The sequence below is a fragment of the Artemia sp. Qi Xiang Cuo genome, chromosome 20 (assembly GCF_049724085.1).
Source record: "Artemia sp. Qi Xiang Cuo chromosome 20, ASM4972408v1, whole genome shotgun sequence".
Lineage (NCBI taxonomy): Eukaryota > Metazoa > Arthropoda > Branchiopoda > Anostraca > Artemiidae > Artemia > Artemia sp. Qi Xiang Cuo.
Genome location: NC_142813.1, coordinates 44,108,517 through 44,396,874, shown reverse-complemented (window position 1 = coordinate 44,396,874; position 288,358 = coordinate 44,108,517). Strand labels below are relative to the sequence as shown.

Here is a 288,358-nt window from a genome sequence, read left to right as displayed (position 1 = left end):
TCTTATTATTCACCGCTTGGGAGCCGCAATGAGCTTTATACTTTGAACGGCTACTTTATGGAAGAAGCGATAAAGTTTGCCGAACCTATGACACCCTTTGACCCAATTAGCGCTATATTTGTGGATTTATATACGTTTCACTACACACGCACATCTAGTTACCAAAAAGCTATGGACTGCTAGTGATATACAACACAATTTTTTTTTAGAAAAGACAATAGGCATGTTCTTTTTATTACACTGTGGTATTTTAATACACTTAGGTGCTTATCATTGGTTCCAACCACGGCCGTGTCCAGGGATTTGACCCCCCCCCCCCGAAATGTTTGTCTGACTCGTTAAAAAACAACAAAATGTATATAAACGAATTTTAAATGTGTTTTTCAAATTATTTTGGCGTTATCCCCTCCTCCTTGAAAATAATACCTACCCCCGAAAAAAATCCTGGATATGGCCCTGATGCAAACCTTAGGTTAATTTTTCATTGTATGAGACTTTACAACGCATTAGACTAGGTTAAAATGATCATTTCTTTATCTTCCACTAATATTTTGCTACAGAATATAAGCAAGAGAAAAACTTCTCTATCTAGAATAGGTTCAGTAAGTGAAGTTCCGGTAAAATTCTAGATTAGGTGCTTTTATTGATCTTGGAAAGTAGTTGATTTAGGTGAATGAAACTCTTTACTGAAAGAGTTAGACAACATGTAGACAACATGTAGACAACTAAAGCTAGCTAAAAACTAGCTTTTTTAGAAACGTTATGAATGTCTGCTTTTTAATAGGGGACTAACTACCTCTCTAGTCGTAACATTAAAGGTGCTAGTTAAGAAACGTTGTACATTTAATAATTTAACTCAGTTAATCACTACAGATAAAGTCTTAACAGTACGCGATCTTGTTAGGAGACGTTGTACAGGGATGCTTTTCAATAAGTTACTCCCTCCCTCTCTACTCTTAACAGTCAAGTAGCTTTTAGAAATCATATTAAAATTTAATCACTTACGTTAGGATGACACAATCTGGAGCACGAGTGGCCACATTAAAGCCGAAAATCGTAAGGAATAATATAATATCCATTTGGGCATCTTGAACAGGGTACTTCACCCGTATGCCCGCATGCCGGTATAATTTTTTCTGCTTTCTTCATTGAAATAAAATCGGCAGGATTCTTGTGCCAGAGCATGAGAGCCGTGTGACCACACTGCAAAGTCTTTTCTGCTTCAACCATACAGTTTCCACATCGTTCATAACATCTTTTATTACATTTATGATTGAGGCTACAGAGATACTTTTCGCAAGCCGTTGAACATTTCGTTTCATTATGTTGTCGGTCTGTAAGATGACAAATGCTTGGACATATATGACCACAAGGCAGAGATGTATTGCAAGGAAGTGAACAACCACCTTCAGTAACCTTTCTGAAATCCTCAGCTCTTGAAACTGTAGTCACGATACCGTGGACCTATAACAAAAATCCATGAGTGATCTGAATTATTTTTCAAGGCACTGCTCAGTAAGGGGAAGGATCCTGGGTATTTATTTTGAAAGAAGGTGGATTGCCAGCCTTCCCTGGGCATGTCCTAGGGACTGCTCACCCAGATTAAACCTTATTAGTAGAGGGAAACAATACAAGGAGAGGAAAGAGCATACTTCCATATTGATACCAGAAATAACATATATCTAGATTTACATTACGAAAGAAAATGGCGTGTTACAACAACCTTGGGTCAGTTTCGCCAACACAGGTGTTACGGGAGCTAAATTTGGTTCTTTTTCTTTTTTTTCGATTAAATGATTAATTATAAGCCTTAGGAACAGTAGCTCTAAAGAATACTTTCTTCAAAAAAAAAAAAAAAAAAAAAGTAAGAAGTTCATTAAAGACGGTCTGATATACACTTTGTTCTTACAATAAATCTAGGTTCTATATTTGCTGACAACCAATCAATGTTATCAAAAACAACTTATATAACCAATGGTTTGTTAATTTGCAGCAAATCAATTTTTAACCCGATTTAACCAAAAATTTGAACTCAAAATTTAACCAGATGCATCCAATGGTCATAATTTGATCGTACATCTACCACTGAGCCAATATTGCATAAATACTTCACCAACATTGTTTTTTATGGAATAAAAATTTGTTTACAAGATACACCGCTTGAAAATTTTAAGGGTTCGGAACTTCTTTATTGTGGTACAGACCGAAAAAAAAACTGTATAAAGACTCTGTTCGAAAAAAGTCCCTTTCGAAAAAAGACTCTGTTCGAAAAAAGTCTAATGTCCCTTCTTCTGCACCTCATTGCTAACGTCCCAACTAAAAAGATGGTCATACTGGATCTTCTTTGACCGCAAATGATGCAGGGAATTTCAGTTAGTATTGTTAGGAAGCACGAAGTAGTTCCATAACACCTCTATCATCCCCATACCCCAGTCGTCTCACAACCAAGTTTATGGCTGACAGGCAGGCATGCCGTAGCTTGTTGGAAGTGGAATGACGCAGGGATTTCAGCTAGTATTGCTGGAAGCACGAAGCGGGTCCATAACACCTCTAATGCTCCCTCTCCCTTGTCGTCTCACAACCATTTTTTGGCTGAAAGGCAAACATGTCTCTGCTTGTGTGAAGTGCAATCATGCCATGGATCTTCAATCCGAAAGTATTATAGGTATAAAGTGGCCTTAACGTGTCCAGGAGGCCCTCTAATACCATCTCAACCTCCAATCACCACCTCCAAGCTGAAAGATAGATATTGAAGGTAGATATTGCAAATAGTTTGAACCAGAATTGTGCAAGGATTTTTGAACTACCTTATTGGAGGACCAAAGAGGAACCCTACCTCTCTCACAACGCTCCCTACACCCCTCCAACAGCTCTGTGGTAAACAAGTAGGAATATAACACCATGTTTGAACCAGAATTACATTTTATATTAGCATGATTGGAGGCAAAATATGACTATGGGCGCTTCAAGATTCCCTCTCCTTCGCCCTGTTAATTTTCATTTTCAGAGATTTAGTTTTTTTTTATATTCAGAATTTTTTTTCTTAATTTCAGTTGCCCTTTGCTTTAAGCGGAGTAAAAAAAAAAATTTTTTTTATAAGAGTTTAGGATTAAAATGGGTTTGAGGCCCCTCCAATACCCCCCCCCCCCCCGAACAAACACACTTCACTTTCACCACTGAAATTTTGGGGACTTCCCCAAAAATCTCTTAAAAACAGAGCGGCAAATACGCTTGGGCCTAGCAGCGTTAAAGCCGGCCCTGGTGTTAATGTTCTGAATTTTCTGATGCCAATCAGAAGATTCTATGAAAAATTCTGATTGGCTCAAATTAGCGCTAGCTAAATCTTGGTATTAGTAAATCTCGTTGCAAATGGACCTTAGAGAAAACATTCAGATCATCTGCTCGGCTACCAAGGCAATGGTGGCAGCCCTGCCTCTTTGTCCATTAGTTTATTGGAGACTTTCCCATTATATTGACCTTTATAAGGAAACCAGTCACGAAAAGCCCGTTTTTGACGGGTTAATTCAAGAGAGCGCTACAGAGTAATGCTATGCGTAGCGTGGTTTTCACTGCGTATACGATATTTAAACTGTAGTTTTTGGCGTTTAGGGGGGAGGTACCTAGGATCGGTTACGTATTTCATATATGCTATGCTTTCCCCGCCACCCCCCCCCCTAATGTCCAAATATATAGCCCAAATTTGTTTATAAACTATTATATATTCATCCTATTTCATTTGTTTAGCATTAACCAAACTTGACTTTTAGAAAGGCCCATATAATGGGAAAGTACCGTTTATTTATTTACATCAAGGAATGACATAAGTAAGTATTTTATAATGTTTAAAGTAATTTCAAGAATTTTATTGTTTCCTCATGGAGAGTGGAAGTACTAAAATCATATCCAAATTTTTTGTCTTCCTAACAACCTTGTCGTAAAAATTCAAAGTTGAAACCGCAATGAATTCCTTAAAAGATTTTGTTAAAATCTTAGGCGTTTGAAGTAATCATAATGTAGCATTCAACAATCTTTTTCATGTTGTTGTTGTTTTGACTATATGGACACCAGCTGACTTTTGGGGGATAAATTAGTCATTCGTCAGCGAATCAGCGAAATATGAAACAAAATTTATAATAAGTTAAGATAGTCGACATTGGGAAATTGAAGACCGAAGGACGAATTTGATCTACAGATAGGGTAAGAATCTCAGTTGACCTATAGTAAGGCTAGTATATTAATTTGACAGGGCCTGGTTATAGGATACTTCCATGGACATTTAGTCAATTTACATTGAAAGATAAGCTTTGATTCTCTGTTGTCTTCGAATATAGTAACCATCGCTTTGACAATTGTGTCTCATCCTCTTTTCTCCTAATTGGGCTGGATAATAACCCTAGGCTATGTGCAAATATTTTCGGATTTTTTTGGTGTTTATGGTAAAATTCTATATTAAGGGCTTTTTGCTATTTTGGAAAGCAGTTGAGTTAGGTGAAAATGAAGTAAGAATTGTTTTTTAACATGTTTCCTTCTCAATAGCCCCAATGCTAGGCTTATACCTTGTCTAACAAAGGAGACATGACACATCACGAGGTGATAAACAACGAAGAGATATATTATTTAGGACTGTATCTGGGGCCATCAGGGGGTGGGGAGTACATTGTGAGAAAAGAAACTATGATAGTTTGAAAGAGCATAAAATAAGGAATATATCAACACTATTTTTATTTGCTTAGCATGTTGCCTTCAAAAATGGGCAACCCCTAGCCTATATAGGTCTTTTGGTACTTCTCTAGAATCCAGTATTCACGCCAAGAACCGCATCTACAATCAAATGAAAAACAGGTTTCCGCTGCATGGTGAGGTATTTACTGCATAGTGAGATATTGCTCACTCCATGAAATATCTTTAAACTTTAGTTTTTTGGGGTTGAAGGGGCCAAAAAAGGTACCTAGGTTAGGTTAGTACACGTATATCATTTCTGGTATGTTTTACCCCCCCCCCCTCATATGCAAATAGATAGCCCAAATTTGGTCATAAACTTATATTTTTCATCCTATTTCGTTTTATTTCACTATCAATAACGACACTTCACATATCGCGTCACGACTGGATTCTTGACAAGTACCTGTCTTTTTACCAAAGTAAGACTTTAATTGTTTGGTGCCCATGTACTAATCGGACTCGTTTATATACTGCTATTTTGGTTAATGGTAATGAAATAAAATAAAATAGGATTAAAATATAATATTTTATAAACAAATTTGGGCCATAGATTCGCACATTAGGGGGGGGGGTGGAGGGCAAAGCATACCATATATAAAATAATAAAACTAAAGTAACATAGGTACCTGTCCCCCCTCTAACCCCCAAAAAACAACAGTTTAAATATATTTCCTGGAGTGAGAAATCCTTTGTTTGTACCCCACAAGGCAGCGTAAACCTGTTTTTCATCACGCGTCTCGGTCTGTTTAATAGAAAGGAGAAAGGACTTGTACAAGAATTATCTGAGTGATAGATCATATGAAAACAAAAAGAATATAAAGAAAGTAGAGAAAGTATCGAAATATGTACTAAGGAGGTCTGAATTGGAGGCCATGGATAAAATTGCCGGGGATCTGGAAGATGCAGCTAGACAGCATCATATTAAACTACTGCACTGGCATGTTAACAAACTTAGAGGGAGTTGTCAATGCAGACTTGTCTCAGTTAGATAGGAATGGGGTCGCAATTAGCGATAAGGAAAAAACTAAAGAGAGATGGGCCGAACATTTTGAGAACTTGCTTAACCGAGATAGAGTTGCAGGAAAAAATATAAAGGAAAATGAAAAAGTTTGTGATACCTTGGATGTGAAGGAAGATTTGTTTTGTGAGGAGGAATGAGGAAGAGTACTAAAAGGATTAAAGAATAATAAGTCTCCAGGTACTGATAGAGTGGTAAATGAGTTTCTTAAATATGGTGGCTCTGAGGTTAGAAATAAGTTATTGAAGATTATGAATATGATTTTTGAAAAAGGGGAAGTACCTAACGATTTTTGGAAAACCTTAATTAAGCCACTTTATAGGAAAGGTGATAAAAGCGAGTGTGGTAATTATCGAGGCATTAGTCTGGTCTCTGTAGGTAGCATATTACTTAGTGATATGATACGATTTAGACTGAGAGATGCCGTAGACAAAGTTTTAATAGAAGAGCAGTGCGGTTTTAGAAAAGGTAGAGGATGTGTCGACCAAATTTTCACTCTTAGGCTAATAATTGAGAAGTGCCTGAGTTTTCAAACACCTTTGGTCGTCAGTTTTATAGATTATGAGTAAACGTTCGATTCTGTTGATAGAAGAGCGTTGACGTTGGGTAACGAAATGATTGATCAGGTGGGCAGCTTCACTTATCTTGGTTGTATTATTGGTAAAGATGGTGGTAAAAGCAAAGACTTTTAAAATAGAATATCCAAAGCTCAGGGTGTTTTGTCGCAATTAAAAAAAGCGTGAAAGGATAGAAAGATAAGTCTTCAATTCCAGATTAGAATATTGTAAGATACAGTAATGACAGTGGTCAAATACGGCTCTGAAGCATGGACGCTCCGAAAAGCGGATAAAGATTTGCTAGATTTTTTCCAAAGAAATTGCTTAAGGATTGTTCTGGGTACCCGGCTGACTGACCGTATTTGAAACAATAGGCTATACGAAAAATGTGGTTCAATACCGCTCTCTCGGGCTATAATGAAAGAAAGGTTGAGGTGGTTAGGGCACGTTGTGCGGATGAAGGATGACAGATTGCCGAAGATCGTTCTTTTCGGGCAACCATCTAGGGCTAAACGGAAACCAGGTCGTCCCCGTCAGAAGTGGGAGGACGTCATAAAGAAAGATTTAAAGGAAATGGGAACTTCGGGGGCTGTGTAAAAAGGGAGGCTTTGAATAGATTGGGGTGGAGAAAGAGCGTGCTTAGCTGTGTTGGCCTCAGGGGGCCTGGTGCTGCGGTGAGTTGTTAGTAGTAGTAGTAGTAGTAGTAGTAGTAGTAGTAGTTTAGTACAGGACTATCAATTGTTTTAGTGTTTTTCTTTTATTTTTTAGAGAGATACAGGGTTTATTAAAACAAAATCTTTACGCTTACGCGTGCTTAGAGTAACCCCCTTAAACACACAAAATAAAAGATTTCCTTTTATAATTTTTATTTGTTTTTTTTTCCAGGTCCATATCTGGGACCATCAAGGGGGAGGGGGTGCACTGTCAAAAACGCAACTGTGATATTTGAAGAGCGTAAAATAAGGAATTACATGGTACAATTTTAGGCTATTTTATTAAGATAGATAAGATTTATTTTTAAATCACACAATGAATACATTCTTCTAATCCCCCAAATGCTCATAGGCCTGTAAAAGATGTGTAATACACAAATTTCAAGTAAGCAATAAATCAATAGAGTAAAAATGTTAAACTCATCAAATGTAATTTAATAAATTAAACAGACTCCAATCAATTCTACACGAAAAGGAGAAAAAAAAACAAAAAAAAACTAACGGCATAAAAGCTGTAATGGCAGATATCCCTTTAATAAAATTTAATATATATATTTTACGGGAATAATAATTCAAAAACAAACAAAAAAAAATAAAAAAAACGATTTCAAGAGACCCCCCCCCCAAAAAAAAAAAGATGTAGGACAATTCAATAAAATAAACCAAAATTCCAAAATATATATTTGAAACCCAGCCACAAAAAAAAAAATTTAACGCACACAGTACCCCTCACAACAAACGTTTCTAAACCAGGCTAGGGTCAACCCCCCCCCTTAATAATAATAATAGATTAAAAAATAAAATAATTAAACATGAAAAATCAAGACATTAAAACATTTCTTAAAATTCTTTTGAAACTACCAAACGAGTGACATTCTTGGGCTGACTCAGGTAGGCTATTCCAAACGATATGACAAGCAGTTAATGGATTAAAGTTAAACTTCACCGATGGAGTAAATAAAATATTAATATTCCTTGAATTACAGAGACCTATCTGTGACGAAAGAAGGAGTAGTTTGAAGGGCTGTGGGAACTTCACCATGAATTTGATGAAAAGTGAAAGACGCGCCGGAAAGAATGTAGAGAGACTGCAAATCAAGTAATGGGCTAGTTGGCTTAAATAAAATAAAATTCGTTTGCTTAAATAAAAAAAAAAAAAAGAAAAAAAGAAAAAAAAAAAACAGGAGCCCTGATCCATACTGAAATACGCCTTTGAATTTCATTTGAATTTCCTTTGAATTTAATGAAATGAATTTCATTTCATTTAAAAAAGTTCATTTTGAATTTCTTTTATTGAAATGCAAGAGTTGGAATATTTCAGTAGTGTTTTGTCATGGTTTACCATGTCACAGTTACATTCTCTTGATTTTTCAAAGTTCATTTTGAATTTCTTTCTTTGAAATGCAAGAGTTGGAATATTTCAGTAGTGTTTTGTTGTGGTTTACCTTGTCACAGTTAAATTTTCTTGATTTTTCAAATTTCATTCTTGATCTCTTTTATTGAAATGCCAGAGTTGGAATATTGCTTTAGTGTTTTATCATGGTTTACCTTATCAGAGTTTCGTTCTCTTGATTTTTAAAAGTCCATTTTTAATTTATTTCTTTGCAATTAAATAGTTTGGATATTTCAGTATTGTTTTGTAGTGGTTTAAATTGTCACAGTTACATTATATTGGTATTTAAAAGTTTATTTTGGATTTCTTTCGTTGAAATGCAAGAGCTGGAATATTTCAATAGTGTTTTGATGTGGTTTACCTTGTCACAGTTACATTCTCTTGATTTTTCAAAGTTCATTTTGGTTTAATTTCGGTGAAATGCAAGAGTTGGAATATTTCAGTAGTGTTTTGTTGTGGTTTACCATGTCACAATTACATTCTCTTAATTTTTCAAAGTTCATTTTGGATTTATTTTAATGAAATGCAAGAGTTGGAATATTTCAATAGTGTTTTATCGTGATTTACCTAGTCACAGTTACATTTTCTTAATTTTTCAAAGTTCATTGTCGACTTCTTTCGTTTAAATGCAAGCGTTGGAATATTTTAGTTGTGTTTTGTTGTAGTTCACCTTATCACTGTTACTGTTTGTTGATTTTTCAAAGTTCATCTTGAATTTCCTTCGTTGAAATGCATGAGTTTGAATATTTCAGTTTTGTTTTGTCTTGGTTTACCTTTTAACATTTATATTATCTTGATTTTTCAAAGTGCAGTTTGGATTTTTTTCATTGAAATGCAAAAGTTATAATATTTTAGCAGTGTTTTGTCGTGCTTTACCTAGTCACAGTTACATTCTCTTAATTTTTCAAAGTTCATTTTGGATTTCTTTCATTGAAATGCAAGAGTTGAAATATTTCAGTAGTGTTTTGTCATGGTTTACCTTGTCACAGATACATTCTCTTGATTTTCCAAAGTTCATTTTGAATTTCATTCGTTGAAATGCAAGAGTTTGAATATGTTTTGTTGTGCTCACAAATGTACACAGTTACATTTTCTTGATTTTTGTTAGGTTAGGTTAGGTTAGGCTAGATCAAGTTAGGTTAGGTTAGGTTAAGTTAGGTTAGGTTAGCCTACGTACGTGCGCGTACGTAGGCTAACTTAACCTAACCTAACTGAAAAATTAAGAGAATGTAACTGTGACAAGGTAAACCATGACAAAACACTACTGAAATATTCCAACTCTTGCATTTCAATGAAAGAAATTCAAAATGAACTTTGAAAAATCCAAAGAATGTAACTGTGACAAGGTAAGCCATGTTAAAACACTACTGAAATATTACAACTCTTGCATTTCAATGAAAGAAATCCAAAATTTACTTTGAAAAATTAAGAGAATGTAACTGTGACAAGGTAAACCACAAAAAACACTACTGAAATATTCCAACTCTTGCATTTCAATGAAAGAAATTCAAAATGAACTTTGAAAAATCCAAAGAATGTAACTGTGACAAGGTAAGCCATGACAAAACACTACTGAAATATTCCAACTCTTGCATTTCAACGAAAGAAATTCAAAATGAACTTTGAAAAATCAAGAAAATGTAACTGTGATAAGGTGAACCACAACAGAACACTACTGAAATATTCCAACTCTTGCATTTCAACAAAAGAAATCCAAAATGAACTTTGAAAAATTAAGAGAATGTAACTGTGACTAGGTAAACCACGACAAAACACTATTGAAATATTCTAACTCCTGCATTTTATCGAAAGAAATACAAAATTAACTTTTAAAAATTAAGAGAAATTAAGTATGACATGGTAAACCACAACAAAACACTACTGAAATATTCCAACTCTTGCATTTCAACGAAAAGAAATTCAAAATGAACTTTGAAAAATTAAGAGAATATAACTGTGACAAGGTAAACCATGACGAAACACTACTTAAATATTTAAAATCTTGCATTTCACCGAAAGAAATTCAAAATGAACTTTGAAAAATTAAGAGAATGTAACTGTGACAAGGTAAACCACGACAAAACACTACTGAAATATTCCAACTCTTGCATTTCAATGATAGAAATTCAAAACGAACTTTAAAAAATTAAGAGAACGTAACTGTGACAATGTAAATCGCAACAAAACACTACTGAAATATTCCAACTCTTGCATTTCAACGAAAGAAATTCAAAATGAACTTTGAAAAATCAAGAGAATGTAACTGTGACATGGTAAACCATGACAAAACACTAGTGAAATATTCCAACTCTTGCATTTCAATAAAAGAAATTCAAAATGAACTTTGAAAAATCAAGAGAATGTAACTGTGACAAGGTAAACCATATCAAAACACTACTGAAATAATCCAATTCTTGCATTTCACCGAAAGAAATTCAAAATGAACTTTGAAAAATCAAGAAAATGTAACTGTTACAAGGTAAACCACATCAAAACACTACTGAAATATTCCAACTCTTGCATTTCAACGATAGAAATTCAAAATGAACTTTGAAAAATCAAGAGAATATAACTGTGACATGGTAAACCACGACAATACGGTACTGAAATAATCCAAATATTGCATTACAATGAAATAAATTTAAATGAAGAAAATTTAACTGTGAAAAGTTAAACCACGACAAATGACTACTTAATTATTTCACCTCATGTATTACAACTAAAGAAATCCAAAATGAACTTTGAAAATAAAGAGAATGTATCTGTGACAAGTAAAACCTCGATAAAACACTACTGATATAATCAAAATCTTGCATTTCAAGGAAATAAATTAAATATTAACTTTGAAAAATCAAGAAAATGTAACTGCGACACGATAAACCACAACAAAACACTACTGCAATATTCCAACTCTTGCATTTCAATGAAAAAAAAATTCAAAATGAACTTTGAAAAATCAAGAAAATGTAACTGTGACAAGGTAAACCATAACAAAACACTACTGAAATAATCCATCTCTTGCTTTTCAATGAAAGAAATTCAAATGAGCTTTGAAAAATCAAGAGAATGTAACTGTGACAGGGTAAACCACGACAAAAACACTATTGAATTATTCCAACTCTTGCATTTCAACGAAAAAAATCCAAACTGAACTTTGAAAAATCAAGAGAATGTAGCTGTGACGGGTAAACCACGATAAAACACTAATTAAATAATCCAACTCTTGCATTTCAATGAAAAAAAATCAAAATGAACTTTGAAAAATCAAGAGAATGTAACTGTGACACGATAAACCACTACAAAACACTACTGAAATATTCCAACTCTTGCATTTCAACGAAAGAAATTCAAAATGAACTTTGAGAGATCACGAGAATGTAACTGTGACATGGTAAACCACGACAAAACACTACAGAAATGTTCCAATTCTTGCATTTCCACGAAAGAAATCCAAAATGAACTTTGAAAAGTCAAGAGATTGTAGCTGTGAGAAGGTAAACCAAAAAACACTACTGAAATAATCCAACTCTTGCATTTCAAAGAAAAAAATCAAAATAAACTTTGAAAAATCAAGAGAATGTAACCGTTACACGATAAACCACAACAAAACACTACTGAAATATTCCAACTCATGCATTTCAATGAAAGAAATTCAAAATGAACTTTGAAAAATCAAGAGAATATAACTGTGACAAGGTAAACTACAACAAAACACTACTGAAATATTCCAACTCTTGCTTTTCAATGAAAGAAATTTAAAATGAACTTTGAAAAATCAAGAAAATATAACTGTGACAAGGTAAACTACAACAAAACACTACAGAAATATTCCAACTCTTGCATTTCAATGAAAGAAATCCGCAATGAACGTTGAAAATTAAGAGAATGTAACTGCGACAAGGTAAACCATGACAAAACACTAATGAAATAATCCAACTCTTGCATGTCAATGAAAGAAATCCACAATGAACTTTGAAAATGAAGAGAATGTAACTTTGACAAGGTAAACCATGACAAAACGCTACTGAAATAATCCAACTCTTGCATTTCAACGAAAGAAATCCAAAATGAACTTTGAAAAATCAAGAGAATGTAACTGTTATATGATAAACCATGCCAAAACACTATTGTTTTGTGGGGGAGTCAAAAGTGGAGTGGGTGGGGCCTTTTGTGTCCCAAAATGCCCAAATTAAAAAATATTAAACAATGGGGGCTCAGAGATCTTTGGGGACCGGGGGCTTCCTTCGGGGTTGGGGTAGGGGGATCGGAGCCCTTTGGGGTTGGGGTAGGGGACCTCAAGACACTGTTCAAATGGAACTTGTGTATTATAATGACCACAGAGTTTCACCCTCAAATCCTCTTCTAAAACATCTTCTAAAATCATCTTTTAAAATGCCTCTAACTGTTTCGCCGAAATAATTCCCTAAAATGTCTGAAATGGTTTCACCCAAATAACCCCTAAACGTAATTTCTGCGTGTTCCTTTTGTTTTTGGAATCCCTGCGCTGTCACATTTTGAAATTACTAAGAAACCCTTTCCCGCGTTAATCTCTTCATCTCTAAGATCAAAATATCTCTTCCGCACCGTTAATGCGCATCTGCAAACTTCAACCGGAAACAATTCTCCTTGGATATACATCAAAGACATTATTAAACTTCGCCTGGAGACAATTCTCCTTGGAAATACATCAAAGACATTAATAAACTTTGCCCAGAAACCATTCTCAGAAATCCATTTCCCCTAGGGAGACTATGCCAATATATGGTGTCATGTCACGAGCTCATGGGGTTAGGCTAGGTTACGCAATCAATTTCTCTGAAACGTGTTCTCCCTGGGGATTCCATGCCCATATATGGTGCCCCATCATGACTGACAGCACAGGTGTTCTCCCTAGGGACTTTATGCCCATATATGGTGTCATGTCACGAGTCGGACCCCCCCTTTCTACTCACACAATGGTGTAAGAGGACAGGCTCATGCTTGGTTTGATTCCTATTTGTCACGTAGAACTATCTCCGTAGATTTCCTTTCCCGCTTTTCGTCTGAAGTTGAGTTTGTTGTTCCTCAAGGCTCTGTTCTTGGACCGTTTCTGTTTTTGATTTATGTTAATGACCTTTGCTGTCGCCTATGTCACCCTGAATCTTTCAATGTTAAAAAAAAATCCATCGTTTTCGCAGGATGTAGACACTCTCGTTACTTTCGCTGATGACAGTACCATTGGTACTGTAGTAGGAACTGAGTCTGAGATGCTTCCCAAATTAGTTGATCTTTTTAGAGAGTCGTGGTTTGGTTTTTTTAAAATTTTCTTTCCCGAAAAGTTTCTAATTAGTTTTTTTAATTTTTACCCTATTTATATTGCGTGCCCGACGTACATAATTAATATACAGCTTTCAAGGGGCTTTCTGAGTAGACCTAAGAAATGATATGTCAGATTTATCAGTATTATTCTCGATGAAAACCTTTCATTCAAGCATCATATTGGACTAATTAATATGAAGATCTCAAGGAGCCTTGGAATTTTGAGGAAGCTAAAACATATTTCTCCTAGATCAGTTTTAAAAATTCTGTTTCATTGCTTAGTTCAATTCTATGTCTCTTATTGCCCTACGCTATGGATGTCAACTTTCTCTTACTTTTTGAAACCACTTTCTAAGTTATATGATAAGGCAAGAAGGCTTATACAGGAAATAAATTGTTCTACAACTAACCCAACTAGCCCATTACTTGATTTGCAGTCTCTCTACATTCTTTCGTGCACGTCATTCACTTTTCATCAAATTCATGGTGATGTTCCCACAGTCCTTCAAACTACTCCTTCTTTCGTCACTGAAGGTCTTCGTAATTCAAGGAATATTAACATTTTATTTAATCCATCGGTGAAGTTTGACTTTAATCCATTAACTGCTTGTCATATCGTTTGGAATAGCCTACCTGAGTCAGCCCAAGAATGTCACTCGTTTGGTAGTTTCAAAAGAATTTTAAGAAATGTTTTAATGTCTTGATTTTTCATGTTTAATTATTTTATTTTTTAATCTATTATTATTATTAAGGAGGGGGGGTTGACCCTAGCCTGGTTTAGAAACATTTGTTGTGAGGGGTACTGAGTGCGTTTAATTTTTTTTTTTGTGGCTGGGTTTCAAATATATATTTTGGAATTTTGGTTTATTTTATTGAATTGTCCTACATCTTTTTTTTTTTGGGGGGGGTCTCTTAAAATCGCTTTTTTTCTTTTTTTTTGTTTTTTTTTCAATTATTATTCCCCTAAAATATATAAATTAAATTTTATTAAAGGAATATCTGCCATTACAGCTTTTATGCCGTTAGTTTTTTTTGTTTTTTTTTTTATACTTTTCGTGTAGCATTGATTGGAGTCTGTTTAATTTATTAAATTATATTTGATGAGTTTAACATTTTTCCTCTATTGATTTAGTGCTTACTTGAAATGTGTGTATTCCACCTCTTTTACAGGCCTATGAGCCTTTGGGGGATTAGAAGAATGTATTCATTGTGTGATTTACAAATAAATCTTATCTTATCTATCTTAATAAGATAGCCTAAAATAGTACCATGTAATTCCTTATTTTACGCTCTTCAAATATCAAAGTTGCGTTTTTGACAGTGCACCCCCTCCCCCTTGATGGTCCCAGATATGTACCTGAAAAAAAAAACAAATAAAAATTCTAAAAGAAAATCTTTTATTTTGTGTGTTTAAGGGGGTTACTCTAAGCACGCGTAAGCGTAAAGATTTTGTTTTAATAAACCCTGTATCTCTCTAAAAAATAAAAGAAAAACACTAAAACAATTGGTAGTCCTGTACTAAACTACTACTACTACTACTACTACTACTACTAACAACTCACCGCAGCAGGGATAGCTATTATTACAGGGATAGCTCACATTCCAGCTTTTCTGCCGTTAGTTTTTTTTTTTTTTTGTCTCCTTTTCGTGTAGCATTGATTGGAGTCTGTTTAATTTATTCAATTACATTTGATGAGTTTAACATTTTTCTTCTATTGATTTAGTGCTTACTTGAAATGTGTGTATTCCCCCTCTTTTACAGGCCTATAAGCCTTTGGGGGATTAGAAGAATGTATTCATTGTGTGATTTAAAAATAAATCTTATCTATCTTAATAAAATAGCCTAAAATTGTACCATGTAATTCCTTATTTTACGCTCTTCAAATATCACAGTTGCGTTTTTGACAGTACACCCCCGCCTCCTTGATGGCCCCAGATATAGACCTGAAAAAAAAAAACAAATAAAAATTATAAAAGGAAATATTTTATTTTTTATGTTTAAGGGGGTTACTCTAAGCACGCGTAAGCGTAAAGATTTTGTTTTAATAAACCCTGTATCTCTCTAAAAAATAAAAGAAAACACTAAAACAATTGATGGTCATGTACTAAACTACTACTACTACTACTACTACTACTAACAACTCACCGCAGCACCAGGCCGCCTGAGGCCAACACAGCTAAGCACGCTCTTCCTCCACCCCAATCTATTCAAAGCCTCCCTTTTTACACCCACCCACGAAGTTCCCATTTCCTTTAAATCTTTCTTTATGACGTCCTCCCACTTCTGACGGGGACGACCTGCTTTCCGTTTAGCCCTAGATGGTTGGCCGAAAAGAACGATCTTCGGCAATCTGTCATCCTTCATCCGTACAACGTGCCCTAACCACCTCAACCCTTCTTTCATTATAGCCCTAGAGAGCGGTATTGAACCACATTTTTCGTATAGCCTATTGTTTGAAATACGGTCAGTCAGCCGGGTACCCAGAACAATCCTTAAGCAATTTCTTTGGAAAAAATCTAGCAAATCTTTATCCGCTTTTCGGAGCGTTTCAGAGCCATATTTGACCACTGTCATCACTGTGGCTTCTAATATTCTAATCTTGTTTGCAGACTTTCTTCCTATTCTTCCAAACTTTTTTTTAACTGTGAAAAAACACCCTGAGCCTTGGCTATTCTATTTTTAACATCTTCACTGGTCCCACAATCTTTACTAATAATACTACCAAGGTAAGTGAAGCTGTCCACCTGTTCAATCTTTTCATTACCCAACGTCACCTTTTCATCTTCACTTATTCTTAGCCTTAGTGACTTAGTATTTTTAACATTGATTTTCAAACCCATTTTAGCACCCTGAACTCGCAAAACCTCTTAAAGTTCATTCATTTTGATCACACTTTCATCTAGAATACTTAGATCATCAACATAATCCAAGTCCAGGAGACTTTTTCCTCCCCATTTGATTCCGTGGTCTCCCATTGCCTTTCCTGTGCTCCTTAAAACAAAGTCCATCAAAATAATACATATAAACGGGGATAGAACACAACCCTGCTTAACTCCTGATTTAATACAAAACCAGCTGCTAGCCTCATTTCCTACATTAACCGCAGCAGTGTTATTCTCGTACAGAGCACAAATCACTTTAATTTATTTGTCCGGTATACCATACAAGGATAAAACATTTACTAAAGCTCTTCTATCAACAGAATCAAACGCTTGCTCGTAATCTATAAAACTGAGGACCAAAGGTGTTTGACAACTCAGGCACTTATCAATTATTAGCCTAAGAGTGAAAATTTGGTCGACACATCCTCTACCTTTTCTAAAACCGCACTGCTCTTCTATTAAAACTTTGTCTACGGCATCTCTCAGTCTAAAAAGTATCATATCACTAAGTAATATGCCACCTACAGAGACCAGACTAATGCCTCGATAATTACCACACTCGCTTTTATCACCTTTCCTATAAAGTGGCTTAATTAAGGTTTTCCAAAAATCGTTAGGTACTTCCCCTTTTTCAAAAATCATATTCATAATCTTCAATAACTTATTTATAACCTCAGAGCCACCATATTTAAGAAACTCATTTACCACTCTATCAGTACCTGGAGCCTTATTATTCTTTAATCCTTTTAGTACTCTTCCTAATTCCTCCTCACAAAACAAATCTTCCTTCACATCCAAGGTATCACAAACTTTTTCATTTTCCTTTATATTTTTTCCTGCAACTCTATCTCGGTTAAGCAAGTTCTCAAAATGTTCGGCCCATCTCTCTTTAGTTTTTTCCTTATCGCTAATTGCGACCCCATTCCTATCTTTAACAGGGACAAGTCTGGATTGACTACTCCCAATTTGTTAACGTGCCAGTACAATATTTTACTATTATGCCGTCTAGCTGCATCTTCCAGATCCTCGGCAATTTTATCCATAGCCTCCACTTCACACCTCCTTAGTTCATATTTTAATGCTTTCTTCACTTTCTTTACATTTCTTTTGTTTTCATACGATCTATCACTCAGATAATTCTTGTACAAGTCCTTTCTCCTTTCTATTAAACAGACCGAGACGCGTGATGAAAAACAGGTTTACGCTGCCTTGTGGGGTACAAACAAAGGATTTCTCACTCCAGGAACTATATTTAAACTGTTGTTTTTTGGGGGTTCGAGGGGGGAAAGGTACCTATGTTACTTTGGGTTAAGTATTTAATATATGGTATGCTTTGCCCTCCACCCCCCCCCTAATGTGCAAATCTATAGCCCAAATTTGTTTCTAAACTATTATATTTTCATCCTATTTTATTTTATTTCATTAGCATTAACCAAACTAGCAGTATATAAAAGAGTCCGTTTAGTACATGAGTACCAAACAATTAAATTCTTACTTTGGTAAAAAGACCGTTACTTGTCAAGAATCCAGTAGTGACGCGATAATTTAATTTTCGTTAATGCTAGTTAAATAAAACTAAATAGGATTAAAAATATAAGTTTATGAAAAATTTTGGGATATATATTTGAATATTAGGGGGGGGGGTAAAGCAGACCAAATATTATATACGTTTCCTAACCTAACCTTGGTACCTTTTTTGGCCCCTTAAACCCCAAAAAACTAAAGTTTAAAGATATTTCATGGAGTGAGCAATATCTCACTATGCAGTAAAGACCTCACCGTGCAGCGGAAACCTGTTTTTCATTTGATTGTAGATGCGGTTCTTCGCGTGAATACTGGATTCTAGAGAAGTACCAAAAGACCTATATAGGCTAGTGGTTGCCCATTTTTGAAGGCAACATGCTAAGCAAATAAAAATAGTGTTGATATATTCCTTATTTTATGCTCTTTCAAACTATCATAGTTTCTTTTCTCACAATGTACTCCCCACCCCCTGATGGCCCCAGATACAGTCCTAAATAATATATCTCTTCGTTGTTTATCACCTCGTGATGTGTCATGTCTCCTTTGTTAGACAAGGTATAAGCCTAGCATTGGGGCTATTGAGAAGGAAACATGTTAAAAAACAATTCTTACTTCATTTCACCTAACTCAACTGCTTTCCAAAATAGCAAAAAGCCCTTAATATAGAATTTTACCATAAACACCAAAAAAATCCGAAAATATTTGCACATAGCCTAGGGTTATTATCCAGCCCAATTAGGAGAAAAGAGGATGAGACACAATTGTCAAAGCGATGGTTACTATATTCGAAGACAACAGAGAATCAAAGCTTATCTTTCAATGTAAATTGACTAAATGTCCATGGAAGTATCCTATAACCAGGCCCTGTCAAATTAATATACTAGCCTTACTATAGGTCAACTGAGATTCTTACCCTATCTGTAGATCAAATTCGTCCTTCGGTCTTCAATTTCCCAATGTCGACTATCTTAACTTATTATATATTTTGTTTCATATTTCGCTGATTCGCTGACGAATGACTAATTTATCCCCCAAACGGCAGCTGGTGTCCATATAGTCAAAACAACAACAACATGAAAAAGATTGTTGAATGCTACATTATGATTACTTCAAACGCCAAGATTTTAACAAAATCCTTTAAGGAATTTTTTGCTGTTTCAACTTTGAATTTTTACGACAAGGTTGTTAGGAAGACAAAGAATTTGGATATGATTTTAGTACTTCCACTCTCCATGAGGAAACAATAAAATTCTTGAAATTACTTTAAACATTATAAAATACTTACTTATGTCATTCCTTGATGTAAATAAATAAACGGTACTTTCCCATTATATGGGCCTTTCTAAAAGTCAAGTTTGGTTAATGCTAAAGAAATGAAATAGGATGAATATATAATAGTTTATAAACAAATTTGGGATATATTTTTGCACATTTGGGGTGGGGGTGCCGGGGAAAGCATAGCATATATGAAAGACGTAACCGATCCTAGGTACCTCCCCCCTAAACCCCAAAAACTCCAGTTTAAATATCGTATACGCAGTGAAAACCACGCTATGCATAGCATTACTATATAGCGCTCTCTTGAATTAACCCGTCAAAAACGGGCTTTTCGCGACTGGTTTCCTTATAAAGGCCCATATAATGGGAAAGTCTCCAATAAACTTTATCCCCCCTCCCTAATGGACAAAGAGGCAGGGCTGCCACCATTGCCTTGGTAGCCAAGCAGATGATCTGAATGTTTTCTCTAAGGTCCATTTGCAATGAGATTTACTAATACCAAGATTTAGCTAGCGCTAATTTGAGCCAATCAGAATTTTTCGTAGAATCTTCTGATTGGCATCAGAAAATTCAGAACATTAACACCAGGGCCGGCTTTAACGCTGCTAGGCCCAAGCGTATTTGCCGCTCTGTTTTTAAGAGATTTTTGGGGAAGTCCCCAAAATTTCAGTGGTGGAAGTGAAGTGTGTGAGTGTTCGGGGGGGGGGGGGTATTGGAGTGGCCTCAAACCCATTTTAAACCTAAAAACTTATACACAAAATTTTTTGTTTGACTCCGCTTCAAGCAAAGGGCAACTGAAATTAAGAAAAAAAATTCTGAAGATAAAAAAAAACTAAATCTCTGAAAATGAAAATTAACAGGGCGAAGGAGAGGGAATCTTGAAGCGCCCATAGTCATATTTTGCCTCCAATCATGCTAATATAAAATGTAATTCTGGTTCAAACATGGTGTTATATTCCTACTTGTTTACCACAGAGCTGTTGGAGGGGTGTAGGGAGCGTTGTGAGAGAGGTAGGGTTCCTCTTTGGTCCTCCAATAAGGTAGTTCAAAAATCCTTGCACAATTCTGGTTCAAACTATTTGCAATATCTACCTTCAATATCTATCTTTCAGCTTGGAGGTGGTGATTGGAGGTTGAGATGGTATTAGAGGGCCTCCTGGACACGTTAAGGCCACTTTATACCTATAATACTTTCGGATTGAAAATCCATGGCATGATTGCACTTCACACAAGCAGAGACATGTTTGCCTTTCAGCCAAAAAATGGTTGTGAGACGACAAGGGAGAGGGAGCATTAGAGGTGTTATGGACCCACTTCGTGCTTCCAACAATACTAACTGAAATCCCTGCGTCATTCCACTTCCAACAAGCTACGGCATGCCTGCCTGTCAGCCATAAACTTGGTTGTGAGACGACTGGGGTAAGGGGATGATAGAGGTGTTATGGAACTACTTCGTGCTTCCTAACAATACTAACTGAAATTCCCTGCATCATTTGCGGTCAAAGAAGATCCAGTATGACCATCTTTTTAGTTGGGACGTCAGCAATGAGGTGCAGAAGAAGGGACATTAGAGAGGAAACGGGCACTTTTTGGTCCTTCAGTATCCTTGCGACATACCGCTTCAAGCATGGTACAATGTACCTAACTTTTTTCGAGGATATTAACAATAAGAGGGCTAAAGGGGTATGATGGAGTACCCTATTGGGGCTTATGGAGGGGCCGCTTAATTTATCGTTTTAATGGAAAATTTTTCTGTTATTCTGGTTCAAATAGATAATTCTAGTTCAACAAAGGGAAACATGCTTACCTTACAGCAAAAACTGGGCTGGGAGGGGTGGTGTTAGGAGGAGTAGCAATGGAGGAGGTTATGTGAGGAGGATTAGCAGTGGAGGAGGTGGTATGAGGAGGAGGAAAGTAGGCCTGTGTGTCAAAGACCTACTTTTTGTCACCTGCCCATTTTAGAGCGAATCTGGACTTATCTTTTTTCGAACAGAGTCTTTATACAGTTTTTTTTTCGGTCTGTACCACAATAAAGAAGTTCCGAACCCTTAAAATTTTCAAGCGGTGTATCTTGTAAACAAATTTTTATTCCATAAAAAACAATGTTGGTGAAGTATTTATGCAATATTGGCTCAGTGGTAGATGTACGATCAAATTATGACCATTGGATGCATCTGGTTAAATTTTGAGTTCAAATTTTTGGTTAAATCGGGTTAAAAATTGATTTGCTGCAAATTAACAAACCATTGGTTATATACGTTGTTTTTGATAACATTGATTGGTTGTCAGCAAATATAGAACCAAGATTTATTGTAAGAACACAGTGTATATCAGACCGTCTTTAAGGAACTTCTTACTTTTTTTTTTTTTTTTTTTTTTTGAAGAAAGTCTTATTTATAGCTAAGGTTAATAATGTTTATAATTAAGAATTTAAAAGAAAAAAAAGAAAAATAACCTAAATTCGCTCCCGTAACACCTGTGTTGGCGAAACTGACCCAAGGTTGTTGTAACACGCCATGTTCTTTCGTAATGTAAATCTAGATATATGTTATTTCTGGTATCAATATGGAAGTATGCTCTTTCCTCTCCTTGTATTGTTTCCCTCTACTAATAAGGTTTAATCTGGGTGAGCAGTCCCTAGGACATGCCCAGGGAAGGCTGGCAATCCACCTTCTTTCAAAATAAATACCCAGGATCCTTCCCCTTACAGAGCAGTGCCTTGAAAAATAATTCAGATCACTCATGAATTTTTGTTATAGGTCCACGGTATCGTGACTACAGTTTCAAGAGCTGAGGATTTCAGAAAGGTTACTGAAGGTGGTTGTTCACTTCCTTGCAATACATCTCTGCCTTGTGGTCATATATTTCCAAGCATTTGTCATCTTACAGACCGACAACATAATGAAACGAAATGTACAAAGGCTTGCGAAAAGTATCTCTGTAGCCTCAATCATAAATGTAATAAAAGATGTTATGAACGATGTGGAAACTGTATGGTTGAAGTAGAAAAGACTTTGCAGTGTGGTCACACGGCTCTCATGCTCTGCCACAAGAATCCTGCCGATTTTATTTCAATGAAGAAAGCAGAAAAAATTATACCGGCATGCGGGCATACGGGTGAAGTACCCTGTTCAAGATGCCCAAATGGATATTGTATTATTCCTTGTAATTTTCGGCTTTAATGTGGCCACTCGTGCTCCAGATTGTGTCATCCTAACGTAAGTGATTAAATTTTAATATGATTTCTAAAAGCTAGTTGACTGTTAAGAGTGGAGATGGATGGAGTAATTTATTGAAAAGCAGCCATTTACACCGTTTTCAAAAAAGCTACCTTACTGTTAAGAGTGGAGATGGGGTGAGTAATTTATTGAAAAGCAGCAATGTACAACGTCTCTAAAAAAGCTACTTTACTGTTAAGACTAGAGATGGAGGGAGTAACTTATTGAAAAGCAGCCATGTACACCGTCTTTTAAAAAGCTAGGGTACTGTTAAGACTGGAGATGGAGGGAGTAATTTATTGAAAAGCAGCCATTTACACCGTTTCTAAAAAAGCTAGTTTACTGTTAAGAGTGGAGATGGAGGGAGTAACTTATTGAAAAGCAGCCATGTACACCGTTTTTTAAAAAGCTAGTTTACTGTTAAGACTGGAGATGGAGTGAGTAATTTATTGAAAAGCAGCCATTTACACCGTTTCTAAAAAAGCTAGTTTACTGTTAAGAGTGGAGATGGAGGGAGTAATTTATTAAAAATCAGCCATGTACACCGTTTTTAAAAAAGCTCCAATACTGTTAAGACTTGAGATGGAGTGATTAATCTATTGAAAAGCTGCCATGTATAACGTCTATTAAATAGCTCCCTTACTGTTACGACTTGAGAGGGTGGGAGAAAATTCTTTAAAATCAGACATGTAAAACGTTTCTAAAAAACTAGTTTACTGTTAAGAGTGGAGATGGAGGGAGTAACGTATTGAAAAGCAGCCATTTATACCGTTTCTAAAAAAAAAACTTATTTCAAACAGCATATGGGCTAGGCGGTGTGGACCAGCAATTTATTTTTTTTTCACTCAGCTTTCAACTTTTGGGCCTTGCTTTAGACTGATATCACAAAGAAGTGAAATTAAAAATTTTGAAATAACTCTGAAAAAGTAAGGTCTGCTTATCCTGCCATAGAGACAAGCTATTCTGGCCCTACCTTAACTAAGCTAGTAAGTTTTATTTTTTAGGCTAGTCTTGGCCTAGTCATATTATCGGTACTTTTTTTTTGTTATAGCGCCCCAACAAATAACTCGACCCCACTAAATATAGCGACCCCACTAAAATAAGATGAAAATATAAAACTTTAGAGACGAATTTGGGCTATATATTTGCAATATTAGGGGGGTGGGGTTAAAGTATAGCGGGTGTGCATGCAAAATGTGTCAGCTAAAATTATTCTGCATATTATGAAGTAAGAATTGTTTTCTAACTACATGCTGTCTAAATACTTAACCCCCCCCTAATGTGCAAACATATAGCCTAAATTATAAAAGTCTACTGTATTCTGTCTCACCCACCACTTGCTTTCACTGAGCCTAAGCTAATTGTCTCTTAATACAGAAAGATGAAAAACCAGTTCTTGGTTTGTTCTCGAGTTTTATCCAGCGTAATTCTTGAGTGGGGTCGGTATAACAGAAAAAGACCATTAGAGACGAAATGTTAAGGGTTTTACACACTAACAAAAAAACAATTGCCGATGGGTCCCAAAGTAACGTGGCAAAATCGAACTTCTAACTTTGACTCAAATTTATTACATTGGCCGGACCGCCCTCGATGAACTACTTAACAGGCACAAAGTAGACCTGTGACTCTTTGGCACCCTCTGCTTTCATAGCAAACTTTTTAGTAGAAAGGTAGACATGTCGTGCCTAATTTGAAGCGATATTACGCAAGGATTTTCGATTTTTCTAACTAGTGAAGGAACTTAGGCATTTGGTCATTCCCCCTACCCTCCAATCACCAACTTTACAGCCTAAATATAGGAGTGTTATTGACTTAAGCAGAATCTTTCAGAATCCGCTTATCACCGGGGCCTTATCCAGCATTTTTTTTTCAGGGGGGCAGGGTTATAAAAGGTTTTTTTTCGGAGGGTGGGAATTTTACGAAAAAAATAAAATAAAAACGCATAAAAAATTGTTTATATTCAATTTTATCACGTTTTTACGAGTCAGACAAACATTTTTTTTTGTGTGGGGGGCTTAACCCCTCCCCCCCCCTGGGAATAGCCTTTCTTATCGTATTGTATGATTGAAAGCATAATTACGGGAATAAGTCAATAAACAATTTCTTGTTATTTTAGGGGTAGAGACATGGAACCTTCCCACATCCCAAGCAGCTTTAAATCGTGTTCTAAGGTAGTGTAGTAAGGTAGTAATCGTGTTGTAGTGACCTTTTAGTCACTTAAAGATCGTACCTTCCTACATAATTCCTTGAATGGGTTTTTAATTTGAAATAAGAAAGAGGGGATTGAAAACAAGAGCAACACTTAAAAGTATTACTCTTGCGCCATATTTGAGCTTGTTTTAAGCTTAAAGTCTGCTTAAATATTATTTTCTAGAGCATCGGAAAAAAATTAAGTGCTTTCTCGGGATCTTTAAGAGATTTAAGACAATATAGATGAAAAGATTAAAATGCGAATTTTTGTTTTAAAGGACTAGAGCTAGTTACTTCATTCTAGACAGATTTTCTTTGATAAAGAAGGTTGGCTTGCAAGCTTTTTGAAATGAAATGGAATAAACCAATTAAATGAATTTCTGTTTTTCTTTTGTATTATGCTATTGACTGTTTCGTGTCAGGATAATGTTTCATCTCAGGCTAACTGGTCATGCAACTGGTAATTATTCTTATTTTTCTTATTTTTATTATAATTTGTTTATTATAATTATTTTATTAATTATATTAATATTATACTAATTACTTTATTGCACTTATTGCATTATATTAAATTAATTTTTTATTACATATTAATTTGTATATCTACTAACTCATCGCAGCACCAAGCTGCCTGAGGCCAACACAGCTACGCACGCTCCTCCTCCACCCCAATCTATTCAAAGCCTCCCTTTTTACACCCGCCCACGAAAATTAATTATATTAATATTATATAAATAGTTATAAAAATTCCATCGAATCATAATTATTCTGGCGATTATTAATTATGATTGATGAATAATATAGCCTCCGGAAGTAGCATTGTTTGCACATTTCAATAGGAAAAACTCACGCTGTGAGTCGAACGCGGATGATATCCACCCATATCATAAGTGATCGACCTCTCGGCCGTTTCCAGGCGCTTGCTGTTGGATCGTAGTCGAATATAAGTCGGGCAGGTGTTTCAGTGGGTAGGCGAAGTAAATGACCGTACCAAAGCAGCGAGTGGGACTCAAGCTGTTCGGACGGGGGTGGTAATTTAAAGGATTGAAGGATATCCATGTCCCGTACCCTGTCAAGCCACCTAACGTGTTCAATTTTGCGGAGGTGTTTTGTCTGGACAGCATCTACCTTCATCATCTGCAACTGAGTCAAAGACCAAGTCTCTGACGAGTACAACACAACGCTTGCTACCGAGGCCGAGTTGATACAAGCTTTCGTGAGACGGCTGATCTGGGTTTGTGGAATATTCTTCTCAGAAGACGGCCAAAACAGGCGTTCGCCTTTGCCACCCTTGCTGATATCTCTGCATCCATATTTCCTTTTGAGCAGACAATTGAATCAAGGTAGGTGAACTGCTTGACTATCTCAACATCTTGGCCACATACTTCTATAGTTTTGAGGGGGCTGCATGGTGTGTTGTCCACAGGCAATATTTTGGTCTTGATCCAGCTTACATATAAACCAAGATTTCTGCAGTAGATGCTAGCGTTTCCAGGGCAGTTTTGATGTCAGCGAGATTTTTGCATACCAATACAACATCGTCAGCGACGTCAACATCTGACAGAACTCTTCTTGCAAAATCGATGCCAAACGGATGCGCCAGCAGTGTTCTGTTGAGAACATGGTCCATGACACAATTGAAGAGTTCGGGAGCAGCAGCGCAGCCTTGCCGAACACCGTTTCCAATTTTAAAATGTGATGAGAGATGGCCATTTACAATGACAACGCTTTCGGCTTTATTGTATAGTTCTTTAAACAGATTGAAAATTTTCTTAGGTACACCAGCAGATTGAAGGATCAGCATCAGTGACTATCTTTCGACAGTATCGAAAGCGGATCGAAAATCAACAAAGGCAATGTATGCCTTCCTTTTTCATTCTAGTGTTCTCTATCTGCTGTCTGATTGTATGGATTTGCTCAATAGAGGACCTACCCAGCATGAACCCAACTTGCTGGGGCAATGAAGGGGATGGAGATACTTTGTTGTCCGCTTGAGGAGCAGTGTGGCAAAGAACCTACTGGGTAACGAGAGCAAAGTTATGCCACGATAGTTATTACTTTCTGCTTTACTTCCTTTCCTCTTGTAGACTTGCACAAGTAAGCCTGCCTTCCAATCTGACGGGATCATTTCAGAGGGCCACACAGTATTAAACAACACTTGTTTATTAGTAGTCTCGTAGAGTTTATCTTATTTCTTCTTTTCCTTCGTTTTTGTGTCTCCTGTTTTTCTACTTCTGTTGATCTGAGTAGTAATTTTGTTGGAAGACTGAGTGATTTAGAACATAACGCGCTTAATTTTGATGATAAGTTGTTGACGGACATTGGAAATGATGGGTTGCAAATTAGTTTTTAGTCATTTTTTGTTAGCAAATACCGCCAGTTATCAACTTTGAAAGATTTAGGCCGGTCTATATTTCAAGCATGTACATGGAATTGTCATGGATGGTCAGAGGGTTATGGATGGATCGCCATTTTTAAAGAGTTCAATTGAGATGGGATAATCATAACTCAGCTACATTTTTATTTATTTATTATAACTGATTAAAAAAATTAGTTTTTTCAGAAAAGAGGTGTTTCAGGGAAAACTAAATACCCTTAGTAAAATCTAAAACTAGGGGAAATAGTCATATTAATTCAAACATAAAACGGACATAAGTTACTATGAATTAATAAATAAAACCAACAACAGACAGAAATTTAAATGAATAAACAGATCAAACATAAAGATAATGCACATGTTTATAGGTAAATCCTATAACAAACAGAAATTAAAATGAATAATTAGATCAAACCTAAAACAAACAAAAATTATAGACAACAAAGACCGGGCTACCACCCCTTTCAACCTTCTAAAGACTAGAGCCACATTTGCGTTTTGCTGAAAACAAAACATATTTCAAACAGTTTCTTTTTTTTAATTTATCATTGAAAAATAAAAAAATCTTGAGGCTTTGAGGAACAAAAAAGTTTATATTTTAAACAACCAATCTGCTTTCATTAGGTCTCTCCTGTAAGATTATTACCGTGATTTCCTTTTTTGTTTTGTTTTACATGCCTTGACAGATAAAACCACAGTGTTCAAAATACTTCCCTTTTTCACTAAACCTAAATTCCATTCAAACCTTTAAAACCCTTGTGAAGGGGGGGGGGGGTGTTACCCCCACGCTGTTCTGAGATAAGTTTTTATTTTGGGCAATGTGCTTTACATTGATTATAACATGAAAAAAAAATAGCACAAGGCTATTCAAATTTTAAAAATAAGAAGTACGGTAAATAATAGTGCCCCCCCCAAATCTTCTAAAAAGCAAATTGTTATCGACATTTTTTGTCTTCATTGAGGCTCTCTTGTCCTGTCCACAACCCCTGTGCGTTAAAGCCAATTGGAGAAAAAGGTTTTGCGAAGTATCGGTTGTCACGCTTTCATTTTTGGCGTCATAAGTCAAAAAAGTCAAAATTAGTCTCAAATTTTCGTCTTTATCAATTCCTTTTGCTATCTTTCTGTCTTGGGTATGTACTGTGTCTTTTTTTTTTTTTTGGAGGGGGGTTAAGACTTAAGACTGAGAGTCAAGAATAGAATGTTTTTTTTTCATCGTTATTAATTTCAAATTTTCGTAGCGTGAACTTGTGCTATTTTTGCAGCGATTTAGAATTTATAGCCCCATTTCGGGTAGACCCCTCCCCCTAAATATCTTATTTTATTTTAGGTTATTATGGATCTGGGGATCTGCGGCTTCAAAAAGTGACCTGGGACAACAAGGTTTTGGCACACTTCAGGGCCCAAGGGCTGGATCTAGAGCAAATTTTTTTGGGAGGGGTGAGGAAATGTGACAAGGACGCCAATAAGAAAAATCTTGAGGGGGGCTAAATGTGGCAAAGGTTCCAATAATTGACCAAATTGACACATTTATTCTAAAAAAAGAGTGAAAAAATAGGGAAAGAGGGCGCCAGAAAAATCTTGGGGAGGGGAGGTAGGGTTTCGGCCCCCCTGGATATGTCAGTGCAGGGGTCTCACTTGCCCAAACAAAATTGTGTGTCTCCCTTAGCTGAAGCAATGATATTTGAAAGTTTCAAGCACATGAAAAAAAAAATTGTCTTTTGGATGCAATTTTGCGGAGGCATTCTATGTTGTATTATCGAAATAGATTTCCTTTGTTTTTAAAAATTAAATTTTTCAGCAATTAAGAAATTTACTCATAATGGCACATAAGAACGATGTTGGCACAATGTATTATTTATTATTTTTTTTCCTTTACACGAGGGCACTTCGTATCAAAGAACTTATCATAAAAATTTCAAAAAGGGCTCATTCAGTCGGAAACCGGGGTAGCTTGTGCCCTTTTTAATAGTCGAAATTGATTGGAAGGCGACTAACACCCCTTCCTAGCCCAACATTTCCCGAAATACATCCAAACAAAATTTTGAGATAGCCATTTTGTTCAGCGTAGTTGATTTTAGATGGAAATAATGTTTTTGAGGAGGACAGTCCCCTACAGCCCTCAGGGCAAGGGTTGTAAGTTATGCCCTGGGGGCATATAAGGTTTTATAGAAAAAGTTGTCGTAGAAACTTCAAAAAAGGCTCATTCGATTAGAATTTCAAAGGGCTAGTGCCCTTTTAAATAGTCGAAAGTGATTGGATACGGTCAGTCAGCCGGGTACCCAGAACAACTCTTAAGAAATTTCTCTCAAAAACATCTAGAAAAACATCCCCCGAATCTTTTTCTTAGTAAAACCCTTCCAAAAAAAAAATCCTGGGTTCGGCCTTGAGGGTGCCCATAAGCTTTTGTTATCAAGATATGCATAAGGAAAAGCCAATAAAAATGCTGGAGCTTAGCCTCTGTCATTACTTTCAGACGAAAAAACTCGTTTTTTTTTTTAATTTCTGATCGTTTTGCAAATAATGCCGGTAAATATGTCTCCCCCTCCATGGAAAATTCCCTCCCCTTACGGAAAAATCGTCCCTAGAAATTTCTTTCCACGTAAAATACTCCCTCCGGACAATTTCATCCTCGCTGAAAATTCCCCCCGAAAAATTTCTTGCGGATTATTCCACCTGAAATTTTTTTTTAACATACTTTCTTTTGAAAAAGAGTTTAATTTCTAATCATTTTTCAAATCATACAGGAAATGCCCCCTTCTATGGAAAATTTTCCCGGAAATCCCCTCTTCTGTGAAAAATTTTCAGGAAATTCCCCCCAGTGGTACCCTTGCGGAAAATTATCTCATGGAGAATTTATTCCGCGAATGACCCTTCCCCCTTCAGTAAAATCCTCCTGACAATTCTAAGTCCGTTGAAAATCCCCCCCCTCCAAATAATTCCCCTGGAACATCTCCGAATGTAAAATTGAGTCGGCAGAGAGAAAGTAAGAAAAATAAAATAATTTTGTATAAAAATTCAGTCAAATTCCCCAGCGTAAAGTTTCCGCTGGAAAGTTCATCCCCGAAAACTTCCCTTCCCATGAAAAATTATCTAAATAGAAACCCACCCTCCGCATAATTCCCCCCCCCCTGATAAATGTCTGTATACTTCCCAATTTCAAACAATAAACATTAACAATGGGCAAATTTCAGAACTTGCAGCCCTTTCTCAGAGACTTGGAGGGAGGGGGTATTTCACCCCCGAAGGCATATTTATTGGAACTTTCAACCAAGCTAAACGAAATGGTTATCTCAAATTTTTATCGGGTAACTTTAGGAGAAAAGGAGCATGCGGGAGAGGGGGTTAGTCCCCCTGGAATTATTTTTGTCACTTAAAAAGAACACTAGAACTTTCGAATTTCGCTCAAATATACTCTCCCGATCTTCTAGGAACATTGGGTCAATACGACCACCCCTGGGTAAAACAAACAAAAAAACAAATAAACACGCATCCGGGATCTTTCTTTTGGCAAAAAATAAACAATTCCACCTTTTTGCTGATGGGAGCTTGAAACCTCTACAATAGGGCTCCTTGATACGCTGAATTTGACGGTCAAATTTTCATTATGATTCTTGGACTTTTGGAGGGTGTTTCTCCATTTTTCAAAAATCAGACAATTTTCTCAAGCTCGTAGGTTTTGATTGGCAACACTAAAGTTAATGAATCCTATATCTTTGGAATCAGTATAAGAAGCCAATTCTTTTGATGAGCCTATTGATATGAAATACCTGTTTTTAGATCTTCGGTTACTGTTTAGCCATGTCAACGAAAAAGAACATACCTATTGTCTTTTCTAAAAAAAATTGTGTTGTATAGCACTAGCAGTCCGTAGCTTTTTGGTAACTAAATGCGCGTGTGTAGTGAAATGTATATAAATCCACAAATATAGCACTAATTGGGTCAAAGTAGGTCATAGGCTCGGCAAAATTTATCGCTTCTTCCATAAAGTAGCCGTTCAAAGTATAAAGCTCATTGCGGCTCCCAAGCGGTGAATAATAAGATATTGAAGAACAAATTAACCGGTTTTCAAATGGCTAAATTGAGTTTAAGGACTGACAATTTAGGGAAAGAAGTGAAAAAGATTCAACAATACCCATCTTCGGATAGTTGGTGGAGACGTAACATAAAGCCTTGCTTAGAAACTTGTTTAAATTGTTCTTTATTTGCCAGCTTCCAGGAGTTGGTTTTTGCATTTGCCTATTATTTGCCAACATGCTAAATAAATATGTCCGGTATTATCAAGCTGAGATCTATCTCACTGCGCCACTACGGGACGAACCTGTTTTAAGTTACACAAACTCAAGTTCTCCTAATCTGTGATTAACATTGTTAGATGGCGATAAGGTATATCTACATGTAATATTTTGTTAAAAAAATATCGACACATTAAATTTTCTTTCCAATATTATCTTTGCGTTCGACCTATGTTTGACTTATTTAGACTTATCGAAGTTTTGCTCTCGTTTAACATCAGAGCAAGCTTTTTAAAATCCATTATTTTTTATACGCATCATTATTTAAGACTGATTGAAAATTAAATTCAGTGAAATATAATAAAATGCTATGTTATAAACTTAACAAGCAATAAACCCAAGACCTTCTAATTTATTACAAACAGGTAGATGGGGAAAAAGTATGATTTGAGCTAAAGGGTGTTTCCAAAGCGCCCAAATTTGAATCTACTATAGATCAAATTTACCACGTACTTAGCAATTTAGACCACATAGATTAACCTGGAAACAAAAGCACAGTGTCGAATTTTGCAACCACAACAAATAGTATATAGGTGCATGATTTGCTTAATCTAGGTGAAAGTGTAAACATAATCTAGAGCAAATGGTGGCACATAGGGTGTCAAGTCAATACTTCAGTTGCTGGGTTCCTTTTTTTTGTAGAAACTGACAGCAAGTCTGTCGCCCAGCCTTGCGGCAGCTGGTATGAACCCCTTCCCCCCTATTGCTGAGCAGAGCATCAGTCCGTTGTGTTACTACAGAGTTCATCTAGAATATGTAAAAAAAAAATTAGAAAAAATTTTGTTAGTTTATTTATTACCACAGTGTTTATTACAAAATTACCGAAATGTACTGTTTATCTGAGTATGACGAAAACCTTTGTTTTTTTATCAGGCTGATCTTTTATCAAGTGCTTCCCGGTTGTTCAATATTATTGCAGCTGCTGTTTTTATTACTCACCCAATCAAAATGTCAACGAAAAACATACTCTTCCAGCAGTTGCAGTTAAGCGCTGATTTACGTTTTTCTAAATATCTCAATGCTGTTTGGTGACACCAATGACCGTAAGAAGGATTCTATATGCTCTTTTCTTAATGTTAGGCAAATAATTAAAATACATAGTACTAGAGGAGGAATCCCCTGGATGTGTTTCTTACGTATATGAACAGCTTTTATAACCCTCCCCTCAATCTAGCCCCCTTTGAGTCGGATTTATGTTCTTTCCCGCCTGTTATTTCCCTTCTTTTCAATAGCCTATATCTCTTACCACCCACTTGGCAATTCTGGCTTTCTTACTTTTGTAAACTGAGAAGAACAAGTGTCTGCCCTTTGTATATCCCATTTCCATTTATTAGTGCTTTCATTGACTTCATTTTAAAGCCCTTGTCTGTTCTATGAAATGAGATTACTGAGTCTGTCTCAATTCAATTCATCAAATATGGAAACTTGGTTTCATAACCCACTTAAAAAAGAAAAATGATATTCATCTAATATGGAAACTTGGTTTCATAACCCCCTTAAAAAAGAAAAATAGAAAGCCTTGATTTGAAGGGGTTTGTCTTAACTCCCTCATTGCCATTTTCTCCAAATTATATGAAGGATTTGTTGCTAGTTGGCTGAAGGAAAAAACTCTTCCTCGTACAAACCTGAAGCAATTCGGGGAAATGTATCCACTTCTATCTCCCATTACCTTGTTTATCTAACCGACTTCATTGGAATAATCCTTGAAAAGCCTAATACCTGGCTTAATTTAGTTTCCATTGATCTCCAAAAAGATCGTGACCATGTTAATCACGATGTTGTTTAGAAAAAGTCTTGCGACAGGAATTTCCCGACAGGTAGGAATACGTTGATAAACTTACGGTTGTTGAAAGCTATGAAAATTTAAATGTTTATATCCTAATTGCACGTAGTGTCTTAGAATTTGACATCAGAGTAAACCCATCTAAATCCATATTAATACCAATTTGTCACCTTAAATCTTCACCCCCTTTTTAAATTCTCTTTTTCATAACCTGAGGCCAACACCGCTACGCAAACTCCTCCTCCATCCCTATCTATTCAAAGCCTCCCTCCCTCTCAGGAAGCTCCCATTTGCCTTAAAAGTTTACTTACAATATCCTCCCACCATAACAGAGGACGACCGTCTTTTTGTTTAGCCCTAGACGGTTGGCAAAAAAGAACAATATTTGACAATCTGTAATTTTTCATTTGTAGAACTAACCGTAGCCATCTCAACTTGACCTGATTTTTGGAGGTGAGCGGGCAGAATATTACTTTGGTGAAACAATTCTCGCTATTTCTGCGTTCAATTTTCAAAGTTTCTGCCTGGTGAGTGTAGTGTATAGTATTTCCAATTAGTTGGTCGACATCTATCAGGTTTCTGCATATTCAAATGATTTTGATGCTTTTGTTTCATTTAAATGAATTTTCTAGACTAACAAATAAAATGAAAAATAGTGTTGAATGACATCATCAAAAGCGAGTATTTTCTAACTAAATAACACACGTCATAAATGACGTCACCCCTGCTTTATAAACAGCTTTTTCCAAGTTTTCTCTTATTAGTTAATCAATATCGAGTTACTGAAGAGCAAACAATCTATCATGTCAAATGCAGTTCTTAACAAAGGCTCTAGAAGGCGTATATATTTCAGGTTTAGTATTCTTAATGCTGATCAGAAGTATGCGTTCAAAAATATAGATAAGGAAATTGTCTTTATAGCAAAAATGTTATCCATGTTTTATAGATCCCCAGAGCTGAAGGAAAAATTTAGACTACGGAAGGAAATAATGGATTCGATGCGACAAACGAACTCACTTGCGGAAAAACTCAAAAGATACCAAAGCCAGGTTAATCCAAGACTAGGAAGACGAGATTTAAATGGCATCTTATCCTGCTTTTATTTTCAAATAGCCAAATTGATTTCAACGATTGAGATCTTGGAAAAAGAAGTGAAAAAGATGCAACAATACCTATCTTCAGATGGTTGGTGGAGGCTTCACACAAACCCTTGCTTAGAAACTTGTTTAAATTGGAAAGTTTTTGGCTTTTGTCCTGGTGACAATAGTTGTCCTTTTGCCAAAAGCGCTTTTCTATACAGAAGCGATTCAAGAGCTTTTTGAACTGCTTTCTACGTATAAGGGCCTACTCTCCACCCGGTAGAAGTCAGACGCAAATGATCAGCAATAAAACCATTGGTTACTCAAAGAGTAGGTTACTCCAAGAGTAGGAAAACGAGATTTAAATGGCATCTTATCCTGCTTTTATTTTCAAATAGCCAAATCGAGTTCAACGATTGACAACTTGGGAAAAGAAGCGAAAAAGATGCAACAATACACATCTTCAGATAGTTGGTGGAGGCGTAACATAAAGCCTTGCTTAGAAACTTGTTTAAATTGTTCTTTATTTGCCAGCTTCCAGGAGTTAGTTTTTGGATTTGCGTATTGTTTGTCAACAGGGTATCCATGTTTAATGAATTCTGAGAATTGATGGGAAAATTTGGACTAGAGAAGAAAGTAATAAATGTTATACAACAGACGAATTCGCTTTCGGAAAAGTTGAAAAGACACCACAGCCACACAAGAAAAGGTGATTTAGATGGAATCTTATACAGCTTTTAATTTCAAATTGCCAAATTGAGTTCAAAGACTGACAATTTAGGATAAGAAGTGAAAAAGATGCAACAATACACATCTTCACATAGTTGGTCGAGGCGTGATATAAAGTCTTGCTTAAAAATTTGTTTAAATTGTTCTTTGTTTGCCAGCATCCAGGAGTTGGTTTTTGGATTTACGTATTGTTTGTCAACAGGGTATCCATGTTTAATGAATTCTGAGAATTGATGGGAAAATTTGGACTAGGGAAGAAAGTAATAAATGTTATACAACAGACGAATTCGCTTTCGGAAAAGTTGAAAAGACACCACAGCCACACAAGAAAAGGTGATTTAGATGGAATCTTATACAGCTTTTAACTTCAAATGGCCAAATTGAGTTCAAAGACTGACAATTTAGGATAAGAAGTGAAAAAGATGCAACAATACCATCTTCAGATAGTTGGTCGAGGCGTGATATAAAGCCTTGCTTAGAAACTTGTTTAAATTGTTCTTTATTTGCCAGCATCTAGGAGTTGGTTTTTGGATTTGCGTATTATTTGCCAACGTGCTATCCATGTTTAAAAATGTGTCCGGTATTATCAAGATGAGATCTAACTCACTGCGCCACTACAGGACGAACATTACTTTAGTTACACAAACTCAAGTTCTCCTAATCTGTGATTAAGATTGTAAGATGGCGGTAAGGTATATCGACCTGTAATATTTTGTTAAAAAAATATCGACACATTAACTTGTGTTTCCAATGTTATCTTTGCGCTCGACTTATGTTTGACTTTTTTACGCTTATCAACGTTTTGTTCTCGTTTAACATCAGAGCAAACTTTTCAAAATGTTCCGTTATTTTTTATACGCATCATTATTTAAGACTGATTTAAAATTAAGTTTAGTGAAATATAATAAAAAGCTATGTTACAAACGTAACAAGCGACATAAACCCAAGACCTTTCAATCTCTTACAAACAGGTAGATGTGGAAAGAGTATGATTTGAGCTGAAGGGCGTCTCCAAAGCGTCCAAATTTGAATCTACTATAGATCAAATTTACCTTTTTATTTACCAATTTAGACATCATAGATTAACCTGGAAATAAAAGCACAGTGTCAAAAGATCAAAACATGCAAAGCAATGTTGCCAATAAATAAAAATAAATATAACTGGCTTTTCAAATCTAGTGTTCTTTTTAAAAGGCCCTTTAGTATCTACGTGCATGATTTGTTTAATCTAGGTGAAAGTGTAAACATAATCTAGAGCCAATGGTGGCACATAGGGTGTCAAGCCAATACTTCAGTTGCTGGGTTCTTTTTTTTGTAGAAACTGACAGCAAGTCTGTCGCCCAGCCTTGCGGCAGCTGGGATGAACTCCTTCCCCCCTATTGCCAAGTAAAGCTTCAGTCCGTTGTGCTACTACATAGTTCATCTAGAATATGTTAAAAAAATCAGAAAATATTTCGTTAGTTTATTTATTACCACAATGTTATCATACTTAAAGTAACCTTTGTCTCAGAATTACCGAAATGCACTGTTTATCTGAGTATGACAAAATCATTTGGTTTTATATCAGGCCGCAAGTGCTCCCCGGTTGTTCAATGTTATTGCAGCTGCCGTTTTTGATTACTAACCCAATCAGAATGTCAACGAAAAAAAAAACCATCCAGCAGTTGCAGTCGAGCGCTGATTTAAGTTTTTATAAATATTTAAATTTATTTTATGACACCAATGACCCTAAGAAGGATTCTATTTGCTCTTTTATTAATGTTAGGTAAATATTTAAAATACCTATTACTAGGGGAGGCACTCCCCCTGGATGTGATTCTTAATAAATGCTGAAAAATGCTTTTGGAGACTCAAAACTTTGTAAAAGCTGCAATAAGGGCAAAACTAAAGCTAGTGGGATAATTAGACACGTCATTGCCCTTGTAGAAAGAGATATGCTTTCTTGTGAACTGAAGAAAGTTCATATCTCTTCAATAATTGACGAATCTACCAATAAATCTTGGCAGAAGGTCTTGGTCCTTACAGCAAAGTACAAGGACTCCAAAGATAAAGTGCGAGAAGATTTTCTGGGGCTTTTGCAAGTAAGCAAGGCCAGTTCTGAAGGGCAAAAACGTCTAATAGTTGGACATTTGGAAAGCCTAGGAATTCCTTTGCAAAATTTGATGGCGATTGCCATTTACAATGCAAGGGTTAAAACTGGACATCAAAAAGATCTTGGTGTACTGTTAAAAGAATATGCGCCAGATTTGCTTGTGATAGGCTGCACTAGCCATTTCCTTGCTCTTTCCTCTAGATATGCAGCTAAGAAGCTGCAAGATGGAATTGACATTTTTATTTGTGACTTAGTTGCATATGTGGCGAATAGCCTAACAAGACAGGATGGACTAAAAATCTACCAAAATTTCTGTCATGTGAAAAACCATAAGCTTTTGAAGACTTCAAGCGCGCCATGGCTCACCCTTGAAGCTTCCGTCGAACGGATCTTTGTGCAGTGGAACCTGCTCCTTTTATTCTTTGCCATCCATGGAGAAGGTGACTCCACTGGAGATAGAGGAGCGAAAGGAAAGGCTAATAAAATTCTTTCTTTTATCCGTGATTCATCTGTGAAAGTTATTTTGTATTTTCTTTCATTTTTCTTACAAAGATAAATATACTAAACAAAGAGTTTCAAGCTGAGGGAGCACGGATTCAAAGGCTTTTGGAAACATCGTGACAGACGTATCTGTTGCTCCTCAAGTGCTATGTAAAAAAGAAAGATATACGGCGGGTACAAGATCCATTTAAAGTTTGGTTGAGCCCAGTTCATTTTCTTACACTTGATTCTATAAAGTTGGGACCAAATACGTTTTTCTAGATATTTCAATTTTTTTTCTGACACCAATGACCCTAAGAAGGATTCTATTTGCTCTTTTATTAATGTTAGGTAAATATTTAAAATACCTATTACTAGGGGAGGCACTCCCCCTGGATGTGATTCTTAATAAATGCTGAAAAATACTTTTGGAAACTCAGAACTTTGTAAAAGCTGCAATAAGGGCAAAACTAAAACTAGTGGGATAATTAGACACGTTATTGCCCTTGTAGAAAGTGATGTGCTTTCTTGTGAACTGAAGAAAGCTCATATCTCTTCAATAGTTGACGAATCTACCGATAAATCTTGGCAGAAGGTCTTGGTCCTTACAGCAAAGTACAAGGTTTCCAAAGATACAGTGCGAGAAGACTTTCTGGGGCTTTTGCAAGTAAGCAAGGCCAGTTCAGAAGGGCAAAAACGTCTAATAGCTGGACATTTGGAAAGCCTAGGAATTCCTTTGCAAAATTTGATGGCGATTGCCATTGACAATGCAAGTGTTAAAACTGGACATCAAAAAGATCTTGGTGTACTGTTAAAAGAATATGCGCCAGATTTGCTTGTGATAGTCTCTGCTCTGCATATGCAGCTAAGAAGCTGCAAGATGGAATTGACATTTTTATTTGTGACTTAGTTGCATATGTGGCGAATAGCCTAACAAGACAGGATGGACTAAAAATCTACCAAAATTTCTGTCATGTGAAAAACCATAAGCTTTTGTAGACGTCAAGTACACCATGGCTCACGCTTGAAGCTTGCGTCGGATGGATCTTTGTGTAGTGGAACCCACTCCTTTTAGTCTTTGCCAACCATGGAGAAGGTGACTCCGCTGGAGATAGAGGAGCGAAAGAAAAGGCTAATATAATTCTTTCTTTTATCTGTGATACATCTGTGAAAGTTATTTTGTATTTTCTTTCATTTTTCTTACAAAGATAAATATACTAAACAAAGAGTTTCAAGCTGAGGGAGCACGGATTCATTGGCTTTTGGAAACATCTTGACAGACGTATCTGTTGCTCCTCAAGTGCTATGTAAAAAAGAAAGAAGTAGGGCGGGTACAAGATCCATTTAAAGTTCGGTTGAGCCCAGTTCATTTTCTTACACTTGATTGTATAAAGTTGGGACCAAATACACTGCATCCAGATGAGCTGTCAGAATTTTTTTTAAGTTGTGCTCACAAATGAGCAAACTGATTGACTACAATGACCTAGCGTTGAAAAATCTCAAATGCTTAAGTCGAAATATAGCCTTATCTGGAGATGTGGTCACTCTTGTGCCTCTTCTTCAAAGGTTTCCGACCTTGCTGGGTGACTCTGAGGCACAACGTGGAACGGAGCTTGGATAAAATAGCGACAAAACTTTGACTAAACATTGGATGCAGTCAACTATAGTTCAGTCAAAGATCTAAGCAATCAAAATAAACATCTGCAAATTTCAAGCAGAACATTGCCTTTTAAGCTAAAAAAGAATGATACTCATTATCTAACTTATTATTTAGAGGCTGATTTCCTAACTTTATTTTAAATACAATTGAAAAATTTAAAGATAATATGTTTATCCATCGAAGAAATAGTGGTATATGTGATGGAAACTTTATCCTACTGATGATGTATTAATAGAAGTTATTAACTTTTATTTAGTCCAATCTTGACAGAATGGATGTGACTTGCTTGTTCCTTGGACTTCTACGTTAACAGTGAGACTATATACAAGTTTTAACGTTACAATGACTTCTACGCACTTCAACGTTAACCTTAATATTAAAACAATAAGATTAACATGACATTACAAATAATAATTTCACTCAAATATTGAAATAGGTCCATTTAACCTAAACAATAAAAATATCTTCCAAAATATTTCCGACTAGCAAATAAAAACATTTCTTGAGACAGATCAGCTGCAGCGCTTCAAAAGGTTTTATGGGGCATTTTGTATAAAAGATGGTAAAACACCATCCGCTTGAGTTACATGTAAAATTAATCCTGGCACGGGGCTACAACTTCAAATAAACCAAGAGTATCAAGATTTTGAGGTGTTTACGGACCCATATATCCTGCACCTACCCGTCCAGAGGGTCCCACCCAATTTTTTAGCAACAGTAAAAATTCCTTTTATAATCATCATATGACGACAAGTTTGTCGTCCTGCCTTCTCTTAACAGAATTTTCCGACTTAAAATCCCCCGAACTCCCCGGGGGGAGGGCTGAAAGTTATGAACTTTACCCAATGTTAACATATAGTATTGGTTATTGGGAAGTATACAGACGTTTTCAGGGGGATTTTGTCTAGTAAGTGGGTGGGGGTCGGGGCTATATGGGAGGATCTTTTCATAAAGGAAGTTTTCATGGGGGAAGGGACATTGCTACTAAGGGGGCGCCGGATTTCCCAGCATTATTAAAGAAAAAGATCAGAAATTAGATTTTTTTAAAACAAGTTTTTCAACTGAAAGTAAGGAGCAACATCAAAACTTAAAACGAACAGAAAATATTAAGTATATAATTGGGTTCATCCCCTAGTCAATACCTCGCTCTTTAAGCCAAATTTTTTTAATACTTTCATTAGAGCTATTTATTCTAATTAACGGCCTTTTTGATTAAGGGTCATTTTTAAGCAATTGGAACAAAATCCGAACATTACCTTAAAGAGCAAGGTATTGAATAGGGGGCGAACCCCCTAATGTATGTATTAAAGTCTATGAATAAGTTCGTTACGTAAGTTATTTCGTAAGTTACGTATATTCATTACTAATAAAAATGTTCGTAAATAAAATTAAACAAGTTTCAAGAAAGCTATTTAACCAAATAAAAGTAAAATTAATATGCAAATTTTGTTTTAATTATTCATGTACGGTGAGCCAAAATCAAAACCTGCATTAATTCAAAAACGTTGGTGTTAAAACTTAAAACGAACAAAAATTATTCCGTATATGAAAGGGGCTGTCCCCTCGTCGAAGCTTCGCTCTTTACGCTAAAGCAAAATCTATCATAAGGTAAGATAGTCGACATTGGGAAATTGAAGACCGAAGGACGAATTTGATCTACAGATAGGGTAAGAATCTCAGTTGACCTATAGTAAGGCTAGTATATTAATTTGACAGGGCCTGGTTATAGGATACTTCCATGGACATTTAGTCAATTTACATTGAAAGATAAGCTTTGATTCTCTGTTGTCTTCGAATATAGTAACCATCGCTTTGACAATTGTGTCTCATCCTCTTTTCTCCTAATTGGGCTGGATAATAACCCTAGGCTATGTGCAAATATTTTCGGATTTTTTTGGTGTTTATGGTAAAATTCTATATTAAGGGCTTTTTGCTATTTTGGAAAGCAGTTGAGTTAGGTGAAATGAAGTAAGAATTGTTTTTTAACATGTTTCCTTCTCAATAGCCCCAATGCTAGGCTTATACCTTGTTTAACAAAGGAGACATGACACATCACGAGGTGATAAACAACGAAGAGATATATTATTTAGGACTGTATCTGGGGCCATCAGGGGGTGGGGAGTAAATGTGAGAAAAGAAACTATGATAGTTTGAAAGAGCATAAAATAAGGAATATATCAACACTATTTTTATTTGCTTAGCATGTTGCCTTCAAAAATGGGCAACCACTAGCCTATATAGGTCTTTTGGTACTTCTCTAGAATCCAGTATTCACGCGAAGAACCGCATCTACAATCAACTGAAAAACAGGTTTCCGCTGCACGGTAAGGTATTTACTGCATAGTGAGATATTGCTCACTCCATGAAATATCTTTAAACTTTAGTTTTTTGGGGTTGAAGGGGCCAAAAAAGGTACCTAGGTTAGGTTAGGAAACGTATTTAATATATGGTATGCTTTACCCCCCCCTAATATGCAAATAGATAGCCCAACTTTGTTCATAAACTTATATTTTTCATCCTATTTTGTTTTATTTCATTAGCATTAACGAAACTTAAATTATCGCGTAACTACTGGATTCTTCACAAGTAACGGTCTTTTTACCAAAGTAAGAATTTAATTGTTTGGTACCCATGTACTAAACGGACTCTTTTATATACTGCTAGTTTGGTTAATGCTAATTAAATAAAATAGGATTAAAATATAATATTTTAGAAACAAATTTGGGCTATAAATTTGCACTTTAGGGGGGGGGTGGAGGGCAAAGCAGACATATATTAAAAACTTAACCTAAAGTAACATAGGTACCTGTCCCCCCTCTAACCCCCAAAAAACAACAGTTTAAATATATTTCCTGGAGTGAGAAATCCTTTGTTTGTACCCCACAAGGCAGCGTAAACCTGTTTTTCGTCACGCGTCTCGGTCTGTTTAATAGAAAGGAGAAAAAACTTGTACAAAAATTATCTGAGTGATAGATCATATAAAAACAAAAGAAATATAAAGAAAGTAGAGAAAGCATTAAAATATGAACAAAGGAGGTATGAAGTCGAGGTTATGGATAAAATTACTGAAGATCTCAAAGATGCAGCTAGACGAGATAATAGTAAAATTTTGTACTGGCACTTTAACAAATTGAGAGGGAGCAGTCAATCCGGACTTGTCCCAGTTAAAGATAGGAATGGGGTTGCAATTAGCGACAAGGAAAAAACTAAAGAGAAATGGGCCTAACATTTTGAGAACTTTCTTAACCGAGATAGAGTTGCAGGAAAAAATATAAAGGAATATGAAAAAGTTTGTGATACCTTGGATGTGAAGGAAGATTTGTTTTGTGAGGAGGAATTAGGAAGAGTACTAAAAGGATTAAAAAATAATAAGGCTCCAGGTACTGATAGTGTGGTAAATGAGTTTCTTAAATATGGTGGCTCTGAGGTTAGATATAAGTTACTGAAGATTGTGAATATGATTTTTGAAAAAGGGGAAGTATCTAACGATTTTTGGAAAACCTTAATTAAGCCACTTTATAGGAAAGGTGATAAAAGCGAGTGTGGTAATTATCGAGGCATTAGTCTGGTCTCTGTAGGTAGCATATTACTTAGTGATATGATACTTTTTAGACTGAGAGATGCCGTAGACAAAGTTTTAAGAGAAAAACAGTGCAGTTTTAGAAAAGGTAGAGGATGTGTCGACCAAAATTTCACTCTTAGGCTAATAATTGCGAAATGCCTGAGTTTTCAAGCAACTTTCGTTGTCAGTTTTAAATATTATGAAGGAAGCGTTTGATTCTGTTGATAGAAGAGTTTTAGTAAAGGTTTTATCCTTGTATGGTGTACCAGGCAAAAACATCAAAGTGATTAGTGCTGTTTACGAGAATAACACTGCTGCGGTTAAGGCAGGAAAAGAGGCTAGCAGCTGGTTTTGTATTAAATCAGGAGTTAAGCAGGGTTGTGTTCTATCCCCGTTTATATGTATTATTTTGATGGACTTTGTTTTAAGGAGCACAGGAAAGGCAATGGGAGACCACGGAATCAAATGGGGAGGAAAAACTCTCCTGGACTTAGATTATGCTGATGATTTAAGCATCCTAGATGAAAGTGTGAGCAAAATGAATGAAGTTTTAGAGGTTTTGCGAGTTCAGGGTGCTGGAATTGGTTTGAAAATTAATGTTAAGAATACTAAGTCACTAAGGCTAGGAATAAGTGAAAATGAAAAGGTGATGTTGGGGAGTAAAAAGATTGAACCGGTGAGCAGCTTCACTTACTTTGGTAGTATCATTAGTAAAGACTGTGGGTCCAGTGAAGATATTAAAAGTAGAATATCCAAGGCTTATGGTGTTTTTTTTCACAGTTAAAAAAAGTTTGGAAGGACAGGAAGATAAGTCTGCAAACCAAGATTAGAATATTAGAAGCTACAGTGATGACAGTGGTCAAATACGGCTCTGAAACGCTCCGAAAAGCGGATAAAGATTTGCTAGATTTTTTCCAAAGAAATTGCTTAAGGATTGTTCTGGGTACCCGGCTGACTGACCGTATTTGAAACAATAGGCTATAAGAAAAATGTGGTTCAATACCGCTCTCTAGGGCTATAATGAAAGAAAGGTTGAGGTGGTTAGGGCACGTTGTGCGGATGAAGAATGACAGATTGCCGAAGATCGTTCTTTTCGGCCAACCATCTAGGGCTAAACGGAAAGCAGGTCGTCCCCGTCAGAAGTGGGAGGACGTCATAAAGAAAGATTTAAAGGAAATGGGAACTTCGTGGGTGGGTGTAAAAAGGGAGGCTTTAAATGGATTGGGGTGGAGGAAGAGCGTGCTTAGCTGTGTTGGCCTCAGGGGGCCTGGTGCTGCGATGAGTTGTTAGTAGTAGTAGTAGTAGTAGTAGTAGTAGTAGTAGTTTAGTACAGGACTATCAATTGTTTTAGTGTTTTTCTTTTATTTTTTAGAGAGATACAGGGTTTATTAAAACAAAATCTTTACGCTTACGCGTGCTTAGAGTAACCCCCTTATACACACAAAATAAAAGATTTCCTTTTATAATTTTTATTTGTTTTTTTTCCAGGTCTATATCTGGGGCCATCAAGGAGGAGGGGGTGTACTGTCAAAAACGCAACTGTGATATTTGAAGAGCGTAAAATAAGGAATTACATGGTACTATTTTAGGCTATCTTATTAAGATAGATAAGATTTATTTGTAAATCACACAATGAATACATTCTTCAAATCCCCCAAAGGCTCCTAGGCCTGTAAAAGAGGTGGAATACACACATTTCAAGTAAGCACTAAATCAATAGAAGAAAAATTTTAAACTCATCAAATGTAATTTAATAAATTAAACAGACTCCAATCAATGCTACACGAAAAGGAGACAAAAAAAAACAAAAACTAACGGCAGAAAAGCTGTAATGGCAGATATCCCTTTAATAACATTTACTATATATAATTTAGGGGCATCATAATTGCAAAACAAACCAAAGAAAATAAAAAAAGCGATTTTAAGAGACCCCCCCCCCAAAAAAAAAAAGATGTAGGACAATTCAATAAAATAAACCAAAATTCCAAAATATATATTTGAAACCCAGCCACAAAAAAAAAAATTAAACGCACTCAGTACCCCTCACAACAAATGTTTCTAAACCAGGCTAGGGTCAACCCCCCCTCCTTAATAATAATAACAGATTAAAAAATAAAATAATTAAACATGAAAAATCAAGACATTAAAACATTTCTTAAAATTCTTTTGAAACTACCAAACGAGTGACATTCTTGGGCTGACTCAGGTAGGAGTAGAAGGCTATCTTATAGTCGTGACATGACCACGTGGTTTATGGTTTTCTCAGTGAGAATGAAAAAAACAGGAATTTTTCTCACTTGAAAAACCAGGAATTTTGTCACATTGATGGATGTTTTCTTGGATGGTTATGTGTGTTGGTCAATTTATTTGATGTTTTTCATGATTGTCAACAGCAATTCATGTCTGTTTTTATGGTTTTTGTCAGTGAGAATTTGAATAACAGGAACTTTCTCACATTTATGTCTGTTTTTATGGTTTTTGTCAGTGAGAATGAAAAAACAGGAATTTTGTCACATTTATGGATGTCAACAGCAATTTATGTCTGTTTTATGATTCACTGTCAGTGAGAATGTACATGCTCGACGCGAATGTTATGAGATTGTTTGGCTAACCTAACATGTGAACTTTATTTACATAATCGGCGGGGAAATTATTGATTCCCGATGGGTGAATTAATATACATTATTGTTTATTTTATCTTGAGGATAACCTGACCTGATAACTTTATTAACATACGGGTAGTTGACTTTATTGAGTCAAGTAGGTTAACTTAAGGAACATTAAGGATTCTTTAATCTCATTTCTTTGGTATCAACTTTATTTATGTCAGAGAGAAAAATTAATATTCTATTTTTAAATATGGCTTCATTGATCTTTAGTGTCAGGAATTATAAATGACATCACTTGTTATCTTGGACTTATTCGGGAGTCTAAAGAGATAGAAATTCTATTTTGAAATACGGCTTCAATGAGCTTTAAGTCGGAGAGATAAATTGATATTCTAACAAAACCTTAATAGTTTAGCTAGGAAAATTTATGAGATGAAGAGATTAACGTAGGAAAGGGTTTCCTAGAAATTTGAAATGTGAAAGTACAGAGATGCCAAAAAACAAAAGGAACACACAGAAATTACTTTTAGGAGATTATTTGGGCGAAACGGTTTTAGACAGCTTATGGAATTATTTCGGCGAAACAGTTAGAGACATTTTAAAAGGTGATTTAAAGGATGATTTTAGAAGAGAATTTGAGGGTAAAACTCTGTGGTCGTTATAATACACAAGTTCCATTTGAACAGTGTTGTGAGGTCCTCTACCACGACCCAAAGGGTTCCTATCCCCCTACCCCGATCCAAAAGGTTCCAATCCCTCTACCCCAACCCCAAAGGAAGCCACGGTCCCCAAAGGTCCCCCAAGCTCCCAAAGGGTCCCGATCCCCCTACCCCAACCCCAAAGGGTTCTAATCCCCCCACCACAACCCCGAAGGAAGCCACCGGTCCTCAAAGGTCCACTGGGCTCCCAAAGGGCCACCCGGCCCTCAAGGGTCCCCCAGACCCACCGGGCCCCAAAGAGCCCCTCCACCCCCACCCCCCTTTGGTCCCCAAAGGGCCCCCCTCCCTCTCCCTTCATCTCCCTCCCCCTCCTTCACATCCCCTCCCCATCCCCCTCCCCCTCCTACTCATCCACTCCCCCTCCTCCCCCTCCCCTCCTCCCCTCCCCTTCCCCATTTTTTAGTATTTGTTTGTGCATTGAGACACAGAACGACCCTTCTCCCCGGCCCCTCCCCCCCAAAAAAGGCCCCCCGACACTCCAAAGGCCTGATTTTTCAAATTTCATTTTGAATTTCTTTCATTGAAATGCACGAGTTGTAATATTTCAGTAGTGTTTGGTTATGGTTTACCTTGTCACAGTTGCATTCTATTGAATTTTCAAAATTAATTCTGAATTTCTTTCGTTGAAATGTAAGAGTTGAAATATTTCAGTAGTGTTTGGTTATGGACTACCGTGTCACTGTTACATTCTATTAATTTTTCAAAGTTCATTTGAATTTCTTTCGTTGAAATGCAAGAGTTGGACTATTTCCCTAGTGTTAGGTTGTGGTTTTCATTGTCAAAGTTACATTTTATTGATTTTCAAAGCTCATTTTGAATTTCTTTCATTGAAATGCAAGAGTTGGAATATTTCAGTAGTGTTTGCTTATGGTTTACCTTGTCACAGTTACATTTTCTTGATTTTACTAAGTTGAATTTGAATTTCTTTCGTTGAAATGCAAGAGTTGGAATATTTCAGTAGTGTTTGTTTGTGGTTTACCTTGACACAGTGACATTTTAATGATTTTTCAAATTTCACTTTTAATTTCTTTCGTTGTAATGCAAGAGTTGGAATATTTCAGTAGCGTTTTGATGTTGTTTAAAATGTCAAAGTTACATTTTCTTTATTTTTCAAAGTTTATTCTGAATTTATTTCGTTGAAATGGAAGAGTTGGAATATTTCAGTAGTGTTTGGTTATGGTTTACCATTTCACAGTTACATTTTCTAGATTTTTAAACTTCATTTTTAAATTCTATATTTTATAATAAACATATTTAAAATTTAATTAGAGTTTTTTTTTCTTTTAAAAAGTAAAAGTTAAATTTTATTGATTTTTCAAACTTCATTTTGAATTTCTTTCGTTGAAATGCAAGAGTTGGAATATTTCAGTAGTGTTTGGTTGTGGTTTACCTTGTCACAGTTACATTTTCATGATTTTTCAAAGTTCATTTTGAATTTTTTTCGTTGAAATGCAAGAGTTGGAATATTTCAGTAGTGTTTGGTTGTGGTTTACCTTGTCACAGTTACATTTTCTTGATTTTTCAAAATTCATTTTGAATTTCTATCGTTGAGATGCAAGAGTTGGAATATTTCAGTAGTGTTTGGTTGTGGTTTACCATGTCACAGTTACATATTCTTGATTTTTCAAAGTTTATATTGAATTTCTTTCGTTGAAATGCAAGAGTTGGAATATTTCAGTAGTGTTTGGTTGTGGTTTACCTTGTCACAGTTACATTTTCATGATTTTTCAAAGTTTATTTTGAATTTCTTTCTCTGAAATGCAAGAGTTGGAATATTTTAGTAGTGTTTGGTTGTGGTTTAACTTGTCACAGTTACATTTTCTTGATTTTTCAAAGTTCATTTTGGATTTCTTTCATTGAAATGCAAGAGTTGGTATATTTCAGTAGTCTATGTTTGTGGTTTACCTTGTCACAGTTACATTTTCTTGATTTTTCAAAGTTCATTATGAATTTCTTTCGTTGAAATGCAAGAGTTGGAATATTTCAGTAGTGTATGGTTATGGTATACATTGTCAAAGTTACATTTTCTTAATTTTTCAATGTTCATTTTGAATTTGTTTCATTGAAATGCAAGAGTTGGAAGATTTCAGTAGCGGTTGGGTGTGGTTTACCTTGTCACAGTTACATTTTCATGATTTTTCAAAGTTCATTTTGAATTTCTTTCGTTGAAATGCAAGAGTTGGAATATTTCAGTAGTGTTTGGTTGTGGTTTACCTTGTCACAGTTACATTTTCTTAAACCATGTCACAGTTACATTTTCTTGATTTTTCAAAGTTCATTTTGAATTTATTTCTTTGAAATTCAAGAGTTGGAATATTTAAGTAGTGTTTGGTTGTGGTTTACCTTGTCACAGTTACTTTTTCTTAAACCTTGTCACAGTTACATTTTCTTGATTTTTCAAAGTTCATTTTGAATTTCTTTCGTTGAAATGCAAGAGTTGGAATATTACAGTAGTGTTTGGTTGTTGTTTACCTTGTCACAGTTACACTTTCCTAATTTTTCAAAGTTTATTTTGAATTTCTTTCATTGAAATGCAAGAGTTGGAATATTTCAGTAGTGTTTGGTTGTGGTTTACCTTGTCACAGATAAATTTTCTCGATTTTTCTAAGTTCATTTTGAATTTCTTTCATTGAAATGCAAGAGTTTGAATATTTCAGTAGTTTTTTGTTGTTGTTTTACTTGTGAAAGTTTCATTTTCATGTTTTTTCAAATTTCATTTGAATTTCTTTCGTGAGATGCAAGATTCGGAATATTTCAGTAGTGTTTGGTTATGGTATACCTTGTCAAAGTTACATTTTCTTGATTTTTCAATGTTCATTTTGAATTTCTTACTTTAAAATGGAAGAGTTGGAATATTTCAGTATTGTTTGGGTGTTGTTTTACCTTATCAGATTTAAATTCTGTTGATTTTTAAAAGTACATTTTTAATTTCTTTCGTTGAGATGCAAGAGATGGAATATTTCAGTAGTGTTTGGTTGTGGTTTACCTTGTCAGAGTTACATTTTATAGATTTTTCAAATTTCAGTTTGAATTTCATTCGTTGAAATGCAAGAGTTGGAATATTTAAGTAGTGTTTGGTTGTGGTATGCCTTGCCACAGTTACATTTTCAAGATTTTTCAAAGTTCAGATTGAATTTCTTTCGTTGAAATGCAATAGTTGGAATATTTCAAAAGTGTTTGGTTGTGTTTTACATTGTCACAGTTACATAGTATTAATTTTTAAAAGTTAATTTATAATTTATATCCTTGAAATGCAAGAGTAGGAATATTTCAGTAGTGTTTGGTTTTGGTTTACCTTGTCACAGATACATTTTCGTGATTTTTCAAAGTTCATTTTTAATTTATTTCATTGAAATTCAAGAGTTGGAATATTTCAGTAGTGTTTGTTTATTGTTTTCATGTTCTCTTTTTCAAGTAAAGTATATTTACTATGTCAATTCTTTTTTCTATCTTCTATATTCAATTGTTTTTTTTTTAATTTATTTTCTTGTAGTTTTTTAAAATTTCACATTTAAATTTTCAATATTTTTAAAATTTCATTTTGAATTTCTTTCATTGAAATGCAAGAGTTGGAATATTTCACTAGTGTTTGGTTGTGGTTTACCTTGTCACAGTTACATTTTCTTGTTTTTTCATAGTTAATTATGATTTGTAGTCGTTGAATTTTATGTATTGGACTATGTAAGTAGTTTTTGCTCATGTTTTAGCTTGTCACAGTTACATTTTCTTGAATTTTCAATGGTCATTTGAATTTCTTTTATTGAAATTTAATAGTTGGTATATTTCAGCAGCGTCTGGTTGTGGTTTACCTTCTCACAGTTACATTTTCTAGATTTTTCAAAGTTTATTTTTTATTTATTTCTTTGAAATTAAAGAGTTGGATTATTTCAGAAGTGTTTTGTTGTTGTTTACCTTTTAACACTTAAATATTATTGTTTATTATAAGTTAATTTTGTATTTCTTTCTTTGAAATGCAAGAGTTGGAATATTTCAGTAGTGTTTGGTCGTGGTTTACCTTGTCACAGTTACATTTTCGTGATTTTTCAAAGTTTATTTTGAATTTTTTTCTTTGAAAAGCAAGAGTTGTAATATTTCAGTAGTGTTTGGTTTTGGTTTACAGTGTAAAATTAAATTTTACATTAATTTTAAAAGTACATTTGGATTTATTTCTTTGAAATGCAGGAGTTGGAATATTTCAGCAGTGTTTTGTCGTGATTTACATTTTCACAGGTAAATTTTCTTGATTGTTCAATGTGCTTTTGATTTCATTCGTTGAAATGCAAGAGTTGGTCTTTTTCAGTAGTGTTTGGTTGTGGTTGACCTTGTCATAGTTACATTTTCTTGATTTTTCAAAGTTCATTCTGAATTTCTTTCATTGAAAAGCAAGAGTTGGAATATTTCAGTAGTGTTTGGTTGTGGTTTACCTTGTCGCAATTACATTTTCTTGATTTTTAAAAGTTCATTTTGAATTTCTTTCGTTGAAATGCAAGAGTTGGAATATTTCAATAGTGTATGGTTATGATATACCTTGTCACAGTTACATTTTCATGATTTTTCAATGTTCATTTTGAATTTCTTTCGTTGAAATGCAAGAGTTGGAATATTTCAGTAGTGTTTGGTTGTGGTTTACATTGTCACAGTTAAATTTTCTTGATTTTTCAAAGCTCATTTTGAATTTCTTTCGTTGAAATGCAAGAGTTGGAATATTTCAGTAGTGTTTGGTTGTGGTTTACCTTGTCACAGTTACATTCTCTAGATTTTTCAAAGTTCATATTGAATTTCTTTCATTGAAATGTAAGAGTTGGAATATTACAGTAGTGTTTGGTTGTGGTTTACCTTGTCAAAGTTACATTTTCTTGATTTTTCAAAGTTCATTTTGAATTTCTTTCTTTGAAATGCAAGATTTGGAATATTTAAGTTGTGTTTGGTTGTGGTTTACCTTGTCACTGTTACATTTTCATGATTTTTCAAAGTTTATTTTGAATTTCTATCGTTGAAATTCAAGAGTTGGAATATTTCAGTAGTGTTTGGTCGTGGTTTACCTTGTCACAGTTACATTTTCATGATTTTTCAAAGTTCATTTTGAATTTATTTTGTTGTAATGCAAGAGTTGGAATATTTCAGTAGAGTTCGGTTGTGATTTAACTTGTCACAGTTACATTTTCTTTATTTTTCAAAGTTCATTTTGAATTTCTATTGTTGAAATGCAAGAGTTGGAATATTTCAGTAGTGTTTGGTTGTGGTTTACCTTGTCCAAGTTACATTTTCTTGATTTTTCAAAGTTCTTATTTAATTTATTATTTGAAATGAAAGAGTTGGAATATTTAAGAAGTGTTTTCGTGTGGTTTACCGTGTCACATTTACATTTTCTTGATTTTTCAAAATTCATTTTGAATTTCTATCGTTGAAATGCAAGACTTGGAAGATTTCAGTAGTGTTTGGTTGTGGTTTACCATGTCACAGTTACATTTTTTTGATTTTTCAACGTTCATTTTGAATTTCTTTCGTTGAAATGCAAGAGTTGGAATATTACAGTAGTGTTTGGTTGTGGTTTACATTGTCACAGTTACATTTTCCTGATTTTTCAAAGTTCTTTTTGAATTTCTTTCACTGAAATGCAAGAGTTTGAATATTTCAGTAGCGTTTGGTTATGTTTTCACTTGTCACAGTTACTTTTTCTTGATTTTTCAAAGTTCATTTTGAATTTCTTTCATTGAAATGCAAGAGTTGGAATATTTCAGTAATGCTTGGGTGTTGTTTAACTTGTCAAAGTTACATTTTCTTGATTTTTCAAAGTTCATTATGAATTTCTTTCGTTGAAATTCAAGAGTTGGAATATTTCAGTAGTGTATGGTTATGGTATACATTGTCACTGTTACATTTTCTTAATTTTTCAATGTTCATTTTGAATTTGTTTCATTGAAATGCAAGAGTTGGAATATTTCAGTAGTGTTTGGGTGTGGTTTACCTTGTCACAGTTACATTTTCTTGATGTGTCAATTTTCATTTTGAATGTCAGTCGTTGAAATTCATGAGTTTTAGTATTTCAGTAGTGTTTTGTTGTGGTTTACCTTGTTACAGATACATTCTATTGTCACAATTAAATTCTCTTGATTTTTCAAATTTATTTTTGAATTTATTGATTTGTAATGAACGAGTTTGTATATTTCAGTAGTGTTTGGTTGTGGTTTAACTTGTCACACTTACATTTTATTAAAACATGTCACAGTTACATTTTCTTGATTTTTCAAAGTTCATTTTGAATTTCTTTAGTTGAAATGCAAGAGATGGAATATTTCAGTAGTGTTTGGTTGTGCTTTACCTTGTCACAGTCACATTTTCCTGATTTTTCAAAGTTTATTTTGAATTTCTTTCATTGAAATGCAAGAGTTGGAATATTTCAGTAGTGTTTGGCTGTGGTTTACCTTGTCACAGTTACATTTTCTTGATTTTTCAAAGTTCATTTTGAATTTCTTTCATTGAAATGCAAGAGTTGGAATATTTCACTAGTGTTTGGTTGTGGTTTACCTTGTCACAGTTACATTTTCTTGATTTTTCAAAGTTCATTTTGAATTTCTTTCATGAAATTCAATGATGCGAAAACGACAATAGTATGCCAAAACTGAAAATGAAGAGCAATGACAAATGTGGTTACACCTCATGGCAAGGGTCGTAATTTATGCCCTGGAAGCATAAAGGTTTTTATAGAAAGCATTATCGTAGAAACTTCAAAAGGAGCTCATTCGATTTAAAATTGGGAGGACTAGTGCCCTTTTTAATAGTCGAAAGTGATTGGAGGGTAACTAAAACCCCTCCCACGCCCATCATTTCCCTAAAGACATTAATCATAATTTTGATACAGCCATTTTGTTCAACGTAATTTAAAGGCCCGAAAACTATGTCTTTGAGGATGACAACCCCCCTCACCCATAGCCCTCAGGGAAAGGGTTGTAAGTTATGCCCTGGGGGCACATATAGTTTTTATAAAGTATTGTCGTAGAAACTTCAAAAAGGGCTCATTCCATTGGAAATTGAGAGGGCTAGTGTCCTTATTAATAGTCGAAGGTAATCAAAGGGTGATTGCCCCCCCTCCCCTCCCAAGTCCTTTATTACTCCGAACAATTCCGATCAAAATTAAATTTTAACGAAAATTGGAGACTTTTTTTTAAGTGGGCTCAGTATTTTTTGTTATATTTATGCAGGGCTACCAAGGGATTGTCGGCATGACAAGGTGTTACTAATACCACTAGATGTTATGAGAAATCTTTCATCTGTACAATATTATCTTAGAAATAAAAAAAAGTCTAAACCTTTTTTCATAAGGGTGTTTCAACCAAATTATGGGGTTTACAAGCTTTTTGGTAATTCTTTGAAAATCACACACTATTTTGTTTAATTTTTCACGGTTAAAATTTTGTAATCTGGAATTAGGAATAAATTTTAATGGAATAAAATTCCAATAGAAAGGAAGCCTAAACCAATTTTGTTAATGTTTGGGAGCAAAGGATGAGCTGAAAAGGAATATCTAACATTTTATTTTCCACCTTGGGTGGAAGATATCCACTTAGTCGAATCGTGCGCTTCTTTGCATATTTTTATCAGCCTGACAATAGGGCCGTTCTTTTGCACTAAGATCTTACAACTAAGATCTCACATCTTTCTGCAAAGATGGCCTACTTTCTTTGATAGTTTCTGTTTGATAGAAATCTGTTTACTTTCTTTGATAGCTTGTATACACTTACGCTATTTTTATTTGGTTAAATTTTAAGAGCAGAAATAGCCCCGAAAGCTTGAACATGATACCCTCAGTCGTTCTTAAGATACTATTGAGATGCCTTATTGGGAATTAGCATTATCAGAGTGCATTTTGATTTAATCTTAAGGCAACATTTAGTTTTTAAACATATAAAAATGGATTTGAGGAATACTAAAATCTATTCTATAAATCATATACAACAACTTTCTATATAAACCTTTTATGCTCCAAGTGCATAACTTACACCCTTGCACTGGGGGCTCTGAGGGGGTTATCATAGGCGGCGCGCTTGCGCTGCCTAAGTAAAGAACGATGTGGGCTGTTTGTGTGGATGTGTTGTTTTTTGGTTCTTTATATCCGGGCACTTCGTATCGAAGGAGTTGTCGTAGAAACTTCAAAAAGGGCTCATTCGATTGGAAATTGGAGTGGCTAGTGCCCTTTTTAATAGTCGAAAGTGATTGGAGGGCAACTAGCCCCCCCCCTGCTATGCCCATCATTCCCCCACACATCTAATAAAAATTTTGAGAAAGCCAGTTTGTTCAGCGTAATTGATTTCCAGATAGAAAATATGTTTTTGAGGAGGAAACTCCGCCACAACCCTCAGGGCAAGGGTTTGAAGTTATGCACTGGGGGCATATAAGGTTTTTATAGAACGCGTTGTCGTAGAAACTTCAAAACAGGCTCATTCGATTGGAAATGCAAAGCGCTAGTACCCTTTTTAATAGTCGAAATCGATTGTAGGGCAACTAGCCCCCCCCCCACGCCCATCATTCCCACAAACACATCCAATCAAAATTTTTAGATAGCCATTTTGTTCAGCGTAGTTGATTTCCAGGTACAAAATATTTTTTTGAGGAGGACACTCCCCTACAACCCTCAGGCCAAGGGTTTTAAGTTATGCCCTGGGTGCATATAAGGTTTCTATAGAAGGCATTGTCGTAGAAACTTCAAAAAATAGGCTCATTCGATTGGAAATTCTAAGGGCTAGTGCCCTTTTTAATAGTCGAAAGTGATTGGAGGGCAACTAGCCCCCTCCCCACGCCCCTGGGGGCATATAAAGTTTTTATTGAACGCGTTGTCGTAGAAAATTCGAAAAGGGCTCACTTGATTATAAATTGAAATGGCTTGTTCCCTTTTTAATACCCGAAAGTAATTAGAAGGCAGCTAACACCCCTTCCACGCCAGCGATTTCCCCGAACACTTCCAATCAAAATTTTGAGATAACTATTTTGTTCCACACAGTTAAAGTTCAGGAAATTATACCTTTGAGCAGGATACTCCCACCACAGTCTTCAGAGCAAGGGTTATAAGTTATGCCCTGGGGGCATGTAAGTTTTTATTGAAATATTTGTCGTAGAAACTTGAAAAAGAGCTCATTCAAAAAAAAATAAAATAAATTTGATTGGAAATTCAAAGGTCTAGTGCCCTTTTCGAAAGTCGAAAGTGATTTGAGGTCAACTAGCCCCCCTCTCTCGCCAACCTTTCCCCCAAACACATCCAACCAAAATTTTTAGATAGCCATTTTATTCAGTGTTTTGGATTTCCAGATAGAAATTATGTTTTTGAGGAGGACACTTCCCCCCCAGCCCTCAGGGCAAGGGTTGTAAGTTATGCCGTGGGGGCATATCAGGCTTTTACTCTACTCGTCATCGTAGAAACTTCAAAAATGACTCATTCGATTGGAAATTGAAATGGCTAGTGCCCTTTTTAATAGTCGAAAGTGATTGGAAGGCAACAAACATCCCTTCCACGCCCACCATTTCCCCCAACATATCCGATCAAGATTTTTTGATAGCTATTTTGTTCCACGAAGTTTAAAGTTCAGGAAATTATACCTTTGAGCAGGACACTCTCCCCATAGTCTTCAAGGCAAGGGTTATAAGTTATGCCCTGGGGGCATATAAGGTTTTTATTGAAATGGGTAATTAGCCCCCCCTCTCAAGCCCACCATTTCCCCAAAAACATCCAATCAAAATTTTGAGATATGTATTTTGTTAAACTTAGTAGAAAGTTCTGGAAATTAGGTCTTTTAAAATAAAAACCCCATCAGCGCTTTCAGTGCAAGGGTTGTAAGTTGGTCCATGGGGCAAATAAGTCTTGTATAGAAAGTTGATATAGAAATTTCAAAAAGGGGCTCATCTGATTGGAAATTGAAATCAACCGTCTTAATAGTCGAAATTGATTTGAGGGTTATTAACCCCCCTCTCACCCCCACTATCTCCCCAAACAAATTCAATCAAAGCTTAGAGATAGCCATTTTGTTGAACATAGTTGAAAGTTCTGGAAATTATGTATTTAAGGATGACAAACCCCCGAGAGTCCCCAGAGCAAAGATTGTAAATTATGCCCAGGGGGCATATAAGGTTTATAATGATAGAGTGGTCATAAAAACTTCAAAAGGGGCTCATTCAATGGGAAATTGAGAGAGATAGTGCCCTTTTTAATAGTTGAAAGTGATTGGACGGTAACTAACCAATCTCTCACGCCCACCATTCCCCCAAACACATCCAATCAAAATTTTCAGATAGCCATTTTTTTCAACGTAGTAGAAAGTTCTAAAAATTAGGTATGTGAGGATGACAACCCCCCCCCCCAACCAGCCCTCAGGGCGAGGGTGGTAAGTTATACCCTGGGGGCATATAAGACTATTATTGAAAGCGTAGTCGTAGAAACTTCAAAAGGGTTCATTTGATTGGAAATTGAAAGGGCTAGAAGCCTTTTTTAATAGTTGAAAGTTATTGCAGAAAGACTAACGCCCCTCTCATGCCCACCATTTTCCCAGACACATCCAATCAAAATTTTGAGATAGCCATTTTGTGTAACGTAGTTAAAAGTTCTTGAAATTAGTCTTAGAGGATGACAACCACCCTCACAGCCCTTAGGGTAAGAGTTGGAATTTATGCCCTGGGTCCATATAAGATGTTTATAGGAAGTGTTGTCATAGAAACTCGAAAAAGACTCATTCGATTGGAATTTGAAAGGCCTAGTGCCCTTTTTAATAGTCGAAAGTAATTGGAAGGCTTGACATTTTTATAGTAAAGATCGATGTGGATATATAGGCCAGTAAAAGTAGCCTACGGTTTGACCGGGACAAAATTGCAACAAAAGGTTTTTTTGCACCAAAATGTTAAAAAAAAATCGCTAAACAACATATCCAAAATCCGCTAAAATTTCTCTGCGGGACAACCTTCTGGGGCTGCTTAAAGAGGGTATAAGGGGGCGAAAAATTAGGTATTTACATTTTCGACATTTAGGAAGCTTTTTTTAAACTAAAATGTTCAGAAAAATTTGCTGAACAACGTATCCTAATTCCGCTAAAATCACCCGCCGGGAACACTCTCTAGGGCTGCTTAAAGGGGGTGGATGGGGGCGAAAAAAAGGTTTATTAATTTTTGACATTTGGGAAGCTTTGTTTACACTAAAATGTTCAAAAAAAATTGCAGAACAACATATCCAAAATCTGCTAAAATTGCCTGCCGGGCAAACCTTCTGGAGCTGCTTAAAGGGGGTGAAAGGGGTGAAAAATCCTTTTTTCGTTTTTGTTATTTCGGAGACTCGATTCTGGTATGAATCAACTCGCTGAAACCGATCAGCTCTTTTAATGCCTCTTTGATCACCCCCTTTACTGGAAGGCAATGACAATTGCGGACTCTGAGCCGACTGGAAGCTCTTTGAAAGACCAAACTATCTTACTTGGAGGATATCACGCTCGAATGAGCTTTTTGGGTTCAATCGGACACACTATGGAAGACACTCGATTAGAAGAACTGCTTGAGCGAATTTACGCCAAGAATACAGTAAAGCATATCATGATCGATAAACCACTATCTCGAGCAGTTCGCGCGCTTAATATCATTGATAGAGCTCTTGCCATTTTGATACTTGACGACAAGTACGACTCGACGGAACACAATGATGATAGGGAATTTGAGACCCACGAGAATATAGATGAAGCCCTTGTGATCTTCGAAGGTCTTAATGCTGGCGAGATCTCTATAGAAGCTGTTAACTCGTGCGCAGTCGTAACTAGTGCTGCTAACAAACTAAGAAGGAAGAAGGAGGAGCTAAGGGACAATCGAACAGCATGCTCGTGGTTTCAGTACATGGACATGGTGAAAGTATTGCGCAATTTTACTAGAGCAGAGAGGTGCGGGAACTGGGATCTGTATTTGGATAGCCTTAAACAGATGCTTCTCTACTATGTGGCAGCAGGGCACAACCTGTACGCAAAGTCTACTGGTCTTCATCTCCAGACTATGGTTGACCTGAAAGAAAAAAATACAGAGCTCTACTCAAGTTTCAAAATCGGTCAGTTTGTTATCAGAAGAAGCAATCGGTACTGGGCTGGATTGTCACCGAATCTAGTCATTGACCAAGCTCTAATGTGCAGTTTGAAGACAACAGGTGGACTAGCTTATGGAGGGGGGATAACACAAACACAGAGTCTCATATGGACTTTTTCGATGCCAATCTTTGCTGAATTAAATGCATCAATGCAATGTCTGACTAGCTTGAGTTACTCAACAAGCGATTAACACTTGGAAACGCTCCAGTGGCAGATGAAGAGTGATACTGATAACACGGTGGCGGTCTTAGACTTTTTATAAACCTAGACTCCGTTCAGAGAACACGGAGGGCTCCTCAACATCGTTACCGGTGTAACTGAATCCGCTAATGTAGATGCGGACACGGCGAAAGAAGTTGGAGTCCGAATTCGAGACGAAATAACTGGGAAGGCAGTTGATTCATTTTCGTTCCGGAAGAAAGACAAGGCTGTTACAATGGCATCCAAATCAGCTGTTAACATCAATGATGAACCGGTTCATGTAGATCAAGGGCTTCTGTTCCAGTGCCTAGCTACGGTGGCGAACCGGGAAGAATTTGATCTTCGAGACCGAATGTCACCAGATCTAGTCATTGAGCAAGCTCTATTGCGCAGTTTGAAGACAACAGGTGGACTAACTCGTGGACGGGGGATCAAACAAACTCAGCGTCTAACATGGGCTTTTTTTAAGCCAATCTCTGCTGAAGTAAATGCCTCAATGCAAGGTCTGACTAGCCTGAGTTACTCAACAAGTGATCGACACGTCGAAACGCTCCAGTGGCGGATGAAGAGTGATACTGATGACACGGAGGCGGTCCTAGACTTTTTGTGAACCCTGATTCCATTCAGAGAACACGAAGTGTTCCTCCAAATCGTTACCAGTGTAACTGAATCAGCTAATGTAGATGCGGACACCGCGAAAGAAATTGGAGCCCGAATTCTAGACGAAATGACTGGGAAGGCAGCTGATTCATTTTCGTTCCGGAAGAAAGACAAGGCTGTTACAATGGCATCCAAATCAGCTGTTAACATCGATGGTGAACCGGTTCTTGTAGATTAAGGGCTTCTGTTCCAGTTCTTAGCTACGGTGGCGAACCGGGAAGAATTCGATCTTGAAGACATTTTTTCGTATGAGCTCTATACGTATTCTCTATCCCATTTTGGATACTATGAAATTCTGCGTCCAGCTGACAAACCATCTCTGTCAAACGCAATTCGAAAGGCGTCAGGGGACCATTCGGATGAGTGCTTAGACTCGTGCCACTTTGTCGTTGACGGAGGCTGGCTGCTCCAGAAATTGACTTGGCAGCCCAACTCTACATTTGACTTCATTTGCGAAAGTTATGTCAAGTAAGTCACCACTAGATTTGGGAAAGCTTCGGTAGTTTTTGATGGATATGACAATGGTCCTTCGACGAAAGGTATGGCTTTACTTCAAACTTTCCAGGTGTAAACAGTGCCCAGTGGTAGAATTCACTGGTAAAAAAAAGTTAACAAGAAAGAATGAAGAGTTCTTGCAAAACTGCACAAACAAGCAGCGGATAATTCTAGCGATAGGAGAAAAATTGTCCTCAGCAGGTTGTTCGGTACAACATGCCTCTGCTGACGTGGATGTCCTGATTGCATCCACAGCCACTCATAATGCAAGAACTCAGTTGACGTGTCTCATCGGCAATGACACTGACCTCCTTATCCTTCTCCTCTATCATGTCACTGCCACCCATAAAGGCCTGTGTTTCAGATCCGAGGCGAAAGCTTCAAACGAACATAAGCTATGGAATTTTGCTCCATCAAAGAAAAACTAAGGGACATGTGCGGTGAAATTCTATTTCTGCACGCGTTCCTAGGCTGCGACACCACTTCGAGATTACAAGGAATTGGTAAATCTGTCGGACTGTCATTGTACTGGTACGATCGGACTTTCCGTGAGGCCGCTAACATCTTTATGGACTCGAAGGCTACGAAAGATGAGCTCATTGTAGCTGGTGAACAAGCTCTTTTGAGAATTTATAAAGGAAAGCCTGGAGAAACTCTCGTGTCCTTGAGACATCGTCTGTTCTTGGCCATGCTCGCTTCCTCTTCCGCATTTGTCTACCTTGATCGGATGCCTCCCACACCCTCAGCTGCGAAGTTCCATTCTTTTCGCGTATATTTGCAGGTAATGGAATGGATAAGCGAGGCAGCTGCGATGAAACCGGAAAGCCGGGGATGGCGACTCTCTGCTGATAATTACATCCCAGTAATGACGGAGAAGAAACCAGCTCCCCAAAGTCTTCTTCAAATTATCCACTGCAAATGCAAATCAGGTTGCGATACGACCAGAAGCACTTGCCGTAAGAATGGCATGCCCTGCACACTTGCTTGCGGAGAGTGCATGGGAACAAGCTTTAATAACTCTGAATCAATATCTCTAGAAGAAGAAGAATTTTATTTTTTTGCAATAACGGTGGCTGTGCTCTTTTGTAGTGCTCATTATTGAAATGATGATTCTCAATATTTCGTGATCTAAAAATAATGATTATCAAAACTGTCATTTATATATGGACGTGTTAATGTTTTTGTTTTCCAACTGTGAAAGAAGCCGATAATAAGAATGATTTTTCAAGTTTATATGCGTCTATGCCCATAGTTTCCCTTTTTCTGCAGTCTGGTCTTCACACGGTTGATTCTCATCGGATAACCAGGTTTCCAACGATTCGCGAAGCAACAAAGAGTGGGGTACTTCTCTGCTACTTTAAATTGCCGTTCGATATTTTCCTGTGTTGCTGGGTTTGAAGTATTTCAAGCTTCCATTGATCTGATCTTTCTAACACTTCGGAAGAAAAGCTATTTCCTTTATTTTTGCGATGGAGTTATTAAAATCTTATTTATAGTTTAATATAAGTTACAGACGCGTCACAATAAAAGCAACATCATTTTCGGTTTCAGCGAGTTGATTTATACCAGAATCGAGTCTCTGAACGTACCGAAATAACAAAAATCGAAAAAAGATTTTTCACCCCTTTCATCCCCTTTAAGCAGCTCCAAAAGGTTTTTCCGGTGTGCAGTTTTAGCGGATTTTGGATAATTTGTTCTGCGATTTTTTCTGAACATTTTAGTATATACAAAGCTTCCCAAATGTCAAAAATTAAAAAACCTATTTTTTCACCCCCTTCCACCCTGGTTGGCGATTCCAGAACAACATATCCAAAATCCGCTAAAATTTCCCACCGGGAAAACCTTCTGGAGCTGCTTAAAGGGGGTGAAAGGGCTGAAAAATCCTTTCTTCGATTTATATACAAATAAATCTGCATTGTCAGTTTAATATACATTTACTGATATTTAGTAATCAAATTCTTAATATTATTTGATTTATTAAAGTTATAAAAGTAAAAACATTTATATTTTTTCAGTAAAGTGCAAATCATGTACTGGCCTTGGGAAGGCATAGGGGCTTTAAGCCCAAATTCTGTTAAGCTCTACTCTTTTTTTGTTTCACTCGGTTATTTATTGTAATTTCTGCTCGTTTTGGGTTTCATTTATTTATTGATGCTGATTTGTGGTAGTTTCACGCTTGGTAGATTATTTTATTTTAGTTTTTGCCCATTTTTTTTTTAATGAAGTTCTTTACTTTTCTTTGAAAAACTTATTTTGTTGAAAAAGTTTTTTTAATTAATCATCCTGAAATACCTAATTTCCAGAGCTTTCAACTACGCTGAACAAAATGGATATCTCAAAATTTTGATTGGATGTGTTTGGGAAAATGGTGGGCGTGAGAGGGGCGTGAGTCGCTATCCAATCACTTTCAACTATAAAAAAGGCACTAGCCCTTTCAATTTCCAATTGAATGAGCCCTTTTGAAGTTTCTACGACAACGCTTTCAAAAAAATTTATATGCCCCCAGGGCATAACTTACAACCCTTGCACTGAGGGCTCTGAGAGGGTTATCATCCTAAAAGACAAAATTTCCAGAACTTTCAACTACGTTGAACAAAATGGATATGTCAAAATTTATTTCGATGTGTTTGGGAAAATGGTGGTTGTGAGAGAGGCGTTAGTCGCTATCCAATCACTTTATACTATTAAAAGGCACTAGCCCTTTCAATTTCCAGTTGAATCAGTCCTTTTGGATTTTCTACGACAACGCTTTCAATAAAAACTTTATATGCCCTCAGGGCATAACTTACAACCCTTGCCCTGAGGGCTGTGGGGGAGGGGTTGTCATCCTTACAGACCTAATTTCAAAAACTTTCCAATACGTTGAATAAAGTGGCTATCTAAAAATTTTGATTTGATGTGTTTGGGGGAAAGGTGGGCGTCAGAGGGGGGTTAGTTGCCCTCAAATCACTTTCGAATATTAAAAAGGGTACTAATCTTTAGAATTTGAAATCGAATGAGCCCTTTTTCAAGTTTCTACGACAAAGATTTCAATAGAAACTTTATATGGCCCCAGGGCATCACTTATAATCCTAGCCCTGAGGCTTGTGGGGGAGTGTCCTCCTTAAAAACATGTTTTCTATCTGGAAATCAACTACCCTGAACAAAATGAGGAAGGATTCATGAGGAAGGATTTGCAGAAAATTGCAGTTGATTGGGGTTGTCAATGACTACTTGTAGCTGTGTTTGTTTTAAGCAAATTAATACTGCTGAGGCTGCTAAACTTATTAGTAGTAGTTTAAAATAAATCCTGAGAAACTCCTGAATAAAATTTCATTGGCTGATTATTTTGCGTGAAATAAATTTATAAGGCCACGCATTCATCATGGCTTTTTGGGGCACGTTGGCCAAGGTAAAACCTCTTCTTATTCGCCGGATCTGACCTTTTCTAGAAAAGAGCCTCTTCAAATGTATTTGACTAGTTCTAATAGCCTTTAAAAGTACCTATAGAAAATTGAAAATTTGGTGCTCTGTAAAGCTATTTATTTATTTTCGATTAGGTGGAGTTGGCCAAGAGAAAACCGTTTTGATTCGTTGGTTTTGAACTTTGCTGGAAAATAAGCCTCCTCAAATTTATTGGATTGGTCTTTTGAGCTTTAAAGAGAACCCAGTAGAAATTTGACCTGTCAGGAATATTGAAGCAGAAAGAGTAAATTTTTTTAAATGTTTAAAAAAAAAAAACACGACCTAATTTGACTCATTGGCTTATTCAGTGTTTTTTCCGTGAAATGCCGAATGAGGAAGATGTATCGATGTATAAACTGGGTTGCCAACTTTTTAGTCAATGAATATGTCCCTTGAGCATCCAAAAATATGTCCTTTTTATCCAAATTGTGTCCATATTTTATCTACAATATGTCCATAATATGTCCATGTTGAAATCTCAGAAACTAGTTTTTGTACGACTTGTAAACCTCTTTTAAAATGGTAAAAAACTAATTGTCGGAGCTTAAGGCTTATCTTCCCACGACAGTTCCGCTTAACAGGTATGGTCGGCATAAGGCATTTTCACTTCTTTTAGCAGATTTTTGCCAATCAGAGTATTTCTAGCGCATGTCATTTGGTACAATTCAGGAGTCAAGTGACGTTGCAGAGCGCTAGGTAAGATGGGTTGCCTTTCAATCAGGGTGGTAACATCCCAAAATGCAGAATTACTGGACCTTTGAACAATGCTGAACAAAATAGATGTCTACAAAGTCTGATTGGATGCTGTTTTTCGGAACTGATAGGCGCGGGGGGGGGGGAGATGCCCTAAAATCACTTTTGACTCTTAAAAAGGGCACTAAACTTCAATCAAATGAGCCCCATCGGAAGTTTATACGACTACCCATTCCATAAAACCTTATATGCCCCTGGGGCATAACTTTCAACCTTTGTCCATGGGATCTTATGGGGTGTGTAAACGTTGAGGGCAGGGTTATATGTTTTTTGAACCATTTTTATCAAAATTTCTGTTGGATGCATCTACGGAAAAGAATGCGTCTGTGGAGGGGGTTGGCTAAAATATGTCCCTTTTTTGCACCATTATGTCATATGGCAAAACAGTGGCGGTCTTCACACTTTTTGCTAACATCAGTGAGCTGTAAGATCTTAGAACAAAGATGAGTTAAAAAACGATAATCGTTGCAGAAAGATGTAAGATCTTAGTGCCAAAAAACGGCCCTATAGATGGCATTCAATCATTTTGAATTAAAATATTACTCAGCAGCAACTGTTGAAATTCCTCTAGATAATGCTGCAAAAGACAGGTAAATTTAGTAAAAAAGGAATGCCAGGCAAGCTTAACTCTTTTGATTTTGCTTTGAAAAGTACTCTGAGAGGAACAGTTCATTCTTTGATACGCATTCTTAATTTTAGTTGCCTGTTGGTTGCATAGGCCTAGCCTATGACCTAAACAAAACAGTAGAGTAGTAATATGTTCCAAATAATTGATGGATTCATTGATACTTGCTGTAGTATTTGCCTTGAAAACTAGCTGGAGAGAAGGGAAACGGTTAGTAAAAAATTACCTTAAATTATAGCTAGGAGCAATCTAAGGATTTCTCCTTGTAGAGCCCTGAAATTATGACTAGTTTGATGCAGGTTCACTGGTGACCAGGTGCTGTTGCATCCTCAGTAGCATCCCCATTGAGTTTACACTCTCTGGAGGACCACTCAGCATCTACCCTTTATTTAAAAACTTCAACAGTTACAGCAATAGGCCTAGGGGTGTTTTTTCACTCATCAATGTGCTAAGATCTTACATCTTTTGTCAGAAAACAGTATTTATTTAGCCTTGGCCCCCTCATCAGGAGACATGTTAAGAAAACAATTCTTACTTTAAAATATGTATAATGATCCTAGTTCTTATATTATCCAAGGGGAGAACCTTTATCATCAAGTCTTTCCTCTAAAAATCTTTAAAAGAGAAAAAGTTTCCAAATATCACCACGTTTTCAATTCAATGCTTAAGTCTTTTTAAATTGCCGCTTTAAATTGCTGCCTAATAAGTTCTTTTATAGATAGCATTCATGCTGGTCTTTTTATTTTATTTTTTTTTTAAATAGAAGTGGCGAAGGGCAAATAGCAGTGGTGAAGGGCAAATAGCAGTGGCGTAAATACAAAATATTAATAGCAGTGGCGAAAGGCAAATAGCAGTGGCAAAGGGCAAATAGCAGTGGCGTAAATACAAAATATTAATAGCAGTGGTTAGGTTAGGTTAGGTTGATTTATAAATAATTGCTGTACAGCACCTTCACCTTGATAGTTTAGTCTAAAAGACATAATTTTATTGTCACATAAAACACTTAAATTTTAAGTTAATGGCCTGATTTATAGCAGAATTCACAATTTCTATAATATCAATATAACATTACTTTTCATTTAAACACGTTTTTTGACACATTAGTTAAACATGTGCTAAATTCTGTATATAAAACAGCTTATTTGGCAGCAATTTAAAGCGGCAATTTAAAAAGACTTAAGCATTGAATTAGAAATGTGGTGATATTTGGAAACTTTCACTTTTGAGGATTTTTAGAGGAAAGACTTGATGATAAAGGTTCTCCCCTTGGATAATATAAGAACTAGGATCATTATACATATGATAAAGTAAGAATTGTTTTCTTAACATGTCTCCTTATGAGGGGGCCAAGGCTAAATAAATACCAATTATCAAAGTTCTCTCATCATTCTTCTGTATTGCAGAACAGTGGTGGTCTTCACACTTTTTGCTAACATCAGTGAGCTGTAAGATCTTAGAACAAAGATGAGTTAAAAAACAATAATCTTTGCAGAAAGATGCAAGATCTTAGTGCTAAAAAACAGGCCTAATAACTTTCCAAGATAGCCAAAAATAGCTATAAATAATATTTTACCATTTTTTTTGCTCTTTGAGTAAGAAAGAGGATTTGGTTTTCAAAACATAACGTCTGAATTGTTTGTTGTATGATAATGAGTGTGTTTTTGTCAGAAGCTGTGTTCTTTTGGCTCTAGAACACTGTCATCTGATTGATTTATGTTGCCATCTAGTGATATAAAATTGATGAAAAGTTTTCTGCTTGGGTAATCTGGGACTTGTGTTCCTGGGACACTTTATCCATTGTTGCCCAGGGTACCCTCATATCTACATTAGGCAACTTCAGCCAAAGGTCAAGCTGTGAGATAGAATTAGGGGATATACATAAGAATATAATTCAATCAGTATATGTAGTTGCCCTGCTTCTTTCATTTCCCTAACATTCTCAATTTTGTCAGAATGCGCTCTCTTTACCTAGGATGAAGAAAACATGAAGGCTGTTGTAATTGCCCCACTTGAAAGATGATATGCCACTCAGACCTGTAGCTACACTGTATAATGTTAAAAAGTCAACATTTTTTTGGTGCTGTAAGCTATTTGCTGTATCATTAGAGAAAGAAAAAATGGCATTTTGCTTCTCACCTGGCTGTGATACAATACAGTATTCACTTCTAAAAGGGAACATTCCTTCAAGTCTTCTGCTATCATTGCAAATAAACTATAGACTTATAAAAAAAAAACAGAAAAAGAAATTGGCCAAGGCAAACCAAGTGAAATCCCCCAAATCATGGGGTCATGATGAAGCAGCAGGAGAAGACATGTATACAGGTTCATGAAGAGACACTCTAGAATTTCCCTGCACAGACCAGAAAGCAGTAGCCTTCATTGTAATCTTGGTTTTAGCTGTGATGCAGTTGCCACATTCTATGAACAGCTGGACAAGCTATACTCAGAGTATTATTTCCCAGCTGACCACATTTACAAAATGGATGAAACAGGCTTATTGAATGTTCAACAGAAATGCCTGAAGGTTCTGAGCCCTAATGGGACCAAGCAGCTTGGAGCTACAATATTGAAGGAACAAGGGACCCAATAGTCAGAACTCTCAATGTGATGTGGAGCTTTATTCCCCTGCACCTTATCTTTGGAAGGACTTGCTTAGTGGAAAGCTCCACCAGGAACAAAGGCTGTTACTAGTGAAATGCATGGATGATGACAGAACTATTTCTTGGCTACTTTAGCTCCTTCAAAAGGTATGTACCATGCTCCCCTGAGCAACCAGCTCTTCTGCTCATGGATAACAATGATAGTCACATGAGCTATGACTTATTTTCAGCTGCAAAGGAGATGGGCTTGCAAATTCTTACAGTCCCTCCACTCACATCAAATAAGCTACAGCCCCATGATGTAAACATCTATTCACCATTAACAAGTTACTTTTACCAAGCTATTGAAAACTTGCTTAGAAATCATCCTGGGAGACCATTCATGGAATACAAGATCTCTAAACTTCTTGGGGCTGCTTTCCCAAAAGCTTTCATGCCATTGAACATTATGAGTGACTTTTTTAAACTGGGAATTTATCCCTTCAATCCAGATGTCTGGCAAGAATTTTATACTGATTCTGTTAATCTCTGTGCTGACATTGATGATTCATTACACTTGAGTGAGCTTGAGTAGGCCTACCAAGGAGATAAAGCATGGTGATCTTGTAAAAGTTACAAGTATTATGCCAGTATGGTCTGGAGGATCAAATGGAAGGATATAATGTGAACTTCTGGGAACAAAAGCTCTCTACTTGGAAGTTCATATTTAAAGAGAGAAAGGATAAGACTTTCATGATGACAAACAAAATTGCTTGATGCCTGCCAGAACCTAATCTGAGTCATGACACAGAACTTGCAGCAAAAGCATTGACCTTTGATGTCAACCTTTTGCACTAAGCTTTTGAGTGAATAATGTTACAAGCTTCTGTTTAATATGTTTATTGCAATTGGAGTAGATTGTAGGTTTTTAATAAATGATATTTGGTAAAAAGAGTTCTGTGTTTTGAGTACCCAGGGGCCTGGGTAATCTGGGACAAAAGAAGTGGGTTAGGAAAATTGTTGATATCAAAAACGTTTATTACCTTAAAATTACCTTAAATCGCACTTGCTAGCGATATGGACGAGTCCAGTGTACGCCAGTTAGTGATGATAGGGCTGCGGGACATCAGCTTCATCCCATTGCATGAGCCATAGTTTGGTTTCCCATTCCTTGTCGAGATTGGCTTTGAAACTGTCAACAGATGGTGAACTCACTGTCGTTTTGCTCAGATTGTTCCAGAGGCTGATGATGCGGTTGGAGAAGAAATGGTTCCTCTTCCTTGTATTAGCACGCTTCCGAAAAAGCTTTGCTGAATGACCCCTGGTTCTTGACAACTGGGCAGGCTGAAAGAGGTCCTTGTTGTCAGACTTGAGCAGTTTGTAGGTCATTATCATATCACCTCTTTGCCGACGGTATGTCAGAGTTGGTAGCTTGAGGCTCTGCAGTCGGCATTCATACTCTTTGTCTCTGAGCCCCTTTACGCATTTTGACGCCCGTCTTTGGACAGACTCGAGAGCCATCTGGTCTGTTTTATTAATTGGCATGGCGACACACATTCTAAATTCTAATCTTGGTCTCACCAGGCTCTTGTAAAGTTTTGTGATTATTGCAGGGGATCTACTTGTCATTGTACGTTTGATGAGACTAAGAGTTTGGTTTGCCTTTGCTACTGCAGCTTGGGTGTGGCAGTTGAAATTAAGGTCTTTGTCTACAACAACCCCTAGATCTCTTTCAGAGGGACTCTCAGAGAGTGGCTGTCTCACACCGGCATTTGCTGACATCAAGTATTGCCATTGTGGGTTATTTCTTCCAAAATGGAGAACCTTGCACTTTTTGACATTAAACTTGAGCCTCCATATCTTGGCCCATTCGCCATGAACAGCTGGACAAGCTATACTCAGAGTATTATTTCCCAGCTGACCACATTTACAAAATGGATGAAACAGGCTTATTGAATGTTCAACAGAAATGCCTGAAGGTTCTGAGCCCTAATGGGACCAAGCAGCTTGGAGCTACAATATTGAAGGAACAAGGGACCCAATAGTCAGAACTCTCAATGTGATGTGGAGCTTTATTCCCCTGCACCTTATCTTTGGAAGGACTTGTGATGGTGCTCCCCTGCACCTATTCCCCTGCACCTTATCTTAGTGGAAAGCTCCACCAGGAACAAAGGCTGTTACTAGTGAAATGCATGGATGATGACAGAACTATTTCTTGGCTACTTTAGCTCCTTCAAAAGGTATGTACCATGCTCCCCTGAGCAACCAGCTCTTCTGCTCATGGATAAAAATGATAGTCACATGAGCTATGACTTATTTTCAGCTGCAAAGGAGATGGGCTTGCAAATTCTTACATTCCCTCCACTCACATCAAATAAGCTACAGCCCCATGATGTAAACATCTATTCACCATTAACAAGTTACTTTTACCAAGCTATTGAAAACTTGCTTAGAAATCATCCTGGGAGACCATTCATGGAATACAAGATCTCTAAACTTCTTGGGGCTGCTTTCCCAAAAGCTTTCATGCCATTGAACATTATGAGTGACTTTTTTAAACTGGGAATTCAATCCAGATGTCTGGCAAGAATTTTATACTGATTCTGTTAATCTCTGTGCTGACACTGATGATTCATTACACTTGAGTGAGCTGGAATAGGCCTACCAAGAAGATAAAGCATGGTGATCTTGTAAAAGTTACAAGTATTATGCCAGTATGGTCTGGAGGATCAAATGGAAGGATATAATGTGAACTTCTGGGAACAAAAGCTCTCTACTTGGAAGTTCATATTTAAAGAGAGAAAGGATAAGACTTTCATGATGACAAACAAAATTGCTTGATGCCTGCCAGAACCTAATCTGAGTCATGACACAGAACTTGCAGCAAAAGCATTGACCTTTGATGTCAACCTTTTGCACTAAGCTTTTGAGTGAATAATGTTACAAGCTTCTGTTTAATATGTTTATTGCAATTGGAGTAGATTGTAGGTTTTTAATAAATGATATTTGGTAAAAAGAGTTCTGTGTTTTGAGTACCCAGGGGCCTGGGTAATCTGGGACAAAAGAAGTGGGTTAGGAAAATTGTTGATATCAAAAAAGTTTATTACATTAAATTACCTTAAATCGCACTTGCTAGCGATATTGACGAGTCCAGTGTACGCCAGTTAGTGATGATAGGGCTGCAGAACATCAGCTTCATCACATTGCATGAGCCATAGTTTGGTCTCCCATTCCTTATCGAGATTGGCTTTGAAACTGTCAACGGATGGTGAACTCACTGTTGTTTTGCTCAGATCTTTCCAGAGGCTTATGATGCGGTTGGAGAAGAAATGGTTCCTCTTCCTTGTATTAGCATGCTTCCGAAAAAGCTTCGCTGAATGACCCCTGGTTCTTGACAACTGGGCAGGCTGAAAGAGGTCCTTGTTGTCAGACTTGAGCAGTTTGTAGGTCATTATCATATCACCTCTTTGCCGACGGTATGTCAGAGTTGGTAGCTTGAGGCACTGCAGTCGGCATTCATACTCTTTGTCTCTGAGCCCCTTTACACATTTTGACGCCCGTCTTTGGACAGACTCGAGAGCCATCTGGTCTGTTTTATTAATTGGCGTGGTGACACACATTCCAAATTCTAATCTTGGTCTCACCAGGCTCTTGTAAAGTTTTGTGATTATTGCAGGGGATCTACTTGTCATTGTACGTTTGATGAGACCGAGAGTTTGGTTCGCCTTTGCTACTGCAGCTCGGGTGTGGCAGTTGAAATTAAGGTCTTCGTCTACAACGACCCCCAGATCTCTTTCAGAGGGACTCTCAGAGAGTGGCTGTCTCACACCGGCATTTGCTGACATCAAGTATTGCCATTGTGGGTTATTTCTTCCAAAATGGAGAACCTTGCACTTTTTGACATTAAACTTGAGCCTCCATGTCTTGGCCCATTCGCCAAAGCTGTCAAGATCTGACTGTATTGAGGTCACACCTTGCTGAGTTCCGACAGGACCAATGAGCTTTGAGTTGTCGGCGTACAGGCTAAGCTTGCTTGTAACAGTTCTTGGAGCGTCATTAATATATACATTGAAGAGTGTAGGTCCCAAAACTGTTCCTTGAGGAACCCCGCTTAAGACCTCAGCTATTTTGGAGTAGTAAGCTCTGCCACCTTCACCAAAAACTCTGACCTGCTGCTTTCTTCCCTTTAGGAAAGACGTGATCCAGTCCACCACTCCCTCTTGAATTCCAATTGCCTTCAGTTTCAAATGAAGCCTTTGATGGCAGACTTTATCAAAGGCTTTAGCAAAGTCTAGCAAGATCATATCCACTGGGAGACCTTGGTCGAGGAGCTCAGTTATGAAATTATACGAGTCAATCAGATTGGTTTCGACTGATCTGCCTGGTCAGAAACCATGTTGTTGTTTCGATAGAAGGTTATTTGTGATCAAATGTCTAAGAACGGCAGTGTTGACAATACCTTCTAGGATTTTCCCAACAGCAGACGTAATACTGATTGGCCGATAACTGCAAGCTTTGCTCTTGTCTCCTCCTTTATGTATTGGCAAGATATGGGCTACTTTCCAGTCCATTGGTATGACTTTAGTGTCAATAGATTTCTGGAAGAGTCTTGAGAGGGGCATTGCTAGTTGGGAATGAGCTTCCTTTAAGAGTTGTGGATGTATGCCATCAGGCCCAACAGACTTATTTGGATTAAGCTTTTTAAGCCAAGATTTGAGCTCAGCCTGATCTACTCTTATTGGTGACATTTGAGTGGTGATTTTGTAGCATGGTGGGGTTGGCAGGGGGGCTTTGTCTGCGGGTGTGAAAACTGATGTAAATTGGAGGTTCAAGGCATCAGCAATTTCTTGGTGGTTGTTTGACTGTGCTCCATTACAAACCAGCTCCAAAACCGTGTGTCTACCAGGCTTATGTGCTGAGGCATATTTCCAGAACTTCTTGGGATTGGTTTTTGAGGTTGCTGTGATGGCCTCCTTGTATTTATCTATCAGTTCTCTGGACAGGGCTTGAACTTTATTCCTTGCAGCTTTGAACTTTACCAGGTAATCCATTCTGTGGGGGTCCTGATTTATGAGCTTGGACAGTTTCTTCTTCTTGTTCCTTGCAGTTTTCATTTCTCTGGTCATAAAGGGAAGAGTTTTTGGTTTTTGCCTCCATGTGGTAGTTGTATTTCTACTGACAGTGTCTAACAACATATTTTTCATTTTCTCCCACGTGTCCTCTACCTCCATTGTTTGACAAATGACCAATTGCACTGACAGAGTTCACGCCTGATTTGATTGTAGTTTGTATACACATGTCTGGTTAGATTTGATGTCTGTGGGTACAATCGAAATTGGCATTTTATAGCTATGTGATCACTATTTCCAAATGGGGGTTGCAATTCTATATCAATGAGTGACTCAGGATCATTTACCAAAACGAGATCAAGGAGTGAAGGATTCTGTCCCTCTCAATATCTGGTCAGGAATGTCACTGCCTGGAACAGCAAGTGTGCTTCTAAGCAGTCAAGAAAAGACTGCGTAACCACGTTACTCGTGTGGCCGTACCCCTCAGTCCACTCAATCATAGGTAAGTTAAAGTTGCCAATTATGACTAGATTCTTACACTTTTGAGAAGCACCATCAATAGACCAGTATATAGCTAAGAGTGAGTCCTCCAGACTCTTCAAGGTGGGACTTCTGTAAAAACAACCTAGTATAATGGGACCCCCAGGTAGGTTAATAGATATAAAAATTTGTTTTACACATGGCTCATATTCTGACTTAATATCAATAGTGCCTACCTGAATCGTTTCTTGTACATAAATGGCTATTCCTCTGCCACCATCCGTCAATAAGTTTGTCATCAGTCTGTATCTGGGATTCTATCAGGGGTAGGGAGGTTCGCTTTGGTTTAATCTCACAGAACGCATAAATATCAGCCTCATTTGCGGAGAGGACACATCTGACCTCCTGAAATTTCGAGGCTAGGCAATCAACATAGCTAAACACCACACTAAGTCCAGTAATTTTCTTGCAATAACTGTTGCTTGCATCTGTACTAAGTCCATAAGAAGACATAGAAGTCTCTGGGTTTGCATCACTATTATTATCACTTGTATAAACTGTACTTCAAAAATCACTACCACCTATCTGACTATTTACAGAAGTTACTTCACTTGGTATATCTTTTAGGGTTCCATTGCAGCCGGCAGGACTGCATGAGTCGGCACGTTTTTTGGAACTATAGTGTTGCCTCAGATAACCAAATTGGTTTCGCCTTGTGCTCGTCTAGCCCGCAACTCCTTGTATAACTTTGCTCTTTTCTCGCAGTCAGTCTTCAAGACATCATTACGGAACTGGATCGTATCTGACCCTTTTCTTTCATAAGACTTTTGAAGGATTTGTTTCTTAGTCTTAAAATCAGGGACCGAGAACATTATAGGAACAGGCTTGTTTCCGGTGCTGGTGGTTGCAGCTTGTCCTTGGGTTTGCAGATTACTCAGACGATGGACATTTGAGATGCTCACATTTGGCAGCCCATAATCACTTGCAAGGTATCTCTTGATGTACAGTTCATCACTTGTCTGAGGGGGGACACCAAAGACGACAATATCAAGGGAATAATCTGCAAAAAAATCTGGGACAAAGACCATTCAGTTCCATTTAAGCTAGCAAAATCAAGTAATTTGACCAAAGCATTTTCCAGATTTCTGCTGTAAACTTGAACATGTCCCAGGGTACTCACATCTCCCTTATTCTGTATATCATGAAGTAAGACATGTATCCTTCTCTCCAGTTAGTTCTCTTGGCAAAATCCTTGCTGCATATTATTAACTTTTTGAAAATGCAAAAAGACTGAAAAGACTTCTTTTTTTTTAAATGCAATTCCTTTTTTTTTTTTTTTTAATTTCAAGCCATATAAAGCATTTCCTCCAATTTTAAGAAATAGATTTACAGATCTTTTAAGCCTGTAAATTAGGATAAGCAAAGATATAGGGCTCAAAACACTTTTCTTGTGCATTATTTGGGCAAAAGATCTATTTTGTAAGGTTTCACTTCCATAATCCAGATTGTTAAAGGTCATCAAAGGTCAGTGTCTGCTGGAGAAAAAAGGAGTAGAGAGAGATGCTTCAAAATATCTCCCAGGACATCTTTGAAGCTCTACATATATTCTTTAGTTTCATTTATGTAACAACTACTTTCCCACTTTGGAAAAAAACCCCTAAACTAGAATTTCTCCAAATCTATTGTTTTTAGTAACATCCTAGAGATATGGCTCTTGTGAAGGAATAAATAAAAAACTGTCAGACTAAAAATAAGGATCAACATTTAAACTGAAAATGAACAAATGGATTCTGTTTTTTACATGGGGGGAGGCTGCCCCCTCTGCAATTGCTTGCTCTTTACACTAAAGTCTTGAAGGTCTTTTTAAAAACTTCTTATACAATTTCAATGGCCCTTGTGTTTGAGCAGTGTTTCTTAAAGAATCATGACAAAAAGTCAAACTTCAGCATAAAGAGCAGTGGGCTGAGGAGCCCCCCCTCATATGCAGTTTTGAATCATTTCTGATTGTTTATAGTTATGTTTCCCTTTAGTTTCAGTTAAAAAAAACTTGTTTTTTCATTTTTTGCCCTTGCTAATCTAATTTTGAATGCTAATTCTTTAAGAGGTGATAAACTGGTAATCACTGGAGGTTTTATTATGCCTGAAGTTAATTGGGTTGAGGTTATTGGATGTTCCACATTTAGCTCCCCATTTTTGTCATCCCTGATTGATAATTTCCATTTATGGTCTGTTAACTAGGACCTGACCAATATATTGGTCAACTGATATTATTGGGCCAGTATGGGGGTCATTATCAGATATCATAAAAAATATATTGGATATTAGGTGAGCTAGATACAAGGAAACTCAAACAGAGGAGGATTTTACCAAGTATAAATAGCTAGAAATTGGGTGACAACTTTTGTCAGATCTACACTGAGTATGGAAAGAAACTAGCAAATCATAGCAAAGACAATCTAAAAGTCTTTTGGGGAAATGCATTCTCCAAAAAACTAGCAAGACTCTTCATATCAGAGATTACCTTATTAAGTGCTGAGAATATAAGGCTCCCAACTGAAGTAGCAAATGAACTTAACAAATTCTTTTCAACAAATGTTTGTGAGGAAGACCTCCTATGGGCAACTTCCAGACTTACCCCCAAGGATGTCACTATTCCCATGCCCAAGGTGACAATCACTGCTGAAGAGGCTCATCAACAGTTATCTAAGATTAATATAACTAAAGCAAGAGGTCCTGGTGGAATCCATCCAAGGCTCCTGAAAGAAATGACAAATCAGATAGCCAACATCTTTAAATAACAGTAATGTCCCCAATGCCAAAACCTACAAACCTATCTATTTGACCTCTATCCCCTCTAAAATTATGGGAGGCATACATTACACACTGGATAGCCCTGGTCTTGGCAGATTCCCCATCCTAACACCAGCAGGTGAAGAGCATGATCTTGGTGTTTTAGTCAAATCCCAGCTGAAGATACATCAGCATACCCTCTTAGCTGCTGCAAATGCAGGGAGACATCTTAGCATTATCAATAGAACGTTTGTCAGCTGCAACCAACATGTTATCAAAAAGCTGTACTGCTCTATAGTACAACCAGCACTGGAGACAAACAGCTCCTAAAAAGTGTCCAGTGGCTTGTGACCAAAATGCCATACAACTCGAGAAGCCTCCCTTACCACTATTGGCTTGCAGCAGCTGAATTTTTTAGACTGCCAATCATCACCTTAATAGTTAAACCACTGTAAAAACTTTATTATGCAATCTAGAAATTGGATTATTTCACCTTTAGATTTGCCTAAATTTTCTTAATAAGTATGCCATTAGTTTGAAAAGGCTATTTTAGTTGTAGTCCTATATGATGCTAATTTTTTTAAATGAACTTATAGTCAACAATGGAGCCTATTCATGGACACATACTCTATTCTTAAGCCTAAACTTAGAAAATACTAACTAAAGTGTGGATATGGGATCTTAAAAATAAAACAAAGCATATTCACAAACAGGCTTATTTAAAGACAAATTTAATCCCCAAAAAGTGTTATGAAACAAAATGATTTCATGGTAAAATTCTAGATAAGGGGTTTGTTTTTGACCCTTGATTGATTCCTGGAAGTTTCACTCACTACTTTCCAAGGTAGCAAGAAGCCTCTCAACTATAATTTCACCATTTGTATCTGAATAGAATCAGCTATAAGGATAACCTTTATTTAAGCTTAAATATAGAAAAAAGTTTTTCAAAGATTATAGTCAGCCAATTTCAACTAGCCTAGTCCTTTCTAAAATTATCTGCATAATGTCCAAGATTAGTTTCCCAAATAGCCCATGTTCTGGAAATATATCCCAATTGCAAAAATTAAAATCAAATAACCTTTTGTGCTGATGACTCTAAGCTTGCAGGAGTAGCTGATACTGCTGGAGCGTGAACCTTCCTCTAGGAAGACCTGGGTAGCATGGCCATAATAATACTGGTTGGCCCCACCTGGGGCCAACCAACTAAGCAGCATTAGCCTACTCATGGCTTAAACCAGACCCAGCAACTGCTCCAGACTGACACCAACAGAAGAGGAGCATAACCTTGTAATCAAGGTTGACTCCCAGCTAAAGTTCCATCATCATACCCTCTTAGCTGTTGTAGATGCAATCTTACCATATCAAACCAGTTCCGGTTCCAAAATCTTATATGCAGGGTATATGAACTGTCACTTTTAGTCCTTTCACCCCTTTGACTCTCCAAAAAGTATCTACAGATATTCAGAAATCCATCATCCTCATCTGTAACCAAGTCAGAGGTTTTTTTCCCAGAGGCACTTCATATGGAAGGGGTCGTCATATAAACTTCAAAGGGGGCTCAATCGATTGGAAATAGAGAGTTCTAGTGGCCTTTTTAAGGGTAAAAAGTGATCAGAAGGTAACTAACACCCTTTCTACGCCCACCATTTCCCCAAACACATCCTCATCACTCCACCCATCAAAATTTTGAGATAGCTATTTTGTTCTACAAAGTTGATTTCCAGAGAGAAATTATGTTTTTCAGGAGGACACTCCCCCCACAGCCCTCAGGGCAAGGGTTGTAAGTTATGCCCTTGGTGCGTATAAGCTTTTTATAGAAAGCTCTGTTGTAGAAACTTCAAAAAGGGCTCATTTGATTGGAAATTCAAAGGGTTAGTGCCCCTTTTAAATAATCAAAAGTGATTTAATGGGAACTAACCCCCCTCTCACGGCCACCTTTTCCCCAAACACATTCAATCAAAATTTTGAGATAGCCATTTTGTTCAACATAGCCTAGTTGAAAATTCTGGAAATTAGGCCTTTGAGCATGACAACCCCCCCCCCCCCTCCCCACAGTACTCAGGGCAAGGGTTGTAAGTTATGTCCTGGGGGTATATAAGATTTTTATAGAAAGTGTTGTTGTAAAACACTTCAAAAAGGGCTCATTTGAATGGAAATTTAAATGCCTAGTGTTCTTTTTAATAGTAAAAAGTGATTGGAAGGCAACTAACACCCCTTCCATGCCCACCATTTCCCCAAACACATCCAATCAAAATTTAGAGATAGCCATTTAAATATCTTCATTGTGCATTAATAATCACTAATAATTTGACTCAAACAAAACTAGTACTATAATAATTTTTGCTGTATAGATGTCAATTCAATAAAAAGTTAATTTAAAATGTAACCTACCTCTTAACATAGTCCAATTTTTTTATTTCAGCCAAAAGGAATGAACCTAGCAACACACAAACCAGTTTCTCACAAATTATCCTTTTTAAGTTTACTTAATAACCTATGATATATTCTTAATTATGGGCTGTGAGCAACTGTCCCCCCTCAAATGACATCTATGTGCTGGGTTTCTAAATTTTGTTGTTCAACAGTCCAGTATTTATTAAACTGGTTTTACAAACGTCTTTGTTACCTTAATTAACTTAATTTGCACTTCAGAGCATATTGAGATCCTTCTTGATCTTTGAATTGCTCCATACTTAATGATATGAATGATTAAACATCAAACGCATCCCACTGGTACTTCCAGGGAACGTAATTCCATTTGACATCTAATAACTTCTTGAAAGCTTCATCATTGGGTGCTGAGACTGTTGTATTTGAGAGACTAAGTGGTTTATTACATGGCTGGAGAAAAAACTGTCGAGTTTAGACAGGTGGCTTGAACAGCTTCTTAGAATGGCCCCTTCTGTCTGTGCCAACATTTTGAGAAGTTGACAAATTGGGGGGGGGGGTCTTGTATATCATAAGGAGATTAGCTCTTTGTTGTCATCAAACCAGTGCAGATAATTTCAGTTCTTTCAAGTGTTCATCATAAGGCTTGTCTCTCATCTTTGTAGCTCTCCTTTGCATCCCTTCCAGAAGCAGCATGGCACCCGTGTATCCTAGTGATGCTTTGCACATTCCAAAATCAAGCACTGCACTGACAAGGGCCTTGTACAACCTCACAAAAACATGTATTTGAAAACTATTCCAGTGGTTTACTACATGGCAGGAGAAAAATTGTTGTCAGTGTTGAGTTTTGACAGATGGCTTGAACAGCTTCTTTGAATGTCTCCTCCTGTCAGTGTATTTTGGAAAATTGAAAAATGAATTAGGTGTGTTTCTTATGAAGTAAGTTTATATGTCATAAGCTTAATCAACTCTTTGTCATCAATAAATCAGTGTAGGTAATTTCAGCTCCTTCAAGCATTCATCATATTGCTTGTCTCTCATCCTTGTTACTGCCTTTATGGCTCTCCTTTGCACCCCCTCCAGAAGCTCTACTTACCTCTGATAATTCTCAATGTTGTTTCAAGAATCTAGTTTATCAGTGGAATCACCTTGGAATTGTTTGCTTGGTACCAGTTCCAATTAAATTATTGTTTCACCAATACTTTGAAAGTATTTTGCCATTCAGGAAAGTGGGGTAATTTATGGGTATAGTTTTGGTGAGGTAATTTAAGTACAGGGTATTTTTGATCCTAAATTAATAAAATAGTTGTTTGTTAAGTAGGCTAATCATAGGCAGTTTTTCTTCAGTCAGTAAAAGTTGAAATGTTAGTCTAGGGATTGTGTTCTGTTGAAATTGCTAAAATATTCTTTATTCTGAAAATATTCGTTTTGTGTTTATTTTATAATATATTTTTATATATTGTATGATTTTGGATATAAAGTGAGTTACTTGAAATCAGTTACTCAGTGATGTGTGGGTCATAGGTTGCCAACCCCTGTTCTGAGGAATTCCAGTTTTCATAAGTTAGGTTGAGTAAAACAAAGAAGGCTGTAAATTGTTTGTCAAGTATTGTTTATTAGTTTGACATTAATTGAACAATTTGCTAGATATTGCTCTTTTAAGTAGGCCAAGGATATTATTTGCCTGTGAGACAAACTTCTTGTAGTTGAAATGACACTTATAGCAGTCATTTACAATTAATAATGTCAATGTCTTTTTTTGTTCATACTTTGATTTGTTTGAATTGTTTCTGCAAGTAAAAGACTGCTATTTGTGATCTAGTTGTGCTATTTGATTAAAATTTCTCAGAAATTATCAAAAAAATAATAAGGTAGTTTCAAATGACTTATTCTCATAGAAAGTTATTTCCATCTTATTTCATTTATTTTTTTATTTCAATTTATTATTTTATTTTTTTATTTATTTAATCGTATTTTCATTAAATTTACTTCCATCTTAATGTGTAACATTTATAACATAAGTATGAAGTTAAGTTGTACAAATAGTAATAATTTGTCATAGAAATGAAGCTATATTCAATATTTTTTGAACACCCTTTAGTAGCAGTAATTTGGGCGTAAGCAAGGTTAATAGTACATTCATATGAAAAAAAAAACTAACGTCTGGCCAAATTCCCTAAATGTGGGGATAATGTATTTTGGACAATATGTCTTGACCCAATCAATTTTCCAGAAAAGTCAAAAGGTAATATTCAAATAGAAATATTCTGGTGGGTTCCAATGCCAACAGAATGAAAAGAAAATTTTTTTTTTAATGTGAACTCAAAAAAAGATGTGAGCATCAGAACATACAGAAGCACTGTATTATGCTCAAATTAACTTGTGTATGTTATACCTAATTCAAACTGTAATGAAGGTAAGTAATCTTTTGTGGTTTTGGGCTACTGCGCTAAAATTAAAATTAGAGTAATCTATTCCTCTTGTACCCATTTTGGTTTTGTAAACAGTCTCACATTTACGTATTTTCACTGAAAACAATTGATATATTTAAATGTAAACATAAACAGGTATTTTCCAAAATTTAAAGTGTCAGGATCCATTTGATTGTATTCAATGAAAATGCAAGAAAAAGGCATTTTCAAAATCTGGGGGGGGGGATTAATTAATGAAACTATCAGTTATTGATTTAATAAGATATTGATATCTTGTATTTCTTCTGGAAATATTTAGTCTCAGCTTGATATAAGCTCTAATTTAAAGCACAAATTATAGGACTTAGTATAATTTTTGTGTACTCAGTATTTATATAGTTAATATAACAAAATTACTTAATTTTCAAAATTATGTAGTAAACAAGTCTACTTCAAGTAATTTTATAGGACTGACTGGTAATTTAATTGTGTATATACCAAAGGTAAATTTTTCTGCTTTGTATGTGTCTTAAGACAAATTATTAGAATATGAAATTGCTATGGGATGCTGTGTTCCCAATTTTGAAGTTTTATTCTGTAGATGTAAAGTTCTGCATTATCAATGAATTTGTTTTTACAAATTAGACCTACAATGTCTGTGGATATCTTTACAGTTGTTTTAGTAGGTAAAGTGGGAGAATTCAGACCCACCCCCTAATTCCAGGCTTATTTGAGTAAATGCTCTCAATGCCAGTAATATGCTATTTATTATATATTCTTTTTTTTTTTAAACTTGTTTTTGTTTCCAGCATGTATATAGTATTTTTTTTCAGATACTGATATGGAAGAGAATTCAGTTCCAAAGTTTTCCTTGTCTGTTGTTCATGACACACCAAATGGATGGGGGCCAAATACCATACCAGAACAGTATAGAGATATGCCATATCAACCATTTTCAAAAGGTGATAGATTAGGAAAGGTAAGTTTTTTCTTATATCTTAATTATGTATTTTGTGGACTTTTTCAGAGTTGGAATAATTTATTGTCTGTTTTGAGCAATTATATTTTGAGAACCAACGCCTGTCTAACTTGCATAGCAAGCAAGCCCATAAATATATATTTATATGGGTTGGGGAAAAATTCGACAAAAGGAAAAGAAACCAATTTTATGTGAACAAAATAGGGAATTGTAAGAAAAATGTAAAGATCATGATATTTTGGAGAGGGGAAGCAGGTTACCCCCTCAATATTTGTCTCCTAGAAATGTATAATGCTACCCATCGTCCTTTCTTAGTTTGGTCAGTCCATTCTAATCATATTGTCTTGGCAGAGTGCAGTTTTGCAACTGCAGTGAACAAAGTTGGTGCTTCAAACTTTGTACACTAGTGCAGGTTTGGGCTGTTTGACGAGGGAAAATGCATGATTAAACTTAGTTAAAAAAAAACTAACATGCTTTTGTACTGCTGTTTTGGCCTCAACTTGGCTTTGTCCAGCTATTCCCACTTGAGGAGTGGCGCCCCTCGAGGAAATTATAGCCTAGTAAACGACACAGCATTCGCACGGGATCTGACTAATGGACAATTCTTCTGGGATTGGTATGTTTTGATGGGCGTCTTTGGGCTGAAAAACCTCTTCCTAGCTAATTTATCTATTACGGGTTGCCTCCCCGTAGTAGCATAATATTTGTAGGCATGAATATATAATGAGTCGGAGGTAATAGACTTGAGATTGTCTGTGCAGGATTTCGACTCTTGTTGATAGAAGAACATCGCCAAGCGCTGAAAACCATGTTGTGACCAAGATGAGCCCAGGAGTGCACAAAGCCTCCATTCTTGGAGGTCCCAGGGACTTCTTGCTGTTCTGCTCTAAGCCGACTTAAGCACATCGGTGTAGACTTGAGACGATATGTGATCACCGTCCAGCACTTGTCTCCGGGATTCTTGCTTTTCCTGAGGCGAAAAAAATTTCAATGATTTAAAGAACATGAAAATTGGAACTTGGAATGTTACAACGTTAAAAAATGACTATCGTATCGATATTTTGACTGATGAATCCAAACGATTTGAACTGGATTTATTAGGAGTTTCTGAAACTCATATCCCAGGGGTAGGAATCATGAAATTAGGTGATATAGAATTTGTTTACTCAGGGAGGAAGGACGGGTTACATAGACAGGGAGTAGGGCTCATGATGAATAAGGAAGCTGCTAAGTCTTGTTTAGGCTGGGAAGATATTACTAATAGAATACTAATTGCTCATTTTATGACTAGAAATTTCAAGGTATCAGTTAGAGTGGTATACTCCCTCACATAGCCGACTAATAGAGATACTAGTGACTCATATGAATTTTATTAACCTTTACAGGAGCAAATAATCAAGGTCCCTCGTAGAAATATTAGGTTATTGCTGTGAGATTTCAACGCCCTGGCTGGTAGAAATAAGGATTGACGGTATCTCAGCGTAGGTAAATTTGGTGTAGGAAAAGAAAACAGTAATGGATACAGACTTTTGCAATTTTGTAGGTATAACAATCTAGTTATAACCAATACGGTGTTTGGTCATAAAATGGCTCATAAGCTAACATGGTATTCACGTGATGGTAAGACAGCAAACCTTATTGATTATGCTATAGTAAACCGAAGACTGGCAGGATCAATACAAGATACTAGGGTATATAGGAGTGCTGTTATTGATGTTAAAAGTAAAGATCACCATCTAGTAGTGTCAAGGGTAAATTTAAATCTGAAATATCGGAAGGGTAATTACCTCCCGGGAAGTTATGATGTTAGTAGACTCCAGGATGAGAATTTGAGAGAAACTTTCCAGGAACAGTTGAATACTAAACTTGAGAGTTTAACATTTGATAATGTGGAAGATGGTTGGAATAATTTTAGAAAAATAATTTGTAAAGTTGCTGAAGGTGTATTAGGGAAGAAAGCTAGAACTGCAGCTAAGAATATTAGTGAAAAAGCTTTAAGTTTAATAGAAAGGAGAAAGGACTTGTACAAGAATTATCTGAGTGATAGATCACATGAAAACAAAAGAAATGTAAAGAAAGTGGAGAAAGCATTGAAATATGAACTAAGGAGGTGTGAAGTGCAGGCCATGGATAAAATTGCCGAGGATTTAGAAGATGCAGCTAGACGGCATAATAGTAAAATATTGTACTGGCACGTTAACAAATTGAGAGGTAGTAGTCAATCCGGACTTGTCCCAGTTAAAGATAGGAATGGGGTGGCAATTAGCGATAAGGAAAAAGCTAAAGCGAGATGGGCCGAACATTTTGAGAATTTGAAAAAGTTTGTGATACCTTGGATGTGAAGGAAGATTTGTTTTGTGAGGAGGAATTAGAAACAGTACTAAAAGGATTAAAGAATAATAAGGCTCCAGGTGCTGATAGGGTAGTAAATGAGTTTCTTAAATATGGTGGCTCTGAGGTTAGAAATAAGTTATTGAAGATTATGAATATGATTTTTGAAAAAGTGGAAGTACCTAACGATTTTAGGAAAACCTTAATTAAGCCACTTTATAAGAAAGGTGATAAAAGAGAGTGTGGTAATTATCGAGGCATTAGTCTGGTCTCTGTAGGTAGCAAATTGCTTAGTAATATGATACTTTTTAGACTGAGAGATGCCGTAGACAAAGTTTTAAGAGAAGAGCAGTGCGGTTTTAGAAAAGGTAGAGGATGTGTTGACCAAAGTTTCACTCTTAGGTTAATAATTGAGAAGTGCCTGAGTTTTCAAACACCTTTGGTCCTCAGTTTTATAGATTATGAGCAAGCGTTCGATTCTGTTGATAGAGGAGCTTTAGTAAAGGTTTTATCCTTGTATGGTATACCAGACAAATATATTAGAATGATTAGTGCTAAGAACAAGAATAACACTGCTGCGGTTCAAGTAGGAAATGAAGTTAGCAGCTGATTTTCTATTAAATCAGGAGTTAAGCAGGGTTGTGTTCTATCCCCCTTTATATGGATCATTTGATGGACTTTGTCTTAAGGAGCACAGGAAAGGCAATGGGAGACCACGGAATCAAATGGGAAGGAAAAAGTCTCTTGGACTTGGATTATGCTGATGATTTAAGCATCCTGGATGATAGTGTGAGCAAAATGAATGAAGTTTTAGAGGTTTTGCGAGTTCAGGGTGCTAGTATTGGTTTGAAAATTAATGTTAGGAAGACTAAGTCACTAAGGCTAGGAATAAGTGACGATGAAAAGGTGATGCTGGGTAATGAAAACATTGATCAGGTGGGCAGTTTCACTTATCTTGGTAGTATTATTAGTAAAGATGGTGGGAGCAGTGAAGATGTTAAAAATAGAATAGCCAAGGCTCATGGTGTTTTTTCACAGTTAAAAAAAGTCTGGAAGAATAGGAAGATAAGTCTGCAAACCAAGATTAGAATCTTAGAAGCTACAGTGATGACAGTGGTCAAATATGGCTCTGAAGCATGGACGCTCCGAAAAGCGGATGAAGATTTGCTAGACGTTTTCCAGAGAAATTGCTTAAGGATTGTTCTGGGTACCCGGCTGAATGACCGTATTTCAAACAATAGGCTATACGAAAAATGTGGTTCAATACCGCTTTCTAAGTCTATAATGAAAGAAAGGTTGAGGTGGTTGGGGCATGTTGTGCAGATGAAGGGTGACAGATTGCCGAAGATTGTTCTTTTCGACCAACCATATAGGGCTAAACGGAAAGCAGGTCGTCCCCGTCTGGGTTGGGAGGACGTCATAAAGAAAGATTTAAAGGAAATGGGAACTTCGTGGGCGGGTGTAAAAAGGGAGGCTTTGAATAGATTGGGGTGGAGGAGGAGCGTGCGTAGCTGTGTTGGCCTCAGGCGGCTTGGTGCTGCGATGAGTTGTTAGTTAGTTTAGTTAGTTTTCTCCATATGATTACGGGTCCTGCAGATGCCTGAAGGGGATCCATTTATCTCTTCATTTGCCATTAAGAACTTGCAGGCCTACTTGTTATTGGGTCTCCCTAACTATATTCCAAAGATGTCTGCAGGCTGATAAAAATAAATATGATGACAGTAATAATGGTCTCTTTAGCATCTTTACCATCAAGCTAAAAATGGTGGCTTCGAAATTTTGCAAAAAGGAGTAACTAATAAAAGCAATAAGTGATATAGGAATCTTCAATTGATGGTAGTAATGTCTCGGCCTATAATGCTGGTTCCTGTGCCTAAACCTAAAGGGCATATTTCAAATTTTCAGAATTTTAAAGAAGATCAAGAATAAAAGTCTTAAAGTACCAAAGGACACAAAAATAAAATATTTTACCCCCCAGGATCTGTCTTAGGTCTAATCAAACATGAACAGGTATGCAAAAAGTGCCATAGCAAAGTAACATGCTACTTGGCAGTTTTCAGCTTTGTTGGCAGATTCTGTCTGAAAATACCATTTTTACATATAAAAATACTTTTTTCTCAAATAAAAGCTGTCAAAACACAAGTTGTGCTGCTAAAGAGTCAGCAGTTTTTAGAAGTTTGTTCAAGTTCTGCTATTGGCAGGTTTGGAACATTTTGCATGCTTGAACATGAAAACCGTGACTTTCTAAGATTTTTCTGTTGGTTGTTTCAATATTGTGATGTTTTCAGTTTATTTTCTCATTTTTGAAAGATTCGCCATATTAAACCACGAAAGTTAAATAAGCATAAAATTTTCGAAAAAAAAATCGAAAATTTTAATAACACCTTGTTGTGCATAAACTCTAATATTATGAGCTTTTTAGGAAAGTACTATATTTCCATCAGTTCTGCAAAAGGTGAACCATGACAGAAAATAAGTAAAACTAATTGGTTAAATTTGACAAAACTGTTTGTCTGCAAGAACTCAAACATTAACAATCAATAGATAGCTATGCATTGACTCTCAAAGACGACTATCCCCTAAAAGAAAAGCTACACTTTCTTAAGCTGGTAATGGAATATGTTCTTATCATGGCTGATTTTTTACCCATGTTTCTTTTTTAAATCTGGTACCTGCTAATACTGCATAACTGCAGTCGAAGGTCTTTTTTCATCAAAAATTGAATTATATAACACTATATAAAATTGAATATATATAAGCCCTATGGTTGTGTAACTTTCCAATTAAACTATTTCAAACAATTTTGTTTTATTTTCACCGTCCTTGGTACTTAAAAGTTTTTATGGTAAAACAGCTTTTATTCATGTATTTTTATACGTGTGAAAATTTGTGTTTGAAATATAGGTTCTGGGTATAGGTTCTAGGACGCCATCCAGGGCCCTCAAAATTTAGACTATGTTTGGCATGTTTTATTTATATGAACAAGGTATAGCCTTCCACTTAATGTATCCATGAAGATACATTATCAGGGCTGTGTGAGCCAAAAAAAGGTGTAAAAACATTGGAAAATTTTAAAAATTGTAGTTTGCTGGTCACTAATATTGCTTCTATTGAGTGTTTAGTCTAGTGTTTGGAATCAAAATTGGTTATCTTTGAGCTACAATAGCCAAAATATTTCTTGGTACAAATCTTGGTGGTCTCTCCCACCCAACACGGCTGGTTACCCCAAAATGCTTTTGCCCCTCCTCCTAGATATTTAAAAAAATTTTATATTCTCTTAAAAACGTTTTTTTGGTACTTTTATTTGAAAAAATCCAAAAAATAAGAAAACGCCCCTTCCGCTCTCTAGCTTTAGAAGAATTCATTTCTCTCACCTGTTATGAAGTGAAGTAGCGGCAATGCCTATCAGAAGACAGGCATGAAAAAAGGCACATATTTAAATATGAAAAATCATTTAATACTCCTTGAATTTTTTTTTTTTTTTTTTTGCAAACAGGATCCTAACTTTCCCTCAAAGTTTCAACTTAATATCACAAAGAGATAGACAACCTAACAAAGGTGTCTATAAAGTCAAAAGTTGTCTATAAAATCCGTCATAATTTTAATGGATACTACTGTATGAGACAAGCAGAAAATTGCTCGGCAGAGAATATCTTCTACTCATTACCTTGTGTTTTGATTATTTTTTTGTGGCCAGTTTTTTTTTTATATTCTGGTGAGCAGTGTTGCCAACGCAGCACAATTGTACTATTTTTTTGTACCGCTCAGAGGTTTTGGTACAATTCAGTACGCTTGGATATTTTAAGGTACAGTCCGAAAGTTCTGGTATATTTCAACACAGCTTGGTTGTATTTGCCAATTCAAGTTTTGCTTTTTCGAAATTTTCGTAACTCCTCCAGTTATCTTTTTGGGGTGTAAGTAAAAGAAAAAGTTTTTCTGGGGGAGAGGGGATTTAGAAAGTTTTTGCGGGAAGAAACTAGTATTTTGTCTGTGAAATTGAAACTGACGTCGAATGTTATAATTATGCTACAAAGAATCTTTTGTGGGACAAGAATTTGTTCGAAAAACTGATGTATTTTGTCTTGAACTGTCGGCAACGTTGTTGTTTCGTCAGTTCCTCACTCGGTTTTTCGTCTGCATCTTCCTAACTATATAGCAGAAAAAAATTTTAAATAGTGTGTATTATTAAAGTAAAACAGAAACATTCCTGATTTAATCTTGTTTTAACTAAAACAAATCTTCGATACTGCTAAAATTTTCTTCATAGTTTTAATGGAACTTGCTGTATAATGAGACAAAAAAAGAATTGTTTGGTAAAGAATCGCTTGTGGTCTCCAGCATATGATTGTACATGATTTAAATGCTGAAGTTAACATACATAGCGAATTATTATGTAGGATATCCTCACTGGAAATCTTGAATTTACTTTTCAATGATTTAGTGTGTTCTTACATTGGTTTGGCAGTAATTAGTAAGTTTGAGCATCTATTATAGAAGTTTTATTCCAGAAGTCTGTTGTTTCAGAAATTGATTTATGATCAAAAGAAGTTCTTGTCATTTCCAACATTTCAACTTCAGCCTTCCTCATTAATTGCCATGGCTTTCTTGATAGAACAAAGACAAAAAAAGCCTTTGTTCTATGTAAGGCAGAGTATATGCAGAACTTGGCCCTTTCCTAAGTCTTGACGTGGGACCAGTGGGGTGAAATGAACTGGAAGAATTTTTTGTGCACTCTAACCAATTTCTAGAAAAGAAGTGTGAAATACTACCTTTACTTTGCTTTTGACCTAACAATTTAACAAACTAAGGTTAATTTTTTTTTTCTCATGAATCGAAATAATGGTTGTCTTGCAACTGCAATTCAAAAAGAGCCTCAATTTTTGTATCCACTCAGAGCATGGGTTTAGGCCATCAAAAAGTTATAAAAATAATTGAGAAGAAGAAGCAGTTCCGGTTTTTATATACTAGAGAATTTCCTCAAGTATATGTTTTCTTCTTTAAGTAATATTATGACTTTGCAGAACGTTCTCAAGTTCATTTTACTATTTATATCGTTCCAAATGCCTTAAAAGATTATTTATTGTATATCATCCAATTTTTTTCAATTATTTTAAATATTAATCCTTATTTACCGACATTTTGCTTATGAACCTTTGAAGTTAAGAATCCAAAAAGCAGTGAACGTATAAGGACTTGGCTTATTTGGAATCTGAGAGCAAAATAAGAAAATCCCAGCTGAATGTATTGTATTGGAGTTGGGGGGAGGTTGGTTTTTTCCTATTGAAGCCGATGTGCAAATATGATTCTGTGAGGAAAATGCCTAAAATACAAAAAAAGTTTCAGTTCACCCACGTAGGTGATTTAAGATTCTTTGATTTCATTTGCGTTTTGTTATTTTTTACCTCTGTCTATTGTCATGACTGAATATAATGCAGACAATCTGTTTTCTTTCTTTTGTATTTTTTATTTTATTTATGTAATACACACCAAATATGCATATTTTGTATCGCGAAATTTACGAATTTCTCTTTTCAGGTTGCAGATTGGACAGGTGTATCATATCAAGATAGAAGAAATCAGAGTAAGTATTGTCCAAATTTGATTCTATTTCCTTTTTGTTTTTGAAATAATATTTTATTCAAAAAAGTAGATCTTCCGAAATTGATTCGTTTATTGCCATAAATTGGTTCTGTGACTAAACAAACAAGATTTTATGTCTAAGAGAATGTAATATATTTTTTTGTAGTTATTTGAGTTATTTGCTCATAATTAATTTGAAAGTTACACTTAATCTATTTAATTATTTCAACAGCGATAATTTAAACTTGCCTGTTTAGGCCAAGGTTTCAATTGACAGTCTAATCTTGTAACTAATACACAGTTACAGCAGCTAATATGACAATTGGTTCTGTTGAAGGAGATGAGGCTGTGGTCTTGTGATCTACTTACTTGTACTTGCTGCGGAACCAGATGCCTCCCTCGGCGTCTAGAAGAATCCGTAAGGTTGGCTTTGTCGTGATCTTGTGCCTGCTCTTCAACAAACTGTAGCCAGCAGCTGTCCAACTTTTTGCCAAACGTTCGAAATCCACCGATTTTGTCGAGTTCGTTTTGGCAGTTGCCCACCAATTCTTCATTTGACCCTCTGGACGTTTGCGCCAATCTGACTGAGGAGCAGCTAGAAGTACTTGCTTGATGATGCGGTTAATGGGTTTTCTCAGGACAAGGCCAAACCAACGCAGTCTTCTCTATTTGACAATCGTGGCAGTGGGCTCTATGTTACAGCACTGGTGGCGTACATCAGCATTTGAGATTCCGCAGGAGTATCAAAACCTCAGGATTTTTCGTAAACAGCGGTGATCAAAGACTTTCATGTCATGGAGATGAAGCGCGTTCAGTGGCCAAGCCTCAACTGCATAGAAGAGAACAGATCCTACAGCTATTATCAGAAGATGCTATTTCATTTAGCATTACTTGGGCAGTTGCTGGATCAGCAGCAAGAGCATCGGTGTCATCTGCGAAGTCTAGATCAGACGCGTTAATGACTATTTCTTAACGACACCATCAAAATTCGAGAGTGTTCTATCTAGAAGTTTTGTGATCTACAAGTGTTACTAATAATAAAACGTTTAAGCTATGACAATGCGGGTGTTTCAGTGTTCATCAAAGTGGCCTCATCTTTTTATAGTAGTTGATTACTTAAAAAAAATTACTTTTTCGGAAAAATTAAAAAATTTCTACTTGTTTCAGCTTAAGTGTACAAACGCAATTAATTGTATAATCAATGCATTTAATGGTATTATATGTTGAGTGTTTGTAAATATGAAGGGCCAAAATTGGTTACAAGATTTGTCAAACACTAAACAATAGAATAAAAATTATAAAAAAACTTTAAAAACGCTTTTACTTCAAAATGCACAAAACGAAAACTAATGTATTTTTTCCTGTTACCTGTTACTGTCAAGAATTGAGTGTAGAATCTTCATAACGTAATTATTTTGTCTTTCAATAGTTGTATAATATGGCCTGACTAAGGGGTGTCTTTTTACGTGTGTAACATTTTAGAGGGAGAGGAGTGATGCTGTCTTGGCCTCAGAAGTGTTCTTTTTTCCTTTTCCTTCTTGTTTTTCCCTTTTTTAAAGCCTGGCAACATTTTCTATGTATGTCTTTCCTCCCAGGGAAGGGGAAAGTTGTTTCCTCTGAGTTTCCTTTCTCTCTTTTCCTTCTTTCCCCCCCCTTTTTTCAAGCTTGGCAACTTGGGTTAGCAAATCTGATTTTATTTGTTCCTGTTCAAAATCGAAGAGTATATAAAACCAAGAAATGAATCTGAAAATGACAAACGGGTCTACGGCCAGTATAAGGAAACGAAGAGAACAAAAATGAAACGAATATTTCGCCAGTATATGGTAAGGCGTATTCACCGCAGAAAAACAAAACTAGAATTTAAAACTAAAACAATATCATTAAAAATATATATAAAACTAAAACGGACTAACCAATATATATATCACAATTTGTCACCGGTTCAAGTCAATATCTGGGGTTAACTGGTTCAGTAAGACTAAATTTTATTTAGCTTGACCTTTTAAGGTAAACATGCTTCACAACTTGGCGCCAGATTCAAGCCAATATCTGGGTTCAACCAGTTCAATAAAACTGAATTTTATAAGTAAATATGCTTCACAATTTGCACCGGTTAAAGTCAATATCTGGTTTCAACGGTTCAATGGGCGGGTGTAAAAAGGGAGGTTTTGAATAGATTGGGGTGGAGGAGGAGCGTGCGTAGCTGTGTTGGCCTCAGGCGGCTTGGTGCTGCGGTGAGTTGTTAGTAGTAGTAGTAGTAGTTTATGTAGCTTATCTTTTTAAGCTAAACATGCTTCACAACTTGGCACTAATTCAAGCCAATATTTGGTTTGAACCAGTTCAATAAAGCTAAATTTTATGTAGCTTATCTTTTTAAGGTAAATATGCTTCACAATTTGGCACCGGTGCAAGTCAATATGCCTATTACCATGAAGATGATGAGAGCCAGTTTCAGTTGGTGGATAGTACACGTATTCAGAAACCTATTTATGCACGAGGCCGTTATATGCGCAACCAGAGAGGTTTTATGAGAGGCATGCGAGGTCAGCAGCGAAACGCCTTTCAGGCGCAGCCCACGATGAAAGGGAACAAGTAATTTTATTTTGACTATTTTGAATCATTTAGAGTAATACAGAGACACAGGCAAAAAACAAACCAATAGTTGTGTGTTCTAAATCTGTTCTGTAAATTTTTTTGGTAGTTGAAGAAATTGGTTGGGATCTTTGAAACACCTCCCTCATATATGGGTGTCAATTTGGGAGGGGGGGAGTATTTCAAGGAAAAATATTTTTTGACATTTTCATTGAAAAAATACAAATTGTAACCTACGAAAATTTAGCCTAAGCTATTCTTTCTCTAAAATTACCTATATTAAAATTTACCTATATTGCCAATTCCTAGATGTATTTAAGCTTTTCGTTACTTTACTGAATGAAATTATAAAGCAGTTAATTTACAATCTGATTATATTCAGAATTTAATTATAATTTGAATACATTATATGTATTTTACTGAGTTAATTGATATAGGGATTTGTTATAAACTAATATTCATGGGCAGAAAGTATCCACTTCTGTTTGTCAAAGGTGATATAGTTTGCACTCCTCCCCCTCTCCTCTTTATTTCTCCTAAAAAAAATCTATAAAGCTTGATGACACAATAGTGTTTCTCAGTCTAAGTAACTGAACAATCTTTTCCGGACGACAAAATCCTTGTCCTAAAAAAATTTTTTTTCTTAGTTTTGGGAGTTCATTTTGCAAATGAAGGCCATAACACTGTCATTATGAAGGCTATTACTTCGCGATCGCAGATTTCATTTGCGAAATAGGCCATTATATATATATATATATGCATATATTTATAGTAGTAGTAGTAGTAGGAACAGTATTAATACCAGTATTAGTATTTGCTTATTTTCTTTTTTTGAGTTTAACATCCCTCTCATGATGCCCTGAAAGTTTTACCTTGATACGGTAAGTCATTCCGAAGATATTATCGATACGCCCTTTTGTATGTATATACGCTATCGATACGCTTAGATGGTATGTTTTGTTTTAGTCCAACTTTCCCCTCAATGTGCCGTCAAATTTTCACTTCAATATCTTCAGCCTATATGCGATATTGTATAACACAGGCTTTAATGCATAAACGTTTTTCGCGACACCAGATTATGCCTAAAGTTAAGGTAAGCACTCATATCTTGGTCGCGACCCCGTTCCGGAACAGGGACGTAATTTTTTATATGCCAGGGGGGAAACTGCCCCTTCCAGACCTTGGTTTGCCCCTCCCCTCCCCAACTGGCTGAAATTTAGTTTCTTCAATAAGATAAGCCTGTATAATTCAAGCATCCACAGAAACGGGTCAGTTTTCTTTATTATATCTTTACCTTTATGGTACTATATGGCTTATTTTTCAGTTTTCACTCTCTTTAGGGAAATTGGCTCCAACTTTGCCCTTCCCCCAGGATTCTTACGAAATTACGCCACTGTTCCGGGCACAAGCACAATCACTTCAGTATGAGGTTACATTTGGTCTTATGGCGTTATTGGTAAGAAAAAAAGATGCAACCAATTTTGGATTTTTTAAAGTCTACAGTAGTGGTTCCCAACTGATTTTGGGTAATCCCCACCTAGGCAATTCCAAAATCCTGACAACCCCTCGTGATATTTAAATTTTGTTATTTAAAATTTGATGTGTATTCAGCTGAAGAAAGCTTACGTGGCCGTTAACTTGGTTTCTTATTTTCGGGTTGTATAGTTTTTTTCTTTCTTTTTTATGGTTCTTTTTTTTCGGGTTTTTTTCGGGTTGGTAGCATATTTTATATAATGAAAAATACTTTCTAAATGCAACACCTTTTAAACAATGTATGGCATCATTGCAATACTATCATGTATCTTTTTTGCTCTTCAAATGTATATGAATGTGATGTTATTCACATGATAAATGTTTTTTCCCCATTAAATCTCCAAAGTATAGTTAGCCAAATGGTCCACGTCCTGCACATGACCCACCAAAATATTGCCATGCCCCACCATACCATGCCCCACCATGCCCCACCACCGTTGCCATGACCCACCAAAATATAGCCATGCCCCACCATGACCCACCAAAATATTGCCAAGCCCCACTGGCATGGCAAAGTATTGCCATGCTCCATGTTGGGAATCACAGGTCTACTGTAATTTAAGACCGGGTGGGGACTAAATTATTTGTCAGGTATTGCTAAATTAAACAGCAGTGTTGTGTATTGGGATTGAAAACTGTCTTATTTGTGGGCTGTGTGAATCTATTCCCGGTTCCTTTTCTTTGTCTTGCTTTATGAGTTCGGTTAAATATTAAAGAAGGCAATATTTTTGGGAAGTGGAGTTTTAGAAGTATTTACCTGTGTATTTATAGCATAGCTGAGGCTTCAGAAGCTGTCTGAAAGGTGCCATCTTACGATGCGTTTTTGGGGGAAATGCCAAAACTCTGATGCCCATCGCAAAACCTTGTCGAATTTTTTAAATTGCAGTCCAGTGGACCGAAATCACGTAGTGGAGTCCTCATTCCGTCATGCCAATTCCTTGGTCCTCCATCACAAAAGGCATCAGTACGGTATCTATCGTCCTTTGTGAAGCACTACAAAGATAAACTTCTTGAAAATGCTGTGTAAAGAATTGATAATTCATTTTTCTATTTATTTCATTTTTATTATGTGTTTTATTGAGCATTCATTTATTTTTTGTAGGAAGCAAAGTAGGAGTACACAACCAAAATGGCAAAGAACCTCGCAACAATCGGGCAGGAGATTTGATAATCGTGCGCAGTCAACTAAGAATAGAGAGTCGTCCGTCACAGTTCAGCCCTCTTGGACAGTCATCGAGGAGATAGATTTCCCACGACTAGGAAAATTGAGTTTACCTAACATCAAAGAATCAGGAATCCTTTATAAATGTGGAGAATTGGAGTTATATGATAAGTCTTATGACAGGGTTAATGTGAAGTCTGAAAAGAAGTTGAAAAGGATTGATCGAATGATATATAGAGTGACAACATCAGATGATCCTATTATCAGAAAGGTGGGTGCAGTTTTGCTCTCTTTTGTCCGGTTCTAAGCCGGCTTAAGCCCTTCGGTGTAGACTTGAGAAGATATGTGATCCCCGTCCTGCACTGGTATCCGGAATCATTACTTTTCCTGAGGCAAACATAATTTCAATAATTTAAAGAATATGAAAATTGGAACTTGGAATGTTACGACGTTAAAAAATAACTATCGTTTCGATATTTTGACTGACGAATTCAGACGATTCGAACTGGATGTATTAGGAGTTTCAGAAACTCGTATCCCAGGGGTAGGAAGCATGAAATTAGGTGATATAGAATTTGTTTACTCAGGCAGGAAGGGTGGGGTACATATATAGGGAGTAGGGCTCATGATGAATAAGGAAGCTGCTAAGTCTTGTTTAGGCTGGGAAGGTGTTAATTATAGAATACCAATTGCTCATTTTATGACTAAAAAGTTCAGGGTATCAGTTATAGTAGTATATGCCCCTCTAGAACCGACTGACGGAGATACTAGTGACTCAGATGAATTTTACATACAGTTACAGGAGCAAATAGACAGGGTCCCAGGTAGAAATATGATGTTATTACTGGGAGATTTTAACCCTCAGGTCGGTAGAAATAGGGATAGATGATATCCTAGCCTAGGTAAATTTGGTGTAGGAAAAGAAAATAGTAATGGATACAGACTTTTGCAGTTTTGTAGGTATAACAGTCTAATTATAACAAATACGGTGTTTGGTCATAAAATGGCTCATAAGTTAACATGGTATTCACGTGATGGTAAGACTGCAAACCTTATTGATTATGTTATAGTAAACCGAAGACTGGCACGATCAATACAAGATACTAGGGTATGTAGGGGTCTTGTTATTGATGTTAAAAGTAAAGATCACCATGTGGTAGTGTCAAGGGTTAATTTAAAGCCGAAATATCGGAAGGGTAACTACCTCCCGGGAAGTTGTGATGTTGGTAGACTCCAGGATGAGAATTAAAGAAAAACTTTCCAGGAACAGTTGAATACTAAACTTGAGAGTTTAAAATTTGACAATGTGGAAGATGGTTGGAATAATTTTAGAAAAATAATTTGTGAAGTTGCTGACGGTGTCTTAGGGAAGAAAGCTAGAACTGTAGCTAAGCATATTTGTGAAAAAGCTTTATGTTTGATAGATAGGAGAAATGGCTTGTACAAGAATTGTCTGAGAGATAGATCATATGAAAACAAAAGGAATGTAAAGAAAGTCAAGAAATCGCTAAAATATGAACTAAGGAGGTGTGAAGTGGAGGCCATGGATAAAATTACCGAGGATCTGGAAGATACAACTCGGAAGTATAATAGTAAAATATTGTACCTGCATATTAACAAATTGAGAGGAAGTTGTCAATTTGAAATTGGAATAGTTAGATAGGAATCGGACCGCAATTAGCAACTAGGAAGGAATCAAAGAGAGATGGGTAAAACATTTTGAGAATTTGATCAAGCAATATACACTTGGAGGAAAAGATATATAGGAAAACAAAAAAGTTTTCTGATACCGTGGATATGATTGATGGTTTGTTTTGTGAGGAGGAATTAGCGACAGTACTAAAAGGGTTAAAAAATAATAAGGCTCCAGGGGCTGATAGGGTGGTAAATGAGTTTCTTAAAAATGGTGGCTTGGAGGTTAGAAATAAGTTCCTGAAGATTATGAATATGATTTTTGAGAAAGGGGAAGTACCTAATGATTTTAGGAAAACCTTCATTAAGCCACTTTATAAGAAAGGTGATAAGAATGAGTGTGGTTATTATTGAGGCATTGGTCTAGTCTCTCTAGGCAGGAAATTACTTAGTAATATTATACTTTTTAGACTGAGATGTCGTTGACAAAGTTTTAAGAGAAGAACAGTGCGGTTTTAGAAAAGGTAGAGGATGTGTTGACCAAATTTTCACTCTTAGGCCAATAATTGAGAAGTGCCTAAGTTTTCAAACACCTTTGGTCCTCAGTTTTATAGATTATGAGCAAGCGTTCGATTCTGTTGATAGAAGAGCCTTAGTAAAGGTTTTATCATTGTATGGTATACCAGACAAATACATTAAAGTGATTAATCCTATGTACGAGAATAACACTGCTGCGGTTAAGGTAGGAAATGAGGTTAGCAGCTGGTTTTGTATTAAATCAGGAGTTAAACAGGGTTGTGTTCTATCCCCCTTTATATGGATTATTCTGATAGACGTTGTCTTAAGGAGCACAGGAAAGGCAATGGGAGACCACGGAATCAAATGGGGAGGAAAAAGTCTCCTGGACTTGGATTATGCTGATGATTTAAGCGTGCTAGATGAAAGTGTGAGCATAAAGAATGAAGTTTTAGAGGTTTTGCGAGAACAGGGTGCTAGAATAGGTTTGAAAATTAATGTTAAGAAGACTAAGTCACTGAGGCTAGGAATAAGAGAAGGTGAAAAGGTGACGTTGGGTTATGAAAAGATTGATCAGGTGGGCAGCTTCACTTACCTTGGTAGTATTATTAGTAATATTTGTGGGAGCAGTGAAGATGTTAAAAGTAGAATAGCCAAGGCTCAGGGTGTTTTTTTACAGTTAAAAAAAGTATGGAAGAATAGGAAGATCAAGTCTGCAAACCAAGATTAGAATATTAGAAGCTACAGTGATGACAGTGGTCAAATATGGCTCTGAAGCATGGACGCTCCGAAAAGCGGATGAAGATTTGCTAGATGTTTTCCAGATAAATTGCTTAAGGATTGTTCTGGGTACCCGGCTGACTGACCGTATGTCAAACAATAGGCTATACGAAAAATGTGGTTCAATACCACTCTCTAGGACTTTAATGAAAGAAAGTTTGAGGTGGCTAGGGCACGTTGTGCGGATGAAGGAAGACAGATTGCTGAAAATAGTTTTTTTTTCAGCCAACCGTCTAGGGCTAAAAGGAGAGCAGGTCGCCCTCGTCTCGGGTGGGAGGACGTAATAAAGAAAGATTTAAAGGACATGGGAACTTCGTGGGTGGGTGTAAAAAGGGAGGCTTTGAATAGATTGGGTGGAGGAGAAGCGTGCGTAGCTGTGTTGGCCTCAGGCGACTTGCTGCTGCGGTGGATTGTTAGTAGTAGTAGTAGTAGTATCCGACTGTAGTGTAGTAATTGCATAAAGGATAGAAGGGTAGATTTGGTGAAAATCTGAAAAGAAGTCGCATAGCATTGGTTGAATAAAGCGGAGTGGAGGAGGGGTTTGCGCGGCACAGCTTTGTTGGCATCAGACAGTTTGGTTTTGCATTGAGATGTTAGTAGTAGTAATAGTTGGTTGACTAATATATAGTGACATTCTGATAACCCTATTATTAGAATGATGGGTTATTTTTGACTCCCTTTTCTTGTATCTGGCTCTAATATGGTATTTGGATAAAGGATAGAAGGGTAGATTTGGTGAAGGTTTGAAAGAAGTCACGAAGGATTGACTGATTGAAACAGGGTAGAGGAGGAGTGTATACAGTGCAGCATTGTTGGTATCAGGTGGTTTGGTGCTGCATTGAGATGTTAGTAGTAGTAATAGTTGGTTGACTAATATATAGTGACATTCTGATAACCCTATTATCAGAATGATGGGTTGCTTTCGAATCCCCTTTTTTGTATCCAGTCTTAATACGATAATTGGATATAGGAAAGAAGGGAAGATTTGATGATTGTCTGAAAAAAAAGTCGCAAGAGATTGAAGTTGGGTAGAGGAGTAGTGTGCACAGCTGTGTGAAGTTGGGAAGATTGCACGTTGGTAGAGGAATAGCATGTGCAGCTGTGTGGATATCAGACAGCTTGGTACTGAAGTAGTTGTTTCCAGTAGTGCTAGTTGTAGATTAATATGTAGTGTCATCAGATAACCCTATTATCTGAAAGGTGGGCTGGGTTTTTGCTCTTTTCTTGTATCTAGCTCTAGTGCTTTAATTGGATAAAGGATAGACGGGTAGATTAACTTCCTTAAAAAAAAACAGGCGGAAATATTGGATTTTATAAGAGGATTCTACTGCCCAGGTTGGTAGAAATAGTGATAGAGGGTATCATAGTCTAGGTAAATTTGGTGCATGAAAGGAAAATTTATTTATTTCCCTCAAAACCGAGGAGTAGATAAAATTCATAAATGAAATTGCAAAAGAAAGACTAAATAATTCAATAAACAAAACAAGCATTGATTTAAAATAGGCTTAATAACCTAAATGAATAAAATACTTAAGAAAAAAACAACAACAAAATATCAAACATTATTTAAATTCTGAAAAAGAGGAAAAGATTGTACATAGAGAGAAAATTTTCACACTTATGATAAAAATTACCCCCCTTAATCCTAGCTAATTCCAGCAGCTCTTTAATTTTAAATCTCAAAACTAATTCAGCTTTACTAAAACAAATTGGAAAGCCAATTAAAAATTGTACTTGGTTTTAGTTTACTTGGTTTGCAGACAGCTATAATTTTTTTTGGGAATAACAATCTGGTCATAACCCATGCAGTATCTGGTCATAAAACGGCCCATAAGTTAACATGATACTCACATGGGGGTAATCCTTATCATTTATGTTATTGTAACCCTCAGACTGCCAGGATCGATACAAGAGGGTAGATTATTTTGAAGGGTTGTTATTTATGTTAAAAATAAGGTTTGACATCTAGTAGCATCTATAATTAAAGGAACGGAAATGAGAAATGGTTAGATATACAGAATATAATATATTAATTAAAAAAATAAGTTATATATTGCAATTGGTCGTTTAAGTCTATCCAATATAAACGAAATTTCGCTATTTAATATCAGTCTTTTTCGATAAATTCTGCTATCCAGTATTGAACTAAATGTACGATAATTTATTTCAGTATATAGATTACATTTCTAACCTAAACCTAGCTTGTATTGGGTAAACAAATTTCGTCTTATAGATAGCATAGATAGGCTCTGCTGTGCACAGTAGGTAAGTATAGTAAGTAAAAAATGAACAGAAATATTCTATTTGATACATGTAAAATATTTGCTCTTTTTTGCTAATCTAAAGATATCAAACTGGTACCTTTTTAAAAGAAGAAACTAAGGAAAAAGAATAAAATGATGCTCTTCATCTAAGCTGATGTTTGTCTGTTAGATTTTTCTGTGGGTCAGGTTCGTCATAACCCACGAGTATACAGACAAGCCGTTAAAATTAACCAGTCAAGTCAAGACAAGCCGTTAAAAGAAGTCAGACAAGCCGTTAAAATTAACCAGTCAAGACTTTAGACTCAGTGGTAGATGATCAGACTCAAAGGGTGAAGATTTTAAGGAAAGCAAGAAGTTATTGAGGAATTTTTGAGTCTTGAATAAAATAAAACTAGTGATTATATTTCGGCTGTATAATTAATAGAAATTTCTAATTGAATGAGTCCTTTGTGAAGTTTCTACGACTATTCCTTCTATACGAAGTGCCCTCGTCTAAAAAAAAATAATAATACATTGTGCTATCCAGTATTAGACTAAATGTGCGATAATTTATTTCATCATGTAAATTATATTTCTAACCTTAACCTAGCTTATATTGAATAGGAAAAAAATTCGTCTGATAGATAGCTTAGGTTAGGTTCTGCTAAATATAGTAGGTAAGTATAGTATGTCAAAAATGAACAGTTCTATAGAATACATGTAACATTTTTATTCTTTTTTTTATCTATAACACATTTAAAAAAAGAGGTTTTTTCTATACTAAAGAATTCACACTGGTACCTTTTCAAAAGAACAAACTGATAGTTTTATCTAAGATGATGTTTGTCACGTGTTTTTCTGAACCGTCGGGGTCGTCATAACGCACGGGTATGCAGACCAGGCGTTAAAATTAAGCATTCAAGATATTAGATTCAATGGTAGACTCAAAGGGTGAAGATTTTAAGGAAAATAAACAGTTATTGAGGAATTTTTTGAGTCTTGAATCAAAATGAAACTAGTGATTATATCTGCTGTATAATTAATAGAAACAAATGACAATTTTAGCTCACTCAGAAACTTTTAATTTGAATAATTTGATTTGATTTTGTAGCTATTAGTCTTGTTTTTTTAGCAAACCAATCTGCAGATTTTAAAGAAAACGATTTTAATGAAAACCTGAGGATTCTGATCCTCAGGGCTAAAAGAGGGCTAATTATTAGCCCTTTTTGTTACAAACATTTTTGTTCATTCAGCTCTGATCAGCTGTCTAAGGACTTTAATGAGATTGTCATCAAAGTTCTCTCTTTAATGTTCTATTAAGTAGGAATGCTGGATTTTTGGCTAAGATCAGTGAGCTGTGAAATCTTAGTATTTTTATGAAACAAAAAAAAAGGTAAATCCGAGGAGAAAGAAGTCTCGCTCAAATTTTGGAAAATACTTTCGATTCATTTTTGATTTTTGACTAAAAAATGTTGATATACCTGGGGATATATCTTATTTTGAAAACGGAAATTATGGTTAAAAATAGGGCTTTTGTTCCACTTGTACTGCTTGTACAAAGCACCCTATAAATCAAAATTCTGAAATAACTTACCAGGGATTCCAATCCCCGAAAATTTAGTGGAGGGAAGGGGGATCTTTTCAAGTATTTTTAAATGAAGATGCAAAAAAATGTGTATCGAAATCTAGGGGGGGGGGCTGTTCTTTTTCGACTTCTATTTCGGAAAAAATACCAAATATCCATAACTTTTTGTCGATGTAGAGATTTAATCTTTAAGGTTGATTTTCTCCTTATGTGTAGTTTTTATTCTGTTGCTATCACTGACAAGCATAAGCCTACTAATCTCGTATTTAACAAGTAGATAATGCATTATTTACGAATATGTTTGTGTCTTCTTTTATAGTTGTTGAAAAAAAAAAAAGGGTTGTTAAAAAACTGTCTTAATTTTGCACCTCTGATGTAATGCACAAGGATATTTGTCGTTTTTTTTGTGTTTAATGACTTTCTTCTAGCCAACCAATTATGTAGCTTGAATTTTTAACTCATTCGTTTTTATCATCCTGTAATCGCTTACCCCTTTCTGATTTCATGAATAGACAATGCATTATGTATTAATGTGTTTATGTATTCTTTTTTAGTTGCTGAAAGAAACCGACGGCAATGTATTTGGCACTGACTTGATTTTGTCAGCTCTTATGTGCTGCACAAGGAGTAACTATAGTTGGGACATTGTTGTCAACAAAATTCAGGGAAGATTATTTTTCGACAAAAGAGATGCCTCTGATCTAGGTTTGTTCATTGATTTTTATAAAGCTTTTATTTATTACAATTACTTTTTTGTAAGATAAGTTCTGATAGATTATATTAAAATTACGACAATCGCTTGATATTGCTCAGCTAATTTTGAATGATTTTTTTTTCAGCATTGATTTTGCTCGGGCTTGATCAGCTTTAGTTTCCTTTTAATGAAACTATTAATTATAAAACCACTGCTATATAAACAGTTTGTACACTAGTTTTTACAGAACAAAACTAATTCTTGTTGTTTTCCTAGTGTATGTGTTACCGTGAATGTCCGCAAATTGGTGAATTTTGATATTCACCGGTGAATGTCCAAAATACCTTTTTTCTCCTTGGATTTAGTCAGCATTGCCAGTCAACTTTTTCAATTTAGTGCAAGGTTTGGTGATGACAGGTTAACTTAGAACAGATTAGATTGTGCTAGGCAAGGTTAGGTTGGGTTAGCTTAGGTTTTTAACCCATTTTGATATTTAGAGCCCAATGTGACCTAACCTAAACTTACATAATTTAACCTAACTTTAACTTTTACCATCATAACTTGCATAAGACTGAAAAAGCTGACTCGCAAAGCTAATTGAATCCAACCAGAGAAAAAGAAATTTCGAACATTCACTGGTGAATGTCGACTTTAATCAGATTATTTGAAAAAAACTACGTTTTCTAAAGAGTTAAAGAGGCTGATTTACAAGGTCGAACCTTAAAACGTACAGGGATTAGGAGGCACAGTTGGGGGGCTGCCCCCCCAAATCCCCGCTGTCGCAGCCTTTAAATAAAAAAAAGTTTTTTAAACTGACAGTAAGGAGCGACATTAAATCTTAAAACGAACAGAAATTATTCCGTATATGAAAGGGACTGTGCCCTCCTCAACGCCTCGCTCTTTACGCTAAAGTTTGACTTTCTCACAACTCTTTTTTTAAACAATAAAAACTTTAGCGTAAAGAGCGAGGCGTTGAGGAGGGCACATCCTCTTTCATATACAGAATAATTTCTGTTCGTTTTAAGATTTAATGTCGCTCCTTACTTTCAGTTTAAAAAACTTTTTTTTTATTTAAAGGCTGCGAAAGCGGGGGGTTGGGAGGGGCGGCAGCCCCCCAACTGTGCCTCCTAATCCCTGTACGTTTTAAGGTTCGACCTTGTAACTCAGCCTCTTTAACTCTTTAGAAAACTTAGTTTTTTTCAAATAATTTCTGCACGTTTTTGTACAGTTTATTACTTATTATTGCTTGACTAACTGTTTGCTGATCATGTCAGGAGTTATTTAAAAAAGAAACTGAGTTTCTTTTTTAAACTGTAAATTCAGTATATAAAAAATTTTCTCTGACTGTGAAACGAACCCAGGTTGCGCGCCTGAGAGTCACGATTCTTGACCGTTGGACTAAAAAGGCGCACTTATAATTGTTTTTTAGTAAAGGTAATTTATTTTTTAAAGCAAGCAAATCCCCGTAAAACTTGATATTTGGTTCATGGAAAACAGGGAAGGAGTAATCAAATTGAGCTGAAATTTCGAGGATAGGCTTCCAGGCCTTAGAAAAAGTTATCTTCTAAATTTCATCCCGATCAGACAACGTTAAAGGGGGTTGTGGTGGGAAAAATTAACATGGGCTATTATAGGAAAACGAGTTTTTTCGTAAATGTAAATTCGGGGGATGATTTTTTCGGTCTGAAAATATCAAAAAGCCCTAACAGCTCGAATTCTGCTTCGAATGAGTCCTCATTCACCCGGATCAGTTGCCAACTGTGGCCTTTAGGCGTGTATAACAAAAAAAAAAGAGAAATGAATTTTAAGTGGCTATATTTGGTTTTTTTAAAACAGGGAAGGAGTGATCAGATTGAGCTGAAATTTCGAGGATAAGCTCCCGGGCCCTAGGAAAGCTTAACCTTTAAATTTCAGCCCAATCGGACAACGTCAAAGGGGGGACTGCGGTGGGAGGGTCGAAACTTCCGGCCCAGTTTACCCCATGAATACAAAGTTGGAGGAGGATGAAATTTTGCAGGTTTCTTAGTTTGAGCTTTGGCTACAAAATGCGATCACCGCCGTCTCTCTGCGGCCTCTAGGACCTGAAATCGCTTAACATTGTGGTGGGTCGCCTCTTTATAGAGGCACAAGTGTGCCTCCTTGATAAAGTCTGAGGGGAGTGAAATTTTGCACGTTTCTTAGTTTGAGCTTGGGCTACAAAATGCGAGTGCCACTGTCTCTCTGTGACTACTTGGACCGGAAATTGCTTGCGGATTTTTATAGGAAAGCGAATCTACATTTTCCCAGGCTAGCCTGCTTATCGCGGGTTTTTATAGGACAGCGAATTTTCTCGAAAATGTAAATTGGGAGGATAATTTTTTTGGTCTCAAAATATCAAAAGACCCTAACAGGTCAAATTCTGCTTCGAATGATTCCTCATTCACCTAGATCAGTTTCCAACTGTGGCCTATAGGCGTGGATAAGAAAAAAAAAGAAATGATGATAGATGAATTTTAAGTGGCTATATTTGGTTTTTTTAAAACAGGAAAGGAGTGATCTGATTCAGCGGAAATTTTGAGTATGAGCTCCTGGGCCCGAGTCAAGCTTAACCTCTAAATTTGAGCCCAATCGGACAACGTTAAAGGGGGGCTGTGGTGGGAGGGTCGAAATTTCCGGCCCAGTTTACCCCATGAAGAGAAAGTCGGAGGAGGATGAAATTTTGCAAGTTTCTTAGATTGAGCTTGGGCTACAAAATGCGATTGCCGCCGTCTCTGCGACCTCTAGGACCAGAAATCGCTTAACATTGTGGTGGGTCGCCTCTTTATAGAGGCACAAGTGTGCCTCCTTGATTTCAGACAATCGCGGTAACATATACACATATAACAAATGAAAATGACATAACCAACGAAAACGAAGTGACTGAAACTTTCTGTCTGCCGTTTTTTGTTTGCCCTGTAAAATTGTGTTTTGTAGTTGAACACCAAGCGATATTTCTCAGAGAATTGTGGTCGATATTTTTTTTTACTTAAATGATGCTTTAGTATTGATTTTCACGGGCTTGATCTGCTTTAGTTTCCTTTAATGAAACTATTAGTTATAAAACCGTTGCTATATAAACAGTTTGTTTACTAGTTCTTACAGAATAAAAATATTTTTGTTGTGTTTTCCTAGTGTATACTCATAACCAATGAAAATGACAAAACCAACGAAAACGAAGTGACTGAAACTTTCACACTGCCATTTTCAAAAAAATTTTACAAAAAAGGCACATATTTAAATCTGAAAAATCATTTATTACTCCTTGAAAGTTTTTTTTTTTTTGCCCTGTAAAAATTATGTTTTATAGTTAAACATCAAGCGATATTGCTTAGAGAATTTTGGTCAATGTTTTTTTAATTAAATTATGCTTTAGCATTGATTTTGCACGTACGATCAGCCTTAGTTTCCTTTTATTGAAACTATTGGCTATGAAATCGTTGCTACATTAACAATTCGTACGCTAGTTTATCAATAACAACACTAATTCTTGTTGTGTTTTCTTAGTGTACACACATAACAAAAGGAAATGATATACCCAGTGAAATCAAATTGCCTGTAACTTCAACTCTGTCTTTTTTAGTTTTCTTTTTTTATAATTCGGGTAATAATACATAACCAACGTAAAATCACAGGACCGACAAAATCTGAAACTCACTCGGCCAAGTTTAAGTTTTTTTTTTCTCTAAAAATTGTGTTTTAAAGTTAAACATCAAGCGCTATTGCTTAGAGAATTTTGATCAATAGTTTTTTGCTTAAATTATGCTTTAGCTTTGATTTTGCACGTACGATCAGCTTTATTTTTTTTTTTCGGAACTATTGGTTGGCTATGAAAGCGCTGCTATATTAACAGAATATATGCTAGTTCTTCCACAAACAGACTTATTCTTGTTGTGTTTTCCTAGCATACATACATAATCTGTAAATAAGGAACTGTAAAAGACTGTAGATAAGGAACGATGCGGCTCAATAGTAACCGAAACTCTAAGAAGAAGAGTTTTGATAACAATAGATACATACAAAAAAAAATGAGTTTTGATGCTTATTCAAAATATGTAAAATTCATTAAATTTAATGGTATCCGTCAAAAGTTACGAGCCTGAGAAAATTTGCCCATTTTTGAAAAAGGGAGAAACATCCCCAAAACATCAAGTGATCTTAATAAAAATCACACAATCAGATTCAGCATACCAGAGAACTCTATTGAAGAGGTTCCAAACTCTTATTTGCAAATAAGTGGAATTTTGCTTCTTTTTTTTGCCAGAAGAAAGATCACGGATGCGTGTTTATTTGTTTTGTGTTGTCTTTTTTTTCCAGGGGTGATCATATCAAGCCAGTGTTCGTAGACGTTCGGGAGAAAGCTCTTTTGATCAGAAATCAAAAGTTTCAGTTCCCTTTTTAAGGGAACAAAAATATTGGAGGACAGCTAGCCCCCCTCCCATGCTCTTTTTTTCTTCAAAGTCATCTGATCAAAACTTTGAGACAGTCATTTTGTTCAGCATAGTCGAAATATTTAATAACTATGTCTTTGAGGATGACTTGACCCCTCACAGTCCCCGGGGGAAGGGCTGTAAGCTAAGAACTTTGCCCATTGTTTGCATATAGGGTTATAGATGTTGATTGGGAACATATAGACGTTTTCAAGGGGTATTTTTCTGCGGGTGGGGGGGGGGGTAAGTTACGTTGTAGGATTTTTCCATGGAGGAATTTTACAGAAGTTTTTTTAACTGAAAATCAATACCTAGCTCTTTCCGCTGAAGTTTTTTTTAATATTTCTAAAAGAGCTATTTATTCTAATTAAACGGCCTTTGTGATTAAGGAGTCATTCTTAAAGAATTGGGATAAAGGGGGCGACCCCGCTCATATACATAATAATTTCTGTTCGTTTTAAGTTTTTAATGTTGCTCCATACTTTCAGTTAAAAAATAACTTGTTATTTTATATAATGACCAACAAATACGAACTGACTTAAACTTTCGCCGAAACTGAAACTTTTTTTTTGTAAAAATTTTGTTTTGTAGTTGAACACCAAGCGATCTTGCTCATAAAATTTTTTTCGATAATTTTTTACTTAAATTATGCTTTAGCATTGATTTTGCATGTACAATAAGCTTTAGTTTCCTTTTATTGAAACTATTAGCTATGAAAACATTGCTATATAAAAATTTTGTACGCTAGTTCTTCCGTAACAGAATTTGTTTTTCTTGTGTTTTTCTGCTGTACACACATAACCAACTAAACTGACATGACCAACGATCTCGCACTGACTGAAACTTCCATTCAGCAATTTTTATTTTTTTTTCTGCTCTTTAGAAAAATATATAATTTGACTCAAAGCAATATTGCTGAGCGAATTTGTGTGGATATGTTTTTGTTTAATTTTTTGTGATCATTGATTTTGTACGTACGATCAGCCTTAGTTTCCTTTTATTGAAACTATTGGCTATGAAAGTGTTGCTACATATACAATTCGTACGCTAGTTTTCCAATAACAACACTAATTCTTGTTGTGTTGTGTTTTCAATCTGTTTTTTTTTTCTTTTTTTTTCTTGCGTGTAAAAATTATGTGTTGAAGTTGGACATCAAGCGATATTGCTTTTACAAATTAATGTAAGGCAGAAAACCCGTATTTAGAATTATCCTTGCGTCTCCTTTTGTCTGGCAATATTCTGTTATTGAGTAGTTCAGTGAGGGCACAATTCCTAACAGGGTATAGTTACTTTATTGTTCTCGTCCGTATGACGGGCATCATTCTTCTGTTTTTTTTTTTTTTTTTTTTTTTTTTTTTTTTTTTTTTCTTCTTCTTCTTCTTCTTCTTCTTCTTGAAGAAAATGTTTGTAATCTTTATTTGCAGATTTATTGACGGTGAGTGAGACCTCCAACGACCCCCCAATGGAAGAAGGTCAGCACATCAACTCCCCACATAGTTTGTCTTTGGAAGCTACTTTTATTAATCATAACTTCTCTCAACAAGTTCTAAGACAAGTAATTTTTTTATTTTCTACTGCTTTTTAGTTCTAGTTTATATTTTAAGTCTAGTCTATTATTCCATTTTATTATCAGTTTTCGTCTCTCTTTCCCTTTCTTTCACTCTCTTTCTCTCCCCCCCCCCCTCTCTCTCCTTCTCTCTCTCTCCTACTCTCTCTCTCCCTTGCTCTCTCTCTCCCTTGCTCTCTCTCTCCCTTGCTCTCTCTCTCCCTTGCTCTCTCTCTCTCTCTCTCTCTCTCTCTCTCTCTCTCTCTCTCTCTCTCTCTCTCTCTCTCTCTCTCTCTCTCTCCTTCTCTCCCTCGTTACTGTTTGTTTTAGAGCGTTTGTTTCTGTCTTTATGTGAACACTTTCTATTCGGTTTCCTAAAACTCCAAAGAAAAAAAAATAGAACCAAGATGTTCAGTACAACTTTCGTGTTTTTTTTCTCTTTTTTTTTACGACAAATCTGAGCCTTATCGGTGGACAGCGAAAGGTTTGTTTTTGGGTTTTTTTTTTTTTTTTTTTTTTTTTTTTTTTTTTTTTTAATCTCTACCGTGTTTCTGTATGGCCGTGTAGGACGTACCTTTTTTTTACTTAGCATTTGAGTACACCTAAACTTAATGTCCAGTTTTTGGAGCTGGCAACTGGCAACAGTGATATTGATCAGAATCTTGGTTCTATTTTTTTTTCTTTGGAGTTTTAGGAAATCGAATAGAAAGTGTTCACATAAAAAATGCAACAGTGATATTGATCAGAATTTTGGCAAAAAAAAAATCCAAATAAGAATTTTAGGCCGTGCAATGGTGGTTTGTGCTTTCTGTGAGAAATAAAACAAAAATCTTAAGAATAATTCTTTCCGAGCAGGATTTTTATCGGTAAAGTTAATTGCTCTGTTAGACGTTTTGTCCAAAACCAGATTTGTCTCTTATCGCATAAAATAATGTAACAAGCTGTTTTTTTCTCTGTATACTTAGCATAGTTTAGCATAGCTTAGCGCTGAACTTAACATGTTCAGCGAGATAGGTGGCTTCGGATCCAGAAATCCCCCCTCATAATCTAAAAACTATCACAATTTGTGTCTAATTTATTACTTTTTTAAATAATATGGTTTTTGTGCGTTTTCGAATTTTGTAAGAATGGGTATAACTGTCAGGGAGCCGAATTTGTTTTGTTTATATTTTTTAGTATTGTAAAACTAGCTTTTTTCTTCCTTTTCTTCCTTAACGTTTTATCTTCCTTTTTTCTGCATTCAGACCATGGAATAACGTTGTACTTTATGCACATTTGCAAATCTCTACTTTGCAAATTTTGATTTGCAAAGAAAAAAGCAAAACGTAGGGAAAATAATTAAGAAGCAAAAACTTAAAATGTGTGATTTTCAGTCAGTGAATAAAACCAAAAGATAAAGCAGACGTTTTTGTAAAGACCTTCACCAAGCCGTCCTCAGTTTTTTTTTTTTTTTTTTTTTTTTTTTTTTTTTTTTTTTTGGCAAAGATGGATGTCTGCCGAAATATGTGCTTTACCTTTTTGTTTCATTCACTGGCTGAAAATTCCCCTTGTTTCGCTTTGTCTTTAATCCTGATAATTTTTCTTTGTTCTTTATTTATTTTGTCGTATGTTATGTATAGTCAGTGTTGTCTAAAAACGTAATTAAATTTCGCATTTAAGGACGCTGAGAAGGTGAAATTCGAAAATCCTAATCCATTTATAGCTGAAGAAGAAGATAAAGACTCCGTTGGATCCATTGCTTACAAGTATAAAAAATGGGAATTAGGAAAAGGAGTCAATTTGATTGCCAGAACGGAACATGATGCTTATATGACTAGCCCTACTGGAGAAATGCAGTTCATTAATATCAAGGCTTTGAATGAGTGGGATTCTAGGGTAAGTTGACTCCCCTGTATCTTTAATCATAGGTGAGCAATCCTTTTCCAAAGTCATAGAACTATCTTTTGGGTTCACTAGACGGTGGCCCCTTTCTGTCTCCAGTGGTACATAGGACAATCTCCAGTCTACCATTGGAATGTCATGCTAATTACAATGGTGCCACTCCTCATTTCTATCTGACGCCATTTTTGAGCCATTTCGATCTGACGCAATCATAGGTGAGCAATCCTTTTTCCAAAGTCATAGAACTATCTTTCTTTTGGGTTTACTAGATGTTGAACCCTCCTCTGTCTCCAGAGGCACGTAGGACAATCTGAAGTCTACCATTGAAATGCCATGGTAATTACAATTGTGTCACTCCTCATTTCGGTTGGACGCCAATTTTTAGCCATTTTGATCTGACGCAATCATAGGTGAGCAATCCCTTTTCTAAAGTCATAGAACTATCTTTCTTTTGGTTTTACTAGATGTTGTACCCTCTTCTGTCTCCAGAGGCACGTAGGACAATCTCCCGTCTACCATTGGAATACCATGGTTATTCCAGTGGTGCCACTTTTCATTTCGATCTAACGCCATTTTTTAGTAGTTTCAAGTTCTTTCTTAAAATTCTCTAGAATGGGTTTTTGCCACAAGCTTTTACTATTAAGATAAGATACGAATGTAATAGCTACCGTTCCTGAATGATTTTTAACCCATTCCTGATTCATTTTCATATTATATATATATATAGTTATGAAACCTAGTAGGTCAGCTTTTTCTTTTTAGTTTTGTTTTTGTTTTTTCCGAAAAAGAAAGTTAGTTTTATCACAAATTTTTTACATTCAGGCCGCTATCAATTTTTTGCACCCATCACGTCTGAATCCCAGCTCTTGTAAGAAGTTGTGGGTAATCGTGTTGCGCAGCAACACCACTGCTTTCGCAGGGTCACTTTTTCTCTTGATCAGCGGTCTCTAGCTCGAAGCAAAATTGTAATTTTTTCTGTGTATGGGAATCATAAAACGGGATAGAAAATTTTGTAAAATTTTCTGTAATTTTCCAGAAAAAATAAAAACTTTTTTTTTCATATTGCACATGGCGTCAAAATAAAACTAACCTAGCGAAACTAGCAAAATTTTCAAAACTTTATTGTGTCATAATCCTTCAGAACATTAAATTATCTCTCTGAGAACTGGAGAACATAATTCCGTATTTCTTCTAGGTTTCTTAGAAATACTTCTAGAAAAGTCAAGGACCATCTTGATTTTTTGGTGGTTTTCTAAAATTTTTGATTTGATGCCTTTTGTATGTTAACCAACTTATACTTTGAAAAGGACGCAAAATGACATTAACTTTTTGTATACGAAATTGCCTCGTTCGGTTAGAAGTAATTTCCAAAGTTCTCATGACATCAATTTTTTTTGGGAAGGAACAGTTGAATACTAAACTGGAGAGTTAAAAATTTGACTATATAGAAGATGAATGGAAGAATTTTAGGAAAATAATTTGTGAAGTTGTTTATTCTGTCTTAAGGAAGAAATTTAGGAACGCAGCTAGGAATATTAGTGAAAAGGCTTTATGTTTAATAGGGAGAAGGGGCTTGTACAAGAATTATTTGAGTGATAGATCATATGAAAACAAGAGGAATGTAAAGAAAGTGGAGAAAGCATTAAAATATGAATTAAGGAGGTGTGAAGTGCGGACCATGGATAAAACTGCCGATGACCGGGAAGATGCAGCTAGACAGCATAATAGTGAAATATTGTACTGGCATGTTAACAAATTGAGAGGGAGTAGTCAATCCGGACCTGCCCCAGTTAAAGATAAAAACAGGGCTACAATTAATGATAAGGAAAGACTTAAAGAGAGATGGGCCGAACATTTTGAAAGTGTGCTAAACCGAGATAGAGTTGCAGGAAAAGATATAGAGGAATATAAAAAAGTGTGTGATACCTTGGATGTGAAGGAAGACTTGTTTTGTGAGGAAGAATTAGCGACAATACTAAAAGGATTTAAAAAAGAAAAAAATAAGGCTTCGGGTGCTGATAGCGTAGTAAATGAGTTTCTTAAATATGGTGTCTGAGGTTAGAAGTAAGTTAATTGAGATTACGAATACGTTAGTCTGGTCTCTGTAGGTAGCAAATTACTTAGTAATATGATACTTTTTAGACAGAGACATGCTGTAGACAAAGTTATAAGAGGAGAACAGTGCGGTTTTAGAAAAGGTAGAGAATGTGTTGACCAAATTTTTCACTCCTAGGTTCAAATTGAGAAGTGACTGAGTCTTCAAACCCCTTTAGTCCTTAGTTTTGTAGATTATGAGCAAGAGTTTGTTTCTGTTGATAGAAGAGCATTATCGAAGGTCTTATCTTTGTATTTTATACGAGACAAATACGTTAAAGTGATTAGTGTTACGTAAGAGAATAACACTGCTGCGGTTAAGGTAGGAAATGAGGTTAGCAGCTGGTTTCGTATTAAATCAGAAGTTGAGCAGGGTTGTGTTCTATCCCCCTTTATATGGATTATTTTGATGGACTTTGTTTTAAGGAGCACAGGAAAGGCAATGGGAAAACAGAATCAAATCGGGAGGAAAAACTTTCCTGGACTTAGATTATGCTGATTAAGCATCCTAGATGAAAGTGTGAGCAAAATGAATGAACTCTTATAGGTTTTGCGAGTTCAGGGTGCTAGAATAGGTTGGGAAATTAATTAATAAGAAGACTGAGTCGCTAAGGCTACGAAAAGTGAAGATGAAATGGTGACGTTGGGTAACGAAAAGATTGATCAGGTGGACAGCTTCACTTACCTTGGTAGTTTTATTAGTAAAGATGTTGGGAGCAGTGAAGATGTTAAAAGTAGAATAGACAAGGCTGAAGGTGTTTTTTCACAGTTGAAAAAAGTTTGAAAGAATAGGAATATAAGTCTGCAAACTGAGATTGACTATTAGAAGCTACAGTGATGACAGTGGTCAAATATGATTCTGAAGCATGGGCAGTCCGAAAAACGGATGAAGGTTTGCTAGATGTTTTCCAGAGAAATTGCCTACTGATTGTTCTGGATACCTGGCTGACTGACCATATTTCAAACAGTAGGCTGTCCGAAAAGTGTGGTTCAGTCCCGTTTTCTAGAGCTATAATGAGGGAAAGGTTGAGATGGCTAGGGCATGTTCTGCGGATGAATGATGACAGATTGCCGAAGATTGTCTTTTTCGGCCAACCGTCTGCGGCTAAACGGAAAGCAGGTCGTCTGCGGTTGGGGTGAGAGGATGTCATAAAGAAAGATTTAAGGGAAATGGAAAGTTCGTTTGAGGGTGTAAGGAGGAATGCTTTCAATAGACTGGAATGGAGGAGGAGCGTACTTAGCTGTGTTGGCCTCAGGCGGCTTGGTTTTGCGGTGAGTTGTTAGTAGTATTTATTTTAGAAAAGGTAGAATTTTTTTCTGGCGTGGATAGACAAATCTTGGTCTTCTAAGAATTGGAACCTATATTGGTTTTTCCAAAGGAAAGTTCCTTCTGTGACTTTTTCTATTATGAAGTTTTGATTTTTCGAATTCGCTATATTTGGTAAAATGCCCTAGCTTTAAAATTTAACTTTTTAGAAATTAAATAAATTTGAATACTGATCTTATTTTGTATTATCTCTTCGAAGAGATAAGCTTAGTTTCCGTATCTCTCTCAAATATTTGAGAAACAGTACCGGAAATCCTTATTTCAAAACCAAAGCTCCGATTGGTTTGATTTTTTTTTTTTTAAATATTTCGATTTTGGCGTCTAACATACTTTAAACGTTTAATGCCATGCAAAGTAAATAAGAAGACCTGCACTCATCTACATCAAAAAATGAACTGTACACTAAGAAATAAAATTTTTTACCTTCTCACGGTTTTTCATTTACCACATTAAATAATACAGTCTTAATACATATAATAGCAGAAACAGTGTGGATACATTGTTTGATGATTACTTTGTGCACATAGAGCTTATTTAAGAAGTTCTCTAATTACGCGTTAACCAAGTGATTTTAGTATAGTGTCAAACGCCTTACACGGTTATGCCGATCAGTGGTAGTTCTTGTCATAATAAAAGATAAGACAGTAAACATATAAAAATCACAGCCATAGCCATCGTCATGCAAATTTATATGTTGACTTAAAATATCACAAGCAGTTTCAAACTAAAACCTAAGACACTGAAATTAGCCTGGCAAATAATTAGTCAGAATAATCGTAACACACTGCAAACTTGATAAGGGATTTCCGTCCCTTAGAAATTAATTTTCTGTCAAATATGATTGCATGTGTTGCTCCGCAGTGGGGTCACAGTTGCTGCAACAATCCGCGGGACTTGGTACCAGAAGTCGATCTTCTTTTCTAGGGCTTTCATTTAATTTTGCTTTGTCAAGACGGTTGCGACAAAAAGGCAGTGTATGACATTGTTTCCCCTTTCGCCTGGCATCCTGTCTTGTTTTATATCATCTCATTTGGTTTGGAGATTTTCTGAAATTCATAATACCTCCTTTGCTTACTTTCTTTCTACTTTTATAAAATACCTCGAAGTTTTAGTTTTTGAAGGTCTAAACCACATTTTGGATTATTATGAAGACGTTTCCTCATAATCTCATCGTACACCAGGCTCTCTATTACCAAGCAGAGGTCAATCCCACTACGGCACCACAAAACATACCAGTCCTTCGCTGTCCAAAGAACTGCTAATTATGAAGCAACAAAAGAAATTAAAATTTTCAGCTTGTCGCTTAAAGATAAGAAGAAAAATCATTTAATGTGGAAATCATATTAGTTTGTGTTTATATGTTGTTTTGCGTGTTATAAAATTAGGCTATATAATTTAAGACTTTTTCAGACACAGCATTCAAGAGGTTTTTTTAGCCATGTTTGTTTCTTCTTTTTTTAATTGAGAAAAGGCTTTCGATTCTGATTTACACTGGTCAGCGTTTTCTTTTTACACTTTTTCTTTTTGCGTTTTCTTTTTTCATCATTGATTTTCGCCGGATGTGACGCAACTAAAACTTTAAAGCACAAAGGACACTAAAATGAAGTCTGATTCTTCAAATTAGTAAGTGGAAACTAACTGAGCCGTATACGTCTTAAAAAAAAACAACAGGAAAACCAGGTAACTCAATTTTCATGAAAAAAAACCTTCATGTGCAGTTAGTTAGTTTTTCGCTTAGTGGGCTCAATGTTTGAAAATGAGGAACGTGTGTGAAAAATTAGTAGAAGATGATGGAAAAACAAAATATTTATCCCCGTGGAGCTCAAAGGAGTTTAACTTTCTTGACTGCTGTAGCAAAAGACAACACTGTGATATGTCTAAGCTAAGCATTACCATGGATAGTATTAACATTAACCCAGAATAAAAACTTCAAATTATTAGCTAATTGACTTACCTACAAAAACTTATTTTTGGAAAGACCATTTAGGGCTATCCAACCTTGTTGTAGTTTAGTGGATTAATACTCTTTTTTTCTCTGGCTTTTCTCTTTCTATCTACAATTAGTCATGTATTGATGTAACCTAGTGCAAAATAATTGATAATTTCAATTCATGCTTGGCAATACGTAGCCCTGGGTTCGATCCCAGCCGCAGAAAAGGTTGGGCGACAAGCTTGCAACTTGTTCCTGTAAAAAAAAAGACCCAGCAGCTGAAACGTCAATTCGATGCCCCATGCGCCAGCAATGACACAAGAGAATCCTTATCCTTTTTTATTGAGGCTATCCTATTCTGTTATATTTGTTTCTTTAGTATTTGACATGTCAATAGAATCCTTATTTTCTTCTGATTTAAAAATATTACATATACTCCTTATTTTCAGCATATTCCCACTAACCTATATTGTTTCAATAGTCCAACTGAATATGATGATTTATCACCGATTGACTGTTGCATTGGTCAACGATTAGCTGCAGATAAATTGGGTGTTAAAAACGTTTGGTTGGACTCGTTTGTAAACAAGAAAAGTTTTCGCTTGCCTCTTTTCACGATTCAATTGTGGCAACAACGGAGAGAATTTACCCAACGAAAAAATCTTAATAGTTGTATAACAACCAAAATAAATTTTTAGAGAAACTAAGGTTTTTGGGTACGAATAGATCAAAGATGGAGCCAGGGGGGTGAGAATGTTTCGATTCTAATGTCCTTGGCACTTATAATTTTAAACTTAAAAAAAGGTAAACCTCAGAGAAATATTATATTATTTTTGTTCTTTTTACTTATTGAAAACTCGCAGTATTCGGGAGGTATGTTGCCATGTTTGGTTATTCTTTATTCTTTCAATGAGAAAAGGGCTTAAATGTAACCAACGGATTTTACCTTATACTAGTCACCATTTTCTCTTGGTGCTTCTTCTTTTTTTTTTTTTTTTTTTTTTTGATTCATCGTTGATTTTACAGAATGTAACACATCCAAACAAACTAAAATTTTAAGTTTGAAATTAAAAAAAAAAATTATCTTTGATTTGAAAGTCGTTTTAGGGCGTTTTTTATGTTTTTTATTTATTTATTTATTTTTAATTCTGTAAAAGTTATGTTTTATATCTTCAAATATTTTCAGTTTTGGCTTTTAATCATGTTTGCTTGTTTTTTTAAAGTATACTTTTTGTTTTATTTTTTTATTCTTTTTATTTTATATAATTTAGTTTACTTTTATGCTTTTTTAATTCATACTTTTTATATTATTTCATCCCTTTTATAGTTAGTCTTTTTTCAGCTTTGTTTTGCACGGACTTGATCAGCTTTAGTTTCCTTTCATTGAAACTATTGGCTATAAAACCGTTGCTATATAAACAGTTTGTACACTAGTTTTTTCATAACACAACTTGTTCTTGTTATGTTTTACTAGTGTACACACATAGCCAACAAAAAAGCCAGAACGAATTACTAACATAAAGAACTAAGTCAAGCTTGCAATTGATTTTACTATAAATCCACGTGTTTTTGTCCGAAAAAAAAAAAAAAAAAAAAAAAAAAAAAAAAAAATTGTTCCTTTTCAAAGAATGAATCGGTATTTTAACCCTAAGATGAACATATTTTAATGTGTGGATAACAGTTTGGTAGATAGGTAATTTGGGTAGATGGGTATGATGGTAGTTTGGTAGATGGGTAATTTTGACTGGTGACAGAAGTTTGATCTTCAACTTGGTTGAGTTTATGGTCTCAAAAAACAGGTGTAACCAGCGATGATGTGAAGGAAATCAGGGAGCAACATTAATGTGTCGGACAGTACTGAACTCAATTATATTGACAATAAAATTTAATTTGTAAAAAAAAGAATATGTATAAACTTAAATGCAAAAGTTATAAAAATATTTGGAGCGGGTTGGCAACACACTCTTAAGTATTTAAAAAAAGAACAACCGTTCAAAAAATTGAAAAAACAACAAATCTCCCATCAGCATATTCTGTAGGAGTAATAAGAAAAATGAACTAGGCACCCTTACGGTACAAAAGCCTTTTTAATTTTCTCCGGAATAGAACACAAAAAACTGTTAAAAACCAAATCCTAGAACCCCAAAAAAAAACGAAAAACACACAGGCCCATTCACTCAGCAGCCTCCAAAAAGCCAAGTTGTGAGGGTTTGCAACTAACCGAGGACAACGAGAAAATAGAACACCAGTATAAATAAAATGCTAATTAAATAATAATTTAATTCTAATTTGCTTATAGTTTGGTGGTGGTGTTGACTGGCGACAGAAGCTTGATTCTCAGCGGGGGGCTGTCTTGGCCCAAGAATTAAAAAATAATGCAAACAAATTAGCTAAATGGACAGTTCAGTCCCTACTGGCCGGCTCTGACCAAATGAAATTCGGGTAAGGTTTTGTTATCCTATTATTTATGTCTTTGTAGGGGTTTTCTGTGTTTTATCTTTATTTGAAGCTTATTTCATTTGTGTGTATGTGTGTTTTTTTTTTTTTTTTTTTTTTTTTTTTTTTTTTTTTTTTTTAAATACCAATCACGCAGAAGCCAACTATTGAATATTAAAGCAAGTTAAAATAAAGAAAAAAAAAGAAAAAGAGGTTACTCTTTAAAAAAAAACAACAAAGCATTGCGAAATAGAATAAACGTGACACAGAACTGCTCTGATCATTTTTTTTTTTTTTTTTTTTTTTTAATTTGTATATAGCTTTTTAATGACTTGTTCTGAAATCCTCATGTGACGGATAAGTTTGTTTACTATTTAAAATTTGTTTTTGTATTTTCGTTTTTGTATTCTTTTAAATGCCAATAACAAAAAAAAACAAGTGAGGAATGTTAAAAGAAATCAAAGTGAAGAAAATGGGATGGAAGAGATGTTCCATTATAGCAAAAGAGGAAGCATTACAAAATAAAACCTACGAGACGCAGAAGTTATAGTCAAGCCTACTTGACCTGGGTCTGACCACATGAAATATGAGTACGTTTTTTATTTTTATTTATTTACATCTGCATATGCATATATGTTTTAATGTTTTCCTCTTCAAGTCCCGAAGCTGATTTTTTAGAAAAAAAAACTGGAAGGGGGTGATGTATTTCACACAATACAGGGAGCTGTATTTAAGTTTAAAATGACAGAAAAAGAAAAATCTTAACCCTCACTCTAGCCAGCGACAATTGGCACTTGTATTGGTGAAAAAAAACTATGGAAGGGAGAGGGTTGATATTATTTAAAGAATTTGAAAAATTATTGGTTTTTACAATAAGTGTGTTCTAGCCACAAATTTTCTGCAGAAAATGTAAGAATGTGGGAAAATCTTGATTTAGAAAGTATAGGTCTTAGTTCCTATAATGCCATTTCTCTCTCCGGAGCCTCTAGTTGCTCCTCAACTGAGTATATGGGGAAGATATTAGCGAAAAGTGTTATTCTTGTCTTTGTCAAAAAGGTGCGAAACCCTGAAGCTGAAATCCAGAGCAATTCAACTACGGCTGGCAGCATTCAATATAAAGGCATCCTTTAATGAGCAGAATTCCGAGTCAATTCTGTCCTACCCCTTCCTCCTAATAATACTGATGATTATGATAAGAAGAACCAATAAAAACTTTTAATCAATATATACCTCACCACCAGCAGAGCTAGCAGCATAAGGTTCAAGACGGATACCTATCAAAAGACATTGCTGGAGATCAGGTGGCTCTGTCAGCTCAAGAGACAAGAATAGCACATAGACAAGTCATAACTCCAACAAAATTTGACGTTAGCCTCATACATGAAACGGAAAAACAACGTCTTTTATGTAACTTGTACTGTTGATACAAACTGTGTGGGAACACATGAAATTAGTCGTAGTTATATAACTTGCATTGTATATGAAAGAATTAGATATGAGAATTAAATTATATGTATGAATTATGAATTTATATTAATTATATTATATAGAGATAAGAATTATATATGAAAAGAATGTATGAGTTAGGGAAAACAATCTGAAGCCAATATAACTTTTTGATGTGTTTGTTATAGACCTTGAATAACATCAATTATTTAGCTATCTTTGTAGCACTTTTTAATTGTTTTCTTATGAGCCTTATTCATTCATTTTTCAATATCTGTGATCACAATTACGCTATTCTTTGACAACAACTTTTCTTTTGACAATCAATGGCCGCAAACTTTACTTCTACAAATCAGCTGAGATCAGAAGGATATTACTTAAAGACTAAAAAAAAGTATGCCCACAAGCTAACAACACTAAGAATGTTCCACCTCTAACTTATTCTTCCTCAAAATTCAGAAATTTTCTAAAAGTTTACTTTCTTAAGTATGCTTAAAAACTATACTCAACTATCTATAGGAAACTCTTTAACCTTTCAAAACCCAAGATCAAATATATGCCGCTTAAGCCCACAGAGGGTACAACTGTACCCCATTTGTTTTTCACAGTTCTTAGGGTAAATACCACGTTTGAAAGCTAAATTTTGTTAATATGTCTACTATCTAAATGCTGATACATTTTTTACAGTTTTGTCTCTATATCTGTGTTCTGCCAAATTTAACATTTGCAGTGCTTCCGCTGTACTATATGTACGATTTTTATTGATTGCACGATTTTAAATCCTCATTGATTGATTGATATAGTGTAAATAGCTAAATACACCTAAATAGAGCCTACATGTAAATGACTAGGTTAGTACTGTCGATATAATTATCTTCCACTGGTTACTGCTAGAAATCAAGTGACATGCCAGCGAGAGCACGAGGGCCTACAGTTGTAGGCCTCTAGGCTAGCGGCCTGACTATAGCTACAACCTTCTAAGTCTGCAACCTGAATAGAGTGATAACACATGAGGACAATGATGTACGTTTGGACGCTCCTAACCGATAGCGTCTAATAGAGTCAAAATATTATATCCGCTCTCGCCAGCCTATAAGGACTGGAACCCGTATCTTCCTATGTCCGCTGGGAGCGGCCTAAAGACCGGTAGGTTATAGCTATATGTATCCTGTGGGCAATTATAAATAAATAAAAGTCCTAAAAGGAATTGTGCTTATATCCAAAAAAAAGTACAAAAAATAAAAAAAATTACACCCTGGGGTACAGTTGTACTCCCCCTTGGGCCATGAAGGATTAAGAGAGGGATTTTTGCGCTTAAAGGATAACCCTGTTTTGTTCATTGTATCTTCAGTTTGCGTGGCCAAGCTATTTAGGATTGGTAAATATTCACAAATGTAGCTTAAAAATACTCTTTCATTAACTGATTTTGAGTTTCAGACTCATTTTGATAGGCTTTTCGATTGTACACTGCTCTATGCCCGTACATAGCCGTGTACCCAAATTCTAATGTAAAGATCAACCCACAGAAAAATTCTGCGATTGAAATGCCAAAATCCGAGTAATTCACCCTAAAATTACTTTTTCAGCTACTGATTTCGAGTTGCAGACTGATTTTGATAGGCTTTCCGATTGTACTCTGTTCTCTACCCGTGCAGTCTTATACCCAAACGTTAATATAAAGATCAACCTATAGGAATGTTTTGTGACTGATATATTCTGGCGCATGACCATACATCCAAAATTTTATATAAGGACCAATCCATGGGGAAATTTGTGAAATTAATGCTAAAAAGCATATACTTAAACCTAAGAATGCTTTTTTGGGAACTGTTTTGAGCTGATTTTGTTTGTCTTTCGGATCGTGTATGCCATCGTATATATCAGCACATACCCCAATATCCAAAATTCTATTTAAAGACCAACCCATAAAAAGGTTTTGGGAAAAAAATAACCAAAACACAGATAAGTCAGCCTAAAAATACTTTTTCAATAGCTGATTTTGAGTTTAGGATTGATTTTTCAGGCTTCTAAATTCTGTACTACAATATACCAGTAGATAGCCTTAAATCCAAAAGCTGATTTGAGGACCAATCTATAAGAAAGTTTCGAGAAACAAGTGCCAAAATCTAAGTAATTCTATCTAGAAGTACTTTGCTATGAACTTGTTCCGAGAGGCCTCTCGTTTAATAGATTTTGGCTAGAAGATTTTCTGGTGGGAGTTTTCGAGTCGATTCTGATATACACTCATGTCGAAAATAATAGGATACGAAAATCCTACTATGCTAGTATTCATGCTTAAGATTTCTTATTATTCCATGTTGAACAAATGGAAACCAATCTTTCAGAATTTCATCATTTATTGGCTGTTTAAATGCTCTCATTTAAGATTGAGATGTTGATGTCCTCGTGTGATTACACTGACTCTCCCGATCCCAAAAAAGGGTAGAAGTCTATCAGGTCTTTTCGAGGTTTAATGTTTGGATGGATTTTGTGACTGTATAGAATTTTGACTTAGCTAATATGTATACTTAAATAATATTTCGTCGTACACCTGCGCAAGTGCTGGTGGTTGGGGCAGATTGGTTTGAAGGATTCCCCCTCCCCTCCAAAAAAATCCATAGAAAAACATATCCAAAACTTAGGATGTATGCTACGAGCTCCTGCGGGGTATTCTCCTGAAGAAGGGGGGAGGGGTGGCAAAACCGTGTCCAGGGGGGAGGGATATGTGATTGAACCACCTGAAATGTTTGTCCGGCTCGTAAAAACGTAAGGAAAATATATAACCAAGCTTTTGATGCGTTTTTAAAGTGTTTTTTTTTTCGTAATTCCCCTCCCCCAAAAAATCCCTTCTGTAACATCCCCCCACGCGAAAAAAAAATCCTGAAAACGACAGGAGCACATTTCCAGGAGTAGCTAAATTTGGAAAAGCTTAATTTTTTGGTGTGTTACGAAATTGTGAGCAGTTTTCATATTTGTTTTTCCATGGCATTGTTCCTTCTTCTTGTTAGTGTTTTGAGACCCCCTCCAAAAAGGAGCAAAAATATAAAATTTGTAGTTTCCCCACGACAATGTTATGTCGCAGCATAAATATCTTCTTTGTTACTACTTGCAAATGCTAAATTCTGTTCTTAAGATTCTGTTTTATATTTTATGTATAATTGATGAAATATGTTGCATATGAGTTTTATTTTGACTGCAAGTCACTGTCTATTGAATCACGACTCACATGTCAGTGTCCCTCCGCGGGTGCTCTCTCCGTCTCCATCCCCGTCAACTAAAAGAAACGTTCGATTATGTTTCAACAACCTATATTTGATCTTCTCTTCTGTCCTAGGTATGAATCTCGACGATCTGTCAGAGACACAGGATCTCATGTGGCTTTGGGATATATTTGTGGTTGTGGTTTTAGAATTATGTTTCAAAAACCTATATTTCATGATCTCTTCTGTCCTAGATATGTTTCTCGGCGCGCTGTCAGAGATCCGAGATCTCATATGGTTTTGGGATGTATTTGTGGTTGTTTTTGGAATTATGTTTCAATAGCCTATATTTCATGTTCTCTTCTGTCCTAGGTATGTTTCTCGAAGCTCTGTCAGAGATCCAAGATCTCATGTGGTTTTGGGATGTATTTGTGGTTGTTTTTGGAATTATGTTTCAATAGCCTATATTTCATGTTCTCTTCTGTCCTAGGTATGTTTCTCGACGCTCTGTCAAAGATCCAGGATCTCATGTGGTTTTGGGTATCCAACAATTTAGGCCAACTGACTTCGCCAATCAAATCAACTTGAATATGGACAACGCTTGGGGTATCCTTCGGTGTATTATTGATCTTTGCATAAAGCAAGATGATGGCAAGTTCTTAATCGTTAAGGACCCAAATAAGGTGAGACCCCCCCCCCTCTTCTTTCGTCTTTCTGATCCTTCTTTCCTGTCTTTTTTTTTACTTTTGGCTATTTCCCCCCTCCCTATATCTCCCTCATTGTGTACATTTCAGTTCGTGTGTAAATGGGTGAATGTTTTACGGCCTTCGAAGAGGCTAGACGGGTATTATAGGGTTGACTTTTTAACGGGTATTACAGGGTGCAGCTCAAAAGGGATTATATTCTAAAAATCATAATGAGACAAACTTCGAAAACGCATATAAATTCTATATATTCTATTTTTTAGGTTGCACCCCAATGTTTGCAAGCACAGTCCGAAATGTGACCCCGTTTACACTGTAAAATCACCCTAATTATTTTCACAGTGTAAAAATACATATTTACTTTCAAGTTTTGTTGTCTCAAGTGGTCTTCCAAGCTACTGAATATTGATTTTAGTTTGGGCCTGCCTTTCCAATTTCAGTTTTAAAAGTGGTTGCTACTAAAAAAAAATTATGTGGCTCGGGAGCATTCATCTCTTTCACTTTGTCAAAAGAATTAGTATGTAATTTCATCTGAAAATAATATAAATAAGTTTCCTATCTAGTTTATAGTTATTTCGTAACTATACGTTATATTAGTTATTTCGTAACTGTGTGTTACATATAGTTATGGAATTGGGTAGTTATATTCCTAGCCTTTTTTTTCGTAATAGTTAGTCCGACGTAGTTGTTCACTGGTCAAATGCGAAATGAAGATATATTATATTCACTATAGTATACCGTATAGTGTATATAGTTTGTATAGCGTATTAAGTCCCATTCTTATTTCTCTGGTCTTACTCTAGAAGAGGAATAACGGGTTGCTATTTGGCTAGATTCTTTAAGATTTTGATGAAGCCTTTTTGACTTTCTCAGTTTCAGTTGTTTTTTTTGGGGGGGGGAATTAGAATGAACCTGGAAGTTAATTTCTAAGCTTAATAATATAGCTACAATTTACTCTTTTAAAAAAAAGATAAATGTCAAATAATCCCAAAAATTGGTTCAATTAATCGAGTTAGTTTTGGGGTCCACCTAAAACGGGTCGTAAAAGGGCCAAGAACTTATTTTTTCTGTGTTGAGAGGATGACAATGCACATGAAAAGAGAAAAATATTAATTTCCCTGAAAACGGCCAAATGAGTGAGGTACTGTGGTCTCACAATGTATTCATGCTACACAAAAAAGTCTTGCTGAGTCTCTCTCTCTCTCTCTCTCTCTCTCTCTCTCTCTCTCTCTCTCTCTCTCTCTCTCTCTCTCTTCCTCTCTTTTTCTCTTCCTCTCTCTCCCTCTTTCTATCTTCCTCTCTCTCTATCTCTCTCGCGCTCTCTCTCTCTCTCTCTCTCTTTTCTCTCTCTATCTCTTCCTTTCTCTCTCTCTCTATCTCTTCCTTTCTCTCTGATTTAATTTGAAATATTGAATCCGCAGGATTGCAGAAAAATAGCATACTAAGAACATGGACACGACGCATAACTTTTAAACTAAAAGAGGGAGACTCAGCTATTTACTATTTAGGCCAAAAAGGGCCAAATGTGTTAATAGCATTTAGTATATCTAACTTAAACTATTATATTTTCTAACGCTCTAATGTTCTAATAATAAGAATTAAATAAATAAAAATAAACTACAATAACAGTCACAATAACACGTTGTAAGAATAGTAATAAGCCGTTTAGAGTGAATCTTAACTCGTTTAAAATTTTTCAATTAAATCTTTTGTCTTACTCCTTCTTACCCTTCTTCATATTCCAGCAATTGATCCGTCTATACAAGGTTCCAGATAATTCTTTTGATACAGAAGAAGACACTGATAGTGATGAATATGGTAATCAGTTTCTACTTTTCTGCTTGGTGCTGCTTTTATACTTTCTACTTCCAATCTTCTTTTTTTCTTTACTTTGTAAATTGTAACCAGTTTCTACTTCTTTATTTTCTGCTTCTTTTATACTTTCTACTTCCTGTCTTATTTTTTCTTTTACTACGTAAGTAAATTGGTGACCAATTTCTACTTTTCTGCTTGCTGCTAATTTTCTGCTTTCTACATCCAGTCTTCTTTTTTCCTTTGCGTTGTAAATTGGTAGCAAATTTCTACTTTTCTACTTTCGGCTACTTTTCCACTTTCTACTTACAGTCTTCTTTTTCCTTTACTTTGTAAATTGTAACCAGTTTTTACTTTTCTATTATGAAAGAATAGGCATAATGCCAATTTATTTTAAGTAAGGTGGTAATTGGTAAGCGTTTGGATTGGCTGAAAAAATTCGCCTACCGCCCGCTGCAGACACGCGGTTGAGCGGTCTAGGGGAAAAGTTCTTGAATACAGTAAGCTTCTTTTGTACTATATAATCTTTGACTTTTTAGTCTAGGTGGAGTCCAAGGAGATAGTTATAAATATTAGTGGTAACACAGGGTGGGTACCCTTGGCCTTAGAGTTGGCCGTCTGACCGTCCGATCACATTATCATAGTTTGAGGCAGGGTATATTGTAAATTGGGTACTGACATACCCTATATTTACAGAACCGTTGTGGTAAGCGCGGGCAACCCATTATGATGTTTGTCGCAATCGGGGGCTTCCCCTCCAGTAAGTGGTGTAGCACCATTTTTGCACCAATAAGGGGTGAAACCCGTATCTTACCACACGAATACTCCCTTCATAAGCTTAATTGCAAATTTTTTTTGTTGGGCGACATTTTATTTGAAATTTAAAAATTTGCCAAGAATGCACCTTTTTTAGTTTTGGTAGTAACGGGTGCCAAAATTGAAAAGAAAACTAGTTGGAAATTAGCAAAAAATAAGTTTAACACGACACTAAAAAGGTTAAGAAAGCGTAGCTTTTCTTTAAAGGTGTAGTGGTGATTAGTTTGGCCGACTTATTTTTACGGCTCGTCGTGGCAATACTGACAAAAATCGTCACGGCCCAGAAAAACTTCATAATTTTGAACTGACCAATTAAAAATCTTAGAAACTTGCGGTTTTTAGGTATGAATAGATCTATAATGGGTCTACTACTACTACTAACAACTCACCGCAGCACCAAGCTGCCTGAGGCCAACACAGCTACGCACAATCCTCCTCCGGTCCAATCTGTCAAACGCCTCGCTCTTTACACCCTCCAAGGAAGTTCCCATTTCCTTTAAATCTTTCTTTAAGACGTCCTCCTCCCAACCCAGACGAGGACGACCTGCTTTCCGTTTTGCCCTAGACAGTTGGCCGAAAAGAGCAGTCTTCGGCAATCCTTCATCCTTCGCCTGCACAACGTGCCCTAGCCACCTCAACCTTTCTTTCATTATAGCCCTAGAAAGCGGTATCGATTCACATTTTTTGTACACCCTACTGTTTGAAATACGTTCAGTCAGCCGGGTACCCAGAACAATCCGCAAGCAATTTCTCTGGAATGCATCTAGAAAATCTTCATCCGCTTTTCGGAGCGCCCATGCTTCAGAGCCATATTGACCACTGTCGTCACTCTAACTTCTAATATTTGTCCGTGGGCAAAAAACCTTTTATTTAGATGTGTTTACAAGGACATCTCCCTACAATGTTTGTGGAGCCTCTTACTCGATCACTTAATAAACTGCTTTATGAACTGCTTCGGTTTGCATGTTTTAGAAATTTAATATGATTTGTCAGAATACGCTACCTATTCTGTGAAAAAGGCGGATTAATATTGGCGCATATTCGATCTAAAAATGTTAGAAGGAAACGCTACGTCTGTCTAGCCCTAAACAAACAATGGACGAAACTTCAAAATCTAGACATTTGTGCTGTTGGTTTTGATTTATGTGCACCAATCAGCATAGAAAACATGATTTTAAAAAAATAAGAAACGCCCAAAGTGGAATTTTTGCGGAAAAATTGTAATCTAGAATTAATCCAATGAAGTTTGTCATGTTCGTTTTATTTCCGAAATGAATTAATTTAGTCGAAACAAGGGGTCAAATTCTAAATCCAGCGTAAAAATATAATATCTTATTGGAGAGTATAGGTGCCTCAAGGGGGTTATCTAAACAAAAAAAGAGAAAAAAATCAAAATTAATTCATTTAAATTAATCCAAAATTAATTTAGAATTAATTCGATTAAAATCAAGCCAAAAAATCAAAATTCAAAAATTGTATTTGCTTGTCGTCAAGATCAAACACTTTATGGTACTTAGCATTATCTAGCATAGTTTTAAGCGAGGGTTTCCTAAGTTGATGGATACCTAAATGCTAGTGCTTTGGATACCTACTAGAAGAGTTTGTTGGTTTTCAACCTAGTTGGAATCATCTGTTATACCCCCTATCTGCTTTTTTGGGGTTGGATTGGCTCGACCATAGTAGGGGAGGAGGAACTAATGGGCTTGAATATGGAGAACAAGTTTCAGTTTGCATTAACTTTGTCTGATTGGCAACTAATAGAAGTTGTTTAACATTTAATAAGAAGCATTTTTATTGGTGTTTATTTTTGGGAATTATATCTAAGAAGATAATTTTCTAAACTACATAACTTGCCATAAGAAAAAATAAATGAAGTATCAGATTCTTTGCTTTTTAATTTTTTTTTATTTTGCTATATTTTTACTTATTTGTTTGTTATTTTTTGTTGGTTCTCCGAGTTGTTTGGTTTTAGATTTTTAGTTCTTCCAGTTTTGGTGTTATCCAATTTGTTTTGTTCACTTTTTTGCATTTTCTTCTAATATCTCTTGTTCAGTTTTGGTCGAGATAGTCGAATTTGAAGATGTGGTACCTTTCACTATAATTTCTGTTTTACTTGTTATGTTTATTCTTGCAGTCTAGTTTAAACTTTTGTTTTCAATTTCGTTGACTCTATTTTCGTTTAGTTCATACTTCGTTTTTTAGTTTGTGCATATAATATGTAATACTTTTAGTATATGCATATTTCTGTTTGTAGTATTTTTACTTTCTTTTATCGTTTTCGTTTAAACCTATATTTGATATTCATTTGTTTCAAGGAATAATATTAATTGGACTTAATATATTTTTTCAGATGAAGAATAAGAAGATTCAAGAAGCTTTTATCAAATTGTTTCTATTTGTGATGGTGGAAATAAATGTTTCCAATGATGATTGTTTTCAAATGTACTCGAAACAATTGTTAGAGACAATACATATATTTATATGTATATGAATTTGGATTTCTTATTTGCTGACCTTACAGTCATGCCACTGACCCCGTTCCAAACCAAATAACCAGTTTCACCAGGACTCGAACTCTCGTCCTCCCAGACAAATGATTTCAGTTATAGTGTGTTCTGGTTTCATTGAATTTCTAGTCTGTTGCTTCAAAAATTTTCTTTTCAGTGGGTTTTTTTCGTTCCTCTTATTTTCCTCTGTCCATTTTCCTCCGTCCTCCGTCCTATTTCTCTGGTTTGGCTGCAGTGAGATACTGGGTGCTATTTGACGATAGCTATAAAGGTATCGAGATAGTCCTTTTGCCTCAAAGCATTCGAATATAAGGAGACAAATTTTAGACTCTGCTTCTTTTGGTGCAGAGTAGAAAAGTCAGTTTACTAAGCTTTTATTTATTCGTGTTTGCTGAATAGGCTTGAAGCAGCTTTGTAGTTTCTGTTGGTCTAGTTTTTGCTGTATTGAGAGCAGAGTGCAGGGGTGTAACTCCTGGGGGGTGTAAATTCATGACAATGTAAGGGGACTCGGAAATTTGTGTTGTTTCTTCAATGGAAGTGGCAAAAAGTTTTCAAAATACAGGGGGAAAGATAAAAAAAAATATGGGTTGGGCCTGCTCCCTATCTTAGTCTAAAGGAGGCCGTTGCACTCCCTGTGTGGAGAGCACAGCAGAGTTCACAAATATTAATAGGAATCATACACGCTTTCTTTCATTGAACAGGATTAAAATTAAGATGAAAGGACAATGAAGACCGTGAATTAAGACACTACCAAGGATAGTGAAAATTAAATCTGGTGGTTTGAATTGCCTTAATGGAAACTTAAATAACCATATATGTTTTAAAAAATCGGGAAGACCTCTAATATAAAGAAAGAAAAGGATCAAAAATGAGGTTTTTTAAGGCCAAACGATAATACTGAAAAATCACGAAATGAATATTTCGAGTGGACAAACGCGAAAAGTCAATGTGAAAAAAAAATCTCTATTTGCAGTTGCGTATGTTTTGGCACACAACTGCACCCGCACTTTAGTAGCAGCGGGTGCCAAATAAAAAATAGAAAATGGGTTAAAAATGAACAAAAAAGACATTAAATATTCATGGCGCCAAGCAGCATAAGAAGGTGAGGCTGTCCTTCAAAGATGCAGCTCTCTTGGGAAGCAACAGATTGAAGCGTCAGGTGTAACATTATTTTTCTTTATTTACTGACGTGACAACACTGACGAAACTGTAGCGCCGCCCTAAAAACTTTATAATTTTGAAAGAACAAAAAGCTAAGTCTTGGAAAATCGCGATAATTAGCTAGTAATCGACACAAATTGGGTCTAAGAGAAAAAAGATGTATCTATTTTAATGTCCATAGTACTTCAAGTACAAGTTTTAAGCCCTGTCTTCATTATGGTTTTTTCAGGCGAAGTCGGCCAAGTAAAAACAGCTTTTTTTATCGAAATACAGACTTCTAAAAAACAGCCACTTCAAATGCGCCTGATTTGCCTTTTTAAGCTTTAAAAAGTATCAATGGAGACCTGGGCCGCCTGAAAAAGTAAAACAAAAAAACATGAGCGACTTTGCCTAAATGAAGATATGACCTTAGCTGAAAATTTTTGGTTAAAAATTCCTAGAAGTCTGAAGTAAGGAGTGATGTTGATGGACTGAGGGTAAGTTTGAAAATTTGACTTTAAAATTGACTTTGGGAGTAAAAAGGTTATTATTTGTAAGTGTAAATTCCTCCCAGTGCCAGTTGGGTGGATTTTTCTCGTGGTTTCGGGGGAGCCGGTGCGTGGCTTTCACCTGAACGTGTGATTTCAGTTTTGATTTGCGTGGAGACAGTTAAGATTTTTTAAACTTAATGGTTGCTAATGATCTGTTCCCTTTAGCATCTATTTCTCTTTGCGGCGATGTAGCTCTAATCATTCAGCGATGTGGCTACTTTTCTTTTGGTGACTCTAAGCAACGATATATTTCTGGGTTCAAAGTTTTGTCAGAATTATGCAGACGTGGCTCCCTACCCTTAGTCAGATCATTTGTCGAACAAATAAGTGTTTAAATCCTAATAAAAGTACCTTATTTAAGGTATTAGGTCGAAAACAGATCATTTGTCAATTGTAGGTGCCGATCATGTTGAATTTGTGTGGAGACAATTTAGATTTTTTTTTTTAACCTAATGGTTGCTAATGATCTTTTCCCTTTAGCATCTATTCCTCTTTGCGGCGATGTAGCTCTAATCATTCAGCGACGTGGCTTTTTTTTCTTTTGGCGACTCTAAACAATAATATATTTCTGGGTTCGAAGTTTTTTTTCAGAATTGCACAGACGTGGCTCCCTACCCTTACTCAAATCATTCATCAGTTGTAGGTGCTGATCATGTTGGATTTGAGTGGAGAAAATAAATTTTATAAATGTTGTTTTTTTTACTGAAAGTAAGATGCAGCAAAATTAAAACTTAAAACGAACAGAAATTCCGTATATGAAAGGAACTGTCTCCTACTCAACTCCCCGCTCTTTACGCTAAAGTTTTTTTTATCACTTTAAAAAGTAGAGTTATGATAGAGAGTCAAACTTTGGCCTAAAGAGCGAGGTGTTGAGGGGGGGACAGCCCCTTTCATATACGGAATAATTTCTGTTCGTTTTAAGTTTTAATATCGCTCCTTAGTTTCAGTTGAAAAAATCTCTTTTTTTTTATTTAATATCTGAACGTTTTCCAAATAATGTAGGTTTGAATTTGGCTCACCGTACATGACAAATTAAAACAGGATTTGTATATTAATTATGAAAATGTTTCCCTCCGTGTACAATTTTTTCTGGAAATTTCACCTCCAGAAACTACCCTCCCCACGTGAAAATCTTCCCATATAAAATAACCGCTCCCCCCCCCCTCCGAAAATGCTTCCCTCAAAAAAATATCTATACTTCCCAATAACCAATATAATATGTAATATTTTACTGAAAGATACTCTAGACAATTCCAACTCGGTAAATATTTCCCCCAGATAATTCCCCTTAATATCTTCACATGTAAAATTGACTCGGCAAAGAAAAAGTAAGACAAATGAAAAGAATTTTGTGTAGGAATCTTGGCAAATTCTCTCAGTGGAAAATTAAACCCCTAGGAATTTCCCTCCCCACGGAAAATTATCCCCGTAGAAAATCCCCCCAGCAGGAAATTCTTCCCCCTCCCCGAAAAATGTCTCTACACTTCCCAATAAGAAATAGTATACTTAAACAATGGGCAAATTTCCTCACTTGCATACCTTTGCTCAGGGGCTGTGGGGGGTTTTGTTATCCTCAAAGACATTTTTACTGGCTTCTCAACTATGCTGAACAAAATGGCTAAGTCATAATTTTTTTCTGGTGAATTTTTGGAAAAAAGGGTAGGTGGCAGGGGGGGCAGTTGCCGTCCAATCTTTTTGGTCAATTAAAAAAGGCGCTAAAACTTTTAATTTCCGTTTGAATTAGCCCTTTCTCGATATTCTAGGACTGTTACTTCAATGCGATCACCCCTGGGGAAAAACAAACAAAGACGCATCCGTGATCTTTCTCCCGGCAACAAATACAAAATTCCATATTTTTGCAAATGGAAGCTTGAAACTTCCAAATCAGGGTTCTCGGATATGCTGAATCTGATGGTGTGATTTTCATTAAGATTCCTTGACTTTTAGGGGATGTTTCCCCCCCCCTTTTTCGAAAATCAGGCGAATTTTCTCAGACTTTTAGCTTTTGGTACGTAACACTAAACTTAATGAATTTTATATATTTGAAATAAACATAATAAGCCGATTCTTTTGATATTTCTATTTATATAAAAACCCCAATTTTTTGAGTTTTGACTGCTGTTGAGCCGCATCGCCACTTACAGTTCGTTACCACGAAATGTTAGACAAATTACATTTTTTACATTTAACGGTTGCTGATGATCTTTCCCCTTTAGCATCTATTCCTCTTTGTGGCGATGTGGCTCTGATTATTCAGCGATGTGGCTACTTTTCATTTGGCGAATCTAAGCGATAATATATTTCTGGGTTCGAATTTTTTTTGTCAGAATTGGGCATACGTGGCTCCCTACCCTTATTCAGATCGTTTGTTAGCTATAGGTGCCGTTCATGTCGGATAAAAAAAAACTGGTCCAGACTAAAAGCCAAATAAGTGTTAAGAGCCCGACACACGTAGCTCTTTTCTGGCACCGACTTCAGCAGTTCAGTGGACAAACGATAGCGGTACGAAAAAAAAAATGCCCTTTGCGCGAGATTTTTAAAACTGAACATCATGGGCACCATTAGTCAACTGAAGGTTTTCAATAGCTGCATGACTGATCTTAACCTATAATTTAGTTCTTTTATTTTTATTAAGGTCATTTATGATTAAAATGTGTAATTGAATTTTAATTTTTTTCATTATTAAATTATGGACATTTTTCATTATTAAATATTTAACTGTTATTATTATTATTCAGTTATGTCGCCCGAAAACTAGAACATTTTTAAGCTCACATGGGCGTGTGAGCTTATCTATGCAATCGGCGTTATAATTTCTATGCAAATCGGCGCCCAAAAAAGATACTTGTGTTCTAGGCTATAGCTAATAAAAATTCCGTGAAAGTTAAGGGAAAAGTTAAATTACATTAACGGTGAAGATGTTTTGGATATAATTGAAGATACCTCCGTTTTTTTTTTGTTGTTTTTTTTTTAAGATGAATAAGGATTTATTGAAAAAAAACATATCAACAAAAAATTATTGCTGCCTCCCCTAAAAAGCAAAGCTTGTCCGTGGGGGAGGTAGAGAAAACAAAATCTTTAAAACAAAGAATACTTGGCCACCGACACCACTAATACCATCACACTAAACAATAAATACAAAATAATATCATATATTATACTTCCTCTGGGAACATCATATCAACAAAAACCCCACAATACATAAATCAATTAATCAGTCAAAACTCATATTCAGCAAAAAGCAGTTCCTTGATGATTTTTCTAAAAATATTGGGGTCACCAATAGTCTTAATATCACTATTCAAACTATTCCATTTCCGCGGACCTCTATAAAAACCAGAAAAACATGAACGGGAAAATATACCTCTAGGTACACAGAAGTCCGCGCTACCCCTTGTATCATGAGAATGAACAGTAGACCTAATGGACAATAAATCACCAAAACAACGAGGCTGAACATCCTGCTGCAGTCCAAAACTAAACCACAATATATAGAACTCACGAAGGCCTGCAGCCGGCAAAATTTTTAAAGTTGGGTAAATTTCTCTAACAGACATACGTGGAGATATACCGGCTAAAATTCTTACTGCATGATTTTGTAGAACTCTTATTGGTTTTAAGGTAAAAGAAAAAGTAGAGAGCCAAATACTTGAACAATAAAGTATATACGGGTGTGTTAAATAAAAATAAAGATGGCGAAGGACAGACTTGGGAAAACAATGTTGGAGTTTCTTCATTATACCGAGATTTCTTGCCAGAATTTCGCTTGTTAAAGTAACATGTTCCTTAAAAGATAGAGTTTCATCTATTACAATCCCAAGGTATTTAAAAGACGCAGTCCGTTTTATGACACCATTGGGCATATCTAATTCCTTGATCCATGGGTAAAAGTTTGATGTTCACGAGAAAATAATAAAGTTAGACTTAGCCTTGTTAATCCTTAACTTATTTACCCTTAGCTATGCTATAATTCTATTAACTGATTCCTTCATGGAAATCTGCAGCAGCTCCACTGTCTTAGCTTTGTTAATGGCTGTTGTGTCATCAGCAAAAAGTAAAACTGTTTCATTAGTCGGGTTTACCGTTAGTTCATTTATTCTATAGCAAAAATTAATCAGACATTTTGGTAAATCATTAATAAATATCAAGAATAATATAGGACCGAGAACTGATCCTTGCGGAACACCTATTTCAATACGCTTTTTTTCGGAACAAGAATCATTTAGTTGGACATACTGATAACGATTACTTAAAAAACTTCTTAAAAAATTTAATGATTTACCCCTCAAACCATACACCTCACACTTCTTAAGTAGAAGTTCATGATCCACAGTATCGAAAGCTTTCATCAGATCTAAAAATATAGCACCTATTTTGAAACCTTTATCTAATAGATCATTAATAATAGTTGTCAAATAAATCATCGCCTTTGTCCTTTTTCTACGGAACCCAAATTGTGTCTCCACCAATAACTTATGATTCTCCAAAAAACTCATCATTCTAATACTAAAATACTTCTCTAAAACACGGGAAATAATGGGTAAAACAGATATCGGTCTGTAGTTGCCTGGGTCATTCTGAATACCACCCTTATGAATTGGGGTTATACGGGCAGCTTTAAAACAGTCTGGGAATTTTCCTTGACGAAAACACTCATTAATTAACCCACATAAAACATCAGCTATAACAGGAAAAATACATTTAAGTGTTTTTAGAGTAATATGATCGCTACCAGATGAATTACTACGCAACCCATAAATAATTTTTTTTAATTTCATCAACTGTTAGAAGTCCAAGGTGAAGAGACACATCAATGGGGTCCCTCAGTAAGGACTCGAACGTTGGGTCACCACTATCAGGCACAACTGACATAGCTAGATTCAGACCAATATTCGAAAAATAACTCTGAAATTAATTACATATGTCCTTTTCAGAATTCAAAGTCTTTCTCATTACACTAACTAATTCATCAGGTACACTATTTATTTTTAATTCAATCACATCTTTTATTAGTCCTCAGGTTTTCTTAGGGTATCCTTCGACCTCCTTAAACTTTTTCTCAAAATATTTCTTTCTTTCATTTCTTAAAATTGTATTCAACCTATTTCGATAAAATTTATATAATTGATTATTTTCTTGTGTCAGGTTAATAATTTGAGCTCTAAACAATTGATCTCTTACATTTATTTGCTTCAAAATCACAGGACTAATCCAAGGTTTTTTACTTGAGTGCTTTCTATTAAACGGTTTCAATACGACTACTTGACTTATCAAACTCTGCAACTTTTCATAAAATAAAACAAACTTTGAATTTGCGTCCTGAACTTCGCCTAGAACATCGTACCAATCCACCTTTTCTATATCATTTTTAAGTTTTACCATTGCACTTTTACTGATCACTGGAATCCTTGATTTTTTGTCTTTAACCACCTTCGTGACAGTTCTAAAGCTAGCTGAAACTCCAAAGTGGTCAGATACATCGTTAATAAGGACCCTGGGAAGACTCAAGGGTACATTAGAAAGGATGTTATCCAGAAGCTTAGCTGATGTTCCCGTAATTCTTGTAGGGATATTTATGCAAGGATGAAACCCATTGGATAAACTTCTATTAATAAATTCAGTGCTAGCAGATGACTGATCAATAAGGTCAATATTAGAATCTCCCATAATAAAACATGGCATAGAGTTAATCAGAAGTTTCATTAATTGTTCTTCAAATAGGTCCATAAAGTCTTGGAGCAGGCTTTGTGGAGGTCTATATACTACAACAATACAAAAATTCAAATTCTCTCTAGTTATATGTAAAACAAAACACTCGCAAACTTTCTCTCTATATATTGTCAGATCTGCTCTTATTGAAACCTTACAATCAGCCTGAATGTAAGCTGCTAGGCCTCCATGTTGGTAATACTCGTGAGTCCTTACATATAAATTATACCCAGGGATAAGTAGTAATTGCGAGTTATTATCTTTTAACCACGTTTCAGTTAAAGCGATCACCTGAAAGACATTAGTATTTATTAATTCCGATAAAAAATTATGCGCAGAATTCAATCCCTGACAACTCAAATGAAAAATGTTAAGGCCAAAATGGCCCCTATCACAATACAAGGGTAGTACTTCTTCTTTAAAAATATACCTTGATGGTTCATTTGTGAAAATCTCAGTGGCATTAATATCTAAATTTCTATTTATCCTTTCATTAAACTGGCTGGAAATATCAACCCTTTTAATTTCAAGTTGCATAACACTACTGTTCCCAGGAGGAAAAACGATATCTCCAACCGTCATTACTAAAAGTTAATGTATGTGGCTGTAGAGGGTTGCGTTGGCGAAAGAAATAATTATCAACTTAACATATAACTAGACCTAAATGAATACAAAAAAAAAATAACAAAATATATTCCGTCAAAGCGGACATACAATTAAAAAAAATAAATTATTGTAAGCTTCATGGCACAAAGCAAAACCATTCAAAGAGACATCAGCCCGCTACCACCCACTCAAAATAATTTCACATTAGCAAACATTTTAAATTATTTACTCAAAAATAAAAATTATCATTAACCCAAACATTTCAAATTCATCACTATCAACTTTTCCATATCTATTTGATTAAACTAAGCAAAAAAGAAAAGATAATTAATCAATAAGTAAACTAAACACATTAAATAAAACACTCATTTTTTAGCACCTCTGGAGGCTGTGGAGGGAGGAGGCTTATGTGCTAGTTCCTCAATCCATTTATCACACATAAACTTCACTTTCTTACCACCCGGACGTTCAAACTGAAGATATGGTGGAACTGTGTTTGATACCCATGAAATTATACCCATCGTTTTAAGACACAATTTTTTTTCATATAGTTTTTTTCTTGCCTCTCTCACAGAAAATGGGGCATCATCACTCACATAAATGTTTCCCTGGTTTGCTATATTTCTTCCTTTAAGCTTCTTCCCATTTTTAAGGATTTCAATATTGTTTCCACGGTTTTTACATTAACCTTAAAATATTTCTTATCCTTTTTTATTGCAACAACTGAAAAATGGGATATCATTGGTAAATTTAGTCCATCCGTACATATCTCGGTAAACATACGTTTGGCTTGATCTTCATCCTCACAGACTGCATTCCATACAACCAAATTATTTTCGTTAGGCTGATACTCTGCAGCCATAAGCCTATCAGACATACATAGGGTCTTTTCTTTAAAATATTTAACTTCTGACTGCAGGTTAAAATTATCATTTTTCAACAAAGAAATGTCATTTTCTACAGCATTTGTACAAGACTTAATCCCGGAGAATTCAGACCTTAAGGCTAATTGCTCTGATTCAATTGCTTTTATTCTATTTTCTACTACAATGAATCGCTGTTCAATTGATTGGACTGAGCTATGAGTTTCACGCACAATGTTCATCATCTTCGCAGAGTCCTCTGATAGGGTCATTAACGAAACCTGAGTTGTCACTGGCTTCCGAATATCCGGATTTCCTGACGTATTTGGGGTACTTGTGGCAATATCCTCACTAGAATCAATATCTGGACGACTCCTTTTATTTTTTTTCTTGCCCATCTTAACGTTTGAACATATGAAGGAAATCTGTCAGCCAGTGTGTGATAAGATGTACCCAATCCAACGTGTAAAGGTGGAAAAGTTTGAGCCCAGGAAGTAGTCGGAACATCGATGAAATAATTGAAGCGCCTTTTCTAAGAAGCAGACTTTGTCAAGAAAAGGCCAGTTCGGGGAGTTCAAAGTAGCTCGAAAGGAAAGCAAATGAAGAATATTATGCCAATAGACTTAGCCAAAATAAAAGCAATACAAAAGAGACTTGGAAGGTAATTAATGAGCTAATTGGGAAAAAACATTAAGCAATAAATATACATTAAACAATCATAATGGTTGCAGCGGCAGCTGCAACCTAGTAAAGAGCGAACCACAGCCCATATTAATCAAAATTTGAAAAATGTGTTTTCAAAAAAAACTGTCTTGTGAAAAAAATTGCCATCTGACACTGAATCAGGAATGGTAACTATTGTATCGGTTAATCTAAGAAATAAAAATTTATTGAGAAAAGAAATTTATGCTCATTTCGAAAAAGAGCCTGAAACCCCTTGAAAATGTGTCAAATCGAAATAAAAAGTGCACCATTGGAATCAACATGGTCTAAAACCTTTTGTAAATAATTACAGTACCCCACCTTGAACACCAAGGAAAATGACTTTTTCGCATGGGTAGCACTGATCTGTCTCACTTTTTTTTCCTTTTTTTCTAGCAGGGCTAGGGGGTGGCCAGAGCATCATAGAAAGGTGTGTAATAGCTCATTCGAAGGCGAATTAAATTTGTAAATGCCCTTTTTAAGTAACCAAAAAGATTGGAGGGCAAATAGCCCCCATCCTTACATTCCCCCTCCCCCCAAACTAGTCCTATAAAAATTTTGGGATAGCCATTTTGTTTAACATAGCTCAAAGGCCCAATATATATGGTTTTGATGATGATATGACCCTCCAGAGTCCCTGGGGAAGCGCTGTATGAGGTATCAGGCGTATCGATATCGCGCGTATCGGTATCGGGCGTATTGGTATCACATGTATCGTATCGGGAATATTGGTATCGGTATCTGCTGTTGTTTTTTTTTTAAGTCATTTTCTAGGCTCATTTTTTAAAGCATGCCCCGCCAAGGTATCATGGTTGCCGCGGCAGCTGCAACCTAGTAAAGAGCGAACCACGGCCCATAGTAACCAAAAGTTTAAAAACACGTTTTGAAAAAGACTGCCTAGTGAAAAAAATTCCCATCTGACACTGACTCAGGAGCGTCAACTATTATTTCGGTTCCTCTTAAAAGTAAAAGTTTATTGCGAAAAGAAATTTATGGTGATTTCGAAAAAAAACCTCAGACCCCTCGAAAACAGTATAAGATCAAAATTAAATACATCAGTGGAATCAACATGGTCAAAAGCTTGTACAGGGAAGTTACAGTCCCTCTCCCTGAACAACAAGGAACATCACTTTTTTGCATCGGTAGCGCTGATCTGTCTCCCGTTTTTTTGTTGTTGTTGTTTTTTTCTTCTTTTTTTTTCAACAGGTCTAGCGGACTACCAGAACATCATAGAGAGATTCTTAATGGCTCATTCGTAAGCCATTTCTTATGTCTACGTGCTTTTTATAAATTCTGACATCTGCAAGTGCCATATGGCACTAAAATGGCACTTTTTGTGCTATTTCTAAAAGGATAGCTCTAGCGGGCTACCAGAACATCATGGATAGATCTCTTATTACTCATATAAAAGATATTACATGTACCTACGCCTTTGAACAAAATCCCACCATCATTAATTTCAAATGAAACTAAAAACGGCACATTTAGCGTCTTGTCTCAAGTGGAAAAGCTGCACTGTAAAAAAAAAAAAATTGATTTCCAACAAAATGTTTTGCTCGAATTCAAATAAGTAAAAAAAAATACAATTTTTCTGTTGGAATTGTGACTTGCTTATTGAATTCATACAAGTCACCAAAAAAAATCCAATTTTTCTGTTGGAATTGTGACTTGCTTATTGAATTCCAACAAATTATTGCAGTTATTAAGATTTATGTACTTTTCAGTAGAAAAATGTAATTTTCACCATAAATAGGTTATATCAATCAACACAGTTTGAACTTCAATAGTAGTTTGAAGTTTCTTGAATATCATTTCAAATTTGACTATAGGACCATTGAAAGTAATATTTCCAGTATAAGTTCAATTCAAATATTTAAATTATTGCAGAAAAAAGGGAATTCTAATTGAATTTTGAGCATAAAAAGATAATTATGAAAATAAGGAAATATATTTTTACTTTTAAATAAGTTGAGCTTTCTTGTCTGCAAAATGAACACGCAGAAATTTATGTATAAAAAATATCTTTTAATTTTTACAATCACTTTTTTTAAATACATTTTTTGTGATTTTCTGGAGGTAGAAAATTTCTTAAGATGCTACCTTAATCTTATCAGTACTAAGGGTGAAAATATATTGCTTTCTGAGTTCAATTTTTTCTAATTAATAACGAAAATCCTTTTGTGGGAACAACTTATGTTTTTGCGATGAACATCATTTTTGTAATTAGACCTAAAAAGCGTTTCAAAAATAAATTCTTCCCTGGATTTGCCATAAATTTGCTGCTTACGCTGAATAACCAAGTAAGCAAATATATCGAAGAAAAGAATATGCCTGTAAGGGTATTTCAGTCCTTTACGCGCATATAAAGGAACCAAAAGCGCCCTCCCAAAAGGAATTTCCTTAAACGGTGCACAGTTCAGCGTGACTCGGACAAACTACAATTTAATAGCATGAATTGTGATTCAAGAACCCTTATCTCATACAGGATTATTTATAAAATAGCAAGTTGCCGAATAAGTTTCGTCAAGTAGTTCATAGTTCTCAACTGTAAATAAGGACTGACTTACCTCAATTGTAACCGAAACTCAAAAATGGAATTTTGATAACAATTGATAAGAATTGTATTTTTATGCAGATTGCAAATACATAAATTTCATTACGTTTAATCCCACCAAACCCACCCACCAAAGGCTCCAAGCCTCAGAAGAAAAAGGGATTTCGATGGATTAAGGGTTTTGAAAACACGGAGCCTGATTTTCGAAAAAGGGAGAAACACCGCCCCAAAAAGTCCATAAATCTTAATGTAAATCAGACCTTCAGATTCAGCGTATCAGAAAATGTTAATGTGGGGGTTCTGATCTCCTATCTGCACAAATGTGGAATTGTATGTTTTTCCCACCAGACTGATCACGGATGCGTTTATTTTTTTGTTATTTTTTTTTTTATTTTTTTTTTTATTTTTTTTTTTAGTGTCCTTTTAAAGAGACCGTAAAGATTGGAGGGCAACTAAACCTCCTCCCAAAATTTATTTTGTCTCTTATTTTGTTTTCGAACCTTTAAACGACGAAGCGACGATTTTGCCTAGGGGGCATTCAGATCAGAGAGAAAAGACATTCTGATTCAGAGAGATCAGAGAGAGAAGACAGTCTGATTGTGATGGTAAGTATTCAGTTTAGTTTATCAATATTAGGGCCGTTCTTTTACTCATCTATGTGCTAAGGTCTTACATCTTTTGACAAAGAACGCTTAAAAGTAAAATCTTATCACTAAGATCTTAAATCTTATGGCGTTCTTTTGCAAACGTCTTTTATCATTCTGCTCTGATCATTGGTCTAAGAGCAATGATGAATATATCATCAAAGTTCTCTTATCATTGTTCTTTATGGCAGAAAGATGGCGTCTTTCACACTTTTTGCTAACATCAGTATTTCTGTAAGATCTTGGAACAAAGATGAGTTAAAAGAACGGAAATCTTTGCAGAAAGATGTGAGATCTTAGATGTAAGATCCTAGTGCAAAAGAACGGGCCTATTGATAACTTGTGTCTTATGTTTCCCAAAATGTTTAAGATAGTATATTTTTATAAATAAAAAAAAGTGTGGTAAAATTTTTTGCCACACTTTTTATTGAGATTAAGTCAGGGTGTAAGGATTTAGCTGTGGGTTTGGTTTACAGGTCCCCTAGGGGATCTATTCATTCGTTTAAGAAAAGTCTGGAAGAGGTTTTTAATTCGGTCCAAAAGCATCCCCGTGAACAAAATTCTGCTTCAGCTATTGTTTTTTTGTCGATGATGCTCTCTTGGGAAACTCTACCTTTGGTTTGTAAACCAACCTGGTTTACTGAGACGCATGCGTCTCTTATTGATAATATTTTTTCGTCACTAGATGTCTTAGATAATTTGGTGCTGGTTAGTGATATTTCTGATCAATTTCCCGCTATAAGAACTCTGATCAAGCACAAGGTATAGCATCACCATCCCATTTTTCTGTTTTGGTTATACTGAACTGAATCTACTTAATTCCCTTCTGACTGATCAGCCATGGGGTAGTTTGATTTCTGATTTTGATTTTAGCCGCTCTTTTGATATCTTTTATGGTTTTGTGAAAGAGAGCATCCTAGATGTTTGCCATTCGGGTCCTGCACCCCATATTTCGAAAAGGATAGCACCGCTGAATCCATGGATGACTCCAGGTCTTCATAAAAGGTGGAATTGGAAAAATTATTGTTGGAAGCTTTAAATGGCTTCATCATCTGTAGCTCATCATCAACGGTTCAAGGCCTATAGGAGTATGTTTAATTTTCTGTGTCGAAAGGCTAATTCTCAGTATTATCATAGGAAATTTTTGAATGTGGAAAGGATGTTAGGAAAACATGGTATTTAATTAATTTGGTTCATAGACCTACTCCCCCTCTGCCTTAAGTTCCAACAACGCTGAAAGTCGATGGTGAAACCGTCCAAGGAGAGGAAGATGTTCAGCTATAGCTCACCTCTTATTTTGTTAATTTAGGAAAGACGACTGCTTCCTCTGCAAGCTCTGCAACTTCTCGTAGTGGTTTCAGAGCCTATCTTGGACCCTAATGTTTAAAATCAATGGTCTTGAACTCTGTTTCTGAGTTTGAAGTAGTTCGTCTCGTGAATACTCTTAAAGGATCGTCGTCTTCAGGGCCAGACACAAATCCCTACAAGGGTTATCCATGCCATTCTGCCAGCTGTTCTGCCACCATTGGCTAAGCTTGTCAGTCTGTCTTTCGAGATAAGAATTTTCACTGAATCTCTCAAGCAAGCTAAGGTTATAGTGCTGTATAAAGGTGGTTCTCAGAGTGATCCTGCTACTTATTGGCCAATGTTTCGCCTATCTGTTTTCAGCAAAATTTTTGAGAAGGCTATGCTATCCAGGCTTCTTAGTTTTCTGGATGCAAGAGAATTTTTGCATAATTTCCCGTTTGAATTCCGAGTGAATCACTCTACAGAGCCTGCTTGCACAGCTCCCTCGAATTTCATTCATTCGGCAGTAGAATCTGGTCATATACCGGTGGCTTTATTTTTAGATGTTCCTAAAGCTTTTGATTCCTTGACTAATCGGATTCTTCTTTGGAAACTATCACATATTGGTATAAGATCAAATGCTTTCTCTTGATTTGAATCATATCTTTCTGGTAGGCTTATTTCAATGGATTTGGTTTTCCGGAACCCTTCTGAAGTACATTATGACGTATCTCAGGGATATATTCTTGGCACAGTTTTATTTCTGATTTATATTAATGATCTGATTTCGACAGTTAAAAACACCAGGCCTCTGGCATGCTTTAAGCTGTGTCATCCTGATATTCGTTTGTGTTCAAATACTACATCTAATGAATATTTTCTCGTTGCTTTTGCTGATGACACCACTCTTGGGACCCTTGGGAAGACAGAATGTGATATCAAGTCTAACCTTGTGGCAATATTCGAGAGAGTTTTTTCATGGTTTGATGCTAATTACTTGGCCTTGAATGTTGGTAAGTCACATTTGCTTATTTTTCTCGAATTGGTGTAAGGAGGCCTTATTTTTGTGTAAATTTGTTAACTCAATTTCAGTAAAATTTGGAATCCCCTTTGCTTCAATAGATCAGAAATAAAGCGAAAATTTCAAATTAGCTTTAATTTGAAAGTAACTTCGCTTTGCGTAATTAGTCATAAATCTTGGAGTGAAACTTCTTTGTTCATGAATCGAACGACTTTTGAACCCGTGATAAATATTTGAAGACCTAATTTAGACCAGTCTTGGGTATAAAACAAAGAGAACGCAAGGCCTTGAAATACTGAAAAAAACTTTTTAACAAAAAGTTGTTGATTGGCTGAAAGAGCCAGGGAAGGTCACTAAACGAATCAAGTAGCAAATGAATAAAACTTACGGGGGAGAGAAAATAGAGGTTATATTGTGAGAAGAGGGGCCTAGAAAGGAACTCCTGGTAAGTAACCCTTTTTAACTAATTATGGCAAGTATCTGCCTTGGTTCAGTTTCTTTAAATATAAAGTTAAAGCAATAATATTAAACCTTTTCGTCACTTTCGACTATACCAAAAAAATCCCATTTTTGTGTTGAATTAAGTTATCAATTGAATTCTAAATTTCCTTTTGAGAATAATACTGAGATAAGAAATAAACTCCGGAAAGATCTCTTTCACTTGGGCTAGACCACATATACTAAATTAATCTAACACTTATATTGGAGACATACAACTGATACTGGAGTCAAGAGCAGAAATTCCCATTGGAAGATTGTCAATACACTTATAAAGGGTTTATTAATTATGGGATGGAAAATCTAACTAGAACAGATTAGCAACAGAAAAATACGCGCGCAAATAGCTTGGAACTCTAGAAGGCCTATTATATTTTGGTGAGTGGGGTTTTTGATTTGGTTAGAGTATATTAATCAACCAAGACTTGGATACTCTTGACGTAATACAGCATTGTTAAGGATTACAATAAAAATAAAATTAGTTTCGTCTTAGAAACTGAAACTTGTGAATAACCTGAGGGTTAAGTACAAGAAAAACCCCTTAACCTTAAGAATAAATTAAAGAGTATTTTGCCTCCTCCTTCCGGCTTAGTAACCTTTGGAACTTACCTAGTGTTTATTAAATTCTTATATATATAAGAAGATTGGAACTAGAGGACAATATAATATTCCTCCCCTAGTGAATTTTCTAACGTTATACGAAAGGGAAACGCTATTTCCACTTTTTAACCATCTTCGCATTTCTCAACCAGTTCTAGTATGACACAGAAGTGGTCCGCATGTTTCACAGGTAGGCTAGGGTAGAAAAGGGAAATAAATTGATAGTTTAAAAATTTCAGTCTCTTCCGTACCAAGATCCAATTTTCTCTAGAAAAGTTAAGGTTTATCAAAGTTCCAAAGAACATTAACTTCCTTTTCAAGATATAAACGTAAAAACTTGGTTTAGTTTATACAAATAATTTGAGATCTAATAAAAAGGTTATTCCTAGTTTCCGAGAAACAATAATTTGATGCAAAGAATTTTAATTACACTGGTACCCAAGTCTTGTCTAATTATTCAAGAGTTACGCTTGCAATTAGAGGTATTGATAACCTAGAATTAAAATTAATCCTTTTGGTAAGCATTCGGGGATTTAACAGAAGACCCACACAATATTAAACAACAGCCAGCCTGGAAGAGGTATTAGATGAATTCAAAATAATTAAAAATAGAACATTTTTCCTTTTTTTCTAATTTACAATAAAAATCAGTTGTCACTGGATTCTGAGTACCGATCTTACCACAAAACGCCTCAGATATAAAACGCTACCGAATTTTAGCCCTGATAAGTCGGGGCAATCTTATAATGAGCTATCAAAAATCCATCTATAATGTTCTGGTAGCCCGCTTGCCCTACCCCTCGAAAAACGGCATATAAAGTGCCTTTTTTCGTGCCATATAGCACTTGCACACGGCAAAATTTATATAAACCATGTACATATGAGAAATAGCTTTTGAATGAGCTATTAAGAATCTCTCTTTGATTTTTTAGTAACCCGCTAGGCCTGTAACAAAAGAACAAAAACGACCGTTTTAACGTTTTTTAACTCTTAGTTACTATGCACTGTGGTTCGCTGTTTACTATGTTGCAGCTAATGCTTCAACCATGACAAAGAGTTCCTTGCAAATTCTCATCATAAACTAGTTAACATTAAAATCTGTGAAATCTAATAGATGGTAGAATTTTTAAAAACCTAGTAAATATAAACAATAGCTTAATAACTGAGCCATTAAACATCTATCTACGACAGTGTGGTAGCCTGCTAATGTTTCAGTAGCTTACTGGTGAGCAGACAATTTATGAAACTTACTATGGGGGCTGGGTGGGGAGTGTAGGGGAGGGGTTCTTGTGAACCTCCAGTTAAGAATTCTGGACTATAATTATCATAGTGATACCTGTTTTGTACTTCTGAGCTTTTCCACTTAAGAAGTGGCACCATAAATTTGGTTTTCAGTGCTATATCGCTACGAATGTAAAGTTAAAAAAAAAACACGTATATAAGAGCAATAGCTTTCAAATGAGTCATTAAACATCACTTTTATAAGTTCTGCTAAGCCAATAGCCCCACACTGTAAATAAATTGCTTGAGATTCAACAAAAATTGTTTGTAATGTTTATCAACAACAAAATTGGAATTTCAAAGGCTGAAATTGAATATTAGAGACCATTTTGGAATTCCATGGTCATTATTGAATTTGCAATTTGTTGAGAAACAAAAATGTTGAATTCCCATACTCGAATTGAATTTTCAATTTGTTGACAAAACGACATATTGGATTTTAATATCCTTATTGGATTTCCATCTTGTGTGCTGGATTTCCCGTTCTTTTATTAGATTTCCATCACCAGCGTTGTTCAACTTCCTAGGTCTACAGTTTAATATCTAGTTCTCAGGATTACCTTTCCCTTTCTTCTTTCTGAAGCATCAATAAATACCAAAAAAAATAATCTCATCTATTTACAAGAACAGAAAATTACAACAAAAAATTTCTCCCAGATAATATGACACCTCTTATCGGCTGCATTTTTTTCATGGTGGAAATCAGTAAATCAATGGCGTAGTAGCAGGCCGACAGGAGACACTTGAGTAAGAAATATCTTCCAATTAGGAAAACAGTGACACACGGACCTGAAATGAAGATAAAATCAAATCGAGGCACAAATAAAAGAAAGACTTCCCTCTTTTTTTCTACCTCCAGAGCTGAACGGTTGCAATAATAATACCACGAATCCTGTCTTTTCTGAATACCTTTGACTTATCAAATCTCTTGTTTGCCGCCTCATCAAATCTGTGTGTTATAAAATTGAAGCCTTGCAAAATAGATCTTCTGCTTAGATGAAGTACAACAAAATTGTTTTCAGTTTCACAACTTTGCTCAATCCCAATTTATAAGGTTTCAAAGATATGCAAATACACTTCCTAAATTTTGAAGAAAAAAATTATTGGTATGGGTTAAAATTCTACTCAATTAACAGGAATTGCATTTTCGGAACTAAACCTTGAGAAAAAGAAACTGATAACTTAAAATTAAGGTAAAATGTTGTTTTTTCAAAATTTCAATAAGTATACACCTGTCATGTAGGAAAAGTCTACTGCGTCTTTGGCGCTTAACTGAAAATGAATCATATTACAAATATTTTCTTTTCCAGTTCTTACAGCATTGAAAATAAAAATGAAATTACAGTGAAACAAATTCTTAAACTGATGGTTCTTTCAACAATTAATATCATTATACATCAAATGTTCAAATTGATGTTGTTTGTACTTTCCCAGACTTTTCAAGACGCATATAGTTTTCAGTAAACGAGTTTCAGAATTTTAAGTTATGCCCAGGGTACATTTCAGTTTTTATAGAAAGCTTTGTCGTGGAAACTTCAAAAAGGACGCATTCGATTGGAAATTCAAAGGGCTAGTGCCCGTTTTAATAGTTTTAATAGAAATTTAAATTGAATATGCAAATCAAACTTGAAACGAACAAAAATCACTGCAGACAAGAGTTTGGGCATCGCCTCTTTCTCTCACTGTAAAAGCCTAAAACCTACTGCATCATTGGCTCTTCACTGAAAACCAATTTTTTTACAAATATTTTCTTTTGTACTTAATATTCAGCTATAGCTTTCAGCAATTAATATCATTATACATCAAATATTCAGTTTAATTTATTAGTTCTTTCTAAAGTTGTTGAAGACGAATATAGTTTCACTACAAACAAGAGTTTGTATACTGCCCCCTTCCTTAACTGTGAATAAAAACCAAAACTCTACTGCGTCTTTGGCGCTTAACTGAAAACGAATTATATTAGAAATATTTTCTTTTCCAGTTCTTACAGCATTGAAAATAAAAATGAAATTACAGTGAAACAAATTCTTAACTGATGGATCTTTCAACAATTAATATAATTATACATCAAATGTTCAAATTGATGTTGTTTATACTTTCCTAGACTATTCAAGACGCATATAGTTTTCAGTAAACGAGTTTCACTCGTTTTAAAAGATATTTATTGATGTACATTATTATCTATCGTATGTTTGTTTGGATTAATTGTTCATTTAATTTCTGTTTGTTTTAAGTTTCATTTATACTTTAATAGCAAAATATTTTGTTTGTTTTATGCTTGACTTTCATATTCAATCTAAGCACTACTCGCTTTAAGATCTATTTATTTATTTATATTATTACGTGTTGTATATTTTTGCTATGATTGTTTATTTAATTTCTGTTCCTTTGGGTTTCATTTATTCTTAATAGTAATTTCCGGTCGTTTTGAGTTTGAATTTTAACAGGTATTTGTATCTGCTGAGCTTAAGTTCAAAATATCCTTTACTTTTCTTTGAAAAACATATTTTTTGGAAAGTTTTTTTTAAATTAATATATGATAAAGAGTTTAGGTTAGAACATGATTTAGGTTATAAGTAGGTTATAGACTGTAGACTATAAGTTATAGATTGTATATGCCATTTATCTAGGATACAGAGTGTATTTACCATTTGGCAGCTTTAAGGGGCCTCCCTCAGGCCACTCCGCGTATCCCCAGGTGTCGTTAGGGGAATACCCTACAGATATGTAGGGTAACTCTATAGGAGGCACAGACCAAGGGAGAACCTTGTCTCTGGGGGTACATAGTAGAAATTGGGGCACCCTCGCCCGGGACATAAATACAGGCGGAGGAGGAAGAAGGCTCCTCTAATGTGCACTCAATAGGGCCCACCGATGTGTCAAAACGTCCCATGAGTTTTAAACCTTCTCCCAGTAATGGGTTAAATTGCATGGTAATGCAAAACACCATCGCGGGAGGATCCTCTATAGGAGGACAACTGCGACAGGGCGTAAGATCCAGATCTATGGACAACGGACTCTGCAAAGGGCGGCTTCGACCCATGTGGGGTACCTGCAAGACAGGGGATCTTGCGGTCAATTCTATTCCCACTTGAGGTGTGGCACCCCTCGAGGAAATTATAGCCTAGTAAACCACATTGCATTTGCAAGGGTATGAATGAACTTTTAGAGGTTTTGCATATTCAGGGTGCTAGAATTGGTTTGAAAATTAACGTTAAGAAGACTACGTCACTAAGGCTAGGACTAAATGAAGACGAATAAAAAAAGGTAAGAAAAGATAAGATTGATAAGGTAAGCAGCTTCACTTACCTTGGTAGAATTATTAGTAAAGATGGTTGGAGCAGTGAAGATGTTGAAAGTAGAATAGTCATGGCTCAGGGTGTTTTTTCACAGTTAAAACCAGTTTGGAGAAACAGGAAGATAAGTCTGCAAACCAAGATTAGAATATTAGAAGCTACATTGATAACAGTGGTAAAATATGGGTCTGAAGCATGGGTGCTCCGAAAAGTGGATGAAGATTTGCTAGATGCTTTCCAGAGAAATTGCTTACGGATTGTTCTGGGTACCGAGCTGACTGGTCGTATTTCAAACAGTAGGCTGCACGAAAAATGTGGTTCAATCCCGCTTTCTAGGGCTATAATGAAAGAAAGGTTGAGGTAGTTAGGGCACGCTATGCGGATGAAGGATAACAGATTGCCAAAGATTGTCTTTTTCGGCCAACCGTCTAAGGCTAAACAAAACAGGTCGTCCTCGGTTGGGGCGGGCGTATGTTATAAAGAAAGATTTAAAGGAAATGGGAGCTTCCTGGGAGGATGCAAAAGAGAGGCTTTGAATAGATTGGGATGAAGGAAAAGCGTGCGTAGCTGTGTTGGCCTCAGGCGGCTTGGTAGTGCGGTGAGTTGTTAGTAGTAGTAGTAAAAATGTTATTTTACTAATTGATATGTTGAATATACATTGCAAAAAAAGTACAAACTCGTATCAGAAGCTTAAGCTTTCCGAGCAATTTGACTAGGCGAATTGGCGTATTTCCGCAATTTAAAAACTTTTAAGCATCCCAAAATTTTCGGTTGTTTTATATGCTTCTTGAGCACTGCCGAAGTCATGCAGAAAATGATAATTTGTTATTCGGCCCATCTATTTATTGGTGTGCCAAAGTTTGTAGTAGATGACTGTCAACCTGCAATTATTAAATCACTTGCCGTTAAACATTTTCTGCTTATAGAAAGAAAAGAGGAAAGTCAAGAATATCCCAAACAAAATAGATATTCAATAGAAACTTGTTGTAGTCTGGTTTAAATTGGTTTATGTGTCAGAGTGACTATGCAAACACATGGCTGCGTCTAGAAAACTTCAAGGTGGGCGTAGGACATTAAACTAATTGATAAGTTAATTCAAGTAACTGATCAATATTAGCTTTCAAAAATATTAAGTTAAATTGTTCACACTTTCCATATAACTTTTGTTTCCTTTATTTGAAAATATTTTATAGTAGGGCCTGAATCAAGCTCTTTGTTAATGATCACTTGAGTAGGTTTTGGCTATAGGATAGTGCTTAGTTTAGTCCCTACACTTAGACTTACCAATATTTTACACCAAACAAAAGCAGAGTTTGGACAAATAGGTAAGTATGGCCAATTTGAGGAATGTAGAGGTTAATCCTCTTGTTGTGATTTTTTTTTCTGGAATGCTTATGCAAATACACAGTTCACAAGTTTGGCCATTGTGTTGCAAGAAGCCCTTTTTTTTCTAGAATAACAATAGTGCTTAATATTTGCTTGGTAAAATTTTACTCTAACTACTTTTGGCTATTGTGGAAAGGGCTTAGGTTAGGAAAATGAAATTTTCAGGGATGGGTCTACAGGCTAAAGTATGTCCCAGGAAGGTATTTTGAAGTACCTACCTCCACTCCTTTACCCTCTAGAGGGCACTTATTGAAATTTTGACAAAATAACATTTTACCTTAATTTTCAGTTATCTGTTTCTTTTTCTCTGGCTTTAGTTCTGAAAATGCAATTCCTGTTATTTGAGTAAAATTTTAAGCCATAGACTATCAATGTTTTTTTTGGTCAATATCTACCAAATCATATTATTGAGTTAGGACTAAAGTGAATACACCATTTGATGCCTTTTTTTATGCTTATTTCGAATATAATAAGCATTTCTATTGGTAACAAATTTCAGCCCCCCCCCTATATATGCCAATTCAGGGTTAGGTTAGGTATACCCTATATAGGGGGGGGGGGCTGAAATTAATTTACGATAGAAATGCTTATTATATTCGTAATAAGCAAAAAAAATGGCATCAAAGGGTGTATTCACTTTAGTCCTGACTCAATAATATGATTTGGTAGATATTGACCATTTTTTTTTCAAAATTTTGGAAATGTATTTTAGTATCTTTAAAACCTTTTAAATTAGGATTGAGCAAAGTTGTGAAGGTGGAAACAATTTTGTTGTACTTCATTTAAGCAGAAGATCTATTTTGCAAGGTTTCAATTTTATGACACACATATTTTTAAAGGTCATGGCCCCCCTAGAGGGAGGAGGAGTGGAGGTAGGTACTTCAAAATACCTTCCTGGGACATAGTTTAGCCTGTAGACCTGTCCCTGAAAGTGTCATTTTCCTAACCTAACTCTTTTCCAAGATAGTCAAAATGAGAATTTTACCATCTGCTCTATTCTTATAACAGTAAATTGTAAATATAGATTTTTATTGAATTATAAGTTTGATAGATTTGACTGATCCTTGCATAAAGGCATTTTTGTATTTTTCTGAAGCTTGTTGCTAAGAAAATGAATGTCCTGAACAGAGTTTTAGTCTATATTGATGCAAATCCACCACCTGATCAAGAACTCTTCATTCTGCAGCCCCTTCTGACATGCTTCATTAAGATACAGACAACAAGAAACACTTAAGACCCCGTTAAAGTGTAGATGATCCCATTGAACTCTGCTGATATAGAACAGTAGAAGCTTGGGCCAGATACAATTTGGTTTTTGGCAGCTAAAATTGATTCTGGTCTGTTAAGTCCTTAGCAGCTACTACTGTTATGCATAACTAAATTGCTTAGGTTTTTTAGCTGAGCTCTCCTCCTAAATGTGTAAACAAATTGACCACAATGATCCCACTCTTCAAAATTTGAAAAGTTTTGACTAGATCTGGAAGAAGTGTAGCCTAGTATGTTAATGTTGATATGCCAATTGATTTATTGATGTGTTTTTCTAACTTACTGGGAAAATCCTAAGCAGAAAGGGACAAGAATAGAAATAAAAATGACCACTGGTAGTCATTTTTCTGGTTTTAGGATAGAATACTTTTTTCAGTATTTTATACTTTACTCTTAGCTTTTGCATCACTGGGCCAGTGACTTGTTGCTATGGAGATGCATACTTTTTTGTTACTGAAGCTGATTTCTCAGTGACTGAAGTGGTGCTGTGAAACATGCTCCTAATCTAGAAAAGCTCTTAGCTTACAATTCTTAAGCTTTCCAGCCATTAAATATGGATACCAAAATATTAGGCTGGTCACCCTTTTTAAGTAAAAAAATCACAGCTTGTTGCACCTTTTTGGCTCTCATCATCACATGTTGGCAAGGTTGTTAGTAGAATGTGATCAGACCAAGCTTAAATATTACCCAATATTTAATCCTTTGGCAATGCTGAATATTTTAGATGCACTTAGACTCAACTGTCAAAACTATTATTGGGCACAAAAGATAGGTATGGCCTGTGATGACCCTTATTCAGTGGTTCTAAACCAACACTGCCACATAACAGCAATTTCTGATATTGTATGCAAGATGGTTGAATATGACAAGCAGCATCAGTCTCCCAGTAAGAAACTCTTATAATAAGGTTGGCATCAGTGGGTAATTCAATGGAATGGGCAGTCCAACTCTATTTCCATGGCTTGTGATTCCATTTCTTGTCTAGTCAGGACTTAAAGGACTCAACTCTTGGTGTAGTCACTATTTTAGCTTGAATTCTATTCCAGTTGTTGACAGCACACTTTGATAACAAATGTTGCTGCATTTGTGTATTAGCCAGATAGTCTAGTAAAATTATGAAAAAATGGCCAACCTCAAACAAATTGCTATATAAATGATTGTTTTATTACCCAACCCAAAAATGTGTGGTGATTCTGAATAAAAAAAAAAGAAGTTTACCACTCTAATCTTTTCACAAATTTGATTTTTTTGAGGTTGAGGCAAAAAATGTTGATAAAGTAAATACCAGCAAATGTGGTCAGATATGTCATTTCTATGCTCTTTTTTGCTGATGAACATGAAACTAAATGTTTAAAGTCAAAAGACTTGTTTGGGGCTTAAAGCTTTTAGAGAGAGTGAGGTTAGGGAGAGGTTCTGCCTGCAAGTGCATATTAAACTTGGCCTATGGCAAAACATTTGCAGCCTTGCACCTTGGTAACAATCAAGACTGGGTCCTCCTGTGTGTCACATCTTTGATTGAGGGTCCAGATAAATAGCCATCAGATGCTATGAAAGCACATCCATATCTTTGCTTCACATAGTCAATGTATTTGGTGCAGATATCCATGTATGTGCTGCATTTCTCCCAAGGCAAACAATGTAAAAGGACCACACCATCTAGTACATATTGAGGTTCATCCAAACTTCTAAGCATGCAATCTGTCTTTGGTTGCAGACCTTCAACTTTGATTCATGTTTACTTTCCTACCTATCTTTTTTCTTGTCTGTCAGTCAGATTTCCTGCATGTTTCAAAGGGAGGTTGTTGCCAGATGCAAGGTTGCAGTAACATGTTTTGTGGTTTACAGCATCTGCTATATACATATCCAAATTCATTGCTAGAATTCGGCCGTGAACTTTCTCACATCATTGGTCATTATGCTTTTGACAAAGTCCCACCAGTGTCTCACCAAACTCTGTTGTGTGGACGCAAAACCTGTTTTCCTTCTTGTGAGTGTTCTCAAAAACCACTCTGTTCAGACCAAATAAGCAATTGGTGTTGAAATCTAATTGTTCTATCAGGCGATTTGAACTCCTCCTCTGGGACTCACTTTGCTTGACTAAGAATTGCAAAGTGCTGGTGCATCAATGGCCCTTGCATCTGTGTAAGAACTTTGACATTACTTGTGAAAACAATCCCCCACAACAGCTGTCACATCAGTTCGTTTTTGCTTTTTACTTGATTTGTTTATGATTCTTGCACCTACTTCAGTCAAAACAATTTTCTTGTCTGCTTTGAGTATTTCTTTCTTACATGTTAAACAAATCATCATTCTAGACTAGAGTTCCACCACATAAAATGACATAACAAGTCACTTTAAGCAAAAGGAAAACCAAACTAATTTTAAAATTTTCAGGTATTTTGCTAGTATGAATTAGAAAATTAAAATTATCACTCAGACACCATAAATATTTTTGAAGTTGTGTATAATAACATCTGCAATTCTGTTAAAATTTTCAGGAATTATTCTAGTTTCACCTGACAAATCAGATTATTTTTTAATTCTTGTACCTCAAATATACCTGAAACCTTTACCAGCATCAGTTAGAAAGTAGAATTTTTAGACAAAGAATTGGAGATGCAAAATTTTTTGAAGTTTGAGTATGATGACAGTTTTTGAAAAAGTCAGACTCTTATTACCTCAAATTACCCTCAGAGACTACCTCACCCTCTCCATCCACAATCCAAGTAGCTGTAATGTTCTGATGTATTAGGGATTTTAAATCAAACCCCTACACCACTTCCTAAATTTAGAATTGTCTTTTCAGGATAGCATTCTTTATGTTAAAAATTTGCCCTCAACCTAAAAAACTCAAGTTTGTGAAAGAGCTAGAGTGGCAAACTTTTCAGATTTGGAGTCAGCACATATTTTTTAGTCAGATAGTGAAAGAACCATTTGTATAGCAATTTGCTTGAGGTTGACCTCTTTTTTTCACAATTTTCCTAGAATCTCTCCCCCAACCTCACTCTCTCTCAAAGCTTTAACCCATAAACAATTCTCTTGACTTTAAATATTTAGTCTCATGTTCATCAGCAAAAAAGAGTGTAGAAATGATATATATAATCACATTTGCTGGTATTTACTCAATCAACAATTTTTGCCTCAACCTCAAAATCAACCAAAAAAAAAAAAAAAAAAAAAAAAAAATTTGTGAAAGAGCTAGAGCAGTAAACTTTTTGGATTCAGAATCAGCACATATTTTATAGTTGGATAGTGAAAGAATCATTTGTATAGCAATTTGTTTGAGGTCAAACCACATTTTTACTAGACTAATATGTTTTGACAGCTTATTTGAGTGGCTTCTTGCATGTTGCTGGCTTGAATCTTCAGTAAATAAGGGGTTATTTGGTTGAGTATTATATTTGTAGGTAAGCATTATGTCCTCATGGCAGCATCTGAAAACAAGTTTTGGCACCTGCAGGTGCTTCAGTCTCTCATTGTAGGGGAGATGATGTAGGCCAGCTGTGCACTTTGTGGCATGACTCTGAACTTCTTCAGTTAGGTTAATATCATTTTTATAGGAAGGAGAGCAGAGACATGCATCAAGATCCAAGACAGGCCTGACTAAAGCCTTAGAAAGACTTTGCAGGAGTTGCTAGTTATAGTGCATTTGAGGAGACCAAGGCTTAAATTTGCTCTTGAGGCTGCTTGTTGCCAGTGGACATGGAACTTTAGTTTTACATCTATTAGTGCTCTGAGATCTCTGTCTTTGGAGCTTGTTTTAAGCCCCAAATGCTTAATAGTTCTAACTACAGATTCCAATTCTAATGTTTATCAAATTTCATTTTCTTTTGTTTTCAATTAATTAAAAAACTTTTTCCACAAAATAAGTTTTTCAGAAAAACTCCATTAAACCAAAAATGAACAAAAATAGAATCATATTATCTACCAAGCACACAACTGCCACAAATCAGCATCAATAAATTAATGGAACCCAAAACAAACAGAAATTATAAGAATTAACCAAGTCAAACTCAAAACAAGTAGAAATTAACATGAGTAGAGGTCAAAACCCCTATGCTTTTTAAAAGTCAGAATAAATTTGCACTTTAATGAAACAAATTCTTTTAAATGTTTTCACTTTTATAACTTTAAGAAATAAAAAATTAATTAAGATTCTAATGAATAAATATCTGCACATGTATATTAAACTGACAATGTTTATTTGATTTTTTTTTTAAAGTGCAAATTTATTCTGGCTTTTAAAAAGCATAGGGGTTTTGAACTCTACTCATGTTAATTTCTGCTTGTTTTGAGTTTGACTTAATTCAATTGATTTCTGTTTGTTTTATATTGACATAGTGTTTTTCAGGAAAAAAGGAAATAATAGTTGGAATTTTTGCAGTTTTTCTTAAGAAGTTATAGTTTGACCTGGTATTTTTATGCTGGAAAAACTTTTTCAGCAATTTAAATTAACATGAACCCTTTTGAATATCATGACACAAATAGTAGTGTTTAATTTAATCATGTGCATCCTTCAGTTGACCTTATAAATAAAACTTAATACCATTCTCAAAAAAATATATCTATGTTCTTGCCCAGCCAGGACAAACTTACCCTCTTTTGATTTAGTAAAAAATTAAGAGCAGAACTAGTAATAGAAGTAGCCCTAAAAGTTTGCACTTATTACCCTCAGTTGTTCTTGGTACATTGCTGAAATGTCCTATTGGCAACCAGCATACAAAAAGTGCCTTTTGATTTATTTTTAAAGCAACAAATAGTTTTTAAGCATAATGGGCAAATTACATAACTGTGGGGGCCAATAACCCTAGAGATATAGTTACTAGACCATTCAGCTATGCTGAACAAAATGGCTGTCTTAAAATTGTGATTGGAAATGTCTGAAAAATTATGAGCTAAGGAGGAGGGCTGATTGTCCTCCAATTGCTTTTGACTCTTAAGAGGACACTAGAAATATTAAATTATAATCAAAATAGCTCCTTTTAAATATCACTGATGTTACTAGCTATGATAGAGCATTGCTGCTTATGTCCTATTTTGCTTATATCCCCTTTTAATACCTGCATGCATATAGCTTTTTCATTTAATTGAAACTCCCTCCTAAACATTCGTTAAAAGTTTCAACTTAATTCCATTAGTGTCAAACTTACAGTAACTGTAAAAGCAGCATTAAATGTATAAACACAGTGTCTTCTAGCTAGTTCAAAATCCACAACCTATTTAGGTATGAAACCCCCATATCAGAAGTGTTTGGGGAAATGATAGGTGTGTGGGGGGGGGGGGTGTATTCGTCCTACATTTCCAGTTCTAATTTCCAGAACTTTCAACTATGTTGAACAAAATGGCTATCTGAAAATTTTTATTGGATGTGCTTGAGGAAATGGCGGGCATGAGAGGGGGGTTAGTTACCCTCCAATCATTTTCGACTATTAAAAAGGGCACTAGCCCTCTCAATTTCCAATTGAATGAGCACCTTTTGAAGTTTCTACAACAACGCAATCTATAAAAATCTTATATGCCCCCAGGGCATAACTTATAACCTTTTCCCCGGGGGCTCTGGGGGTTTGCCATTCTCAAATACATAATTTTCAGAACTTTCAACTACGTTGAACACAATGGTTATCTCTAAACTTTGATTGAATGTGTTAAGGGAAATGATGGGCATGACAGGGGGGTTAGTTGCTCTCCACTCACTTTTGACTATTAAAAAGGGCACTAGCCCTTTCAATTTCCAATAAAAAGGGCCCTTTTTGAAGTTTCTACAACAAATCTTTCTATAAAAACCTTATATGCCCTCAGGGCATAACTTACAACCCTTGCCCTGAGGGCTCTGAGTGGGTTATCATCAAAACACCTATCTAAAAATTTTGTTTGGATTTGTTTTGCGAAATGGTGGGTGTGAGAGGGGGTTTAGTTGCCCTCAAATCACTTTTGACAACTAGAAAGGGCACTATCCCTTTGAATTTCAAATCAAATGAGCCCTTTTTCAAGTTTCTACAACAAAGCTTTCTATAAAAAACCTTATATGCCCCCAGGGCATAAATTACAACTCTTGTCCTGACGGCTCTGAGTGGGTTATCATCAAAACGCCTATCTACAACGCCTATAGCCCTTTGAATTTCCAATCAAATGAGCTCTTTTTCGAATCTCTACAACAAAGCTTTCAATAAAAACCTTATATTCCCCCAGGCCATAACTTATAACCCTTGCCCTGAAGACTGTGGGGGGAGTGTCCTGCTCAAAGATATACTTTCCAGAACTTTCAACTGCATTGAACAAAATGGCTATCTCAAAATTTTGATTGGATGTGTTTGGGGAAATGGTGGGCATGGAAGGGGTGTTAGTTACTTTCTAATCACTTTCGACTATTAAAAAAGGCACTAGCAATTTCAAGTTCCAATTGAATGAGACCTTTTCAAAGTTTCTACAACAACGCTTTCTTTAAAAAACCTTATATGCCCCCAGGACATAACTAACAACCCTTGCCCTGAGGGCTGTGGGAGGGTAGTCATCCTCAAAGACTAATTTCCGAAACTTTCAACTACATTGAACAAAAGGGCTATCTCAAAATTTTGATTGGATGTGTTTGGGGAAAAGGTGGGTGTGAGATATGCCCCCAGGGCATAACTTACAACCCTTGCCCTGAGGGCTGTGGGGGAATTGTCCTCCTCAAAAATATAATTTCTATCTGGAAATAAACTACTTTGAACAAAATGGCTATCTCAATATTTTGATTGGATGTGTTTGGGGAAATGGGGGGTATGGAAGGGGTGTTAGTTGCCCTGCAATCACTTTTGACTATTAAAAAGGGCACTAGCCATTTCAATTTCCAATTGAATGAGCCCTTTTTAAATTTTCCACAACAACTACCATTTGAAGGGCCCTGGTCTGAGGAAAGAAAAAAATTTGTGCCAACATTGCTCTTTACTTAGGCTGCACAATTGCGTTGCCAATGATTTAGTGCATACATGTCTGGAAAATACAAATGAATGTGCATTGTCAGTTTAATATACATATACAGATATTTAGTAATCAGAATGTTAATATTCTTTGATTTATTAAAGTTATAAAAGTAGGAACATCTATATTTTTTTCAGTAAAGTACAAATTATATTCTGGCCTTGGGAGGGTATAATGGGTTTGCGCCCTACCCGTGTTAATTTCCGCTCTTTTGGGGCTTGACTCTCCTTATTGTTGTAATATCTACTAGTTGGGGGTTTCATTTATTTATCGATGGCGATTTTTAGTAGTTCCATACTTCTTGCGATAATTTGTTTTATTTTTGAAAAGTTGTGGCCTAATTGAGTCCTTCACTTTTCTTTGAAAAACTTATTTTGTGGAATAAGTTTTTTTTAATTAATCACACTTAAAGATGGGAACATCCCCACAATCAGTGATAAGGGATGAGTTAAAGAGAGATGGGCAAAACATTTTGAGAGTGTGCTAAGCTCTGATAAAGTTGCTAGAAATGGTATAGAATAGAATGAAAAAAAATATGACACTTTGGAGGTGAAGGAATATTTATTTTGCTAGGAAGAATTTGAGACAGTACTAAAAAGATTAAAAAGTAATAAGGCCCCAAGTGGTGTTAGTGTGATAATTGAGTTTTTCAAAAATAGGGTGGTGGTAATTGTGATGTTAGAGATATATTACTGAAGATTATGAATATTGTTTTTTTTAAAAAGGCAAAGGGCCTTTGCAATTTCAGGAAAACTTGAATTAAACCCCTCTGTAAGAAATGTGATATGAGTGAGTGTGGTATATATAGAGGTATTAGACTAGTTTCTGTAGGAAGCAATTTACTCAGTATGATGATACTTTTTAGATGTAGAGATGCTGTAAATTGAGTTTGAAGAGAAGAACAGTGTGGTTTTAGGAAGGGGAGAAAATGCACTCATAAAATTTGTACTCTTGAGAAGATTAATTGAGAAGTGCATGGGTCATCAGACCCCTTTAGTCCTTAGCTTTATAGATCAAAAGCAACCATTTGATTCAGCTGGTAGAAGAGCTTTAGCAAAGGTGCTGTACTGAAAAAATGCATTACACTTATTAGTGCTATTCATGAGAATGCCTTCCCAAGGCCAGAGCAAAATTTGCACTTTACTAAAAAAATACAAATGAATGTGCATTGTCAGTTTAATATACATATACTTATATTTAGTAATCAAAATGTTAAAACTGTTTGATTTATTAAAGTTATAAAAGTAAAAACATTTATATTTTTTTCAGTAAAGTGCAAATTATGTTCTGGCCTTGGGAAAACATAGGGGTTTTGAGCCCAACTTATGTTGATTTCTGCTCGTTTTGAGTTTGACTCAGTTATTTATTTAAATTTCTGTTCGTTTTGGGTTTCATTTAATTATCGATGCTGATTTGTGGTAGTTTCATGCTTGGTAGATTATTTGATTTTATTTTTGCTCTTTTTTTGTTTAATGGAGTTCTTTACTTTTCTTTAAAAAACTTATTTTGTGGAAAAAGTTTTTTTTAATTAATTTCTGTTCGTTTTATATTAGCATTAACACAGTGCATTCTGATTTAATCTCGAGGCAACATTTAGTTTTTAAACATATTGGGCAAATGGGAGGGTGGGAGTGGAAGGGGGATTAGTTGCCCTCCAATCACTTTCGACTATTAAAAAGGGCATCAGCCCTTTCTATTTTCAATCAAATGAGCCCCTTTCGAAGTTCCCACGACAACTCCTTTGATATGAAGTGCCCTGGTCTAAACAACAACAACAACAAAAATATTACTAATCACTTTCGACTGTTAAAAAGGGCACTAAGCCTTTGAGTTTCAAATCGAATGAGCCCTTTTCTGAAGTTTCTACAACAATGCATTCTATAAAAACCTTATATGCCCCCAGGGCATAACTTAAAACCCTTGCCCTGAGGGCCGTGATAGAGTATCCTCCTCAAAAACATATTTTCTATCTGTAAATCAACTATGCTGAACAAAATAGCTTTCTCAAAATTGTGTTTGGATGGGTTTGGGGGAATGATGGGCGTGGGGGGGGGGCTAGTTGCCCTCCAATCACTTTCGACTATTACGAATGGAACTAGCCCTTTGAATTTCCAATCGAATGAGCCTTTTTTGAAGTTTATACAACAACGCCTTCTATAAAAACCTGATATGCCCCCAGGGCATAACTTAAAACCCTTGCCCAGAGGGCTGTGGGGGAGTGTCCTCCTCAAAAAGATATTTTCTATCTGGAAATCAACTATGCTGAGCAAAATTGCTATCTCAAAATTTTGATTGGGTATGTTTGGAGGAGTGATGGGCGCGGGGGGACTGGTTGCCCTCCAATCACTTTCGACTATTAAAAAGGGCACTAGCCACTCCAATTTGCAATCGAATGAGCCCTTTTCGAACTTTCTACGACAACTCCTTCGATACGAAGTGCCCGGTTATGGAGAAAAAAAAAAAAAACATATTGTACCCACATTCTTTACTTAGGCAGCGCTAGCGCGCTTGATGGCCACGTATCACTCTTTGGGATCCTCAGACCTTCTAAACATGCTGCTTTTGTTATCCTTACTCTGGGCATACTCAGGATTTTCTCCCATAGTCTTATCATCCCTAATAGCCTATCAGTTCTTAAAGAAAATAAACCTAGATCTCCTCTCAATACTGAAATATTCTTTGAAAAATGTAGACCTAAAACTCTCTTAAAATACTGAAGCTGAATCTCCTCCATCGTCTCACCAGCTATGTATCCCCAAACCTCAGATCCATAATGCATAGCCGATTCAATCTTTACCTGAAATATCTGCTTATGCATCTTCAGGTTCTGTATGTTTGCCAGCTGGCTAGCAGTCACAGCGTAGGCGCAGGACTTTCCTTTAGCAAGACTTAGCTTCAGCTGCCTTCCAAACTTACCATTTGACGAAAACTTTCATTACCCCAGCACTTCCTGGCTGAAGGGTCACGAAACGGAGATCAGCACCGCCGGTTTGGACCTCAAGGGTCTAGTGCAGTCACACACACTACAATCTAAATCTATTCCCTCCCATTTTACTCTATCCCTACTTGTAATCTTACCCCCTTTTCTAAAAACCATAACTACCGACTTCCTTACATTCAGGCTTAGTTGTTTCCTGTCTATATAATCCTTAGTTCTATCCAACAAGAACTGTAAATCCTCCCTAGACTTTGCCACTAGTGCCAGGTCATCTGCAAGCATCAGCATGCATAGTTCACAGACATCTAATGACACTATTGGGGCTCCTTACTTCCTAAGAAAATCCGGCAAATCATTAATAAATATTGGAAGCTGCAGTTACAATAGTGTTAAGGTATGGTCTTGAAACATCAGTCCTCCAAAAGATGATGAAGGATTTAGTAGATGTTTTCCAGAGGAATTTTATACAGATTGTTTTGGGCTTCTGTTTGACTAACTATATTTCAAAAAGTAAGCCATATGAAAAATGTGGTTCTACCCCACTCTCTAGGGCAACCCTCTATTAATTTCAATCTTCATCTATTCACTAGTTTTGTCTGAGAGATTTCAATAACTGAGCTGAATGAACCAGAAGTTATTATTTTGTTCTATATAAATATGTTAGTTTTAATTTTAATGCTTTAGTATTTCTGCTGATGATGATGCTTTAGTATTTCTGTTGATGCTGATTGCTGTATATGTGGGCTAACTATCCAGACTTTAAATGTTTTTTCAACTCCCCCGCCCCCTATTCTTACGTTCTGCAACACCTATACTTTCGAAACTTTAATTTTCATGGTATTTTTTTCAATTTTCAAGTTCATTTAAAGTATGATTCTGAGCTGTGCAAAGGTATGGCAAACCAAAAGGATATCTAAATAGGCTGAAAAGTATCTATAATTTATACAAAGGATCTATTATTGATTGCCGAGCGGATTTTTGCCATGGTTGAAAATTCTGTATGTTAAAAATTCACATATAATAAAAAAAAATGAGTTGAATTAAATAAAAATCATGTTGTATTTCAAAGCTTTTTGGTTATACACAAGAATTTACACATGAAACACTACAAATAGAAGCAAAATATACATTGAAATAAAAATACTGAATTCAAATTTACTGATGAAATTTATGATTTGAAATAAGTGCAGAAGCATGGCATTAACAGAAGAATTACTTTAAAATTTATTATGTGTTACTTGTATAACAAGGAAAAGTTGCAAGCATTTTTGATTGAAACTACTCATATTCTACTCCCTTGTAAGGACCCCTTCCCCAAGATAACAAAGTATTGCAGGATATAAATAGATCAAAGCATAACCTCTATCAGAAGAGTCATATTTGTGGGCAAGTATGCTATACCCAAGGCTGTATCCAGGAGGGTTTAGGGGTTTGACCCCCTCCCCCACCGAAATGTTTGTCCAACTCGTAAAAACGTAACAAACATTATTATAAACAAATTTCTGAAGCGTTTTTTAAAGTTTTTTTGTAGCCTCCCCCTTCCCCCGCCCCTCGAAAAAATCCTAAATAAGGCCTTGGCTATACCCCTGGTCTGATTGCTTTATGGGCCTAATGGAATTTCCCAGCCTTTACAGGACAGTTGTTCCATGTCTACAAATCCATATAAAAAGCATGCCCATTTAATTGAAAGTAAAATTATGTTCCAAACATTGGTTTAAGTGTTGTACCATATGCTGTGGTTTATCTTTTTTCGGCACCAACAGAACTGTTTTCTTTTTTACAAAGACAAGGTGAAGCTCTTGTCCATTTTCAGACGTTATTTTTCTTTCTTTTTTTTTGCTCCAGGGTGGGGTCCTCTTGGACAATGCAAACTCTTGTCTATGATCACAATGAAGCATTGGTAATATTTTGGTATTGTATTTTTTTTTCTTTATATTGCCACATTTGGATTTGCTCATCAGACAAGCAACGCTTGAACCCAGATAGGATGAACCTGCCCCATGCTTTTTCACACGTTTCTAGGTCTTACGGTTGAGCTCGCATAGAAAAGTCCAAACTCAATGTTTATTATCACAATGAAACATCAACAATATTTTGGTGTAACATAATTTTTTACCTTGCTTCTTGAACTTCTTGCATTTTGTCACCTTTAGAGATGATATCTCTTGAGGTGACTAGAAGTGACATCTTGTCACCTATTTCTCAATCAGTTGAACATTTTGATAAAGATGGCACGGAAAATTTTGATCCATTGTTGCATTAGGACATGGGAGTAAAAACATACAAAAAGGATGCTTTGATGTCCTCTGATGTATTTAGCTGGTCAAAAAGTACACTAGGTCTCACAATTTAACATCAAATATATGCCCTCCCAGCTTTTTCCAACCATCCGTTCTGTATAAGTTGGTGATGCCAATATGCTAATGTCACTAACTTTTGCTTCTTGAAAGGGAGAGTTGTTATTCGTTTTATTGCTGAAAATACTGACAAGAGAAAATGGTAAATGTGGATTCTGTTTCCGGAAATATCCCTTGTTTACGTACCCCCCGTTTCTGTTTTTTTTTCTGTGCTTGAGTTAAGTTTCTTGGAATCCTGTTTCTTATTCGCCTAATTTGTTATGCACCTGGTAAGTTGTGTTGACATTGCATATCTTTGGCTGAATTTTCAACAATTGGTAAATTGTTTGTAGAAAATAGGAATGTTGGTAAAAGTTCTTTCCACAAGTTCCACAGTGGGTGCCCATTTTTTCTCAAGGAAACCAATTAAATCATGTATATTTACTAACACCAGCTTTGAGTACAGCTTACAACCCTCTTTTAACCCTGCTGAACTTTTACCAGGAATTGACAATTAAATGCCTGTAAATTTATTGTGCCACTAATTGTAAATCAATGTTACATCTTAGTCTATAAGGTTATAGGCCTACTGTTTGCATTTATTTAGATGCTGCATTTGAATAAATGATAACATTTTTATACTTTTTATGGCTAAGAGTATATAAGATATCTTGTTCTCTAGTTCATACAATATTAGTCTTTCTGGTTGTCTAAAAATAGTGTTTTTTTTTATACATCTCTATGTGCATAGTTGGGGGATGAGGATCGACATTGAAAAATCCGCATCAATAAAAATAATAATTTCTATGAATTGCTGGAATTAATGACTGGTCCCCTCCCTTGTTATTACCTACAGCTAAAATAATTAGCATGGATGAAAGAGGCCTGGCATCTCTCCCCCTTGCCAAAAATAGTGTAGTTTTCGGCCATCATTAACAAGACTTTTCTGTATGCAGAAAAAACCCTACCCCCTCTTTTGAGCTCTATTATCAGTTGATAAGAATGCTTTTAACATAGTTAAGTCGGGAACCTGTACTATACCTCCTCACGTGAGGGTATATGTTTTTGCATATTCTCACAGAAAGTGAGATGGGATGCCTTGAATTTATTGTCATAAATCAGCATTGTTTAACCAAATGGGATCATATAGGACAGCAAATACAAGAATCTTTAATTAAATACAGTTTTTGAACTCAAATTCTTGTACCTATTTGGTGTAAGCCATACTTATGCTGACAACTACTCATATCACAAAGCTGCCTTAAGCATTCTTCAGCCTTGATCACAGAATTTTTGAGATCATAAATGGTTTCCCCAGAAATTCTAATGTCCTCACATACTTCTCCCTTTTTTGTCTAAGTTTCTGTCAAATCCCTCCCCAGTCTCATCCTAAAATAGAATTTGAAGTATTAAAGACATCTTATGGGAGATGTCTAATGAGGAATAGGTAAATGTACCTGTTACACGTTTGACTCACTAATATTATTTCGTTTTATCTGGGGTGTGTGTGTGTTTAGCTGCTCAATAAAAGAGTAGGGATTAATTGGAAAATTTGAGGAAACTATAAGAAAATATCACAACAACTAAACGATTTTCTGAGGGAGGAGGCCCATGCAAATTCTAGCCCCTGGCAGTATGCATGTTTGATGCTAATATCAAGTCAACAACCCCAAGCCACCTTAGGCTCTAGTCCCGACCCTGGTTTTCAAAATTCTGATATTTTCAAACAAATTCCTTTTTAATGTATTTTCCCCTTTTTGATCTTATTTGTCCTCATATGTACAAGTGAAATTTATTCATTTTATTCAAGGTGAAATTGATCGGTGTCTAAAAAAAGTGCAAGAAGGTGTAGAGACATTTGAGGATATTTGGCAAAAAGTGCATAATGCTACAAACACTAATCAGAAGGAGAAATATGAGGCAGATCTCAAGAAGGAAATCAAGAAATTACAGCGATTGCGTGATCAGATCAAATCATGGATTGCATCAGCAGAGATTAAGGATAAGAGTATATTGTTGGACAACAGAAAACTCATTGAAACAGTAGGTGTTGAAAATACCTTTTTCCCCTCCTTCCCCCTAGGAAGGGGCATTTATAGCCAAGATCCCTGGAGATCATTTTAACCCCTATCCCCTAGAGTAAACATAGTTCTTAACCATATTTATATCTCTGGACTTGCTTACACTCATGCATCATATAAACTAAACTGATTCTATTTCTTCTTTCTAGCAAGTTTTTTCTTCAAGATCTTGGCATTTTGGCCTCACCTTGGTTTATTTACATATTTTGTATTGCATTCATTGAATTTTTTTTTGAAATTTGGCAAATGCGCCAGAATTTTTGTGTTAAGCAGGGCATAAAATAAAACTACCCTGATGATTTTTTCACAAGCATAGGACATAATAGGATCACAGTTAGGGGCTTATCTGCACAAAGAGATAAACGGAATTTCCCTAATGGAAGGTTTGTAAAGTTGAAGCAAGAAAATTGTTTTCTTTCATGTCCCCGTGAAATTGAGCCCTGGTCTTAAGAGGATTCTTAAACATCATTTTGTGAGCTTCAACGTTGGCTGATTGTCAAAGGCAAAGGGTTTATTAGTGAATTCTCCCATGGGACTGCTTATCATTGGAACCTATTGATTTGATAATGAAATTTGTGATTTGATTATGAAATTTGATTGAAAAGACAGTGGAATTGGGTCTGCAAAGTTTTCAATTAAAGCAGGTTGTGCCACAGAAAGTTTGAAGAACTATCAAATTGACCAAATGACATTTCTTTTGAGGTGATTTTTGGTTATTTCCTAACAGCTATACTAGAACCTTTTTAGAGACAACCCTTTCCTGAATTTTAAAAAGAAAATTCTGCTCCATTTGATCGAAAAAAACAAAATTTTCATTTCCTAATGATATAAATTTCTAATATAATATAAATTTCTAATGATATAAATTTCTAATATAAACTTATATCATGCTGCACACATGATGAAGAGTTAGTCACAATCAGTGCAATTTCTGACCAGCGGGATACTCGAGGGATACTACAAAAATTGTTTCCATCAAAATTAATGCTATAAAATTCTTTATGGTGCATACTATCACAAATAATACTATACTCCAATTTTTTCACCTGCAGTGCAAGCCCTCTTAGAGCCTTGATCAGCCTTTTACTGGAAATTTGAAGATGAATGGAGCACCAATTGCATTATTTTATATCTACCATCTATTTATAATTATTGCTGATCATTTTTGTCGCGGAATTATTACATCCTGCCATTGAAGTTGAATTGTCAGAAACCAGTCTAGTGGGGATTGTATTGGTCTTAAAGATTTCTGGTGTTTTTTTTAGCTTTGAAAATGCAAAAATAGCTGTTAAAGTTTATCAGTCCATGAGGTTATGGACATCAACTTTATCAAACGTCTACTCTTCCAACAATCCCTTGTAAAAAGTGGCTCTGTCAACTAGGTCTACACAAATAGACCTTGTTAGCCTGTTATGCATATAGAATTAGCAGTAAAAACGCTTTGTCCTGTTTTATGGAGATTTCAAATAGAATTCCACTGTATCATTTTCGCCAATTCCTCCTATCTCTCGTCCCAGGCAAAACAAAGGATTCACGACAAAAACTTATCACCCTGTTTCATGGAGATTTCAAGTAGAATTCCATTGTGTTATTTTCGCCACTTCCTCCTTTTGTCCGTCACTGGCAAAACAAAGAATTCACGATAAAACATATCGGTCTGCTGCATGGAAATTTCAAACATAATTCCATTGTGTTATTTTCGCCACTTCCTCCTATTGTTCGTCCCAGGCAAAAAAAAGAATTGAGGATAAAAACATATCGTCCTGTTTCAGGAAATTTCAAGCTGAATTCCATTGTGTTATTTTCGCCAATTTCTCCTATTGTTCGTCCCAGGTAAAACAAAGAATTCACGATAAAACATATCGGTCTGCTGCATGGAAATTTCAAACATAATTCCATTGTGTTATTTTCGCCACTTCCTCCTTTTGTCCGTCACTGGCAAAACAAAGAATTCACGATAAAACATATCGGTCTGCTGCATGGAAATTTCAAACATAATTCCATTGTGTTATTTTCGCCACTTCCTCCTTTTGTCCGTCACTGGCAAAACAAAGAATTCACGATAAAACATATCGGTCTGCTGCATGGAAATTTCAAACATAATTCCATTGTGTTATTTTCGCCACTTCCTCCTATTGTCCGTCACTGGCAAAAAAAAGAATTCACGATAAAACATATCGGTCTGCTGCATGGAAATTTCAAACATAATTCCATTGTGTTATTTTCGCCACTTCCTCCTATTGTTCGTCCCAGGCAAAAAAAAGAATTGAGGATAAAAACATATCGTCCTGTTTCAGGAAATTTCAAGCTGAATTCCATTGTGTTATTTTCGCCAATTTCTCCTATTGTTCGTCCCAGGTAAAACAAAGAATTCACGATAAAACATATCGGTCTGCTGCATGGAAATTTCAAACATAATTCCATTGTGTTATTTTCGCCACTTCCTCCTTTTGTCCGTCACTGGCAAAACAAAGAATTCACGATAAAACATATCGGTCTGCTGCATGGAAATTTCAAACATAATTCCATTGTGTTATTTTCGCCACTTCCTCCTATTGTTCGTCCCAGGCAAAAAAAAGAATTGAGGATAAAAACATATCGTCCTGTTTCTGGAAATTTCAAGCTGAATTCCATTGTGTTATTTTCGCCAATTTCTCCTATTGTTCGTCCCAGGTAAAACAAAGAATTCACGATAAAACATATCGGTCTGCTGCATGGAAATTTCAAACATAATTCCATTGTGTTATTTTCGCCACTTCCTCCTTTTGTACGTCACTGGCAAAACAAAGAATTCACGATAAAACATATCGGTCTGCTGCATGGAAATTTCAAACATAATTCCATTGTGTCATTTTTGCCAATTCCTCCTATTATTCGTCCCAGGCAAAACAAAGAATTCATGATAAAAACATATCGCTCTGCTTCATGGAAATATCAAGCTGAATTCCATTGTGTTATTTTCGCCACTTACTCCTAATTTTCGTCCGAGGCAAAAAAATGAATTGAGGATAAAAACATATCGTCCTGTTTCAGGAAATTTCAAGCTGAATTCCATTGTGTTATTTTCGCCAATTTCTCCTATTGTTCGTCCCAGGAAAAACAAAGAATTCACGATAAAACATATCGGTCTGCTGCATGGAAATTTCAAACATAATTCCATTGTGTTATTTTCGCCACTTCCTCCTATTGTACGTCACTGGCAAAACAAAGAATTCACGATAAAACATATCGGTCTGCTGCATGGAAATTTCAAACATAATTCCATTGTGTTATTTTCGCCACTTCCTCCTTTTGTCCGTCACTGGCAAAACAAAGAATTCACGATAAAACATATCGGTCTGCTGCATGGAAATTTCAAACATAATTCCATTGTGTTATTTTCGCCACTTCCTCCTATTGTTCGTCACAGGCAAAAAAATGAATTGAGGATAAAAACATATCGTCCTGTTTCAGGAAATTTCAAGCTGAATTCCATTGTGTTATTTTCGCCAATTTCTCCTATTGTTCGTCCCAGGTAAAACAAAGAATTCACGATAAAACATATCGGTCTGCTGCATGGAAATTTCAAACATAATTCCATTGTGTTATTTTCGCCACTTCCTCCTTTTGTCCGTCACTGGAAAAACAAAGAATTCACGATAAAACATATAGGTCTGCTGCATGGAAATTTCAAACATAATTCCATTGTGTTATTTTCGCCACTTCCTCCTTTTGTCCGTCACTGGAAAAACAAAGAATTCACGATAAAACATATCGGTCTGCTGCATGGAAATTTCAAACATAATTCCATTGTGTTATTTTCGCCACTTCCTCCTTTTGTCCGTCACTGGCAAAACAAAGAATTCACGATAAAACATATCGGTCTGCTGCATGGAAATTTCAATCATAATTCCATTGTGTTATTTTCGCCACTTCCTCCTTTTGTCCGTCACTGGCAAAACAAAGAATTCACGATAAAACATATCGGTCTGCTGCATGGAAATTTCAAACATAATTCCATTGTGTTATTTTCGCCACTTCCTCCTTTTGTCCGTCACTGGCAAAACAAAGAATTCACGATAAAACATATCGGTCTGCTGCATGGAAATTTCAAACATAATTCCATTGTGTTATTTTCGCCACTTCCTCCTTTTGTCCGTCACTGGCAAAACAAAGAATTCACGATAAAACATATCGGTCTGCTGCATGGAAATTTCAAACATAATTCCATTGTGTTATTTTCGCCACTTCCTCCTTTTGTACGTCACTGGCAAAACAAAGAATTCACGATAAAACATATCGGTCTGCTGCATGGAAATTTCAAACATAATTCCATTGTGTTATTTTCGCCACTTCCTCCTATTGTTCGTCCCAGGCAAAAAAAAGAATTGAGGATAAAAACATATCGTCCTGTTTCAGGAAATTTCAAGCTGAATTCCATTGTGTTATTTTCGCCAATTTCTCCTATTGTTCGTCCCAGGTAAAACAAATAATTCACGATAAAACATATCGGTCTGCTGCATGGAAATTTCAAACATAATTCCATTGTGTTATTTTCGCCACTTCCTCCTTTTGTCCGTCACTGGAAAAACAAAGAATTCACGATAAAACATATCGGTCTGCTGCATGGAAATTTCAAACATAATTCCATTGTGTTATTTTCGCCACTTCCTCCTTTTGTCCGTCACTGGCAAAACAAAGAATTCACGATAAAACATATCGGTCTGCTGCATGGAAATTTCAAACATAATTCCATTGTGTTATTTTCGCCACTTCCTCCTATTGTCCGTCACTGGCAAAACAAAGAATTCACGATAAAACATATCGGTCTGCTGCATGGAAATTTCAAACATAATTCCATTGTGTTATTTTCGCCACTTCCTCCTTTTGTCCGTCACTGGCAAAACAAAGAATTCACGATAAAACATATCGGTCTGCTGCATGGAAATTTCAAACATAATTCTATTGTGTTATTTTCGCCACTTCCTCCTATTGTTCGTCCCAGGCAAAAAAAAGAATTGAGGATAAAAACATATCGTCCTGTTTCAGGAAATTTCAAGCTGAATTCCATTGTGTTATTTTCGCCAATTTCTCCTATTGTTCGTCCCAGGTAAAACAAAGAATTCACGATAAAACATATCGGTCTGCTGCATGGAAATTTCAAACATAATTCCATTGTGTTATTTTCGCCACTTCCTCCTTTTGTCCGTCACTGGCAAAACAAAGAATTCACGATAAAACATATCGGTCTGCTGCATGGAAATTTCAAACATAATTCCATTGTGTTATTTTCGCCACTTCCTCCTATTGTTCGTCCCAGGCAAAAAAAAGAATTGAGGATAAAAACATATCGTCCTGTTTCAGGAAATTTCAAGCTGAATTCCATTGTGTTATTTTCGCCAATTTCTCCTATTGTTCGTCCCAGGTAAAACAAAGAATTCACGATAAAACATATCGGTCTGCTGCATGGAAATTTCAAACATAATTCCATTGTGTTATTTTCGCCACTTCCTCCTTTGTCCGTCATAAAACAAGAATTCCGATAAAACATATCGGTCTGCTGCATGGAAAACATATTCCATTGTGTTATTTTCGCCACTTCCTCCTTTGTCCGTCACTGGCAAAACAAAGAATTCACGATAAAACATATCGGTCTGCTGCATGGAAATTTCAAACATAATTCCATTGTGTTATTTTCGCCACTTCCTCCTTTTGTCCGTCACTGGCAAAACAAAGAATTCACGATAAAACATATCGGTCTGCTGCATGGAAATTTCAAACATAATTCCATTGTGTTATTTTCGCCACTTCCTCCTATTGTTCGTCCCAGGCAAAAAAAAGAATTGAGGATAAAAACATATCGTCCTGTTTCAGGAAATTTCAAGCTGAATTCCATTGTGTTATTTTCGCCAATTTCTCCTATTGTTCGTCCCAGGAAAAACAAAGAATTCACGATAAAACATATCGGTCTGCTGCATGGAAATTTCAAACATAATTCCATTGTGTTATTTTCGCCACTTCCTCCTTTTGTCCGTCACTGGCAAAACAAAGAATTCACGATAAAACATATCGGTCTGCTGCATGGAAATTTCAAACATAATTCCATTGTGTTATTTTCGCCACTTCCTCCTATTGTTCGTCCCAGGCAAAAAAAGAATTGAGGATAAAAACATATCGTCCTGTTTCAGGAAATTTCAAGCTGAATTCCATTGTGTTATTTTCGCCAATTTCTCCTATTGTTCGTCCCAGGTAAAACAAAGAATTCACGATAAAACATATCGGTCTGCTGCATGGAAATTTCAAACATAATTCCATTGTGTTATTTTCGCCACTTCCTCCTTTTGTCCGTCACTGGCAAAACAAAGAATTCACGATTAAACATATCGGTCTGCTGCATGGAAATTTCAAACATAATTCCATTGTGTTATTTTCGCCACTTCCTCCTATTGTTCGTCCCAGGCAAAAAAAAGAATTGAGGATAAAAACATATCGTCCTGTTTCAGGAAATTTCAAGCTGAATTCCATTGTGTTATTTTCGCCAATTTCTCCTATTGTTCGTCCCAGGTAAAACAAAGAATTCACGATAAAACATATCGGTCTGCTGCATGGAAATTTCAAACATAATTCAATTGTGTTATTTTCGCCACTTCCTCCTATTGTCCGTCACTGGCAAAACAAAGAATTCACGATAAAACATATCGGTCTGCTGCATGGAAATTTCAAACATAATTCCATTGTGTTATTTTCGCCACTTCCTCCTTTTGTCCGTCACTGGCAAAACAAAGAATTCACGATAAAACATATCGGTCTGCTGCATGGAAATTTCAAACATAATTCCATTGTGTTATTTTCGCCACTTCCTCCTATTGTACGTCACAGGCAAAAAAAAGAATTCACGATAAAACATATCGGTCTGCTGCATGGAAATTTCAAACATAATTCCATTGTGTTATTTTCGCCACTTCCTCCTATTGTCCGTCACTGGCAAAACAAAGAATTCACGATAAAACATATCGGTCTGCTGCATGGAAATTTCAAACATAATTCCATTGTGTTATTTTCGCCACTTCCTCCTTTTGTCCGTCACTGGCAAAACAAAGAATTCACGATAAAACATATCGGTCTGCTGCATGTAAATTTCAAACATAATTCCATTGTGTTATTTTCGCCACTTCCTCCTTTTGTCCGTCACTGGCAAAACAAAGAATTCACGATAAAACATATCGGTCTGCTGCATGGAAATTTCAAACATAATTCCATTGTGTTATTTTCGCCACTTCCTCCTATTGTTCGTCCCAGGCAAAAAAAAGAATTGAGGATAAAAACATATCGTCCTGTTTCAGGAAATTTCAAGCTGAATTCCATTGTGTTATTTTCGCCAATTTCTCCTATTGTTCGTCCCAGGTAAAACAAAGAATTCACGATAAAACATATCGGTCTGCTGCATGGAAATTTCAAACATAATTCCATTGTGTTATTTTCGCCACTTCCTCCTTTTGTCCGTCACTGGCAAAACAAAGAATTCACGATAAAACATATCGGTCTGCTGCATGGAAATTTCAAACATAATTCCATTGTGTTATTTTCGCCACTTCCTCCTATTGTTCGTCCCAGGCAAAAAAAAGAATTGAGGATAAAAACATATCGTCCTGTTTCAGGAAATTTCAAGCTGAATTCCATTGTGTTATTTTCGCCAATCTCTCCTATTGTTCGTCCCAGGTAAAACAAAGAATTCACGATAAAACATATCGGTCTGCTGCATGGAAATTTCAAACATAATTCCATTGTGTTATTTTCGCCACTTCCTCCTTGTGTCCGTCACTGGCAAAACAAAGAATTCACGATTAAACATATCGGTCTGCTGCATGGAAATTTCAAACATAATTCCATTGTGTTATTTTCGCCACTTCCTCCTTTTGTCCGTCACTGGCAAAACAAAGAATTCACGATAAAACATATCGGTCTGCTGCATGGAAATTTCAAACATAATTCCATTGTGTTATTTTCGCCACTTCCTCCTATTGTTCGTCCCAGGCAAAAAAAGAATTGAGGATAAAAACATATCGTCCTGTTTCAGGAAATTTCAAGCTGAATTCCATTGTGTTATTTTCGCCAATTTCTCCTATTGTTCGTCCCAGGTAAAACAAAGAATTCACGATAAAACATATCGGTCTGCTGCATGGAAATTTCAAACATAATTCCATTGTGTTATTTTCGCCACTTCCTCCTTTTGTCCGTCACTGGCAAAACAAAGAATTCACGATAAAACATATCGGTCTGCTCCATGGAAATATCAAACATAATACCATAGTGTTATTTTCGCCACTTCCTCCTTTTGTCCGTCACTGGCAAAACAAAGAATTCACGATAAAACATATCGGTCTGCTGCATGGAAATTTCAAACATAATTCCATTGTGTTATTTTCGCCACTTCCTCCTTTTGTCCGTCACTGGCAAAACAAAGAATTCACGATAAAACATATCGGTCTGCTGCATGGAAATTTCAAACATAATTCCATTGTGTTATTTTCGCCACTTCCTCCTATTGTTCGTCCCAGGCAAAAAAAAGAATTGAGGATAAAAACAGATCGTCCTGTGTCAGGAAATTTCAAGCTGAATTCCATTGTGTTATTTTCGCCAATTTCTCCTATTGTTCGTCCCAGGTAAAACAAAGAATTCACGATAAAACATATCGGTCTGCTGCATGGAAATTTCAAACATAATTCCATTGTGTTATTTTCGCCACTTCCTCCTTTTGTCCGTCACTGGCAAAACAAAGAATTCACGATAAAACATATCGGTCTGCTGCATGGAAATTTCAAACATAATTCCATTGTGTTATTTTCGCCACTTCCTCCTTTTGTCCGTCACTGGCAAAACAAAGAATTCACGATAAAACATATCGGTCTGCTGCATGGAAATTTCAAACATAATTCTATTGTGTTATTTTCGCCACTTCCTCCTATTGTACGTCACAGGCAAAAAAAAGAATTGAGGATAAAAACATAACGTCCTGTTTCAGGAAATTTCAAGCTGAATTCCATTGTGTTATTTTCGCCAATTTCTCCTATTGTTCGTCCCAGGTAAAACAAAGAATTCACGATAAAACATATCGGTCTGCTGCATGGAAATTTCAAACATAATTCCATTGTGTTATTTTCGCCACTTCCTCCTTTTGTCCGTCACTGGCAAAACAAAGAATTCACGAAAAAACATATCGGTCTGATGCATGGAAATTTCAAACATAATTCCATTGTGTTATTTTCGCCACTTCCTCCTAATGTTCGTCCCAGGCAAAAAAAAGAATTGAGGATAAAAACATATCGTCCTGTTTCAGGAAATTTCAAGCTGAATTCCATTGTGTTATTTTCGCCAATTTCTCCTATTGTTCGTCCCAGGTAAAACAAAGAATTCACGATAAAACATATCGGTCTGCTGCATGGAAATTTCAAACATAATTCCATTGTGTTATTTTCGCCACTTCCTCCTTTTGTCCGTCACTGGCAAAACAAAGAATTCACGATAAAACATATCGGTCTGCTGCATGGAAATTTCAAACATAATTCCATTGTGTCATTTTTGCCAATTCCTCCTATTATTCGTCCCAGGCAAAACAAAGAATTCATGATAAAAACATATCGCTCTGCTTCATGGAAATATCAAGCTGAATTCCATTGTGTTATTTTCGCCACTTCCTCCTATTGTTCGTCCCAGGCAAAAAAAAGAATTGAGTATAAAAACATATCGTCCTGTTTCAGGAAATTTCAAGCTGAATTCCATTGTGTTATTTTCGCCACTTCCTCCTATTGTTCGTCCCAGGCAAAAAAAAGAATTGAGGATAAAAACAAATCGTCCTGTTTCAGGAAATTTCAAGCTGAATTCCATTGTGTTATTTTCGCCAATTTCTCCTATTGTTCGTCCCAGGTAAAACAAAGAATTCACGATAAAACATATCGGTCTGCTGCATGGAAATTTCAAACATAATTCCATTGTGTCATTTTTGCCAATTCCTCCTATTATTCGTCCCAGGCAAAACAAAGAATTCATGATAAAAACATATCGCTCTGCTTCATGGAAATATCAAGCTGAATTCCATTGTGTTATTTTCGCCACTTCCTCCTATTGTTCGTCCCAGGCAAAACAAAGAATTCATGATAAAAACATATCGCTCTGCTTCATGGAAATATCAAGCTGAATTCCATTGTGTTATTTTCGCCACTTCCTCCTATTGTACGTCCCAGGCAAAAAAAAGAATTGAGGATAAAAACATATCGTCCTGATTCATGAAATTTCAAGCTGAATTCCATTGTGTTATTTTCGCCACTTCCTCCTATTGTTCGTCCCAGGCAAAAAAAAGAATTGAGGATAAAAACATATCGTCCTGTTTCAGGAAATATCAAGCTGAATTCCATTGTGTTATTTTCGCCAATTTCTCCTATTGTTCGTCCCAGGTAAAACAAAGAATTCAAGATAAAACATATCGGTCTGCTGCATGGAAATTTCAAACATAATTCCATTGTGTCATTTTTGCCAATTCCTCCTATTATTCGTCCCAGGCAAAACAAAGAATTCATGATAAAAACATATCGCTCTGCTTCATGGAAATATCAAGCTGAATTCCATTGTGTTATTTTCGCCACTTCCTCCTATTGTTCGTCCCAGGCAAAAAAAAGAATTGAGGATAAAAACATATCGTCCTGTTTCAGGAAATTTCAAGCTTAATTCCATTGTGTTATTTTCGCCACTTCCTCCTATTGTTCGTCCCAGGCAAAAAAAAGAATTGAGGATAAAAACATATCGTCCTGTTTCAGGAAATATCAAGCTGAATTCCATTGTGTTATTTTCGCCACTTCCTCCTATTGTTCGTCCCAGGCAAAAAAAAGAATTGAGGATAAAAACATATCGTCCTGTTTCAGGAAATTTCAAGCTGAATTCCATTGTGTTATTTTCGCCACTTCCTCCTATTGTTCGTCCCAGGCAAAACAAAGAATTGAGGATAAAAACTTATCGTCCTGTTTCAGGAAATTTCAAGCTGAATTCCATTGTGTTATTTTCGCCACTTCCTCCTATTGTTCGTCCCAGGCAAAAAAAATAATTGAGGATAAAAACATATCGTCCTGTTTCAGGAAATATCAAGCTGAATTCCATTGTGTTATTTTCGCCACTTCCTCCTATTGTTCGTCCCAGTCAAAAAAAAGAATTGAGGATAAAAACATATCGTACTGTTTCAGTAAATATCAAGCTGAATTCCATTGTGTTATTTTCGCCACTTACTCCTATTGTTCGTCCCAGGTAAAACAAAGAATTAACAATAAAAACATATCGTCCTGTTTCATGGAAATTTCAAGCTGAATTCCATTTTGTTATTTTCGTCAATTCCTCATATTGTTCGTCCCAGGCAAAACAAAGAATTCACGATAAAAACATATTGTCCTGTTTTATGGAGACTTCAAGTAAATATCCATCTTGACTATTTTGACAGTTCGTCCTTTTGTTCGTCTTAACAAAACAAAGAATTCGCAATAAAAAACACAACGTTCTATTTCATGGATTCGCAATAAAAAAAAAACACAACGTTCTAGTTCATGGGGTTTTCAAGTAAATTCTATTGTGTCCGTCTCGCCAATTCGTCCTTGTGTTCATCCCAGACAAAAAGAGAAGATTCCCTCGAGAATATAGCTTAAGCCAGACCGTGGTCATCTATTGTATGTCAAGCTGCCAATAATGAAACAAATAAGATCGTTCTGTTAGATCGTCCTCTTATTGAGCTGGAATAATAGTCTAGCATAGTCACCTCAACTTTACCCTATTTCACTTTGGTTATATGTGCCTGGCAGGAAGATGAAAAGCAAGAATTCCCCCATAAAATTCTTTGAATTTGAAAGAGGTCTCATCTGGAGTCCAGGTGCTGGTTTTTATAAGAAATTTGATCCTTGAACCAAATAGTATGGAATCAAGTGATTCCATATCAAGTGATTATCAAGTGATTATATTTTGTGGTTAGTGGTTAGTGATATCAACTGATCCATTAAACTTTTTCTAGTGGTTAGTGATATCAACTGATCCATTAAACTTTTTCTAGTGGTTAGTGATGTCAACTGATCCATTAAACTTTTTCTAGTGGTTAGTGATATCAACTGATCCATTAAACTTTTTCTAGTGGTTAGTGATGTCAACTGATCCATTAAACTTTTTCTAGTGGTTAGTGATATCAACTGTTCCATTAAACTTTTTCTAGTGGTTAGTGATATCAACTGATCCATTAAACTTTTTCTAGTGGTTAGTGATATCAACTTATCCATTAAACTTTTTCTAGTGGTTAGTGATATCAACTGATCCATTAAACTTTTTCTAGTGGTTAGTGATATCAACTGATCCATTAAACTTTTTCTAGTGGTTAGTGATATCAACTGATCCATTAAACTTTTTCTAGTGGTTAGTGATATCAACTGATCCATTAAACTTTTTCTAGTGGTTAGTGATATCAACTGATCCATTAAACTTTTTCTAGTGGTTAGTGATATCAACTGATCCATTAAACTTTTTCTAGTGGTTAGTGATATCAACTGATCCATTAAACTTTTTCTAGTGGTTAGTGATGTCAACTGATCCATTAAACTTTTTCTAGTGGTTAGTGATGTCAACTGATCCATTAAACTTTTCTAGTGGTTAGTGATATCAACTGTTCCATTAAACTTTTTCTAGTGGTTAGTGATATCAACTGATCCATTAAACTTTTTCTAGTGGTTAGTGATATCAACTGATCCATTAAACTTTTTCTAGTGGTTAGTGATATCAACTGATCCATTAAACTTTTTCTAGTGGTTAGTGATGTCAACTGATCCATTAAACTTTTTCTAGTGGTTAGTGATGTCAACTGATCCATCAAACTTGTTTTAGTGGTTAGTGATATCAACTGATCCATTAAACTTTTTCTAGTGGTTAGTGATATCAACTGATCCATTAAACTTTTTCTAGTGGTTAGTGATATCAACTGATCCATTAAACTTTTTCTAGTGGTTAGTGATATCAACTGATCCATTAAACTTTTTCTAGTGGTTAGTGATATCAACTGATCCATTAAACTTTTTCTAGTGGTTAGTGATGTCAACTGATCCATTAAACTTTTTCTAGTGGTTAGTGATGTCAACTGATCCATTAAACTTTTTCTAGTGGTTAGTGATATCAACTGTTCCATTAAACTTTTTCTAGTGGTTAGTGATATCAACTGATCCATTAAACTTTTTCTAGTGGTTAGTGATATCAACTGATCCATTAAACTTTTTCTAGTGGTTAGTGATATCAACTGATCCATTAAACTTTTTCTAGTGGTTAGTGATGTCAACTGATCCATTAAACTTTTTCTAGTGGTTAGTGATGTCAACTGATCCATCAAACTTGTTTTAGTGGTTAGTGATATCAACTGATCCATTAAACTTTTTCTAGTGGTTAGTGATATCAACTGATCCATTAAACTTTTTCTAGTGGTTAGTGATATCAACTGATCCATTAAACTTTTTCTAGTGGTTAGTGATATCAACTGATCCATTAAACTTTTTCTAGTGGTTAGTGATATCAACTGATCCATTAAACTTTTTCATTCCAAGACCACCTCATACTGCAAGTTTTTGTTAAATGTTTGCTTCGAGTGCATTTGAAATTGCGTTAAGTGTTATTTTCACAACCATTTTAATAAGTTTCGGTAAAAAATTCATAAAAATTTTTGGTTTCTAGAAGGTTGATTTTCAGGAAGCCAACTCTCTTTTAGGTATAATTCCCGAAAATTCTGGTATAGTGGAAAAATTGTGTGGCATAGTAAGAAAGGGACAAAAACAGGCTAACACACAAGTTGTTTCTAGTTTATTGTAGTTAAAATATATGGGGCTTAATTCTATTGCAGATGCCCCTTTAAAGAAAGTCAAAGGGCTTGGGAGCCACGCAGCTTCTCCCAAGAAACAAAGTAAAAACTTTCTTTTGTCGTTTATATTTCGTCCAATGCTTTTATCACTGTTGAAGATAGCAAATGATTTGATAATTCTTATCTAATTTGTGTATGCTATAAGCGAATAAGGTCCGCAATTTTGTTTGTGAAACACATTTTTCTTTTTTTGAATATTTTGCAAACCTTTTTTTTTTAGTAAATTTGAAAGTCTGATATTATTGTCTGTGAGTGGTTAGCTTTTTCAATAAAAAACGATCTTTTGTTGTCTACCTTCAATTAGGGACAAGTTGTTTTTTATTAGTTTTTTATTATTTTTATTTTATTATCTTTCTTGTTAACAGGAAAATGAAGATAGTTTAGTTACAGTGCTGCTCTTTTCTCATTTAAAAAGAGTGACTTATCGTCCCCAAATGACTTTGATTACCATTTTTAAGAACAGTTTACTGTGTTGTTTATTTTTGTTACTAATTTTTTTTATTGAAGAGGGAACTGAAGGCAGCATAGATAGTGTTTTATTATTTTTTTATTTTATGATTTATTTTATAATTTATATTATTTTATAATATTATTATTTTTTCGAAGTCATTTTATTTAATATGGAACCCCATTAGGTGTAATTTAAAGTACCGTATGTATATTTATTTTGTTTGAATTATTGTTTTTTTTGCACGATTTTGATTTTTTTTAAACTTTATTCGTGATTAATAAAGGTTTAGTCAATGAATTTTCAGGGGTTGGACATGTGTTATATCAATTGAGAGTCTGTGGATTTACAGACCACAGAGGCGCAACTGGGGTTTCTTCTTCTTTTTATTCTCAAAATGCTACTACCACTAACAGCTCATCACAGCACCAAGCCACCTGAGGCCAATACTGCTGTGGATACATCATTACTAGCTAAACCTCTCAAAGTCCTCCCCCTATATAAACTTTTGGGAATTGTGCCGTTTATTGAATTCCTTTATTGTAAATTCCTTCCGCCACAGCAGAAGACTACCTGCTTTCCTTTAGACCTAGACAGTTGGCCGAAAAGGATCATCGTTAATAATCTGTTATTCTTCATTCACAGGACCTGCCTTAACCATTTCAACCTTTTTCTCATTATAGCCCTAGAAAGCGGGATTGAACCATACTTTTCCTATAACCTACTGTTTGAAATATGGTCAGTCAGCCAGGTACCCAGAACAATCCGTAGGCAATTTCTATGAAAAACATCTATCAAATCTTTATCCGTTTTTCGGAGTACATATGCATCAGAGCCATATTTGACCGCTGCCATCGCTGTAGCTTTCAAAATTCTAATCTTGGTTTGCAGACTTATCTTCCTATTCTTCCAGACTTTTTTAATTGTGAAGAAAAAATACCTCTTGGGCCTGTGAAAAAACATCCTGTGAAAAAAAACCATCTTGGTTTGCAGACTTATCTTCCTATTCTTCCAAACTTTTTTTTAACTGTGAAAAAAACAAACATTCTGGGCTATTCAATTTTCAACATCTTCACTACTCCCACCATCTTTACTGATAATACTACCAAGGTAATAGGTAAGTGAACTGTCCACCTGATCAATCGTTTCGTTACCCAACGTCACCTTTCTTATTCCTAGCCTTAGTGACGTAGTCTTCTTAACGTTAATTTTAAACCTTTTCTAGCACCCTGAACTCGCAAAACCTCTAAAAGTTCATTGATTTTGTTCATAATTTCATCTAGGATGCTTAAATCATCATCATAATCTAAGTCCAAGAAAGTTTTTCCTCTCCATTTGATTCCGTGGTCTCCCATTGCCTTTCCTGTGCTCCTTAAGACAAAGTCCATGTGTTCTATCCCAAAGGGGGATAGAACACAACCCTGCTTAAGTTCTTATTTAATACAAAACCAGCTGCTAGCCTCATTTCCTACCGTAACTGCAGCAGTGTTATTCTTGTATATAGCACTAATCACTGGAATGTATTTGTCTGGAATGCCCACTGTGTATAAGTATAATACAGTACGATCACTCCCTATCTAAACCATTATACAAACCTTCGCGAAATTCTTGAACGCGAAACTTGGCTTCAACATAGTAACACTGAATTTTAAAGAATCTAATATTATAGATCATCTAATATTATTAGATTATTATAAAATATATTAATCTAATATCTTTTCCTGGAACTGTATCTCGGTTTAGCACAACCTTAAAATGTTGTGCCCATCTTTCTTTAACTCTTTCCTTATCAGTATTTGTGGCCTAGTTCCTGTCTTTAAGTGAGACAAATCCCTCTCAATTTATTGACATGTCAGTGCAATATTTTAGCATTATGCTGTCTAGCTGCATCTTCCAGGTCCTCGGCAATTTTATCCATTGGCTCCACTTCACACCTCCTTGTGCTTTTTCCACTTTCTATACATTCCTTTTGTTTTCATATGATCTATCACTCAAATAATTCTTGTACAAGTCCCTTCTCCTGTCTATTTAAACATAAAGCTTTTTCTCTAATATTTCAAGCTGCGCTACTAACTTTCTTTCCTAAAACACCATCAGTAACTTCCCAAATTGTTTTCCTAAAATTATTCCATCCATCTTCCACATTGTCAAATTTTTAACTCTTCACTTTAGAATTCAACTGTTCCTGGAAGGTTTCTCTCAAATATTTATTCTTGAGTCTACCATTGTCATAATTTTCCGGGAGGTAGCTACTCTTCCGAAATTTCAGCTTTAAACGAGCCCTAGACACTAGTAGATGGTGATCTTTACTTTTAACATCAATAACAACACCCTGTATACCCTAGTATCTTGTATTGATCCTGCCAGTCTTCGGTTTACTGTAACATAAGCAATAAGGTTTGCTCTCTTACCATCACGTGAATGCCATGTTAACTTATGGGCCATTTTATGACCACACGCCGTATCGTTTATAACTAGATTATTATACATACAAAATTACAGCAGTCTGTAGCCATTACTGTTTTCTTTCCCTATACCAAATTTACCTAGGACAGGATACCATCTATCTCTATTTTTATCGACCTGGGCGTTAAAATATCCTAATAAGAACGCCATATTTCTACCTGGAACCCTGTCAATTTGCTCCTGTAACTGTAAGTAATATGCTGGGGCATATTCTTCTATAACTGATACCCTGAACTTTTTAGTCATAAAATTAGCAATTAGTATTCTATTATTAATACCTTCCCAGCCTAAACAAGACTTAGCAGCTTCCTTGTTCATAATGAGCCCAACTCCCTGTCTATATACCCCATCCTTCCTCCCTGAGTAAATAAATTCTATACACCCAGTTTCATTCTTCCTACCCCTGGGATATGAGTTTCTGAAATTCCTAATAAGTCCAGTTCGAATCGTCTGAGTTTATCAGTCAAACTGTCGATATGATAGTTATTTTTTAACGTCGTAACATTCCAAGTTCCAATTTTCCTATTCTCTAAATCATTAAAATTATTTTTGCCTCGGGAAAAGCAATGGTCCCGGATACCACTGCAGGACGGGGATAACATATCTTCTCAAGTCTCCACCGAAGCGCTTAAGCTGGCTTAGAACTGGACAGCAAGAAGTGCCTGGGGCCTCCAGTATGAATGGAGGCTTTGTGCAATCCTAGGCCCATCTTGGTCTCAACATGGTTTTCAGCACTTGGCGATGCTCTTCTATCAACAAGATTCAAAATCCTGCAAAAATAGTCACAATCCTGTTACCACTGACTTATTATATAGATAGATAGATATTTTAGATAGATATTTATTGCAATAAAAGCTGCTTTGGGCCATGGCAAAAAAAAATGCAAAATCACACAAAATAATAGCACACGATTATAACACTCATAGCAAAGTATAGTAGCCTACATAACAATAACAACGCAAAATTACAAAACAAAACAACAACACAATAACGTACACAATATCGATAAATTAACATACATAGATAGATGTATGTTACATCTATCAAGGGCCATGACTACAAAAATAACAAACAAGAAAACAACTTACACACATACAACAATAATTTCAACACTCACCCCTCCCCTTTTACAAAGATCTATCTCTATGTGACATACCCAATTTTATATACTTTGCTATTATTCTTATTGTCCCATAATTTTTTGATCCCATTACTGAAACCAACCACTCACTTGTCCCCACATTATCAAAAAATAATTCTTTCCTTAAATCCTGTAATTTGGGATAAAGGGCCATGAAGTGAAGCAGATCCTCACCATTTTCTCCGCACATAGGGCATGAGTAAGGACCGTCCTTTACCCTTACCCTCCCTAAATACTTCCTCCTTTCTCCAAGTGCTAGAAAATTACCCCTTCCTGATATATACCACTTAATTTCTTCACTATTTAAACCCACTTTAAAATAAATATCATATCCCCAGACCTCCTTCAATAGCTGGTAAACGCTGAGGAACACCGAGGATGCGACTTCACACTGACATTTCTGAATCTCCTGATCTTCCAGCACACCCTTTACTAATTTTGCTACATTTCCTACTTCCAGTACTATCCCCATCCCATCATTCTAAACACCTTACAACCCACAACTATTTAAGATTGAATTCACCTGGGAAGCTCACGAACATTTCTTTCTATCCTGCAATACCTCCAGATAAGCTATATTTACTAAACTATTATTCGGTAAACCGACCACCTTTTCCCAGTATCCTATAATTCTAACCAATCTTTTTACCCTCAATTAAAACAATCCTAGATCACCCTTTAACGCCAGATTATTAAATTTCCCGCTTAGCCCTAAAAGTCTCTTGAAATGTCCTAAATAAATTATCTCTATTTTCCCCCTTTTTCAAAACCCCAAACTTCCCCACCGTAACTCAATACTGGGCCTACCTTCGTTTCAAAAATTCTTTTCTGTAGCTTAATATCTGCCGGTCATAGATGCCTAAGAGGACTCTTCAATAACGCCCATGAAGCCTTCTGACCCTTCCAACTTGCTATTTGCACCTCATCACTCCATTTCCCTGAACTTGTGAACTTAAATCCAAAATAAATAAAATCCTTAACTTCTTTCATCTCTTTCCCTTTAAAATAAAACTTATTCTTTTCCCTTTTTCTTTTCCAAAAACTAATATAACTGATTTATCAATATTTAAAACTAATTTTTTACTCCCCAGATAACTATCCAAAATCTCTAACAACTTTTGCAAATCCGGAGCCGATTTCGCAAGCAATAATATGTCATCTGCAAATAATGAACAAAACAGCTCCAGTGACATTAATTTTAACATAGGGACATTTCTATTTCTAAAATACTCCTCAATATCATTAATAAAAAGAGAAAACAAACATGATGATAGAGTGCATCCCTGTTTGAGGCCTACATTACTTAAAACTGGCCTAGAATAAGAAATACCTACCTTCACTACTACTTTAACCACCTCATACATTTTCATTATAACTTCAACTAACCTAATTGGCAATCCTAATTTCACCAACACCCCTTTTAACATACCCCTTGAAACTTCGTCAAATGCTCCCCTAATGTCCAAAAACGCCATATATAACCTATTTTTCCTATGCCTCGTATATTTACTAACTAAAACCTGTAAACAAAATATTTGATCAATTGTACTATAGTTTTCCCTAAACCCTGCCTGACATTCAATTAATACACCTTTATAATGCAACCATTTATCCATCCTATTAGACAGAACTCTACAAAATAGCTTACTGATAGAACTTCCTAAACTTATCCCCCTGTAGTTCTTGTGTAGGTTTCTTTCTCCTTTCTTAAATAATGGGATCATAATCGATATCTGCCAATTTTGCGGCCATAGAGGTTTACTTATAATTGCCGAGAATATCAATGCAAGCACTGGCAGTATCCATGCTCTTGACCATTTCAACAGCTTAGTTGGTACTCCGTCGATGCCCGGTGCTAAGTTCCCTCTCATGCTTTTCAAGACGTGCCATATTTCCTCCTGTCCAACCGGCTCCAGTAGTTTAGCGTCATCTGAATCCAACTAAAAATCGGCTGTTTCTTCTAAGCTATGCATCTCCTCATCAGCTCTCTCTTCGTCCTCTTCGGTGTATATCTCTCTGTATTTTTGTTCTAAGTATTCTGGCCAGGTATCGGCGTGAGGGACTGAATCAGTCAACCTTCTATTTTCTGTTGATTTCCTAATTAACTTCCATGATTCCGTTGAATCATTCAGGCTATATTTCTCCCGTATTTTTTGGCTCTCTTGTTCTTCAGAACGTCTCTTCTTCAACTTAACTATCCTTTTATATCCCCTTCACTTGTCCCTAAAAACCTACAAATTTTTTTCCAGATCAACTATACTGCTAGCCTTAAGCAATCTAAAAGCTACTAAAACCTCCTTCTTCTTTTCCTCACATTCCTTATAAAAAAACTCATCAAACCAGTACTTCTACCATTTTTTCTCCTATGTGCCACCTTAGTTCCTATCTTATACAAAACCCCCGACAAAAAATCAACAGAACCTGGTATATCCCCTTCCCTTGCCATATCCTCACTTTTCTGAATAAATGAATCCAGCCCTCTATCTTCAACAAGTACCTTTTTTAACTTCTCCTCACTATCATTATCAAACCTTAAACCTTCCCTCCATTTAAGCTCATTACCCATCTTTCCCTTAGCCTCAAACTTCTTTTTCCGGCTCTCAGCCCATCCTCCCTCCTATATTCATGTCTACAAATATTATGCTACTACGGGGAGGCAACCCATGGTAGATAAATTAGCTAGGAAGAGGTTTTTCAGTCCGAAAATGCCCACCAAAACAGAAAATCCTCCTCGTCTACAAAGTTTGAATCTGTCCCTAATTTGGAAATGGCAGATATATCAAATCAAATGTATTAATTTTGTTTGAGATCCAAGAAATCCTTATGATTATTTATCTAGTGAAATAAACTCAAGACATCCTTTTTCCCTGGCTCAAAGAGTTAGGATCGGCTACTGGCCCCAAAAGACATAACACAGACATCAGCTCTTATATTCTACCAAGTTGACTTAAAATCCGACAACCACTTCGGGTAAATATCCCGACGAAAAAAACTCGGTACCACTTACCTCCACATTGACGACATTGTGCCCGAAAGACAGAACCATGATTCATGTTCTTACTTCCCACCAACTTCGGTCGAGATCAGGTAGCCTTTTCTGGTTTATGTTGTGATAATCTGAATTTAAGAACTCCTCCTCTAGAGAAGTAAAAAGCCCTACATCATTATAACAAAACACTGGAGATCCATAACCTCCACATTTATGGGATCTCGAAAGATAGAGCTCTGACTCGTGGTCTTATTTCCCACCAACTTCGGTCGAGGTCCGATTTCATTTTCTGGTAGATTAAAAAAAACAAGTTTTTTTTTTAACTGAAAGTAAGGAGCAACATTAAAACTTAAAACGAACAGAAGTTATTCCGTATATAAAAGGGTCTGTCCCCTCCTCAACGCCTCGCTCTTTACGCTAAAGTTAGACTGTTTCTCACAGCTTTATTTTTAAAACAATAAAAAACTTTAGCGTAAAGAGGGAGGCGTCGAGGAGGGACAGCCCCTTTCACACACGGAATAATTTTTGTTCGTTTTAAGTTTTAATGTTGATCCTTACTTTCAGTTAAAAAAAACTTGTTTATTTTTTATTTAATTTTGAACGTTTTTGAATTAATGGAGGTTTTGATTTTGGCTCACCGTACATGAATAATAAAAAAAAATTGCATATTAATTTTACTTTTATTTGGTTGAATGGATTTCTCGAAAGTTGTTTAATTTTATTTACGAACATTTTTATTAGTAATAAATATACGTTACTTACAAATTAACTGATGTAACGAACTTCAATATCCGTATATTTCTAATACGTATATTAGGGGGTTCCTCCTCTGGTCAATACCTCGCTCTTTACGCTAAAGTTCGAATTTTGTTCCAATTCTTTAAAAATGACCCCTTAATCACAAAGGTTGTTAATTAGAATAAATAGCTCTTATCAAAGTACTAAAAAATGTTTGGCTTAAAGAGCGAGGTATTGACTAGGGAGCGAACCGAATCATATACTCAATAATTTCCGTTCGTTTTAACTTTTGATGCCGCTCCTTACTTTCAGTTGAAAAACTTGTTTATTTTTTATTTAATTTCTGACCTTTTTTTAAATTACGCTGGGAAATCCGGCGTCCCCTTCATAGCAATGTCCCCTCCCCCATTGAAAACTTCCTCCATGGAAAGATCCTCCCACATAACCCCCGACTCCTCCTCCACTACCAGAAAAAAATCCCCCTTGAAAACGTCTGTATACTTCCCAATAACCTATATGTACACTTCCCTATATGTAAACATTTGGTAAAGTTCACAACTTTCAGCCTTCCTCCCGGGGACTTTGGGGGATTAAGTTATCCTAAAAGACATATTTATTATATTTTCGACCATGCTGAACGAAATGGCTATCTCAAAATTTTGATCGGGTTGCTTTGGGGAAAAATGAGCGTGGGAGGGGACCTAGTTGCCCTCCATTTTTTGGTCACTTAAAAAGGGCACTAGAACTTTTAATTCCCGTTTGAATGAGCCCTCCCTCGATATTCTAGGATCACTGGGTCGATACGATCATCCTTGGGGAAAAAAACAAATAAACACGCATCCGTGATCTTTCTTCTGGCAAAAAATACAAAATTCCACATTTTAAAACAGTTCGTGGTAACGAACTGTAAGGACCCACCCGGCTCAACGGTAACCGAAACTCTAAAAAACAGAATTTTGATAATAATAGATACATCAAAAGAATCAAATTTTAATTCTGATTTCAAATATGTAAGTTTCATCAAGTTTAATTTTACCCATCAAAAGTTACGCGCCTGAGAAAATTTGGCTGATTTTCGAAAAAAGGGGGAAAGACCCCCTAAAAGTTATAGATCCTTAATGAAATTCACACCATCATATTCAGCGTATCAGAGAACCCTATTGTAGAGGTTTCAATCTCCTACCTATAAAAATGTGGAATTTTGCATTTTTTGCCAGAAGAAATATCACGGGTTCGTGTTTATTTGTGTTTTTTTTCTCAGGGGTAATCGTATTGACCCAGGGGTCCTAGAATATCGTAGGAGTGCTAATTTAAACTCAAATTAAAATTTATAGGGCTTTTTTTAAGCGACCAAAAAATGGAGGGCAACTAGGCCCCCTCCCACACTCATTTTTTTCCCAAAGTCATCCAATTAAAATTTTGAGATAGCCATTTTGTTCAGCATAGTCGAAAATCTAATAAATATGTCTTTTACGATAACTTAATCCCCCACAGTTCCCAGGGGAAGGGCTGCAAGTTATGAACTTTCCCCTTTGCTTACATATTGTATTGGTTATTGGGAAGTATACAGACATTTTCAGGAATAATTTTTTCTGGGGGGGGGGGGGCTGGAGGAATGGGTTACTCGGGAGAATCTTTCCGAGGAGGATGCTCCTTTGGGGTAAGGGAAATTTCTATGAAGGGGGCGCCGGATTTCCAAGCGCTATTTAAAAAACGATCAGAAATTGAATAAAAAAAAAACAAGTTTTTTCAACTGAAAGTAAGAAGCAACATTAGAACTTAAAATGAACAAAAATTATTACGTATATGAGGGGGGTCTCCCCCAAGTCAATACCTTGCTCTTTACGCCACAGTTTTTTTTTGTGCTTTCATAAGAGCTATCTATTCTAATTAAACGGCCTTTGGGATTCAGGGGTTTGTGAATAATTTTTTTTTTTTACTTTTAACGTAAAGAGCGTGGTATTGACTAAGCGGAGAACCCCATCATATACATAAAAAAAAAAAACAAGCGATACGACTCAATAGTAATCGAAAATTTTAAAAACGGAACTTTGATGACAATAAATGTATCAAAAGAATGGGCTTATAATGCTGATTCTAAATATATGAATTTTATTAAGTTTAGTATTACTCATCAAAGGCTACGAGCCTGAGAAAATTTACCTGATTTTTTAAAGAGGGGGGAAACATCCCCTACAAGTAAAAAATTTTAATGAAAATCCCACCGTCAGATTCAGCGTATCAGAAAACCCTATAACATAGGTTTCAAGCTCATATCTGCAAAAAACTGCAACTTTGTATTTTTTGCCAGAAGAAAAATATACGAATATAGAAATTCGTTACGTGAGTTAATTTTTAAATTACGACAGCACCAAATTTAGATACAGCCATTTAGCAAAAGAAAACTAAATTTTTTACGCAAATTTTGTTTACTTATTCAATGACGGTGAGCCAAAATAAAAGCTGCATTAACTAAAAAACGATCAGAAATTAAATAAAAAAACAAGTTTTTTAAACTGAAAGTAAGGAGTGACATTAAAACTTAAAACGAACAGAAACTATTCCGTATATGAAAGGGGCTGTCCCCTCCTCAACGCCTCGCTCTTTACGCTAAAGAATGACTCTGTCTCACAACTTTATTTTTTAAAACAATAAAAAACTTTAGCTTAAAGAGCGAGGCGCTGAGGTGGGGACAGTCCCTTTCATATACGGAATGATTTCTGTTCGTTTTAAGTTTTAATGTCGCTCCTTACTTTCAGTTTAAAAAACTTGTTTTTTTTATTTAATTGCAGATAGGAGCTGGAAACCTCTACAGTAGGGTTCTCTGATACGCTGAATTTGATTTGGTGATCTATATTAAGATTCTGTAGCCTTTAGGGGGTCTTTCCCCCTTTTTTCGAAAATCAGCCAAATTTTCTCAGGCACGTTACTTTTGATGGGTAGGACTAAACTTAATGAAACTTAAATATTTGAAGCCAGTATTAAAATCTTATTCTTTTGATGTATCTGTTGGTGTCAAAATCCTGTATTTTAGAGTTTCGGTTACTATTGAGCCGGGTCGCTCCTTACTTGCAGTTCGTTACCATGAACTGTTTGATATTGTGATAAAACGGATCTAGGAACTCTTCCCCATAAAAATCAAAATAAGAACGAGCCCACAAAAGGCGCTAAACCAGGATATTTTCTCACTTCCGACCAATTTTCGCTAAGGTCACACTCTGTTGTATTTCTTGAAGACAAGAATTTAGGGACCCTTCTCCTTTCACTCCCCTATAAAGGTCAAGTTGGATCCTGATTCTATATCTCTTGATGACAAAAATTTAGGAACTGTTCTCCTTTCCCTCCCCTATAAAGGTCATGTTGGATCCTGGTCCTATACCTCTTAATGACAAGAATTTAGGGGCCGTTCTCCTTTTCCTCCCTTATAAAGGTCAAGTTGGATCCTAATCCTATATCTTTTAATGACAGGAATTTAGGGACCGTTCTCCTTTCCCTCACCTATACAGGTAAAGTTGGATCTTGATCATATATATTTTGATGACAAGAATTTAGGGGCCCCTCTCCTTTCAGTCCCTTATTAAGGTCAAGTTGGATACTGATCCTTTATCTCTTGATTACAAGAATTTAGGGACCGTTCTCCTTTCCCTCCCCTATACAGGTAAAGTTGGATCTTGATCATATATATTTTGATGACAAGAATTTAGGGGCCCCTCTCCTTTCAGTCCCTTATTAAGGTCAAGTTGGATCCTGATCCTTTATCTCTTGATTACAAGAATTTAGGGACCGTTCTCCTTTCTCGTTCTCCTTTCTCCTTTCCCCTATAAAAGTAAAGTTGGATCCTGATGCTGTATCTCTTGATGACAAGAATTTAGGGACCGTTCTCCTTTCCCGTTCTCCTTTCCCCTTTCCCCTATAAAAGTAAAGTTGGATCCTGATGCTGTATCTCTTGATGACAAGAATTTAGGGACCGTTCTCCTTTCCTTCCTCTATAAAGGTCAAGTTGGATCCTGACCCCCAAAAAGCATAACGTTTAATTTAGCTCTTTCCGAAATTCGTTTATTCCTGAAAACTCCTTGCTAAATGTCACTGAGGATGTTTCATTGGGTCCGATTACCCTGAAGGGCAACTAGAATACTTTTTTTCTGTAAATCTGGTTGCTGTATCACTATTTTCAGATGAATTATGGTCTTGAGCTGTGTATAATTGTTACCGTGAATGTCGTAATTACGTGATATTCGTAAATGTCGACCTTCACCGTTGAATGTCCGAAATACCTTTTTTCTCCTTAAATTTGGTTACCGTTGCCAGTCAGCTTTTTCAGTTTAATGCAAGTTTGATGGTGACAGGTTTGGTTAGGTTGGGCTAGGTTGTTAGGTTTTTAACCCATTTCTGATATTTATAACCAAATTTAACCTAACCTAACATAAATTAACATAACTTTTACCATCATAGCTTGCGTAAGACTGAAAAGCTGAGTCGCAAAGCTAATTGAATCCAAGCAGAGATCAAGGAAATTTGGAAGATAAAAGGAAATAAAGGAGATAAAGTAAATCTACATTAACCAGATTTCGGACGTTCACGGTAGCATAATAATTTATTTCTAATCCAACGTACAGTATGGTTAAATAGTGGAGTATCGCAGAGAAAGGACAAAGAAGAAGAGAGGAAAAACATACACATAAATATACATATTTATTCACATATACATAAATTCATACAGGAATGTATTAACACGCACACATATAAAGATACCTTCATTAGACAAGTCAAAACAACCGCAAAAGAGGGTGAAAAGGACCTAACCGCAGGCCGCCTCTGTATTTAACTTGGAATCCAACTTATCAAATGACATGAATATATTAGCTGCACTAAACATTTGAATAATCTTACGGTTTCCATTCTAACGAGGCATATATTATGCAGAAATGCAGAACTCCAATGCCCTACATATCACTAGTTTTAAAGAACTGGCATGCAGACCAGGGTTGCCACCCCCTAGTGATTTATCACTATTTCTAGTGATTTTTTATATTGCCTAAAAAGAAATATCACTTAAACAGCACATAAATCACTTGATTATTGAAGGAAATCACTAAATGTGATTGAAAAGTGATTTTTTTTACCGGGTGGCAACCCTGATGCAGATGCATGCGGAATTTTAGAAACTCGATCCGATTTTCGAACATTGAAAAAACAAAATTGGAATTCGTGGTGTCTAGAGTGAAACTTCCAGAATTATGTCGCAGAAATCTAGAACAGATACTTAGGCCTACTTTCAGTGTTATGTTGAAAAATCAAGTGTAATATGATTTTAAAGAGATTCACTTGTAAGGCTAGGACAGTTTCGCTTTCCTTTTTTGTTTATAGGCTAAAAATTTGCGCTGGAAAATAATGATTTCTTTTTGTTTTCAGTAAATTACTTGAAATTTTGGATGGGCTTTTCTTCTTTTTTTGATGATCCTAATTCTTAAAAGGTTTCGAATGTTCATTTCTTGTAACGACCGATATACAGACCGCTGAGCACAAAAAAAGAAGTAAATTTGGGAAACAGTTGTGTTATTCCATCGAACAATGAAAATCGGACCCGGAATAAGTTCAAGTTTTTCTTAAATGCTATTGGAATATAGCGTTTCATGGAAATTCGGGTGGTAATACTAGGCTGTAATATTAAGTGGGTATATCAAAGTTTAGTAATATTGAATTGCTGCTGCCTAATGAATATAGTCAACACGCAGTACTTACCAGGGCGCAATTAACAGTTTTTTCCATCTTTGTTAATTGCAGTATGCATAAGCGGTCATTAAGCTGGATTAATTATTATTATGATATACAAAGTTTCCAATCTTCTTGTTATTTACGGATAACAAGAGACTAGTGGCTACTTATCTGCCTTAGAATTGTTTTCAAGATTAAACCCATATAGGCAGGTGGTACTTCTCTGATGAGCCCTGATTGGTAAAATATGATCACCCAGTTTTAATATTATCATGTCTGTTCAATGTTCGGCTCGGTTCCGTACATCCGTTTTCATGCTTAAAGGCTGTATTGGATGTTTTCGAATTTTCACCGAAAAAATTAGCAAGGTCAGAAATTTAAGTTTCAGACCCCTTCCAACGTCTAAAACGAACTTAAGAAAAAACAACAAAAACACACAAAAAAAAAGAAGATAGAAACTGATTTTTTTTTTTTTTTTAGTACCCATAAAACTTAGAGTTCCAAAACAAAAGATGAAAATCTGGAAAAACAATGGGTCTGTGTAACGGCGTATCCTTGATTTTTGTTCGGGGAGGGGGGAGGGTACAAAAAAAAATTTATAAAACGCGTGAAAAATTTGTTTATATGCATTTTTGTTACTTCGCGTGCCATAAAGAAATTTCGGAGGGAGGGGGAGGGTTCAAAATCGGTAGGCCCTCCCCGTGGATACGGCCTTGGGTCTATGGTTAGTAGAAAGAAGAAGAAGAAGAACAATCAAACGAAGAGGAAGACGAATAATTACTTCAAAACGAAGTAAATTATGTTGCAATGGAAACAGTTTAAAATTGCCAGTAGAAAGAATAAAAGGAAACATTAATATTTCGTATGTATACCGGAAGCGTTGAGAAGGAAAGAATCTGAACATCTTGTAAAATTCTGAATCTGAAATTGGAAAGGAATAAAAATGAAAATCATAACTAATATGCTCCGTGAACAAATACGGAAGTAGAATATACCTTACAATAGAATGAGATACTTCTATAACAATAGAAGCAACTGACAGCAAATAATGAAACTAATTGAAAAATAACATAACCAGTCTATTATAGAGTAATTAAAGAAGTGTTTCATTCAATTGTAACATATTCCTGCAGGCGCATATTCGTGTGACCTTTTCTTTTTATTGTTTTTTGTTTATTTTAGATTTATTCTTTTTTTCAAATTTTGTTCATGGTTTTTATTCTTTCTTTTTCAACGCTGAGGATGCCTTTGTATGTAGCCTACAGGCAAAATATTTTATGTTTTTTTTTCTTCTTTTTTTCCTGTAAAGCAGGAGGGCCTTCGATTTTTTGAATTTGATTCTTTTTCTCATTTTTTTGCTTCATTTTCGTGTTTCTTGATCCTTGATCGCCTTTTCAGTTTTTATTCTGTTTTCAACGAAACTGCTTTTGTTTCTTGTTTTCTCTTTTCTTGATACCTGATCGCCCTTTCAGATTTTATTCTGTGTTAACCAAACTGTTTTTGTTCCTTGTTTTTTCTTGTTTATTGTTTTCTTTTTTCTTGACCTTTGATCGCCCTTTCAATTTTTTTTTTAAGAAACTTTATTTTGTTTTTTTGGTTTTCCCCTTTCTTGACCGTTGATCGCCCTTTCAGTTTTTGTTCTGTTTTCACCGAAAGTATTTTCTTTGTAGCAAATGGAGCGGTTTAAGGTCGTTGAGCGAGAGACAAAAACGAAAACATTTTCCAAAGAAGGCCTCGGGGCTGCCCAGAAGTTGGACCCTGCTGCCAGGGAAAAGGAGGAGATTTCAAATTGGCTGTGTCAGGTCATCGATAAACTCGGCCTCCAGGTGACTTTTGATTCAAAACTATTCATTGACCTAGCCAAATTTCATGAAACCAAGCCATATATAGATTTTTTTTGTGCTTGAACGTGAGGAAACAGAGAATAAAGGGGGTCTTACGGGTACAGTGGATTTTGTAACTGTCTTTAATAACTAGGGGAAAAACAAATTTAAAAAAATTCTTCGTGAGACCTACCATTAAGTGGTTGACAACTACTGAATTCGATTGATGACGGTGGAACGAAACCGACGTTTTTCCTCCGCAATGTTCGGTCAGCGAAGCTGGCCAAACATTGCTGCAGCGACTCGCGTTGATACGTACATTTAGTTTATCTTTATGTCCAGCGGCGCCTCTGTTTTCTTTATCTGCATTTATATGACTTTATTTCTGCCCTTTTTAATTTTTAATATCGTTTTTCGCTTTTCTTAAACAAAAAGAGATCTTTTTTAAAGCAAGCAATACAGAGTATTAATTTGATGCAACTTGCAGATGATTTAGAATAGAAATAAGTTTACTGTTTTATAGAAGTGAGGGGGGGGGGGTAGGGGAAGGAGATACAAAATATACAGTATGTAAAATTAGGTAGTTTTGACAAAAAACAATAATAACGATATAATAGGAAATTCTCTTGAGCATATGGGAACCTCTTTGTGTTTTTTCTTCAGTCGTCTTTTTGCTGTTATAAAAGAACCCATGTTAAAAGAAAATTCCATAAAAAAAAAAACAGAGAGTGATATCAAAATAAAAATGCACAGATATAATGTCATGTTATAAATCAAACTTAAATTGTATGGAAAAACGCTGCTGAGGCAACGCGAAGCATTGCAACTTTCTTTGCTTGACTTTGCCGGCAAGTTTTACGGAAGCAAAATTTTGATTTTATTTATTTGTTATTAAATGCCGTATTTGTGGACTCCTCAAAACCTTAAAATGGTATGTTTCAAGATAAGCTGATTTTGTTTGATATGAAATAGAATTTGTTTTGTGCTTAAAGCCTATAGGCCATGGCAAAATATGTAAAATAAACCACAATTACACAGAAATTATATAAGGGCAACAGGGATCAGGTGGAAGTCTTCTCTATTCTACATATTCTGGTAATACTATTTGTATATTATTCTACATGCTTCCCATACGTGATTCATGCATATGCAACAAGCATTTTATTTACATGAAACACACTATCTGTTTTAATTTATATTCGTTATAGCTTCCATTCAATCATTCTTAGTAATTTTTCTTAGTTTTAATTTTGAATGGCTTCTTAATTTTATTTTCTCTTTCTAAATTTAATTTATTCATTCAAAGCTATTGTGTTGCACGGGCAACACTTTGGTTTTGTCCTTTTGTTTTTCCTCTGCCACAGATTTCAGCTCATTACAGCTAAGTGGTAGGGGTCTAACGGGGTCTTTAAGGGATTGATGTATGTTGATTTACATATCAATCTGTCTTTGTTTCACGGTTATCGGAGGGGAAATAAAAAAGCTGAAGTTTTGTTTTTGCTCTTCTGAACATTTACAATTATGGAGATACGTCCTTTTGATACCTGACTGACGAAAAGTTTTACTATAAAGGTATACATATTAAGTTTTGCTAGAGAGGTATGTTTGAAGCAGAATCAGGCAATGGTTCTCATCCTATAGTATCGGAGTTATTAAGTGGGCCCTTTTCCCCTCCGACGTAACTCCACCCCTCCTATTGGCAACTTCTTAGTACTAAATTGAAATGGTGCACCTTGCTTGATGTGGAATTTAATGAGTCTTCCAAATTTTCCTCTGAAATTTCAATTAGACAAATTTTCATATTACTATAACTTTCAGTTTGTATGATGTGAGAGCCAAGGCGGGCGAGACCATTCAATGCCGTCCATCTTTTTCTACCACCAACTTTTGGCATAAAGTGTGGCATGTCGCACTTTGTTCGAACAGAAAAATGTAAAAATTTTCAATCTGAATTCTCGAACCACCAAATTGGTACATACCAGTTCTAAACATTCCCCAGTTCCTCCGCCAGTTTTTTAGCATGAAGGTGGGCATGTTGCACTTTTTTTTTGTTTTGCAAAATCATACATGGCTGTTTGATCTCTACGACTGAAGAATTGCAGTGGGTCTATGGCCGCTCAAGCACTACCCGTCCCTGCCCCAGTAGAAAGACATTAGTTATAGCTTGTTTAAGTAGAAAATAGACATGTTGCACATTGTTAGAAGAGGAATCACTCAAGAATCTTCAATCAGTTCTGATAGAGGCACAAATTGGGCCTTTACATCCTTCAACACCCCCCTCCCTGCCTTATGCAAAATGTAATACCCAACTTTCAAGCAGAGTGGTAGGTATGCTGCAACCTTTTTGAAGAGGAATTAGGTGTTTCAACCTTTTTGATAAGGTGTAAGGAGTTTCATTTTATATGGAGAGAAGAACAAACTCAGCAGTTCGGACAGAACCAAAGGAGACAGAGGAGATTGATTTTCAGAGGTATTCACCACTTCCGAGCCCCACCTACCTCTTCATTAGCAATTTGGTTGGAGGTTATCTACAGCCAAGAAGGCATTAGTCAGATTTTAGACCGACGTGCTTCAAATCTTCATTGTTTAGGGATGCCTCCTCTATCACAAAGAGTAACCTACAAGGCTTATTCCTCTTTCGGGCTGAGGGGTTACACACCTAGGCTAATTGGTCTACCTTTCAATTCATTTCTGGTAATTTTTAGGGTAAGAAAATTAGTCTTCACACAAGTGATTAAGCTATGATTATATGTGAATAATGGAAAATAATGACATCATTTGATAATTATTAGCGAAGTTTTTTTGTGTGGCAATTAGTTGTTGATGGATTTCAGACTGTTTTTTAGACTGATTACTAATCTTTTAGACTGAGTTTCAGGAGAATATGCCGTTGCCACCATCAAATTCATGTAAAATATTAATATATGTTTTACTTTGAGGGATGTAACGTAGCCGCTTGTAAACGTGTTTTTTTGTGGGGGGGGGTATTAAGAAAGCAATATAGTGCACCATTTGCACCAAATGCACTATTTATGCGTGGTACATTTTAAACGTAGCACCAATTATCGGATATCAGCTCTTGAGGTTTTTGTTTTCTTTTTGAGGAAATGAATAAAGCAATATGGTGCACCAAATGCACTATTTATACGTGGCACATTTTAAACCTAGTACCAATTATCGCATATCAGCTCTTGAGTTTCGTTTTTTGTTTTTGGGGAAATTAATAAAGCAATATGGTGCACCATTTGCACCAAATGCACTATTTATACGTGGTACATTTTAAACCGAGCACCAATTATTGGATATTAGCTCTTGAGTTTTGTTTTTTGGGGAAATTAATAAAGCAATATGGTGCACCATTGCACCGAATGCGCCATTTATGCGTGGTACATTTTAAACCTAGCAACAATTATCGGATATTAGCTCTTGAGTTTTTTTTATTTTTGGAGGGAAGTTACTAAAGCATTATGGTGCATTATTTGGACCAAATGTACCATTTATACGTGGTTCATTTTAGATCTAACACAATTGATTGGATGTACAGAGACGGAAGTTGGTCTTAAGAATGCGGTTTATTTTGAAATTGTCTTTAATAACCTTTTTTTTTTTTTTTAAGAAAAAGTCCATCTTGAACTGCTGTTCTTATTGAAAGTTCTTCTTCAGGGGTGTCAAATCTAGTAATTCAATTTAGAAATACGACTATAGCTTCTTCTGTAATCAGGAATTATTCCCATCTGTAAGGGATATAACTTTAATTGAAATAAGAAATCCGAGTCGTCTGGTATGCTTCCACACTACAGCGTCATCAAAAGAAGATGTAATCGCAATTACCTGCAGTCCGATTGCTTGAGCGCCAGAAATATGGATGAATTTAGATATGACGTCACGCCATGTTTAAAGAGTTTCAGGATCTTTCCAAAACTGTAAAAAACGTCTTTTCATAACTAAAATATTATTCTATTGAATCTGTATTAGGCCTAGCTACTGCTTCCGAAATGGCTTCAACTAGGAAATTATTTTTTCACAAGAGTGTTCCTTTGAAAACGAGTCTATTTTACATTGGCCGTGGCTCACTCTTTATTGTGTTACTATTACTACCGCAAAGATGATGGAGATTATAACCCTCCGGGTTTTTAAAAGTGGTGGTTCCAATGGCCTCATTTTTTTCTAGACCTGTCGTTCACAATGTATTTAAAGGCAAGAACGATGCCTCAATTAGCCACAAAGAAAGATGAACAGAATATTCTGAGGGTGCTAAACTGCTATGAAATTGTAAGAAGTGATTTTAAAAAAAAATCAGAAATTTTTCCACTACTTGGAAATGAAGGAAGATTTATTTTGGGAGGAGGAATTAGATACAGTACAGGATTGAAAAGGCCGTAGTTGCTGATAGTGGGCTAAACGAGTTTTTGAAATATAGTAACTGTAAAACTAGATGAAAGTTATTGAAGATAAAGGTTCGAAAAACAGCCTTTTTTTTTTTTTTTTTTTTTTTTTTTTTTTTTTTGCAGAAATGATGTGTATGGCCTACCCTTGGATGGTTTAAAATAGCCCCAAAATAGATTTTTTTTTTCCATTCTGTTATATTTTAATAATTCAATTTCTGGTAACTCTTTCTTCAAGAAAAAAAACCGTTTGTATTGTGCAAATACGAAGAAAAACCTTTTGTTTTTATTATTCCTATATTCGCGGCTCCAGGTACTTAAAGGTATCTGATATGCCGCTGTGTAACTACCTCGTTTTGAAACCTTGAAGTTTTAAATGTCTGTTGAACCTTCTTTTTAAGGAGTCAACAGAGGGATTTGCATGAACAACATCCCCAGAAAGATCGTTCCAGATAGAAATGCAGCGCCGGGTGAAGCCCTTCCTCAAGACTCGGTTCTTGGCGTGTCCTCCTTTAGATAATTGGATCGATCTGTGTGCCTTCGCGTCAGCCTTGTTGGTTGGACAAAAGGGGACATTGCGAGAGAGCTTGTTTGAGGTCGAAATACTTCTTCGACCTAATTAATAGATAATTAATTATCTAATTAATAGATAATTAATTCAAATGTAAAATGTACAAATAACCTGAATTATATTAAAAGTGCCTAGTGTTTTCAGTAAAGTGGTAATCAGAATGTAGCTGATATACCAGAACATTAAGGTTTTTTTTGGCTCTTTAACAGGTAACTACTCTGTTTTAATTTCCAACCTAGCTTTAGAAACATTACTCTGGTATCCACATCAGATTTGACACAGTAAAAAAAAAAATAGATTCAATCTAATTCAGGAAGATAAATTTACATGACGACGGTGTAAGGGGTATCTATTATTAAATACTTTATTACTATATCGTTATTACTGATTGAGAAACAAGTTATACAGTTAACACTGCCAACAATGAAGGAAAAGAGAAACAATAAAATACAAATAAAAAGACAAAAACTTAGTGTCAAATAATTATACACTGCTCTAATTTGTGTGCTATTTATTAGTCTAATTGCAAATACTTCATAAGTTATCAGATTCACAATGTAAAACCTCAGCAGCGTTGCCAAGGCCTTGAGATAAATTGTACCAGTTTTCTGACCAAAGTTGTACCACAAGAGATTAATTTGTACCATCTGGTCATTAGGTTAAAAATTCGCTGCTCGCGTCGCTTTGCGACGCTCGCTTGTAGCTATATTTAATTGATTTCGCTGAAAACCGAGAAAAAGTTCTAGGGCAAGAGCAGGAAAAATAAATCCAAGGCAGTAGCAACCTCATGGCTCGACATATCAAGAATCCTTCTATAGACTTTCTCAGCTTAACAAAATAGCAGTCCCAAACCGCTAAAAGCATTTTAGAAGAAAGTTTCAGTAAAATTTTCTAAAATCGTTCTAGAAGCTGATTGTTGGGGTTAATCCTTTCTTTCAAAATTTTGGGAATTAAGGTGAATAATGGATAAAGTAAGAAGGCCAATAACATAGTGTCAACAACTTATAATTTACCTGTAGGATGAGAAACGAGCGCCAGAAGCTACAATTAAAACATATCAGCAATCACAATCAAACCATGTAAGTGGCTAGCCCCACAGATTCCCATGGGTCCACAAACTAGGCTACCCACCGGGGAGTTACACGTTGACCACATAATTCCCTGGTCATCCTATATAAGTTCTTGGTCGATTCTACTAATCATATCTAAATTAATTTAAAAGAAGTATTTCGAAGTACAAATTCATGTACTTGTAGAAAACAGTCATCGACGCTGCATCAAACCTTTCATTTGGAGGCTGAGACGAATCATGTGTAGAGGCGCAGCCCGCCCTGTTTGCTCTATTCTGGGTTTTCTGGAATGGTGCTAATAGCGTTTTCGGGGTACCAACATATAACAGGCATCCATATTCAGCTGTGAGTATGATACAGGACTTGTAAAGTGGAATAATTGAGCTGTATGGAAGAAGGTTTTTACAGCGAAGAGATAGGCAGAAAGATAGGTAGCGAAGAGATTCCAAGAAATATAGGCAGAGAAATGAATCTCCAGTAAACGAAGCTCCTCGACTCTCTTCACAGTTTCTTTTTTGAAAATGAAACTGGAGCATTCACGCGGCATCTTTGATCTTGTAATAAGAAGCTCCTTTGTTTTTGAGGCAATAAAGTTGATCATTTATGTATCAGACTTCGTTTTCATTTTAAAAGATAGAACTGTAGGGAAAGGGAGGCTTGTGTTGGGTCTTCGTGTTTTTGGGATGGCTGGGCGTGTCGTGGTATCGTCGGCAATGTGATGCAGAGGGTTTGCAAGGTTGTCTCCCATGTCATTTATGTAGATAAGGAGGAATCTAGATCCCTAGACACTGCCCTGGGGAACCCTGTTTTCACTGAATCTTCCCGGGAAATAAACCCGTCGAGGATAACCCGCAGTGAACGATCTAAAAGAAAGCTCTCAATCACTATTAACAAACATCCCCGAACACCGTATGGATGGAGTTTCTTTAGCAGGCGACGATGCCATGCTCTGTCGAAAGCTTTGACAATGTCGAATGACAATAGCCTAATGTCGTACCCCCTTGCCAGAAGGTCGATCCACTCCTGAAGCTGGACCGCTAGGCTGTCTTAATATTGAAAGCTTCCTCCGGAATCCATATTGGCGATCGCTTAGAAAGTCATTTGGATCCAGGAAATATTGAAATGTTTTATTGGAGACGTTCTCATAGACTTTGGTATCGCAGAATAATTTTCAACGCTTTGAACAATTTTCTTGAGCGATATTCAGACTGCCCCCACCCTCCAGGCAGAACAAAATATACAGAAAATGTAAAATTGGCTGCTCTTCCTCAGCATTGTACGTTTTTAAGAAAAGGGTTTCATCAAGTCTTTAACCCTGATAATCTGTGTTTGCCTTTACTTGCTCTAGAAACATTTTAGCAGAATATTTTTTACATTTTCTTCGAATTTTTTTTTTCAGGCGGATTCCTTTGAGAGCGAGATTGAGCAAATACTTGCGAACAAAAAGAAGAAGTTGGATAAAGATAAGCAAGACCGACTCGATTCCTTAAAAGACTTATTAGAAAGGCACCGGTTTCATGTTAGAAAGTTGGAAACGCTGTTAAGGATGCTAGATAACTTAACGATTGACGTTGATCAGGTATCCCTTTATCATGTAATTCCAATTTTAACTTATTGATCACTATTATTTTATACCACAGACCATTCTGACTCATAAAATTGTCGACTTGCCAACCTCGACAGGGAAAGAACACTTTTGCCGTCCAGGGTTGCCATTGACAATTTAACAATGTCCCAAGATTGTCTTATGGCAATTAAAAGATTAACTTGGCAAAATCTCCTAGTTTTGAAAGACATTTTATTTTATGAAATAATAACGTGTATACTTACAACGTAATAATCAAGAATCTATGGAGCGTGTGGGCCTTTGCCCCTCCTCCCAAAACGGCAATTGTCCTGGGGTTGATGAAAGTCGATGATGTTGTTGGTTTGAATGGACTGGGTTTTACTTACCTTTTTTCGTGTTGTAATTATTTGTTCATTGTTTTTTTGTTTCAGGTCAGATTGATAGTCTTTTAGTACAAAAGAGACAATAAAGATTCTCCATAGTAGATAGATTAGACAACCCCTACAGCTCAGGAAATCGTTTACAAAAGAAATAAAAAAGATAAAGGAAAGTTTTTTTTATTATAGGGTGGCGCATAAGTCTCTTTAAAATGCAATATTTTGTTTTAAGAAAATACCTGGTATTTTGAGATTAATTTAAATTGATTTTGCTATTTTTTTACGAATCGGACAAAAATTCCAGGTATGGGGGGGGGGGGGTCAAAACTGGTACCCCTCCCCTTAATACAGCCTTGTGTGTCACATAGTATGACTTTTTATTATTCTAATTCCAAAGAGGTTTCCAGAATAATGTAGAAACGGTTTGAAAATGCGAAAAAATGGAAATCCGAAAAAATAGCTGCATTTTTTTTTTGGGGGGGGGGGGGGCATTTGGAGCACATTCAGAAAGAGGAGAGAGGTTTCTGTAGAGGTACGTAAGAAGAAAAAATATCTGCATAGTATGAGGTACATGCAGTCCACTGCGGTAAAATTTGTTATGAATTTAAACACTCCATGTTACTCTTACTTTAGTTAAAATAAATAATTTGATTAGCCTCTTTTAATAACATTGTCATTTTATAATAATATTAGATTTTATAATAAAAATTAAATTAATTTAATAATAAAATTATATGAAATATTAATTTATAAAGGGAAACTTAAAACAAAAGCTTATTGTTTCTTTCTTCTAAATTTTATCCTTATTTGTTTTGTTTTTTTTGGAATGGAAATAAGTTTATTGATCAGTGCGGTTTTGTGAATTAAGGCCTTGAATTGAAAATTGAGAAAGGGCCAGTATCGCTTCAAAATTACATAAAAACAACAGTTAATAGTTATGAACGTATTGCTACAATTGAATACTACTACTACTCACAACTCACTGCAGCACTAAGCCCCCTAATGCCAACACAGCTACGCACGCTCCTTTTCCATCCCAATGAATTCAAAGCCTCCCACTATACACACATGCTGGAAGTTCCCATTTCCCTTAAATCTTTTCTTACGACATTCTCCCCTTTCGGGGGCTACCTACTTTTCCTTTGGTCCTATCTTTTGGCCGACAAGGGCAATACCTAATGAATATTTTTGTCTATGTCTATAAAATCTAGCTCATAAACGTTTGGCCGACAAGGGCAATACCTAATAAATATTTTATGTCTGTGAACTCTAGCTCATAAATAACGACGAAGAGCAATAGGGTAGAGCAATAGGGATTTTTTTCGTAAGACAGTGGAACTCTAACGAATGTTTCGACCCTATATCCAATGGCCGTCTTCAGCAAAACACGAATGAATATATGAAAAACTTTCGTTATAATACGACCTTTAAAACTAAAAATGTTTTTTAAAATGGTCCCAGTATCCTCATTTAAACGAAGTTCAACCTGAACTAACGGTCCCAGTATCCTCGTTTCAACGAAGTTCAACCTGGACTAACGATCCCAGTATCCTCATTTCAACGAAGTTCAACCTGGACTAACGGTCCCAGTATCCTCATTTCAACGAAGTTCAACCTGGACTAACGGTCCCAGTATCCTCATTTCAACGAAGTTCAACCTGGACTGATAGATAAAATAAGATGAAACGGGGTAGTTCCTTCAAGTAAAATTAACTAAAAAAAAAAACTTTCCATAAAAATAAGTTTTTCAAAGAAAAATAAAGAACTCTCTTAAACCAAAAATGAGCAAAAACAGAATCAGATAATCTAACACGTGTAAACTACCCCAAAACTGCACAAATAGAAAAATGAACCTAAGAACAAAAAAGATCGACAACAAATTATCGATTTAAACTCAGCATGGGAAAATCCTAACATGAATAGGGCTCAAAACCCCTATGCCTTCCCAAGGCCAGAACATAATTTGCACTTTACTGAAAAAATGCAAATGTTTTTGATTACTAAAATGTTAAATTTTGAAAAATATGTATTTAAAATTTTGTTTACTAAATATCAGTATATGTATATTAAACTGACAATACACATTCATTTGTATTTTCTTTCAGTAAAGTGCAAATTATGTTCTGGCCTTGGGAAAGCAATGGTAATGGCGTTTGATTAATTCTGTGTGAATTTGTAGGATTTATCATAATTGATCCTTGTGTAACTTGGTGTAAAATTCGAAGTTGGAGTAAAAAGACGTATTATTTTCCGATGAACAGTGTCTGTATTGATGGTGTCAAGTCAAAAGACCCTAGGTTGCACCACCTAAATTATCACAAGGAACATGAAAACTGAAGATTTTAAATATCCAGGTTTCTGAGCTTTTTTGACCGAAAATTTTCAAGGTTTCCAGCTATCATCAGTGACCGATTGTATTTTGTTTTTAGTTTTCAATTTTGTTTACATATATTTTTTATGTTTAAATTTTTGTTTTAGTAAATTATTTTTTCAGGTACACTAGATAAATGAGTGTCCGCCCTCAATGAGGAGCCTTGATGACAATTCCCCCTCTCCTTCCAGAAAAACAGACAATATAAACAAACTTAACTTTGAGACCTAGACCCTTCTGTATTTGTCTCTTCTGTCCTCACATCTATTTTAAAACCAAACCATATTGGCTTTAATGAAGATATTGCTTCGTCACAGATTTTGACACGGTTAAAGAGCTTTTATTTATTACCATGATACTTATTCATTGGGGAATTGCACCCCCCCCCATTCAACAATATACCTATTCAATTGAAAAAAAAGAATCATTATGAAGAAGCAAAGACTAAATAGGGTGAACTCGGGTAATTCTGGCCCCTTATCGAGTTTTTTTTCAGCTTAATTTGGTCCCAAAATGGCTTTAGAGTTGCTGCTGCACCAAAGTAACACATCTCAGGGAGGTTGAACTTACCTCAAGCCTGGGGTAAATCTGACACCCCCTAGGTAAATCCTATGTATACAGAGATAAAAAATTATATCACCCAAGACATGATAGAGCATCCCTCTATGTACGAAAATAAATATACAAAACTCTTGTTAATAGTTTCGTGAATTATTGTTAAATGACTGTGAATTCATGTAGAATTTCAGATATCAGGAGGGATATGGGACCAAAGGCCCCTGGGACCGAAATTCCCACCTTGTTCACATTCCTGACACGCCTTGTTTGATTATAGACCTGTTATATTTATCGTAAAATTTACCAGTCGTTTACTTTTGAATTTTTGATATGATAAGAATTTTATATGCTAATAACAGTAAAGCTTAGAGATTAAAGCAAACCCATCATTGGGATTGAGAACTGTTAACATTATGAATAGTTAACAAATACACTGATATCTAGGCTAGAATTGCAAGACTAGACACTTGTATACACTTGGTAAATCCGACATGTCGGAGTTACTCCAAATTGTGACTTTTTTGGGGTAAGTCTGACACCCCTTATATCTCCTCACTTGTTTGAGAATAAAGTACTAATAGATAACCATAAATACTTAAACTATCCTTGTAACTCATCAGCAGTTTAAAATCATTCTATTATCTTTCTGTTTTTCTGCATTATCCCAAAGAAATTGCTACCTACCTCGTATTAAAATTATTCTATTATCTCTCTATTTTTCTGTATTATCACACAGAAATTGCCACCTACCTTGTATTAAATTCATTCTATTATCTCTCTATTTTTCTGTATTATCACACAGGAATTGCCACCTCGTATTAAATTCATTCTATTATCTCTCTATTTTTCTGTATTATCACACAGAAATTGCTACCTACCTCGTCTTAAAATCATTCTATTATCTCTATTTTTTCTGTATTATCACACAGAAATTGCCACCTACCTCGTATTAAAATCATTCTATTATCTCTTTTTTTTCTGTATTATCACATAGAAATTGCTACCTACCTAGTCTTAAAAAAATTCTATTATCTCTTTTTTTTCTGTATTATCACACAGGAATTGCTACCTACATCGTATTAAAATCATTCTATTAAATCTTTTTTTTCTGTATTATCACATATAAATTTCTAACTACCTAGTCTTAAAATCATTCTATTATCTCTCTATTTTTCTGTATTATCACACAGAAATTGCAACCTACCTCGTCTTAAAATAAGTCTAGTATCTCTTATTTTTCTGTATTATCACATAGAAATTGATACCTACCTAGTCTTAAAATCATTCTATATTCTATTTTTTTTATGAATTATCACATAGAAAGTTACAACTAACTCGTCTTAAAATAATTCTATTATCTCTCTTTTTTTCTGTATTATCACGCAGAAATTGCTACCTACCTCGTATTAAAATCATTCTATTATCTCTATATTTTTCTGTATTATCACAAAAAAATTGCTACCTACCTCGTATTAAAATCATTCTATTATCTCTTTATTTTTCTGTATTATCACATAGAAATTGCTACCTACCTCGTATTAAAATCATTCTATTATCTCTCTATTTTTCTGTATTATCACACAGAAATTGCTACCTACCTTGTGGCTAGCAATAATGTCCTTCAAATTTCAGAAATCATTCACTACAAAAGGAATTGAAAATGGTGGAAATACTGAATACTATTGTCAAGTCTCAAACCAAAGGAAGAAGATGAAGTACGCAACCACCGGTATCTGTTATCAGTGGGCCAGATAAGACGGGGTGTTTGAGTTACCCATGTGTCGGACTTATCCGAGTCCACCTTGAAAACGAAAAGATTGCACGTTCTGAAATTAAGGTTCATTTGACAAAAATCTCATTTGATGAAATAAATCTCATAATATCATTTGATGAAATAAAGATGAAACACAACTTGTTTAGGCAAGAAATGTTATATGCGTGCTTTGCATTACCACATCAGATCTGACAATCCTGGTTTTAATACTCATCGAACAAAAATTCTTCAGGCGGGGCAAAGATTTAGAAAAAAAAGGAAAATTGACATTTTTTTTCAATACTACACAAATTTGGCTATTTTTTGGCCAGTCTTCTGAGGGGAAAACACCGAGTCTGCTCTTCTCTCTCTCTATGGTGCCTACTGACTATAAAATTAGAAGAAATAATTGGCAATTAATAACCATTCAATGTAGAATACTTCGTTTCAGAGATTAATTTGTTCCTTTTGTTTTTACCTTTTGTTTTTAAATAATGTTTAGTGTTTACTATGTTTTGTGTTTAATATTGCTGTAAAAGGTAATGCAAATTAGTTGTGGCGTTAGCCGTAACCACAATAGCTATTTTTTGAATGAATCTCTTTCAGATCAAAAACGTTCGAGAGGATGTCAATTACTACCTGGAGGAGTGTCAGAATCCTGGTTTTGAAGAGAATCAATTCCTTTATGATGACATTGACATGTCAGATGACTTAGTGCCGAGTGAAGTAAGCGGGATTGGTGATGGTGATTTAGGTGAAACACCGATCTCAACACCATCTGGTAGCTCTCCAGCGCCGTCACCCGCCATCAACAATAATCATTCCAGTGATAGTTCCACGACGGATGAGAAACGGAAAGCCAAGCCCGGAGATGAGTCTCATAAGGTTTGTTTTATACCTTATACAAGGACGCAAGAGAGAGTGAAGTGAGGTGCGTTTAAAAGTCTTTGGGTTTTCTAAAGAACTCGAAAGATCTAACCCAGATCGGGTTTCAAGTAGTATCAAAGGTTCTAGAGATAGTCCCGTCAACCGGTCCAATCCACATCTGTCAAGACAAGTTATCGGCTGAGTTCTCCCAAACTTTACAACACAGGTTTGATCCGGGGTCCCGAGTCTCATATGGTATGTTTTATAGCATATATTAGGACACAAAAAAAAGTGAGGTGTGTTTTATTAGGGAGCCACCTTCTGCCTCCCTCAAGAATGGAAAATTAGAAGTGATCTTGATGCACAAATTCTTCCAGTGATCTTCCAGTCTATGCTGAGGAGGAAGTAGGGACACAGATTATAGGGATAGTCACCCGTTCCACCCCATAGCTAGCATCAAGTCAAAATTACTGCCTGCTCTTTTATAATTTCAGACATGGGATTAACCCTTGAGAAATATAGTGGAATCTATTAATGGAAAGGGGAGGGGATTTAATTTTTTTAATCAAGGTTAAAATCTATAATTATATTATTTTTTTTATTTCTTTCAAATGAAAATAACAAACAAAGATTTTTCGATGAAAATATCCAATAAAGTTATTTTCTAAAATATAAGGGGGAATGCCCTCCCCCCTCCTCCCACTTGTGTCTGCGATTGACGCTTGTGGAAGACGAAATCCAAACCCAGAGATAAGTTCTACTAGGTTTACCATCTAGATGTCTAAAGACCAATAGATCAGTTCATCAAGTAAAAATTTGTTAATGACCGGGCTTTTTTAAATTTTTAAATGGATTTGACCCGTGAGCAACAGAAACCCAATCCCAGTGTTGTTTTTTCCCTTGATGTTTACGCTCTAGGAGTCCCTTTAGGGACCCTAATATAATATTTTACCAAGTGAAAGTTTGATGATGAACACAACGAAATGAAAAGGTTTGCAAGAAAATTAGATAAAGAAAAATAGGAATTAAGAAAATCGAATTAAGCGAAAAATTAAAAGAAAATAAAAGAAAATTCTTTTCAATTGATGAAGGAAAATTAAAATGCTTGTATAACTTACAAAATAATTGTTAATTCCGTAATTGACAAAATGCCAAAAAATAAAGTCTTAGAAATGTTAAAATCACAGTTTATAGAATTAGCAGTATGACCATTCCCTATCTCACCCATTATAAAAACCCGGACCGAGGTGCGAGTGCTTCAGAGAACGTGTTTGCAGATATAAACATAAGCGGCATCAGATCTTTTCACGGGTAGACAAGTCAGATATCTCTTGGACGCGAAACTTGGCTTCAACGTTGGAACACTAATTTTGAAGAAACTAATTTTAAATTAATTTATTCCAATACATACATGAAAATCGGTAATTAGTAGTGCAATGTTATTATTAGATGTTTTTAGCAATTAAAAATAAATTTCGAAGTCTCAAGTTGGTTTCAAAGGCATTTTGAGAAAGTTTCTGCCAAAATACGTGTTCCAGGGTAATTGGACCGCTGATGGCAGATCAAATGAGAGGAGCTGTTTGTACGCGCCGATATAAATGTATATATATATATATATATATATATATATATATATATATATATATATATATATATATATATATATATATATATATATATATATATATATATATATATATATATATATATAATATATATATATATATATATATATATATATATATATATATATATATATATATATATAATATATATAGTTTCTGCCAAAATACGTCTTCCAGGGTAATTGGACCGCTGATGGCAGATCAAATGAGAGGAGCTGTTTGTACGCGCCGTATATATATATATATATATATATATATATATATATATATATATATATATACACTACGAAAACTTTACGAAAAAGAAAGTTTTTTTAAAGAAAAGTAAAGGCCATATTAAACTTAAGATCAGTAGAAATAAAATTTTCTGAAAGTTCCCTAAGAATTTTACGAAAAACACTTCTTAACAGACGTTTGGTATTTTCTTGGATAGGGCTATTATTGCAACTTTTACCACAGCAACCAATAATTAGAGCCCGAGTCCTAAAATTGGTCTCAATCAGGAACCCTTATCGCTATCTAAATTCACAAAGTGCAAAGATTTTCAAACAGAGGTGTTTATTGTTTAAAGTTCAGGAAAGGTCTGCCCATTTCATACGAAAACAGTCTTATCTAGAAAATAAATATCGTAGAAAATAAACATCACGACGTGAAAAAAAAATGATAAACCATCCAGTGGCGGATCCAGAGGTGGAAGGGGGGCGAGGGGTGCCCCCCCTCTAGTAGTCTAAAGTAGCGTAATTTACCTAATTAACGCAATTTTGCATTAATTAAACTTGCTCCTCACGTAAGTTTGTCGGATCAACCTATTTTGCGCCCCCCCCTTAAAAAATCCTGGATCCGTCCCTGAAACCATCACACCTACTCCACCAGTTATTAGAAGAAGAAAACATTCCTTATTTTCACAAATTTTATCAATCCCCCCCCCCTTTTTTTATAAAATCCTACATATGCCGATCAGTTGAGTCCACTGTATGTAAATAATAGATTAAGTCATAATTTGTATATAAATTAAGTCATACCCGTGAGATGGAACACTTACAAACCACTTGGCCGGCTCACCAAGTTTTTTTCTGCTTTCGCAATTACGAATAATGCACTTTGTAACCATTTCTCATTGATTGACGAAAACACACTAACCCGCTAATGCAGAAATAAGTGGGAGGAGCGTTTTGTTCGCACCGAGAATGAAGACTAGAAATGATCTGCGATAAACTTACTGGATAATTCTATAAACAAATTCAAATTTTTCAAATTCAAATTAATTTATTTAACATAAAAAAATACAAACAAATTTACAGCGGCCATCTACAAAAACCCGAAGGTTTGTTTACGATGGCTGCAAATCCATTATTATAAAGCTCTACATCCACATAAAAACTATCTCTTTACGGGGAAAAATCAGCACTTGAACTAAATCAACATAAATAAAATCTCCTACTCTAAAAGGATTACACTCTACAAATCGCAAGTGATAAATATCAAATATCCACCTTAAAACATACACTAAAAAAAAAAAAAAAAAAAAGAAAGAAAAAAAAAAGAAAAAAAAAAAATAGATAAATCTAAAAAAATCAACTATGACAAAAAAAATAAGAATCAGCTAGGCTATAGAGCCGACTCCGTGCGCTTTGGCTGGGTAATTTCGCGAAAATGCGACCATTATCTGTCCAAACAATTTTCATACCAAACATTAATCAAATTCAAAAATCTAATCATTCAAATTATAACCCAAAAGGTAACGCTTCAATCTACTCTTGAGCTGGCTTACATTATCAACTTGTCTAATAGCATCCGGGAGGGAATTGCACACCCCCGGTCCCGCAAAACGAGGCAGAAACGCTACAAGTTGAGTATTCCGGAGCTCCGATGCAAGGTCATTCGCATTTCTAGTCTCATAACAGTGATAAGATTAGTTAGCTTTAAAAAATTTCCCAAAATACCTCCGGTGAACACTTATTCAAACATTGATAAATAAAAATTGCTAAATGTTAATCCCGTAACTGATAAATATTTAAAATTTTCAAACTTGTAAAGCAATTCAACGTGCTATTTTCAAACTGAATGTAATTACCTAAAATACGAACTATTTTATTATGTAAAATTTGGACCTTTCTAAAACTTGAAATAAAACTACTAGTCCATAGCATGCAACCATATGATAAATAAGGGCTAACAATAGAATGATAAAGTAAAAGTAAAACATTTGACGGTAGTTGATTTTTCAGTCTTCGTATCACACCCAACCCTCTTGAAATCTTAACTGCCACAAGATCACAATGTGATTTCCAACTTAAATTAAAATCAAGACTAAAGCCCAAATATTTAACACTATTTACATGCTTTAAAAATTCACCGTTAAAAATAATTTTATTATCTAAAACACATGAAACTCCATTTCTACAAAATGTCACGAAATTTGTTTCTGAAATATTCACTACCAAATAACTAGAATTAGTAAAACTTATCAATTCAGCGAGGGCCTTATTTATCTTCCCAATTAACTGATTCAGACAAGTAGCTGTAATCGTAAACACCATGTCATCAGCAAAAGACGTTATAAGTGCATCTGATATAGAAGAATCCATGGTATCAACGTAAATTAGATAAAGAAGTGGGCCAAGCACTGAACCCTGAGGCGCACCAGAATTAACGATAAAAGTTTTTGAAATAGAATTTTTAATAGAGACTCGAATAATACGCTGGTTAAGATAAGATTCAAACCATTTCAGAAAAACCCCTTGGATCCCTAAACGGCTTAGCCTATTTAATAAAATTTTATGAACCACCGTGTCAAAAGCCTTTCCAAAGTCTATAAATACTGAAAGTACCAGTACACTTTTTTCGAGAGCAACATTGATGAAATCTGTTAGGTGCTGGACTGCATGTACTACAGAGTGGTTTTTCCTGAATCCAAACTGGGTATCACTAAGAAAACCGTAAGTAGTCAGATGGTTATAAAGTCGTCGATGCATCACTTTTTCATACAGCTTAGCAAATAGGGGCAATATTGAAATCGGCCTCCAATTAGACGGATCAGTTTTTGAACCCCTTTGTGAAGCGGAATAACTTTAGCCTCTTTCAGACGAGTAGGAAATTCACCTTTCTTCAAAGAAAGGTTAATCAAATAAACAATACAAGGCAACAAATATACCATAACATGCTTGAACGCTTTCAGATTAATTCCCTCATTTTCTGGAGAACTTGATTTTACCAATCCTATTATCTGTTTTAATTCTTCAACGTTCGTTTCATCTGCAGACATTTCCAATCCAACTCCCCTTTCATCACTAAACGTCTCATTAATTTCATTATTTTCATCGTATGGATTCTCGCTTATTGATTCACCAATCTTAGAAAAATATTCACCAAAGAAATTAGCCACCTCTTCATTTCCATCAACAAATTTACCATCAAAGATCAGACTAGGAGGAATCTCGGTCTCTTTCTTCTTATTTACAATTTCATTTATAATATTCCAAGTCGTGTTCGTATTGCCGTTGTTTTACTTAAATTTATCTCCAAAATATTCGCGGATGCATGACCGCCGTAGCCGATTTAATTTATTACGGATTTGTCTAAATTCAGTTAGATCTTGACTATGGTTACTATTTAAGTAACTCAAATACAATGCATTTCTCCTTCTAATTAAGTCAAGTAGCTCCATAGTTACCCAAGGTTTCCGGGGTTCCTTTTTCCTCACCTTTATGCTCTTTACTGGGCAAGTTCTCTCAAATATTGGCTGCAATATATCCATGAACTTTTCGAATGCCGCAGAAGCATTTTCAGATTCTTGATAAACTGTTTTCCATGACGAGATACTTATTTCCTCTCTACACTTCTGTAGGTTCTCTTTTTTTAGTTGCCTCTTTTTAACCTTTGTCTTGTTCAGCTTTATCGCATAATGATCTGAAATCGCAGCTACTATAGGAAAATGATCGGACGCATCACTTAAAATAACGTCAGCATAACGGCCATGTAATACCCGGGATCGCATGAAAATACTGTTAATAAGTGTAGCTGACTGTCCTGTAACACGAGTCGGAATCCTAACTAATGGATAAAAATCATAACTAGAGAAATGGTTTAAAAAATCCAAATTGATTGTATAAGCTTCAAAGATCAAAATTAAAATCCCCCATGCAAATGCACTCCAGATTACTCAATTCTACTGCATCCATTAAACTACTAAAACCATTTTCAAACTCCTCCCAAACTGTACTCGGCGGCTTATAAACCTCAGTAATCAATATATTTTTTCCACCAACTTCCAGCTCAAGAGTAAGAGATTCTACCTTACCTTCTATCCAAACTGATAGGTCTTCCCTTATTTTAGAAACAAAATGATCCTTAACCAAAAATTCCAAACCTCCACGTCCCATTCTCTCTCTATTTCTTACAATAAGCCTGTATCCTGGGAAATTATATAACGACAGAACATGCTCAGAAGTTAAAAAAGTTTCACAAAGGCCAATTACATCAAATTTACTATTCACATTATCAATTAACTGGAGAATTTCATAATAGGTTGAAGTTACATGGCAATTCCAATGACAGAGGCAAAACGATCTTGCATTCACCTCTAATCCTGAAGAAATCACATCCACATAACAACTATCTCTTTGCGGGGAAAAATCAGCATTTATACTTAAATGCTGTGGTTAAAATCTAGAAGATTTAAGAAGGCCCAAGGGTTAAAATATATTATGTGAAAGTAACATGGGAATCTTTGTTTGGTTTGATCACTAGCATTATTTTCGATAATGAAGAATCTTTTAGCATAGATAGAATTCATTTAATTTCGAATTTAGTTATTTTAACATTATTCCAATTTCATTATTTTCGATTATGAATCTATTAATTTCGATAGTCAATAATATTTTAGAATGTTGCATTATTTCTGGGTGGAGGGGGTCACTTTACTTTTTTGATGCATTTAGCGATCATTGGAGTTGGTGAACTTATCCATGATAGTTTTTTACCACAAAAAGTCTGTTTGTATTTTTAATTGGCCTTTAATATTTTTCTGGGATTATGTGTATTGTCAAGAGACGATGCCAAATGTTTTTAGATAAACTATACTCTGATTCTATTGAATATGTGAGTACAGTAATTTAAAGAATATCAAGTGTCTTTGAATGTCCATATTCACATATCTGATGGATTGTGACTTATTCTTTGTAAGTAGATTTAGTTTCAGCTTTGTCAACAAGTCGGAATTCCGAAATGTTTTGTTTCTTTTCTTTTTACCTTTTTTCATTTTTTCTTTTAATAGATTTTTTTTCTTTTTATAGATTTATTTATTTATTTTTATTTCTAATTCTGCTATTCTTTTTATTTATTTTTTTTTTCTTTTGTGTATCATATTTCTTTTTTCTTCTTATCCTCTTATTCTTTCTTACGTTTGTATTATTTTTTAATACTATAACCAAAATATCATCTCATTTCGAAGATAGAATAACAAATTTTTCAGTAATTTACTGAAATTCCCTAAATTTGGAAAATATTTTGAGCAATTTCAGAATCAATCTACTTTCTATTCTTGAACACATTTTCTCCTCTTATATCAGAACTAAATGAAATAAAATCCACTAGTTGTAACAGCGATTCCCAGCCATTTCAAAAATGGAAAAAAAAAACTGTTCATTTTAGAATATTGTATTGTATCTCGCTGGAGGAGTTGTCTTCGCGCTTTTATTTATTCCGCTATCATTGGACTTATTGAGTTCATCCATTAAAATCTCCACTACAATAGTCACTGTTAATTTTTAATTACTTACTTATTTAACTTACTTAATCCTCATGTCGGGGTGGCGTTGAGACCGGATTCAGCCCTCTCCACGTGGGGTGGTCTGCAGCAAGGGCCTCTGCATTAGACAGCAAAATTCCAGCTTGGTCCAAAAAATTCTCGAAATTATCACTCCACCGGAACTGGGGTCTTCCTCTTGGACGCTTCCAGCCGCTACTGGTTGGTTCAAAGTCGTGAAGAATCCGAGCCGGAGTGTCGGCAGGCACTTGCAAAAGATATCCAAACCAACAAAGTGTCCCCTCGGCAACCAGGTGTGACAAAGGTGACTGGGAAGTCATACTTCGTAGGCGGTCGTTGCTGACAGAGTCTGTCTATCAGATTCTTTCGATTGTCTGAAGCCACTTGATTGAAGAGTGTTGAGATAGCGCTGGACAGCTGCAGCTGCAGGCCGAGTTTCAGCTCCATATACCAGAATCGAATAAACTGACCCTCCAAGGATCTTCATTTTTGTGGTTCGTCAATTTTTAATTGACCTTTAGTATCTCCTTTTGCCTACTGTGTTTAGATAAACAATACTGCAATCTCTTTATATACGTGATGAGCTGAGTTTTAGGTTTGTTAGCACTACTGAAATTTCGAAATATTCCCTTTTTTCTCTCAATATTGTCGTGATAACAGAATTTAAAAGACGTCAAGTATAATTCACGTATCTGGTTGACATATCACAAAATCGCATATTTGATGGATTATGTCGTTTCCTTTATAGATAAGCTGAGTTTTAGGTTTGTTAGCACTACTGAAATTTTGAAATATTCCCTTTTTTCTCTCAATGTTATCACCAAAATTTCATCACTTTTCGAAAAAGGAAAAATAAATTTCCGTAACTTTTGAAAATTGGGAAAAAATATTTGAGTGGTTTCTGATCCGTCTATCTTCCATGCCTGAAAACTACACCCATTCCCTCCTCTGTGTTTCCGAATTTAATTTTGCAAAAGAAAAAAGGGGTGGAAATCCAGTAGTTGCAAAGGTGATTTCAAGCAATTTCAAGATGGGTTCTAGCAATTTCAGATATTCCCATGCTTGGAAGCTATCTAATCTTTGTATTAGAAGTATAATTTACAAAATAAACAAGAATTTATTGCCTGATGATAAGAAGGGAGAGCAGTATATACTGGGACGCTGTATATAGTCGGTCATGCCACCTTTCTGCCATCTAGCATTCTCTAGAAAATCCGTAAGCGTCATATAGCATAGTAAGCTTTTTCAACCATCTAGACTAATTATTTTGGCATGTTACAATATCTGTTTTTGAGTAAACCTGTCTCAAAGTTTCGGAACTACCCCCCGAAAAATTTTTTGCCCTTAGATTTTCTTTGTTTATTCTTTTTTAGTTCAATAAAATTTCGTGCTTCTAGTACCAAACGAAAACTAAATTATCTTGTCATTTTATGTGGCCATCTTGTGGCTAAAATATTCAGGAAAAAAAACGCTCGATTTTTAGATAGATTTCATCTGATATTTAGTGGGACAGGAAAAAATTGTACACACTTTGACATGTCCCAGTATGTACCAGATGAGACCCGTCTGCAAAATCGGACGTAATTTTTTTCTTCTAAATGTAATTTTCTTCAAAGGATTTCAAGTACATCCAGGTTGTCAAAGCAGCATAGATACGATGTCTCAGGAATAGGATAAGGTTTTAAGTTTCAAATTTCATGGAAATTACAGGGGGAATAAAACTAAAGCAAAAGGTACAATACATTTTCAGACTGTCAAAAGGGTGTATATGCAATTTCCCAGGAAAAAGGGAGGGGGTATGTTGGAACTTTCAGAGCACGTTATTGGGGATGTTTACTAAAACAAAAGACACTATTTCCATCCAAGTTTGCCATAAACGTCTAAGACGACATCTCAGGAAGAGAAAAAGTTATTCAGTTGAAATTTCAGGACATGTTGAGGGGATTTATAACTAAATATGGATGTTAAAATGGCCCATTTGCAATATATATGAGATGGGTAAGTGCATTGCGGTGAAACTATCAGGGATATTGCAGTGTATCACAATCAAAATGCACTCTGTATGTAGGTTTTCAAAAGGGCATGTAAACAAAATCTAAGTAGTAGCTGAAAGCAATAAATTGAACCTTTGAGGGCTACTACAGGTACTACTTATGCGATTAGTACCACTGCTATTGTGATTTTTAAACTGTTACTGCTTTTGGCTTTTTAAATTTGGGACTACTTGCATCTGTAAATACTTGTGACTGTGACTCCAACAACTTGCAACTGCAATTGGCAGTGCATGCGACTTTGACTACATCAACTATATTGCTATAGCAAACAACAAGACAATCCCTCAGAACTGGGGCAATGCCAAAGAAGTAGAGATAGACTAGCTGGTTGGCTTTTGAGCTCAAAATGCACAACAGTCTACGCAAGCCTGAAACCGCAAGGTTGAGTTAAGCAACGAGCTTTAACAGGGTCAACTTTGGACGGTTCTTCTCAAACCTGAAGTTAGTTCTAGAAAAGCTTCCTTTGACTTCAAGTGACATATACAGCAGTGAAAAAACTCCCATAAGCACAGTTCACGTTCCTTCTAAGGTGTTTGGGTAGAAAATAGTGGGTAAGATGACATCCTCAGAGACAGGTGTCCTTTTGACCATGGTTGGGACTGTTTCTTCAAGCGGTCAGTATTTACCACCTTACTTTATATTTCCAAGGAAAAATTTTCAGCCTCGTGCTAACTGGTGCTCCAGCTAACTTAGCAGCTGGAGCCTCACCATCGGGTTGGATCTACAAAGATTTATTTTTGAAATATATTCATCACTTCAACGGTATATTCCTATGTATCAAGCTTCTCAAGAAATTCTCAAGCTTCTAATCTTAGATAACCACGAGTCTCGCGTCTCCTTAAAACTTGTGTAGTTTGAAGCAGATTCAGGCATTACACTACTTACCTTCCCCCCTCAATGGAGCCACAAGCTCCAGCCGTTAGATGTTGGTGTGTACTCTCCCTTGAAGTACCAATACAACAGTAGCTGCAGATAACTGGGCGTTGTCTAATTCTGGGTCCTTGTCCTTGACAATATATGACGTTACTTTTTTTGTTGGAAGAAGTCTTCCTCTATCGTTCACCCAAAATAACATTATGAGGCATTTGCGAAAACTGGATTATGGCCCGACAATCCTGAAATCTTCGCTGATGAAGGTTTTCTTACCTTCTTTGTCACTGACAGGCCTGCTCCCCCTAATCTTCATGGACCTGCCCCAATTAGTCCTGCAAATGACATCCTATATAATCCTGAAGACCCTGAGGTTGAGGTGAACAATGAAGAAGCTCGGAGAGCATCCACTCCTTTGAAATCAAGAATGAGTTGCGCCTGAACAAGCACTACCTTTCCCCAAAGCAAAACCACGGGTTACCCAACTTAGTCGAGGACGTAAGAGAGGAGCTTTGAAAGTTCTGACTGTTGCCCTTGTCACACTTCGGCTTGAAAAAGAAGAAAAGAAAGCAAAGATCAGCAAAGTAGTTGATGAGATAGTTGCTGAAGGGAAAACACTGACACAAAGACGAAACTCGGAATAGAGCTAGAAAATGAAGACGAAATGGTCCAGGGCAATGAAAGTGACGATTTTTTGAAAGCATGTTCTCCTGATGAAGAGGATGTGAATGAAGAAGTCTTTAGCTATTTCAACATTGCTGACTTCGTAAAGGTAGTATATGAGGGAGAATTTTACCCTGGTTGCATTGTGGATCAACCAAAGAATAATACCAAAGTAAATGTTATGTTCATGGCAGGACTTCAGAAAGAAGAGGACTCTGTCTTCTACCCCAGTTCACCAACTGTTAGTTAGTTTATAATGAAAGTGTCATTGATTTTAGCTATTTGAGCTCAATATTTCGATCATACAAGTGATTTTCATACTTTTTTGTATAGTAAATGAATGGTTTGCATCCTAACCCGATGTATCATAAAATGGGGGCATACAATAGTAAATTGGGAGCTCAGAATAATAAATATTGAGTCCACTACAATGCAAATGGGAGCCTAAAATGACAATAGGAGTCTAGGGTGAAAATGGGGGGCCTACAATAATAAATGGAGGTGGGGAGGAGAGGCTACTGCAATGAAAATGGAAGACTACAATGAAAATAGGAGCCTATAAATGAAAATGGTTGCCTACAAAGAAAATAGGAGTGTATAATGAAAATGAAGAAACTACAATAATAAATGGGGGGCCTGCTGCAATGAAAATAGGAGACTACAGTGAAAATGGTAGCCTATAATGAAAATGGGAGTGTACAATGAAAATTGAGAGCCTACAATAGTAAATGGGTGGCTTTCTACAATGAAAATGGGAGGCTAATAGCCTATAATGAAAATGGAGAGTCTACAATGAAAAATCAATATTATTTGATTTTTTGAATGAGAAGCGCCTAAAAATTTGGGAACATTCAGGATTTAAGAAGGGGTAGTGGGCAATAAACCGAGCGCCACCAAGCGCCCTCATTGTTGCGTATGCTCCTGTTGGTAGCACAAAATCCTTGAATTAGCTCAAAATATGTCTTCAGCCTCTCTGTTCCAAAAGAGTTTTCAGCCTCTTTTATGAACTATTCGTTTGTAAAACGAGTGCTCTACTAAGAATCCACGTTGCGGCAAAGTGATTATGTTATCAGTAGCTCAATTTCTCTCCTATAAGAGGGAGAAGAGAAGATACAACGCACCTGAGAAAACATTATTATAATAAGTTCCTCGTTAGCACACTATATTCTGTTTTTCATTTTTTTTCTTGTCAAAAATGAATATATTACGGTTTTTTATACTTTTTTTGGTGTGCTGATTCTGTGCAATTTAGAAACAAGTATTTGTTTATAGAGACTTTTTAGATGGTATCTTGTCGTATTTTTATAACATCTACATATCTACATTTTAATTATTTATTTGCTTGATAATTGTGTTTTAAGTGCGCATAATTTTTATAGCGCATTTTTGTGCTTATTTTGGATAGGAATTCCGTTACTTAAGTGAATGGGGAAATCCAGATCAGTCAAAAAAGTATAAGCCCAATCATAGGTGAATAAACCAGTCAAATCTTTGAAAGTGTCAAAGGGTAACAAAGTGATGTGTCTTGGTTGTGTTAGACGTCTTTAATGCTTGACAATTATAGAAAATTATCTTATGAAAGGCCCCAATTTTGATGCATTGCTTAGTCTAAACTAACTGCTTTTGATTCCCTTGAAGACCCAATGGACCATTCTCTACTCTCCTATAAGCGATACTTGTATGATAAACGCCCTACCGCTCAAGTTGTTCATTTATTGACACATTACAAAAACCGTTTTTTTTCGTTAGCTTCTTTCAGTTTAGCGTGAGACAAGACAAAGAGAAGTGAGATTTTTTTTTTTTTTTTTTTTTGGGAAATATATAATTTGCGCTACACATTTGCACATTAGGGGAGTAGGGGTAAAGTAGTTGAACAGTGTGAAGATAGGAAACAATTCTTACTGCATATTATGCAGAATAATTTTACCTAACACATTAGACAAATAGACCCGTTATACTTTGACCCCCCGCCAACTGCCCCCCCCCCCCTAATGTGCAAATATATAGCCAAAAATTGTTTCTAAAGTATTGTATCTTATTTTACTTTGGTATATTTTTGTAGGATTGAACGTCAGAGTATCTTCTGTCAGTAGTACTGTCAGTATTTTCTAATACATATTAGAAGAACATTAATTAGGGCATTTATCATACAAGTACCCTTTAAACTGTAGCATTTTATTTTTTTTTTCAACCTTCCCGTTGTTTAATTTTCATAATTAATTATGGAATTGTTTTAGTTACCTGTGAAGCCCACTGCAGTAAAACCTCCAATGTCAAGCAGTACCTCCTCAACAGTTTCTATGGCAATAAGCAATAGTGGCCCCACTCTTGGGTTGACGACGCCTATTACTAGTTCAGTGTCGTCTGCACCTGTGCCTAACTCTTCACATCCGTTACCTAAGTCAGCGACTTCGACGCCCGTGAAGTCGCAACCCCCGCCCTCCCCAGCATCCGAATCCACCCCTAATAACAGCTCACCAAGCTCAGGTAGGTCATTTGTAACAATGTAATAGATACTTTTTGGATAAAAAAAACAACAAAGAGAAAATTCTCATTTAAAAAAAAAACAACAAACGAGACTGCGGGCAGTCAAGAGAAAAGAAACGACAAATGCAAAACAACGCGGATATTTCCCTTTTATCCAAACAAGGCGTCTTCAGCACGAAAGAAACAGAAGAGGAACAAGATTAAAAAAAAAAAAAAAAAACAAGCTAAAACTAAAAAACCAATAAAACCACCACCAAAAAAAAAAAATATATATACAATTGGCGCAAACTGATCCACGTAGGGAAAAGATGATATTATAGAGTTACTTCAGTGAGAACACCAGAGTAACATGGTGTATTTTTCGTTTCTTTTCCCTCCACTGGCCGCAGTCTCGTTTGTTTTTTTTTTTTTTACTGAGATTTTTTGTCTCTGTTGGTTTTTTGTCATGGCTGGCCAGTTCGGCTTAAGATCTTTCACTTTTTGGATAATAAGTAATTAATAAATTCATAATAAGTTATTAGTAAACTGATAATAAGTAATTAGAAAAACTGATAATAAGTAATTTCTTATGGCAAAGGTTTGTGTTAAGTAATTAATAAACTCATAATAAGTAATAGATATATGCCTATGGAGGACCTGTAGGGAAAGAAACATGTTAAGAAAACTATTCTTGCTTCATAATTGTTGCTAACACATTTTGCATTTAGCGCGGCTATACTTTACCCAAATAGGGTAATAGATACTTTTCGGATAATAAGTAATTTCTTAAGGCAAAGGTTTGTGTTTCTTCGGAAAAATACGATTTTGCGGCAAGCTTACGTTTATAACTCGCGCGGACATTAAAAGATATCAATATTGTTGAATGCGCCAGGTCTATCCTTTCACCTTACCAAAATCGTGATATTACTTGCGAATTACCTATCTCCACCTCCTTTCCCTCCAAAAGACTCTGGTTTTTGATGACCTTTTATGATCTTTGTACCATAAAAGTGAAATCTTGAGAAATGCATCTACTGCTCAAATGAGGCACAAGGGGAGTCTTTTGAGCCTCATACCTTTAATCAATCCTGATTTATAACGTTTTAAAGATTACTACTACTACTACCAACTGAGGGCAGCACCAAGCCACCTGAGGTCAACACAGATACGCGCGCTCCTCCTTCTCTAATATATTCAAAGCCTCCCTCTTCACATCCTCCCAAGAAGTTGCAATTTCTCGTAAATCTCTCCTTACATGATTGTTTTATTTATTAAATTTAGGGAAACAGTTAGAGATTGAAAATTAATATTTTACAAGTTTTTTTTTAATCAATTTTTTTTTTTTTTTTCAAAATTTAGATAGGTATCTTACCTGTCGTCTATGCAATCTTCTGAGCCTTAAAAATGAGGAAAGGTTAGATGTATTAGCTTGGTTACACCTTCCCTGAGTATGTTTTAGACCCTGGATCTGTTCTTTATAGTTCCTTTCCCCTAACGTAACTACTTTTAGGATAGTAAAAGCCCCTCAACTAGAACTTTACTAAAGAAAAATAGTGAAGTACTAGGATTTTCGAAAATATTATTACTCAGACCTGAGTCGCGGGAAAGGGGGCTTCTCGTTTATTTTGAAATCTTGCCTTGACTACAAAATACTTGCGGACATAGAACTAGTACCGCAGAGTTGCCAACCGCTAGTGGTTTATCACTATTTCTAGTGATTTTTATATTGTCTAAAAAAAATCACATAAATCACTAGATTATTGAAGAAAATCACTAAATCAACCATTAAATTAATTAAATCTTGTGATTTTTTTTTCACCGGGTGGTACCCACTATATCCTCTAATACCTAACTCAGCCTCTAAAACTCCTATAATGACACTTTTCTCCTCTAATGTATTTAACAAATTAAGCTATTTTTAAGTTTAACAGTTGTTGACAAATAATTTAGTGCCCACTTCGGACTAAGTCTCGAAATGTGATCATGTCATTTTTAGCTACACCCCGAAATGGTAACAGTCATGCCCGAATGATGAGGAATTCCAGGAGACATCATTTACTTTCAAGCTTTTATTTACTTTCATTTACATTTACTACTTATTTACTTTTATTTACTTTTATTTACATTTACTTTCAAGTAGACCTGGTGATGATTGAAAATGAAACGGCAAATATAATTTGGCTGGCATAAATAGCGACGAAGACCACACTGCCTTTCCATCACAAACATCAAAAGCAAGTAGAACAATAGGGAATTTTTCGTAAGACAGTGGAATTCTAATTTGAATGAATATTTCGGCCCTGTGTCCAAGGGAAAGACTTACAACAAGATACGACCAATGTTAATTAGCTGCAATGTATTTAAAAATCCTAGCCACAAAATGCTTTTTGAAGAATCTGCCCTTATTAGCAGTGACCTAGGCATAAAGCAGATAGTTCAAGAAGCAATTGAAATCAGACTTAAAATTAATAATAATATTTCCTAAAATAGGGACTCGTGAGAATATTCACTAGATGCTCTATACACAAATTTAGTTGAAAACAATCTAACAATATATTTAAAAAAACCCAGTAGACATTCACACAGAAACAGTCACAAAAAAGCCTATTAGGTTAGCTGCCAAAAAAGCTAGATTAGCAATAAAAACGTGTTTTTAATTGTTCTTCTTTATTTCAATGAATTGCCTTGCTTCACGTCACTTTATTTGTCAGGCCTGGTTGAACTTCGCTGAAGTAGGGATGCTGGGACTGTTTTAAAAAAAAAAATTAATTTTAGTTTTATTGGTCGTATGTTGCTGTAAGACTTTCTTCTTTTATATATTTATGTTTTTCTGAGGACGGCCCTTGGACATAGGGCTGAAATATTCATTCAAATTAGAATTCCACTGTCTTACGAAAAATTCCCTATTGTTCTTTTTGTTTATCTTCAGCTTCTTTTTCGACACTTGCCTAATGATGTTGTTCTTTGCTTAATAGATTCGTATAAATATGTGTGGAAATTGCTCGAACATAAAATTGATCCAAGCCACGAAGGAGCTCAAAGCCGTATCTAGGGGGTGGAGGGGGGGGGGGTTAGGGGGTTTAACCCCCCCCCCCCCACAAAAAAAATGTCTGTCCGACTCGTAAAAACATAACAAAAATGAATATAAACAAATTTTCGCTGTTTTTGAAAGATTTTTTTTCGCTAAAGTTTGGTATAAAGATTATCGCCATCTAATTTTTGATCTGCCCAAAGTAGATGTCCTCCACGAGCCACTTACGGGAAACGTTTAAATAAACTGATAATAACCAGCGATAGAAAAACGCTGTTAAAATAATGCCAGTGAAATAGTAGGCCTATCCAATAAGATAGTAGGACGGTTTTACTATTGTAGTCATTATTAACTACACGACAATATTGCCATAATTCTCATTTTTAAATGTTTTTAATTTACTTGGTCTACCCAAATGAAACATAAATGGCTGTATCACTTCAATAACATTACGTTGGTCTTGATGCATTTTGGACTCTTCAAATTTGGACACTACAAGGACTGTTTTCAAGAAGATGTAATTTGCGTTCAATACTTTTGGAAAGGTTGTTAGGGGTTCTATGAAAATATTTTTTTCTAAGATCTTGCCTGACTTTTGATACCTTTGATTAAATTAGATGTGTAAAAAGGCCATATCTAGAGAGACGGGGGTATCCTTTCCGACCATTCGAAATTTTTGTCCGACTCATATAAAAGTAACAAAATTCAAGTACATAAATTTTTTGTTACGTTTTGTAAAGTTAAAAAAAAAGTTCCTTAAAAAAACCTGGATACGGCGCTGCCGTGAGAAAATGAAATCTTTGCTGTTGCGGCTAAAGATTGCATCTAATATTTTGATGATTTTCAGGTAATTGCCATAAACTGCTGGTTAAGCAGTTCTCAAAGAGAATCAGTAAGGGAATGGGAAGAGAAGAGGGAATGAGAGATCAGGAAGGATCTGGAAGAGAATTAAAGGATCAGGAAGGGAATGAGAGGATTCGGGGGGGGGGACCAGGAAGGATCTGGAAGGGAATTGGAGGATCAGGATGAGAATGGGAGGACCAGAAAGGATCAGTAAGGGAATGGGAGGATCAGAAGATCAAATGTGATTGGTCATAAATTTCCCTGCTAAGCCTCCGTTTTAGTACAACCAAGTCAACGATTTTAGGCAATTATCTGAGAAGCGTTGGATTGCCAGATATGAACTTTTGGCATGACATTGACGAAGTACTTTTCAAATTTGGAACCCACCAAGTTTCGTCGAAATCTGAGGCCATACGTCTAATGGCCTTGTTGATTCTATATACAAAAATATATTGTTATTTATTGGCCCTATAGATCTATTATCTGCTGCATGTATCAAACAGTTCGTTACCACGAACTGTAAGTAAGCCGGCTCAATAATAACCGAAACTAAAAAAAACGGAATTTTGATACCAATGGATATATGAAAAGAATCGGCTTTTTATGCTGATTTCAAATATATAAATTTAATTTATGTTTAATCCTACATATCAAAGATTACGAGCCTGAGAAATTTTTTCTGATTTTTGGAAAAAAGGGGAAAGTGTCCTTTTTAAGTGACCAAAAAATTTAAGGGCAACTAGGCTCCCTCCCCTGACTCTTATTATCCCAAAATCGTCCAATCAAAATTTTGAGATCGTGATCTTTGCGCCATTTTGTTCATCATTGTTGAACGCCTTTGGGTATAACATGACCCCCCCCCCCCTTCCCGCAGCCCCCGGGGAAAGGTCTCTAAGTTATAAAATTTGCCCATTGTTTGCGTTTAGTATCTGTTATTGGGATGTAGGCATACATTTTTTTTTGTGGGGGGGCAATTTTCTTTTTTTTTTCACGGGGGAATTTTCCATGGGGAGGGAAGTTTCCAGGGAGTGAACTTGTCACTGGGTAAATTATACACTGGGGAATTTGCCAGAATTCTTATACAAAATTCTTTTTTATTTGCTTGCTTTCTCTTTTCCGCCTTAGTTTTACGTGCAGAGTGGTTAAGAGTAATTGTTCGGTGTAAATTTTCACCGGGATTGAATTGTCTAGAGGATATTTCTGTGGGGAGGGGGTTTCTCCGTGGAGGTGGGGCCAGATTTCCTGGCATTATTGAAAAAACGATCAGGAATTATATATAAAAAAAAAGTTTTTCAACTGAAAGTAATGAGTAACGTCAAAACCGAAAACGAACAGAAAATATTACGTTTATAAAGGGGGTTGCCCCCTCCTCAAAACCTCTCTTAATGCTAAAGTTTGAATTTTGTCCCAAATCTTTAAGAATGACCCCTGAAACACAAGGGCCTTTAATTAAAAAAATAAGCAACTTTTTTAAAAGTACTAAAAAACCCTACCGTAAACTTTAGCGAGGTGTTAATGAGGGTGGAGCCCCCTTTATATGCTTAACAATTTTTGGTCATTTTAAGTTTTAATGTTGCTCCTTACTTTCAGTTAAAAAAACTGTTTTGTTTTTAAATTTAATATTTATGTAGAGATTGGATCAACTCTTTGATAATAGACGCTTTGATGTTCATGAACTTCTTCAATATACTGCTTCCCTGTCGGATCGGTTGGTTCTGGACATGTCTCGATAGAAAATAAGCCGCCGTCCCCGTGAGGTTACTCTTAAGGCTCCCTTCCTAGAAAGTTGAAATATAGTGGCTTAAATTAGACTTTTTATGTGATTTTCTAGGAGCTATGGGTTTGTATATTTCTTAACATTGGAAGTGATCGTCTCTTACTAGGTTGCTAGCTACCGCTGCAACCCGGATCTTGACCTTCATCACCCCTTCCCCATGATTAGTGTTCTGAAACCGGCTCATCTGTATCTATCGACCATTGATTATATCATGTTTACCTCAAGTGGTTGATACCGACCAGCTTGATGAGGTACTGCTTTTCTGTTGGCTTCACTGCCAGGCAACCATTTCTTGAGATACCAGACGATTTAGATTTTGTAATGTGTTTTGGCTCTGGACATCTCTTAAGAGAAAGTAAGCTTTTCTATGCTATCAGTGCAGAGAGAAGGCGGTAGTTGGTTGAGTAATTTTTGGTTACTTGAAATACTGAGAGATTGTTATTGTTACAATGGATAGCTGAAGGAATTGCCACACGATTTGCTATGTTTTAACATTTTTCACACAAAGTTTGGGTGATTACATGCCACGTAAGACATTACGGCAATAGAATATGCTTGATGCAGTTTCAAATCTTTTACAAGACGTCTCTTTGTAAAAAGGCCGACTTTTTTCAATGCATCAGTATGCAGACATACCACATTTTTCAAACATAGAACCAAAATTTTACTTGGCGAGCTTCAAATTGCTTGTTCTGCTAGGCTTTTCTGTTCCAACCCAGACTCTACGGACCAGTACACTTGTCTTTTCAGTAACACGTAGGGGATGCACAATTTCGACTTTCCACTTAGTAAACTGTTCGTCAAGCAGTTCTCAAAAGGAGAATCAGTAAGGGTTTAACAATTGCTGGTGTTACATTGGATAGCTGAAGGACATAAAACTCATGGCGAGGCATTAACGACTCTTCTGCAAGAACATTCAGTTTCTTCTGAGAAGATTTTTCCTCTTGGTTCAAGATTTTTGTGTCAAGAAATGCAAGATTTTTCCATTTTTCCTTAATTGATAAAAGAAACGTTTGCTCATAGCTTACTCTAATTGCCTGGTTATTGAAGGACGAAACGCCTCGAAGATTATCTGAAAAACATATTTTTGATGCTACTCATCTTTTTGGAACCGTCTCCCTAAGGAAGACATTCCATCAAAGTCATCTGCAAATCCTTTTAAACGGAGGTCCAATAGATGTATAAAGCCTTGTTATTAAAGATTTCAAAAGACTATCGACATATTGAGGGCATAAAGAGACTCAATTCCTCGCAAGGAGCACTTTTTTTGTGGAACCGTTTGTCGAGGCGGTAAATTAGAGGTATGCCCACACCTTGCTCTGATTTACTGAAATTAGTGAAGAAGGAAACTGCTTGGAAAGAGTATCTGATAATTATTTGTCGGGTGCTGCCCAACTATTTGGAAATTTTTCTTCAAGAAAGGCACTCCATCAAAGCCATTTGATGACTCCTTCAAATGAAGGTTCAGCTGATGTATAAAGCCTTGTTTTTAACGGGTTTAAAAGGCTAGTTACAGATGGGGCACCCACGGTTTGCTCGTCATGTGAAATATGTATGTAAATGAACCCTTCCTAATATTTTTTTTAAGAGGAGAAAAATATTTTGGAAGTAAGGAGCTAAAATGCATTTTAGCTTCTTGCTTTTATTTTCTTGCTGCTTAGTTGGGAATAAGACTTTGTTTTAAGAGTTACACCTCGACTGGCCTGGTATTATATATTTATTTTTTGTAAACCAAAAAAGTCGTAAACAAAAATATATTTAATAATTATGGATTTTACTTGGCAAATACTTTTGGGACAACAGGCATATAAAAAAAAAAATAGAAAAAGGGGAATAAACATAGGATATTCTCTTTTGTGAGGAAGAAGAAAACATATTTTGCTCCCTTCCCTACAACGTAAAATTTGGTCCCCTGACAGCCCTCTCCCTAAAAAAAAGAGGCAAACTCCCAGATAGCTTAACTGGACTTTCCCAGCCCAAAATGATGAATATTTCTATGCATATGGATCTGCCCTTATCCCCTCTTTCCCTCTAAAACATAAAATAAATAAACTTTTCGACAAAGTTTCAGTTCTATCCCCTAGCCGTAAAACAAAACAGAGTAGACTTACCGAAGCTCTGTAAAAAATTCATATCAATTTTGTTGAAACATACCGACAACATAATGATAAATAATCGCATAGCTTCAGACTTGAGGTACCTGTTGTATTATCTCCCCTAACCCCCACCTTAATACCTTCGGAGAAATTGGTGGTGCGTAAGGTGTCGACGAAGCCTCTTCATTCGTCACGAAGCGGTGCTGTTGCGATGACGTCTTCCCATTCAGGTATTAATGAGGTCTCAGCCGTCCTCAGATTTTGGTTAAAAAGTTCGCTACAAGGTGTTCTTTGGACCACTTCGTCTTCTTTTGCCGTCTGGTTTCCAATCGTAGACTGTCCAAGGAAGGTGGCTTTCTTTCATACAGAGTACATGTCCTAAATGTGTCCACCTCTTCTTCCTTAGAACACCGGTAATGAAAGACTGGCCTGCTCTTCTGCGAATTTCAGAGTTACTGTTGCCAGTAACTCTGTCACTGTTGCCATCTTATATTTGAAATTTTCCTCAGGTATATATTTTCGAATGCAACTTGTATGATGCTGGACAATTGTTCTCAGAGCTGGCAATTTGTGATTGGCCGAGAATTGCCGACATAACCAATTATATTGTCAGATTTCGTAATTTTCTTCTTTTTTTTCAGGCTTTTTTGGAAGTATAGCAAACGGTCACATGGAGAACGGTCCCGTACCTCAAAGTCAAGGAATAACCATGGCAAGCATTGTGAGCCAGCAGTCAGGATTAACAGCCGCCGCCATTATTGCGAGCAATCTGCCTCAACCATCCCAAACGCCCCAAAGAGTAAGTTGACTACTTAAATGAGCCATATTATAGGGCTCGGCATGTACATTTTTAGAAGAAATAGTTTTCTCCTTGTTTAAATATTTGGGGACGTGAATGCGTCATATCCATGTACTTCCGGGTCCTATAGTAGCATATGAACTTCCGGGTCTTGTGTTACCAAGCAGACTACAGGGCTGCCACCCTCTGCCAATGTGCCACCACACGATTAAAAACAGGCCTTAAATTATCCCATTGAAGTACTCTCATCTCATAACACTTGAATTGAAATTCTATTTCTTTTTTTTCAAGTTTTGGGTTAATTTTGGTCAACGATATTTAGGTCAACTGATATGTTAGCAAGAAAGACTAAATAATTGGAGATAGAAGAGCAATTTCTTATAATATTAATATATAAATATACTACTACTAACAACAACTCACCACAGCACCAAGCCGCCTGAGGCCAACACAGCTAAGCACGCTCGTTCTCCATCTCAATCTATTCAATGCTTCCCTTTTTACACCCTCCCAGGAAGTTCCAATTTCCTTTAAATATTTCTTTATGACGTCCTCCCACCCCAGACGAGGACGACCTGCTTTCCGTTTAGCTCTAGAAGGTTGGCCGAAAAGGACAATCTTCGGCAATCTGTCATCTGTCATCCGCACAACGTGCCCTAGCCATCTCAACCTTTCTTTCATAATAGCCATAGAAAGCGGGATTAAACCACATTTTTCGTAAAGCCTACTGTTTGAAATACGGTCAGTCAGCCGGGTACCCAGAACTATCCGTAGGCAATTTCTCTGGAAAACATCTTGCAAGTCTTCATCCGCTTTTCGGAGCGCCCATGCTTCTGAGTCATATTTGACCACTGTCATCACTGTAGTCTCTAATATTCTAATCTTGGTTTGCAGACTTATACTCCTATTCTTCCAAACATTTTTTAACTGAGAAAAAACACCCTGAGCCTTTGCTGTTCTACTTTTAACATCTTCACTGATCCCACCCTCTTTACTAGTAATACTACCAAGGTAAGCGAAGCTGCCCACCTGATCAATCTTTTCGTTACCCAGCGTCATCTTTTCATCTTTACTTATTCCTAGCCTTAGTGACTTGGTCTTTTAACATTCATTTTCAAACCTATTCTATCACCCTGAACTCGCAAAACCTCTAGAAGTTCATTCATTTTGCTCACACTTTCATCTAGAATGTTTAAATCATCAGCATAATTTTAGTCCAAAAGAGTTTTTCCTCCCCATTTGATTCCATGGTTTCCCATTGCCTTTCCTGGGCTCCTTAAGACAAAGTTCATCAAAATGATCCATATAAAGGGGGATAGAACACGACCCTGCTTAACTCCTGATTCAATACAAAACCAGCTGCTAACCTCATTTCCTACCTTAACCGCAGTAGTATTATTCTCATACATAGTACTAATCACTTTAATGTATTTATCTGGTATACCGTACAAGGATAAAACCTTTACTAAAGCTCTTCTATCAACAGAATCTAACGCTTGCTCATAATCTATAAAACTGAGGACCAAAGGTGTTTGACAACTGAAGCGCTTCTCAGTTATTAACCTAAGAGTGAAAATTTGGTTGACACATCCTCTGCCTTTTCTAAAACCGCTCTGTTCTTCTCTTAAAACTTTGTCTACAGCATCTCTCAGTCTAAAAAGTATCATTTCACCAAGTAATTTGCTACCTACAGAGACCAGACTAATGCCTCGATAATTATAATACTGACTCTTATCACCTTTCTTATGCAGTAGTTTAATTGAGGTTCTCCTAAAATCCTTAGGTACTTCCCCTTTTTCAAAAATCATATTAATAATCTTCAGTAACTTAATTATAACCTTACAACCACCATATTTAAGACACTCATTTACCAAACTATCAGCAGCTGGAGCCTTATTATTTTTTAATCCTTTTAGCACTGTTGCTAATTCTTCCTCACAAAACAGATCTTCCTCCACATCCAGGGTATCACAAACTTTTTCATTTTCCTCTCTATCTTTTCCTCCAACTCTATCTCGGTTTAGAACATTCTCAAAATGTTCCACCCGTCTCTCTTTAACTCTTACATTCTCGCTAATTGTGGCTTCGTTCCCGTCTTTAACTGGGACAAGTCTGGTTTGGCTACTCCCTCTCAATTTATTAACATGCCAGTACAATATTTTACTATTATGCCGTCTATCTGCATCTTCTAGATCCTTGGCAATTTTATCCATGGCATCCACTTCACACCTCTTTAGTTCATATTTTAATGCTTTCTCCACTTTTTTTTACATTCCTTTTGTTTTCATGTGATCTATTACTCAGATAATTCTTTTACAAGCCCCTTCTCCTCTCTATGAAACGGTAAAGCTTTTTCACTAATATTCTTAGTTGCAGTCCTAACTTTCTTCCCTAAGATACCATCAGCAATTTCACAAATTGTTTGTCTAAAATTAATCCAATCATCTTCCACATTGTCAAATTTTAAACTCTTAAGTTTAGTATTCAACTGCTACTGGAAATTTTCTCTCAAATTCTCATCCTGGAGTCTCCCAATATCATAAGTACCCGGGAAGTAGTTACCCCTCTGAAATTTCAGCTTTAAATTAACCCTAGACACTGCTAGATGGTAATCTTTACTTTTAACATCAATAACAGTACTCCTATATACCCTAGTATCTTGTATTAATCCTGCCAGTCTTCGGTTTACTATAACATAATCAATAAGGTTTGCTGTCTTACCATCATGTGAATTCCATGTTAACTTATGGCCCACTTGGGAACTGAATCCCTCCCCCCCCCCCCCGCTCATAAACTCCTCAGAGAATTTGGTATTTTGAAAAATTTGCTAGCTTGTTTTGATTGTTCTAAAAAATATATGTTGAGAACTACCAATTTGCTATTTTAAATTACACGTTTCGGGAATGGTTGTTAATTAAATGACATTGTTTCTTTCCCTCCTCAACTTACTTACTTAATCTTCATGCCGGGGTGGCGTTGAGAGTGTCGTCAGCCTTCTCCACGAGGGGCGGTCAGCAGCAAGGGCCTCTGAATCAGACAGCAAAAATCCAGCCTGATCAAGGAAAACGTACTCTTGTACGTTTCCAGCCACTATTGATTGGTTCGAAGTCGTAAAGAATCCGAGCCGAAAGGTTGGCAGGCTGTCGCAAAAGATGTCTGAACCAGCGAAGTTTCTGCCGACAAAGGCGGTCGTTGCTGACAAAGTCTTTACATCACATTCCCTCAAATGTCCGAAGCCACTTAGATTGAAGAGTGTCAAGACTGCGCTGGATGGCTGCAGTTGTAAGCCAAGTTTTAGCTCCGCGAAACTTATGGTTTATGGTTACAAAAAAAAAACTTTAAAGTACTTATAAAAAAAAATTTTGTCATGGGAGAGGTTTGATTGTCGAACCCGGTAACTCCCCTCGATACGGCCTTGTGGACTATATTTACATGTTGTTGCGTTTTTGGGCATTGCAAATGTTCTTTTTTTTTGCGAACAGCTTATCAAAAGGTTTTTGTCAATTACCTCAGCCTTTTGAAAATGTCCAACATGACCTTTGGGTATACCAGTGACGAAATGTATTTACGTGTCCCTTTTGTTATTTGCAGCCAACAACAGCTCTATGATCAATAGTACGGCTACCAGCGGCTGCTCCCGTTTCGGTGACAAATGCCCGCATAACTCAGCAAAATCTGGTCACTTCACTGCAGGTTGCCACCCCTAATTGTTTATCATTATTTCTAGTGATTTTGCATATTGCCTAAATAAGAAATTACTAAATCAGCACATAAATCACTAGGTTATTAAAGGAAATCACTAAATCAACCAAAAAATTATTAAAATCAATTATTTTTTTCTCACTGGGTGGCAACCCTGCTTTACTGTCGCTTGACTCTGGCTCAGATATTTTTGTTAGGGAGGGGGTATACGTAAATGATTTCCTAGACCACGCTGCCTTTCCATTTACAGAATTTACTATTTGAAAATATAGAGAGGAAAACGGGTATAATATTTAAACAAAGCAGTGGAACAAAACAGAAAAAAAAGAAACAAATAACTTTAAATAGTAAAGATCCAAATATTTTGACTCCATATTCTGGAGCCTTTATCAACGGAAAAAAAATGAGTAAAGCTAAATTGAACAAACGTATAAAGAAAAAGAAAAGTAAACAAATAAAACTCACATCTAAATTATTTCCAAATATCGCTGCATTCACTGCAAATAGCCTGAATAAGTAATACGGAAATGACAAACAGATTGTCTCTTGTATAATATCAATTTGGTAATGAGATCTAACAAAAAATGAAATACTGTCTTTATTTGAAAAAAAAATTATATATCCCCTTGGTTACGACCCATGATTTAAATTGTAAAGTCAATATTTATTGAACTATAAAGGAAATCTAAGGTTGCATATGGCAACAGGTCAAGGAATCTTATGTATTATATACTGATTTGATATTTTAATTTGCTAACTAAGGTGCGATCCGTTGATAAAGGCTCCTGGACTAGGAGCCAAAATATTCGGATCTTTATTTATTTAAACTTCTTTTTTTTCTGTTTTGTTCCACTGCATTGTTCAAATATTATACCCACTTTTCTCTGTATTTTAATTTTATTAGATTCGGTTATAGAGGGGGGTGAAATAGGTTTTTTTTGGGTGGAGGGTGAAAACACCCAAAAATTCTCCTGGATTGGCTGGGTCTGTTTGACAAACATTATCCTGGAGTTTAAAAAATAATGTAGGCTAGGTGATTAATGAAATTTTTTTTTATTCTGCAGATATTTACGTCTCTATTTGTTATTTGCAGCCATCAACGACTCCATTATCAACAGTGCAGCTACAAGCAGTTCATCCCGTTTCGGCAACGAATCCCAACACAACTCAACAAAAACTTGTCAACTCACTGTCACTTGACTCCGGCTCAGCTCCACTCAGTACAGTTAGTTCTGCTCCGTCATTGTCCCCTCTGCCACATCCTGTGAGTCCGCCCACCCCTTCAACAACACCTGGTACTTTATCTTCGTTATCTCAGCAGAGCACAGGGGATACTTCAGGTTTGCTACATATGTCGTTAGCCACCCTGAGGTCGCTTCCTGGAGGAGTGCCAACGTCTATGCCAATGGTGAATGGGCCAGGTCTCAAAGGACAGGTATATACTCCAAATTTGCTTTTTATTTAAGTCATCTTGCAATTTTCTTTTTCCATTCATGTTTAGGCTGACTGTTTTCGCTCATTTATTTTATTCATTTGCTTGTTCTCATTATTTTATCTCCTTTAATTTATGTATTCGGTTGGCTTACTGTATATTTATTTCTTTTATTGGATTTATTTGTTTCTTTATTTACCTCATTTATTTTCATATTTTATTTATTTATATATCGACGAATTGTCATTCTACTTCGCTGTATCTTTCCCAGCTATAGTAACTTTTTATATTGCTTATTTTATGTCTGGTTACACTGTTAATTTTATATTTATATTGCTTATATAAGTCCTATGCAATTCTGTCTTTTAAAAAATCTCGAGGAGCAGAAAAATATAGTCATAAAAAGTGTAGTCAGGATTGGTCTTTTATTGTGAAGAGGGGGAGGGGTGTGAAGCTTGTGAATTCCCATCCCATTTACTAGCTTTGAAAGAAAACACTGCTTGTAGAAACCAACATGTGCTTTGATTTTGAAATTTGGACATTTTATGCTTTCGAATTTTAGTATAGTTCAACAATGTTAAAGATGCAAATGTATCAAAATCTTTAATGACCTGACCGGCGAAACGAAAATGCAGAACAACTGATCAACTTCGCACTCCTCGTCTTATGGTCTGGCTAGCGAAACTAAATTGGAGAGATACTGATCACCTTTTCCGTCCTCGTCTTGTGGTCTGGCTAGCGAAACGAAATTGGAGAACTACTGATCAACTTCGCAATTCATCTTATGGCCTGGCCAGCGAAACAAAAAGGGAGAACTACTGATAGTCTTCTCACTCCTCAAGACCTTGTGATAAGAGGCACCTTCTTTTCTCTTCAGGATGTGGAGAAATATTTACGAACATGTCCCAACGGTCACACCCTAAATCAGATTAACCGTTGTTTATTAAGCAAAAAAGTGGAGAACAAGCATACTTGACATAGAAGTACAAATTACCTTCTGTGTGCCCCGACGGGACCCTGATGGCAGCAAAAGTCTGTCTTAAACTGAAAAGCAATAGAAACAGAAATAGAAATAGGCTCCCTCAAACCTAGTCTTCAACTCGGATAAATTGCGAATGAGAGAGTCCAACCAAGCCTTTAAGTTGGAGATTTAACAGATTTGAAACCCTTTCTTTACCAGATAATCTTAGTAGTGAAAAACCTGAGGAAGCATGAAGCTGTGCTTCCACAATGACGCGATAGCCACCATTGCTATCTTATAGAAAAAGGGAGAGAAAAGAACTAAAGCACAATTCGTCCCATCATTGAGGTGGTTGGGTCAACTTTCCATTTTAAAGAAAGAAGTGAGCCAGTTAAATGAAATTTCCAGGTTGGCTAAAATTAAATTCTAAAAAAAAAAGATTAAATCCTGAAAGTTTCTCTGAACGTTTCTTTGACCTTGGTTTGACATTAAAATTCGAAAGTTTTTTTTATCTTGAAAGCTGCTTTGACCTTGCTTTAACTTTGACAGTTACTTGAAAGATTCTTTGACCTTGCTTTGATACTAAAAGTTTCTTTGACTACCATAAATAAAAGTTCGAATAGGGATAAATCCTTTATTAGAGGGATCATTCACAAAACATACTGGATATTTCGGTCACATGTACAGCGACCGTCATTCGTATTTCTGCTGATGACGGTCACTGTACATGTGACCGATTACCCAGTATTTTTATGAATTATTACTGTCTAATAAAGGGATTTATCCCTATTCGAACTTGTATTTATCGTCATGGAAAGGTCTTCGAAATTATCTCTGACTAAGTTTAAAAATTGTTTGAGTTAAAAAATAGTTTAAAAAAAGCAAAAAAAATTAGTTAATTAATTTTTCGACTAGAAAGCGATTGCTTAGTCTATGGTACGCAAAACTGGAAGCACGCCTCATTTGGTTTTGAACTTGTATTTTCTTTTTTCGTTGTTTGTTGGGTATAATTAGGTTTGTATACTAAGGTGACACTCATTCAAGGTATGCACAGCTCTCCCTTTCTCAGCTTCTATAACATTCCGTGTATACCCCTAAGTTTTTTATTATTATTAGCCTATTATAAGGATAGAGGAGGGGGGGGGGAGGAGGAGAATAGACATGCTGGAAAAATCTTTTGATTTCTTGCTAGGGTCTTTAGAATGTTCGTCTATGTTTAGACCCATTCCTTCCTTTTTAGGTGATAGGTGATGCCATGTCATCTTTGAAGTCGATAGCACAGGAAGTAGTAGACAAAGCAGGGAAAACGGGAATCAGCATACCTTCAATTGACTCTGCAAATGGTAAGACAGTTTTAATAGAGCCTGGTAATAATAATTATCTTCCAGTCTTTATTATGGATCTGAATTTGACAAACATGTCATTTTGAGAAAATTTTGTTAGGCCTGCTATCACAAAGAATAAGAAACATAAGAGAAAATAAACGAGAATGGGGCTTTATAAGACCAACGAAAATTCTGGATGAGACAAAATGAATACTTCGGGATTAAAATATTTCCTCTTTATTCGGGTACTTCTTCTCATTTAGAAGCTTGTCTAGTTTTGCCATGAGAACGTTATTTATTGTTAATCGTTGGATTCTGGGTGAGCTTTTTTAGGGTTTTTTTTTCGGTTTTTAATTCGTTTAATTTTGATTTTATCTTCTTTTTTTTTCGTGTCGTTAGGTTTTTTAATTCTTCGAATTTGGGTTTTTGTTCATCTTGGTCTCCACGTTGTTTGTTATTGTCTTTATATTTTTATCTGGTCCAAAACTTTCGCATTTTGGCTCAGAAAATGTGAACTGGATTCTTTGAAACTTCTTTATTCTATTTTCGTTCATTTTTGGTTTGATGGAGTTCTTTATTTTTTTTTTTGAAAAACTTGTTTTGTGAAAAAAGTTTTTTTTTTAAGTAATTACTTACATAGGCCCAGATCGTTCCAGCCTTTGGGTTGGAGAGGGTCTGTCGGAGCAAAAATGTACAAGGAGAAAAAACTTAGTCAACAAACAAACTAAATCAAGTTTGTTTGAATTACTCTTGTAGGTATAGATATGTCCGGCCCGGGGGGGGGGGGTAGAGGAAAACTATTCAAGGGGAAATTAAAGAAAACACTAATCACCAGGACTCAATAAATAATATATATATACTTTGTGGATCTCAATTGTTCTGTTCAGTCTCAATAATTTTTTTTCTTTTTTTTTGGGGGGGGGGGGGGGCTAGAACGAAGAAAAATGTATTTTTGGCCGACATTTTTCATTTTGTTCTCTTTGTATTAATATTGGCTGGAACTCCTCCTAAACTCCTGTGCCCGCCCTCCCGAGGCTGTTTACTATTAGTCTTAGGGGCAAACTCACCAATCCAAGTTAATTTCCAGGCTTTAAAAGCCCATTGACCCCCCCCCTAAAAAACAACAACTATTTAGGGGTAGAGGAGCCTAAAATTTAATTTTTCAAATCTCATCATATATTTTGCTAGCTGTTGGACATTATCTTCCCTAATTATGTCTTCAGCTTAACATTAACTTTATTGAACATCACCAACAAGTATTTGTTCCCGACCCGACGGGTACTTGATCCCATATTTAATCCCCGCCCCCTATTTAATCACCGCTGGTGTTTAATCATTCTATTATATACTTTCTTGCTTCCAGAGCTATCTCACAATTTCAAAAAAAACTGGAGAATCAGATTTTTCTATTTAGGCGAGATGATTCGTAAATTTTCCTATGCCTGTAACGACTAATGTAACCACTCTTAAATCAGGTTCTATTGAGTTAATAAGGACAGTGGAAATGAAATCTGTTTATTTAATCGGTTAAGTGGAAACTTACAAACAAAATGAAGAGAACTCGGTTATTGAATTTGTAATTACTAATACCTCCATATGCAGTTATGTAGTTTTTAGTTGTATTGCGTGGCGAATCTAAAAATAAGAAACGTGGCCAAAAAAAAACAACTCATTTGTCGCATTTTGTCTCATTTTGTCTGCGAAGCGCAGGTACTGGTCTCCTGATTCTCTGCGTTCGGTCAGAAGTGCAATGCGTGGTTTGGAAAGCCTGTAAAAAATAAGTTAAGAACACAGCACAAAACGGTTAAAGAAGGTATTTTTCTTTGAAGGTGTAGTCGTATTTGGGAATCAAAATACTATTAATTTTTGAATTTCGAAGAAAAGGCGTTATCTGGTTTAAATAACTACTTTGGCCTGTTTTTCTTTTCTTTTCTTTTTTTTGGGGGGGGGGGGGGTTGAACGTGGAAACACTGATGGAAATGCCATATATTACCCTAAAAACTTCATGATTTTGAAGTAAAAGTCTCAGTTTATAGACATGAACAGACCTATGATGGTCCACGGGTGAAAAGTGTTTTATTTTGATGACCTTGGTAAGTGAAGCCCTAAAAGATATTCAGTCAGTGTGAAGTTCAACTTCAGAATGCCAGTTTTTTGCTTCTTCCCCCTCCCCCTCTCCGTATAAATTTTTTCTCGCTCTCTCATAGCTCTTTTTCCTTATTGCCGCTTTCTTGCATCTTTCGGAGATGAGCTCCGTGTATCTAGGCATTATTACTTCCCTTGGGTGGCCTGACCTATATGATATGCATCAAAACCAAACAAAATTTAACCATCACATTTTAGTTGTAAGCCATGACAACGGTTACTCTTCTCTCTCTCTCTCTCTCTCTCTCTCTCTCTCTCTCTCTCTCTCTCTCTCTCTCTCTCTCTCTCTCTCTCTCTCTCTCTCTCTCTCTCTTCTTTTTTCTTTTTTTTTTATATAATCTAGCCTCCTTTAAAAATTTTAAATTCCAGAAAATAGTTATATTTGTATACCACCTAGAAACTAAGACATTTAAAATTATTGCCGTGTCAATTAGTCCTTGAGTTCGAGCTGTTAAATCTAAATATACTTTCTTCTTAATTTTAGCGAACATAATCAAAATGACAAAAACAGACAAAAATTATCTTATTCTTAGTCCACCTAACCACTTAACCCCTTTTACAGCCCCTCCCCCCCTCCCCCAGTTTACCCTATAAGTTGACTTAAAAAGGTTACTTGAAACGAGATTTGGATTACCAATATTTCTGTATTCATTATCTACTATCCCAAAAACTAAGCATCCTGTATATGTATGTACATCCTGTATGTGCACGAAGGAGGCGCTTGAAGCATATTTTATCCTGGGTGTAGTGATTGTGAAGTTGATTTTTAACTTCCATCATTTTTGATGAATAACACTTTTAAATAATCCTCAATAGATCGGTCTATCAGAAATAGCCCATACGAGTTTATAACTCCCCCCAATAATTATGTTTTAACCAACTACTACTACGAATTCCCTGACAAAGATAGGCTGGGGATAAAAGCTTGGGGCTGTCCCGTAGATGGTTTGGGGTCTCTGTGACGCCATAAGCTCCTTCCTCTGCCCCTATCCCCGAAAGGGAAATCCTGCTTGCATGGCATCATAGTGGCGTCAGGGTGGACCTTTCACAAGTTTGCCTAACTAGAGTGGTGACTGCAAACGGCCCTCCAGAGTGACCTTGAATATTGGCGCCCTTTGAGAAAATTATAGCCTAGTAACAACACAACATTTGCACTAGATTTTGTTTCTTCTGGATTTTTTTTTGCTTCCTGATTTGTTTCTTTTGTAATTCTTCTGTTGTTTTTTTCTGTTTTAATAATAATAATAATAATAAATAATCTTATTTCAACCCTTCATACAAATACAATGTAAATGCTCGAAGGAGTTATAAAAACGAAAGAAAAAAAAATAACGAAAAAATCACACAGCGCTACAAAACAAATTAAGCTGCGATAACCATGGAAAAGAGAAAAACAAACGAAATCAAAATCACGATTTTAATGCACAAGACTAGCCAATGGAAAGTCGTGGATTTCGACTTCTGAAACGGGTATACAACTCATCCATTTTCTTACTTATCTCAAAAAAATAGTACCTTTGCGAAACATAAGAGTTTCTAAACCATATGGGAATTCCCAAAAAATATTTGCAATACCGAAAAAAAATTGAACGAATTTGGTTACTTTCGGTTTTACTAAAGCAATTCCATAAAGGGGTTAAAAAAAGATATGTGGTGCGAACATGGCGTTACAGAGACGACCGAGCGTAATTTTGTCAAATAGACCTTTAGTTCGTTGCTAACATACCGTAAGTTTTCTGCAGTTTTCTTTAAGTGCCGCAATAACTAGATTTTTAGTAGCTTTGATAGAATTCCCATATCGGATTCCGTGATACACAAACGTATCCTTTTGGACAACTGTCTTCCCGCAAACATCAACAACACGATTTGGCAATGTTTCGTCGTTCAAAACGACAAATTCAGTTTTAGACGGCTCTATTGTTTGTCCAATATCACCAAGTGTAGACAACACGGCATTAATAGCTTTCTCTAAAGATTTTAAACTATCACTTATCAAAAGTAGATCGTCTGCGTAAGATAGATGACTAGCATCAATTCCATCATCTATCAATAAATCTTCTACCGATTTTGTCGCAGAACGTATTGCATTGTAAAATATCACAGGGCTGATTACTGAGCCTTGTTTAAAACCCCTATGTATATCTATATGTCTAGAAGGCTGCCCCGCAAACCGAATTCTTACTTGAGATTTTCCATACCATTGCCATAGACAATTACAAACAAAGGGATCAACTCCTGCCCTTAGTAGTGACAGGACTGCTTTCGAATGTAAGACATAATCAAACGCCTTAGATACGTCTATTCCGCAGATGAATAAGGGATTTTTTCATTTCTTAAACTTTTCAACAATTGAAATAAAAATTGCATGTGCATTCTGAACACCGAGACCGGACCGGAAACCGAAATGATCGTCACCCACACCCGCTCGCGCTGCCACTATAGGGCACAGTATCTTCTCTAGTAACTTTGCTAGAACTGAACAAATAGTGATGGGCCTCTACGAAGAACAATCTTTAGGGTCTTCCCCTTCTTATGTATACAGGTAACGACCCCCTGACAAAAACCTCGTGGGACAGACTGTTGCGATAATATTGCTTGGAACAATAAAGCTATGTGACTAAACAGTTTAGGGGTACCATCTCTCATCTGTTCCGGCTGAATACTATCTGCCCCAGGCAGTTTCCCTAAAGGAAGAGGACGAACAAAAGATTCAACATATGGCGGGGTAATAGTAAGTTAGTTGCTGTATTGGTTTAGTCGATCAAAATGCTGCATCAGAATGTCGCGGAAATTACTTTCTAATAATGGAAGATCAGCTGCAAACATTGAAGAAAAATAATCAAACCATCTTTTCATTTCAATGCTATCAAGCGGCGACGAAAAAGAGCGGATGAGTTTAGACACTTCTTACCATAGCTGACGAGGATTATTTTTTATTTCCCGCGATAGCTCCTTCACCCGACTTCTTTTCCAAGATTTCACCTTCTTTTGATATTGGATGGGTTAAAAACCCATCCTGAACGTGGTCTTTCACAGTCAACCTAAATTTGTCTCCAAAACATATGGCGAGACTTTTCAACCTTCAAACCAGGAAAATCTGACCAGCCTCTCTTACGGGTATTCAGCTTTATTTTTTTCGACGGAACTGCAACGAATGCAGCCGTTTTTATACTTAACACCAGTTCTACAAATAAAAATTCAAATCGAGAAGCCGGCAAAAATTTACCCACAAAAGCAAATGAAATTGGACTTTTATGTTACCTAAGCAAAAATCAAGTAACATCTGGTAAGTAAATTTATCAATACGTCTCCAGTTTTGTTTAGTGAACCACTTGTGTCTAGAGGGAGCATATGTCTCGAAAGAACTGAGTGGTAAATGAAACTCAAGATGCGAATGGTCACTTAAAAGAAAGTCGTCAGAAATATTAACTTTCTGCCGCTGGAGATCCCCCATATTAGTAAAGACGAAATCGAGATCATAAGTGATACCGCTATTATGTACATAGGTAAACGATCTATTTTTCTGTAGACAATAGAAATTTTGCGGCAATGTAGCATTTAACATTTGTGAGCGACCAATGGTATTATCATTAATGTCCGTTTTAAAATCACCCATAATAACACAAGATTTACGGCTAAGAGCTATTCTTTCAATTAGTTTCGACAATGACGAGCAGGCAGACGCAAACTTCTGACTCGATCGGTCATTTCTATAGTTTGTAAGCATATAAACACAAACAGCAATAAAACCACACAATTCTACCGCAAGACATACATCATTAGACTCAAACAGATTAAAATTATACTTTTTTCTAACAGCTATCATTAAGCCCCTCGAGGGTTGACCCCCGAATACTTTTAGCTGGGTAGATAAAAAACTGATGATCAGAAGAACTATTGAGTCTTGTGCTATTATCTTCATTAAGCAGATGCTCATTAACACAAATTATGTCGAAAGCACCATACACTATTTGAAGTATGTTTAATTTTTTCTAGCACCGTTTATGTTTTGACAGAACACACGTACCCCGCCATTTATCGAGCCGGTTTGCGATTTAAGTTATTCGGAGCAGCTTGGTCTGGAGTTGTACCACAAGCTGCAAGGTTCGGGCACCGAAAGCTGTTACTTGCATGGTTGGATCCGTAGTTGGCACATTTGAGCACATCTGAGGTGCACTCGGAGTAGCTATGATCACGGGCACACTTGCTACATTTAGTGTCCTACTGACACTAGTTTGCACGATGACCAAAATCTTGACTGCAGCACTGCAGCAGCTTTGTAAGGGGCTTTGACACAGAAAACATGGTGTATTCCACTTTGATTCCAAACATGAGAGCCTGATCGAAGTCAATCTTAATAACGAACGTGAGCTGGACAACTGAGGAATTTCCAAAGCGCTTGGCTTGGGAATAACCGCTAATTAGGTTGGGAATAGTTGAAACGTCGTAATCTTTGTCAAAGTAAATGATCGCGAGGTTTTCTGAGCGCAGTACCTGGCTACGGATATTTTACTCGCCTTGGGCCCCGGAGGCGACAACACTTGCGGATGTTTCGTCTTTCATATGTACAAACAGCCTATCTCTTCGTTGCTCGATTCTGTCTATTTTATCAGCGGGTCCAATTTTCCTTAAGAACTCCTTTTGCTTGGTAGGATTAGCACTCAATCTTGCGGGTAGATTCGATAAAAAAAATGGGATAGTCCTTTCTGGTCGGGGCAGAGATGGCCACATTGGTGGCTGGTTCTCTGAGCTAGGTACTGCAGAGGTTTCGTGCTTCTCTACAAGAAAACTTAGCATCGCTTTACAATCATTCAATCGGGAGACAACAATCGAACGTCAGCTGGGTTGAGAATGGCAGATCGAGGGGTCGGAACTTCATTTACGAACCTTTCTGACATAACCTCATAAATATCGCCATAAAAGGCAGAAGGCGGGTGAGAGCCCCTACGACTCTGATTAATGTCTTTGTCGAGTACTGTTTTGTACTGTTTTGCATATATCAATAGCATCTTTCAGAGCTTCCTTTGACAAAAACAGTTTTGTTGTTGGCTTTTTTTGGCTGATTAGCTTTTCCTAGCTAAGTTATTTATTATGGGTTGCCTCCCATTGTAGTATAATATTTGTAGTGTATGAATATATAATACATCAGAGGTATTGGGCTTGAGATTGCTTGTGAACGATTTTGATTCTTGTTAATAGAAAAGTATCGCCAAGTGCAGAAAACCATGTAGTGATCAAGATGGGCCCAGGATTGCACAAAGCCTCCATTCATATTGCATGTCCTAGGGACTTCTTGCTCTGCTCTTCTAATCTGGCTTAAGCGCTTCGTGTAGACATCAAAAGATGTATTAGTCCCTGTCCTGCAATAGTTTGGGACCATTGCTTTTCCTGAGGCCATAACCTCTGAGACCAATAAATCTCTGATTATTTTTTTTTCAAACGTCATGCTTTTCTCAATAGAGTCAATCCCACGCTGAACAATGTTGTTCTTTATACCCTACATTTGTTGTTCTTTATACCCTACATGTTCTTATACCCTACATTTATATAAATATCCTGATTAAAATACACTTTGAATACATATACAAAAAGCCTGAAAAAAAAATGTGCGAGTCAATTTTCTTTTAATTATGGAATTCTCCACCTCCCGCTGAATGATTCCGACAAATCTTGCCCGTGAAAAATTTTCCCCACGTATAAAATACTGGTAGTAATTTTATGTTTGGAAAGTATTTTTGAATACCAAATTCTGGAAGTTTATTAAAAAAAAGCAATTTTATAATTCTAGAAGTATGTTAGATGACAGAATACATAATTTATTAACCCGTTTATTTAATATTAAGAAAATGTAAGTAACTTTACCAGAAATAACTGTCTATTATTTATTTTGAGGGGTCAGCTCGAATAATAAAAATATAAAATTATCAATTTACGAATTATAGTAAGCTCCTCTGTTCAGTCTACCATCGACGGAACTTGAAACCATGATTTTCTGCACACTAGGTCAGTGCTCTCGGACTGGGCTGTAATAATGATTTTGGACATCTCATTATAACCAAGAAGTTCAAGGTCTCATTAAAATAGACTACTCAGCATGTACATGTCCTGGGGGGAGGGGGGGGGAGGTGGTCGTACCGTTTGACCCCTCCCCCCCCCCCAATGATTTTTTCTAACTTGTAAAAAAGTAACAAAAATACACATAAACAGGTTTTTGCTAAAGTTGCTTTTGTATCTCCCCCCCCCCGCCTCTCCAAACCAAAATTCTGCATTCGGTCTTGCTTAATTTTTCTTTTCTTAAGTTATAACGATGTAAAAGTGATATAACTTCTTTGCTTGGCAGTGAGATGTACATTCTTTGTTGATTTCCCCATAGTTTATTTTAATGAGTTAATTGATTAGCAAAAAGGAACCACAGTTAGGTTGTTATTGTTAACAACCACAAGCTAATTGTTATTGTTGTTTCAGCCGCATTTTTCAACCGAAATAGTACAACTGAGCCGAGTGCCACTCGTGTTGCACATATTCCACCTTTATTGGGTGTTTCGCCGCTTGGGCCCGTTCCTCTGCAGAAAGAACACCAGTACCAATATCAAATGCTCGAAAGTGCGTTCTTCCATCTGCCGCATCCCTCGGACTCGGAAAGGCTGCGGCACTATCTACCTAGGAACCCTTGTCACACGCCTCCTTATTACCCACAGGTGATTATATTTTCCTATTGCAAAAGTCACCAATTAAAGGTTTGCGACACTTATGTAGGGGGTGTGAGTCCTTCGGGTCCACAGTCCTTCCCCAAGTCATTTAGATTGTACGATTTTTTTTCCACCAACTGGTTCTTCTATTCTTGTGTTTTGTTGTGTTTTTTTTTAATCCGTCCCATCTTCCGAACTGACTAAGACGTTCGGCTGATATGCCAAGACTAGAAATATTCAGGTCTACTAATTTGTCTTTAAAATAATCTTGATCATCATATGCTACTTTAAAGCTAATTTTCATTTCATGATGTCACGACTTTGTAATATTTCTATGAAAATTATTGTAAAATTTGTATATCGCCAGTCGGGTATCAAAAGGACGTATCTCCATAATTATCAATTTGCAGAAGAGCAGAAAAAACCTCACAACTTTTTTATTTTCCCTCCAATAACCGTAAAGCAAAATCGGATTCATATCTATTGGATTTACATATTATTGATTCATACGCGATTTTTGTTTTACGGTTATCGGAGGGAAAGTAAAAAAAGTTGTGAGGTTTTTTTCTGCTCTTCTGAAAATTTACAATTATGGAGAAATGTCGTTTTGATACCCGACTGACGATATATACTGCCACTTCATATAAAGCTAATAGTATTAAGATGAAAAGGGTGGTGTCCGTCATTGACTATTTAACTGTTTCTTGTTCTAGTCTTTTGTGATGGAGTGAAGGTACGACTTTATTTTGCTGTTAAAGTATTATTTTCCTAAAACTTCCAAAAAGTCATTAATTTTGGTATTATTTTATCTAGGTCACTCAAATTGCGAGCATAATTTAAGTCTAGGATAGTTTTTTCTTCCCATTTGATACCATATTCCCGGTAACCTTTGCTGTGTCTCACAACTTCACGGAAGAATTCGTGTTTTTCCCAGGGTGGTTGCAGGTGTGCAAAAAGTTCCAAAGCTAAGTAGCAGAATTCCAAATGCTGCCAACACTTTTGCAACACAACTTGTGTTTTGACAGCTTTACTTTGAACATAAAGTATTTTTATACGTAAAATTTGCAGAAAAGTAACATATGTAACTTAGTATAGCTTGGAGTTAGAAATATCAATAGTTTTCCGAATCACAACTAACAATGTAATCTAATTCAGTGGCAAACCATATACTAGCCATAAATATCATGCTCTATAATTTTTTTATGTACTATTTTATCAAAAGTAGGCTACTGTATCATATATACTCTAATACTGCTAGTGGAGTATATTATTCAAAGTCTGAAGTATACTGTTTATAGCTTACTGCAGTTACTTTATGGATGCAGTTGTACAATCCAATGCTATAGGTATTATAAAAATAAAACATGCCCAACTACATGCTTGATACTCATTAATGACTATACTACAACTATAAAAAGCATCATTTGATTTTCAGGGAGATCAATATTGATTGGCAGCCTGGCAGTCACATGCATTGTGAAGCTTTGATAATAGACTTGCCCTAACCTAATCCCCAAAATAAACAGAGAACTGCTGCAACATTGTAGTGAGGCTGTTTTAGGCTGCTAATCTTCCATGTTCCAGCTTTTCCTTAACCTGCTTTTACTGTATGTACACCTTGATAGCTACCAGCCCCTTTTAGATTCTTTTAACTAAAGAATAAACAGTTTTTAGAGAATTTGGTTATTTGTCCAAGACTTGAACTATTATCCACGTTTAGTTGAAGAGAAGTGGAGTAAGTAAAAACTTGTTCACTAGGTCGAAGGTTAAGACCGACTTACAAGTAAATTTTCACATAGCGACATTGAAACTCAAGGTGCTTTTAGTTTGACCAAGTTTTAAAAAGCAGGACCGCGAGATAATCTCTTATTGCAAAAGAGAAGAGATACATACATCTTGTGAGAAGAGATATTTCAAAAGATATACATCACCTGGTAAAAAAAAAAAAAATATCAGAAACGAAAACAGATCTTTTTTGTTTTATAGTTGCTCTTTTTTAGAGTTTTGGTTCCTGTTGGGTCGAGTTACTTACAGTTCATTACCTCAAACAGTTTGATCAATCTTCAAACACATATCAGGCAGCAGAGTAAGAATAAAGGCCATTTGTTTGTAAAACAGAAAGTCTGAAAATAATATAAAACTTTACAAGAAAACGATCTGAAAATAATAACCGAATTTTGAACTATTGATATACAATTTTTTATGAATCATCTGTTGGGGTCGCTTCCATTTTAATCAACTATTCCCCGAATTTGAATATAATCTATAGTTTAATTTTGTCTCATTAAGAGGGGCAGAGAGGATTGGCTGCAGTTTCTACGGTAAGAAGGTTATATTTAGGATAAGTTTTGATTGAAAATACAAAACATTGATGAAAATATAATACTTGAAAAAAAATTGGGGCTATATATTTGTACATTAAGGCCGGTGGGGGTAACCTGACCTAAACTAACCTACCCCCGCCCCCTCCTAATTAAAGTGCAAATATATAGCCCAAATTAAATAATTCCAACGTATTCTGTCACCCGCCACTTGTTTTCCAAAGAGCGTAAGCTAATTATTTCTAATACCCTGAGAAAGACCAGTTTGTTCTCGAGTTTTAAAACAGTAATTTGGATGTTGACGGTATCAAACATAAGTAACTTATAAACTATCGAACATTGGATTAATATGTTTTTAGGATGAACGTTTTACACCCAAAACCTAGAGTAAAAAAATAAAACTCAAACTAAATTGCAGAAAATAAGAGGAAAAGGTATCATCTTAAAGAGTCCATTTAATTTCTGAGTACAAAATATAACGGCAGTTATATTTTGAAAGAGCATAAAAAAGGTCTCGAGTGATATGTTCAACTAATTTATATCTCGATAATGAAAATATCTCCAAATTTATCACGAAATCTCCTCCCCCTTTTCTGCATAAGTACCAATGCTTTCCCTTTTTCATTTTAGATTAATTTTTTGATCTATCTCTCTTATATTTTCAGACCTTTAAAAATTAAACAGCATAGCAAAAGGAAACAAAATTTAAACTCATGGTAAAGCTGTCGAAAATAACTCTTTGCATCGATGCTCAGAATTACATTGAACGTAAACGCGTTCAAATGAAACTCTTTACCACGAGTCACAAGAGAATCTTTGATGAAAAGGTATAGCCTTATAAACATTATGCTTTTACTAGCATAGGGAGAAAAGTCAGTAATTCAATGATATATGTCTGGTTTTTGATGTGTAATAAGTAATTGAGACGAAACTTTGGAAAGTAGTGGAAAAATTATGTCAAGATAAGTCAACATGATAGTTAATAGGGGTGGATTGTCACTAGTGATAAATCACTAGGGATTGAAACCCTGAACGAAAGGGGATTTATTGGGAATCGATTTTTTTCGAAAAGACAGATTTTTGGGGAAATTCCCAAAAATTCGGGTATATAAGCACTGGTATTTTGAGACAAAATCTGCCAAAAATTTTTTGACAGATTGTCTTTGAGCAAAAATTATTTTGATATGTAAAAAAGATATTTTCAGACAAAAACAAGGTGTTACCAATTGAAGCTATAAAAAAAAAAAAAAAATCCAAATTACGGGTCAATGCTAGCAAAAAATTGTCATTGGAAAAAATCTAGAAATATCTCCAAAGACAACATGATTGCATAGCCCGAGGGGAAAGGGTGCAAAATTATTCAAATAGCTCCTTTCAAAACAGAGGATTCAAAGACACATTTTAATAGATGTATAGATAGGTTTATTTCAAATATACAACAAAAATCATTCAGTAAATAAATCCACTTATCTCCACAAAGACTCCATAGCCTGTTAAGGAGTGGGATCAAAATATTCAAATATTAAACATTAACACCCGTGATTCCCAACGTTGGGCGCCGGCTCCACCAGTTGGACATGGCAATATTTTGATGGGTTATGGGCAGGACTTGCAACCTTCGGCTGTCTCTACTTTAGAGCTTTAATTGGAAAAAGCATTTTTAATGTGAATGGCGTCGCATTCAAATGCTTTCAAAAAGCGAAAAAGATGCATGGTAGTATTGTAATGACGTTTATGTATTGTATAAAAAGTGTTGGATTCAGATAATATCTTCCATTAGAATAAAATATGCCTAGAGGACGACGTGAAAAAAAAGATACCTTTTTAAGGACAGAATGAGACTGTTGAATTGTACCAGAGTATATGTATCTTTATTGTTATATCTATAGGTATTTAACGTCTATATCCCCTCCCCCATATCCCCCCCCCAAAAAAGCAAAGAAAAAATTACTCTGCTCCTTTCGCTATTGAACTTCTACTTTAAAGTACTTATAATCATTTGATTCTTTTATGAAGACCCAGATATATAACTGCTGGATCGTGTCAAGCTAAGGATTATAGAAAATTGGTGTTTTTTAGGGTTTAGTAATTGTGCTAAGAAACTTTTAGTGTTTGGTGATGATATATTGTGTTGTGACTTCTTTCTGGCAATGGTGCCTGATCTCTATATAAGATTTTTGTTTTAAAGACTTTTTATGGAAGGTTCTTCAGATCAAAAATGAAGGTCGATATAATGTGTTTGCTGAAGAGGGTGGTAACCTCCCTGAATTTCGGAAGAATTATTAACGTTAAAAAATAAAATAAGTAGATATTAAGAAACGTCACTTTTCTTATGAAAGTTAAGTCTGACTGAAACTAACCGTATAGCAAACTTTGAAGTTTAGATCTGCCAAATCTCCACATATATTATAGTTCACTCCTCCCTCTGCCCTCCCCCCTTGGGTTTGTCCTTTCATGCTTTTTAATTTTCAATGTAGAATATAAAATGAATATCTATTTTGGAAACTCAGATATAGGTCAGCTGGATCTATTTTTATGATCAAATAATCTTGTGTCCTATTATCCTGTGCTAAATGATGATTGTGTAGTCTTTTCGGACCGACGATCTTAACAAATCGTTAGTGTTGTGTAATTGTTAGTGTATTTTTTAATAATTATTTGTAAAAAATTTGAGTGTATGGTGTTAATTTTATTTTAGGCAATGTTGCCCGATTCTGATGGAGTGGAGTTTGTTTGTGTACACAGTATAAATATATTAACAGTAGCGAAAAGTACTATACTCTCCATTAAATATTTTTGGCTCACATCAATCCAGACCTCTCTTCATGATTCCGCCTTCGCGCAAGCGCAATATTGTTATTGCTATACGTTTATTATGCAATATTGTTATTGCTATAAATGTTTAGCGCATAACGACAGGCTTATGGGAAACCTGAACTGAAACTATTGATGTGACGCTGACGGATTTTTCGTTTCCGTGCGCTTCGATCTATGCCATTTCTGAAAAATTTTTCGCTTCTGTTATAGATCTATACTGTGTTAGTGTATGTGTTGTGTGATACAGTGGAGTTGTTAGTGTATGTGTGGAAAATTATTAGTATAGATTGTCAATGTATGTTGTTAATTTCTTCTAGGCAATGCTTCCTGGCTCTGATACAGTGGAGTTTTTTCAAAGACTGCCAACAGAAACCTTATTCTTTATATTCTATTATATGGAAGGGACAAAGGCACAGTATTTAGCAGCGAGGGCGCTGAAAAAACAGTCCTGGCGTTTTCATACCAAATATATGATGTGGTTTCAAAGGCACGAAGAGCCTAAAACTATTACCGAAGAATATGAACAGGTAATTTAAAATAAGTAGTTATTCCTTTTGTCGCTTTATTAGCCCTAACGAGAGTTTGTCCATTTTCAACGTAATATCAAAAACCCTGTATTTTCTAGCGATATAAGGATTCCTGAACCAAAGGGGAAGGTCAAGAAAAATCTTGAGTAGCTGAAGAATTGTCTCCGAATGATAAATAAAACTCCTTGTTGAGAACGGATATAAAACGTAGAGAACGTATCGTCGATTATTGTTTGAATTGTATCTGTGTTTAAATAGTATTTAAATAGGTATTGAAGTTTAAATAAGAACTCAGCAGTGGTCGTTTTCGCATTTTAATTTACTAGTTGAAGTTATCTTTAAATTTAATTTCATTTTTTGGTATTCCTTTCTTCTTATGTTGTTTTTTTGTTTGTGTATTCTACATTTTCCTTTATTTACTCCTCTGTGCATTTTGGTATTTGTTAAGAGGGTAAAAATAAATTATTATTATTATTATGTATCATATAAACTGTGCAAATAAACATATATCCTTAATCTTTAAACACCAAATATACTGTAGGTTCTCCAAAGGATCCTAGACCCGAAAGCTATTGCCTGAGAATTTTGAACCGGTAATTTCTGAAATTGGCAAAGACCAAATATGTTATAGTGGCTCCAAGTCTATAATCGGTAAAAACCAAATATGAGCTCCAAAGGATAACAAAACCAGAAGTTATTGTCAAAAAATTTCATTCAGTAATGTCGTTAATACCGTAACCGGTAAACATCAAATATATTACTGGAGCTCGCAAGGTTCACAGAGCCAAATGATATTGCCGAAGAATTTGAATAGGTAATTACGCTAAATCGGTAATCGTTAAACACCAAATATATCATAGGGGCTCGGAAAGATCACATGACCGAATGATATTGCCGAAGAATTTTAATTGGTAATTTTGGTAAACCCTTAAGCCCCAAATATATCATAGGGCCTCGGAAGGATCACAGGACCAGATGATACCGTCAAAGAACTTGAAGCGGTAATTTCAGTAAATTCGTAATCATTAAGCACTAAGTATATTATAGGTGCTCCAAAGAATTGCAGAGCTGAAATCTCTTGCCGAATAATTTGATTCGGTAAAAGCCAAGTAAAAAAACAATTACGATAAAGCAATCACAAAAAAGTAATCACAGTAATCACAAAAAACGACTACGATAAAGTAATCACAAAACAAAGTAATATTCTGTATAAAAAAACAAAAAATTACTCAAAAACGGAGTAATATTATTGGGGTTCCGAAGGATCACATTCGGTGTGATTTAAAAAGATAACGGATTGGGGGGATGGAGGGGTATTTTTTTTCAGCAGCTCAGGAAGAGAGTGGGTCACAAAAAAAAATTAGAAATTACTTAAGTGTGTAACAATAGATAAAACTTTGGCCAAGTGTTTTCGATACTTTTCTGCAGGCTAGGAAAATACTGGACATGTACAAAGGGCTTGTTTAAGGAAGGGTAGAGGGTACACAAATCAATGAATAATATGTGTGAATAAATAATACAAATAAAAATATGGATAATATGAGAAACCAGAGGTAGAATCTTGAGATTATCTCAAGATAAATTCGGTAAAAAATTATTTAATATAAGGTAAAGTTGGTAGGATAAATTGACTAAAAATTAGGTAAAAATCTTGCGGCTAAGGGTGACAAGAGACCACGCCTCTCTGACCCTTAAATTGTAATGTACCTGAAGAGCACGTATGAGTTCTCTCCTAAATTCAGGAAGTAGACAGTGATCTGTTTTGATGAAAAACTACCATGTCACTCTTGTCTCCAGTATACTGCTTCTGTAGGAAACCTACAACTTTACAGGAAAGAAAAAATTGCCTTCTGTCATTTAGCTTGCTCTTACCCCCCTCCCCCACCCTCTAAATCTAAAAAGTCATTAGAATATATCCGGTGTAGTGTTAGATAATGTCAAATAAATTTTCTGATGTAGCCTTTGAGCCCCTATTGTAACTCCTCCAGGAGCTGAAATTTTGTTATTTAGCCTAATATTTTTACATATTTTCTATTGTATTGATCCAATCTTCTTTTCTATGTTGCCCCTCTTGGATCATAATCCCTTGGAGTATAAACTTAATAATAGGATTAGCTTCATTTTCAAAGATAATATCAAGCCCTGCTATATTTTCAAATATTTACTAAAAAAATGAATTGATGATACACATGAAAGAGAATGATAATGGACTGTCGTATGTAATTTTGTTTCATGTCTTAACTTCATTGGTTTAACATTTATGTGGGTTGGGGTGGGTTTTGAACCTCAGCGTGGAAGGTATGAAAGTTTACTCGTATCAGTTAAATCTTAATCTGAAATATTGCTCGTATTGGTACATATATTTTGCGGTATTACTATTAAATACATCAATATGTGTTACCTGAATGTCCGCAAGTTGGTGAATGTCGATTTTCACTGGTGAATGTCTAAAATACCTGTTTTTTTCTCCTTAGATTTTTTCAGCCTTGCCAGTCAACTTTTTCAATTTAATGCAAGGTTTGATGACGACAGGTTAGGTTGGATTAAATTAGGATTGGTTAGGTTAGGTTGGATTAGGTTAGCTTAGGCTAGGTATTTAACCTATTTCTGATATTTATAATCAAATTTACCATAACCTAGCCTAATCCAACCTAACGTAACCTAAACTAACATAACCAAACCTAAGTTTAACTTTTACCATCATAGCTTGCATAAGACTGAAAAAGTTGACTCGCAAAGCTAATTGAACCCAAGCAGAGATAACGCAATTTTGGGCATTCACCAGTGAATGTCAACATTAACCAGATTTCGGACATTTATGGTAACAAATATATATATTATACATATTATATTATACATATATATTTGCAGTAAGCTGTCTTCCAGGCGATACGCTCTGCTGGGAGCAATATCCCAACCCTATGATTGGAGTGCCATTTTTATACTCCTTAGTTTTGTTTGCTTCTTTTTGGCTTCTCTTATTCCTTTGTTTCCAGAGCACACACATTATCATCAACTAATTTTAACTTTTTAAAGATTCTCTCATCACATATACACTAGAAAAATATCTAAAATTATTTTCTGGGGGGGGGGGGTCTGATTTTTATTCAAAACTTCGTTATACAACTGATTCACTTCCATCAAAGATGTCGATAATTGGTGCTCGTATCGGTATATATATTTTTCGGTATGCTGTCTTCCAGGCGATACCCTGTACTGGGGGCCATATCCCTACCCTATGATTGGAGTGCCATTTTTTATACCACTTAGTTTTGTTTGCTTCTTTGCTGGCTTTTTGTATTAACTCTTTTCTTTTGTTTCCAGGGCACATACATTTATTTCGACTATGAAAAGTGGGGTCAAAGGAAAAAAGAAGGCTTCACGTTTGAATACAAGTACTTAGAAGACAGGGATCTGAATTGAAGTCATCACCTCGGGTGACCTCATTGTGGTCGCACACTTAATTTGTTTTTTTATTCTGTCAACAACTATTGTTCCAAGCACGATTAAGCTACTGGGTCATAATAGTTCTTGCGATTATTATGATAAAAAGAAACATTAGGTTGTTTCCTCCAAGGAGTATTCCTTTTTTCTTTCTTGTTCTTTTGAAGGAGCTCTAACCATCTAGGGTTTTCAATGCTAGGTGGTTTGAGGTAGTCAAGGTGAAAAATTTGACAAAAAAAATGTTGTTTTTTCTATTGTAACGGACTTGTCACATTGAATACAGTCTCACTGTTTTTAAGTCTGGAGTTTTTATTTCCTAGGCTGGGTCGTATCGAACATTCGCCATTTCTTTGGCAGTGATATTGTACAGTTTTCTCTTGTCTTTTTTGTTTTGCGCAGTATTTGGTCGCAAGGAAAGAAAAGTTTATAAATAAATGATAATGTCTCTCACTCTTTTGCCTTTATTTTAGATCCAGGGGTGGTTTTATCCTCTCTCACTCTATCCTTCACTGAATGAACCATCAGCTTTAGTTTTTTCTTGATTGACATCATTCTTCCTGCTAGCAGCAACAGGGAGGGCATAATTTATGCCCTGGGGGCATATAAGGTGATTATAGAAAGCGTTGTCGTAGAAACTCAAAAAGGACTCATTCGATTGGAAATTGAAAGGCCTACTGCCCTTTTTAACAGTCGAAAGTGATTGGAAGGCTAGACATTTTTATAGTAAAGATCGTTGTTTTTTTTTTTTTTTTTTTTTTTTTTTTTTTTTTTTTTTTTTAGACCAGGGCACTTTGTATCGAAAGAGCTGTCGTAGGAACTTCGAAAAGGGCTCATTCGATTGAAAATAGAAAGGGCTAGTGTCCTTTTTAATAGTTGAAAGGAATTGGAGGGCAACTAATCCCCCTCCCACGCCCGCCCTCCCATTTTGTTTAAAAACTAAATGTCGCCTTAAGATTATATCACAATGCATTGTGTTAATGCTAATTTCCAATAAGGCATCTAAGCAGTATCCCGTGAACTACTGAGGGTATTATGTTCAAACTTTCGAGGCAACTTCTACTCTGAAAATTTAACCAAATCAAAATAGCGTAAGTGTATCCAAGCTATCAAAGAAAGTAAACAGATTTTTTTGTGAATGGTATCAAGTTTTCTATTTAATGTCAACTAGAGGAGGTATGAAAATAAATTAAACAGTACTATTTGTGTCCAGATTTCTAATGCAAGCCAAACTATAAAGTCTTTAAAAAAATGAAAAGATTTAAACTATTATTTTCTTTTTCCCTGAAAAGACTATGTCAATATAAAATGAACAGAAATTAATTAAAAAAAACTTCTTCCACAAAATAAGTTTTGCAAAGAAAAGTAAAGAACTCCATTAGACCAAAAATGAGCAAAAATAAAATCAAATAATCTACCAAGCGTGAAACTACCACAAACCAGCATCGATAAATAAATGAAACCCATCACGAACAGAAATTACAATAAATTACCAAGTCAAACTCAAAACGAGCAGAAATTAACATGAGTAGGGCTCAAAACCCTTATGCCTTCCCAAGGCCAGAACATAATTTGCACTTCGATGAAAAAAATACAAATGAATGTGCATTGTCATTTTAATATACATAGGCTGGTATTTATTAATCAAAATGTTAATCTTATTTGATTTATTAAAGTTATAAAAGTAAAAACATTTATATTTTTTCCAGTAAAGTGCAAATTATGTTCTGGACTTCTCCGAATTTAAGATAGGAACGGGTCCACAATTAGTGATGAGGAAAGAGTTAAAGATAGATGGGCGGTACATTTGATCTTCTGTTACACTGCTAAATATTTGACTATCAAGTTTAATATTTGACTATTCCAGGAAAGTTCCACCCAAATTTTCGTCCTGACTTTTACCAACGTCATGATCTCTCGGAAAGTAGTTACCCTTCCTAACCTACAAAACCGCAGCAGTCTATAACCGTGACTGTTTTCCTTTCCTACGCTTAATTTGCATAGACTAGAATACCATCTATCCCTATTCCTACCAGCCTGGGAATTAAAATCCATTAATAAAAGTACAATATTCCAATCTCTGATCACGCTTATTTGTTCCTACTACTGAGAATTAATCTGAATCACAACTTCATTCATCAGTCGATTCTACCAGGGGCAAAGCACTTAGTACTTACCCTAATTTTGCCATTTGCACTTATCAAATATTCTTATCATTACAATGGAAAAAACGACAAGTGTTGCCAAACACTAAATGACGTCGATAGTATTTCTTTGTCGACACTCGTGTCAGTCCCTCTTTTCTGACTTACCAATGCTCTTTGGCATGACTAACTTCTAAGAGAGGAAAATGACACCGTGTCGAAGAAACGAATCACCAACACCATCTAGCATTTGATGTTTTTCGAACTCGGTAATCGTGTGTTTTTAGAAACTAAATCAGAAACTTGTTATATTACAGTAGTTTTGCCTTGAAATTCTGTTAAAAACGTAAAAAAGCGCTAACCCTCACCCCCCCAAAAAAAAAATCGTCCGACTCGTTAAAACATAACGAAAATGCATACAAATAAATTTTTGGTATTTTGTAAAAAATTATATAGCCCTCTCTCACGAAAAAAATACCCCTTCCCCCAGAATAAAAATCCTGGCTATGGCCTTTCCCTTGTACAGGAGTCTTTTTTAACTGCTTTAAATATTGCTGTGGATGCGCTTTGAAACTTGAGTTTGTTTAGTTGACTAAAATGAGTTTAAAAACCCACTTTTTTTTCATTTTTAACACACCTAGCTTTTCAAACGTTTATACCAAGAAGATCTTCCGCCGACAGCGAAAAAAAATGTTGTCTTAATGGGAAAAATAAATGGAAGAATCTAAACAAATGTAATTTAATAAATTAAATAAATGTAGAAATTGCAAAGAGCTTGCCCCAAAATCCATTAAGTTTGATTTCACTTAAAGGAATACACAAAAGAACATATCAAGTACCAAGGATATTGAAATGTTTTTAGCTTACTCTTCACCCACGCTTCTTTCTTTTAAATTTTCCGCCCACCACTTCCCGAAACTGCATAGCTGCATATGAAGATCTCTTCCATTAAAAATTGAATTCTCAATTTTTCCTAACTACACGTGGTTTTTCACATTTTTTGAGAATTCAAAAATAGAATTCTCAATTTTTCCTAATAACATGTGGTTTCAAATTCAAAGAAATATTGAAAAAAACAGAAGAGGAAGAGAGAAATAAAAATACAGACAAGCGGAGAGAGAGAGAAGATGTGAGGAAAATGGATCTTGATAAGCCTCATATCAATGAAAGACATGTATCTTTGAGAGTCAAATGTTCGCTTTTTTAGATGTTCATTTAAATGGACATTTAAATTTTTACAAACGGATAAGTGAGTTATTAATAATTGCTTGCATTCAATTTTTTAACATCTGTAAGATTACTAGGTATTTAGTTCTTCAATTCTTTCTGATACAAACCGATTCTAGTGATGAACATAGTTGATTTCTGAAATGATACACTTGCTATTTAGTTCGTAGTCTTTGCTTTTCTTCTTCTATTCGTGTTTGTCTTTCTTACTTTGCTATGGTTATTTTCCTTTACTTCTTGTTTCAACTTAAATTTATTGTAGACGTAAAATACCGGGTTTCCGGTACAGCCACAGACAAAGGATATATCTATGCATTTATTTTGAAAAAAAAACCGTCTTTATTGACATCATTCACCCTTTCAGCAGAATTTTATTGAAAGTACATCATTTTTGGAGAGTGGGCTATGATTGAACAGCTTTTAAAAATTCCTTACGTTATGTTTGGTCATCCTCAAAGACCTAATTTCCATAACTTTCTACTACATTGAACAAAATGGCAATCTGAAAATTTTCATTGGGTGTGTTTGGGGGAATGGTGGGCGTGAGAGGGGGTTTAGTTACCCTCCAATCACCTTTGACTATTCAAAAAGGCACTAGCCCTCTCAATTTCCAATTGAATGAGTCCATTTTGAAGTTTTTACGACAATTCTATCTATAAGAACCTTATATGCCCCCAGGGCATAACTTACAACCTTTGTTCTGGAGGGTTTGTCATCCTTAAATACATAATTTCCAGAACTTTCAACTACGTTGAACAAAATGGCTATCTCTAAACTTTGATTGAATGTGTTTGGGGGGTTAATTACTCTCCACTAACTTTCAACTATTAAAAAGGGTAATTTCAATTTCCTATCAAATGACCCCTTTTTGAAATTTCGACAACAACCTTATATGCCCCCAGGGCATAACTTACAACCCTTGCACTTAGGGGGTTATCATCCTAAAAGACCTAATTTCCAGAACTGTCAACTATGTTAAAGAAAAATGGACATCTAAAAATTTTGACAAGGTGTGTTTGGGGAAATGGTGGGCGTGAGAGGGGGGTTAGTTGCCCTTCAATCGCTTTCGACTTTTAAAAAGGGCACTAGCCCTTTCAATTTCCAATTGAATGAGCACTTTTTGAAGTTTCTGCAACATCGCTTTCTACAAAAACCTTATATGCCCCCCCAGGGCATAACTTGCAACCCTTGCCCTGAGGGCTGGTGGGGGGGGGGAGGGGTTGTCACCCTCAAAGACCTAATTTCCAAAACTTTCAACTACGTTGAATAACATGGCTATCTAAAAATTTTGATTGGATGTGTTAAGGGAAAAAGTGGGCATGAGAGGGGGGTTAGTTGCCGTGAAATCACTTTCGACTATTATAAAGGGCACTAGCCCTTTTTATTTCCAATCGAGTGAGCCCTTTTTCAAGTTTCTACGACAAACATTTCAATAAAAACCTTATATGCCCCCAGGGCATAACTTATGACCTTTACCTTGAAAACTGTGGGGGGAGTGTCCTGCTCAAAGGTATAGTTTCCAGAACTTTAAACTGCGTGAAACAAAATGACTATCTCAAAATTTTGATTGGCTTTGTTTGGGGAAATGGTGGGCGTGGAAGGGGTTTTAGTTGCCTTCCAATCACTTTCGACTATTAAAAAGGGCACTAGCCGATACAATTTCCAATAGAATGAGCCCATTTCGAAGTTTCTACGACAACTTCTTCGAGACGAAGTGCCCTGGTCTAAAGGAAAAAATTGTTAAATAATACATTGTGCCAACATCGTTCTTATATGCCCCCAGGGCATAACTTAAAACCCTTGCCCTGAGGGTTGTGGGGAAGTGTACTACCAGGAAGCAACACATAGCAGATAAATTAGTTTAACTAATTTACCTTGGTAGAGGTTTTACAGCCCGAAAACGTCAACCAAAACAGACTATACCCAGATGAATTATCCATTAATCGGAATCCCGTGCAATTCCTGTCTCGTTTACTAGGTTATAATTTCCTCTAGGGGCACCACTCCTCAAATGGAAATAGAGTTCACCGCACGGTCCCCAGTCTTGCAGGTACCCCAAAAGGGTTGAGGCCGCCCTTTGTAGAGACCGTTGTCCATTAATCTGTATCTTACGCCCAGCCGCAGTCGTCCACCTATAGAAGATCCTCCACGATGGTGTTCTGCGTCATCATGCAATTTAACCCATTGCTGGGAGAAGGTCTGTAACTCACGAGACGTGTCCACACACAGGTGGGCCCTACTGAGTGCACATTCAAGGGATCTTCTTCCTCCTCCGCCTGTATTTACGGGTGCCGGGTGAGGACACCCCAGTTTCTATAATGGACCCCAAGGGACAAAATCCCCCCTTGGTTCACGCGTCCTATGGAGGTGCCCTATATATCTGTATGGTGGTACCCTATCCAGCACCTGGGGACGTGCTGAGTGACCTGGGGGAGGATTAATGATCTGTATTCTGCAGCGTTGACGAATTGTAGGAGATTGTACATTTTTTCCAGTTTCAGTAGTCCTTAATGCTAGGCATTTATGCAGAACACAACTTATTGAGTAGTTTCATTAGAAATAGCTTTTTTTGGAATATTTTATAGGAAAGAAACTAATAATACACCAAAATTCGCCCTCCCTATTATTTTTGTGAATTGAAGCCACTGCATACAAGCCGGATTCCACATGATGATGTCACCTGGTCATTGTACCTCGACCAAATTTCCCATCTTCAGTCAGAACTTAGCTTAACCTTCTAAAACTCACTTTATTTATTTATTTCTGAACATTACCTCACGATATTTTTCCCTTATTGATTTCCAGCGATTTCTTGGGGGGGGGGGGGTAGAAGCAACTTAATAACAGTTTTAGGTAAATTTTAGCAAAACCTACAGTTCCTCTGGCTTAAGTAATATTTTTGTTTAACGTCTTTTTTCCCTGCATACAATGAAGACTTTGCAATGTGCGGCTATTGCAAAGTGGCAATAGAAATTTTGGTAAGTTTTTCAGTCTCTGGGGGGAATATCAGTTATCCTATTCCTTCTAAAAACTTAAGTGGGTCTATCTTCCACGAAAAACGAGCATACCTCTAAAAAAAAGTTTTTTCAATGAAGATACCAAAAATGTGTTTTTCTCAATCCAAAAAAAGGGGGGGGATACCTTCCTATTCCTATAAGAGGCTATTTGAGTAGCTATGAATTATCCGGTATTAATGTCAAGCGGTTTGGCTATCAAAGAAAAGAACTATGTGAAAAAAAGAGGCCACCTCACTTGCCATATCTAAAAACAGAGCTTTGGGTATAACCAAACAAGTAAATTCTATTTGGCCTTAGAGTGACAGGCGAAAGGAAATACGAATAAAAGTTATATATATATATATATATATATATATATATATATATATATATATATATATATATATATATATATAAGAACTTTTGTGAGGAAAGTGCAAACTATATATTTTTATCAGAAGAAAAAGGAAAAATTAACAACATTGAGCCTTGTAAGACCACTTAATTCAATGCAAAAAAATGTAAAAGAATACAAAAGGATTCCATACCACGTGCTACCTTTTTTTAAAGCCATATTTCTTCTGTTCATAGAACAAGCCCGTTTTGGACCTTCCCAAGTTAACTATTTTAGGATACCCTTCGCGCTAGAAATAGAAAAACATTTCAAAATAAATTTATGCCAGAACCAAGAATACTTGCTAAGGTCCTTGTCATCCTCATTTGAGAGTTGGTTGCCACAACTCCTGTCCACTCATCCACAAGGACTCGGTATATCGTATTTTCTAGTGCAGTGCATAATAACTGAGCTATCATAACATTGCCAATATTCTTCGTCCCTCATCTTGGATGCATTCAAGACCCCCTTCCTGAAAGTTTTAGTGCCCAAGAGCTCCATCACCTCCACAATACACGGGACTGAAATAGAACAGGGAGAGGATAGAAGGTTTTCAAAAGTCAAAAGACGACAACACAATGAATGGGAAACAATACTTAAATTATTCAAAGGTTCAGAATGACTTGTTGCATAAGCTAAAAAAAATCAAACTGATACTTTTCATGATCTTCATAGGCTAAGTTCGTTAAGGACATTCAGTATCAAATATGCTTCTGAGGAGGACACTCCCCTATAACCCTCGGGGCAAGGGTTTTAAGTTATGCCTTGAGGGCTTATAAGAACAATGTTGGCACCATGTACTATTTATTATTTTTTTTCCTTTAGAGCTAGGCACTTCATATGGAAGTGGTCGTCGTAGAAACTTCAAAAGGGGCTCATTCGATTGGAAATTGAGAGTTCTAGTGCCCTTTTTAATAGTCGAAAGTGATTGGGGGCAACAAGCCCCCCCACGCCCATCATTCCCCCAAAGACATCCAATCCAAATTTTTAGATAGCCATTTTGTTCAGCGTAGTTGATTTCTTGATAGATAATATGTTTTTGAGGAGGAAACTCCCACACAACCCTCAGGGCAAGGGTTTTAAGTTATGCCCTTGGGGCATGTAAGGTTTTTATAGAAGGCGTTGTCGTAGAAACTTCAAAACAGGCTCATTCGATCTGAAATTCAAAGGCATAGTGCCCTTTTGAATAGTTGAAAGTGATTTAAGGTCAAACTCACCCCCCCCCCCATGCCCATCATTCCCCCAAACACATCCAATCAAAGTTTGAGATAGCCATTTGGTTCAGCGTAGTTGATTTCATGATATAAAATATTTTTTTGAGTAGGATACTCCCCCACAACCCTCAGGGCAAGGGTTTTAAGTTATGCCCTGAGGGCATATGAACGATGTTGGCACAATGTACTATGTATTATTTTTTTCCTTTAGAGCAGGGCACTTCATATGGAAGGGGTGGTCGTAGAAACTTAAAAAGGGGCTCATTCGATTGGAAATTGAGAGTTGTAGTGCTCTTTTTAATAGTTAAAAGTGATTGGAGGGCAACTAGCCCTACCCCTCTGCCCATCATTCCCCCAAACACATCCAATCAAAATTTTGAGATAGACTTTTTGTTCAGCGTAGTTGATTACCATATAGAAAATATGTTTTTGAGGAGGACACTCCCCGACAACCCTCATTGCAAGCGTTTTAAGTTATGCCCTTGGTGCATATAAGGTTCTTACAGAAGGCGTTGTCGTAAAAACTTCAAAACAGGCTCATTCTATTGGAAATTTGAAGAGCTAGTACCCTTTTTAATAGTCAAAAGTGATTGGAAGGCAACAAGCCCCCCCACCACCAGCCGTCCCCCAAACACATCCAATCAAAATTGTGAGGAAGCCATGGTGTTCAGCGTGGTTGATTTCCAGATAGAAAATATATTTTTTAGGAGGACACTCCCCCACAATCCTCCCCCACAGAAACTTCAAAAGGGGCTCATTCGATTGGAAATTGAGAGTTCTAGTGCCCTTTTTAATAGTAGAAAGTGATTGGAGGGCAATTAGCCCCCACCCCACCTCCACGCCCATCATTCCCCAAAACACATCCAGTAAAAATTTTAGATAGACATTTTGTTCAGCGTAGTTGATTTCCAGATAGAAAATATGTTTTTGAGGAGAACACTCCCCCACAACCCTCAGTTCAAGGGTTTTAAGTTATGCCCTGGGGACATATAAGGTTTTTATATAAGGCGTTGTCGTAAAAACTTCAAAACAGGCTCATTTGATTGGAAATTCCAAGGGCTAGTACCCTTTTTAATAGTCGAAATTGATTGGAGGGCAACTAGCCCCCCCCTACGCCCATCATTCCTCCAAACACATCTAATCAAAATTTTGAGATAGCCATTTTGTTCAGCGTAGCTGATTCCCAGATAGAAAATATGTTTTTGAGGAGGACAATCCCCAACAACCCTCAGGGCAAGAGTTTTAAGTTATGCCCTGGGGGCATATGAGGTTTTATAGAGGGCGTTGTCGTAGAAACTTTGAAAAGAGCTCAAAGGATTTGAAATTGTAGTGGCTAGTGCCATTTTTAAGTCGAAAGTGATTGGAGGGCAACTAGCCCCCCCCCCCCACGCCCATCATTCCCCCAAACACATCCAATCAAAATTATGAGATAGCTATTTTGTTCAGCGTAGTTGATTTCCAGATAGGAAATGTGTTTTCGAGGAGGAGACTCCCCCACAACCCTCTGGGCAAGGGTTTTAAGTTATGCCCCGAGGGCATATAAGAACAATGTTGGCACAATGTACTATGTATTATTTATACATAGAAAATATGTTTTTGAGAAGGAAACTCCCCCACAACCCTCAGGGCAAGGGTTTTAGGTTATGTCCTGGGGGCATATAAGGTTTTTATATAAGGCGTTGTCGTAAAAACTTCAAAACATGCTCATTTGATTGGAAATTCTAAGGGCTAGTACCCTTTTTAATAGTCGAAAGTGATTGGAGGGTAATTAGCCCCCCCCCCCCACGCCCATCATTCCCCCGAACACATCCAATCAAAATTTTGATATAGCCATTTTGTTCAGCGTAGTTGATTTCGAGATAAAAAATATGTTTTTGAGGAGGACACTCCCCCACAATCATCGGGGCAAGGGTGTTAATTTATTCACTGGGGGCAAATAAGGTTTTTTTATAGAGGGCGTTGTCGTATAAACTTCGAAAAGGGCTCAAATGATTTGAAATTGGAGTGGCTAGTTCCATTTTTAAGTCGAAAGTGATTGGAGGGCAACTAGCCCCCCCCCACGCCCATCATTCCCCCCAACACATCCAATCAAAATTATGAGATAGCCATTTTGTTCAGCGTAGTTGATTTCCAGATAGGAAATGTGTTTTCGAGGAGGACACTCCCCCATAGCCCTCAGGGCAAGGTTTTAAGTTATACCCTGAGGGCATATAAGAACAATGTTGGCACAATGTACTATGTATTATTTATACATAGAAAATATGTTTTTGAGAAGGAAACTCCCCCACAACCCTCAGGGCAAGGGTTTTAGGTTATGTCCTGGGGGCATATAAGGTTTTTATAGAAGGCGTTGTCGTAGAAACTTCAAAACAGGCTAATTCGATTGGAAATTCGAAGGGCTAGTACCCTTTTTAATAGTCGAAAGTGATTGGAGGGCAACTAGCCCCCCCCCCCCCCCACGCCCATCATTCCCCCAAAAACATCCAATCAAAATTTTGAGATAGCCATTTTATTCAACGTAGTTGATTTCCAGATATAAAATATGTTTTTGAGGAGGACACTCCCCCAAAACCCTCAGGGCAAGGGTTTTAAGTTATGCCCTGGGGGCATATGAGGTTTTTTATAGAAAGTGTTGTCGTAGAAACTTCGAAACAGGCTCATTTGATTGGTAATTGGATTGGCTAGTGCTATTTTTAAGAGTCGAAAGTGATTGGAGGGCAACTAGCCCCTCCCCCACGCCCAGCATTCCCCCCAACACATCCAATCAAAAATTTGAGACAGCCATTTCTTTAAGCGTAGTTGATTTACAGATAGAAATTATCCTTTTAAGGAGTACACTCCCCCATAACCCTCAGGGCAAGGGTTTTAAGTTATGCCCTGAGGGCATATAAGAACAATGTTGGCACAATGTACTATGTATTATTTTTCTCCTTTAGAGAAGGGCACTTTATATGGAAGGGGTCGTCATGGAAACTTCAAAAGGGGCTCAATCGTTTGGAAATTGAGAGTGCTAGTGCCCTTTTTAATAGTCGAAAGTGATTGGAGAGCAACGAGCACCCCACGCCCATTATTCCCCCAAACACATCCAATCAAAATTTAGAAATAGCCACTTTGTTCAGTGTAGTTGATTTCCAAATAGAAAATATATTTTTGAGAAGGACACTCCCCCACAACCCTCAGGGCAAGGGTTTTAAGTTATGCCCTTGGGGCATATAAGGTTTTTATAGAAGGTGTTGTCTTAAAAGCTTCAAAACTGGCTCATTCGATTGGAAATTTGAAGAGCTAGTACCCTTTTTAATAGTCGAAAGTGATTGGAGGGCAACTAGCCCCCCCCCCACAACCATCATTCCCCCAAACACATCCAATCAAAATTTTGAGATAGTCATTTTGTTCAGCGTGGTTGATTTCCAGATAGAAAATATATTTTTGAGGAGACACTCCCCCACAACCCTCCTCGGGGCAAGCGTCTTAAGTTATGCCCCCAGGGTATATAAGAACGATGTTGGCACAATTTACTATGTATTATTTTTATTCCTTTCGAGAAGGGCACTTCATATAGAAGGGGTCGTCATAGAAACTTCAGAAGGGGCTTATTTAATTGGAAATTGAGTTCTGGTGTCCTTTTTAATAGTGGAAAGTGATTGGAGGGCAACTAGCCCCCCCCCCTCCGCACCCATCATTCCACAAAACACATCCAGTCAAAATTTTGAGATAGCCATTTTGTTCAGAGTAGTTGATTTCCAGATAGAAAATATGTTTTTGAGGAGGACACTCCCCCACAAACCACAGTGCAAGGGTTTTAAGTTAAGCCCTGGGGACATATAAGGTTTTTATATAAGGGGCGTTGTCGTAAAAACTTCAAAACAGGCTCATTCGATTGGAAATTCGAAGGGCTAGTACCCTTTTTAATAGTCGAAAGTGATTGGAGGGCAACTATCCCCCTATCCCCCACGCCCATCATTCCCCCAAACACATCCAACGTAAATTTTGAGATAGCCATTTTGTTCAGCATAGTTGATTTCCAGATAGAAAATATGTTTTTGAGGAGGACACTTCCCCACAACCCGTCAGGGCAAGGGTTTTAAGTAATGCCGCGGGGGCATATAAGGTTTTTATAGAGGGCGTTGTCGTAGAAACTTTGAAAAGGGCTCAAATGATTTGAAATTGGAGTGGCTAGTGCCATTTTTAAGTCGAAAGTGATTGGAGGGCAACTCGCCCCCCCCCCCACGCCCATCATTCCCCCAAACACATCCAATCAAAATTATGAGATAGCTATTTTGTTCAGCGTAGTTGATTTCCAGATAGGAAATGTGTTTTCGAGGAGGACACTCCCCCACAACCCTTAGGGCAAGGGTTTTAAGTTATGCCCCGAGGGCATATAAGAACAATGTTGGCACAATGTACTATGTATAATCTATACATAGAAAATATGTTTTTGAGGAGGACACTTCCCCACAACCCTCAGGGCAAGGGTTTTAGGTTATGTCCTGGGGGCATATAAGGTTTTTATAGAAGGCGTTGTCGTAGAAACTTCGAAACAGGCTAATTCGATTGGAAATTCGAAGGGCTAGTACCCTTTTTAATAGTCGAAAGTGATTGGAGGGCAACTCGCCCCCCCCCCCCGCGCCCATCGTTCCCCCAAACACATCTAATCATAATTTTGAGATAGCCATTTTGTTCAGCGTAGTTGATTTCTAGATAGAAAATATGTTTTTGAGGAGGACACTCCCCCATAACCCTCAGGGCAAGGGTTTTAAGTTATGCCCAGGGGGCATATAAGGTTTTTTATAGAAGGTGTTGTCGAAAAAACTTCGAAAAGGGCTCATTTGATTGTCAATTGGAGTGGCTAGTGCTATTTTTAAGAGTCGAAAGTGATTGGAGGGCAACTAGCCCCCCCCCCGCCCCTCCTTCCCCCAAACACATCCAATCAAAATTTTGAGATAGCCATATCGTTCAGCGTAGTTGATTTCCAGTTAGAAAATATTTTTTTAAGGAGGACACTCCCCCATAACCCTCAGGGCAAGGGTTTTAAGTTATGCCCTGAGGGTATATAAGAACAATGTTGGCACAATGTACTATGTACATTGTGCCAACATTGTTCTTATATGCCCTCAGGGCATAACTTGTTAACGTATTATTTTTCTCCTTTAGAGAAGGGCACTTTATATGGAAGGGGTCGTCATGGAAACTTCAAAAGGGGCTCATTCGTTTGGAAATTGAGAGTTCTAGTGCCCTTTTTAATAGTCGAAAGTGATTGGAAAGCAACTAGCACCCCCACGCCCATTATTCCCCCAAACACATCCAATCAAAATTTTGAGATAGCCTCTTTGTTCAGTGTCGTTGATTTCCGGATAGAAAATATGTTTGTGAGAAGGACACTCCCCCACAACCCTCAGGGCAAGTGTTTTAAGTTGTGCCCTGGGGGCATATAAGGTTTTTATAGAAGACGTTGTCGTAGAAACTTCAAAACAGCCTCATTCGATTGCAAATTCGAAGGGCTAGTAACCTTTTTAACAGTCGACAGTGATTGGAGGGTGAATAACCCCTCCCCCACGCCTTCAGTAAAGAACGATGTGGCCACAATGTGTTTTTTTTTCTTCTTAGTCAGGCACTTCGTATCGAAGGAGTTGTCGTAGAAACTTCGAAAAAGGCTCATTCGATTGGAAATTGGAGTGGCTAGTTCCCTTTTTAATAGTCAATAGTGATTGGAGTGCCACTAGACCCCCCCCCCCCCACGCCCATCATTCCCCAAAGGCCAGAACAAAATTTGCACTTTACTGAAAAAATACAAATGAACGTGCATTGTCAGTTTAATATACATATACTGATATTTAGTAATCAAAATGTTTATATTATTTGATTTATTAAAGTTATAAAGAAAGAACATTTATATTTTTTCAGTAAAGTGTAAATTTTGTTCTGGCCTTGGGAAGGCATAGGGGTTTTGCGCCCACCTTTTCCCCAAACACATTCAATCAAAATTTTTAGATAGCGATTTTATTCAATGTCGTTGAAAGTTTTGAAAATTAGGACCTGAAGGATGACAACCCCTCTCCCCACAGCCCTCAGGGAAAATTTTTTAAGTAATGCTCTGGGGGCGTATAAAGCTTTTATTGAAAGCGTTGTCGTAGAAACTTCAAAAGGGCTAATTCAATTGGAAATTAAAAGGGCTAGTGCCCTTTTCAATAGTTGAAAGTGATTGGATAGCGACTAACGCCCCTCCCATGCCCACCATTGCCCCAAACACATCCAATCAAAATCTTGAGATATACATTTTGTTCAACGTAGATAAAAGCTCTGGTAGTTTCGGATTTGAGGAGGAAAACCCCCTCACGGTTCTCTGTGAAGGACTGTAAGTTATGCCCTGGGGGCATATAAGGTTTACATAGAAAGTTGTTGTATACGATTTATAGAATAAATTTTAGTCTTCCTCAAATGTAATTTTTATTTACAAGATATTCTACTTATTCATGAGGAAGAAACTTTGTAAGTCGCTGGCTGGACGCTGGTCTTCTTTATTATTCATCAAGAGATGTAGAAATCAGGTAAAAACGAAATGGCTGTGGAATTTCAGAATCCTTGCAGAATAGTTGAAATATCTAAGAGCTATGTAAATCTAACCAAACTAATGGTCAAAATTAGCATTATTGTTGTTCCTCGAAAATTACCCTATGTAAAACTTCGAATACGGTATCCTCAAAATAATCATTTATCTGTGAATATTAGTGTGTCGAAAAAAAACTCCTTCAGGCAAACTTCAGAAGTATATTCGAACTGTGGGATGTGGTTATAGTTATCGTGAATGAAAATCAACTTATCCACTCTGTGTGGACTGAGGCCATTTCTTTTCTAAGTCACTATAATAGTCACTATCAGGCCTAACACCAAAAATAGTCTCTGCGTTCACACTGGTCGCAGGAATAGAAAATAACTTTCTGGCAAGTGCGGTGACGTAGGAAACTTTATCCCAATTGTGTATCTAGAACAAAAGAACGTTGCTTTCACCGCTATCGTCGGTTTCTTTTTATTTCTTTAAAATGATAGAGTAAAGGAAAACTTGATTCCTGTTTGGTACAAGCTTTTTTCAACTCGCTTCTCTTTTTTTAGACAACCTCCTTGTTCTCTTTTTCAGCCTTCTTTTTTTTGGCAATGTTTCTTCAGCCTAGAAAAATATCAAAGAACATCATTTTTTCACACGACCTCTTTTCCACACCACCCAGGAGGTAGAGGTCATGGTGTTTTTTTTTATAGTGGTATCGCCAATAGCCACTAATCATCTGTTTAATTTTCATTAAAAACAATTATTGAAAATTTCAAAAATTGTTTTTAATGAAAATTAAATAAAACAAGTTCTTACTAAGCCAAATTTAATGAATATATATATTTTTAAAAATATTTAGTATGGTCCACTAAGCCTCCTTTAGAGCCTGTTGTTTACATTTATAAAATTCACATATGTTGTGTATTATATTAAAAAAAAACTTTTCCATACCATCCAAGAGGTAGAGATCTAGGTACATTTTTTTTTTTTTTTTAGAGGTTTTGGCAGTTTATTTTACTCGTTAAGATTAGTCAAATATTACTTGTAAATAGTGCAAGCAAGTTAGAAACTAGTAGCCAACTTACTAGTTGTCTACTATAGCTACTAATCTTCTCTTTGACTTTTATTAATTATATTTACTCAAATTTAATACATATACATTTTGAAAAAGTATTGAGCATCTTCCGCTAAGTTTCCCAGAGGCCAAGTTTTCCCATTTGAAGTAACTTTAAGGGGCAAGATTATATTTTAAATAATCAAAATAAAGCACGTTACAATTAGTGTAATTTAAATAAGACATTCCAGTTTTGGAACTTTTTTAGATATTTTAAATGGCGGATCCGTAATATAGACCAAAATATTTTGAGCCTTATAGCAGTAAGATTTTTGAATGTGTATTAAAAGTCCTGTTCACTAAAACAGCATTGGGTATCCATGGGTGCCCATATGGGGGACAGAGGGGGGCTCCAGCCCCCCCCTCTTGGCTGAATTATACTACTGTGTATTCAATATTTTCGTTTGGAAATTTTTAGTATTCAATCTTGGAAGTTCTCAGGAGACCACGTGAGCCCCCTCCTCCTGTAAGTTTGTCTATGGGCGCTAAGCGTATCATCCCCTAAGTAAGCATAAAAACTCCAGTTTGAGGTTATAAAAATTAGCTATGTTAGCAGCAATTCTTGTCAATATTTGTATCTTAAACGTTGTAGTTAATTTAGCTTGGAAGGTATACAGATAAGTTTGTCATATCTATAATACTGATTACTTGATTTTCGTTGATGATTGATGGGAATGCATGGTTGTGTTCTTAAAAAATACAAAATAATTCTTAAAAATCAGGAAAGGCTTTTAAAACTTACAAAATACTTCTTAAAAAACACATATGTTTTTACAAGTGTTCATACAAAATAAGTCTTATAAAAAGACACCCACTAAGGCCAAATCTTCTTTTTTAAGAAAATGAAAATAGATTTGGAGATAGCCATGTTGTTTAACGTAGTTGAAAGTTCTGGAAATTAGGTCTTAGAGGATGACAACCACCCTAACAGACCTTAGGGTAAGGGTTGTAATTTATGCCCTGGGAGCATATAAGGTGTTTATAGAAAGCGTTGTCGTTTCCAAAAGGGCTCATTCGATTTGAAATAGAAAGGCCTAGTGCCATTTTTAATAGTCGAAAGTGATTGGAAGGTTTGACATTTTTATAGTAAAGATCGATGCGGGTATAATGTATTATTTTTTGTTGTGTTGTTGTTTAGACCAGGGCACTTTGTATTGAAGGAGTTGTCGTGGGAACTTCGAAAAGGGCTCATTCGATTGAAAAGAGAAAGGGCTGATGCCCTTTTTGATAGTCGGAAGTGATTTTAGGGCAACTAATCCCCCTCCACCCCCACCCTCCCACGCCAACCACTTCCATGAAAATTTTTCTCCAGCATACAAATAGAAGGCCAAACTATAAAGTCTAAAAAAAGGAAAAGATTTAAAGTATTATTTCTTTTTCCCTGAAAAAGAAATGTCGATATAAAACGAACAGAAATTAATTTTAAAACCTTTTTTCCACAAAATAAGTTATCAAAGAAAAATAAAGAACTCCATTAAACAAAAAATGAGCAAAAATAAAATCAAATAACCTACCAAGCTTGAAACTATCACAAATCAGCATCGATAAATAAATGAAACCCAAAAAGAACAGAAATTGAAATAATTAACCGAGTCAAACTCAAAACGAGCAGAAATTAACATAAGTTGGGTGCAAAACCCCTATGCCTTCCTAACGCCAGAACGAAATTTGCAATTTACTGAAAAAATACAAATGAATGTGCATTGTCAGTTTATAATTTCGGAGACCACACTGCCTTTCCATGACGATAAATAAAAGTTCAAATAGGGATAAAATCCTTTTAATAGACAGTGATGTAATAGAAATTCACAAAAATACCAGATATTTCGGTCACATATACAATGACCGTCATCAGTAGTAAAACTAAAATAAAACAATTTAAAACAAAAGTTTATATACTAAATCAAATAACACTACATATTATTTGAATCTCTAATTCTTTTCAAAGCAAAGGTGGAAGCTAGTCTCTTTGACCTTCTTGGATTCGGTTCATTAGCGTTCAATGATATAACATTTGGACAAAGGTCAACTACATTGGGTGAATTGAACTTTACTCTGTCAGATTTTAATAAATTATTATCGACAGAGTTCAGCCCATATTAACTTGTATCACGATTCAAAGCAATATTCTTGAATTATATTTTCTTTATTTCAAGAATTTCACGAAAATTTTGCTTTAAACCCCGATCCCTAGAAATCAAAGAGACATTCTCGAACAAAATAAAATGGTCGGGAAAACTAAAAATATGTTCTGAAAGGGCTGAAGTGAAATCTTCAGACTTAGAATCTTGCTTTAAAGCCGAAGAAATAGAATCTTTCTAGTCTTTTTCTTATAGAATAGTGGAGTGAGTGAGGAATAACCTTACGTAGAGACCTCGGATGATTGGCAACCAGATATGAAAAGCCCTCTCCAGTTAGGCATAGATCATGTTTTTCTATGAGGGATTTGCAACTTTCTTCTGAGAAATCTTCAATTTGAATGTTCTGGTGAACGCTTTCCCAGTACCAGCTCTGCTTATCTTTGGTCAAAATTACTGTTGTTCTTTGACGGGTGAATTTTAATTCTCGGGCAACATGACAAGCTGTGAGTGGATTATCACCTGTGATCATTATAACACTATGGGAAGATTGTAGAATTTCTGAAATTACTCTTTTAGAATCCTTTTTAAGGGGACAAGAGACGACTATAAAACCCTCAAATTCTAATCGACTTTCTAGTTCCTCACGGGAGATGTCGCGTAAATATTTTTTGGTTACTGGACCAATTTCCCTTCTTCCGAGTGTCAAGATACGAGCACCACTGCGAGATAATTTTAAATAAGTTGAATCGTAGTCTTCTGGGAGGCAGGAAAACTTGGGTCTTAAGGTTTCTGGGGCCCCTTTTACTGCAACAAAGCAAACCCTTTCATTGGTTCCTTGTGGTATGTACTCAGCAATCACCGTCATACGTTTCAAAGCGGACTGAAAATGATACCTATAACGAATATTTACACCAGGAACATTTGTTTCGTTAGACACGGCAGAGTCACCCCTGGAGAGGTGCCAGTCAATAGCCAGCAAAAGTGCCTTTTCAAGAGGGTCTCCGATGATAGATCCATCCTCTATTAGAGCTAATGCATGGCAGGATGCAAGTACTTGCTTCGTAGTATAGGGTGCATCAATTGCATTAGTTATTTCTCCGTTAGGAATCAAACCAGCAATCCCTTGGACTACCAAAGCATTTGTAGTCAGTGTTCCAGTCTTGTCAAAAGTGCATATATCAATTTTACCAGCAAAAGGAATCCTGAATGGCTCTGTGCACCGCACCATCAGTTTCGCTAGTGTAGCAAGAGAAGAGTTAACAGCTAGAGAAAGTTCAACCGGGAGCTCAAAACACTGATGTACAACTGATGTAAGAATAAGAATGCATTGTAAAAACAATTTATACCTATCTCGCTCTGGATCTGTCGATCCTTCGATCCAAAGGCAAGCGGCAGCTGCAATGGAAAAACATCAGCAAGAATAGGATAAAGAGGAACTTTTCTAGATTAAAGGCAGTAACTCGCTTGCTTCCAAAGAGGATAGTTCTTAAAAGCTTTCCTTGGAGGGTGTCAAATCCTGTTCGAAGAACAAAAGCCAAGCAGCCATTTTCATGGCCTCTAAATTGGGAAGTTTGGAAATCTTGAGTATGCTGGACAATCTTGGTTCCACCAAACAGCACATGAAGCTTCCCATCAGCTTCAATGTCAACTATCTTATCTAAATCGTATTCCATACTTTCTATGGCTTCTTTCATCTGAGGAACTGTCTCACCTGTCAGCATACCTTCATAAACAATACAAAATCCCTTCAGTAGCAGCATATCGCAAGGTACTATTTGCAACTGATCTTTAGGTCTTCCGACACATGTTATGTCCCCAGCTAAAAACAAAAAAAGGTGCAGTAATTTAAATTTAGGAATATCAATAACCATCGAATTAACTCCAAAATATTCAGTTGCAACTGCTAAATCTTGCCTAGTTTTAAAACCTTTTGAAGAAGAATAAAAGCGTACTGGCCTATTGATAGGATAGTTAACAGCTGTAAACTCTTCTTTTTCCTCATTCCACCAGTATTTGCTCTTTTGAAATGTTAAAGCAATTTTGATCCTGCCTTTATCATCCTTTTCTTTGTGTAGCTTGACAAGCGCTTTTGAGCCATTGTTTGGAGTGGGAACTATTTTTACATGGGATGCCACAACAACTGACCTTTCCTTCTTACACATTAAAAAGCATTTTAGATCAACAGACCAAACACAAATTAGTGAGAGTATAATCTGAATTATTCCAACAGTGAATAGTCCAATGACCCCACTTGCATCATTAATGGATCCACAAATATGCCAAAAGTAGGTTTCATTAATGACGTATGGACACGGTAAAGATGGTAGTCAAGAACCTTTTTTATGTTCTTTGTAAATCTAATAATCGTTTCACTTGCAAAAAAAAAGACCCCGATTAATGGTGGTCCAATATATATTACTACTACTAACAACTTACTGAAGCACCAAGCCACCCGAGACCACCAGAGCTACACACACTCCTTCTTCATCCCAATCTGTACAATGCCTTCCTATTCTTACTCTGCCAGGTAATTCCAATTTCACTTAAATCTTTCCTTACATTTTCCCAATTTAACCTAGGATGACCTGCTTTTCACTGAACCGTAAACGGTTGGCAAAAAAGGACAATCTTTGGGAATCCGCCATTCTACCTCCACAGAACTTGCCCTAGCCATCTCAACCTTTCTCAAATTATAGCTCTAGGAAGCGGGTTTGAACCAAACTTTTAACTAAATTATCATTAATTGAAAACTTTTTACAAAAAAAGGTTTTTCTGGGAAAAGCAAAGAGTTTCATTATACCGAAAATGAGCAAAAACAGAATCAAACACTCTACCAAGTGTAAAACTACAACAAATCAGCATACAAAAATAAATGAAACCCAAATAGAACGGAAATTATAATAAATATCCGAGTCAAACTAAATAAATGACCGAGTCAACTAGCAGAAATAAACATGAGTAGCGCTCAAAACCGCTAGGTCTTCTCAAGGCCTGAACACAATTTTGTAATTTATTGAAAAAAATATATTGTTAATTTAATAAATATATGCGAATATTCAGGCCCAAGGGTTGAACACAATTTGCGCTTTACTGGAAAAAAAATATTGTCAGTTTAATATACATAAATACTGATGTTTATTCCTTAAAAATTAAAATCGTAATAATAATTCTGGCCTTTAATTTCTTCTCGTTTTGAGTTTGACTCGGTTGTTTATTGTAAATTCTGTTCGTTTTGGGTTTATTTATCTATTGAGGCTGATTTGTGGAAGTTTTACGCTTACACAAATTACGTTAGGCTTTCATTACAACAAGGAATATCTATTGAAAAAAAGGTAAAGCGCATGGGAAGTATCTTGTTTTCTTTAAGTTGTTTTCCTTTTCCACAGTAGCAGGCACTGGAAAATCAGAAAGAACTGTCATCAGTTCACTATAGTAAATTACGAAATATCTGATTCCGAAATTAACGCTCTAATCAAATTTCCTCAAGCTAACTACTATTTTAAATCGTTTTTTTTTTCAGGCCATAAAATCCAAGGACGCCAACTACAAAAAAAAAATGTGTAAAAATTTATACATGAAAAAATAAACAATGATGGAGCTGTGGAGCTCTCCCTAATTTTTTGTTTTTCTCTATATTTAGCTATGACCCCAGCATGGCTACGCAACTGGTGAGCAATAATTGTGTTGTTCTCGATATCAGCTCCATCGGAAAATTTAATATTTTGGCATATTCTCGCATAAAAAAACAATCTAGATAGGTCATAAGTCTGAGAAAATTCATTAAGAGCCTTAATTTGGGTTTTTGCAAATGACGTTATACACTAGGTAAATACATCATATAAGCATTTCTTATGACATCATACAAGCATTTTCTTATATGATGTCATGCATAGCATAATTAAGATTGTTAGGTTTTCAATGCAAAAGTTATTTATATAATATAATGTCTGTTGGGAGGCCAAAAAAAAGAAATTTTGCAGTTGCAGTTACTATAAATGCTGATTCTTTGGAACCAGCACCTGAGCTATTAAACGCAATAAGATGTGAAAATCAACGACCTTGACTATCAATTCTGAAAATACTAACACGGGAAAAGGATAGCAATAGAAAAATCAACAGAAAAGGCTATTGCTGCATTGCCTGAAGTAATCAAAATCTAAAGATGTGTCAAAAATGAAAACTCAGTGCAAAGATACAGGCAGTTAGAAGATATGCGAAAATCATAATTAGAGTGTAAGCTATCCAAAGGCAAACGAAGAGCAAAAATGAAGGGTTAGAAGACTTGCAACATCGAGCAGGGGAGCGAGTCAAAAATTAAAATGAAGAGTAAAGACGCACGCGGTTAGAAGAAAAGCAGCGGCGAGTCAAAAATGAAAATGAAGAGCAAAGACACACGCAGTTAGAAAAAATGTGACCCCAAACATGTGAGCAAGTCAAAACTAAAAATGAAAAGCAAACACAAACCTGGTTAGAAGACAACCGACACCAAACATATTAGCAAGTCAATGAAATCAGCTGAGGTTTGATAAGCAAGCATCAGCTGTTTCGCGTAAAGCAAACTATGGTTTGCTTTGCGTCAAAGAGCATTCAGAAGGTTTAATTCTGCGAAGTTTTACCACATTGTATAAGACCATGGTGTGTCCTGTTGTTGAACTGCTCATCTGTGTGGTATCCGACTAGATAATCTGATTCACAGTTGATTGAAAAGGTGTAAAGACGAGCGTCCAAATTTGTCCCTCAAATTTGTCTATCTGAAATACCTACCTTATGAGCGGAGATTGAGTAGCCTGAGCTTACCATCTCTGCATTTCAGAAGGGATAGAATGGACCTTGTCAACACTTTCCGTATCATAAAGAATATTGACCATGTGCCTTATGAATATTTCTTTAAGTTTGGTCATTATCCATCTACGCGGCAGAACTATTTAAAATTGTACCAGCCAATGGAATCAAGTAAAGTTGGACAGAGTTCCTTTGTAAAATCGTGGAACACGTTAACCGACCATGTAGTTCTGGTGAATGATGTTGTGGCTTTCAAAACAGCATTAGTTGGGTCCTCTTTTTATGGAAGACAGTACTAAGGACCGTGAAGTGAATATTTGTTGTAGGGTATCTTCGTTTTTTTTTGTTTTTTTTTTGTTCTTTTTTATTAGGAAGTTTGTAGTTTTTTAATGTTTATAAGTGTTGCTCATGGTATGTAATTTGTGCTGTATGAGACTAGCCTATGGCTTATTCCATTTCTGATTCATATAAAATAAACCTTGACAGCGGGAATCAAAACATTTTAAAATTGAAAATGATAGCGATGATGATTGGATTTAGGATTTTGACACGGATAACGTCATCAATACCCACGATTGTTTTGGATTTTGACATGGATAAGGTCTTCAATGCCTACAATACCTTTGAAAACTCAAAAACCTGGACTAGATAAATCATTGGAAGAAAAAGAAGTTTCTGTCCCACCACCTAAACAAATAAAAGAAACAAAGGTTCGGCGATATGTCTTTAATAATGATAAAAGACAACCCGAGGCAAAAGAAAAAGTTTCTGTATCACCACCTGAACAATTAAAAGAAACGACAAAATACAATTAATGACAAAATACAAGTCGAAGAAAAGTCCAATAAAGGTTCAATAAAAAAAACATAATTTTACAATGGAGCTACTTCTAATTTACTAATTTAAGATCCATTTGGACGTCGTGACATCAAGAAAGGGCTAAAATTGTTAAAGACAAGCAACAGTGATAATCCTATATATATATATATATTATATATAAATATATATATATATATATATATATATATATATATATATATATATATATATATATATATATATATATATATATATATATATATATATATATATATATATATATATATATATATATATATATATATATATATATATATATATATATATATATATATATATATATATATATATATATATATATATATATATATATCCAAAGACGAGGATTCCATGATATAAAATAGTTTTTACTATGTCTTATGCACTTATCACGATCAGGTATGTCCCTAGGTAACCACTGCGCGAAGAACCTATATATATATATATATATATATATATATATATATATATATATATATATATATATATATATATATATATATATATATATATATATATATATATATATATATATATATATATATATATATATATATATATATATATATATATATATATATCTGCAGCAGCTATTCATCGTGAGTTTTGTGCCGTGTACGGACCAAAAGTTATGAGTGAAGGAGTTGTCCGTGAATGGGTACGTTTATTTAAAAGTGGACGAGAAAACGTTCATGATGAAGAGAGGAGTGGTAAACAATCCTTGGTGACTGACGAACTCGTTCAGACAGTTGATGCAAAAGTTCGTGAAAATCGACGTTTCACAATGGCGGAGTTGTCTACTGATTTTCCACAGACTTCTAAGACTCTTTTGTACGAGATAGTGACAGCAAGATTGGGTTACCGTAAGTTCTGTGCACGATGGATGCCCAAAACTCTTACCGACCACCACAAAACTCAAAGAATGGCCTCTGCATTAAACTTTCTGTCACATTATGAGGACGAAGGAAAACCCTTGTTAAACAGAATCGTGACCGGTGACGAAACCTGGATTAAGTACGTGAACCCTGAGACAAAAGAACAGTCAAAGATGTGGGAACATTCAGATTCGCCAACCAAACCAAAAAAAGCCCGGCAAGATTTTTGTGCCAGAAAACTGATGGCAACGGTGTTTTGGGATGCCAAAGCGGTGTTGTTGGTTGAATTCATGGAACTTGGGACGACTATTAATCAAGAAGTGTACTGTGAAACACTAAAAACATTATGACGGGCTATACAGAACAAACGCCGTAGTATGCTGACTTCTGGTATCATTTTTTTCCACGATAACGCCCGTCATCACTCTGCTCGGAGAACGACAGCCCTTCTTGAGTCCTTCAAGTGGGACATTTTCAACCTACCACCTTACAGCCCAGAGCTGGCGCCAAGCGATTATCACCTCTTCATGCATATGAAGAAATGGCTTGGGTCCCATCGGTTTGATGACGACGAAGAGCTCAAAGATGCGGTCACAGGCTGGCTCAAGGCACAAGCGGGTGATTTTTATGCAGAAGCGATTTCAAAGCTTGTGAAGAGATACGATAAGTGCCTCAATCGTTAGGAGACTATGTCGAAAAAAAGATGTAGTTGTAAGATGTATATATAAAAATATTTTTACTTAACTTGGTGTATTTTTTTCAATCAACCGGAGGTTAGTTTCTGAATTGCCGAAATATTTGCTTGTTTCTTCGTCTTCATGGTTCACCACTGGCTGACAAAATCCTCGTTTTTTCACCCTTTTTTGATTTTGTTTTTCATTTTGTTATTATCTGTCCTCTCTGAGTTTCATGTATCATAAAGAAAGATTTAAAGGAAATGGGAACTTCCTGGGCGGGTGTAAAAAGAGAGACTTTGAATAGATTGGGACGGAGGAGGAGCGTGCGTAGCTGTGTTGCCCTCAGGTGGCTTGGTGCTGCGGTGAGTTGTTAGCATTAGTAGTATATATATATATATATATATATATATATATATATATACAAATAATATATATATATATATATATATATATATATATATATATATATATATATATATATATATATATATATATATATATATATATATATATATATATATATATATATATATATATATTGATTTTTGTCATACTTTTTTTTGCTTTGTCGATAATTTTAGTTTAATATAAACCTTCAAGTACCATTTCATAGTAAGTTTCGGGGGCTGAGATGGAGTGGGAGCCTCCCACACAAATAGAATAATTAGATTGCGGGGCAACACTTTCATTTTTTTTATTGTTTTTTTTCCTGTGTCGATGTTCTTAGTTTAATATAAACTTTCAAGTACCACTTCATAGTAAGATTCGAGGGTTAAGCTGGGGTGGGATACCCCCACTCAAATAGGATAATTTGATTGCGGGGCAACCCTTATTTTTGTTATGCTTTTTTTTGCTTTGTCTTTGATGTTCTCTTATTATAGACATTAAAGTATCACGTCAAAATAAGATTCAGGGGTTTCGTTGGGATGGAACACTTCAAAACAAATAGGACTAATGGGTGGCGGGGCAACAGTTTGATTTTTTGTATTGTTTTTTCCTTGTGTCGATTTTTTTAGTTTAAAATAAACTTTCAAACACCACTTTATAGTAAGATTCGAGGGTTGAGCTGGGGTGGGATTTTCCTGCACAAATAGGATAATTTGGCTGCGGGGGCAACACCTTGATTTTTTTCATTCTTTTTTTTGCTTTGTCGATAATTTTAGTTTAATATAAACCTTCAAGTACCATTTCATAGTAAGTTTCGGGGGCTGAGATGGAGTGGGAGCCTCCACACAAATAGAATAATTAGATTGCGGGCCAATTCATTTTTTTTATTGTTTTTTTTCCTGTGTCGATGTTCTTAGTTTAATATAAACTTTCAAGTACCACTTCATAGTAAGATTCGAGGGTGAAGCTTGGGTGGGATTCCCCCCACAAAAATAGGATAATTTGGTTTGGGGGGCAACACCTTGATTTTTGTCATGCTTCTTTTGGCTTTGTCGATGATTTTAATTTAATATAAACATTCAAGTATAATTTCATAGTAAGATTCGGGAGTTGAGTTGGGGTGGGATCCTTACAAACAAATAGAGTAATTTGATTGCGGGGTAACAGTTTAATTTTTTAATATTTTTTTCCCCTGTGTCGATGTTTTTAGTTTAATATAAACTTTCAAGTACAACTTCATAGTAAGATTCGGGGGTGGAGTTGGGCTGGGATCCTCCCAAACAAATAGGATAATTTCGTTGTGGGGGCGACACATTGATTTTTCTCAGCTTTTTTTTATTTTGTTGATGATTTTAGTTTGAATATAAACTTTCAAGTACCACTTATGCTTGCGGTTGTACCAATCGTACTCTTTGCTTGCTCATAGACATGACGCAACAGGAACCATGCCAAGAGTTGTGTATGACCCGGGAACGTAATAAGTGTCAAGTCAATAGAAAACACGATGCATCATTTCATGGAAAGAATTCAAAACATTCAATTTTTTATGATGTTGTAAACAAACATGTAATATTTTAAATAATATCTTACTTAACAATTTCCACGCTTCAATTGCATGCAATAGATACCGAGAGTCTTATGACTCCTCCCGACAATTAATTCTACGGGTTTTATTACTCCTCCCCACAATGAATTCAGATGGTTTTAGGACTCCACCCCCATAGCCATAAGTCTTTCTAACCTTGAGTGAAGGTATGAAAGTTTGATGAAGTACTTCTCTACTTCTCTACTAGCCCCTTAATTTCCAATCGAATGAGCCTGTTTTGAAGTTTCTACAACAACGCCTTCTATAAAAACCTTATATGCCCCCAGGGCATAACTTAAAACCCTTGCCCTGAGGGTTGTGGGGGAGTGTCCTCCTCAAAAATATATTTTCAATCTGGAAATCAACACTGAACAAAATGGCTATCTCAAAATTTTGATTGGATGTTTTTGGGGGAATGATAGGGGTGAGGGGGATAGTTGCCCTCCAATCACTTTTGACTATGAAAAAGGGCACCATCCCTTTGAATTTCCAATCGAATGAGCCGTTTTTGAAGTTTCTACGACAACACCTTCTATAAAAACCTTATATGCCCCCAGGGCATATCTTAAAACCCTTGCCCTGAAGGTTCTGGGGGAGTGTCCTCCTCAAAAACATATTTTCTATCTGGAAATCAACTACGCTGAACAAAAAGGCTATCTCAACACTTTGATTGGATGGGTTTGGGGAAATGATGGGCGTGGGGGGGGAGGGGCTAGTTGCACTCCAATCACTTTCGACTATTAAAAAGGGCACTAGCCCTTTAATTTCCAATCGAATGAACCTGTTTTGAAGTTTCTACGACAACATCTTCTATAAAAACCTTATATGCCCACAGGGCATAACTTAAAACCCTTGCCCTGAGGGTTTTGGGGGAGTGTTCTCCTCAAAAATATATTTTCTATCTGGAAATCAACTACGCTGAATAAAATGACTATATCAAAATTTTTATTGGATGTGTTTGGGGGAATGATGGGCGTGGGGGGGGGCTAGTTGCCCTTCAATCACTTTTGACTATGAAAAAGGGCACTAGCCCTTTAATTTCCAATCAAATGAGCCTGTTTTGAAGTTTCTACGACAACGCTTTCTATAAAAACCTTATATGCCACCAGAGTATAACTTAAAACCCGTGCACCGATGTCTGGAAAAGGTATACTCCTCAAAAATATATTTTCCAAGTTGGAATCAACTCGATTGAACACAGTGGCTATCTAAAAATTTTTATGGGAGGGATTTGGAGAATGGTCGGCTTGGGGGGGGGGGGAGGGGCTAGTGATCATCCAAAAAAATTCGACTATTAAAAAGGGTACTAGCCCTTTATTTCCAAACGAATGAACCTGTTTTGAAGTTTCTACGACAACGCCTTCTATAAAAACCTTACCCTGAGGGTTGTGGCGGAGTGTCCTCCTCAAAAATATATTTTCTATCTGGAAATCAACTACGCTGAACAAAATGGCTATCTGAAAATTTTGATTAGATGTATTTGGGGAAATGCTCGGCGTGGGGGGGGGGAGAGGGGGCTAGTTACAATCCAATCACTTTCGACTATTAAAAAGGGCACTAGCCCTTTAATTTCCAATAGAATGAGCCTGTTTTGCAGTTTCTACGACAACGCCTTCTATAAGAACCTTATATACCCCCTGGTCATAACTTAAAACTCTTTCTCTGAGGGTTGTAGGGCAGTGTCCTCCTCAAAAACATATTTTCTATCTGGAAGTCAATTACGCTAAACAAAAGAGTTATCTCAAAATTTGGATTGGACGTGTTTGGAGACATGAGGGGGGTGGGGGGGAGGGGGGCTAGTAACACTCCAATCACTGTCGACTATTTAACAGGTCACCAACCATTTGAATTTCTAATTAAATGAGCATGTTTTTGGGTTTTTATGATACCGTCTATAAAAAACCTTATATATTCACATGTCATTATTTAAAACCTTTGCTCTGGGGGTGGTGGGGGAGTGTCTTTCTCAAAAACATATTTTTCAATTTGACGTCACATTCGCTGTACAAAATGGTTATTTTTGATTGGATGTGCTTGGGGGAATGATGGGCGTTGGGGGGGGGGGGGAGGGGCTAGTTGCCCTCCAATCATTTTCGACTATTAAAAAGGGCACTAGAACTCTCGATTTCCAATCAAATGAGCCCCCTTTGAAGTTTCTACGACGACCCCTTCCATTTAAAGTGCATCTGGGGAAAAAAATAAATAAATAATAAAACATTGGAGCCGTATGGCCTTTACTATAGGCGACGCTATAGCGTTGCCTCTGATTCTACCGAGCTGTTGCTCTCTCGACCGTTATCTTGCCTCTAAATCCTGCCATTCTTTCTCAGTTTTTTCTTTCTAGGATTTTTCCTTCTGTAGGTACAAATCATAGGGACTAATGGATTTGACCAGTTTTATCAAGCCTTGAGTGACAGCAAAATTTTGCTAACGTCTTCCAAATCTGCTCCACCTATTTATCACAAACAGTTTTGCTTTCAAAGTTCGCTCCTTCATAGAAGCTTTTTCTTTACTGAGAAGTCGCACTGAAAGGAAGAAACCCCACTCAATGCTGGCAGACCCGTATGAAATCGTCAAAGCATTTTTTGCGACTTCAGACAAGTTTGGATATTTTCCTCCCTAGATCACCTTGTTGCACTTGTCATCGATTCTTCCTGGCTCTAGTGGAAGTCCAGATAACTGAACTAGCTTAAATTCGTCAACTAACATGTCTTTTTGCACCGCGATGGGTAGCTTCTAGGCAACATACGTATAATAAACAGTGAGCAGAAACTGGCTTTGAAGCTTCGTAGGGATGCAGAAAATCAGCAACTGCTTTTTGCCGACTTCATTAAGGGTTATCTTCCAGAAATAGAGTCCAAGACCTACGGTTAAAAAACAAGTGAACTTAGTTCGCCTGAAAGAAAGGTTTTTGACCACTATATCTCGAAACATTTTTCCATATACATCTGCTATTCCGTCTGATATTTCCCAGAATATTCAGACTCAGTCATCTTCAGAGCCAATTTAATTTCTGCAACTGCTGATTCATCCCGCACTATGGATGCACCTAGGTGCATGGGCAGTTCTGCCGGTTCACCGCTCTCCATGGAAGATACTGCCGAGAGATGAAGCTGATTCGGCGTTAACTTTATTGTAACATTCACTTTATGTTCAGCAGTTCTGGCGTTCTGTAATAAAGTATAGGAGCCCTTATGGCAGACAAGCGATGTAATGCAGATAGATCAGATCTCCTAGAACGGTTCTACACAACTCTTTCCTTTGATATCCCGTCGCATCTTCACAGAATTTGCACTTTCCCATTTTAATTCAAACTGAAACTTCAAACCCTAAACGTTAAAAAAAGAAAGAAGTTAGTAGAAAAACATACAGGCTATTACCAGAAATGTATTCAAATTAAAAAAGGGAACTAGGAAGTAGTCTAGTAATTCAAGAAATGTATGAAAGCTCAAAATCGCGCTAGAAACCTGGTTTTAACACCGCCTTTTACGTATTTTGTACTTCGAGCCATTCTCTGTGTGCAACAGTGACACACAGAAGTTACACCCACCTCCTAGCCTATTGACTCCAGAGGCAAAGGGGGTCACTCCTTTTCGTGATTAGCCTGTTTGCTCTATCCAGACAGTAACGCTACAGCCCATGTAACAAATTTTGTCTTTCTTAGAGAAGCCAAAACCGGTTCCAAGAATCTCAATCGAAAAAAAAAAAAATACTGAAAACCGTAACCGCATTGGTAGCCTTCAGGATAAGGAGCTCTAAACCAAGGCAAAAAAAGGAACTTTAGGGACCTTTGTCAATTTAAGGGACCAATAGGCCTAGGGACCTTCACTCGATTTTAGGGACTTTGTGGCAGCCCTGTAATGACAATTTTGTGTCACAAATAGTAGCCTAAGGTATCTCCAAGGGATATATTTTAGCTTTTCTACCTCATCCCAGTTTTAATCTCAGTTTAGGGACATTTTACTATCTTAGAAATTAATTGGGTTAGAACAATGAAACTCCCAGGAAGGGTTACCAAGCTTCAATGATCACCTCGCAAAATGATGAAGATGTAATGTAATGTAATGAAGATACCTGGCATTTGCTAATGGTTGGGACATGGGTTGTTAGATTACTAATACATTAAGCTTCGTATGATAACTAGTACATTAAGATTGCTAGGATCTTTTGTATTTGAATATTTTTGTTGGATTCACATATAAGTTCAACTCTTTTAAGAAATAAATATATCACTGAACAGCTAAAAATCTAAGCTATGCATTAAATGTTAACTGTCAAAATTTTTCGAGATTATAATCTACTAATTATTTGTCAATTGACTTACCTATAGGGGAACATTTTTACAAAGACCTAATAGGCTATCCTGTTTTGTTTTATTTACCCATTTAGTTAACTATTGAAAATTTATATTAAATTTTTTTTTTTTTTGATTTGAAAAACATCACTTTTCTTACTTGATATCGACATGTTCTCACTACTCTATATCTGTTCAATAGAAAGGAGTTGTGCTCAATCGTGACAATGTGACTCAATTGATGCACGTAAGATTGGCGATACAAGTGTTTTATTCTGCTTTCAGCGTAAAAAGGACAATTTTTGCATTTTTCACTCCAAGATTCAGTTTGGCAATTACGGAGATAATTTATAATATTAAAACTATCTTAATAGTTAAATAACAACTAAATAATAATCGTAAAAAATAACCGTTTTCAGGAGTGAATAAACTTAAGATGGAGTGAGGGAAGAAAACAAATGCTTAATTTTGATGCCCTTGGTGCCTTAATCATACACTTCTCTGCCACGAAAATACCCAACATGATACCCTTGCGATGAACATTTAGAGTGGACAAAAAAAATGTTAACCATTTTCCAGTACGTATTTTAGGTAAGTCAGATGACTTTTTGACTTATTAATAAGGAAAAAAAAATTGAGATGTCAGAGAATTCACTTCCTTTCTCGGGTATATTTGATTGAAACTCAGAAGGCTTGAAATTAGGATTAAGCTGTTCTGATACACCAGGAGAAACCACCGAAGAAACATCTTCATGTTTGGGTGATAAAATATCTTCACTAAAATCTGGGAATGTTTCTTCAACTCCTAAAGATAATTGAAAGTAAATCAACATTAAAACCCTCACAAAACTAACCCTTCTGGTATAAAAATTTATGAAAAAAAAATAAGTCATTATATGGTACTTCAAAAATGAGAAAAGAAAACTCAATAGGGACAAAAAATCGAAAAAAAAACATTTAGACATTAAATTAGATTTAATGTTACTGTAAATGTGATGTAATTGTAAATTAGGCACATAATTTTCTAGTGTAACGTGTCAGAAAAACATCTAAAAACACTTTGAATGGTGCTGATCTGATTAGGTACGCTTAATCTTAGGGCCTAAATCTTGTCCTGCTCCTCCCAGAGATGTTTTTTTTTATTATTCAGTTTAATGGAATAGCAAAAGGTCTGAGTTTCGTAGGATAAATTTTGGTCTAGAATGTTACTATGGTACCTTTATCAAATTAAAAAAAAACAAAAAAAACTGTGTTTTTTAAAGACGAGTTCAGACGCTTCAAACTAGACTTATAGGAATTTCAAAACTTATATTTCAGGGTTGTGAAACATGGGATGCAAACTATGGGGATGCAAATTTAGGTACTCATGCAGGAAGGATGGGGTGGAAGGATAGGACTACAGTAGGGCTTATTTTGAATAAGGAAGCTTCTAAGTCATGC

At 35.9% G+C, this 288,358-nt stretch overlaps 4 protein-coding genes and 1 pseudogene across 5 annotated transcripts; 3 read left to right on the top strand and 2 right to left on the bottom strand.

Moving 5' to 3' along the window:
* Positions 1-1,041: 1,041 nt before the first annotated feature.
* Positions 1,042-4,577, bottom strand: LOC148940253 (NFX1-type zinc finger-containing protein 1-like). Its single transcript, XM_089106113.1, has 2 exons — positions 4,557-4,577; positions 1,042-1,464 (listed from the first exon to the last, which is right to left on the bottom strand). Exons 1-2 carry the CDS (start codon positions 4,575-4,577, stop codon positions 1,042-1,044), a joined length of 444 nt encoding a protein of 147 aa, XP_088962239.1.
* A 59,808-nt stretch (positions 4,578-64,385) lies between these two features.
* Positions 64,386-127,866, top strand: eIF3d1 (eukaryotic translation initiation factor 3 subunit d1). The gene is made up of 12 exons (XM_089106506.1): positions 64,386-64,420; positions 81,006-81,151; positions 89,018-89,063; positions 91,441-91,654; positions 94,290-94,620; positions 101,660-101,810; positions 107,669-107,799; positions 109,450-109,665; positions 117,322-117,464; positions 122,595-122,787; positions 124,554-124,626; positions 127,787-127,866. Exons 1-12 carry the CDS (start codon positions 64,405-64,407, stop codon positions 127,795-127,797), a joined length of 1,671 nt encoding a protein of 556 aa, XP_088962632.1. The 5' UTR covers positions 64,386-64,404; the 3' UTR covers positions 127,798-127,866.
* A 21,752-nt stretch (positions 127,867-149,618) lies between these two features.
* Positions 149,619-256,196, top strand: Not3 (CCR4-associated factor Not3). 2 transcript variants are annotated; one of them, XM_089105946.1, is made up of 12 exons: positions 149,619-149,754; positions 165,392-165,624; positions 194,727-194,882; positions 202,305-202,484; positions 208,138-208,416; positions 221,615-221,864; positions 230,232-230,389; positions 235,185-235,526; positions 237,725-237,827; positions 246,420-246,652; positions 252,099-252,308; positions 255,633-256,196. In XM_089105946.1, exons 1-12 carry the CDS (start codon positions 149,730-149,732, stop codon positions 255,729-255,731), a joined length of 2,268 nt encoding a protein of 755 aa, XP_088962072.1. In that variant the 5' UTR covers positions 149,619-149,729; the 3' UTR covers positions 255,732-256,196. The 2 variants fall into 2 exon arrangements, with proteins under 2 accessions (XP_088962072.1, XP_088962071.1); XM_089105945.1 differs by having other exon boundaries at positions 202,305-202,499.
* A 6,671-nt stretch (positions 256,197-262,867) lies between these two features.
* LOC148940250 (endoplasmic reticulum transmembrane helix translocase pseudogene) lies at positions 262,868-275,220 on the bottom strand (annotated as a pseudogene).
* Positions 275,221-279,731: 4,511 nt separating this feature from the next.
* Positions 279,732-280,325, top strand: LOC148940249 (histone-lysine N-methyltransferase SETMAR-like). Its single transcript, XM_089106111.1, has one exon. The coding sequence runs from the start codon at positions 279,732-279,734 to the stop codon at positions 280,323-280,325; it is 594 nt and encodes a 197-aa protein (XP_088962237.1).
* The last annotated feature ends 8,033 nt before the right edge of the window (positions 280,326-288,358 follow it).

Bases quoted from the DNA above. Each gene is read 5' to 3' on its own strand.
- LOC148940253 (XM_089106113.1), bottom strand. From the start codon at position 4,577: ATGTCTCCTTTGTTAGACAAG. The intron at 1,465-4,556 runs GTATAAGCCTAG...TTTTTGTTATAG, and splicing joins TGTCTCCTTTGTTAGACAAG to GTCCACGGTATCGTGACTAC.
- eIF3d1 (XM_089106506.1), top strand. The intron at 89,064-91,440 runs GTAAGTATTGTC...TATCTTTTTAAG, and splicing joins TCAAGATAGAAGAAATCAGA to GTAAATATGCTTCACAATTT. The intron at 107,800-109,449 runs GTAATTTTTTTA...TTCGCATTTAAG, and splicing joins CTCAACAAGTTCTAAGACAA to GACGCTGAGAAGGTGAAATT.
- Not3 (XM_089105945.1), top strand. From the start codon at position 149,730: ATGGCTGCGTCTAGAAAACTTCAAG. The intron at 230,390-235,184 runs GTAAGTTGACTA...TGTTATTTGCAG, and splicing joins CATCCCAAACGCCCCAAAGA to CCATCAACGACTCCATTATC. The intron at 252,309-255,632 runs GTAATTTAAAAT...TTTTGTTTCCAG, and splicing joins TTACCGAAGAATATGAACAG to GGCACATACATTTATTTCGA.
- LOC148940249 (XM_089106111.1), top strand. From the start codon at position 279,732: ATGAGTGAAGGAGTTGTCCGTGAATGGGTACGTTTATTTAAAAGTGGA.